Source organism: Gymnoscopelus microlampas, assembly GCF_963454915.1.
Source record: "Gymnoscopelus microlampas genome assembly, chromosome: 6".
In the NCBI taxonomy this organism is placed as follows: Eukaryota; Metazoa; Chordata; class Actinopteri; order Myctophiformes; family Myctophidae; genus Gymnoscopelus; species Gymnoscopelus microlampas.
In genome coordinates this window covers 35039567-35290027 of record NC_139943.1, presented here as the reverse complement: position 1 = coordinate 35290027, position 250461 = coordinate 35039567, and the positions used below count along the sequence as shown (strand labels likewise).

General features: G+C 42.4%; 10 protein-coding genes across 12 annotated transcripts; 5 read left to right on the top strand and 5 right to left on the bottom strand.

The window, feature by feature from the left end:
• Positions 1-13876: 13876 nt before the first annotated feature.
• Positions 13877-19230, bottom strand: LOC311047684 (uncharacterized protein). The gene is made up of 4 exons (XM_084060484.1): positions 18992-19230; positions 18622-18826; positions 16056-16247; positions 13877-15532 (listed from the first exon to the last, which is right to left on the bottom strand). The coding sequence occupies exons 2-4, from the start codon at positions 18815-18817 to the stop codon at positions 15222-15224; spliced, it is 699 nt and encodes a 232-aa protein (XP_083916610.1). The 5' UTR covers positions 18818-18826; positions 18992-19230; the 3' UTR covers positions 13877-15221.
• Positions 19231-20018: 788 nt separating this feature from the next.
• Positions 20019-32066, bottom strand: accs (1-aminocyclopropane-1-carboxylate synthase homolog (Arabidopsis)(non-functional)). Its single transcript, XM_084060449.1, has 16 exons — positions 31776-32066; positions 30037-30729; positions 27803-28554; positions 27403-27462; positions 27137-27207; positions 26536-26605; positions 25803-25869; positions 25377-25474; positions 24962-25039; positions 24311-24411; positions 23508-23597; positions 23169-23214; positions 22207-22348; positions 21957-22099; positions 21554-21707; positions 20019-21048 (listed from the first exon to the last, which is right to left on the bottom strand). The coding sequence occupies exons 2-16, from the start codon at positions 30698-30700 to the stop codon at positions 20630-20632; spliced, it is 2955 nt and encodes a 984-aa protein (XP_083916575.1). The 5' UTR covers positions 30701-30729; positions 31776-32066; the 3' UTR covers positions 20019-20629.
• Positions 32067-32741: 675 nt separating this feature from the next.
• On the top strand, positions 32742-150166 carry furinb (furin (paired basic amino acid cleaving enzyme) b). 3 transcript variants are annotated; one of them, XM_084058920.1, is made up of 16 exons: positions 32742-33231; positions 46976-47258; positions 91012-91110; positions 98831-98926; positions 102836-102964; positions 103138-103214; positions 120167-120255; positions 123078-123250; positions 129183-129395; positions 131943-132043; positions 134262-134365; positions 135412-135529; positions 136520-136699; positions 141586-141716; positions 143634-143762; positions 148802-150166. In XM_084058920.1, exons 2-16 carry the CDS (start codon positions 47082-47084, stop codon positions 149509-149511), a joined length of 2526 nt encoding a protein of 841 aa, XP_083915046.1. In that variant the 5' UTR covers positions 32742-33231; positions 46976-47081; the 3' UTR covers positions 149512-150166. The 3 variants fall into 3 exon arrangements, with proteins under 3 accessions (XP_083915046.1, XP_083915044.1, XP_083915045.1); XM_084058918.1 differs by having other exon boundaries at positions 135412-135550; XM_084058919.1 differs by lacking the exon at positions 32742-33231 and adding an exon at positions 33905-34036 and having other exon boundaries at positions 135412-135550.
• An 11909-nt stretch (positions 150167-162075) lies between these two features.
• Positions 162076-191373, bottom strand: man2a2 (mannosidase, alpha, class 2A, member 2). The gene is made up of 23 exons (XM_084060378.1): positions 191215-191373; positions 188260-189175; positions 187275-187532; positions 187012-187156; positions 184985-185156; positions 184246-184373; positions 180803-180976; positions 180420-180606; positions 179807-179984; positions 179281-179483; positions 178975-179157; positions 177712-177826; positions 176216-176286; positions 175449-175614; positions 173637-173873; positions 173234-173356; positions 172818-172932; positions 171685-171818; positions 171098-171239; positions 170265-170398; positions 168562-168756; positions 164165-164278; positions 162076-163621 (listed from the first exon to the last, which is right to left on the bottom strand). The coding sequence occupies exons 2-23, from the start codon at positions 188389-188391 to the stop codon at positions 163469-163471; spliced, it is 3459 nt and encodes a 1152-aa protein (XP_083916504.1). The 5' UTR covers positions 188392-189175; positions 191215-191373; the 3' UTR covers positions 162076-163468.
• A 7328-nt stretch (positions 191374-198701) lies between these two features.
• unc45a (unc-45 myosin chaperone A) lies at positions 198702-207865 on the top strand. The gene is made up of 19 exons (XM_084060056.1): positions 198702-198846; positions 200062-200254; positions 200788-200963; positions 201277-201366; positions 201958-202125; positions 202753-202921; positions 203246-203416; positions 203638-203809; positions 204109-204409; positions 204521-204615; positions 204721-204862; positions 204981-205121; positions 205241-205368; positions 205457-205523; positions 205787-205900; positions 206007-206122; positions 206276-206393; positions 206517-206672; positions 207052-207865. Exons 1-19 carry the CDS (start codon positions 198823-198825, stop codon positions 207325-207327), a joined length of 2817 nt encoding a protein of 938 aa, XP_083916182.1. The 5' UTR covers positions 198702-198822; the 3' UTR covers positions 207328-207865.
• Positions 207866-209076: 1211 nt separating this feature from the next.
• On the top strand, positions 209077-213118 carry rccd1 (RCC1 domain containing 1). The gene is made up of 8 exons (XM_084060183.1): positions 209077-209368; positions 209939-210145; positions 210382-210547; positions 210670-210791; positions 210973-211074; positions 211871-212044; positions 212148-212177; positions 212535-213118. The coding sequence occupies exons 1-8, from the start codon at positions 209140-209142 to the stop codon at positions 212690-212692; spliced, it is 1188 nt and encodes a 395-aa protein (XP_083916309.1). The 5' UTR covers positions 209077-209139; the 3' UTR covers positions 212693-213118.
• cib1 (calcium and integrin binding 1 (calmyrin)) lies at positions 212783-217496 on the bottom strand. Its single transcript, XM_084060184.1, has 7 exons — positions 217358-217496; positions 216366-216400; positions 215215-215323; positions 214852-215005; positions 214313-214431; positions 213221-213309; positions 212783-213115 (listed from the first exon to the last, which is right to left on the bottom strand). The coding sequence occupies exons 1-7, from the start codon at positions 217406-217408 to the stop codon at positions 213094-213096; spliced, it is 579 nt and encodes a 192-aa protein (XP_083916310.1). The 5' UTR covers positions 217409-217496; the 3' UTR covers positions 212783-213093.
• Positions 217497-218988: 1492 nt separating this feature from the next.
• Positions 218989-227375, bottom strand: LOC311048088 (titin-like). Its single transcript, XM_084061124.1, has 4 exons — positions 227251-227375; positions 226704-226812; positions 219987-226244; positions 218989-219464 (listed from the first exon to the last, which is right to left on the bottom strand). Exons 1-4 carry the CDS (start codon positions 227269-227271, stop codon positions 219445-219447), a joined length of 6408 nt encoding a protein of 2135 aa, XP_083917250.1. The 5' UTR covers positions 227272-227375; the 3' UTR covers positions 218989-219444.
• Positions 227376-229329: 1954 nt separating this feature from the next.
• Positions 229330-232275, top strand: gdpgp1 (GDP-D-glucose phosphorylase 1). The gene is made up of 2 exons (XM_084059781.1): positions 229330-229600; positions 230034-232275. The coding sequence occupies exons 1-2, from the start codon at positions 229452-229454 to the stop codon at positions 230968-230970; spliced, it is 1086 nt and encodes a 361-aa protein (XP_083915907.1). The 5' UTR covers positions 229330-229451; the 3' UTR covers positions 230971-232275.
• A 5970-nt stretch (positions 232276-238245) lies between these two features.
• Positions 238246-250161, top strand: rhcgb (Rh family, C glycoprotein b). The gene is made up of 11 exons (XM_084058921.1): positions 238246-238557; positions 242863-243055; positions 244087-244237; positions 244735-244882; positions 245227-245393; positions 245840-245977; positions 246362-246498; positions 246689-246813; positions 247401-247474; positions 247883-247950; positions 248992-250161. The coding sequence occupies exons 1-11, from the start codon at positions 238335-238337 to the stop codon at positions 249023-249025; spliced, it is 1458 nt and encodes a 485-aa protein (XP_083915047.1). The 5' UTR covers positions 238246-238334; the 3' UTR covers positions 249026-250161.
• Positions 250162-250461: the final 300 nt, after the last annotated feature.

Here is a 250461-nt window from a genome sequence, read left to right as displayed (position 1 = left end):
GTAACTCAAAACACACACTGTTAAACCTGGGAAAAGGTTACGAGTGCAGAGTCACAATGGATTGCTCAAAACAACCCCGCCGTGCGTGTTTGTCAATAACAAGAAACGATTCCATATTGTCATTGCTTCTACAGTGAGTTTGATTGGTTGATTGATTGAATACTTTATTAACAGTTTTGCAAAAAGTACAGAGGCACAGTTATACAATAATGCTAAAAGGATAACACAAAAAGCCCTGAGGGCTTGTGGTCCTTTGTATTCAATTCATCAAGACATATACAGACATACAATACTATAGGCTACAAGAGATCATCAATTCTATGAGCAGTGCAGTAAAAGTATATTTACAGTGAAACAGTGAGGGGGTAATTTCTTTTGGCAGGCTAGAAGACTTGTCTAGATCCATTTGCAAATTGCAGACAGGTGCTCTTTTATGGTGGTTTTGAAGGAGGGTAGGGAGTACTCATGTCCAATATTTTTATACTGTAACAGTTTGCAACGTTGCACGTTTCACATTCACTTCAGAAGGCCCCAGTTCAACAGTCACTTTTTCACAATAAGATCGCCGATCTTATCGGCACCAAGCTTTATTTTACCCTGCGTGGATGCTCTTGGGAGATTCAAGCACAGCCCTTTGTTTAGTTCAGTGGTTCTCAAATGTTTTTGGCTTCAGTACCCCCTTTCCCTGATGCTCTCAATCCAAGTCAAGTGGAAAAAGTACATTTCTTCCAGAGCAGATAATGTTAAGCCGTGTCAGTAGCATTTCAGTAAGTCCAGTTTGTATGTCAATATAGGCTTTGTTCAAATAATATGCAAATAAGTATTGCTTTCTATTCAATAACAGTTTGTGATAGTCAGGTTTTGATTTAATTTGGCTCAACAATTTACAGATCAGCAGGTTTACACAAAGTCCGCACATCAACTTCCAGGCAAAGGATTATCGTTACGTTTCGATCTCACAGGATCAGGTCAGTATGAAGATCTGATGAAGATCCTGTGAGATTAGTTTAGTTTTATTGGCCCAGCACCCGCTACTCAAAGATGTGCGAGTATGCAGTGAAAATGTTTTATCCATAAACACAGCAGTAAAATATGTTATTATTGCTCTCACATACCCCTTGTAGTAACTCTACATATACAATACCCCTAAGGTTACACATATACCCCCATTTGAGAAACACCAGCTTAGTCAGATCTACAAGCTCACAACACGTTGCATCGTGGCGCATTATGATTTTGTAGATCGTATATTATTGACACGCGAGTGACGCGTCACAGCACCCAACTAAGGCTTTTCATTCATTCCTATAAAATGCCTGTCTCTCCAATCTACATAAGCAGTGAGCACTAATTAGACAGCATGGTTTGATGTGATGTCTCAGTGGATAGGGGGAGTATATGCCCCAAATCACTCTAGTTTGTAATTATCCAGGGGATTAATCTCTTCTCGTCACCACAGGAGCCTGTTGCTGTTGTGCAGGACATGGCAGCCAAGTCATTAACCACACAGTAAGCGGCCGCCAAACAGCGGTTTGGTCTTTCCACATCATGTCTGCCTAACAAAGGGGCGAGTGCGGGCTGGCTTTATGGCTTTTATATCTACTACTCTTGCATGTGGTCAAGGGTGACCGTAAACGCAGAAAATAGTTGGTTGTTTAATTAGCATGCACTTTTCCCCAAAGAATTATCACACAGTGACTGGTGTCCTAGTTGCTTTGTAGCACTTAATTGTTTTCTTTTGCACTCTACTTACGTGAGCATTTAGCCTGTCATTTGTTAGGGTTCATGCCACTAACAGAGTAAGTGCACTTAACAGCATCTGTTAAATGCCTAAATTCTAATTTTAAATAGAATTGTGTTGGGCACATTTTCAAAAAAGTGAAAACATTTTCAGAATGCAGGCCTTATGTGTATTTTGTGTGTATTTTAAACTTGCTTTATTGTTTGTATTTCTTTTCTGTTTTGTTAGGCGACCTTGGGTGACCTGAAAGGCGCCATATAAATAAAATGTATTATTATTATTATTATTATTAGAATGTTATCAAAATGATTTATCCACTTAAATATACTAAGTAAACTAATGCTACTTGACCGGGGTCGGCTCTGTACTCGGTTTGCTCTTTTCCTTCTACACCAAATCTATTTCGATAGGTCTATGCTATTTTCTGCAAATGTTCCTCCTAGCTTAGAGATGCTACAGCTTTAGTTATAAATGTTCAAAAATAGCAGATGTACAGTACTGAGCTTGTAGATCGACTATTTTCACTATTTGTCATAGGACAAAGTATAATTATACAAGTATGCATGTACCGTATATATGTAGGGCTTTAGTGGTTACATGGTGAACATACTGTATAACTGTGTCAATGACTAAAAGTTACTGTGTCTGGGTCCATCCACCTTGATCAGCCTTCGAAAGGGAGACCTGATGTATGCAGCGGTGGTACATTACGCTCCATACATTATGTAGCCAAGAACAAGCAGATGATGAATTGGAGCAAGATGTTCCAAACCCTATTTATAGTTGATGTTTAGATTTATGGTGGCCAGGTAGCCACATGCCTCCACGTTAAGTGACACCCATAGCTCGGTGGCAGACAGGGACAGAACTGCAGATGTCTGTCTAACAAACAAGCAGTGACCCCCTGAGACCCTCATCTCTCTGCGTCTGCTAATTGACTTGTTATTGATCAACTCGACGACAGTTTGATTTATGGGGCGAAAGAGCGGTGGAGACAGCCACCTGGCATGGAGCTGAGTGTTATGAATGTGAGGAGCAGACCTGGGGTGGAGGAGGAGCCGGAGTTTACACTGCAAAATCATGAGTGTTCATTTTAACTGGGAGAGTGTTCAAATGGAAACAAGTGGACCCGTACTGCAGGGTTTTAATGCACCATACGATACCTGCCACGGGAAGAGAGTGTTGTTTGTTTTGCTTTTATGTGTTACATCCACTTCAACACCATGTGTGGTGTGTGTGTGTCTGTGTGTGTGTGTGTGTGTGTGTGTGTGTGTGTGTGTGTGTGTGTGTGTGTGTGTGTGTGTGTGTGTGTGTGTGTGTGTGTGTGTGTGTGTGTGTGTGTGTGTGTGTGTGTGTGTGTGTGTGTGTGTGTGTGTGTGCCACTCTAGCAGAGGACCAGAGATATGTGAAACATACTCTCACACAGGAGGACTCAGATATTCAGATCCTAGATCCTTATCACACACCTACTGCTCTCACCTTCACCCCAGGTGTGCGTGCGTGCGTATCAGTAAGAGAAAGACAGAAAGAAAGAGTAAAAGTAAAGTAAAAGTAAAGAGAGAGGGATAAGGTAGCGACCTGCTGTAAAGGAGTTGCACTGGATAACAGGCTTAGCACGGAGAGAGAACACGAACAGGCTTATGGCAGAGTGAAGGTTGCGACACGGAAAGGGGAGAAGAGATCAGGCCTTCAAGGCAGAATAATAATGCCGAAGGTCCAAAAAGAACCACCATGTGAGAGATCGAGATGTGTCAGAAGAGTTTTTTACACCAAACTTGTGTGATGTGACAATGAAGGAAAGTTGAATTTGAATTTCACCAAAGAGTGAATATCAGTATCATCTACGTTTGAATGACCAAAAATAATTGCAGGCTGATATTTCTTTAAATGTCATTAAAGATGGAGACATCTTATTCCCTCCATAGTCAATAATGAGCATTCAGAATACAAAGTGTCATATACTTTAAACATAGTGGGGCATGTCAATATGGGCAAAACACTTACAATTTTTTAAAAGAATTTAAAAATACAGAAACTAGCCGATCTACAAGCTCACAAACTGTGTGAGCTTGTAGAGCGGCTATTTCCACTTTTCCCGAAATATGGATTACGTGTCATGGTAAATTACTTTTGGCTCATTGAACTCATCATGGCGTGTTATAATAACAACTTAAGTCTCAGCCACCCAACCCCATTCTTAGGTAAGTTGCCTCCCACTGTCCACCTCTTCCATCCTTCATCCTGAGACAGGATTTGGTAAATTAACACTCAAGGAGGTGGACTGCAATGCAAAGCTATTTGTCAAACCAACCTGCCAAAGAGAGAAAAAAAACCTTTCCCCACCACTCATCTATACTCATCCATCTCTCTTTCCGTCTCTCTCTCTCTCTCTCTCTCTAACACACACATTTTTCCCCTTGTCTCTCCTCTCACCCTCACCTCAGGTTTTGGTGATAATAATTTATGTGATTATTCCAATGAGGGTGATTCATTAAGGGCCGTGCCTTCGTCTCGACCACAGGTAAGGGTGCATGAAATCACACGGTGACAGCCAGGTGACAGCTGAGTTGAGTGATGCCGTCTCTGGGCTTTGCGTGACCCTGTGTGACATGGCAGCATTTGATGTTCACTCATCTTGACGGATAGGACCTTAACAGAGAGCCAAGGAGACGCACACAACATCCTGGCTTCCACAAACATCCTCCTCAAGCGACTGACAAGCCTGACACCACAATATCGTCTGTGTCCAGCTATCCAAATATTCCTGTTATTGGATGTGCGCAGGTCGTGAAATCGCATTAATTTGTTCCATGCTGTGGCCTTTCCCAAAGGCGCTGTCGAGTCATTTTGGTTTTGGGCCAGTTTCATTTATCTCCTAAGTACTGGTGAGTCAGACAATGTGGAGAACAATTTAAGCTTATGCCAGGGATGAGTGTCTTTTTAAAGAAACTTTTCATGAGAAAAAGAAAATTCAGCAACACTTTATATGAAGCCCATGCTTATAATGCATTATAAAGACAGACATTTTGTAAGGATGATAGTGTATAATTCTTATAGTTGTAAAACATATGAATGTACATTGCATTATAATTGCTGTTATAAATGCATTAGAGTGTGATTACAGTATAAGTCACTATAAGTGGTCATTGGGTGCTTTAAGAAAATCTATGACATTCCTGTCTAGGCAGAAACGTTTTGTGTGTTGATAAAATACACTATGATCCTATGAGTTTGACATTTTTGCAATTTAAAACAATTTGAAAGAAATTCTCACACCAAAATCAATTATTTTTATTCAAATCGATTATAAATGGATTAGTTCGATTAAGTGTTGCACCCCTAATAGCGTGACTGGATTCATGATTACGGTTTACATCCCATCTAGACATGAGTCATCCTGTCTGAAGCAGACTCTCCAGATGGATGTTGATCCACTCTCTGTAAACGGAATTAAATTGAACCCTAAGCCGGATTCAGGAGCACTAGGGTAGAGAGAGGAATTACGACCGGTGTGTCTTTTAATCAAAAAAACAATGCTCTTTAATTCTTTGTTAATTAAATGCCGATTTCCCCGAGCGAGGTGCAGTCCACGTGACGCCAGGGGAGCTGTGGCCAGGTAAACATCTGCTCGGTGGATTTGTGTTGTGTTTTAATCCAATATTAGAGCTCTTTCCTGAGCTGAACTGCCGCTGACTCACACAGCAGGTCCGCCAGCTGAGGCATAGTTTCTCACAAACAACTCCTCCAAATATAACATTTAATTAAAGTACATTTACTCAAGTATTGTGCTGAAGAACAATTTTACTATTTACTTTACTTGAGTATTTCCATTTTTAAATACCGGATACGTATACTTCTCCACTACATCTTAGAGGCAATTTTTTATTTTACTTTTTATTTTCCACTGCAATAATTTGCAGAAGTTATTTGCAGATTTAGATTACTATAGAGGTTCTACCCACTACGCGGCCCTCACATCTACCCATCTCTGTGTCAGTCCTTGTCCCTTTTATGCCCATATATGGAGATCGCTGATGTCATCAGTATATGCCAATTCATGGGCATACCCCTTTTTGTGCCCATATATAGAACTGACTAATTTGTTTGTGCTTGATGCCATGACGACACATTTTAGGTTCAACAACACACTCCATATTTGGGTGTTAATGCATTGGGAACTCCTTATGAGCGTGATGAAGTGGTCCACCGGCCCACCGACCGGCTGCTAATTTTAATTTAGGATTTTGAAAAACAAATGTGAAACAGGATATTCTTCACAATGAGTACTGTAAGTATAGGGATGGCAATATTGTTTTACTTTTACTCAAGGAAAATTCAGAATGTAGGCCTTTTACTAGTATTTCTACATTGTGATATTGCTACGTTTACTTAAATCTGAGTACTTCTTCCACCACTGGGATCAAGAATAACTCATAACAGACAAAGAAGAAAAGATTGATTCGTCCAGTCCAAATCTCTGAACAATGTCTCTCGACTGGTCACTCCGCTTCCCTCGTGTGCCTTCTCCTTCCCTCTTTCCTTCCCCCTTTCCTCTACATCATTGTAATGAGCAAATGATAGCCAACAACCGGGACGAAATGTAAAGAGAAAGAGAGAGAGAGAGAGAGAGAGAGAGAGAGAGGAAAAAAAACTGTTCCCTGGGTGTCAGGAAGTATGAAAAGAGCATCGTGTTGTCTGTCAACTCTAACCCCGATTGTCCCTGGTCTCGACTCGCCCGCCAAAGACAAAGGCCTCTGCTCCCACGCAGGTCTGATGATTATTATTTTTCTGTCCTTTAGCTAAAAAGTCCATTATTGGAAATGCCAGGCTGGCTGTGCCCTTTTCCGCACCAGTTGGTGTGTCAGAGACTCAGACAAGTGGTACAATGGGCACTGGTGATGGGCTGCAAAACTATAAGTGTTAATTTAACCAGTTAAACTCTACATACTTTGTTGTACGTCAAACAGTGGAAAGATAGCCGATCGAACCACAAGCACATGTGAGCTTATGGACTTACTATCTTCAACGAACGTTCAGCTATCTTTACCTTAATGTTCCCCTATTATGACATGCCCAGAATAGTAGGGACGCTATAGGGTTCACGTGGTTAACTAACTCTGTGTAAGAATCCATCCATTTCGCAATCTCTGAGTGAAATTGACATTCGGGATTTTTGCTGTGTGGTGCTGATTCAGGAGAGATGTGGACAGGCTGGCGTTAAACTCGATTCACAGCATAATTAAAGGGAGGGCGGGGTTGAAATGTGTGTGTGTGTGTGGGGGGGGCGGGGGGGTGTACTGGTTGGGGAGGGGGGCCCCGGAGGAAAGGGGGGGCGTTGCTTTTGTCACATCGCGGCCGGTTCCAGTTGGAGAGAGAGATGACTGGTGGAGCCAGAGAGCCGGGTGGCTGAGCGTTTATCAAACGCACTATGATTTACACAATCCAGCAGGGAGCCATTATTTCACATCCCAGTCTCTCACACCAGCCGGACGGTCAGCAGGATGATGACTGTGGGCTTCATAAAAACAGACATATAGCTGTGCACCGCACAAACAATAGGATTATGGGGAGGGAATAAAATCCCATTCGCTGCTCAGAATTCACAGTCAGTCAGTCGTTGTCTCCGGAATCGGAATATATTGAGAAAGAACTGCATGGTTGAGCCCAACTCAGGGACAATGTGGCATTAGCTCACCGCGGCGGAACAACAACAAAAAATGCCAGAGGAAGAAACTGGGAAACACGTGGTCCCTCTGGTTGGATGGGAGAATAAATTGAACTCAACGAATTAAGCAGGGACTTTCAAACATTTTCATGTCAAGGATAATGTATTTGGCCACAGACTCCCATTTGAAAATATGTTGTGCCAGGGACCCCGTAAGAGAAGATTTGTGGTGTTAAATCTTTTTCGAAATCATAAAAGATAAAAAATATTTTAAAACTTTTGCATAATCTACAAGCTCACAATGCAGTAACTCTCTGTGAGCTTGTAGAGTGGCTATTTTCAAATAGTCAAAGTATGAAATAGGGTTAAAGGGATTTAACCCTAGATTTTGATGCTATATTAACTAATTTCACTGAGGACCCCCTGGAATCCCCCCAAGGACCCCTGGGGCTCCCCGGGCCCCACTTTGAGAACCACTGGCATAAAGATCACAGAAATACATCAGCCACCTGCTTGGATAGCACCCTGGGACAGGATACAGCCAAAGATATTGATACACTTTTGTATCCGCTGTTCTTCCTGTACGAGCAGGTAGCAGCCACTGAATAAGTAAATCCGTATATTCAGTAACTCCTAACTGAATAGGGAATAAGGGAGCGAGGCGGAAGGCTTGCGATGGCCTCCTCATAATAACGCTGATAGAAATGCTATGCTATTCTATTCATACTCCATCTCTCTCTCTCTACCTTTACCCTGCCTTCCGTCTGCCTCCCTTGGGAAGCACATCATTCTAATAGACGCAGGTTCTCATCCCTGACGTGTTTTTTTTCTCCTTTCGTTTTTCTGAAAGACCTGTAGGAGCACGAGAGAAAGCAGGAGAAAGGGAGAGATAGAGAGAAGAGGCAGAGAGACAGACAGACAGAGACAGAGAGAGGGACAGGGAGGGAGATAAGGGGGAGAGAGAGAGAGGGAGAAAGAGTGAATGAGAGAGAGTGAGTGAGAGAGAGAAAGATAGATAGAGAGAGAGAAAGAATGGTGGAGTGACATAGAAAGAGAATGGTGGAGAGACAAAGAGAGAGGATGAGGTAGAGAGAAAGAGAAGAGAGACGGGCACTGTTTAATCAGTCAGATGGTTCTAACGTGTCTGGAATAGGTTTGAACTGAAGAGGAAGCAGCCTGCAGCCACCATCACGTTAATGGATGTTTACGTGTGTGTGTGTGTGTGTGTGTGTGTGTGTGTGTGTGTGTGTGTGTGTGTGTGTGTGTGTGTGTGTGTGTGTGTGTGTGTGTGTCTGCATGCATTCGTGAAGTGAGTGACTGAGTGAGAGAGCATGTGTCTGCATGCGTTTGAGTGAGTAGTATGTGAGTGGTTGAGTGAGTGAGTGAGTCATAAGTATGTGAGTGAGTGAGTGAATGAGTGAGTGAGTGAGTACTGTACATGCTTGAGTAAGTGCGTGCCATTCAAGACAGAATACCCATAACCTCACCTTTTAGTCAGACCATGTCATTGAACACTAAATTACGCGTACGGAATACTGCAACGTTTATTTGTCAAGATTACCGCACTCATGTCCAAGGCTTTTATGCCTTCCTTCCCCAACTTTTTTTTTCTTGCCCACTCACCTCCAGATTGTCATTGTCATTGTGAAAGAGTGTGTGTGACTCTACTGCTAGTAGAGGAGAGCCCAGAGGCCAATAAGTAACTCCACGCCAAGCGTCTCCAAAGCAAGCACACTCTATATGCAAAGCAGAACCGCACGCTGTTAAAGAAACGGGTGCCGAGTGATTATATTTGTAATTTAATTTCCTTGGTCACACAGAGATAAGGGAAGGGAAGCTGCAGCAGTTGGCCATGGATGAATAGAGTGATGAGAATAGGACTATAGCTTCATTGTCTGGACTGAGATTTTAAAAAAGAAAAGAAAAAAAAAAAGACACTGCTTATAGACAATGATACAGGAGGACAAATATTCAGATGGAGGGATTCAAAAGCTTGAGTTAAGCCAAATATATCCAGACGGGCGGTATAAGAGGATATTTACAATGCAGAAAGCACCTCGGCGCACATATCAAATGGATGAATGGAGCCCTGAACTCGCAGTAATCAAGAAACGTACCATTATTTTCCGCCTTTGCGGAAGTTCACTCGTTCTCATCTCGCCCTCTCTTCCCTTGTCTCTCCATCCTGCTGAACAAATGTAATCAGCAGGGTGGTTCGAGGTGAGATGTCAGACAGGAAGACCAATGCCTCATTGAAGATTCTACAGGAGAGATGAATTGGGTCCCTGCAAGAAGAACAGGACTGGGTCAAAACTCCAGTATTTGGCTGGGTGTTATGCAGATTTGTGGGCAATTTGTTACAGGGATAGTAAGTGATAGTGTCTATAATTGTGAATTGCTGGATAAGAAATATTCATCTGCAATTGTCTGTAGTGGTCCCAGAAATATTAAATATTTAACAAAAAAGTGTACCAAAGTAGCAAGTCACATGGTTAAAGTTGGTTTTACATATTTTGTATGACACTAATATATTGAAGCTGATAAATTAGCTCTCTCTCCTCCTGATTGGATGAAATTGGCAACTCACCTGAAAATTACTACAAGCTCACGTCGCATTGTGATGGTTGTGAGCTTGAGCTTGTAGATCTGTTATTTTCACCCAAAAAAAATAAACGTTCTGGAAAATGTACTTTGTAATTTGTACTTTTTTTTTTATATATATTTTTTATCCCGCGATTTTTGTAACCCATTTTTTTCACCCGGTGCCAATTTCCTAAGTGATCCTGGGCGCTACACCAGTCCCCCACAGCCAGGGAGGCCAGGGCCGAGCTCATGCTTCCTTCAGTGCATGAGAGCCAACTGACCTTCTTGTCACCTGACGGGGGAGTTTCCCTGGTTGGACGTAGCGCGTGGAAGGAACACGTTATTCCAACCAGTTCCCTTCCCCTCCATCAGGCGCCCCAGCTGTCATGGGGGAGGCGGTATAGCGACCAGGATTACTACATGTTTTTGTGAGGGTATTAACTACCCTAGGAGACACGGGGAGAACATGCAAACTCCACAATTTGTACTTTTTAATACTTAGTATGTTTTTATAAGCAAGTACTCCAGTACTTTAACTCATGTACACATTTGACAGAGCAACTTTCACTTGAAGTTGGGTAATATTTGCCCAGGAGTATCAATACTTTGACTCAAGTACTGGGGTTGAGTACTTTGTCCACCACTGGTCTAAAGCCCTTGCCACAGTTTCTTCTCCTTCCCTTTCTTTTCTGGTATCCTGGTCTATGTGCAGGTCCTGGCATGGCAAGGAAAGCAAGGAAACCTCGTCCCAAATACAAAAAGGTAAACTGCGGTTCAGAAAAAGGGGCTAACTTGTCTCCCTTTCGGCCTGGTGATTTACATCCCAAAACCTGAGGGACGAGTGCTCTGGCTGACCAATCCTGTCATTACGTCCCCACAACTGACCCAATCATGTGACCATGCCACTGCAACATTGTCACAGGATTAATTACAGGATTGGTCAACTTCGTTGACCAATACTGTAATTAATCCTGGCCCGACAAGAGCGTCTGTAGGCTCCACCCAGCCAGAAAGACAATTGAAGGACAAGGTATACGTTTTCCCAGTTTCATCCAGCCACCCTCTTTCGCCATCCGTCCTTGGACTTTTCTCTGAGAGTGCATGGGTGAAGACATCAAATCTCCTGACATTCCCATCTACAAAGAGAGACCGCTTACACTGAACTGAATTCAGAGGAAGGGAAAGTAGTCAAACTAACCTTTTGACTACATTTAAGCTATGACGCACCATGTATTTCTTCGAGAGAGTGTTAGAGAGAGGGCGAGGAAGAAAGAGAGGGAGGGAGAGGAAGAGAGAAAGGAGGGAGAGAGACAATGACAGAGTGTGTGCTAGAGGGGGAGAGAGGCACACAGTTCATCAACACCACACTCAACACAATGGAGGACTTCACACAGTAAAGTTCCTCAATTCATTTACCTCTAATAGTGTACAAAATAATATGGCTCCATTTGTACACTCTCAGAGTTACAAATGGATAAACTAATACCGGGTATTTGACTGTGCAGGGACTCCATACGAAACGATCTCATCTCAGATGCTCTCTTCCTTTTATCCATGTCCTCATCCCCTGGTCTTCACTCGGAACTTGATGACATTAGCCTGTCAGGGAAGTTACAAATGTCCTGAATTATGAATTATGCAAACCATGTACAAGACATGAAAACTGCCAAAATGTATTGAGCTTCTCACTTTTTCATTATTCTTCATTTCACGCCCCCGAGCCAAATAAATCCCGTCCAGTATTTGCCGTCTCAAAATCCTCAAATGTAAGAAAATGTATCAAACTTTGTCTACCTCACAAATAAGCATTAAACACATAATCATACATGTTTGCATGTGCGTACACACACACACACACACACACACACACACACACACACACACACACACACACACACACACACACACACACACACACACACACACACACACACAGTGAAGTCATTACTCATCACATGAAACCAGCATTTCTCCTTTTTGTTTGATTTCATCCTGAGAAGCAAACTAACAATAGATGTTACACTAGCACCACCAAAAGGCAAAGCAGCTAACAGCAACAAAAGTTCTCCATCTCTCCATCTCTCTCTCACACACACACACACACACACACACACACACACACACACACACACACACACACACACACACACACACACACACACACCCTTCACCACAATGCAAACGCAGAGCTCGCAAAATCAGATTAAATGGCTCTCTGCCTAGGCACAGCTAGTGTGGGCAACTTTATTTTTTTCATCTCAAGTACCACAAGCAGACACATATCACAGACTTCCTCACAGTAAATTCTGAGTGTTAATTTACCACTGCGAATGTACAAATGGAACCAAATGGACCCGATAGATTCCATTTGTGCACTCAAGAGTTAAAAGAACACTGAGGATTTTTATGGTGCACTATGGCGGTGGCATGGTGGCTATGCAGCATAATTAGTAGGACATGGTTGTGTAATTGGTCTCTAATTGATATGAAGAGCAGCTGCGTATCTCAGGCTGTTCTACACGTACTGCTGGCGGAGGGCAGGAAACACCGCCTGGCGGGCCGTTCAATCACATGTGCCATCTTCTGATTGATGTCTCCTAGAGAATGCCCTCCAACATCACCATCCATATTCTCCCTGTGTCTCTCCTCTCCTCTCCTCTCCGGCCACCTGTCCAGCAATCACTCACTGTTCTGCTTTTATGTACTGTATTTATTTTTTGTTTCTCCATTTCCTTTGCGTTCTGCTGTTGAACTACAATCTCTATCTCAGTCTCCGAGTTAACCACTTGAACCCCAGCATGCCTATTCTGGGGGTAACATTTGGGGAGATCTACAAGCTCGCGACGCGTTGTGAGCTTGAAGATGGGCTATTTCTGGCAAAGAGATTTGGTGTATATAGACGTTCATTCTCACTCACAACCTTTTGTTATATTTCTCTGAGGGAAGTGAATCGGTGGGGTCTCAGGGAGGTGGAACAGGGGGGTCTCGGGAAGGTGGGAGGTTGAAAAGTGTGGAGGAGGGTTCTGTTCAAAAAGGCACTGCAAAAACATCACACGAATTCAAGGACTCAGACAGACACCAACAAGCTGTGGGAGGAAATAACAACCTTGGATGAAAATGAAATAAATAAATGCAGTTATTTATAAGGGCAAAGAAGAGGAATCACCTGCTCTGTGCCCTCTCAATTTGGCGAAAGAAGACTGAAGAAGTGCTAGTTAAAGTTAATTAAAGGAGTTGTTCTGTAAAGGGGTCATGACACAGAACCTTTGATATGTTTTGGGGAGACACTTCAGAACAATGCAGTTCGCGGCTCAGGCGCTCAAGCAAGACGACCTTCAAGGACATTCCGCTCATTTACACAGCAATTAAGCGGTACCCTGTTGTTAAATTGAAAAAGAGACAAAAATCCTCTGTGGATTTAATAACAAACTCATTACGAGGTTCCAACAGGGCGGAACTGCCTTTTAATTAGAGCAACACCTGATTAACGCCCAATTAACGGAACCAGAGCCAGTAATCTGCGCCACTTTGGCAGGGTGCGAACGTAAACATACGCAGGGCGCAGGCCAGCATTTCTCCTCCTCCGTCTACTATTGGGAGCAAGGGAGAGAAGGGTAGTTGTCTGATGGTCCAAAAACTTGTCAGGACAGGGATCTGTGCTTGGACAGTGGACACACACAAAATGGAAGGAGACTAAAGTCTGCTGCACTACACATGATCTCCTAGTGCGCTACACTTTGAAGAGAACACACAGCAAAATCCTCAGTGTTAATTTATCTCAGAATGTTCATTTGTACACTCAACAAATGGAATACATTAACACTGAGGATTGTATTGTGTAGTCTACACATTCATTCTTTCCATTTGCACAGAAGTTCAGCATGAACTCTTTTTCATTAACTTTAATTTACCCCGGAAGGATCTGCTGAGCAAATAATACTATTTTTGGTACATTTATATTAATACAGTTTCTGGGATTCAAGCAGTGAAATATTCTGTAAACTGAAACTAAAATAAAAACTAAAAAGAAGAATGCAAAATTCCCTCACCTTTCCCTGAAAAAGACTGAAACTATTTATGCATTTGTAAAACTAACTACATGAAAGTAAACTGAAAGCAAACAGCAAACTGAAACACTAAATAAAAACGAATGAATATTTCAAAACAACAATAACTCTGCTCAGTGGAACCACGTACAGTACATCTACTATATGACACAAACATTATTCACTTTCCCAGCTTAGATTCCCCCAGTCAGCGTTGGGATTTGGTCAGGCAACCTTCAAGTCACAAATCAGATTCTCCAATCAGCAGGGTTCCGAACCTCAAAGAAGCTTAATATCCTTCATTCTCGGGATGATATGACTGCTGAACAGTATTGGCTGTGTTACAACGCACTGGCATCGTGGAATTTATGAGCTATGCCCTTTATGAATGAGCAGCTGCTGCTATGTTTTGGATATTAACTTATGCGCTCGTTTCACAAGCGTTCTGAAAATATATTCACAATTTATGAGACATCCTGTAATTAAGACGACACGTGTCAAACAACAGATGCCCGACATTTATTATTAATATATGAATATTATTTGCCAACAGTACCTATTTACTTTCCAGATTTCAGTAGAACATTGACAGACTACAGGATAAACAGTTTGGAAAAAAACAGATGCAGAGTTGACTAATTGCACCAGTAATAAATATATCAAAACCTTATCTTTCATTGCTCTTCAGCATTCATCAAACAGATGCAAAATCCTTTAGTGTTAATTGACCTCTAAGAGTGTAGATCAGCTATTTACACAATTATTGACAATATAATGACGTGCCCAATATAGGGATGCGAGGGTTAACGTGGTTAAACGTAAGGCAGGCATCATTATATTTGATCAAATTGTCAAAGCTTAATAGATATTTTCTTATGTCACAGTGTTGCGCGTGTCGTTTGTGGTGTTTGTTAGAATAAAAACATATTGATCATAGAGCACTTTCAGTCTGTTTTGCTGTACAGCAGCTCAATATAATTCAAGCTCAGCCAGAGGCGCCCCTCCGCAATCAGTCCTGCAGTAGTCCAGCACGACCTCCCAGATTCACTGGTGGTCAGCATCCAGGGAGTCAATGTTCAGGCTGGTTATGAACAGTACATTCCTTGCACAGACACCTGGTCTCATAGACTAAAGGCGAGTTCTCCTCAACTTCACTTTAATGTTTTCCATCATGTCTTGTTTTCTCTCAAGGTTCTGACATGTTCCTCCGCAGGCCTGCAATGTCAACTACTGTGTAGTTGCCCGGGTGACAGCCTTCACTGAAAGTGCGTTTCTGTAGGGAGGCACGCCGCCACGTCTCGATGGAATTCCCCAGGTCCGGTAGGATGTCTGGCACGATACATTGTTCAGCCAAGAACACGGTAGGCTGGAGAATCAGTAGCAGCGCCCAGCCCACAGCCCCCAGCCAATAGGAGGAGCCGAGAGAGGCGATATCCTGGCGTATCTCTTCCCTGTGGTGGTAGGTGAAGAGAGACCAGCAGAGCAGGAAGAGGAGACCTGGCAGACAGAGGACAGTTTTGAGTTCATCTATTGTCCTTTCAGAAATAAGTCTCTGAATAAAGTCTCTATTAAAGTGATCATTAACAAAGTACTATAGGAGGTTTCTTCCAAAACAGTGGTTCTCAGCCTGTGGGCCGTGAGGGTATTGCAAATAAAAATGACATGTTATCTTTTTCTTTTTACCTTGAAAAATATGTTTTCATAATGATGCCAATAAATAAGGACTTTAAAGTATACCATGTTAGTTCCAATGATCGATTGATTGATCAGAACATGCATCCATCTGACAATTTAACATGGTAGCCGATAGGCGGCCAGGCTGTCGTGTTCCCTATAGGGATATGTAAATATATATATATATATATATATATTTTATTTTTTTTCCCATTCAACTGTCCCAGCTGATTTGGGGGGGATGTAATGCACTCACTACATGAAATGCACAATTAGCTCGACACAAAATGCAATGAGCCACCCGAGCCAATGAGATATCTGAGGGCCGTAATGTCCGTATACAGACCTGTAGAGGCCAGGGTGAAGAGCAGCAGTGTAGTGGGGTAGAGCGCCTGTCCTACCATGTGGAGGGAACGCGTGTTTGAGTAGGAGTGCACCGTGTCAGACGTCCAGCAGAGGGCGAACATGAGACACAGAGCACCACAGCTCAGGGCCATCAAGAAGGAGAGGACTCCAAAAACCCTCTGGGCCTCAGGGACTGGAGGATGACAACAAAGATGATGTTTATTGTTTATGGCTGTCAGGTGTAAACCTTGTATGTCCAAAACCGTTACTTTTAAGGAAATGGGGAAAAAAGAACCTGTGTTACAATGGATGTACAGTAGTTATTATTCATTCACAAGCGCTTGTTGATAATGTTGTTAAATATAAAACTCAGAGACACACTAAATCACTTTAACTTTCAAAATGTTTCAGAAATAGTGAAAATAGCCAAAGTACAAGCTCACAACGGCGCGTTGTGAGCCTGCAGATTGGCTATTTTAACTACTTTTGCGTGCCTGATAGCAACAATATGATGTCAACGTTATAGTTTGTCAGTGTACAACCGGTCTACATTTAATGTAGTAAGGTAATAACCCACACCTCATTCCAAGGACGCCATCAAATGTACCAACCTGGCCTGGGCCGCAGCGTGGCGGTCCAGGCACCCTAGGCTGCAATGCCAGTCTGACAGCGCGTCGCGGGTTCAACTCCCGTTCCCGACGACCTTTGCTGCGTGTCACCCCCCCATCTCTCTCCCCATTTCCTGTCAGCCTACTTTCCCTATCCCTCTCTAATAAAGGCATACAAAAGCCACAAAAAAAAAATCTTAATTTTTTTTTTTTTTACCAACATGTCCGTATTATAAGAAACAGTCAAATCAGGTGTTGATGTGTCAAAACTTTTCATCTAAAAGAAACCAATCACTTAGTAGACACCTTAACAAACACTGTTTTTTTGGTTTGTTTTTACACAGCTTTATGGCCTCACATTGTGCACACAATGCTAATGATTCTAAAAGAACATGTACACACCTGCATACAAATATCATGTATATACCTGCTATCAAATACACTTTCTGTTTGCTCTCACTCTCTCACTCTCACTCTACCGGTTCTCACTCTTCTCACGGAATACAACAGAATGGACGTACAAAGAAAAAAAGAAAAGAAAAAATCACCCAGTGCTCACCTGTAAAACTGTGATGTGACAAATTTAACCGATTCTGATTCCGTTCTTCTCTCCCTATATACATAAATGTACCTACATACTTACCTACCTATCTATTAGTACTGTACCTACCTATCTATCGATTTATCTATATCCCAACATCGGTGTCTGGTCTTGTGGCTAAAACAAATCATATCATATAACATTGATATGGAGTTGTTCCCCAATTGGCTACTAAAACAGTCTCCACTATTTCTGTGATGGCTTTTCAATAGATGGAACATTGCTGCTGCAATTTACTGCCATTTGCTTCCATTCAGCCACAAGAGCATTAATGTGTTCAGACGTTGGCCGATTGGGCCGCCTGGCTCACATTAGAATTATTCCAATTCATTCCAAAGGTGTTTGATAGGGTTAAGGTCAGGCCTCTGTGCAGGCCAGTCAAATTGTTCCTCACTTATTGCCAACAAACCATTTCTGTATGGGGGGCATGGGGGATTGTCATTCTCAAACAGGAAACGGCATTCTGCAATCTGTTGCCACAAAATTGAAAGCACACAATTGTTTAAAATGTCATTGTACCGTAGCTGTTGCATTAAGATTTCCATTCACTGGAACAAAGCGCACACATTAGAAACACTAATTAGAAATCTGATGGACCACAATGGGAACAAGCTGTAGGCTTTTTGTGTATATCCAAGTTGATGTTTTTAAAAGTGTGATCTATTTACAATTGTTAATACATTAAAAACATCAAAGGTTATCCATTAACTTTTATTCACATAGTGATTTTTTGTATACAGAGATACTGTGTGTGTGTGTGTGTGTGTGTGTGTGTGTGTGTGTGTGTGTGTGTGTGTGTGTGTGTGTGTGTGTGTGTGTGTGTGTGTGTGTGTGTGTGTGTGTGTGTGTGTGTGTGTGTGTGTGTGTGTGTGCGTGTGCGCGTGTGCGTGTGTGTGCGTGCGTGCGTGTGTGTCTATCTAGATGAGACCAAGGTGATGATGAAGATTGTAGCACATTTGCCTGGCCAGATGTTACGCTCCTTCAACTATAACCGACTAAGAATCCAGATCCCTGCAACAGCTACAAGCCCACACAGGTTTACTGCTGACTTGTACTTGTACTTCAGGTCTACTGTTCACATTTCTTACACTAGGGTGTAAAGCACAGCCTAAGGCTATTCTCAAGCAGAGCTAAATGTCCTATCAAGGCCCTGAGCCGTGCAGCATGAACAGTTGTTTATGTCTCATCAAATACTATATACTGCCTCCACTGATATGTTTAATATAAGCACACTTGTTCTACGTCAATCACACTTTGAACTTTCGCCAGTATAACAGCATTTGACGAGCAAATCGACACGGAACATTATTACATGGTGGTAGAGTTCCTTTGCGCTTTAATGCAGCTTGTTGACTTACCATTATAAACGACACTATCGCTGTCATCCCGTGTCTGGTCTTGTTCAGAGTTATTCCAATCTGTCCAGAGGCCCCTGTTTGCTAGCCAGCATGGGGTCCATACAGCATAGCATATGGACAGGCAGCCAGCCAGGCCCACACAGGACTCAGCAAACCTGAACCGACCTATTGAGTCCCCCAGATCCAGCCACTTCATGTTAGTACACTGAGAGGGAGAGAGGAAAAACACAAACGAGAAGAGTGTAAGCAGGTGAAACTACCATATTAATAACATACCTCAAAGCTGTCACATAATCAGTAATGTTATGTGTGTAAAGAATCTCAAACATATAGATCTATAAAAATATAGAATGGTAATTAAAAGCCTTACCTTGTGTGTTGTTGATCAGGACGGACTTGTCAGGAACAACCGTGAAGTTGTAATCCAGCCGTACTTTGAACTCCTGGATGTTGAACCACAATTACAGTATGTGGAAGAACAAGAAGATACAAATTCTCCCAGGCGGCTACGGTACCCACAGTTCGGCTACTGTACAAATCACTGACACGGCGTGACTAACCCTGTTGACGACCCACGCGTTGTCACTCTCCTATACAGTGCAAGGATTACCCACGCTGTGGTGGAACATGACACTGTAAGTATTCCCCCACGTCGGTACGACTCCACCCCCCTCCAGCTACGGTGGAAACTCCCCCCCCCTCTCTTGGTGGTTTACTTCCCCTAGAATCCCCCAGCTCAATAGAGAAAGTGAAACAAGTTACACACAAAAGAGGATGCCCACACTGCACAACACTGAACTTTTGGTACCCGATGGAGAGGGAAAATAAAATCAGGTTTCATGACCATTTTATACACGACACGTCCTCCTGTCTATAAATGGTCATAAAGTACACAGTAAAATCCTCAATGTTCATTTAACTTTGAGGGTGTACAAATGTAACACAAATTGTACAATCTCAGAGTTACAAATGGATAGATTAACACTAAAGAAGTGTTTTTTTACTGTGTAGACAGGAATATATATCCAATATATTTAGTGTTTTTTTTATGTCAATACAGCAGAGTTACAGCCCCCCCCACACTCTCCCACCCAGCGGGTTATTTTGACTTGGTGTCAGCCCAGACATAGGTCAGGCACAAACCACAAGTGATTTATTACAGAAAGTGTGTGGAGGGTGTCAGAAGGTGGTGACGCATGACAGACCACCATCCATAAGGAACTCCCACTCTATCTCCTCTCACATTGTTCTCATGCACATCTCCAAGTACCCCCCCCCCCACCTCTCCCCTCCCACGTTTTCTACCTGCCATGGGATGTGGAAAAACCTCTGACAACCCACCCAAAGGCATATAAATACTGTCACACAGCTTTAAATACCCCAAAGTACCCATCAAAACATCGTGTTTGGAACAAAATTACAGAATATAATAAAGTATAGCTAATAAATGTCTCGCAGCCAAGATAAACTCAATAAAACACAGTGTAACTCCAGAAGGAAGTCGCTCAAGCGGAAAGCAGTAAAATACAAGGCATTTTAATTAGCAAACCAACAGGATTTAATTAAAATTAAGGCCTGGGGGGAGATAGATACATAAAATGTATTTACAGAATCGGTAACTTGGCAAAAAAGTGGAATTATATCAACCGTTAAAGTGCATATGAGATCAGAAACAAGAAAACAAGTTCAATTTATAGAATTAAATCTTGAGAATAAAATAAATTGTATTTTGGTCATTTCACATTTGGCATTCACTTAGAGTCGCAGTAATAAGCAAAAGTTTTGCTTACAAAATATCAAGGCAAACTCTCATAGCAACATAGAAATAATAAGGCATCCACGTGCCTCACTAATCATTTTTCTCCATCTCCTGCTGTCTTATAATATGAAATAAAAGTCGTCTTTTAATCCAGATGAAGCATTCTACCATAAACATGGCAGAGTAGAATGAGATGCTATTTTTGGGGGGCCTGGGTACCTACCACCTTCCAGATCATCTGTCCCAACTCTACTTACTGGCTCTTTGCAGCAGGTCTTTGAAAACGTCAAGCATCTCTGGGTCCTCCCCGGCAGCCAGCTCTGGGGTGTTCTTCTCCAGCCAATCAGAGGAGCGGATCTGCTGTTTCAGAGCACCAATCAGGGAGTCCAGATTCTCTGAGGGCTGAGATGTTTGGCAGTCGAGCAACACAAGCTCGTCGCCGGCCAACGGGCCAGTGTCTGAGCCAGGGCTGTCCCGCTCCTTCCACTGGTCCGATGACTTGCTCTGGGGTGACGATGTGGAATTGACAATCACAGCATTGTCTGAGTCAGCGCTGTCCCTTTTCACTGACGCTTTTGTGTCTTCACTGGTGTCTTTGATAAGGCCCGAGTCAGGGCTGATGTTTTTTTCTTCCGTTTCCATCAAAGCCTCCTTAATTCTCTTCATGCCTGAGCACACACACACAAAACAAATTAATTGACGATTTCAAACAATAGATACCGTCCAATGACATTGTTCAGGGATTTCATACACACAGTTGCGTGTTCTACCGCGTTACGCTATATAAGTAGTATACCGTCCAAGAATATAATTTTTTTATCGTATACCCTAACATATTAACCATTTCATTCGGTGAAATGGGAGGGAATAATATGGTATACCCTCCGTCTCCGAAAAAAACTAGAACACACCACTGCATACACGGCAACAGAGACAAGTATGAAATGAGTCCCTGAGATGTGACACCTTCTGAATGTGATTAGAACCCGACTGATGAGCGATATACAAGCTCACAGAGCTTGTAGATTGCCTATTTTTGAAAATGTTAAAAGGTTATAAATCGGGACAAATCAACTGCATAATTGCCGATACCGATAGCTGATAATTAGCCAGACCAAAATATCGGGCTCTAAATGCAGCAGACAAAATCATATGCATTCATCACGGACTGACCGAGCTGTAGGTGAGGCAGTTGAACCGTGAACACGATGCGGAACCAGCCTGGCGTGGAGCAGGAGAAAGCCTGGCCACAGCTCAGCACCACCTTGTGTCTGAGGAAACACCTCCACAGAGACAGCTCCTCCGCGAATGTCGCCTCCCTGAGGTACTACCGAGGCAGACACAGACAGAGAGAAAGAGAGAAAGAGACAGACAGAGAGAGAGAGAGAGAGAGAGAAAGAGAGAAAGAGACAGACAGAGAGAGAGAGAGAGAGAGCGAGAGAGAGAACGTGTCAAGCATTCTGCCAAATGGGCAGGCACATTCTTATCATGGGGCTTCCAGGTGTGATAGTCTAAGAGGGAAATGGATGTCACAGCTCGTGATGAGCCAATTACATCCCACCCGAACACACAGTACCTTCCTAAGATCAGCCCACACATAGAAGCCTACAGGCCTGTGTAGGTAGGGAATGTCCAGGCTCTGCAGCTCTCCTGTCAGGTAGCTGTGAGCTGCTTGCACTCTGCGTCGGTTCTGAGGCAAGAACTCCTTGCTGATCCAGTCTGGGGGAAACAAGAGGTGTGTGTGGTGATGATAAGCTCCTTAAGTTAAAATATTACAAAATCCCAGCGTAGCGTTATGTGTTAACACAAGCAAAGTGGCTGCATACCTCTGTCCCGAAGCAGTTGTGCCATCTGGTACTGTATGGGCCCAGGGACACCGTGGAAAGAGGCCAGCGCGTCCAAGGCATCTATGAGGTCTCTGTTATCAGTGTACAGAGTGCCCACTCTGATGCCTGCCATAGCAAAATCCTACATAAAGAGAGATATTGTTGGTACTGCAACAGACCAAGACACATTCAAGTAATACAAACAGATATGGGTTTCAATAGCTCACATTCGCACAGTAGCCATTTTGCTTTTACGTCATACCTAAGAACTTATGACATACTCCGTGCGTGAGTATCAATTCAAAAGGAATCACTAAGCACATCTACTGTATGTAAGTCGCTGGTGCAGGACAAAAAAATAACATATATATATATATATATATTAGGAAGGAATAAAAGAAGGCTGTCTGTGAATTTGCTGGTTGAAACATTGTACTGCCTGTAGGGTGACCACCCGTCCCGAAATTCGCGGGACAGTCCCGAAATTGGACCCTCTGTCCCGCGTCCCGCACAAGCAGAGCAATGTCCCGAAAATCAAAGATATGAAAAAAAAAAAAAAAAGATTATTTTTTGATAATAAATCGGTAAAATCAGGCAAAAATAAGAATTAAATAACATAACCCTAACCTAACCCTAATCTTAACCCTAAAACCGAAATAAAGAAACCAGAAACTGGAAAAAAACTAACCCAACCCGCCCAGAACCGCACAAAAAAAACCGGGCGCGCGCACGGGAGGTCCTCAGCACGCGTGCATGTGTCCCGCGGAACGGGTTCATCTGTCCCTCAATGGGTCCGTTTGAAGGTGGTCACCCTAACTGCCTGTGCAAACTTCTATTATTCCTATACTCCAAGTATGTCATAAGAGCAAAATGGCCACCATGTGAATACGGTCAATAGAAATGGCACGTTTAAATGGAACCAGATAGACCTTAACAGACTGAGGATTTTACCGTGTACGTACCTTGCTGACTCCCCACATGACATGTGTTCTCAGTGGATCAGGCAAACTACAATAACAACACAACATGAATATTTTCAGTAGGGAGATGACGACTTGATCCACAGTAATTAAGTATCAGGATTACTAAGGGCACTGGTTCTCAACGTGGGGTCCAGGGACCCCTGTGGATCCTTGAGGGGGTTCCGGGGAGTCCCCAGCTAAATGATTGATAGCTAAGGTCCCAGAGATAAAACATCATATCAAATGGGGGTCCGTGGCCTAATGCATATCACACTGGGGGTCCTTGAGGTTGAGAATCACTTGACTTAGGGCATCGCAGAGGTTGAGGTCATACGTTACCTGTCGATGCTGAGGACGCTGTGAAACGTAACGGACTCATCAAAGACCGTCAGCATGTACACCTCGTCTACAATGGCGTGGAGCTCGTGTCTGCAGCAGGAAATGGCGGATAGGAGGGTAGCACAGTGGAGGAGGAAAAAAATAAAAATAAAAATGTATATACTATTCATCTTCCTTGGTTTTACGGGGTTAGCAATTATTTATGGGGCAGATAATGCAAGCTGACAGCAAAATGGTTCCTTCAGTGGCCATCCTCAGGGAGCTATGTAAAAGCGCTGTGGTTTATGGTTACAACAGCTCGGTGCCTTCTAGGGTCCACGGAAGGGGGGGAACACTGGCAAGATCATTTAGAAAACAACAGATGATGCAGGAAATTCCTTGGCCCATGGCTGCACTTGACAATATGCTGATGGTTAGAAGAGGTGATAAAACTCCATCAAGAGTGCTTGATATTCCACACACGGGACAGAGCTCTTGGCTGTAAAATGAAGGAGTCTACGCTAGGAAGTTGTCTGCGGCGCCGCGGCTAATCTCCTAAAAGGGCCAATGAGACGGTATGAGATGCGACAATGAGACGATTAAGCCTGATTTATACTTCGCCGCACAGCCGTCTTTTGCTCGCCAGAAATATCCGATCTAAAAGCTCACATGTCACGGATGTGAGATCATGTGACGCATTGTGAGTCTGTAGATTTGCTATTTTCGGTGAGCCATAGAGCATAGATTAGGCATATTGGAGGATTGGAGAAGGGGGCCACCTGCATGGGATGTTCAGGAGGTAAGTAGTGTACTGTATACTGTACCTTTTGGCAAACTCCAAGAAGCTAACCATCTCCTGTGGGGTGTAGATCTCAGCCAGAGGGTTGTGGGGATTCACCAGGACAACACCTCGGATAGTCACCCCCTGGGGGGAGGGGAAGGGAACAGTTCATTTATTTTAAAATTCATAGGAAACAGCATAACCTTTCAAAACACAGACAAAAACAACAAAATGCTCACAGGGTCTGTGACGCAAAAAGAAAAGAAAAATCCACAACACTGACCCAGACTTAGATATAACATCGTGTTGGCTGACAAGGCCCATCTTCGGAGAAGAGATGAGTTTGAACATACTGTTCATTTCTTATATTCACTTGTTATCATGGGTACAAGGCTCTGTAATGGATCTGAATATTATAGAATTAAGACGCCACAAGTGGTCTGGTATTTAATGTTTTGAGTACAGCTTGGTCCTAAGGCAATCTCCCCACTATCCATTGTACCGTATGTCTGATCTCCACTTTTATCAGAGAACTTCTTGACCACCGACCTGAGTGTGTAATGCACTTCTCCCGTCAGCTCACATAATAAAGTACTATCTTAGAAATACTAAGCGTATCTGACTCCGTTTGCCTCAACACCCTGATTGATCCTGAATAACACAACAATACTGCATGTATGGATTCCCGAGTTACCTCTCGCTTTGCCTTCCCTAGAGCGTCTTCCAGTTTGGCCACGGTGAGGTGGAAGGGTCGACTGTCCTTGCCGCTGGCCTATAAATACAAAGTAACACAGGGGACATAAAACACAAACAATCCCTTACTGGACCACTGAACATAACATTTTGTAGAAGGTCAAATAGCAGACCTGGCCAACAACAAAAAGTAAACACGTATAAAGCACAACACAAATGTATCAAACACACACACACAATCAATAATGCACATTAAGTGTACATTTTCAGACTTTTGTATCTCTCTAGTGAGAACTTTGGTTTTGCAGTCAGACAACACAAAGAGAATACACAGTCATCATTTAAAGCGATAGAGACACTTCAAACACGTACTTGGTATTAAATAGTATTACAAGCCATCTTTATACTGTACCTACCTCACAGTCAAGAGGAACGTGAAAGAGATTCACATCACTGTACAGACGCAAATCCTCTGTGATCACACCGTAGAATGGAGTAGGAATTAGGATGGAATCTAAAAGAATGAAAGGTCAATATTTTAAATATGGTCTAGCGACTAGACTCTAGTCTATGAATAAAGGGAGAAAAAATATATACAAAAAAGAGCTCAGGCTCACAATGCATCATCGCGCTGTGAGCTTGTAGGGGTTAATTGTTATGCAAAATGTTCCTTTACCTTTATTACATCTCATGCAGTGATGAAATACATTTTATAAATATGGGCTAGTAAACATAAAACATAGGAGGTTCAAAGACATTCTATTGCTATTGTATACGCATTTGTATTCATACATTTCCAACATGGATCAATTGTTCGTTGGTGAGTGTATGTGTGAATGTACCCTGAGGGTCGCAAATTACTGCAGCAATAGATGAGAAGAGGGAGCCGCATCCATTCATCACCACAACCTGAACACATACACAGTAATATGAACGCCTAATATATATACACCTACCATGAATTCAATAATACACTACAATTGCAGTGTATTATGCTTGCAAATTAAATTGGCCGCATTTCTTAAAAGCGCAACATTACTCTCATTAATTGAGTACTTGAATTCAGTTATGGGTTTCTACCACTCTCAGTGTTAAAAATGAATAGCTAATAGTCCAGACTATCTTCATTCAAATGAATCTAAAGAAACAAATGGCTTTCTGTGTCAGCAGTAGACGGTCCCTGAATATATGCTCTGTACACATTTCAACATGAGAACCTTCTTTATGCAACACTTAACCATTTAAACAATATATCCATTGACCAAGGTCCCCCAGGGATCTATACTTGAAAATAATCTACAAGCTCACAACAGGACGTGTTGCAAACTTGTAGATTGGCTATTTTCATCAAATGTCCGTCAATTATGACTTGCCCAGAATAGGGACGCTAGGGTTCATGTGTTTAACTTACTGGCTATCCAAACAATCAGGACAGAAGATAGAATGCATGTGGTACTGCACTTTTCAACAGTTCAGCATAGATAACTTTGTATTTATCCATGCTGGCACTATTTCAAACAGGCTGAAATGAGTGAGGTTCTATGATTGTATAAAATGCTGAAAACAATCACTCACATTGTCAGCTTTCAGTGGGCTCTGAGAACAACAGTAGTGAGAAAGGAAACTTGCAACCTCTTTTCTCAGACTACAATGGGAATAAAGAAAAGCCAGTTAGAATTACACAAGTCCATAATTTAGCAAATCAGTGCTTACGTATGCTTAATCCTTTTCCTGAAAAACGTAGCCTACACATTGCATGAGTCATACCCTACTAAACAGTGGAGAGTCCCAGCATTCCCAAAAAGGCAAAGATGTGGAATAAAATAGAGACCACTGTATAATGCAAAAGACTTTTAATACCTTCATACAGATCCTTTAAATCATTTGTCTAGGCACACAAACACACAAAAGGCTTTAAAACCTGGCAATGTGTTCTGAATCACAACAACGCTTAGGCAGCCTGAGGAAGAGCTGTTGTTGTGAAAGCACATTGCCAAGTAGTATGCATGTTTTATGCAAGTCTTTTTGTGTGTTCGTGGGCCTGGAAAAACAGTGCAAAGGATACGTATTTGAAGGTATTACTGTATGTATTTTGCATTATACAGTGGTCTCCCACCTCATGATTTTTTAACTTTTGTTCCATACCATAAAATGACCAAAAACCAAACAGACATACAAGCCATGTCCTTTCCAGTCAGGGTACTGCAACAGGGATGGATCAATGTGCACCATGTCAGGCTGGGTCAGCTATAGCAGACAGGAAAACAACAGGCTAGTAAATAAATAGGCAGAGCATACTGGTCATGTCCACCGTAAAATCCTCAGTGTTCATTTATCCATTTGTAACTCATGATTACAGAGCTGCACAATACTCAATCCAGAGTACAGATTTGCAGCTCTTGTCATTTATTTCCCAGCATGTGTCCCTATAACCTGACTTACCCGCGTGTGGAGAAGATCATAGCAGAGCTTGTTTTCACTGGTGCCCATGTTGATAATCCCCTGGAGATGAGGAATAAAATAAATAAATAAATGATCATATCATTAACACACCTGGACAGCATTAAGCCTGATTTATACTTCGTATGACAGTGTCACGTGGTGAAAATAGCCAATCTACAAGGCTTGTAGATTGGCTAATTCAGGCACGCGACACCGTCCTACGATGGAGCGTAAATCAGGCATAACAAAGTACATCTCACACTGCGATGATCTGACAACTGTCTGCCTCCTATTTAATATCCCAACAGCAATATATCGCCCAATATATTGGTCAAACCAATATATCAGACTTGCTCTGCACTACACAAGAAAAGCCCTTAAAAACACACTCCACGCTCACAGTGGGGTTGTCTGTGTCATGGTGTTTGTCCGCATGGTACTGGGCGGCGCCCTCCTGGAGGATTCCTTGCTTCTGTCGGATGGCGTTTCCACGACGAGACAGGTACACGCTGTGGCCCGGCGTTTCTGCGCCCCTCAGAGTCGCCAGGACACTCTCAGCAGTGTCGCAGGCCTCACGAGTTGGAGCTGACGGTGACTTGGGAGTCTCGCCGGTGGATGTAGCCTGTGTGGCGGGGCCGTCAGGATGTGACGGCTGAGGCGAAGACGATGAAGCCGAGCGCATGGTCTCCAGCGAAGCTGAGAGATTAGCTAACGAGATGGCGGCGTCATTAGGCGCCGAGGCACCCAGGTCGCCCTGCCGGACCGCTGCCAAGGCCCCGGCAAATACGCTGAGCAGACGTATCTCGTGCTGGCGCTCCTGCTCCGCCCTCCTCTCGTCCTGCTGCTCCCGCCGTTCCTCCGCCTGAGCCTCTCTCTCCAGACGCGCCTCCTCCAGGGAGAGGAGGCGCTCCTCTGCCGACTGCTGCCAGTTCAGGAAGCTGACCAGGGCCTTGTCAAGGCTCCGCTGGCTACTGCAGCGAGCGTCTCCACAGTTCCATGATCCTCTGCCAGCCCGCCGACGCTTCCTCTGCCTCGCAGCGGCCAGGGAGCGGCCACCCACCCTACCGGGCCTGTTGAGGGTCTCCTGCTGCATTGGACCACTGTCAGCCTTGGACATACCCGTGGAGCCAGCCACGTTCAGATCACTGAAAACTATAGAAACATAAACACAAAAGGGGAGAGAGGAGTTTAAAATTAACTACCACTATCTAATCCACACATGGGCAACATACGGCCCGGGGCCCGGACCCAGCCCTTTGACCATCTTAATCCGGCCCGCCAAGTACTCAAAGAAAAACAAAATGACCCCCACCAAAAATGTACATTCTACAAGGCTGCCGTATGTTAATGGATTTTAGAAAAAAACATTTAACTCTAATTAATAATAATTAATATTGAGTACAATACCTACTGCATTCCTCCATCCGTATGTACTCAAATGTTTTATGTTTATAATGTAACAGTGAAACAGTCAACCTTGAGTCCACATTTATAACATAATGCAATGTGTTTGATCAGTGACCTATGGAGTGGTGCATATCAGATAAGATGCTGTATAAGTGTATAGGCTCATTTAAAAGTTGATACAGCATTGGCATGGATTGTTTTATGCTAGTCATCTTTTTATTGTAAGGCCAGAGTACACCAGAGTGATACAGTACAGCTTTAACAGAACAATTTTCAGTTACAACATTTTGTAACTGAAAATTATTGTTGCGAAAGCAAGTACCTTATTGTAAAGTAAAGTATTCTGGCATGTCTACCAAATCCATGCAGTTTTAACATAATTCAGCACTAAGTGTTTCAAATTTCAATTCAATTGTACAATGTGTGGCCTCACTCACTTTATGGAAGTCAGTATGGCCCCCTGGAAAGAAATATTGCCCACCCCTGATCTAATCTCTGTAACATGTATTGTAAAAAAATCACACCCTGTGTGAAGGTTTGATACATTATGTCATCGATATGTGTTTATAATGTGTTTATAGCCATGTGTCACGTGAAGCTTGACCAATCACTTTGTTGACGGGTCTGACCAATCAGAACGTTGACGGGTCTGACCAATCAGAACGTTGACGGTGAACACGGACAAAGTCAGGTATAGAGCAGGATCCGCTCTGGCTAGCGCCGCTAAAAATATTCTTACTGTACCAATGGGTTCAGAGCCATGTGTAGTTAGTGTGTGTGTGTGTGTGTGTGTGTGTGTGGGAGGGGGGGGGGGGGGGGGGGGGGTACTAGTCTGGTACCAGGGAAGGACTATGTTGGGAAATTGTTGTGTGTTTATGCTGGAGTGCATGTGAGAGTATGCCTATTCAGTGTGTGTTTTCAGTGTGCTTGATAGCATAGCTGGCCTCACCAAAAAGCCAATCAAACAATACCAATGCATATCATGAGTTATCTCACTGTCATGAGACTGATAGAATCATCAGATTCCACAGAAAACTATGGTCGTGTGTGTGTGTGTGTGTGTGTGTGTGTGTGTGTGTGTGTGTGTGTGTGTGTGTGTGTGTGTCATTAGAATACAGGGACCCTTTCAGGGCAAAGTGCCCCTTTTTAAAATAATGTATGTACATTAAGAAAACTAAAACCTATCAATCCTCTTCAGTACCTAATGGTTTAATTTAAATGGCCCACCTGAGGGGGAGATCCTCGCATTTGCTGAGCCCTGTCCGTCCTCTGGTTCCAACACGGACTGCCCGTCAGTCTCCTGCTCATCCCCAGATGCATAGTACATCTCCGGGGCTGCGATGCCAGAGCTCAGCATCCCTTCTTTCACATCCTCACATTTAATATCCAGCAGATCCCCGGGTCTGGACGGATGACCGAACAGGAACCCACCTGCGGACACAGGGCCGAAGGCGCCCGCTGAGCCTCCACCTCCTCCTACCCCTCCTCCCCCTCCTCCCCCATGCAGGTATGCCTCCTGTCCGCCGGGGTTGTTCTGGAACACCTGCTGGGCTATCACGGCACCACCCAGAGACGAGTACGTTATGGCCGGCCGGTTGGCCAGCACCCTGTCCATCACGTCGTAGAACTTCCACGAGCGCATCTTGTGGTTGTCCTTGATGCGGCGGTACTCCAGCTTCATCTTCTTGATCTTCTCCCGGCACTGGTCCCCGGTGCGGTATATGCCCTTGTCGCGCAGCACGTTGGCGATGCGGTCAAAGACGCGCTGGTTGCGCAGGGAGCTCTCCAGCTCGATCTGCACCGACTCGTCGGACCACAGCTGGAGCAGCTCCACGATCTCCGGGTCGGTCCAGTTGCTCCCTCGCTCATGCCTCCGGCCACGGAAGTCCATTCTAGATGTTTAATTAATAGGAGGCAAGTCTGCAAGAAAAAGAGACAGGAGGATGAAAAGTAATGAGGGGGGTCTGTAACTCTGAGCAGCGTACCTGTGCACAGTTAAATTAATTCAGGGGTCTTCAACGTTTTTCAGCCCAAGGACCCCCTAGCTGAGAGAGAGATGAAGCAGGGACCCCCACTACATATTGTATAAAATTGTGTTACAGATTAAATGTTTTCATATATTTCAAAGATAGCTTCATAGACTTGTGTAGTGTTGTGTTGGATTCGTTATTGTTGTGTATTTTCAGACAGTTAACCACTTAAACCACACATGGGCAACATACGGCCCGGGGGCCGGACCCGGCCCTTTGATCTCAATCTGGCCCGCCAAGTCCTCAAAGAAAAACAAAATGACCCCCCAAAAAAATCTACATTCTAAAAGGCTGCCATATGTTGATGGTTTTGGGACAAATTAATTTAACTCAACTCCAATTAATAGTAATTAATATTTACCATTTGAGTACATACCTGCATTCTTCCATCCATATGTACTCAAATGTTTATGTTTATAATGTAACAGTGAAACTGCCTTGAGTGGAAATAAATGCCGCCCACCCCTGACTTAAATCAGAATCAGTTTTATTGTCACATCACAGGTTTACAAGGTAAAAAAGTGGGTGAAATTCGTTTTTTTACATCATAAACCCTCAATATGTAAAAACAATGTACTTGGTCTGCTCTCCCCCCCCCCCACTACTCCAAACCTCTTTGCTGCAAATAGCTGATCTACAAGCTCACAACGCCTTGTGCTGCAAGACGTTGTGACTTGTGAGCTTGTAGATCTGCTATTTTCGGCTAATGTTCCTCAAAGAAAAGGGATGCTAGGGTTCATGTGGTTAATGTTTTTTTTTTTTAAGGTCCCATCACACAAATATTTGCCCCCCCTGTAGTACTTCTGAGGACCCCCTGTTGAAGACTCATGAATTAACTATTAATCTAAATCTGTGTCTGACTTATAATAGACCATTCTAAATCATAGCTGAGCTGAATGCATATAATCTCCACGTCAATTTTTGCTCTTTTCTCACCTCCAGGGGAAGGTGAAGGAAGCTCTTCTGCTGCACAGGGGTTGTTGTGGAACTGTCACTTAGCTGTGACATCCATCCACGAAAGGTGGCACACATAATAACATCACGTCTATCTTTTTTTTTAACCCGGTTTGGTCTGGTTCCGCTTGGAATTGGAACGACTTGACGGGGTGGCTAAAGCGTGTTACACATGACGATAACGGCAATTTTTCCATAAACTTGCTATAAAATGGGCGAAAAGATAGCGCAGGAACAAATGTACATCCGGGTTTACGGCACATGCGTGCTGTCCTTATTCCGGGATAAGTTTGGTCCGTGCTGGAAGCGGACTACTTATACCAGGCTGGACAGAAAGTACCCGAGTCAGGAGATGGAAGCTCTGCACTATGGCGTCCTCTGCTGGACAGTGGGACATATTTTGCTGTAGTTTCTCTCTTTTTATTTGTATCCTGACTTAGGCCTACAAAATAGTACAAATACATGTTGTTTTCCAACGGCAAAAGCACAATGTTGTTGTTTTTGCATTTCTATTTAAGTTTTGTACCTACTTGACTGCCAAATTGCATTGTTAGAATGCAAGAGCTATATTGTACATAATGCATTTATTTATTTTTGGTTTATTTTTTTGTTTTACTTCACACTTACTTTGGCAATGGAATGCCAAAGCAAATGTGATGCCAATAAAACTGATGCCAATAAAGTGATGCCAATTAAAGCTAAATTTGCATTACATTTTATATTCACTTTGCATGTGCGGTACATGACCCGTAGATGGCGGTCGCAGCCCACTCAGCGGACCGCTCGCCACTGTACAGACAGGGTTGAATGTTTTGTACACATGCGTAGCACGGGATGCGCTCCGACAGCGGGCCAATGGAGACGAGTAATGCACCGCCTTATCAGCGGGTACAGTAACACAAAACACGCGCATCACACCACTAAACAGAGTGGGCTGTGTGAACGTGACGTATTTCCTGGAGACTGGGATTTGTGGCTTTTTGTTGTCATCCCCGTGTTTCACGGTTGGTTTGGAGTGGACACACTTTAGTGCTTTTTTCGCAGGGGGTTTTGCTCTCCAAATGTGTGGCGACCCTCCCGGCGCAGCGGGTATGTGCGCGTCTTCTGGTCCCGTAGCAGAAGAACCAGAACCCCCGTCCCTGAAAGAACCCGGAGGAGTTTGCAAATAAAGAACAATGGAAGCAAGTCGATAGTAAAAGGCGAGGTGATGCTGGTCGGACGGAATAGTTGCATTTTTGGAGACGTTATTGTTGGTGAAGAGGAGGAGGAGGAAGAGCGGGGTTGCGATGAAGGTGTCCGTGTGTTCTTTATTACGCCCACGACTCAAGTAGAGCCTGGATCATAAAGTTGAGGAGGAGGAGGAGGAGGAGGGGAGTCTCCACCCTGGCACTGAGAAGAAGATGAGGCTCCTTCTCCTTGGCATCTGACTGATCGACGGGTATGTATGGTTGACAACCTTCTAGCACAGTGGTTCTCAACCGTGACCCCCCAAAGATAATCATATCCGAACCGGGGACCCCCCCCCCCCCACCCTGTCAAGCACTTGGAATTGTAGGAGTTCATGCATTACATTTAGTTTGATTGATTGATAGATTGATGTACTTTATTTAGTAAGACATGAGAACAGTATGACAGTACATAACAGTACATGTTTGACTCGGTTCCACAGATATATATATATTTTTTTTTGCCTCTTTCGTATATTATTTGACAATTTTGACAATGTTTTGACCAGTTTTTAATCGTATAGTTTGTTGATTACTTTTGATGCAGTAGGGCAGGCTAATGGTCTTTTTCTTTTCTTTCATTTTTTTGTTGAGGTATTAAAACAGGTCTTAAATTGTCACTTCACTGTCATCTGGGGACCCCTGTCATGTGGGAACCCTCCTAGGGGTCCCGACCCACAGGTTGAGAACCACTGATGTAGCACACAGAAGCATGAGTTGGGCTTTCATTGAATGAGGAGGGACAGTTAGTACAGTAGGCAGAGTGGGAGGGAACAATGGGAGTAGGGACGATTTGGGGGGAAACGCTATTAGCGCACAAGTGTGACAGCCAGGCTGCGCGTCTTGCCACGAGACGACCTCCACTATACTTTACACTTTGGCACGCAGTCAGTCTGGGTCGGTTCCAGTTCCAGTCAGGTTAACAGTCTCGATCATCTGCTCTCATGTTATAGAATGATCTCTATGGAACAACAGCCTTTTTAAATCACAGCGCGTCCGCACCGAACTTTGTTCTTGGTAAGATGAAGACACTTTGTCTTACTGTTTTGTTACACTGTAGCAGACTTAATAATGTCATCATACTGCTATATTGTAGACTTAATGTTGTACTGTTATGTTGTAGACTTAATGTTGTACTGTTATATTGTAGACTTAATGTTGTACTGTTGTATTGTAGACTTAATGTTGTACATATTGTAGACTTAATGTCATACTGTTACATTGTAGACTTAATGTTATATTGTAGACTTAATGTCATACTGTTACATTGTGGACTAGACTTGATGTCTGTCATACTGTACAGTTACATTGTAGACTTAATAATGTCATACTGTGTGTGTGTGAGTGTGTGTGTGTGTGTGTGTGTGTGTGTGTGTGTGTGTGTGTGTGTGTGTGTGTGTGTGTGTGTGTGTGTGTGTGTGTGTGTGTGTGTGTGTGTGTGTGTGTGTTCATCGATTTAATGCCACACTTAGTACTTTGTAGCAGATTTAATGTCATACTTTTACATTGTAGCAGCAATTTATGTCATACTGTTACATTACAGACTTATTTAATGCAGCACTTACATTGTAGCAGATTTTATGTACTACTGTTACATTGTAACAGACTTAATGCCATACTGTTACATTGTAGCAGACTTAATGCCATACTGTTACATTGTAGCAGACTTAATGCCACACGTAGACATTTACATTAGTAGCAAATCTAGCAATGTCTTCATTTAGTTTTTTAAATGTACATTTACAGTTTAAGCGTAAATTTTACCTTTGTGTTTCTCTCTCTCTCTCTCTCTCTCTCTCTCTCTCTCTCTCTCTCTCTCTCTCTCTTTCTCTTCTGTATTGTGTTGTCACTCATCACTTAGTAACTTAATGTATTGCATAGTAAACTGATATCAAATGGGTTTAAAAAATATTGTTTACGTGTGACAGTTAAATATTTGAGTGGTGCTCATAATATAGACCTTTGTTGAGCAGTTTCCTCACTCTTTCTCTACAGATCAGCAGGATATTTAAAGAACAATAGAGTGTCCTGGGTTTGAAAGATAAAGATAGTCAGATCTTGTTTAAAAAAAAAAAAACTGTCAATGACCCAACTAATCCACGCTCTGGTTATTGTTATTATTCCTGTATCATATCTAATGTAATACGTATTGAGATCTAAGCAGGGGAAGTCAAGGTCACAAAATACATTTTGGGCTGGGGTGGACGTCTTACATAAAAGGATTGCAGTACTTCCCTATGTCAAAACATTGATTTATGATGCAATTGCTTTGGCTGCCAGTCAACCAGCCCTTCATAACAATCTTTGCTGGACTATGTCTTGCTCAAGTGTGTTCAGTGGCCAAGGCAATGTTGAGAAGTGCTGTGTTGTATAATGTATTCCTCTCTTGACCCGGCGAAGTTGGACAAAGTAGTTTAAAAAAGGTTTGTTTCATCTGAAGCAAATAAGTCCAGTTTGTATTTGTGGCTAGGTGCTACTCTTACAGTATTGATGATGCTCCCACTGCTTGCTCTTGGCAGTATCTCACAAAATAAAATGGGGGGGGGGGGGAGTGTTACAACAAAGGAACGCACCAGTGCAGGAAGAGAAACATCTCAACAATGGACTCCGTCTGTGGACTGGAACTAAGGGGGTACTGTAGCTGTCTGTACAACAAAAGCTTTGCAGTGAATAATAGTAACAATCAGGTTGCCTCTTTGTTAGAGGTGGGTTTCAGGAGCTATGTGCAATGTTACTTGCTGAATTGCTTCTATTTCATAGACACATTCCTGCAACCACTGACAAGTGGTTTATCAGGGTCCATCTCTGCAGCTCATAGGCAATGTAAGCCATCAAATCAGACTGTAGCTGTACTCCACCATTGGCATCCTGAGCTGAGTCACCCCGGTGCACTTCTCAGATGACGTCTGTGTAGAGATCACTGCCAGTTATGTAATGCTGTCCTTAATGCTCCGTCTGGGTGGGGGGGCAACATGTAGCACGTCTCATTTCACAATCGGCCTTAATATCTCGGAGCAATTTCACTCTCAAGAGAGGACATTTTCTTTGACTGTGTGCCACACAACACATTTGATGTGCAGTTCATTCTGGGTTCTTTTGATGCTTTGGTTTCCAGCTGTTGTCTGCTACAATGTATGAGGAACCAGAACAAAATAATTTTACTTTCATGTAGCCTACTAGTACACAAGATGTAACAATAAACATATCTTGGGTCAAGGGAAGGAAAAAATAGAAGGAAAAAATAGAAGGAATCAAAAAAGAGACGACAAGGTATCTACATATTTACACATACTCACTGATAGCATATCCATCCAAACACTACTGTATGTACATGATGTTTTACTGTTCATGACATAGACATCAGTGCAAGAAGAGTATCAGTGCGTTGTACATGAGATTAAGGTGCAGAGTAACGGCAAGTGTCAAGTTCAACCACATAGTCCACAAAAGGTTGCTTTTGTTATAATCCTCAGTTAGGTACATGAGGATTTGTTTTTTAATATAATTTTTATCCCACGATTTTGTAACCCACATTTTTTTCACCCAGTGCCAGTTGCCTATGTAATCCTGGGCACTACCTACCCTCTGCCAGCCTAGGGAGAGCCCAAGCTGAAGCTCATGCCTCCTTCAATGCATGAGGAGCAAGCAGGTCCATGAGGATTGATTGACTTTATATTGATTGACATTTCTGACTTTATTGGTCAGAAATATAAACGTCACAAGGTACAGTCAGACATTAAGCCTAAAAGGATAACACAAAAAAAATGTTTTCCATTGTGGTCCTATGTATTCAATTCATCAACATGGCACAATAATACATGTCATTAACAAATACAAAACACTATATGTACAAAGGAGAAAAGGGAAAAACTTAATTAGTGAATGACACCTCCTTTCTATGGGAAATTGCATTTACCTCCCCTTGTGGTCTCCTGATAGATAGCTTTTCAGGCTAGTTTTGAAAGAAACAAGTAAGTCCAAGGCCAGCCTTCGTCAGGCGGTGGTCATGCCTTGTTCACAATACAGTCTGATGGTAGACGGGTGGAAGCTGTTCATAAACTTGGTGGTCTTGCCCTTGATGCTAGGGTAGGCCTCCTTGCCCGGCGTCATTGTAGGGGTATATGAACAGTTTGTGGCTGTGGTAGTGCCTGTCCTTGTTGATGTGCTGAGCTTTGACTACGCACCTCTTCTTGTACAGTACAGGAGAGGGGGGGGCTTGCCTTCCATTATGCACGCTGCTGACCACACCACCCGCTATAGGTTTTTCTCTTCTCTGGCAGTGCAGTTTCCAGGCGCATGCTCTCTCCTCGGCCTCCTGAAGTCCAAGATTAGCTCCTTGGTCTTGTCGACACTGAGGGTGAGGCTGTTCTCCTGGCACCAGAGGACCAGTAAAGTAGTATGGAGCAGATATATTCTCTCCCCAGCTTCTCAAAGCATTTGCTGACTATTGGGGTGAGAGCGACAGGTCTCCAGTCATTCAGAGTTCAGGCATGTCACCTCGGGTTTCTTGGGGATGGGCACAATGGTGGACATTTTGAAGCCTCCCGAGACTGCAGCCTGGGAGAGGGAGAGGTTGAAAATGTCCTCGATATCATGGTATTTGGGCAAAAATATCATGAGATTTGATTTTGCCCATATCACCCAGCACTAATTGTTGGTTCTTATGCCTTGTTTTCCTATAAGAGAGAGTGGCCCATAAAGCTGTTGATACGACCAGCGGGACAGTCTGAAATAGAACGAGGCTGCTTGATAGTCACTTCCTCTGCTCATCAGCATGAATAGAAATACTCCATTCATCTGCATCAAGGCTGTTGAAATGCTGGCAGTGTTTGTGAAGATTCTTCCTGCTTGTGAAATAATCCGTCTTTTGTAGTCTGGCTGACAATACATTTTTATATGGTCACTATGACTTTGAAGTGTTGATTTGCAGAGTTACTTTCCAGTGAGATACTGTAGATGGCTGATGTCCAAGTGCTTTGTAATGCTGTTAAAACAATAACAAGTATCACATTGCTGTGTCACGGCTCCTCGGCTGCCCAATTAATAACTTAAACCATTACTTAGCAGAAAAGATCGCCCAACACCGAAACAGCTGGAGGAGCATGAATGACCTATGCTCCCCAATTAGCAAAATGGGTTAAAGTAGAAGATAAAGAAAAAAATAGTTGACCCGAGTCTATACCATGTCCCCTTCTGTTTTCGCTCTTCACTACATTATCTTCGCTGAAAATAGCCGATCTACAAGCTCAAAACTCATTGCTGTGCGATGCGTTGTGGGCTTGTATAACTGCTATTTGGTTCTCTGGATGTTCGCCCCCAGAATAGACAGGTTTCCTGTTAGTAAACATTGAGAGGAATATGACCGCGCAGCTGCGGGGGGAAGCCTATGGGTGCGTTTGGAAATTACGCACCGGACACCGGAGCACACTCGCCTATTAGTTTGTATTGGCCAGTGCGCTCACTGCCGCTCAGGGCTGTATTTTCGAACGCGCCTTCCACCCCCAGGCATGCGCAGATTGCGCATTCTGCTCTGTGATGACGTCGCTCGGAAACCCGTCTATTGGGACACTAGGGTTAGCTTTTCTACCACTCAGTAGAACTGAATGGAATAGGCTGGACAAGAAGCATGTAGCCCTGCACCTCCTGTACCTTTGGCAGTAGTCCTTTTCTTTTCTTACTTGAATATTAGGCTATTTCTCTGCATTCTCTGATTTTCTGATAGTGACAAGAGAGACACAGGAACGTTCGGAGAAAGAGAGAGAGAGGAGGTGATATGCAGCAAAGATTTTTGATGTGAACCCGGGCCTTATTTATGTGGTATGCACTCATAGTTCTTTTCTAGGCTTTATCTCCTTGTGAGATGGAGATAAAACTGGGAACAAGGTTAGAATCGGAATGAAGGTTATCACAACACAGGGTTCACAGGACAGGAGCTACTGTATGAAAGTTGCTGATAGGAATGCATCATCATCTTTCTGCATTGACCTTTTGCTGGATATTTAGGCCAGATTTTGGATGACCCAACATACACACGTGTGACACAGTGTTGCAGAGGCAGGGATTCCGCCAGACCAGTTCAGTCTGCACCACCAAGACTGAATTGGTCATTACCAAGACTAAACGTCAGACTAAACGTTTAAAACATAAGAGCGTAATTGACCTGTAATATGCAGTTTTTCTTAAGAATGTTTGTTTTAACTGTTGCTTGCTACACTTAAAATATAAAATAAGTGTGAACCCATTAGCCATATTGTTTATATTGTATCGCTGTTGAGATATTTGGATATCTATTGAGGCATGAAATTGTGTCCATAATTTGTGCAGCCCCAGCTTGCGCAGGCACGTGCACCCCCCTCCAGTAGCACAGACTACGTTTCTTTCCTGGAAAAAACCCTGAAAAGGGTACTGTATTTTTTTGTATCTTTTAGGTTGATCAAATATAGCCCTATTGTTTCACATTCTAGAATGTGTTGTGAGAAATACTTCACAGGACAAAGCAAGGGGCAGTTGTTTCTCACAAGGGTATTATTGAGGAAGTGCGTTTTTTCGGAAGCACAACCTTCTGTCTTATAGCTGCTGTTCTATTCCAGGCACTGGGGAATTGGTTTTTTTCAGAGTCTGTGATCTACTTTACTTGACATTCTTCTTACCGTATATTGTTGAGCCACACTCGGAAGGCTGTCATTACCTTAAAAGAAGAGGGTGCTGGATTCATGGTAGTCAGTGGCCATGCATCAGGTCACTGCTTACTCATTCCACAGATTCCACAACGGTCCTCACTGCACCAGCTCCGCAATGAGCTCCAAAGAGGTTATGCCATTTGTCTCAGTTTTCCCACTGGGGTTTCGTTATTCAGCGAGTATGAGGTTCTCCTGTGAGGTTGAAGTTTCATCTTGGTTTCTGTTTCTGCTCTTTGATGTATATTGTATAGAGTAGTCTAAGCAAGCATGCAGTCTCTCTCTTGTTAACTCTCCTCCAGGCTATGTTTTTTAGGAAAGTATTTTCCTTTTTTTTGTTATAATGCCTGCTACTTTGCACAATACTGGTGGGAGGGGGGTAACGTCTCTCTCTCTCTCCTCTCTCCTCTCATCTCTCCTCTCTCTCCTCTCTGTGTATGTGTATCTATATGTGTCTTTCTTGCAATTTCTATCTATTTCTCTCTCCCCCCGTGACTGTCTCCTACTCACTCAGTGACAGTCACACCCCACTCTCCTGGCTCTGTGACTCTGACTGAGACCTAGCCCCTAATGAGCTCAGAAGAATCACTCCGCAGGACGAGTGACAGCCTGGGGCCTGTAGTCATGCCTCTATCTCACCCACTTTTCAGTGTAATTGCACCCACTCCTCTCGCTCTCCTAAATGTATCTTTGAAACTACAGATGAGCCCACCCAATCTTCTCCTTTTGCTCATGTGAATAGCCCTTAATTGCCCCTTGGCTGGTGATCTGAGGGAGGATTAAAGGACAAAGCAATAGGCCGTGTCAACTGTTAGCATATCGTCTGCCTACCTGGCGTCCTCTCAATTAGAATTACTTGGATTTGTCCTAAGTCCTGGAAACATTGTCAAACCATTGACAGGTCCCAAACCTGTCCTAAAACTTTGAGAAAGTAATTGTGTTGTACATGGGAAAAGCCAACATGGTGAGCGTCGTCTTCTCACTATATTAAGTTTAGGGCAGTCTAAGCATTCAGCACCAAGACATTGTCAAGACAGCGAAATGGCACCGCACCCATAAGCTGTCCCCCGGGGGACCATATTGTCTGCGCCGAATGATGCGTCTGCCCCCCTGAATACTAAGCCCACCTATGGCAACTGTGACTAGGGGGTCTCAGGGGAATGGCTTTCGCTGCTCTGCTTTTAGATCCCGTCGGCTCTGCAAGAATCACCATCTTTTAAGCGAGCATGTCGTTACTTTGCTCCCTTTTTTGTGTGAAAATCCAGAGCGAAAATGTCAGGGCCTGTGAACAATTCACCCCCGTGTCTGTCTAGAACTGTGTGAGTACTATCATAACCCACCTCTGAGCTTCTCTTTCTGTTCCAAGGGTGTATTCATTTAAATAACTCATAGTCATAGGGTGGCAAAAAAAAAAATATATAATCTTAAAACTACTTTTTATAGAACTCAGTGAAACAGTAAAATGTATCATGTTTTTAACAAGAAGAAAATCCATCTCTTATCAGCACACAATGTCTTCAAAATTCTGGAGAATTCTAGACGTCAAAACCACAGCACAGCACAGTGGAATGAAATCCATTCAGTTTGGAAAGTCAAAATCTGGCCCAAAAACCCACATGGCTCCCGTCAGTTTATTGTGTAACTAGGGATGTCTGGCACTGGGTTGCAGTGGTGGTGGGGATTTGCTGCAAAATGACTGATGCAATCATGGACAAACATTCAGAGCTGCATTTGGCCACCTACAGTACCATCCTTCTTAAGACAAATTGATGCACTTTCGGGACTCCCACCCACACCCACACGTATCATATTTCTGCCCCACATTGAGCAACATTTCCATAAACCTTTCTTACGCAGTACCTACGTGGATTCTCACCAGCTCTTCTCAGATTGAGACATTAAACTTGGATACAGCCCGCATATTTAATTTTCTATTATTGTCAGCATAGCCTACATAAAGACCCAAACCGAGAAATGCATTTCTCGTTTTGTCCTAGATGGAAGTGTGTTCCATCTAGCCAAAACCTTCAGGGACAGAGATCGAAAAAGCATTTTGACTCAAGTCACATTTAATTGTATAGCCCTTAATCACTGTTACAGTCTCAAGGAGCTTTACATGCCCTTATTTAACAAGGGAGACAAATCAACACCCCTGTTCTTAGACCCTCCATCAGGGAAAAGTCCCTTGTTTGGAAAAGAAAGGGAAGACAATGGCAGGAAAGATCACAAAAGAAGTGACCGCCTTCCAGGGTGGACAGGTATGCAACAGGTTATAAGTGGGCAATATCCAAGCGATTTTCTCCCTGTCCCTGTTATTTCACACAACATTTAGACTAGAGGAATTCCATCATCCAGATAAATATCAGGCAGACTTGACTTGCTGCACAGATAGACATTCAATCTCAGAAATTGCCAGCTGTCAGATGTTATAGACAGTGATCCGAGTGTGAGACACACTGGGGTCTGTGCGTGCTGCTGTTATCACACCGCAGATTTGGGTTTTACTTATAGCCCAAACGATATATATCAGTTTGGCCGACATATCGGCCATTATATGACTTTTTGACATTCATACATACACATCCATACGCATATAAATGGCGAAGTGAAATGTAATTTTTCAATGATGAATTGAGTACAAAGTGTCAGGGTGCGAGTGCGGAGAACCCAAAAGCAGTACGACACAAGGCAGGAATCAAAGTTCTGGAGGTTTATTGACCAAACTTAGACAACCCATAAAATGGGGAAGTCAAAACGAGTACTCAAAATACAGAATGGCTTGTGGCCAAAACATAGTACAGAACACACTAACATTCAATGACGACCTGACAAAGAACTGAACAAACAGGGGAGTATATATAGACACAGGGTTAACTGGACACAGGTGGACACAAGCTACAATCAACACAGGGATTGGCTGGGGCACAACAGGACCCAGGTGGAGAACAATCACAAATACAAACTGTAGAGACAAGACAGGAAGCGATAACAAGGCAGACAGGAAACAAGACTACAAAACAAGAGCACAGAACACTAATGCAAAAGGCAGCAACAGAATGACAGATACAGTACAGAATAGCACATGCAGTATGCAGAAACATAACATATTCAGAACATACAATATGCACTTAAGGCCTAACCGGCCTAAACTGTTCACGACCATATAATGGCATATTCAAAGGTCTAAATAATAACATTGGTCTAACCGGCCAAAAGTGTCCATGACCATATAAGGGCATTCAAGCTCTAAGTAATAAAGTCAAAGTCTACGGTCCGAGGAGCGGACCGTGACAGTACCCCCCCTCCAAGGGACGGATTCCAGACGTCCCACATGACTACCAAACCAGGGTGGGTGGTGGGGGCCAGGAGGAGGGAGCCAGAGGCGGGGAAAATAGGGGCAGCAAAAGGGCAAAAAACAGAAACAGAACTGACTGGGGCAGGGGCAAAATTACTGGGCCACCAGAACTGTACAGGGCAGGACAGAACCTACTGGGTAGGGAAGGGCAAAAACACTGACCGGTAAGGGGCAGGGCAACACAGAACGGGCAGAAAGGGGGACAAGCAGGAAAAGACAGACAGAGCAAAAAACAGACATTCAAAAGGACAAATACAAAGACAAGCACATTCAAACCAGACAAAGAGACACAGGCAACAGACATCACACAGACTAGCCGGCGAGCAGACAGCTAGCTGTAATGCTGAAAACCGGACAGAGAACGAGAAAACACTGACAGACAGAGAAACAGCAGAACACACAATCACACAACCGGAATCACATAGAAAGACAGGAGGGCAGACACGCAGACATACATACAGACAAGCAGACAGGTAAAAGGTGAGACAGACCGAGACACATACAGATCAATTGACAGACAGCCATGCAGGCGGACCAACATGAGGTTAGACACTGCAGGCGGGTAAAAGGGTCGAAAGGGAAACTGGTGGATGGGGGATTAGATAGACGGACGAGCAGAGTAGCAAACATACTAGCAGACACACATACGGGGAGACAAGCAGATAAACAAATAGGGAGAGCAGCTATCTGGGTGTCGGGAGGAAAAACAGAGTTAGGCTGGGGAACTGGGCTACAGACAGGGCTGGGAATGGGCCTAACAACAGGGTTGGGAATGGGGCTAACAACAGCGCTAGGAACCAACCTGGGGTCGGGGACAGAGACCGGCCTCAGCGGTGCAGAGCAAGGGTCGGGCAACAGAAGAGCAGTCCCAGGGTCCGGCCGCTGGAGTGCAGGCCCAAGACCCGCTGACTGGGGTGTGGGCCCTGAGTCCAACGGCTGGAGTGCTGGGTTGGTTTCGGCAGCGACAAACAGTGGCAATACAGAAAGTTCATCAGCAGTGACAGCCGACCAGAGTCCAGACAGATTGTCGGCAGGATCGGCCGACCCGATTTCTGACAGAACATCAGCGTGGCTCGCTGATGCAGGGGAGGACAGAACGTCGGCGTGGCTCGCCGGTGCAGGGGAAGGCAGAACGCCGGCGTGGCTCGCCGGCGCAGGGGAAAGGCAGAACGTCAGCGTGGCTCGCCGGCGCAGGGGAGGGGGAGACAGAACATCAGCGTGGCTCGCCGGCGCAGGGAAAGGCAGAACGTCGGCGTGGCTCGCCGGCGCAGGGGGAGACAGAACGTCGACGTGACTCGCTGACGCAGGGGAAGACAGAACGTCGGCGTGGCTCACCGGCGCAGGGGAAGGCAGAACTTCGGCGTGGCTCGCCGGCGCAGGGAAAGGCAGAACGTCGGCGTGGCTCGCCGGCGCAGGGAAAGGCAGAACGTCGGCGTGGCTCGCCGGCGCAGGGAAAGGCAGAACGTCGGCGTGGCTCGCCGGCGCAGGGGAGGGCAGAACGTCGGCGTGGCTCGCCGGCGCAGGGAAAGGCGGGACGCCGCTCGGCACCAGCAGTACCTCGGCGTTGCTGGGCAGCAGCAGTGGAGACTCGCCGTCACCGTTGCTGGGCAGCTGAGGAGGTTCACCGTCGAAGGGTAGAGATGCAGGCTGGTCGCCGGGCGGTGGTGCACGGTGGTCGCCGGGCGGTGGTGCACGCTGGTCGCCGGGCTGCAGTGGAGGCTCACAGTCACCACCTCCGTCGCTGGGCCGCAGTGGGGGTCGTTGGCGTGAGCGATGACGATGCCGCCCCCTCGCCCGGTTCCCCCTGACGATGGCCAAGCGAGACCCAATCCATGGATTCCGGACTGATGCAGTCTCACTGTAGGGCGGCTCAGGGAACACGGGGTCGACAGAGGCGGGTCCTGTGCACACCGGCAGGAGGCCTACATACCCTAGCCCGATTGACTGGGGTGCAGGCTGGTCGCTAGCAGGCAGAAGGCTGGCATGGTTAGCATCAGGCAGGCTGGCTGGTTGAGGAGCAGGTAGGGAAGTAGGCCGGAGGCTAGCAGCTCGTAGTTCAACAGGTGCACTGAACAGAGCAGCCCACAACCCCTTAATTGTCCCCTCAAGTTCATCAGCTAGGCTCGGACGTGAATAAGCCACTCGGAGAGCCCCTTTCAATGCTTCAATTCTTTGTTCAAGGCTGGCGGAGGGCTGCACACTGAGCTCCAAACCTGACTGGATGTATCGCAACACCTTCTTTAATTCCGCTTCCGCGACATCGTCCGCTGGGTCCATTTCAGGTCAGGTCGTACTGTCAGGGTGCGAGTGCGGAGAACCCAAAAGCAGTACGACACAAGGCAGGAATCAAAGTTCTGGAGGTTTATTGACCAAACTTAGACAACCCATAAAATGGGGAAGTCAAAACGAGTACTCAAAATACAGAATGGCTTGTGGCCAAAACATAGTACAGAACACACTAACATTCAATGACGACCTGACAAAGAACTGAACAAACAGGGGAGTATATATAGACACAGGGTTAACTGGACACAGGTGGACACAAGCTACAATCAACACAGGGATTGGCTGGGGCACAACAGGACCCAGGTGGAGAACAATCACAAATACAAACTGTAGAGACAAGACAGGAAGCGATAACAAGGCAGACAGGAAACAAGACTACAAAACAAGAGCACAGAACACTAATGCAAAAGGCAGCAACAGAATGACAGATACAGTACAGAATAGCACATGCAGTATGCAGAAACATAACATATTCAGAACATACAATATGCACTTAAGGCCTAACCGGCCTAAACTGTTCACGACCATATAATGGCATATTCAAAGGTCTAAATAATAACATTGGTCTAACCGGCCAAAAGTGTCCATGACCATATAAGGGCATTCAAGCTCTAAGTAATAAAGTCAAAGTCTACGGTCCGAGGAGCGGACCGTGACACAAAGGACCCCAATGGAAACAAGCCATAGTGCTTTCTTGGGTTTAAAATCCTCTTGACAGACCATGTATTGAACTGTACTTTCCTGTGCTTGTCTTGTTCTGTTAATAAAGTATTCAATCAATCAATCAATCAAAATGTATATGAAAATAAATAAAACTTTCGCCGGTGATTTGGACAGAGATGTCAGAGTGTTAATTGTATTTCCTTTCGCCATGTAGATTCGAGCTATAGAGAGTTCCAGAGATCATGTCCAGTAACGAGAGGATCCGTTGTGAAACTTCCGAGTTTATGTGGAGGTTTCCATCTCACAACCAACCAACAACTTGTTTTGCAGCTGTCAGACCCAAGAGTAGGAGTCTTCTCTGAGATTTAGTAACTACAATTGCTGAATCATCGTTCAACAGTAAAACTTTAGGCAAGAGGGGAATACAGGTTTCCCATTACTCTATGTTGCACTTCTTGACAAAATATTGGTCAAAACATCGGTAATCGTTAGTCTAGGTCTCTCCGTCGGACCCCAAAATCTGCCATCAGTCGGGCTCTAGTTTTAGTTACTGTGTAGCATTGGTTCTCAAAGTGGGGTCCGGGGACCCCCAGGGGTCCTTGGGGGGGTACCAGGGGGCCCCCAGCAAAATGTGTTAATATAGCATCACAACCACTTTAACCATATTTTATACAAGCAGATATACAAGCTCATAGCGAGGCACCGAGTGCCGTGATATGAGCTTGCCTTGTAGATCTGCTATTTTGGAAAAATCTCAAATCTTTGCTTCTGGGGGTCCCTGGCACAACATCTTTTCAGGTGGGGGTCCGCGGCCAAATACATATCAATTTTGGGGTCCTTGGCACGAAAAAGTTTGAGAACCACTGCTGTAAAGCATCCATACTGAGCAGTTTGGGGCCAGGGAATGAGTGGCCCAACTACGAGGGACATGTTTGTGATTATAAGCGGCTGTGTGTCCTCTTTTTTTTCCTCCAGGTCACTGTTCTACTTTACTGCCGTGAGGTAGAGCAGCTGGGCTGTGCCTGGTAAGAGGTGACGAACGGATAGACGGGACCAGGCTCCGTGGCCCGCTGTCCCTTTCATGGATGCCAGGCTGGCCCTACCGCACCTGTGGACACTGCTTGTCCTCTCGACGGCGGCACTGAAGTGGGCCGACGCCGCGGAGATCTACAGCAACGCCTGGGCCGTGCACATCACAGGCGGGCCAGGCGAGGCCGACCGCATTGCCAAGAAACATGGCTTCGTCAACCACGGCAACGTAAGTCGAGAGTGCGTTTGTGCGTACGAGCATGTATGTGTGTGTGTGCGCGTGTACGCCTATCCTGCATACGCGATCGCAAACTGTAACCAGTATGCGTGTCAGCTGGTGTGTCGTGTGTGTATTTGTAGGCTTTTAGCTGAACATTACACGGTAAAATCATCAGTGTTAAACATGCAATCTGTAACTTTTATGGACTTCAGGCAGTGCTACTTGTTAACCAGTAGGTGACTACTAATGTCTCATTGTAAAAGTAGGGAGATCACCACCAACCATTGCAGATGTTATATAAACATACACTACTACCGATATACAAAATAAAGTTTTATTCATTAAAATAAGTTCCAGATTGCAGCTTTGCAGTAGGTAACTTAATGGACCGTTAAGGGTCACTTGGTTACATTTGTACACTCTCAGTTAAAGTAACAACAACAGTGTTGTTGAGAGCACTTCCATTACATGTAGTGTAGACTAGAGTCCTCATCATGACCCCTCCAGGCCATGCTGCGCGCGCAGCTTATTGCTGGTAGCAAGAGCGTGTCATCCCCCGGTGATAGCCGCTTAATTGGAGCACACATGACTTACAACCCACTAGCAGACTCATGGGCATTCGAGAGGGACAGCTGGAGGTGGTGTTTACCGAGTTAATACTCGGACAAGGGGGACAACAGCAAAACCATTATTTTGAGGAGTAGAGGAAAGCTGCCGTTTAAAATCGTGCCTCTGGGAGGTTTATTTCCCCGTCTGTATTCTGTTGCTTTCTGGTGATTGAGACTGCCCAATCTTTTTAATTAATCGCACCATTGGCTCACATTGATAAGGAAAAAAGACAGTTGTCAGACGAGAGGACGAGAGGAACGGAGGAGAGAGGCGGGGGAGAGTGGCTCATTGTTTTGTCGATGGTGTGGTAGCCGTTTTGAATATATCAACATTCTTCTGAGGCTAAGCTTTTCCATATTTACGCTCAGCAGTTGACAGTTAGTTGCTATTTGGTCCCCGCGCTCGCGGTTGCTTCACTTGAGACTTCACTGCATTTGCATGCGTCTTTGTGTGGGCCAGGCTGTGAGCTGCACACGCCGCTGAGCAGCCTTCTGGAGAACTCCTCAGGAATATGCCTAGGAGACTGCTCTGCATATTCCCAACCCTAACCCCCCTCCCAGAAAACTTTGATCTTTCTAAAAGAGGGGTTTGCAAAATGTATTTTGGCTTATCTCTGGTTTTGCCCAGGATGCAGCCTTGTCTTGCGTGTCCAGGGGGAGATGTTTTTTCGTCCTCCTGTTATCACAGTGGAGCTGAGATCGTCTGTCATATAGGCCTATAGGCCAAGTAGGAAGACATTAGAAGTGTTCTATTATTAAATTGTATTTATCGTGGGCTCCATCACCCTGAATTGCCTCCATATGACAAAAATTGATCTTGTCGAAGTGACTTGCACTCCAGTTTGATTTAGACTTCTTAGAATATTGACCCAATAGGTTGCGGTTGTTTTCACTGTGTTAAAGTTATTGTGCTGCCGTTACAGAGAAAGTTTACATTTAGGAGAAATGGCCTCGAATAGACCTTTATTCTTAATTGCTTCTGTGTATTCTAGACAGAATCAATTTTGCCTTATTGAATTGGGTGAAATGAAATGCTCAATATTCTACTCAGAGACCACACGTGCACATACATATTCTATGCAATCATTCAGGGACACACTTGTATGAGGCAGCAAACAAAATAGCTCTTCCCCGTCTAAGCTAGCATAAATTCTTTGTTCTCCCTTCATCTCAACTCGTGTGATTACTTTCTTCCCTTTTGTCCCAAACTTTTTCCTTTCCCCCTCTCTCCATCTCTGTCTCTCTCTTTCTTCTCTCTGTTTACAACCACCCATGCTACTTTCTTCCCCATTCAGCCCAGATGCAAATAAAAGAACAGGCTTCCATCCTGTCATTGGAACAGCTAGATTAATGACTTGGGGGGGGGGTGTATAGAAGCTACCGTGTCCTTCCTCATTAGTCACTTAAATCAGAGGAGCTTCGCTTACAGTAGTCTGACTGTAAAATGACTGTCACGGATGAATGTTTGATGCCATCCAGGCAAGTTTGGGAGTTACAGCCCTAAGCCTCTGCATTCTAAATACCCTCCCAATCTCCCCCACCCCCCAATTCCCCCAACTGCCTGACTGACTGTGGTCAGAGCCAGCCTGTGTGTTAGCCCATTCAATCCGGGAACGCATCTGTGTCATTTTAAGATTTCTTTGGCTATTCAAAAATAGCAGATATACAAGCTCATAGCACGGCACCGAGTGTTGCTATATCAGTGGTGCTCCAACCTTTCCATGTCAAGGACCCCCAAAATGATATGTATTTGGCCGTGGACCCCCATCTCAAATTATGTTGTTCCAGAGACGCCCAGAAGCACAGATCGGAGTTAAAAATGTTTGCTTTAGAACATATATATTCAAAGATTCGCACACATTTTCCACGATCTTTAAAAAAAATAGCAGATCTACATGAGCTTGTATATTTGCTATTTTTGAATAGCCAAATAAATCTTAAAATGACACGGATGCGTTCCCGGTCTTAATGGATTAACCACATGAACGGTTCTAGCTTCCCTATTCTGGGCATGTTATAACTGACGAACATTCAGCCAAAATAGGCGAACATGTACTGAAAATAGCGATGAAGCGGCGGATGCATTTTGGTGTAAAGGGGAGGAGGGGACCAATTAAAGATCGCTGGGAGACCCCGTCAATTAGTGGTTAAACGCATGCCACGGACACTTTTTATTTTATTTAACCTTTATTTCACCAGAGAAATCACATTGAGACTAGTGTCTCTTTTACAAGTGTGCCCTGGCCAAGAGAAGAGGCAAATAAAATGTTACACAGCTCTGCCAGTAACGACAATACAGGACATAACAAAACAAAGACAAACATGACATCCGTAATACCAAAGACCTACTACCAATAGCACCAATACAGACTATTTAAAATACTAATAACAACAATACATCATAAAACTAATAAACTAATATAAGACTAAGAACACTGGCATAGGTCACTTTGTAGCTTTTATATACACATGTACTGTATAAGATACTGTCTATAGACGTTTAAAACTTTAGGAGTAGGAACCTTGCTTACGATAGGACCAACGTACCAAACCTTGTTGTTATTCTATCTTACTATTGCTGCTATTCTTTGAATATTCCTTCTTTTTTTTGTCTTGTTATTGTTTATATGAATGTTCATTATTATTGCTGCTACAATGTCTGAGGAACCATAACAAAATAATTCACTATGTACTCGTACACAAGATAACAATAACAATCTTGAATCGTGAATAACAAAAAAGACCTACACCACCATCTGCTGACCTCCTCTTCTTCCAAATCTGGGCCTCACAACCTCACAGCAGACACAAGATCTTTCTTCTCCCTTCCCGCTGACACCCTGCAGTGCAGCTTCCGTATGAAGTTCGATGAAAGGGGCTGTTTTTGAAAAAAATATTTTTTTCCGTACAGCTTCGGAGGGGGGGAGATGACTGCTTGGGTTTAGAGTGGGAAGGCAGTTGGATAAACAATCACAAATTTGGGGGTGAGTGTGAAAGGAAGGACAGTCTCTCTGAATTACCCACTGCAAAACACGCAGGCAGCGGAGCTGAGTGCAATCACAGGGCGAGTGGGAGAATCTGGCAAGAGACGGAGAGAGAGGAAGCAAAACGAGTGGGAGTGGACAGAGCATGGCCCCAGAAGGACCCTGTCTGTCTGTCAGCAGAAACACAGAGGCAAAGTGGGAGTGCAAAGTGACGTTTAGCGTTATCTGTAGTCTGGAACGAGATTATTGTATGTAGGCATAAATCCTAGGCCATTCTCTGACAGGGGTGACCGGGTAATGAGCCTTTTGCGGCTGATGAGGTGCTAAAAGGGAGGTAGCGAGAGAGAGGGGGGGGGGGATTTATCTCTAGGATGATTCGAGGCCCTCTGATGCCTGGGCCACAGCAGTGGTGTGTGTGTGTGGGGGGGGGGGGGGTGTAAATGAGGGAATGGGTTAGGTAAGGCCGTGTGTATATACTGGTGAATGCAAGTATAGTAGAGCGAGAGAATTGGGGTGAGAGGGGGCTGCTTTGTCATGCCTCGCTCCTTCCTTGGGTGGTTGTCCTCCAAGGCATTTGCAGAGAACGGCGAAGCTGATGTGTAATCAGAAAGTAATGGTATTTTTATCATTAATGTGATTAAATCGTGTACAGTAACTGCTTGTTTTGTTCAACACAGGCTCCTAAATGTCCTATTTTGTGTGTGTGTGTGTGTGTGTGCACGTGCGGCAACGCGCTGTGAGCTTGTAGATCGACTATTTTCACTGTTTCTGTCGGCCATCATTGTACAATCAAGTATAATATTGCGTTAAGTGGTAAATCAGACTAATCGATCATGTAAAAAAATATATTTTCAATTTTTGTCTCCGAGAGTATGTATGTTTTACCGTCCGTCCGTCCGTCCGTGCCTGTGTCTGTGTGTCCTGTCCGTGTGTTAGCAGCTAATCTCTGGCACCGTTGGCCCGGTCGCTGCGAAACTGTGCACACACACTCCCTGGATGCCAATTCAGAACCTCTGCCTCAAATATTTCACATGGGCCTGTTATAGCGCCACCTGGAGGCCGATTTGTGCAAAACCCTTTTTTTTTACATTACTCCTACAGATTTTATCCAAACGTCATGCAAATCGGTACACAGTATCTCTATAGTCATGTGATCAACACGGATCTGTCCGATTTCCCATATTCCATCCTCATTGGCTAAGGTTCGCTTCCAAAATTTGCAGGATTGGTCCGTTTTGAACAAAATGCCTCAAATCATGAACGCAGCTTGCGATTTCCGTGAAATTTCACAAACACATTCCCACTAGGCCAAGGAAGAAATGCCACCCTTTTTCACATTGGCCTGTTATAGGGCCACCAGCAGGTCTAATTTAGCAAAACGCATTTTTCGAACCAAATGCCTCAAATCATGAATGCAGTGTCCGATTGCCGTGAACGACCTAAGAATAAATGGCACCCTTTTCACATTGGCCTATTATAGCAACACCAGGAGGCCACAATAATGTACCTGACCTGGTGGAGACCTGTGCTCCGAGGAGCACTTTTTCTAGTTTTAATGTCGTTTCATTGATATATAAGAAATAAACCTTGCTTCTCGATCATAAGTTGGTTATTTGTAAATATCGGTTTCTATATATTACCGGTTAATTGCCCTGTGTGTGTGTGTGTGTGTTAGATGAAGAAACCAGAGAAGAAGTTTGTTGTGAAGGTGGGGTGCACCTATATGACTATAGCCCTGAGACGAAGCCTTTCTGCTGAAGGAGCACCAGCCATGCGTGACGGCGTGGCTTTGGAATTAGGCTACCAGTTATTATGTTTAGTCGTAGCCGTTAGCGGGTATGTCAAGGATATGTACACAGGCTGATAGTGAGACGTTAACAGCTTGTAGGGTCACACAAAAGAAGGCCATGATATTACCGTTTGCACTGTTCTGCCCTGTATTTGATAGCCGTTATATTGTATATGGAGCAGCTGTTACCTCGATCCTTGACTGTGTGTGTGTGTGTGTGTGTGTGTGTGTGTGTGTGTGCGTGTGCGTGCGTGCACTGTAGTGCAATCTAAGGTTTTGGATGTAAAAGTAATTGAGTCACTTCCTATTGTGCATTTTGTGGCATCTGTTTGGTATCGTTCAACAGGTGATTGTATTGCAGCTAACACAGTGTTTATATCATTTGGATTTATTTAGATTGTTTGTATGTGTGAGTGGGTGTCATGTTGTGTTTCTGGTGAGCTGGGTCAGGCCGATCAGTGAGGTGATGCGCACACAGCTCTGTGCCTGTGGGCGTTGACAGAAGCCTGACTTATGCTCAGTCGAACGTACCACGTAGGTGTTGCACACCGAAAATGGCAGACCTACAAGCTCACAGCGTGTCGCATCCGTGCACGTTGTGAGCTTGTAGGTCTGCTATTTTTGGCATGCAACTCTGCTATACGATGAAGTATAAATCTGGCTAGAATGGTTCACCCTGTCTCTGTGAGACTAATGCCAAAATGTTTCTCTCTGTCTCTATTTACATCTCTCGCTCTCACTCTGCTATGCTAATCATTTCATTATTCTTAATTATGTGTTGCACATGTATGCAGGGATGGCGTGATGTGATAATAACCAATAATGTGATTAACACAGTGTGAACTGTGAACACATTAACCTGACCTAAAGTTTAACACAGTGTGAACACATTAACCTAACCTAAACATTAACACAGTGTGAACTGTGATCACATTAACACAACCTAAACATTCTACACATAAACACGTTATATTCATGAATAAAAAAATCTGGCCTCACAGGAATTTTTCAGACCTCAGTATGGGGTTGCCTGCCAAAAAAAAAAGGTGATTATCCATGCTTTTTAAACTATCGAGTCGGCCAATACACATAGCCTTTCCGACTTTGATCTCTTGCATAACTGCTGATGCTCAGTTTCTGTCTCAGTTTTCTGTTTCAAGGAAAAGAATGCAGGATGTCCCAGAATATCCTAGACGTTTGTGGAATGTTCTGGAAGGTTTAAGATGTTGTAGAAAGATCTGTGACTTTCCATAACGCACCATCCTGTTGGTGCACTGAAACACTGTTGTTGTTCACCACACTTGCATGAGGAATAAAACGGAAGTATTCCTCATTCTTCATCGGAACGGCGAAAATACAACCAACTTTGTAAGCTCACAATGCGTTGTGAACTTGTAGATCGGCTGTTTTTCCACTATTTTTGAAAATGTTGTATAATGACATGTCCAAAATAGGCAGGTTGGAAGTGGTTAAACTTTCTGGTATCAGTGGCACATAATGAGGAGTGTGGAATGGTTGTAACTCTGTCTTCTTTTTCCTGCTGTTCTAAGACTCCAGTGTACCATCTGGGCCCCGAATCCCACAATATACTGTAGATCTAAATCCTGTCCCTGAGTTCTTGTACACAGATTGTTTACTTCTTTTTCCAGGTAAATGTTACAAGAGGCAGCATATGGCTGCGATATGGAATCTGAGATAAATTCATCACAAAAGCAATAAGCACAGTTTTGCCATTCGCCTTTCCGCCGGCTCTCTTTTCCAAAGTCGCATCAATGCACTAACAGTAGGTCGCATGTTGTTGTTGCGCAGGCAACACTTCATTAGGCCTCTTCCAAACGGGAGATCTGCAATCAGCTTGAGTCCGCTAATGTCTCCCAAACTTATTGCAAAATGCTATATGCCAGCTGCACCATGGTGTTAGTTATTCTGATGCTGTTTGGAAAATTCCATAGCGTTGCACCTCTGACACACACAAGCACGTCCACACTCGGTGGTGGGTGTAATGTAATGGGCTGTAATGCTGCCGGCTCCTGCCGACTCTATAATGTGCTAGACACCAACTCTCTCTCTCTCCTCTCCTTTCTCTTTTCTGCCTGTCTTTCTCCCCACCTTACTCTCTTTAATTTTGTAGTTTTTACATTTAGTAAAATGTTTTTCCTAAATTTGCATGAATGTTATTGCAAAGTATGAATGAACAAATGTTGTAGGACAGCATACACATTCCTCCTGTCTTCCAATGGAAATAAATAATTTATATTCTGAAAGGAAAGGAGGATATTTTCAAGTATATATGAAATGTCTGAGGACCATTCATATACTTTATTAATGTAAATGATATTCTGGCACAGGCGGAAGTCGAGGATGGATAGACTGAACATAGGACATGCTTCCAGTGATAATGGCTTTATTAAACCTTGTTGTTGTATACGATATAGCACCAATGGAGAAACATATGTGCAAAATGACGTTATCTCTTGGCGATGGACTGACAGGATGTACAGTATATACAGTATGTGTGATGCTATTTGAAAATATTTAAATAAAATCATAAAGAAAAGCATATACATTACGTGTGTATGCAAAATGGAAAATAAATGAAAGAAAAGGAAAGAAATAACAAGTAAACAAATTGTGTGTGTATAATATATGTGTGTGTGGGCTGTTGTGTCTGTTTTTAAATGCATGTGTGTTTCCTATATCCTTTGTTGCCTCCCTGTAGCCTCAGAAAAGCTCTCGCTTCCCCACACCCACTCCTTACATTATTCCATATAGTTTGTCATTCCCTCACTTTAGCAGACCACGCTGCCTCATATGTAAATCCACACTATAGCATACCGTCCATTGCATATACCGGTAGGGAATATTTTTTTTTAATGATGTTTTTTTTATGTATACAGAGGTATCAAGCAACTAAGGTTTTGAACCGTAAGCCTTTCCCTGTAATACCACGCACACGGTGTAATCTAACCCTTGCGTTTTACGTTGATGTTTCAGTGTCAGTTAAATGCACACAGAGTTTCAGTTCAGTAAAGTAATATTTTTCCTCAAAGAAAAATACTTTGTGTAATGGGCCATGGTATATTTCATTGACCACCTGAATCCTAGGATCCCTATTCTGGGGGCGGACATTCCGCCAAAATCTACAAGCCCATGCTATGCAACGCATTTTTGGCAAAGAGATTTGGCTTACAGTATAGGGAAAAAAGGAACTGACCGAATGTAGAGCCCTGGGAGGGGGGCACCGATACCCGAGTGGTCACTCCCCTACACACACTCCCTGTTTACTGTCTCTCTCCACTTAACTATCAATAAAGGTAAGAAAATCCTGAAAGAAAACTAACAACAACTAAGTATATATAGCAGTGGCTCAGAAGATAGTACGGCCGCTTGGGAACCGGGCTCCCCCAGAGTTATTGTTGACGTGTCCTTGAGCAAGACACAGACTTATGTATTTTGGTAACTATACTGTAGTTGAAAAAGTCCTTTTACACACCTACTAAAATGTACAGGTGCGTCGGAGTAATAAACTTGAGAAGAGCAACAACGTGGAGTCCCGCACACTGTCTTCACTCACAAAAAAAAAAGATTAAGGCAGATATGTTTCGTCACTCGGACCTGCCTGATGAAGGTCCGAGCGACCGAAACGTATGAGCATTAAACTACATTTTTTGTAAGTGAAGAAGGGTAACTATACTGTACCATACTGTACTGTGAAATTTATACCATTACATCCCCACTTTCAGGCAGCTGTCTTCTGTTTCCTGCAGGAGTTTCAAATGAAAATAAAAAGGGAGCGCTCCCCTGAAGGAGAAAGAAACCAAACAAACTAAAACAACAAGGACTTGCTATTAGCGCTAACAAACCTCGATACCGCGGGAGAACGATTACATTATACTGGGAGAGCACTTGAAAAGAAAAGAGATTCTGAATATGGAGGCTCCGTTTTCTGTCATAATCTGTCGTAATCATCACACCAATTTATACCGTTGCTAGGCTTTCTTTTTGTTTATGATGAATGATTTAATTTCTCCTTTTCTCATTTGCTTTCCTTCCCTCTCCACTTCACCCTGCTGTGTTTCTCTGTCCTTCTGGCCAGCTGTGTGTGTGTGTGTGTGTGTGTGTGTGTGTGTGTGTGTGTGTTGTGTGTTTGGTAATAAGTTTTGTTTGTGTGTAACCTTCTCATAGACGTAAGCTAAAGCCGTCGTGATTAGCATCCTCGTGGCACATGCAGTTACTGAGCGTTTTGGCACAGTGTTGCCATGGAGAGCGTTGCCAGCTTATTATCGTCGTCTGTTTTGAGTCGTGTGTGTGCGTGCATGTGCATGCATGTGTCGGTTTGAGTCCTGTGTGTGGGTGTGTGTGTATCGGTACGAGTCCTGTCTGCATTGGTGTGCGCGCGCGCGTGTGTGTGCAACTGTGCGTGCGTGTTTCTAGGTGTGAAAGCGCCCTACTTTCTGCTTCGTGTCAAGATGCTGAGGCCAAATGGAGCTTTTATTGAAACCTTTCAACCGCGTTGAATTCATTCAATGAAAATGAAAAGACAGAATTGAACAGATGATGATGGCAGGTTTCACACTGTGTGATTTGCGTTGCAACGTTTATATCGGCACACAATCACAATCTCACGGTCTCATGCGTATGTATTTCCATTTGTCAGTTGCAGTTACCTCAAACGGATTTCCCAAAGTTAAATCATCTAAAAAGCAATAGAGTCCACACACTGGATCATGCTCCAAAAATGTCAAATGCATTGGCTTCCACCATAGCAAGAGCATAAACCACCCTTCATTAGACATGTTATCGGCACATCGGGCAAAGCCCTCAGGCACACCTGGTCTCATGGCACACCGGTGTACCTTTCTTGACACATTGTTATTTGGGAACCGCTGCTCTAAAGCATAACCAGCCTAGCCTCTCAACTATACATGCAATAATAACACAAGAAATTACAGTATATGGTATGAATTTTGCCATGCATGCCTCCTTTCTCCTTCTTTGCACCATCTTTTTCTTTCACCTTTTGTTTTCACCTATGCTGTTCTTAATTTACTTGCCCTCACCTATCTCCACACCACCTCCATTCAGTCAGTGTTTACAGGTTCACAGGCCTGTTAGTCTGTCTGTCTGTCTGTCTGTCTGTCTGTCTGTCTGTCTGTCTGTCTGTCTGTCTGTCTGTCTGTCTCGACCTTTCACTTCCTCTCGCCCATACGCTTCCACTCTTTTATACTGGATCTCAAGCGCACTCCACTTTCTTGCCCTGTTTGCTGATCTGAGTGAAGTGCTCCTCCTCAGTCCCAGGGCTGTCTTTGATGTAAAATGCACCACTTCATTATACAGAGCCCCTACAGCCACAGACTTTTAGTCATTTTCAAGATACCTCCTGTAATGACTTGGTACTTTGCCAAAGTTCCCTAAAAATTGCTACTGAAAAGGCACTCTAATTTTTCCACTGTTGACCCATAAGATTGGACTTGAGTCGCACTTGTTGCAGTCAGTGTATTGGTAATAATTGTAGTACTCAGACTATATGTGGACAGAAAAGGGATTGACATTATACATGTAGATCCTGTAGGCATAGATGGTATGGAGCCAGCTGTGTGCTCGTGTTGGGTCCGATTTCAAGTCTCATTGTCTTCTTCAGGGAACACTTTCTATATAGACTATTCACATTCCAGCTCTGCCCATTATTAACTGCCCAAGGCAGAGGATGGAGCAACATCTTTTAAGGAGTCCACTTTTATTCCTCCATAGGAATTACATTTAATTATGGTGCAGCTACATTACCATAATTACCATCAAGTATCTTTTATTCTTTCCGGCTACAGTATCGGTGTCCATTGTCAAATAATATGCTGTGAAAATTCTCTTGCTTGGTACAGTATGTACATGTGAGTATTGTTTGTGACTGGTGTGGAATGCCATAGCCTGTTGAAAGAGATCCAACCACTGCTGTGTTGGCAGAGCAGCAAAACAGCAAGCCTGATACAGAAGCCAGGGTAGGGCTGTCACGATCATGAGATTGCAGATTGATCACGATTGATACGAGTACAGAAGTCAATTGATACGAGTACAGAAGTCCTGACGTCACTCGTTCATCCCCTGGATCGTGTAAGTAATTTCTCTATGGAGAATAACATTGGATCATCTTAGAATCGTCTCATATAAGAATTGTGGTCCAAAAATGAACAAACTGTCTCGTCAGGGAGGTGGCTCTGTATCGTTTATGACAGTCAGTCACTCATATTTGATACAGTCTGTTTCTGGCAAAAAATTGACTAATTTGGCGGAAGTAACATTAGCGTTTTCTCACCATCAGTTGATGCTTCATATCTATAAGAGTCAAACCGCTGGGATAATTTGTTTATTTTTGGAACGCAGTTCTTATTTGACGCGATATTAAACATTTTACTGCAATATACAAAGAAATGACTGAGTACCAATAATCATCATGTACTATGGCCAAAACAAGCCACATCCTTAATAATGTAATACTTTCAAAATGTTTCAAAAAGAAATACAATTGCAGAAGTGAATGGAAACTATTCTTATGATTATGCAAATTAATTGCAATAAACTCAAATCATTATGTAATAATTATGTAATAATTATGTAATAATTCTAGCAGGCCTAGGGTGCCACGGCCTAGTGAAAGAGATCCAACCACTTCTGTGTGGGCAGACAGAGCTTGTGCTCTTCTGGGCATACTACTGTGTATACGACCTTGGTTGGTAACATATCCATACTACTTACTTTGCTCGTGTACCTCTTTAGCTCCTTTTGTAGTCAGCGCAGCGCAAGGGTGAGACAACAAACGTGTCCATGGGAACATGTCCGTATAGACTCATTCGTTTAGTAGTCGGTAACGATGTGAGCCATTTAGGTGGAGCTAGGCTGTGTGATGCAACATTCACAGACGTTTTGTTGCGCCATTGCGGGCAATTTGCACCCAGTAACATTCTGGCTCTCTTTCAAACAGGTTTAGAGTGCATCTGTGCAACATGAGACTCTGAGAAATGCTCTTAAAGACTTTCTTGGCTGTTTGGAAAAAAACAAACAAAAGAACATCCCAATTCCACAGCAAAAGCATGGAGCTCAGCCTTGATCCCGCCTTACAGGGACAGACTCCATATGTGCATCAAGACCACAGGCAACAGAGGAAAGCCAGGCCACGTATAATGACCTGCTTCCTGGGCGGGTTGGTGTGGCGGGGAGAAATGTAACTAGATCAGACACTGATTTCAGTGTATTGATGTCAATGCGAGAGTCATTAGAGACAACCAAATAACACATACTGTATCGTTCTCTTACCTTCGATATGACTGATGATTTTGATGATTTTCCAAAAGCCGAGGGTCTTCTGGTTATCTTGTCCTGATGAAGATCTGATTGATCGAAACGTTGACGCAATCAAATACAGCAGAGCTTCTTTCAGCGTTTTCAGTGTGCAGACTCTACTTCTTTTTGTTCTTCTGGTCATCTTGCCATGAAATTCAAAGTATCTCGAATTAACTTGCTTTATTTAAATTAGGTTGCTAGGAGATGAGAAAACAATGCTCTACCAGTGAAAAGTAGAGTTCTCACTTTGAGCTGCATCCAACACATCCACTGCCATTTCCGTCTGCCTTACCGTTAGGCCGCGAGGGGAAGTTGAAATTGCTTTTTTGGGTGTAATAGATTTGTTTTTCTTTTTTTTCTTCACGGAACCCGAGGCTCGGCCCAGACCGACTAATTACCATAGATTTTGGGCCCGGCCAGAACACGTCGGGTCGGGTTCGGGCAGAATTTGAGAACTCTAGTGAGGAGCACTGTTCTCTGAAAACTAGGGCGAGTGTGGCAGAAACACCCACAGACCAGAACTACAGTATGACCAACATTGACAACCATTGATAAGTGTCATCTCTTCTTTCTCTGCTATCTTTGTTGAGACAGGCCCTGTGATGTTGTAGACAGGCGATATGCACCCTCCATTTTGCATGACTATAAAGCATTAAACCACTTTCTTCTAATTTAGTCATTGCCCATAGACCCTTTTCACAGCAGACATTTTGATGGGTAAACGCAGCTGAAGGTAATAACATTAATTGTGGGTGGGTGTTTCATTTAGGTATTTCTGTGCCAGCATAGATGGCTCCTGTACAGTTAACTTCATGCTGGCACACAGACACCTACAGTAAATGAGAAACACATCTACAATTAACGTTATTACCTTCAGCCGTGTTTACCCATCAAAATGCCTGCTGTGAAAAGGAAAGGAAACATTCCACCATGTGTTTGTGTACTGCAATCGCTGTCGGCTGACAACCCCCACTATTGGCCTGGGGGGGATTGTAGATCAGTGGTTCTCAGAGTGAGGTCCAAGGACTCCCAGGGGGTCCCCAGCAAAATGCCACTTAAGCCCAATATTATTTGTCTGCTATTTTCAGTCCGCAGCCAAATACATGTCATTTTGGGGGTCCTTGACATGAACATTTTTGAGAACCAGTGGTGTAGACCAAAAACGGTTTGTGTTCATACTTTTCATTGGTTAGATATTTAGAAAACCTACAGACAAACTTAACCACTTTCAAACGGGCATCCCTATTTTGGGGAAGTCATTAATGGCAAACATTTTCAGCGACGCTTAAAACAATGGCCATGAAAGGACGGTATTACCTGCTTGTCAGTATCAATGCTATGATATCCAAGAGCACTGATATTTACTCTTTAAATTGTATTATTATATTACTACATTCTTATTATTACAGCCACTAATAAAATATTTGAACCAAAGTGAAGCCGTGGTACTGTATGTGTGTGGGCGAATGATGGACATGAGGTTTGACACAGGTCCACTGAGGAATTTGGATCATTTTGTCATTTCCTGTCAAGATGTTGCAATCTAAAATAAAATGTGTTTTTCCTGAGGAAGCTCAGAAGATTGTCCTTGATCTGATGTTCTTGCATTTGATCTCCCCGTTTCGTTTGATAGATAGGCTATAGCATTAAAATGATGTGCAGAGGATGCAAAGAAGCATGATACTTTTTATATTTTTTTCTGGTGTCAGATGCAATTCCTTAGGCTATATTTCTATGTTGCTTTCATTTAATATACAGGAAGTCAATGTAGCATGAATATTTAAAGACCCCATGAAATGGAAATCAGAGCTCAGTTGAAGAACCAAGGCTGTGCTGTGATAAAAAGGAATTTAAGAACGGCGGTCTCCATTGCCTAGTAATGGTGTTATCCAACTTTCCTACAGCAGCTCCTCCTTAGTTATTAGGGGCTGGTCCCTCTTGCATTTCATTTTCTTCTATATTCTTCCAATCAGGAAATCTGCGTTCCCATGCATAAAAATAAAACAAAACCTTGCTCATAGGTCCAGTACTACGCCAAACTTACTCAACTGGCATTATGGGCTAATAGTCCTGTTGGTGGCAGTACAGCAATTGTCTAAAGTTTAAAACTCTGAGAATTCATAACCAATCAGTTGTATGTGCTACCACTTTACAACTTTAACCCAGGCCCACATGAGCAGAAATATCCAGATGCTTTGACCTGCCAGGAATTGAGAAGCCTGTCATTCTGTAAAATCAAACCTATCACCTCACACATTTTATCTCAATTGACACCAAACATACTCTACAATTCATCTTCAAAATGTCATTCACAAACAATTTCTGTGGAGGACAGCCAAGATCAAAATCAAAATTGAGCCCACAGGGCATCAGAATGTATTACTGTAAACGGTACTGATAAACAGCTACTATACTACAAATTCTTGCTAAACTAAGATTAAATGTTCATGAAAAATGTATATATTAAGTGAGTGAAATTTCAGAATTGTATTACAAGAATCAACCCGCACACTGTCTTCACTTGCTAAGTAAAGAATACATTTAATGGGAATGTTTCTGTCAAGGATTTTCTTAAATATCACCAAGAGTTCTTTGTACGTATCTACACCAATGGACCTGTCACTCCAAGACTTGGAGCAATCAGTCTTTGTAAAAACGAAAAAAAGAAAGTACAGTTATCTGTTGAGAAAATTTGTCAGAATTTTGTCTTGATAACTGAATTATTGATGTTTGAAATATGCCGTTACATGCGGCATAACAGAGTCGAACTATAATAACCACTTCTTCGTGTAGCCATGTCCTCGTCTAATAAATAGCTCCGCATTCCACCCAACTCTACTCAGCCGTTTCCAATACTCATTTGCTTGATTACATGAACTTCTGTCACTCACATTCACATTAGTACGGCAGTAGCTCAGGACGTAGAGCAGTCCGGAGGTCTCTGGTTCGATCCTCGGCTCCTCCAATCTTTGTGTTGTCTGGTTAAGTGCCCAGCCCTGAGCAAGACACTTAACCTCCAACTCTTCTCCCATGCACTCTCTCTGAACAGGCCACTGCTGGATCAATGCAGGGAAGTAATTTCCCCTCGGGGATCATTATAAATCCTCCTTTATTCATTTACCACTCCACAGCACTGTATTCCTACTGAGGATTTATATGCATCTTAAATTATGTTAGGATGCTCACAAATCCTGTATCATGTTATGTTGTGTAAGTTTTCATGATTATTGCTGTCTGTAATATTTAGTCTTAAAGTAGTCTTGAGCATTGTGTAGCAGCCTAACTTGGTAGCATTCGAATACATTTTCTTGATGATTGTTTTCTCTTGATTTAGTTTGCCAATGTTTTTGTTTGTTTAGTTTGTTTGTTTGGCTGACAAAGACCTACAGTACACCCTGCATAGCACCTCCTGCCGACAAAGACCTACACGCACCTTCAACTGACCAAGACTTACACCCAGTGTAGCACCTCCACCTTACAAAGGCATACATACACTCTGCGGAGCACCTCCAGCTGCCAATCATCATCAAGCGCCTATAATGCTAGATATAAATGTAACAAATGAGTTAAAACGACCTCAAAATGGTAAATTTACAGGTGAAGTGAAAAGCAAAGAAATATTGACTGCTTGGGCTTGGTCTGTTGTGTACTTTAAAGTTTAGAACATCAATCAACTAGGAAGTCATTTTTCACTTCATAGGATCTATAAAGGGGTGAGGAGAGGGGGTTGTTTATCTCTATCTGTTGCTCTCTCTGCTAAACAGCTCATTTATAGCTCCTACCTACATTGTAAAATGGCCATTAGTAAGGCTCTGGACACCTCCCTGCTCCAGAAACACAAATCTATCTATATTCTCAAACGTCCCTGCTGTATAAATGTATTTTAAAGAATACGTGGCTCATTAATCTGTCAAGGGCAAAGAGAGCTTTCTCCAATTTCATGATGGCTATAGTATCTACGGGGCTTCAGTATTATAGTCGACTAACTGGGCTGTGAGCCCCATCTTTATTCTCCCCTCCAAGAAGATGGCAAGAGGGAAGTATGGCAGCTTTGCAGAACGATGTGTCTCTTCTGCAATAGGGGGATATAATGTGACCTTTTGATGGAAATATGAAAGGAGAAGTAAAAGGTCTGCGAGGTTACCGGGCGTCTCGGCTGTCACTGGCTGTGCCATGATGATAATAGTGTACTGTCTGGCTTTCTGCAGAGTTGAGTTTGTGAATTAATTATTGGATCGAATTATAGATCGCATAACCAAAAATGCAGTGGCTGACTTTTACTTACCTCCCAGCAACAAGCTAGCATCACTAACATTCACCCTCACAGGTCATCATGATCGACTTTAAATTGGCTTGAGCTGTAAAAGGACTATAATGAAAAGGGTGATATTTACAGCACGTAATAGCAAAGTATTAAAAAGATAGTCGAGGAGGAATTGTAATCAAAACATGGATTTTTTCTCCCTACCTAGAGGGCTAATGATCCATGCAGGACTTCATCTGTATGTGTTTGTAATAGTTGTGCGTGGGTGGATGAATGTTTAGGTGAGAGTGCGAGCTTACGGGTACTTCATCCTGAACCAGCATTTGTGTAGCCGTTGTAATGCGGATGGATCACTCTCGGTATGCATAATGCACAAAGAGTGTCGTCCCGATGGATAGACTGTTCTTGGCCGACGCACACAGACTGGCAATGTTCACTACAGAGGTGTACTCTTTCTTTCATAGATTCCCTTTCTGAGAACAGAGACAGAGTGCTGGATCGCTTGAGCAGCCATCCGAAACTCTTACAATAGAAGAGTTCTTCCAAAGTTTATTTCCCAAAATGGAACTGACATCCAAGAATGGAGCAGTTGATCCAGAACATATCTCGAGCTTTTTGTTCAAATGGCACTTAGCAATCTGACTCCTAGCTGTGGATATGAGTATCATATTATAACATTTAAGTTCAATATTTCAAGTATCAGACATCGCTGTTGGGCAGAAACCTTGTATCTCAATATTTCGTAAATTAATGCCCTACTTCGTCTTACAAAAGTGAATGCATGAAAGTTGCGACAAGAGTTTATGACTACATTAATTGGATCCATTAGGTTCTTTTCTACCATTTCTTCAAAAGCAATGGTGAAAACAATATTCTGTGGTACTTCTGTGGCTGTCTTCTGATACTTCTGTGGTCTACCAGCAGTGTGCACAAGAAATTTGGCGCTGATCGGTCCAGCGGTTTGCGAGATTAACACACACACACACACACACACACACACACACACACACACACACACACACACACACACACACACACACACACACACACACACACACACACACACACACACACACACACAGCCACACCATAAAAGCAATAAGCATCAAAGGCTTTTTGCTCAAATGGCATTTAGCAATCCTCTGGCTCCTAGCCATGGATATTGCTCTCACCTAGTAGAAGACAGCAGCCATCTAGAGGAAAATTGTTATAGACACTAAGAGAAAAAACATAACATCCTAGGAAATATAAAATGATTATCGTTTGTCTTTAGAAAAAATAACTTTTTTAAAATTCCTTCCTTGTCTTTTATGTAAAGACAGTAAAGTGACTTTGGGTACTTGGAAAAGACCTATATTAATCTGAGCTATTATTATTATTATTATTAACTATAATACAATCTATATATAATCTATAGAAAAATTAAGAAAGGATGGACCACTTGAGCACTATTTACTGATCTACAATCTCTCAATTTGTCGCAATGCGACTATTTTCTCATATATATTTTTAAACGTTCTGTTTATTGATTTTTTTTTTACATACAGGTCATATAGGCATCTACTGAAGCAAATAAACAACGTATCTCAAAACAGTCAATAAAATGAGTGGGTAACAGGATGGACAAATATTATTGAATAAGGTATTACAGGTAATACAGTCCACGGTCTATAAACACCACATTTGAGTTAAGATAGGCATGGTCTTAGAAAGCAATTATACATGTCAGTGAAGTGATAAGCAGATATACACCAAGGGGTTATTACACAACAGAATGACTACTGCCATGTACGCAGGTTACAGACAGATTCATTCGGGTTCCGTTGGGGGCTCAAGTGCAAGATTGTCAACGTGCGATAGAAAAGGCTGCCACGCTTTTATAGAATTTTGAGATAGAAGCACAATTTTCTCATATAATGACATACCCAAAATAGTGACGCTCATTTAGCAATGTTCTGGCTCCTAGCTGTGGATATGAATGGGAAATGCGCTTAGTTCGTAGCACTAGCTGGAGGATCACTTTAATGCAGTTCCTCGTCTCTGCATTCACACGTAGTCTTCAGCCTGTACAGCACATCACTTCTGACTCTTAAAGTTATCTGCTTCACTGAACAGAAGACGGAACAGGCCTGCTCATGTGCTAACTGAACTCATCATGTTAAAAGAACAATATGATTTATGTCGCGCCGAGGAGTGTATTGGGCCTATTGCTAAAATGCACCGTTAACTAAGAGCTCTGATGGAACAGAGAGCACTATAAATAAGCCGTCTTTATTACACAGTTGGTGTGAAAATAACTCCCTACATTATTTATGTCTGCTTTGCATGTACAGTGGAAGCCATTGTGGAGCTCCTCCATCACGCACACATCTGGCCTCCATCTGTGCTGCATTATGCCTAATTTTTACTTTGTCGCGCGACGGTGTCGCTTGCCAAGACGAGCTGATCTACAAGCAAACAACGCGTCGGCGCATCGCGTTGTTTGCTGGTAAATCAGCCCGCCTTGGCAAGCAAAGCCGCCGTGTATAAATTAAGCCATAGCACTGCAGTGGCAGCAAACCCCATGCTTCCTCTCAATCTTCAGCATTAACAAAAGATCATATATATGTTGTTGTTTTTTTACTTACATTTTTAGCCCACAATTTTTTCTAAACCATTTTTTCACCCAGTGCCAATTGCGTGTGTAATCTTGGGCTCTACTCTCCCTCTGCCAGCCTAGGGAGAACCCAGAACTGAGCTCATGCCTCCTTCAATGCATGAGGAGCTAGCAAGCCGCTTCTTATCACCTGACAGGGGGGAGTTTCCCCGGTAGGACGTAGCGCGTGGAAGGAACACGTTATTCCAACCAGTTCCTTTCCCCTCCATCAGGCGCCCCAGCTGACCAGAGGGAGGCAGTATAGAGACCAGGATTACTGCATGTTTTTTGTGAGGGTACCTAGCCTAGGGGATAACATGCAAACTCCACACAGAAAGGCCCTTTCGCCAATCCCACCTAGGGTATGGGTACTGATGATGCGGAGGAGAGGACACGCCCCCTGTGCCCACAGCGTCCCCGGCGGGAATCGAACCCAGGACCTTCTAGCTGTGAGGCGAGACTCACCAAAAAAAAATTTAACTGGGATTTTAGATTTGGTCACCCCTGGACAAATGAATTGAGATCTTTATTTTATTCTAATGATAATTTAAGCAAAAGACAACGATCTCTCTGTGCACAAATACGGTCAGGAATGTTTCCATTAGCTCTAGAGACTGGCAGGTTTAATGCCAAGAGAGATACTGTTTGTTTTGTGAACTTGGTGAAATTGAAAATGAGGTTCACTTTTTGTTTTATTGCTCTATATATGATGATATAAGAGAGGTATTTGTTAGTAAGATGTCTTCTATTTGGGGTGATTTCCTTGAGTTAGATGATGATGAAAAACTTGAGATATGTTTTGTTAAAGGAGCTTTTGTTGTGGCAGATTTTATTTGTCTAGCTTGGGAGAGAAGACCGAACACTCTGTATAATTCTGAGATGTATTTGAATGTATTATGTGAATATATTGTAAACAGGCTGTAAGCGTAAAATGGTGTTGTGTGCAGGACACGGAAATACAATTATTTATCTATCCATCTTGCTTTCGATGACTGATAATTGGCCGAACAAAATTTAATTATGCATTTACTTGCAGTATGTTTCCAAACTGCAGCAATAAAGCAGCACAGATCAATATGAGCATGCATGCGTGCATATTTTAGCAGTTCTAAAAAGGCTATAGCATACAATATACGGCCATGTTTGACTTGAAAGCTATGAGATGCAATATTAGCTTGACACGTGTGTTTTCTTTCTTCACTCCCCTGTCGTGATACATCCCCATTGGTTTCTTTAGCCATCAGTCGCTGCCTCCTGCAATGTTTTCCTGTCCTGTAAATGGATGATCCAAGCACACTGATGTACGCCATGTCGCTTCATGTTCACTGGATTGTGGCACTAGAGGAAGGGCTTACTGACAACTGCGGCGGTATTGACTTCCTTATAGATGTTTTTTATTATGTGTGGGTGTCAACCAAGTGTGCCAGCTGCTTTTTCTCCATTAATGCCAAACACAATGCTCTCTGGCCTCGTAAACCTGCACTTTGTAACCATCCATTAAGGCACAGGGATCTGCGTTAATTGAAAAAGGGTGGCGTTTCTTTTTCTGGAGCACATGCACGTAGCTAAGGCCTTTATTTGTGGTTCATAGACGTCGAGAGTCGAAAGGGGAAAAAAGCGCGGTGACACATTATAGCATACTACAGAAATCACCTTGTAGGTGAATGAAAGGGTCAATGCACTCAATTAGCCAACGTCTAAATTCCATCAATAATTAGTGACGCCAAGGCAGCCTTTCCACAGCACACACTGTAAAATCCTTGAGTGTTAATTGAAAATGTTTATTCCTGAAAACATTAATAAATAATTAATCATAAAAAGGGGTGCAAGTAATTGATTGGTTTCTGTTAAAGGGCAAGACCACTTTGGTAGAGGTTTGGGTTGTGTAGTTACCTTGCCATGATGTAACTCCAAAGGTGGGCAAGAAATTAAAAAAAAATGCTCCATTGATTAGAAATTGATAATTCAAAATATGCTCCTCATTGACTTACATTGTACGGTAAAACTGCTCTCAAAGTCACTCTTTTAGCACAAAAACGAACGCAAACAAAGTTGATTCAGACAATATAGAACATCACCAAACCCAGTACTGTTTTTTTTTTTTATAAAAATGTCAACTTCCTGTTGATTTTGCCATTTCTAATAAGTAGAAAACCCGGACTGGATCGGCGGATCCGGATCCAGATCTTCAAATAGTAAAATCAACAGGAAGTTGACATTTTTATTAAAAAAACAAACAGTACTGGATTTGGTGATGCTCTATATTGTCTGAATCAAATACGTTTGGGTTCATTTATGTGCTAAAAGAGTGACTTTGAGGGCAGTTTTACCGTACAATGTAAGTCAATGAGGAGCATATTTTGAATTATCAATTTCTAATCAATGGAGCAATTATTTTTAGCCGCGAGCTGAAAGCGCTGCGGCTCTACAGACAGCCTCAGACATCGTCACTCGCGACACGACATGTTTTCGACATGTTTTCGGGACACCTATTTGTCTATTGGCTGTCCTGGCTGTCCTTCACTACTTTACAGCCAATGGGGAGACACTACTTTAAAGCCCATGGACGGCCCATGGACGGCCAATGGACGGCCGTCATTCACAGCACCCGCCTCCCCTCGCAGCACCCCCCCCCCCCTCCGTCTCCATCTGTCCCTCTCCCAAGTCCCTCTCTCTCTCTCCCTCTCTCACACACACACACACACACGCGCGCGCACGCTCTCTCTCTCTCTCTCTCTCTCTCTCTCTCTCTCTCTCTCTCTCTCTCTCTCTCTCTCTCTCTCTCTCTCTCTCTCTCACACACACACACCAGCTCCAGCGAAAAGTTTGTGGTTGCTTTGTTGATGTGTTAGCAACATGCTATGCTAACCGTAATAGTGAGAGGACAGAGTGAGAGGCTGAGAGTCATAAAGTCATTAAGTCATAAAAAGTCGGCCAGCGGAGAATCTTCTAATCATCTGTGACTTACAACAGCCGCAGGGCTTCAGTGTTGATTTAACTCTGAGGAGCAGTGGAAGTACTCAAATGTTTTACTTGAGTAAAAGTATTAATACTGCAATGTAGTCTCTGTTACAAGTAAAAGTCCGCAATTCAAAATGTACATGAGTAAAAGTACAAAAGTGTTGGTATCCAAATGTATTTAAAGTACCAAAAGTAAAAGTACACAAATGTTTGAAAATAGCAGATCTACAAGCTCACAACGTGTCGCGATGCGACACTTTGTGAGCTTGTAGATCAGCTATTTTCAAATAGCCTTGGTATAAAATAGGGCTAAAGTGGTTAATTTATGTTTTATAATGTAATAATTTATATCTGCAAAGTAACTAGTAACTAAAGTTTTCAAATAATTGTAGTGGAGCAAAAGTACAATATTTGCCTCTGAGATGTAGTGGAGTAGAAGTACAAGTACTGAAAACTGGAAATACCACAGTAAAGTGAAAAATACCTCAAAATTGTACTTAAATACAGTACTTGAGTACATGTAGTTACTTTACACCACTGATGACATGCCTGTCTAAGACAAGTCCCAGAGTATTCCTAAAACTGTATATATCTGTAGGCTATTTTTATTTAGTTATTATTGTCCATTTTATTTTCTTGCTTAATATTTTCTTTTCTTCATTATATCAATTATATGTAGAACCATCTGTGGTACAAGTTCCAACAACATTTCGCTGCTTGTATCTTTATGAGTCAGTAACAAATAAAGCTTCTTGAATTCTGCACAATCCTAATGTTGTAATTCACTGCAGAAGGACTTGTTTTGTACCACAATAGGTAGCCTAGTCCTATACCGGTTACTTATTTTTATTTTAATGTTAAGACATTTATGCTTGAATGACAGTGATTAGGCCATAACATGTTACAGCACTATACAAAAACAAGACATGACAAAGTCATAATATAGCCGCAAAATGTCATATTGAGGTATGCCATTTTTTGGCAGAGTTCTTCTACATTGCAGTATTGATACTTTAACTTGAGTAGTTGGGGGGGGACACACACACAATACAGCTGCTAATAATATGAATGTCAAATCATATTCAAAAGGACATATATATATTTTTTTAAGTTTTTTTTTATTTTTTATGTTTTTTCAAAAAGGTTTTTTTTTTTCATTTTTTTTTTAAATTTCAATTTCTCAACGGCAGATTGGGGCAAAAAAAAGCCTGCCGCTCGCGGCTAAATTATGACTTTAGTCATTTCTTGTTTATTTCTTGCCCACCTTTAGAGTTACATCATGGCAAGGTAACTACACAACCCAAACCTCTACCAAAGTGGTCTTACCCTTTAAGGGTCCATTTGACCCGTAAGCGTCCATGGTTACATTTGTACACGCACAGAGTTACAAATTGATCATTTAAAACTGAGGATTTTAGTTGAAAAATACAATTACACTATTAGAAAAACAGCACAATCCCAGGAAAGGTAAATACATATAATACATTTATACTATAAATGTATTTCAATAGATTATATTCTTAGAAACAAAATGAATAAATTATTATTAAAGGCCAAAAACATAAAAAAGGCCTATGCATAAACAAGTTTATTTGTTAATAAATCACACCCAGTGTGAAGTGAGCGGTGCTATTTAAAAACAACAGTGGTCATCACAGTGATGGAAGCTCACTTTAAAAAAAAAGTATTTTTTTTGAAGTGAGTGGTGCTATTTATAGGTTATTAATTTTTTCATCATGCGTTTCATCAATCACAGTACTGAGCAAAGGGTCTGAATACCAATCAGCCAATCACAGTACATTTTTTCACGACGGAAAGAAAAACTTTCACCACGGATGGGTCCCAAACCCACTTATTAGAGCGGCTACACCGCTCAAAAATAGGACCAGGATAGGCTTATAGTTTTTCATTAAGACCAAAGGGCTCAACTCAGTTTATAGATCCAATGTGCTTCTCTGCACAGTAGTTTTTTGATGACATCACCACCTTTCGATGATATGGAGACAATATTCAGACCATGGTTGGCTAACTTGGCTTGGATATAATGCTGTGCGATGGCATAATCTAGGTCTTTTGTGTATATTGGAACCTGGAATGGAGACAGGATGATTATCATTCGCCCTGCTGCCAAAGGGGGTTCTATTGTGGTTATGGGTTTGGAGTATGATTCTGTAGTGTTAAAAGTCAATTGATTAAATTATTATGTCCTTTTGCATTCTGGTCCTACTGCCAACTAAAGCTGCGATTTATGATTTTTGTATTGATGTTTCCTACAAGAGAGGTTGGATGAGTGAAAAAGAAAAACACTTTCTATTGAAGGATGACTCTGTGTGTCCAGTTTCTTTATTTATTTGATACCATAAGTCCATTAATCTATTGCTGATCCTCCTCTCTGCCCTATCGAGTCCAGCATAGACAGTCTTATTGAACCATTGTCCCAGACAGTTTGTACATTATTTCCTGAGAAGATATGTACACAATCTGCCCTCATACTTCGGCGATAAAACATTGAAACGTTACTTTATGCAGTATGCACCATAAAGGTGCCCTACTGTATGTTCCCTCAACCCTATGTTCCTCAGCCCTATGTTCCCTCAACCCTATGTTCCCTCAGCCCTATGTTCCCTCAGCCCTATGTTCCCTCAACCAACCCTATGTTCCCTCAACCCTATGTTCCTCAGCCCTATGTTCCTCAGCCCTATGTTCCCTCAACCCTATGTTCCTCAGTGCTATGTTCCCTCAACCCTATGTTCCTCAGCCCTATGTTCCCTCAACCCTATGTTCCTCAGTGCTATGTTCCCTCAACCCTATGTTCCTCAGCGCTATGTTCCCTCAACCCCTATGTTCCCTCAACCCTATGTTCCCTCAGCCCTATGTTCCCTCAGCCCTATGTTCCCTCATACCTATGTTCCCTCAGCCCTATGTTCCCTCATACCTATGTTCCCTCAGCCCTGTGTTTCCTCGACCCTACAGTATGTTCCCTAAGCCCTACTCTGTATGTTCCCTCAACCCCTCACACTAGGCGTCATTTTGCCGCTTGGGCAGGAACCTCAGCCTCTACATATTAACACTGAGGGTACCCTTTCACGTACCGTGTTGACGTTGACGGAATGCAGACCATGTCAACAAATTCAATGAAACTAACCATTTGCAGTTTCCAAACGGAGTATAACTGATTCCCATCCCATCAGTTTGCAACCAAGACAGCACCTAGTTGACAAGTGTGATCATCACACCGCTTGGTGTGGGCACTCGACCCGGCTGATGCAACTCTGGCTCAAGGCCACTTCTGTAACTGTTAGCACGCCTGCCTTGTTTTCAGTGCCAGCATTTTTATTAAATTGACATGGTCCGCTGGTCCGCATTCCTTCGGCATCAACGTGGCATGCAAAATATATTGAATCATCGTGATCTGCAGGTACGCATTCCTTTATTCATGGTCATGGTATGCACAAGGCTGCCTCTGGTGTCAGTATACAGTGCTGTGCTGTGCAGCTGGGGACAGACTTCATGACACCAAAGGGCTGGCTCTGATGCTGAGGGAACATACAACATAGGGCCCAAGCTGATCCCACTGTGGGTCATTATGCCCAATGATTCAAATAGTGAAGCCTGGAGCACTTCTTACTTTGAGTTTTCATATCAGCTGGCCTAAATCCAGCATACAAACAGTGAAACAAGGAGCACTTGATTGCTGATTTGATTGGTTCGTTATAACAGGCAATGCTGTCAGGAGAGTTTCACTCGTGATTTTGTCTCCAGTTTGCTCGCTCACTGGCTATCAGAAAATAAGTTAAGAAATAAACAGAAAACTGCTAATGAAGCCTTGTATCATCAACAAAATGTGTGCTTTAAAATGTGGTCTAATATGGGATGGAAGAAAAAATATATAGGTGTTGAGCGAATATGAGGCTGAGGGAATATAGGGCTGATCTCATTCAGACCACTGCAAGTTTTCTCTGTAACTTTCAAGTACTTCTGTACTTCTTGTCACAAATCTTTGGTCTGAACTAGACTTGAGAGGCACTGGACTGCCTGTCTAACCTGATGGATTGTGGAATCTCCTTGTTTCCATTCTATTTGTCTCCTGTGGTTTAATTTAACAGCTGTTTGCCGTGTTGTTGCCTCAGCCTCGCTTCGACAATGCTAAAATTATTTGCATTTCTGCCCCATGGTGAATACAATTCCACGGTATAGACAAAAGTTTTATCTTATAATAACCAACCCACAGGAGGCTTCACAGCAAAATATGATAAGCCATAAGCCTCCTGAGAAAAGAATGCAACTCGGCTATGGCTATGGTGAAATAAAATCCAAGCACAAATAAAAAATGTCCATCTCGCCACAAGAAAGTTAAAAATGGCCATACCATTCTGTTAAACCCTATATTTTGTTTCCTAGATAAGGTGCTTTTCCCAGTGCAGCCTTCCCAGAATGCCCTAGGCCTAATCCTGCTAGAAAAGCGTTTCTTTGTGGAGTTATATGCTAGGCTTGTGACATAGCTTAGCGGGCTTCATCCATTTATCATTGTTATGAGGGCTATCATGGGACCCTGCATGAGACTCATTATAATAACTGCTCTGTTTTCTCGTATATTTCTCTGCTGCAACACACACACAACATACACCACCACGACCACCACACACTGCAGACATTACAAGTGCTAGATTTGTTTTTAGCCCTATTGTTTATGCCACATTAATTTAATGCACCCCTGCTGTGATATGTTGTCTTGGAGGTTTTGAATCACATGGAAGGGAACCGCGTGAAATGGATGAACTCCTCTGAAGTAAATAGTTTCTTAAATCATGTTCCAATTAGTTCCTCTCCTTTTATTGGTCAGCTGGCTGTGGTTAAGTGCGTGGTTGTGGGCATCTGCTGCGTCAAAGCCTTTGGCTTTACTGAGGGTGTGTGTTCAACACTTCAGACGCGGCACACAGCGGTACGTTGTGTTGTAATGGTTGTAAATGTCATGGCCTTTTCAGTCAAGGGAAAGCGTCTTTAAATAGCACTGTAACAAGCCTACCTGACACGACTGAATGTCATGTTGATAAGCTTCATCTTCGTTCGATGGCGGTGGATCATATTGTGCGGCCATGTATACGAGCCTGCTTGTGTGTTTGTCTGTGCGCTTCTTGACAGATGTATACATCACTCCCTCAGGTTGTATGGCTGTGTCGCTCCGGCACCGAGCCAGCTACACTATATGGCAGGGTTATTTCAGGGAATTGGGTAAAACATATACATTCCCATCACATCGAGACTAGGGCTGTCAGGATCACAAATTTGTTTGTGATCCTTAAATAGCAGATTGTAGATCTGCTATTTCTGTTTTTTTAATATTTGAAAATGTGTGAAAATCTTTCAACATGGAAACGATTACGACTATTATGCAAAAATAATCGCGATTATCTCAAATAATTGTGATTAGACGATTATGTAATACTTGTGACAGGCCTAATCGAGAGCCACTGGATCGCGACGTGGGTTCTGGGGAGGTTCTGGGGAGGTCCTGGGGGGGGGCGTTGAGTGGGTCTGAAGCTAAATTATTGATAGTTGGGAACCAAATGGACCCATAAGGGTTCTTTTAAATTAACACTGAGGATTTTACAATGTACTGTAGATTGGGGTCACAGAGATCAAAATGATATGAAATGGGGGGTCAGTGGCCTAATGCATATCAAACTCGGGGTCCTTGAAATCCAAAAGGTTGAGAATCGCTGCTCCAACCCTCTGCGCTTATAGACTGGGGGCAGTAATGTTTTTGCACATTTTCAAAGAAACCCGGTTCAAAGAAACAACACTCCCTCTGTCTGCTCTGATAGCCAGCCGGGCACCCTGCATCCACAGCATGCTGTGGCTCTGCACCAGATCCTTCAGGGGGAAGGAACAGAGGAAGTTGGAGCCTTTGTTGTCTGGACAACTTGTTGATCTTTTGAAGCATCTGGGCATAAATTGTTGATCATCCCACAAGTCGTGCGTGCGCGCGTGCGCAGAGGGAGGGTGTTATTCCTCACATAGGCTACTTTCAGGAAAGATTTTGGGTGTCAAACAAGTTTAATTCTACTGCAGTTTTATATGGTCAGGGTTGGTTTGGGTTAGGTTATGTTTGGTTCATTGTGGTTGGTTAGGTTAAGAGGTGATAGGGAGTGAATGTAAGTCAATGTCCCCAAATGTTTACAAAACCAACGTGTATGTCCCCAAACGTTTGCCAAACCATCGGGTATTCTGTGCAATGTTTCTGTGTGTGCGTATACTACTGTACTGTACTGTACATGTGTGGTGTTGCTTGTACAGTGTGTGTGTGTGTGTGTGTGTGTGTGTGTGTTATGTCTTGATCTTTGTGTACACCTTCTGTGGTAGTACTAGTGTACAGAGGAGGAGACGGTGCTGCCTTTCTGTGTATCAGCGTCCTCCAGCATGTGTAATAAAGGACCTTGCGATAAACCTCCGTGCTCTCAGCGCTGTGAGGGGCCTCACTCCCCCGCTGGTCCGGGTCTGGCTCCTTTCCAGACACGGACCTCCATTTGACCTCGTGTGTTTTCATCGTTTGGCTGTCAGCTGCGCCAATGAGGCAGGAGTTGGGTCACTCTGTACTGTAATGCAGCTAAATGTGCCCATTCATAGTGCGCTCACATCCAGCCTAATTCTGTCAGGTCTTAAGCCTGATTTATACTTTGTTGCACATTGTGTCTCGCAGCGAAAATAGCCGATCTACAAGCTCACAACAAAGATTGCTATTTTCGCTGTGAGACGAGAACTATAAATCAGGTATTGCTGTCCAATTTCAGGTGCAAATAAAACACACACACACACACACACACACACACACACACACACACACACACACACACACACACACACACACACACACAGACACACACAGCTTGATATTCACTGGAATCGAAACACGGGGAGATGGATCAAGCGGAGGCGCAGTGAACTGTCAGTATTCATAGATGGAAATGGAGAAAGAGCTGAGGGCCAGACGAGGATAATAAAGGAATTAAACTGACTGGTGGTAAAATGGAAAAGGAAATAGAACTAATTTATTTCAGTTCCCCGGTGGGCGCAGTGTGACTGAGCCCCTGTTGCATCCAGGGACCTTTTTGGATTGGTGATGTGGAAGGGAGACACCCGGGCCTGGGTTACACTTTAGTACACATACATATTAATGGACGAGCCTGGCAGCATCCCTGTCGTTCTCAAACACCCCACCCCCTGTCCCCATTTTAGCCAAACTTTGAAATGTTTAGAAACTGTTTGCCTATAATGACATGCCCAAAATAGGGACGCCAGGTTGAAAGTAGTTACGTCTGTCTGTGGGTTCTGCATATACTGTATAAATATGTATTTAACCAATGAAAAGTATTAACTCATTGACTGCCACAGTAGTACAGTAGACCCGGAAATAATATGATCACAACAAACCCAGCCCTGTCTGATATAATGTTAAAGGATTTCAAAAAATACATTTTTCTCTGCTTTCTGTTGCTTTTTGGCGAAAACAAGCAACATTCAAACAAGCCACATTCAACTGCCCATAACTATGGATTGGATTATTGCGGCAGCACATTTTTTTGACTCCGATTCTACGAGCCTCGGCTACATCTTTTAAAGCGATCGGCGGGTGGATCTTTGTGAAGAAAAATATTCTATGATTTTTGAAAGGTTAGTCAAAACGCTCGGAATCGCTAGCAAGGGCAGCTATAGAGGTTATAACTCTGGCAGTCAATGAGTTAAGAATAAGTGTGTGTGTGTGTGTGTGTGTGTGTGTGTGTGTGTGTGTGTGTGTGTGTGTGTGTGTGTGTGTGTGTGTGTGTGTGTGTGTGTGTGTGTGTGTGTGTGTGTGTGTGTGTGTGTGTGTGTGTGTGTGTGTGTGTGTGTGTGTGTGTGTGTGTGTGCATGCGCTTGTTTCCACCGGTAGTATAAAACAAGTGTACAAAGTAAGCGTGAGGTGCTTGCCATTTCTCTGTGGACATTTTTATTTTCTTCTCCTTCATGCGGCGGAGCTGCATCTCGGTTGCTCTTAAACACCCCCTTCCCAGGAAGGAGAAGCCGTATGGGGGGACGGGACAATTTGACTGAAATTAGCTTTGACTGCAGACCCCACCCCCACACCCTATACCTACACACACAGACACCACACACACAAAGTGGAAGAAAGGAACAAACACATGTTCATACGTAATACTGTACGTAATGTGATGTATACTAAGTAAAAGTGTGAGGTGCTTGCCGTTTTTTTTCCTCCGTGGACGTTTTCTTCTCCTTCGTGCGGTGGGGCTCCGTCTCAATCCTTTTCCTGCTCAGTGAAGACGCTGACAGCTTTCAATTTTTTACATCCCCCCTCCTGCCCGCTCCCCCCGCGCCCCCCCGCGCCCCGGCCCCATGTTATTGAAGTGAAGGGCATGTGTTGGACAGAGGACGTTCACCACATTTCCGTTTCGGCAGTCAATCAGTGTCGCTCCGCCTCCGGCGCACCTCTGTCCGCGGTGCAACCCTCCACCATCACATCCTCTGATAGATTGACTGATTCGAGTCTATGAAAAATCTATAACAACAGCACATGGAAGGAGCTGTCCTCATCGATTTTTCATGCGCTGTAGTTACTGTACTAACAAGGACTGGACCGCACGTTCCTCCGGAAAATATACTGTATAGTCCTTTTTATGACTTTGCGGACCAGGGGTGGAAACGATATTGCATAAGAGCACTGGGGCGTTATTAATATAAATGAGAAAGGGAGGGAGGGAGGCAGCATAAGAGATTTATTTTTTCATGTTTTTTTTTTTTCCTCCTCTCTCCTGTGGCTGGGTCAATAGCAGCCTGTGCTGCTATTGACTCCAGATCAGATCACATTTTAAACTTTCATGACTTTGCAATCATGGCGACACGCTGCCCATCGGCGTAAACTAAAAGCCAACAGCACTATGGGCATACTTAAAGGTAGGGTAAGTGATATTTTTTGGTTAAAACAAAAAGTATTTTGTTAAAAGGTTAAAATACTATATTCTGATAGTAATCATTGCTATAGAGTGTTTGTTCAGTAACAGGAGTCTCCCCGTCTCTCCAGCTCTTTAATAAACAGAAAATAAATGTTTCGGTAGGTGTCAAAATCTCAGCCAATCAGGAGAAAGTACCCATTTTTAAGCTTAATTTGTATAGTGTTCCAGTTCCAATTTTGCATGCTCATTTCTTAGTGTCATCACTTCCAATTTCACTTGTTTAATCTGTATCCTGATTGAGTTCTCTGTCCTGGTTGGATAAAATTGGAAATGAAACTGAAACTGAAACGAAAATGCATTTTCTGTTTAATAAAGAGGTGGAGAGACAAGGAGACTCCTAATACTGAACAAACACTCTATAGCAATGAGTACTATCAGAATATAGAGCTATTTAACAATTATTTTAACCAACGCAAATCACTTACCCTACCTTTAATGTGATGCCACACCTTTTGGATTTTGGAATGACCTCCAATATTCAGAGCAAAGTAGGGCTGAGCGATATTGTCAAAATCGAGTATCATGATAGTTTTGGCCAAACACCTCGATATCATATTGTCGCGATTTATGAATTTCTCATATTTGTAAAAAGAGTCTTGACAATAGCAGATCTACGTATCTACGTGTTGTGAGCTTGTAGATCAGTTAGTTTAGCTAATTCTGGATTTTTAAAAAATGAAATTGGGCGTGATTCAAACTAGGAAAAGAGAACACTTATGCCCTATCCAAGATCCCGGACGATATCACACCACAATATTGATGTAATTTCCCAGCTCTAGTGCAAAGATATTCAGCAAATAAATTATTTTTTAGTTTTAGTGACTTTTTATGTGTGTGTGTTTTCTTTTTGGTCTGTCCCTCTCCTTCCATATTTTATCTGTTTATTCATTTTCATGAAGCCATGCATCATTTCAAGTTATATGCATTATTCATCACAGCAACATAGTCATTGCTGTAGCTGGTTTTGATCGGAGGGGCATGGCCACTGAACCATGAGCTTTTAGGTCCTTTCTCACAAGAATCTGGGTGCAGTGTTTTCTCCTTACAACTACTTTTTTCTTATTTTTTCTTTCCCCTGGTGCTGTTAAAAAAGTAACCCCATTTAGTCAGAATCTGCTCCACGGCGCGGGGGGGGGGGGGGGGGGGGGGTTCTTTGATCTGCCGCCGAAAGATCTCTTTTTATTTCACATAACATCAGGTCTTCTGTGCTTTGTTGTGACGTGCATCTGATGCCTTGAAGATAAATAGGAGGAAAGAGCCCCCGTGGCCACGACTGCAGCACAGATCCTGTTTACCAATCTCTCTCTCTCTCTCTCTCTCTCTCTCAAACTCGCTCTCTCTCTCTCTCGCTCTCTCTCAAACTCTCTCGCTCTCTCTTTCTCTCCTGCCCACACTCTGAATGGAAATTAAATTCCTCCTCCTCCTTCAACTTCTTCTCCTCTCCCAACTGCAGCAGAGACCAAGTGGTTGGAAGAAGTACTCAGATTCTTTACTTAAGCGAAAGTAGCAATACCACCATAATATAAAAATAATCTGTTACAAGTAAAAGGCCTGTATGTTAGGACCACAATGGGGCTTTTTGTGTTCTCCTTTTAGCATAACCTTTGACTGTACGTCGCAACATGTTATGTGCCTATGTATAGGGCTTAAGTGGTTGATGTATATAAGCATGTTAATAAAGTATTCAATTAATTAATCAATCAATTCAAAATGTTGCTTGAGTAAAAGTACAAAAGTACTGGCATAAAGATATACTTTAAGTACCAAAAGTAAAATTACTCACTCTTTCGATCAGGCCTTTACTGTAGAGTCCAGTGGAAGGCGTGTACATTTTTCGACGGATCTTCCAGCTCTCAACGTGTCACCTCGCGAGTTGTGAGGTTGTCGATTGGCTATTTTCAAATAGCCTACGTATAAAAAAGGGCTTAAAGGAGTAGTTTAATTACACACCCCATGAACCATTGAATTCATGGATTTGTTTTTTGTTTTTGTCACATTCCTGAGCCAATAATTTGATGATTATAATAAAGATGCTTATGTATCCGGTCCGCAGAGACCGCCGGTAATCAAATTATTGGTTTAGGAATTCGACAAAAAAAAAAAAATCTCCATTCATTCAACGCTTCATGAGGTGTGTAATTGATAGGAAATAAGTAATTTGGAGTGAACTACTAAGTGGTTAATATATGTTTTATTATATTAATCTAAATCTGAAAAGTAACTAGGAGCTAACGCTGTCAAATTATTGTAGTGGAGTAAAAAGTACGATATTTGCCTCTGAGATGTAGTGGAGTAGAAGTATAAAGTATCAAGAACTGGAAATGGTCAAGTAAAGTAAAAGTACCTCTAAATTGTACTTACTGTAAGTACAGTACTTGAGTAAATGTCCTTGGTTACTTACCACTACCGCTCCCCCACCCACTCTTATTTAACCTATAGTCTCTCCCTGAACATTATCTGGAGGAATGACATGGAAAGACCCCCTCATTCCCGGGCTCGAGCCCCCCACCCTTCCCCCTCCCCCGTAGACCATTTGTGTGTAGCATTAGCGTTGAGCGATAGCATGATTACCGATGCTTGCGATGCGCCCAGGAACCCACTAAAGCACACCGCTGCGCGGGGATGTCGGGAAGGGAAGGAGGATGGATCCAACGACTCTCTCTCACCGCCCTCATAAATATTCAGTGTTTCAGGGAAGGGGGAGCTAAAAAGTTGTGGTGTTTACCAATTTGGTTAACATATTTCTCCACCCCGGTCAGAGGGAGTCAGGCTTCAGAAGCAGCCCAGCGGGGATTTGTTATTGGTATCTTAAAATATTAAATGTTTCTTCTCTCCTCTCTCTCCCTCGCGCTCTCTCTCTCTCTCCCTCTCTCCCTCTATCTCTCTCTCTCTCTCTCTCTCTCTCTCCCTCTCTCCCTCTATCTCTCTCTCTCTCTCTCTCGCTCTCTCTTTCCTCCGTTATCATTCAAGGCCATAGCTCAAATTCTTTCGGGTGTGTGTGTGTACAGTACACTATTATATTATTTACTATACTTGTGAGGGCCAAATGTCCCCACCACAAGTATAGTTGAGGGTTAGACATTTTGAGGACCCGTTTCCTGGTCCTCACAAGAGAAATGGGGAGTTAGGCTTACAAATAGGGAAAGATTCAGATTGGGGTTGGAATTAGACAATTATAGGTTTACGGGTTAGGGTTAGAAATAGGCCTGATTTAGTTGCGCAATGTGTCGTGCACCGAAAATAACAGATCTTAAAGCTCGTAGATCTGATATTTTTGCCGTTAAGAATGGCACACACAAAAAAAATACTTGAAAAATGGCATTCATAAATTTGCCATGCTGATGTCCTCACAAGTATAGAAATGCAAATGTGTGTGGGATATGGAAAGCTGAGGCATCGGCGTCACCTTCAGCAAGGTTTTGCCGAGGCTGATGAGGAGACTTTGCCGTGTGTGTTGGTTTTACAGATAAGCAGGCCGTCGCCTTCCCCTCATCTGCCTTCTGTCTGAAAAATCACACAATGCAAATGTTCTACTTTAGCAATGCGAAAACAGCGATGCGTTGCAAGCTTAATTTTATTTTCGCAATTCTTTAAAATGTTTTACTTGTCCACTTTTTTTTTTGCCCACTTGGACTCCCTGGGCAGCCCCCACTTGTAAAAACCTGTGCATTAGACTGTGTTGGCGGGGAGAATGCCTGCAGCAGACACATTCTTATTCTGGGACCATTAGATTTTACAGCCTAAACCGATTGGCTCTGTCCCGCAATTGGGCAGGTGCGGATCTTCAGATGCGTCATGCATAGAGCGCCGTTGATGATGATCAGGCCTTACACTGTAGACAAAATAAATCTGCTCCAATGTAAGGCATGTCAAATATCATTTTATATGAGGGCATTAGTCAAGGGACTGTATATTTCCTCTTCTCCTGTCTCCTCTGTCACCCATCCATTTCCAGGTGATTTCCTTTCGGTGTCCGTCGTTGTCCCCTGTCGTTTTTCTTGCAGTGCTGCTTACCTGTCCATCTCCTTCGATGTCTCTTGTCTTTTATACTCCACTCTGCCATATAGTCCCGTCAAACTGAACGGGCACCGGCGAGTCACACGCCATTCATGATTTAGAGACTTTTCACTTTCCCAAGGCCTCACCCTAACAGCTTGTGCCTCTTTATTTATTCCAAGGCTAGGGGCTTGAATCCCTTTTTTTTTTGCTAACCTTTTCAGTCTGCCACCATCTTGTTATTCGTGACGGTTTCATTGTGGTTTCATTAAATGTTGCCTAGAAGACAGACACATAATGAGCAGACTAGCCGCTTTTCATGTTAGACGCTTCCATCCCGAGACGACTCTTCCCCCGAGCTGATGCGCCAAGTGTAGGCGGGCAACATGCAGAATTAGAGGCGCGGCGCAAACAAATAATTACCCTTCATTTAAAAAACACTCAATTAGCCTCTGTTTCAGAGGGAAAATAATGAGCGTCTCCTTCGAAAACAGAACCCCAGAGTTTGTGCTGTAATTAGTCTAAAAGACAGCAGGCCAGCAGACGCCAAATACATGACCGTTTGATTAACCAAACAGCTAGTGTCGCTTCACGGCGGTGTGCGAGCGTGCCACGCACGTTTGTGTATCGGCGTCTGTTCGTGGTGGATGATGCGTTTGTACAGTTTGGGCCTTTGAGTTGATAGTATAAGGAACAAAGGAGTATGAGCCTTTCAGTGGGGGGGTATTCATCACTGTGTGTGTGTGTGTGTGTGTGTGTGTGTGTGTGTGTGTGCAGCATTAATAATGGACCTAGGCAGAAAAGGGAGAGAGGGTTGCAAGGCTACGTGGCAATCACTGAGCTGTGCTGCTGACATTTCCTTCTACGATGAGCATGCAAAGCTGTTTCACTACCCACAAGGAGGGGGGGGGGGGGGGTGTGCGTGTGAAAGCACACGCACATTCATATGCTTGGCCATCTCCATCAGTGGTAGTGCAATTGTATATCACAAGCTGCAAATTAAAATGCACAGCGGTTAGAGTGAATTACTGTTATTGCTGCTTTTCTAACCAGCAATTGAACCCCAGTGTTTTTCCTTGAACAATTGTTCCCTGTTCCTTAACTGACGCCAACGCCAATAAAGCGGATTTGCGTCCGAGCTTGTTTGCCCAGCCATGGGGGGGGGGGGGGGGGGGGGGGACAGGCTAAACATGCAGCAAAGTGGCATCCCGCCGTGCCCGATTTAAGCACAGCAGACAGCTAAAGTACGCAAAATCGAATCCTCGACAAGCTGCTTCTGTATTGAGTCACACACACTAAGGTTACCACGTTTCCAGATGTTGTTCCACCACCGCTCCAAATGGGTTTGTTTTTCTCTCCCCACAGCGGTGTTTGTTGTGACGATAAGAAAATTCGATTTTAGATTGTCCCTCTGCTGTTTCTGCCACTGCAGAAACCGCAGGAACCTCAATGGCACAAAACAAGTTTGAGATTTGTTCCTCAACAAAACGGACGCTTTCAGGTTGACCGTGGTGACTAGCGCTCATTGGCAGTGAAATACCCTCCATAGGTTTGGTCCGCTGAGTTGAATATTAACAACATTCCTACTTTTTACGCAGTAAAAGTCCTCAGTGTTACACATTCCCTGCCATTGATTGAGATCTCCGTAAAAAAAAATCTTCTTCTTTTTTTAAAACAAGGAGATAAATATTTTGTGGCTCTTGAAAGATTAGTCAGAATGCTTAAAAATGCAATCTGACAGAAGCTACAGCCTGTTTTAAAAAAAAACCTGGCAGCGAATGTGTTAATAACTCAGAGCGAGAGTACATTTGGACCAAACGGGTCCGTTTGGTTCCAGTTGGACCCTCTCAGAGTTAAATGAGCACTGAGGATTTTACCGTGTACATGAAATGGCATCTCCGCCCCGTTGGAAGGTAGCTTATCTTCCAGGCACCGGTGAACTGGAGCCAACCCCCCTCAGGCCAATATTGACGGTGTGCCTGAGACTGCAGGGCGCCAGGGACCGTGGTAAAGCCTCCCCGGCGATGACGAGGACGGGATAGAGAGGATTGGTTTGGTTATGGGGGAGACACACACACACACACACACACACACACACACACACACACACACACACACACACACACACACACACACACACACACACACACACACACACACACACAAACACACACCGTGGCATTGAGTTTAGTCACCTTGCAGCTTGACAGTTTTTCCTGATTGATAATGCTAGCAAATGCCGGCAGAGAACCGTAGCGATACAATGTATCTCTGATATGGAACTTCATGTGTATAAAACATCCCTAAGAAGTGCCTTACCCATGACAGAGAGAGGAGGGGGGGGGGAGAGGGAGATGGAGGAATAACGAGAGAGAGAGAGAATGGGGGTCAGACGAAAGGGGAGCGGTACATACTACATATAGGGGTAGAGAAGAGCATGGGTGAGTCATTAAAAAAGGCAGCGTGAGAATAATTAAATGGATGACAGAGGTAGAGAGAGCGGCGGTGAGAGAGACGCAGAGGTGCCGCGGATGCGGTGGAAACGGTGTGGATTGTTTCTTTGAAGCCTCTCAGCACTCTCAGGCTGTCAGGGAACGTTTGATAACCGTTATTACTGTCAGCAGCACTCAAATCAGTCTGCATCTCTACACACCTCACATCCCACCACTCTCACTCTCTCTCTCTCTCTCTTTATCTCTCTCATTCTCATTCTCATTCTCACACATTCATACACACACGCACACACAAGTACACACATATATATATACACACACACACACACACACAAGCACATATGCCTGCTCTTTGAAGTTCAAACTTTGTTCAAATGTAGTTGTTTTATCTTCTCCTGACATTTAAGGTAGTTTAAAGAAAAGGCACTTCAATTAGAAATGTTATTTGCAGTTAGTTTTATTTGCTCTGCAATTCATCCCTGTTCCGTGCAATTATTGTTAATGGCAGTCTATTTCAAGGCCATTTCTTTCATCCTTTTTTCTTCATATTAAATAGAGTTCACTCTGTGCGCACGTGAGGTCGGGCTTGATGGTCTGTGTCTGGTACTCTGTCCACTAATGCCTGATTTATACTTGGATGCACGCTGTGTCATGCAACAATTGTATTTTGTATGTGCCATAGATGCACAGGATTTAATACTTTTTTCACACTTTCACCACTAGATAGTGATAGTCTGACTTCGTACCGTACTCGTTAATTCTTCTGTTGTTTCAAAATAGACAATTATCCACATTATTGATAAAGATGTTCATTAAGTGTAATTCTATTTCAAAATGCATTATTCCACATGCATTTTCAATGCATTAAAAAGAAAAAAATTCAAGCACTACTCTTACACAGTCAGTGGTGCATTTTCACTTGCACAGAGCAAGGTGTTTTCTTTGCTGCTCCTCATTAGTTTTATATGGAAGCAGGGGGCATTCCTGCACAAAGGATCATGGGATTGCTTTATCCAAATGTGAAGCGAATGTTCACCGGACAGCAGCTAATCATCACGTACTGTAGCAACCATTTCTGCATCGAGTGTCACTCACCACTTAGACTGAAAGAACGAGCCCAATCGATGGTCTTGAAGGGCGGAGCCAAACCCAGGCGCTGGATTCCAGCGCCTGGGTTTGGAGCACTCTGATTGGTTAGGAGATAACAAGGTCCTAAGACCAGCGTTCCTGCAAGGTTCTCCCAGGCTTTTTTTCTTTTGAAACAAAAAAAAAATGCATGGGTTTCCGAGGCTACTCACCACTTGAGATGGACAGAAACAGATTTCAATATAACTCCATGGAAGGTTTTAAACTAGCAGTTGTAGATGTGAAATTAATCAAGAGCAACTGCATGGCCTATTTCTCGCCTACAATGCTTACATTTACTTTTTTAGACTATATATTTTTTGACTTTTTATCAAGCACCTTATGAATATTGGACTTTGTACTTGTGCCGTCTTGTTATTTGACTTTATTTGACGTTCTATGTTCTGTGTTCCTTTCATCTCTATTCTCTCTTTCCCTATTCCTTCCAACTCTTTCTATTACTGCAAATGCTGAGTTTGCACCAAAAAAACATTCCACCCACTCTTCTCTACCTGTAATCGTGTGATGTGACAATAAAGTTGATTCTGATTCTGATTCAGAAAAGCTGCCAGAGACAGACACAGAGGGTCTGTATTTCTCCGCGCTGCCTGTGAGATCTCCAGCTGGTCACAGCTGCTGGCATGATGTCCTTTGGCAATGAGCATTAGTTAAATGATGGACTCCAATTTAACTCTCTGGAAACATCTGAATACTGAAAACAAAGTTTTAAACTACCTGTTGTAGATGTGCAATCAGTTTTTTTTGTCGTATGACAAATGAGATCTACAAGCTCACAACGTGTCACATTGCGAAAAAATGAACAATAAACATGCCTGCCAAGAATGAAAGGCAACTTTGAAAGAGAGACAAACAAATCGGTTATTATTATCTGTCTTATCAGCCTTTCTGTTCTCCAAAATATTGGAAATTGTATCGGCCTTGAAAAATCCATCAGATGACCTCTACTTCTAGACAGAGCTTTGGCCCGTGGAGAACAGAGGTATAATTGGTACTAGTCTAGGCCTAAAAAATGGATTTTATGTTTTTTTTTTTTTGTGGGGAGTTTTTTGTGTGTGTTGTGTGTGGGGGTGTGATAGATGGAAGGAGACAAGGCAAACTGCAGAACAGATGATGAGGTAGCAACTGGTTGCACTGCTCACTGAGGAGTGTAAAGGGCAGTGGTCCACCGATGCAGACGTGCAGACCACTGGCAGGATGAGTAATGATCCACACTGCTCTCAATTATCGTCCCTGCGCGCACACACAAACACACACACACGCACGAGCGAGCACAACTGCTATGTGATTCACTGCTCCGCCGTGCGTGCACGCCTGGCTGCAGATAAGCATGAGTCACACAAAGTACCTCGGACACACAAACACACATGCGGCTCCTGTGCATGTTCAACTTAACTTCTGCAGCCCCGGCTAAATTTCCCAGGACAGATAGACCCATGGGCTAAATAAGGACATCAGCACCGTAGGAAATAGGCCCGCCCAGCACGCCGGCCACCCCAGCCCACAGCTCGAATTAGCATTCTGTTCCGCAGAAACTAAAAGTAGGCCCCATTAACTTCTTGGGTCGTTTCCTTCGTTACACCTCAATTTTTGCATTATCTCTAGGCCATTTGCCGTTGTGTGGCTTTGATGTGAAATTTGAGGTCCCTTTAAGGCCTAGTTCAGACCAAAGATTTGCGACGAGATGAAACCGTTTTAAGCCCAATTTATACTTCTTCCCGCGACGGTGTCATGCGCCGAAAATAGCAGACCTACAACCACACCATCATACGATGAAGCATATATTTAAGCATTAGAACATTGCGGTCTGAATTAACCTTAAGGCTACATTACTTGCTGGTCATGTAATTTGGGCATGTTATTATACGAGTGGCAACAAACCGTGGACTTGACACAAGGCACCGTGTTGGTGTCTGCAATGTAAACAATATGGATGTAATGTAATATTGCAGGTATACGTTTAAACCCTCCTCTGAGCCTTCCCAGCAGCACCTGGGTGTTTTCTGTCAAAGTTATTGCCTGAGATGAGAGGAGATGCGGTTTCAAATGTGTTTAATATAATGTTGCACAGAAATGGGAGGTGAGCAAACTCATATCAAGGCATTTTGTTTGCTTTGGTTTATTTTCATTCATTCATTCTCCATCAGCCTTGAAAAAAAAAAATCATTATAGAAGGCATATTTGTCGGTCTCTCTATAATGAATGTGCATCCATAGCTAAAACAACAAAAAAGATCACTTTTGCATTATGAAGGAGTAATGATGCATTCTTAGTTTTCTGTTTAAAAGTAGACATGATATGGGATTTCCAGTCACATGCACACGTTTGCACATGTCTTTAAATATCAATTGTTGACGTACAGTATATTAACCACTTGATTCCTAGCATCCCTAGATCTCTTTATCTGTCAGTCCTTGTCCCTTTTATGCCCATATACAGTATGGTGATCCCGGCTGTTATAAGTGTATGCCCGCCCATATATGTGCATGCTGATATGCCCATATATGGAGATCTCTGTATCTTTCAGTCCTTGTCCATTTTAGGCCCATATATGGAGATGTCCTCTTATCTGTCAGTCCTTGTCCCTTTTATGCCCAAATATGGAGTTCCCTGATGTCATCAGTATATGCCCATATATGGGCATGCCCCCTTTAGTGCCCATATATGGAGCTGAGTGATTTGTTTGCGCCTGATGCCATGACAACACATTTTGGTTAGACAACACACTCCATATTTGGCGTAGCTGCATTGCTGTTTAATATGTGGTTATGGCTGAGTCATGGTGACATGAGTGTGACGTCAGAGATCCGTCCGCCTGCCGGCCGGTCTGCTGGCCGGCCCGCCAGCCGGTCCTCCCATAAGCCAATTATCATATGGCATGTGATTCACGGTGAGTTCGATTAATCGAATGAGTACTCAGTAGAATAATCACTAAGAAAATAATTCATAGTTGCAGCTGTACTGTATATCAGTCTTGCCAGGCAGGGTCTCTGGGCCCCAGCCTTCTACAGGCCAGTCAGCCAGCAGGCAGCCAACCTGCAAAATCAGCCCACAGCCCCAGGAGAGCCTTGCATCCTGCTGCGTTTGCTGTTCTCTCTCCTCAAACACATCCATCCTTACTCCATCCGCCTGACAGAACCTGCTCTGCTCTCTCTCTCTCTCTCTCTCTCTCTCTCTCTCTCTCTCTCTCCCCCCCCCTCTCTTCCTCTGCTCCACTGGTCTCATGAAGGTGAGCCGGTCCCCAGTGGCGCTGGCTATACAGATTGCAGCCCCTTCCTCCTCAAATGGATGCATGCTCTCCTGTGAATTGCCTATGTAAAGACGGCACCAGTCGTCTCCGCCGCCTGGCCTGCCGCCTCCCCCTTTTCTCATTTTGACCGGGCACTTAATCGGTCCCCTAGCTGTGTCTGTCTCTGCTATTGTGCCAGGGCTGTCCTTGACTGAGGAAGAAAAGAGGGAGAGAACGGAACAGTAGCCTCCAGGTGCTCGTGGCACCAGCTCTGTCAAAGGTCACAGAGAGCAAAGCACTCCCTCAGGTTTTTGTCTGGCTGCATCTGTCATCACCAATCTGTCCTTAAAAGCTCTTTTACGGGCACCGGTGTGAAGGAGACGATGACAGGAGTATGAGGAATGCATTGTGGTGGCTTTGTAACGCCGAATCGCTCTCTAATGGATGTGTCTAATTATTTCTGATGGATGGCGTCCGTCCTCAGTCATGTGTAATGAATGTCTTTGTCTTAGCAGGCGCTTGTGGCGCGCGTGCGTCACTGTATTCGCGCGCTTGGTGTCTTTCAACTGCTCGTGTGACAGAATGTGCTTGAGATGTATGAAAATGTCTTTGCGTCCGCAGGTGATGTAGTAGATGTAAGTGTCCCTGTGACCGCACTGGTGTTCAAATGGATCGATCTGTCTCAATCTCCCTTTGAAAGAACACTCTTTTGTGTGTGTGTGTGTGTGTGTGTGTGTGTGTGTGTGTGTGTGTGTGTGTGTGTACTTGTATTATTATAATTGTGAGGGCCAAATGTGAGCCAAATGTCCCCACAAATACATACCGTACATTGTGAAATAGGCATTGTGAGGACAATGTTCCCGGTCCTCACAATAGAAATGAATGTTTTACATTTAAAATGTTTTTTTCTTTAGTTACAGTAGGAAAAGACAATTAGGAAAAGATTCCGGTTGAAGTTATAGTTAGGATTAAATATTTAGAAGTTAGGTGTTAGATTTATGCCTGATTTATATTTGCAAAAAAAGAACAAAAATAGCACATCTACAAGCACATTTTTTGTTTGTAAATACGTTTTTGGGGGGCTAACTGATTATAACTTGAGGCAAGTTGAGTTTCAGTGTTAAAAATGGCACCCACAAAAAGGATAAAATGGCACTTATAATAAAGATGTAATGATGTCCTCACAAGTATATAGTTCCTCACACACATTGTGTGTGTGTGTGTGTGTGTGTGTGTGTGTGTGTGTGTGTGTGTGTGTGTGTGTGTGTGTACCTCCCATGGTGGATGTGTCTAAAGGCTGTTATCTGTCCTGTAGCTGCAGGTAAACTCATTGTATCTTCCGTTTGTGTTTGTGCAGGTTTTTGGAGATTATTATCACTTCAGGCATCGCACAGTGGAGAAGAGGTCTGTGTTTGGCCACAGGGGAACGCACGTCAGGCTGCACAAAGAACCACAGGTAGGCCTGTTGTTGTTCTTTCTCTACTCCCACACATGCACGACTCACTCACTCATCCCAACACAGCAACACGCTAACAACAACAAAAAATAAGGCCATATGCAGTTAGGAATGCAGATTAACATCAGTAAAAGGTGCCAGCATGAGAAGTATGACAGGTTGTCAAATTATTATTCTTTCTTTTTTTTCTTCTTTTTTTTTCAGCATTTCTTTATTCTTTTAGTGACAGTGAGAGAAAGAAATGGGAAAGGTGGGAGAGAGAAGGGATGAAATGCAGCCAAGGGCCTCATGTCTCAGGCCAGCTGCAGGAAGGACTTGTGGTATGCACTATTACTGGGAATGGGACGCCCCTTCAAATTGAATTCTTCAGAACGCCCGTGTTTCCATGCTTGGCTCTCTGACCCCACCTACTTGACAGCTGTAAATACACAAAAAATAAGAACCCTCCCAATAAACAACAGCTGCGATTGCCTGGCGGACGGCCCCTTCATTTTGTGGCAGACATCGAAGCATTGTTTATTTTGCTGCCTAAATGTCAATGAGAGAGGCACTGGCATGCTCCCATCTGTTGGCCAACATGAGAGCGTGTTCTATCCCTGAATGTCAAGGTCTTTCAGACAGATTCCTCCAATTTAGCAGTCTGCTCAGTCAACAAACTCAGCCTGACTTGTAATAGAGCGCTTCTGTGAATTCCGACCTCTCCCCTTGACAGATATATTCTATGCAGCATTAAAATGCCAGCGTAGACGTTGGAAGGCTTTGAGTTAGATGTAGGTGACCCGAGCTGCAGGGGAGGCAGTTGGGAAGTGAAAACAGACATAGCCCATCTGTTACAGAGCAAGGTCCGCCTGGCAGAGCCAGTGGCTGCTTTCTTGCTCTCTCTCTGCTCAGGTCCAGCTGGCCGTTGACTCTAGAGGAGACCCAACATGGGCTGACAGGAAGACTTGTTCCTGTGCTTCATTAGTGAGAGTTGGTGACATTGACCGGAGCCGGCTGGGCTATACAGGTCAGGCTAAACGGACACGGTAGCTATGCCGTGACGTCAGGGTTACAGGTTCAGGGTTCTTGGGGAGGCTAGCTGCGGGCTTGGAGAGCCCCGCGACGCTTAAGCAGCAATAAGACTGGCCATTCGAGAGTGCCAAAATCAATAAGATGGCGAGATGAGATGCTGTGTCAGATGTAGGTGGTGACAGAACAGCGCTTAGTCTTGTCATACTGAGTAGAGTTTGATTATGCGTAGCAGTGGATTGGAGATGTATATGCCATGTTATAATGCAGGAGAGAATGCAGAATAAACTGACAAGACACTATATGTGGCCTAATCAGAAACGGCTCAAGCATATTTTATATTCTCCTGATCAGCTGCAGGCAAAGACCAGAATTAATCTAGCACCTTAGAGAGTCTTAGGAGATAATCAATTGAAGGCCAGCGGCCTATATAGTATGCCTATTGCCAAGTCTACTCTGCAACATAACATAACATAAATGGTTATGAAGGGAGGAACTAAATCATGAATTCATTGACTGGAGTCCAAAAGGCAGTCCATTCCAGCAGGATTCACCCTATGTTTAAAATAGAAACAATTACGTGTTCCATCGAGACCAACATGCCATCTCCCGGGCACTCCTGAGTCAGTTCAAGTTAACACCAGTTTGAACCGCCAGCTATCGAGGGCGCCAGGGTCCAGGCAGAAGAACAGCAGCTTGTCCTGCGCAGCCTCTTAACTCCCACACACACACACACACACACACACACACTTACATACAGTACAGCACTGTACCTCGCCTCCGGGGAGGAACCACCAGAATTGCATGGAATCGAGCTTTCAGCCAGGCAGCGAAACGGCCAAAACACTTGTATGCATGCACGTTATTCGTTTATTTGGGCATGCCACTTCCCGTGCCTTGGCATGAGCATGCATCTCAGAGCTCATGTGTTTGGGGTGGGTGGGGTGAAGACGGACAAAATGGATGAAATCGAAGTTACGCTCTGTTGCACGACGGTGTCACACGCAAAAAAAAACAGCAGACCCACAAGCTCACAACACGTTGCGGATGTGACGTGTTGTTGTGAGCTTGTAGGTTGGCTATTTCCTTTACACAACGCCGTCATGCTACGAAGCATGAATCTGCCTTAAATCTACACCTGGTTCACAGAAGATCATTTTAAAAGGCAGTGAGAACATAAAGACGGGGATTTGGATTTAGACCCCGCTAAGCTTTAAGCTTGTTTCAGTGTTGCCCCATCCCTAATCCGGATGCTGTCTCTCACATTACCTCCATTGTCTTCTCCGGCTCAGCTCTGTGGCACTGACACACTGCTTATCGCTGCCCCTTTTTTTCCCCCCGGAATAATAATGCAGTGAATTGACATTGGTTGCAGGCAGCATAAGCCTCCACCACTCCACTATGCATCTGCTGCTACCCTGACTGAGGGGAGAAAATACATTTGATTTGTTTTGCTGTGTGGTTGCCATTAAGCTTTAGCAAAAGCTTGATGTTAAGATATCTTGCTGATTTGCCTTGCTTTGTAGGCACAGGTCTTTCATATCTTTCACCATTTCTCTACTGGCACTTTCTCTCACACTTTCTCTCTCTCTCTCTCTCTCTCTCTCTCTCTCTCTCTCTCTCTCTCTCTCTCTCTCTCTCTCTCTCTCTCTCACCAGCACTCTTAACACTCTGTTCTTCATTTTGCATTCTCACTCACTCTTGTTCTCACTTTTCCTCTCTGCAGTTAGTCTGCGGCTGCTAAAATGTCTCTCCAGACATGTCTCTCTCTCATCAATCTTTCTTTCTCACTTTCTCTCTGTCTGTCTCTGTGTTTCTCTGCTTCCGTCTGCCTGCCTGCCTGCCTGCCTGCCTCCCTGCCTGCCTGCCTGCCTGCCTCTATTTGTTTGTCTGTCTGTCTGTCTGTCTGTCTGTCTGCCTCTTTCTGCCTCTCCCTCTGTCTATTCTCCACATAGGAAAACGTTCCAGACACAGGGGTCCGGATGGATGGAGCAAACAGTTTATAGCTAGAGTGGATTATGGGTTCAGGTCATGCGCGGACTCCTAAATCACTCGGTTTACCTCCCCTCGGTTTGCTTGTTTGTGCTGCCGTCTCTGTCGGCTGCCTGACTTTGTCCAGGCTTCAGGGAGGTAGTTACTTTATCTGTTTGTCTGTGTTCTAATTAGTCCTTTTGTCATTCACTTTGAGCTATGGGAGCAGGGGGTGCTCTGTGCTCTCAGCTGGAAGGTGGGCAATGCTGCCCAGATCATTACACATTATCTCACTGTTTTACGTGCCCTGAATAATAATAATAATAATAATAATAATAATAAAAACAACGGGTCAAAAACGTAACTTATTTGTGGAGCCACTTTAACGTGTAGATTGCATTGCACTGATGTTTAATCTCATTGCAGTGGTAAACTAAGTCATCGTTGAATCCAATGTGCTATTGTTAAAAGGATCCCTGGCTAATAAGCCAAATATGCCTTAATACATTATAATTACCCTCTATAACTAAAATGTAAAATTAACACCTTAAATAATGTTAGTTATTGTAGAAATAGTTCATCTTTTACTCAAGTGGGACAACGCCCGTCACAAGTTGATGATGTCATTTGTCCATGTGTGGTCCAGACCTATGGAATGTTATTAGCATGTCATAATAAAAAAACAACTTTATACTTCCTATACGATTAATATTAACATCAAAACAATATTTAAAATATGATTTATTAGCATATGCATTCCATACATTCTATAGGGCTAGACCACAGTGTTGTCCCCCTTCAGTAAAAGATTAACTATTTCTAAAATTGATAAACATTTTAAGGTGTTTTACATGTTTTGTTTTAGTTTTAGAGGGCAATTATAATGTACTAAGACATATTTAGCATATTAGCGAGGGATCCTTTTACGAAATGAAATCCCATCTAAGCCATTTATGACACTTATTATTACACAGTGTTCCAGCACGTGTCACCAGTCATTTTGTCTGTGCTAATCTCATGGGTGCTGTGGGTTCGCAGCATAATCAGGTCAGTAGATTTGATACAGGGGACATAAAGGCGCTTATTAATAAATCACAAGTACTGTTGTACAGTAGTGCAACTATCAACTGAATGAGGTTAATGGCTTCAGTCCCTAAGAGAAGGCTGTACACGCCAGCCAACCAATTTATAGCTGTATTCAAACATTTTTATTAGAAATGTACTTTTATGAGTGCACAGAATTGAGTGACGGACAAGCATGGAAAATAGCCTGCTAATAAAAACTCATATATTAACTTGGGCAATGCAAAGAAAAGACATAAAAAGCTTAATCAAATGATTAGAGTGTTAAACATTTAAAATAACGTTTTTACAATCCACTCTTGGCCTCCGCATTCTCACTGCAGCACAATATAACTTAAGCAAGGGGAGCATTCATCAGCCACGCTAATAATGCCCAGCGATGACATGACCTTTATTTGAGATATTAACCCTATTCTGAGCATGTCCTAATGAAATACTATGAGCTCACAAAACTCATTGCAAGCTCTATAGCAAGCTCACAATGGGTCATGCTGTGATGGGTTGTGAGTACAGTATATTATTTCATATATAAAAAAATATATAAGAGATTTTGTGTAGGTGGAGAAAAGGTAGAAAAAAGAAAAGGCAATTGTACAGATTCCTAGGCAACAAAGTATATTAGTGTCTAAGTGGTTGTGTCAAGTCGGGTCACTTTTATTTAGTATATCTATATAGTATAATAGCACATTAAAAAAAAACCTGATAGCAGTTGAAGTATAAAGTATGCTTTATAGTAGAGGCTGATGGATTAACTCCAGTACAATGTACAGTACTGTAAGGACTCTGTCTCGATCCTTCTTGCATGGAGGCTGTATTGTTATATCGACAGTGTTTTTTTTTCTTCTTCTCTTCATTAGTAACACTGTTGGGTGCAGTTACTGTACTGATTATATTGTCGACGCTGTAATGATATCTATGTATTCCGTGATGCCCTCCTAATGACACTGTGATTGTGTGTGATTTGCTTACGTTTTGCCTAAGCATAGGGTGAGACACTGTAATGACCCTGAGACTGTGTGTGTTTTTGCTATGCATAATGCAAGCTATTGTATAGGGTGTATTAGTGGTGTACTGGTTGCTACGGAAGCATAGGGGGGATACTGTAATATCACAGTTATTGTATTGTATGTATTTTATTTGTTTTCCTACACTACATAGTACAGGCTATTGTACAGGGTGTATACTATCCTATACTACTGTTCATTATTGATAGTGAGGTGTTATCTTTTTGTGACAATTTTTTACCCGGCTGTATCTTAATATTTTACTCATCTGTATCTTAACTGCTGTCAGTTATCTATCTATCTATCTATCTATCTATCTATCTATCTATCTATCTATCTATCTATCTATCTATCTATCTATCTATCTATCTATCTATCTATCATCATACAACTACATGGATTGTGGGTATTGGTTAAAAGCAATACTAAGAGAGCATTTTAAAGTAAAAGCACAAGAACAGAAGAAATATCAGATAGAAAACTAAAACAAGATAACCATAAAATAATCAAATCAAAGTGGGAAAATAATAACTTAATTGAAACTGAATACATCCAAAAAACAGATAAAAGCACAATGAGAGGACATTAAAAATAAATTAAGGCCAATTAAGAGTGGACTTGACAAAAACCATGACACAACCTCAGGCTGAACTGAAAGCAAGAGTGAAAAAAAAGCTTTAAATTTGATTTAAAATTCCCAATGGTGGGACAGAATTTTGGAAGATAGCCTAAGTGACTCCAACATGAATTGCCATCCATCTACATGACAGTATGTTTTACTATTAGCTGTTGTAATGTCAGTCAGCTGCCTTTGAAATATGATGCTCATTACAATTTAACAAGCGTGGGCGGGAAACGCCTATGATGTTTGATTGGAAAAGCTGTGTGTGTGTGTGCGTGTGCAAATTGTTCTCACAACTGTCAGTCACACATAGCAGGGGGAATGAAAACCTACAGTATCAAAGCGTTTGCAATGTGTGAAAGCTGTGCAGAGTTTCAGGATGTGACAATTATACTGTACCTAATGAGTACAACTGTATTATACCATGATATTCACAAAATGGGCTTCTTTATTGGTATAGCCCAGTATCACCCACCCAGCCCTACACCGCCATGCATATCGTCTCTTATCGAGTGGAAACCTCATACGTCCAAAACTGTTACTTTTCAGGATTCAGCTTCAAAAGTAGCAGATCTGTAAGCTCAAAACGTGTTGCTTCGCGCCACGTTTCGAGCTTGTGGATCTGCTACTTTTGATGCTTTTGTGTGACGCTGTAGTAAGATCAAGTAGGGCGCTAATTTACGGAATAATAATAATAATAATACATTTTATTTGTAATGCGCTTTTCATTCACAAGGAATCTCAAAGTGCCACAAGGTAAAACATCATCAATCATATAAAGTTAAAAAGCACGGTTTAAAAACAGATATGACTAAACAACAATTCAACATGAAAATGCCCTCTGAAACAAAAACGTTTTCAGGCCTATTTTAAAAGAGTCCAGGGTCTGTGGTGCTCTCAGGTCAATAGGAAGGCTGTTCCATAGGCGCGGCGCTGCCGAGCAGAAGGCCCGGTCACCCATAGTACGTAGATTTGTACCAGGGACATCGAGGAGGAATCTGCTGGTAGATCTGAGGGTGCGGGTGGAATTTTGTGGGGGCCTAATTAATTTCTGTAGGTAGGGAGGGGCATGTCCATTTATGCAGTTGTGGGTGATCAGCAGGACCTTGTAGTCGATCCTAGCTGACACGGGGAGCCAGTGCAGTGAAAATAGGACCGGTGTTATGTGGTCATGCTTACGCACTCTCATTAGGACCCTGGCAGCGCTGTTTTGGATGTATTGCAGCTTTTGAATACTTTTGCCAGGAATCCCAATGAAGAGTGCGTTGCAGTAGTCCAGTCTAGAGGAGATAAAGGCATGGACAAGTTTCTCTGCATCTGACAGGGTTAGAAAAACGCAAAAAGTTAGAATATGGAGATGAGAGGTTTCTGCCCGACAGTGACGATATACACTACAGTACTACTTTACTGTAATAATGGCAGATATACGCCAATATATCTGCCATTATTTGACTTTTTGGACGACATCGGAGTAGAAAATGATGCTACCAATGTGTCATTATAGGTGAAGATTTTCAAAAGTTTGCGCATTGCAACGTGCTGTGAGCTTGTAGGTTTGTTTTTAAAATTAATTTGGAATTTCTTTAGTATTTTTGTTGTTAAATATCAGTCAAAACATCGGTAATCGGTCGTCTATTGGACCCATCTGGCATCGGTTTGGCTCTAGTCAATGCCTACAATCGTCAAGTGAACTGGAGTGAACTTCCATACTCTGATCTCCCCTCCTCCCTTCCAGGAACCAGACAGACATCAGATTTGCCTCACATTTCCTTCTCATTCTGATGATTTCTTTTTGAACACAGCGGGACCCTGCTTTCTCTGTATCTGAGAACTGCGGGATGCCACAACACACTGGCAGAAATTAAAGGGCTGGTACTGTCATGAAAGCGTGTGTGGAAGATAAGAAATAAACAACACATGAAATGAATTGTGTGTGTGTGTGTGTGTGTGTGTGTGTGTGTGTGTGTGTGTGTGTGTGTGTGTGTGTGTGTGTGTGTGTGTGTGTGTGTGTGTGTGTGTGTGGTCCACCTAGGTGCAATGGGCAGAGCAGCAGGTGATAAAGAGGAGAAAGAAGAGGGATTTGTTTGACGACCCTTCAGACCCCGAGTTCTCCAAGCAGTGGTACCTGGTGAGTAATTATACCTAGTGAGTAGCGGTACCTAGTGAGTAATGGTACCTTATCTGCTAACCCTCTGTGATCCCTTATCACGGCCGCACAGTGTCAGGTGTGGGACAAGGACATCGAATAGCGTTTGTAAACTAAGGATCATTGAACAACATTTATCTTGCTAAAATCGATACAGCGTGTCAACAAGTCAACTCAAAGAGACGCACGCGGTCAATAAAATAGGCGTGCTTAATATTATTTACCTCTGCATTTCTAGTGCTTTGGCAGCCGTTGGGGAAGAAAGCTGTTCACATGAACGCCTTTTCCTACCCCTACCTTCAGTCAATAACGCTGTCACAGATTGAACATCTTTCAAATCTTTTTAATTTTTTCATTTTTTTCCTTTGCAATTATTTTTGATTAAAGTTTTAACAGCGCCTTTATTCAGCCTTGCCAGAGCTGTGCTGCGCTCAATAACTTCAGCAATGCACAGGCCTGTGGGGATACCTGATTTAGAGCTATACTCAATAATAAACTGGCAGCAATTATTAATTCCCTCATGGTCAGCTTGATAAGCACAAATTGAATTGCTGTCTAAGAGTGTCCCTTCAGGCCTATGTTGCATCAATTCTGTTTAGTTCCCTCAACCAAAAAAAAAGCCACCCGCCAACGCAAAAGTTTACATGTCTGATCAAAAGCTGATGCCTAATTTATGCTCCGTCGTACGACGGCATCGCAGACCGACAATAGCAGATATATAAGCGCAGAAAATAGCCGATCTGTAAGCTCACAACGCGTCGCATCTGCGACTCGTTGTGAGCTTCAGTGTTGATTTCATCGACTAAAACTATGACGAAAAATGTTCGTCGACTACCTTTTTTTAACTAAATAAAAACTAAGCTATGATGACTAAGACTAAATATATTGACAATTTCGTCAACAAATAAAAACTAGACTAAAATGGTAGTGAGGGACGAGTGGAGAAGAGATACAGTAGAACTAAGACAAGTCATTTTATGTTTGGTTGCGCTCGGGTGTTGCGCTCTAAAAATAGCAGATCTACAAGCTCACAACGCATTGTGACCTTCTAGATCGGCTATTTTCAGCATGCAATGTAAAATCAGCCATTACGACGCCATCAAGGCACCGCCAAAATACATTTCAGTAGACTAAATCAACTGTAGATTTAGTCGACTATAACCTCGACTGAAAACTAGACAAAAACTAAAACATTTCAGATGACTAAAATATGACTAAAACTAAATGGATTTTTATTCAAAAGACTATGACTAAAAACTAAATCAAAATTTGCTGTCAAAATCAACACTGGTGAGCTTACAGATCGGCAATTTTCTGCACTCGACACCGTTTGACGAAGTAAAATTCGGGCTTGACAGATGCTTCAGGAATCAGGATTGGACAATAAAGTGAATCGGACACCAATGGAAGTGCTGATTTGAGCCATATGGCTCAACAATGGCTCCTGTGTGCGCTTTATGAGACACTTTGATTGACCCTTATCTTGCCCTTCTGCCTTTTTTTTGTGCAGTAAGCCCCTGTCACTAGGAATGGATTAATGGCACTGTTGACTATCCCTGGCGTAAATCACCGCTGAATGGGACCTCTGCCATTCAGCTTTAGACTGGCTCTAATCGACTGAGCGCTTGAAGTCATGCGTTCGTGTTGCCAATACAGATGCTTTTTACTTTGATAGTGCGGTTGAACCTTTTTGGATATATTATTAAAAGTGTTTGACTTGTCGGAAACAAAGAGAACATGAAGATAGGGGAGGATTTAGGGCAATAAACCTTTTTTTCAGCTGGTGGGTGATCGGCATATAAATATAATATTGAATATCGGGATATGAGACTAGATACAGTATAATCCGGGATTTTGGTCATCTAGGTTATAATAATATTGTCTTTTCCTGATGTTAAAGGGATTAATCTCACAGTAAATTAATGCACTTTTCAGACCTTTTGACGACTGTTGGAGCCAAGTTGAATAAACAGTGAATGCCTCATCACTTCCACATTACTGAGTGATAGTTTCTCAAAATGTGCTTGTGTGTACAATATCTCCTAATGGCACCCGCCGTCATCCCCAAAATATGGTCACTTTTGTATTTATTGAGGCATTTTATTGAGTTATTCGGTCAGAAATATCATGACATTTGATTTTGTCAATGCGTGACTGAGGCCAGACGTGGCACCAAAGCGTCCTGTAATGCGCCTTCATGTACGTGGCTGTGTGTATGGGAATGGCATCGGTGCCAGTGCAGAGCCCACAGCCGGGGGATGTAAGCTCCTTAGCTAAGCACCCTGGCACAGCATCCACAGCAGCTCAGCAGGACATAGAACAAAGGGGCGGAAGAGGTGAACACTCTACAATTTTAACCATTTATCCCTATTTTCACACATTTTTCTCAATCTTTCAAGAATTATTTAAAAAATGGCTATTTAATTCGATTTAGATACATCTCCGAGCTCACAACATGTTGTGAGCTTGTAAATCACCTATTTTCCCCCAAATACTGGACAGTATTTCTTTCTTCTTTTTACAGCGTATCTGTCTACTTTTCTCAGTACTGATCCTGTCCTCCCTTGTTTATCCAGCTCCCCCAACAACACCCCTCCCACCCCTTCCTTCCGTCTCGCGTAGCTTGCTCTCATCACCTCGCTGTTTGGAGAGAAGCTGCTCTGTTCTCGTCTATGAGCAAGGTGAAAGCTCTCCCCGAACATTGCAGCTGGTTCATCTCCCTCTATCTGAGCGAAACAATGACAGGGGTGCTCACGCTGCACATTTGCCTGCAAAAAAAAACAACTAAACTCCCCAGGCATTGAGTGAAGGACGGTATCATTAGCAAAGAGTTTCAGATTTGTCCATATGCACCACCAGACCACCAAACTTGGAGTGTTTTGTTTTTCGTTTTTATTTACAGTCATACATTAGCAGCGCTGGGTGATATTGACAAAATCAAATGTCACAGTATTTTACCCATCCTATTTGTGTGTAGTGTTGCTGTGATTCTAATGGTGTTCTCTGCTCATGTGTTGGAGGAGGGGACCATTCTGCTGGAGTATTTAATCAGGCTGGTCCGGGCCATTCTGCCTCTCTCTCCCACACATGAACAGAGAACACCATTAGAATCACAGGAACACTACACACAAATAGGATGGGTCATCACACTTTCATGCCCATATATGAAGATCCCTGATGTCAACAGTATATGCCCATATATGGGCATGTCCCCTTTATTCCCTTATATGGAGATCTCTGATGTCATCAGTATATGCCCATATATGGGCATGCCCCCTTTTGTGCCCATATGGAGCTGACTGATTTGTTTGCGCCTGATGCCATGACGACACATTGAGGTTAGACAACACACTCCATATTTGGGCGTAGCTGCATTGTGGACTCCTTATACAGTATGGTTATGGCTGAGTCATGGTGACATATGAGCGTGACGACATGGTGAAAGGAGTCAGAGGTCCGCCTGCCGGCCGGCCCGCCGGCCCGTCCTCCCTTAAGCCAATTTTAATATAGGATGCAGCGTTTTAAGAAGGTTTTTATCATATTGCAATAACCAAAATCCCTGATGATCTCTGGTCTCATATCACAACATATTTATTAAATCGATATATACTGTAGTATCCATCTGAGGTGTGACAAAAACATACTGTTGTTTGTTTGTTTGCTGGCCAGTTACACTGGAAAAGGAATCATGCGTCACATGTTGAATGCTGAGTAACAGCCTTGTGTGTGTGTGTGTGTGTGTGTGTGTGTGTGTGTGTGTGTGTGTGTGTGTGTGTGTGTGTGTGTGTGTGTGTGTGTGTGTGTGTGTGTGTGTGTGTGTGTGTGTGTGTGTGTGTGTGTGTGTGTGTGTGTGTGTGTGTGTGTGTGTGTGTGTATGTGTGTTGCCTCCAGTCCAGCCCAACCCACCAGGACTTGAACGCCAAAGAAGCCTGGGCTCAGGGCTACACAGGGAGAGATGTGGTGGTCACCATCCTGGATGACGGCATTGAGAAAGACCACCCTGACCTGATCAACAATTACGTAAGTAGAGGGATAATACAAGGAGGAATACAGCCATTTGAAATAGCTTCCTTTTTTTTTTCAATGTCGCTTTTTAATGGCTACAGAGGAAAGAAACAGATGAAGATGGCTCAGCCAAGGTGAACACATAAAAATAGATGAGAATATAATATTTCCTTTGGTGTCTCCCTCAGGACCCGGAGGCCAGCTATGACGTCAACGATGGCGATAGTGACCCACAGCCACGATACACTCAGCGCAATGAGAACAGGTAATGATCTCACCAATTGCAGCAATCTGGCAGATGTGTTCCTAGAAAGTGGGTTTAATTGCTGCAAATTTCTGCTGTAAAATGTTCTGATGATTTTTACATGATTCAACCCAGCCCGAGTAAGAGTATGAGGGGGAAATGGATCCTTGCAGAAAAATGAAAGCGAAATGCTGTGTGATGTTGGCTCAGTCTTTCTTAGTTTCAAGTTAGTTTCGTCCTTCAAGCAACCCCTGTACATGCACTCAGAAGCTGTCCTGATTCTCTAAAAAACATCTCTGACAAGGACTTCACACAGAAATGTCTGGCTCTGTGCAGTATCATTAATAATTCCCTATGAGAATAGTTGCCAGGGAATGAAACCAATGCGGGGAGGGAAAAAAATAGTCCAGCAGAATTGAGCGATGGCACCGTGCTGTGCTATCCTAAAGCCTTTTGGCACCAGCGCTGCCAGCTGACTGGTATTTAACGTTTAACCCATTAAGACCTGAGGCCGATTCTACACATGCCTTCTACTGTAAATCAAGGACCCAGAAAATGATATGTATTTGGCCTCGGACCCCCATCTGAAAGTGTTTTGTGCCAGGGACCCTCCAGAAGAGAAGATTTGTGTTAAAACATTGAAGATTTTTCAAGCACTTTCAAGATTTAACTCAATTTTTATTGGAACAAAAGATTTTCAAAAGACAGATACACATATATGAAATACAAGACAGAACATAAAAGTTTGGGGGGGGGAGGACATTACAAAAACACAAGAAAGAAAAAATAAATTAAAAAAATACACAAAAAGGCTGCATTCTACAATTGTTAGTTATTTTTCTATTACATATTGGTTATACATTGTCCATGGGCTGAAAAAGAGAAGACCACTTTTCCCAGTATTTGTGTGATTTGTCCTCTTGTAGTCTGAGTATGAATGTTAGTTTTTCCATAGAATATATTTCCCTTATTATGTCCATCCAATTGTCTTTGGTTGGGGGATCCTGTTGATACCAGCGACGCGCGACCGCTTTCTTGCTTCCTGCTAGAAAGATTTTGATTAGATATTTGTCCTGTGTCAAGAAATCTTCAGGAATATTTCCCAACAACGATCTTTCCCGGTTTTAATGGTTTAAAACCCAATTATATTAGGTTTGAGACGCAGCGCCGCAGTCACAATTGCAACGCTTCTGAAGTATAGGTTCCCTTAAAACTAAGTGTCTCTCTGCTGTGCTTCGGTAAACCGGCTGATCTGCCATAGCCGCACGGAAAGGTTTTCCGGGTGCCACAACCCCAGCCCAGAGCCACTTTGGCAGATTGTTTACGGCAGATGAGAAGCTGCAAACCGACTTTGAAGTGCACCGCGGGATTAGTCTCAGCCATCCCTCCCTCCTCCTTTTCTTTCTGGGACCACTGCCACAGTCTTTTTGTTGTTTTTTTATTTTTGTTTCAACGCGTGACAGCCACTGACAGTTCAGGGAGACACTGAATGAGTCCCAAGTCTTTCATAACACTGTAGAGACTATCATATAGAAGAAAGGGGGGGGCGTTGTATTTCTGATTCTTCTTCTTTCTTCTATCTGACCAGGAAATCTGCCTTTACATTAATAAAAATAAACAAAACTTGACACACAGGTCCAGTCCTATGCCATACTTGCCAATTATTTTCCAATATCGACATTGTGGGCCAGTAGTCCTAACGGTGCTGCTCCAGCAACCGTCCAAAGTTCAAAACTTTGAAAATTCACAACAAATCACTTGTACGTACTCACTTTGCAACGTTCACCACAATGTGGGCCCAACTCAGCAGAAGTGTTCATATACTTATTATAAAGTCCATCACTCTCTTTTTAAAGATTTTAAAGATTATTTTTATTATGATTTTTATATTTTATATTTTATATTTGTTGGGCTTTTTATGCCTTTATTGGTAGTGAGGTGAAGATAGGACAGGAAACGGGGGGAGAGAGATGGGGAGTGACACGCAGCAAAGGCCGTGATCGGGACTCGAACTTGGACGCACTGTCAGGCTACATTGGAGCCTACATAGGTGCCCGGACCGCAAGGCCAACGGTCCGGGCCCATCTCTCTCTTTTTATCATAGACTGTAAAACAAATTAAGCCTATCTCTTCTCAATTTTTTTCTCATTTGACGCCAAAATGGATACATCCTCTGACTATACGTCGACCACAAAAATGATAGCCAGATATTTGATGGCAATGGTTTTGTCCTCCGTGTTAAATGGCAATACTTTTGTTTTCTTGCTTTTTGAGCTTGAGGCCGATCTTCGTGATGGCCTAGTCTTCCTCTGGACCAGCGTGAACCCCGGTGTCTCCACCCTGCAACTCATTTAGAATGAATGAATGAATTAATGTATTTGGTGATAAAAGGAAAGAGCACAACAGTACTTCCACAACATATAGCAGACACAATATCACCAAGGATAAAACACAATAAAGCTTAGATATATTGCGGTACAGAAGCTACAGAACAGTCACAATATAAAAACGACAACTACACATAACAGACTATTGGGAGTCTCAGTGTATGGTCCATCGCTACACTAAACAGGAAGGGGGCCAGGGTGTCACCCTGCAGGACTCCCACGAGGATGGTTTAAACCAGGGGTATTCAACTAGATTAGGCAGGGGCCACAAGACTGACAACAAAAATGAACAAAATGTTCATGCTTAACCGTTTCTTGTGTGCTATTGGTCCAATAGGACACAACAATGGACATAATATGTCCATTGTTGTCCATAAGACATAACATTATTATGTCTTATTATGGTAATCATTAAGGACTGCTTCATACTGCATTCATGCATTTTCATGTTTGATAGGATTTCTGCGCCAGTCCTTTATAGTGCACACATTTGTGCATACATTTTAGATATTTCAGTGTGTTCTGTGCACACGTCCGTAGCATGGAAGCGTCTTTGTGAGACCAGTAATGGAGGCAGGCTGGTAAGGTGCAGTGTTTACATGTTCGTATGAATGAAAGTTTTTTTCATTTTCTTTTGAGCACCCGGGTGATAAGAGTACGAGACTAAGAGTGCTCTGAAGATGTGTTTGAAGTGGATGAAGATGGAGCAGATAAAAGATGGACAAAATCCACAAAGAACGACAAGCTAATGGATGCATAAGGAGAATAATTAATTTGTTGTAATACTCAGCATCCACTCAAAAAAAAAAGAAATAGTTACAAATGGATGGTTTCATTGGTTTGTGATGGATAAACTGCACTCAAAACTAGAGTAGAGAAGTAGTAGAAGTAGACAACATTTCTGGCTATTTTTTTTCTTTGTTCTATGAAAAGGTCTTTATACTTTTACTTTAACACTTTCATGCAAGTGGTTTTCTTATGGGTGACTTACTCACCAAAGATTACATTTACCCGCTCTTGGGTTTCTGTAGCAGTATCTTGACTGCAAATGCAGTATTGGTAGGTGTTAATTTGGGACACTGTGTGTCACTAACATAACTCCATTCTAAATAGTAGCCTACATTTTATTCTTATCTGTTAATGGTTGATTAACCATTAACAAGCTTCGGTTAACGGTTATGAAAAAAACATTAAAAATGGTCATCCTGTATAACCAGCCATCTAATAAAAAATATTTATATTTAATTTTACATTGGAACAGGAAGTCTAGGGGCCACAAGAAAGCTCTGCTGGGGCCGGAATTGGCCGCCAGTTGATTGGCAGCCAGTTGAACATCAATGGTTTAAACTCTGCACAGTATTTCTTTTCAATCTGAGATTGCTGTACAAGTTGCATTGATTTTCTCTTCCCTCTTTAAAAAAAGAGACTTGCTTTCGCATTATCAAGGTCTTCTGTTAATTGTCCTTCCGAGTAGCTACAGTTGCTTCCATCAGTTTAAAGCAGATTCCACTCTGTCCTGCTGGTCTTGGTTCTGCTTCTGGGAAAGGGGGACATAGAAGCAATGGAGGAGATTACTCCATACAGTACCTTCGCTCATGTTGGATTACTACCATGATCCATTACTTAAGACACACACACACACACACAGAGCACTGTGAGGTACACACACCCACACCATTTTCAATGGGACTGTCAAGGCGTTTATCTCAGACGGGATCGATTTACGGCCATGAAACGAGAAGCGAGGGTGCGTCTCTGTCAATAGCGCTGAGCGGTGGGCGTTTGGAGTGACCTGTGGAGAAATGATACCCGATGAGTTCTGTAAATCCCCAATAGCGTGATACGGGCCGATGTTGAGTAATGTTCACCTCCTCGCTCTGCACAATGAGATTATATGAATATATTCATAAGAACTGGAGAATAAGAGGTAACACTCATCCCCACACCCCCCCTACCCCCCAGCTGTGTAGGCCAGTTCATCTGTATTGGTAGCACGCGCGGCTGAGTTTTGAATTCACATCTATTAAGAGTTGTTCCACGATGGTGCTTTGTGTTTTGAGCTGGCAGCGCTGGCAGATATTATTGGAGGGGATTCAAGCTCAGTTGGAGCCGGGTTTCACCCAAGCAGGTAATCCCTTTGTGCTCCATCATCTGAATGTTTGTCTACTTTAAGTGCCTTCGCCTAGCTCCTCCATCACAATGTTGTCAATAGTGTGGACGCAGAAGGTAAGGAGGGCCAGACAGGAATCTAGTTGGACTGATGGTGACAACTCTTCTGTCCACAGGCGGGTACAATTCCTACCGCAGGAGCCGGAAATGTATCTCTGTCACACCTCCACTAGTGATTGCGGCATGATGTGTCCCAGTCGCCGTCTTATTATACATCAGTCTGGGTCACTGACAGATAAGTTGGCTGTGAGAGAAACAGGAGTTGGCTAAGTAGAAGAACTAATTCAATAGAAAATGCATCATATTATGAAGCGGTTTTGATATCCAAAGTGTTTCTCACTCTGTTATTATGAGCAGCTAATGCCAAATACTTAAGAGATAATTAAGTAAACTCCGCCTACGGCAGAGTAAATGAGTTAAGTAATTTAGCAAATGGCAACTTTGATGTCTAAGCCTATTAGTCATCATGCCTTATCCCCGTCCCAGCCCTTGACAGTTTGACAGAAATAATCTTCAGTCTGGGTGGTCTGTTTTCTTATGTAACAAAAAAAAAAGAACAAGATAAAAAACACACGGCACTCGTCAAAACACCTACTCCTGTTCTCTGTGTCTTTCATGCAATGCAAAAGCATGTCTACGCTCTGCTTGTTTACCATGCGCCTCAGCAGTTCTAATTTAGAATCTTGTTTGGAAGCTCTGCCTCGCTCCTGCTTCCGTCTTGTTTATTCTGCTCAGGACAGTCTGTTTATTTCCCAGACGGCTGAGAGGCGGCAGATGAATGGACAGACATTGAGAGGTGATGTTTGGCATGGGGCACTCGCTCGTAGACCCGATCCGTACCGTTCCCCGCCGCGCGTCTCTGCCATTAATACACTTTCTATCCAGTGAGTGGGCTGCTTTGATTGAAGGCTGCTGTTCCCCAGCCAGCTCAATAAGGCACAGGGCCACAGTGATTGAGGATGGCAGTCCTGCGCCAGACCCAGATCTACCACACATTCCCGATCACCTGGAGTCCATCAACATTAGCCCACTCGGCTGTTGGTAGACTGACGAATGGGATCTTTAAGCAGGTGTGTCAGCGGCGTGCGAATGTACTCACTATAAGTGAGACGTTGTGAGAGAATTAATGTTTCTCTCTCATTAAGTTGCCCTGATTGCTTTAAGGCCATTCAAAAATGTGTATTCATCCTGTCTTCTGGCAGGCTTTATCCAATTACATTTCTTGAGAACCCTGGTTGAGTTATTGTGCATCTCATTTGTTCCACTCATGTCCTTTCAAACATCAAATCATTTGGTGGCCTTGGCTCGAAAGCCTTTTTGAATCAGCTTATTGGTGAGTCGTTTAAGCGAGCGTCTGTGTTAGTGTTTTCCCTAAACACTTTACTTAAACCGAAGATGTAAGATCTGGATCTTGCGAGGATAGGAATTGAAGCTTTATGATTTGGATCTCAACAAAGCTGTAAGATCTGGATTGCGGGAAGAGAGGAATCGATGCTTTTAAGATCTCATCATCATCACAACCTTTATTTCAACTCTGAGTACAGTTGAGGGGCAGGCCCTCGTTTTCAATTTAGCCAAGATACAGAACACAATACTCAACAGGTAGTCATTCATTTGTTTATTTTTTTTTATTTAAAGTAGCCAATTACTTTTTTGCCCTTTTTCTCCCCAATTTAGTCGTTATGCTAATTGATGCCTCCCCACACACACTTGTGTGTTGTCACTGCTGTTGTATCTGACTGACTCACCTGCCAGTGAGGAGCCCCCACCAGGAGGATGTAGAGCCTTCGTCCTACTCCTCCCGCCCAACACTCCCCGCTGACAGATGCCGCCCCAGGTGCAATGACCGATATCAACCTCCCCGCCCGGCTTCCCTCCCCCGAACACGGGCCAATTGTGTTCGTGTAGACGCTCGACAAAGCCGGATGCACCACGGTGGATTCGAACCCACAACCTCCGTGGTGGTGGGCAGTGACTTTACCACTACACCACCCAAGCGCTGGTAGAGTCATTCATATACAGCAATAATTAAAATACATGAATCAGATGACAGAAAATGCTCAAAAAACTAAAACAGACAAACTAAAAAACATTATAAAGCAGTACAAATCTTGAACAAAAGTGTTGGAAACGCATACCCTAAATTGACCCAAAGACGGAAGTGAACAGATTTTTAAGGACTTCTGGAGCTCATTCCAAGCAGATGGAGCACTGACAGAGAATGCTGCCTTGCCTAGCTCTGTCTGAGCTAAAGGAAACGTGAGCATCAGGAAGTCACTTGTGGGGGTCTGGTAGATCTGGATCTTAATGAAGCAACCCTATACTTAGAGCCCTGGAGTCCCCCAGGGCTCTAAACTAGGCCCACTCCTGTTTTCGCTCGACACTAAACATTCGCTAAAAATAGCCAATCTATAGTACAAGCTCACAACGGTTGTGAGCTTGTGATCTGCTCCCCCCCCCCCCAGAATACTGACACTCAGATTCAAGTGGTTAAGATCTGGGGAGGAGAGGAATCAAAGTCTTAAGATCTGAATCTTAACGAAGCTGTAAGATCTGGATCATGGAAGGAGAGGAATCAAAGCTTTAAAGATCTGGACCCTAACGATGCTGTAAGATGTGAACTTTTGAAGGAGAGGAATACATTAGGGATGGAGAGAGCAGCTTCCTGGTTGGCTGCGCTCTGTGTGGAGACCTCCACCACATGAAATCCGGAACAACTGAACTGTCCAGCCCCAGGCTACGGGGCTGGACAGGCTAAAAGCTGAGCGCAAAAATAATCTAATCCCTTTAGCAGCGCCAAGGATCCTGGCCCATTCAGTGCCCTAGCACAGATATCAACCAGGAGAGCTACTGTATAAACCAAGGCACAGATGTGAAAATTCTGCCTAAAGTGGGATACACATCGGTCACACAGTGATAACATACAGTAATTGAACACCCATATTGCATGTCTTTGACTGTGTGTGTGTGTGTGTGTGTGTGTGTGTGTGTGTGTGTGTGTGTGTGTGTGTGTGTGTGTGTGTGTGTGTGTGTGTGTGTGTGTGTGTGTGTGTGTGTGTGTGTGTGTGTGTGTGTGTGTGTGTGTGTGAACCCTTAAGAGTTCAAATTCACCCTGTGTGTGCATTTGTGTGTGTCCATCCACCCATGATGAGAGTTAAAATTCACGCTGTCTGCATGTGTGTATTACTGTGTGAGTGTGAGAGAACCATTAAGAGTTCAAATTCACCCTATGTCCGCATCTGTGTGTGTGTGTGTGTGTGTGTTCATCCACCCATGAGACCTATAATTCCCCTAGCCCCTCTATATGCTCTTTTCTCCCTCGCTGGATTGGCGAGAGCTTTGTGTATTAGACTGTATGTGGAATGTAGGGCATTAATATGTCCCCACCCAGCAACTAATATTCATACCTCATAGGAAATGACTTGAGTCTATTTTGAATTGGGCCCAGTGTTCATTTAAAACTAGGGTACCAGTTACAGTACCATTGTATTCTGAATTTCTGCCACCAAAATACAAGCAATTCATCACCAAAGAGAAAGATAATGTGGAAATGGAGTTAATACTTTGTTCTCCTCATCACCACAGGTCAAAGCATCAATGTTTATCCAGGATTAAAGCTACGTTTATGGGTAATAGTTAGGTGTAGGTTATGCATTTAGGTGTTGGTTTTAGTACAAAAGGTTCTGGTTAAATTCAGGATTTATAACAGAGATGGGAGATTAGAGTGCAAACATGTTTAGAATTAAGATCGGTGATACTGAGATTCCTTCACTGTTCTCTGGATTTAGAGGGACTCTAGATGTGTGTTGGAAAGGTTTGAACGTGGACTGCGTATTAACCACTTTCAACCTGGTGCCCTACTTTGGGCATGTCATTATCGGTGCAACTTTTCAAAAATAGCGAAAATGGCAGATCTATAAGCTCACAATGCTTGTAGATACAGTAGGCAATTTTCACTGCGAGCCGCTTGAATACGGGGGGAAAGGGGGGTATTGTTGTCACAGTACATTTGTTCATCCGTGAAATTTGTGTCCGTGGACTAGATAGGGGTCTCACTCAGGGACACTTCGACACATAGACCGGGGCCAGTTAGTGAGCCTTAGCAGCCCTGGTTGTCTCAGGTTCGATTCCAGGCCAGCAATGTGTCGATCTGTCCCTGAGCAAGACTTTTAACCCCTAATTGCTCCCCGAGCGCCTTAGAATGGCTGCTCACTGCTCCTGGTGATTATAGGATGGGTAAATGCAGAGGTCAAATTTCATGTATGTGCTAATATACAGCGACAAAAAAAAACACCCCAAGGAGTGGGGACTAAATTATTTTTAAATTAATTATTATGTGAACGAGGTCCTTCTGATTCCCAGACAGCCTCTCTACCAATTCAGAAGACGTCTAAAATGGGGCTTAAGTGGTTAATATTGGTGCCAGGTAGACTGTAATGTACAGTACCTGTACATACTGTACCTAAGCATTTCTGTTTTATTAAATAGTGAGTTAATTCTCATCTAGTTTGGTCTCAATTGTCAACCGTACAAAGACCCGTTGTTGGCTCTACATAAACTATTGAAGGAATAAACCAAACCGCTGTTTCTTTTACATGCATATTTTTAGTAGAACAACAGAAAGGTTCATCAGTACATCACAATTTTATTTGCATCCCACCCAGTTGCGTGTGTTTGTGTTACACTGCATCATATAGCCTGTGGAGAGACTGCATTGTCTCGTAAAGGGCAGGGCAAGAACTGGGCCGGAATGTGTTGCCTTGGCCTGAAGCAGCGACAGATAAAAGCAATACCTCCGTCTATCCCCTTCGGTCCTCCTGATAAGATAAAGGGGTCACATTGCCTGTTTGAACAGAGTCTCCAGCTTCTCTTCTGTCTGCTGCTCTCCACAGCCTCTTTACAGTGAACTGGCTCTGTACAGTCACATTTAACTCAGACAGTGTACAAATGTAATCAAATGATTAGGTTACAATTGTACACACATTGTACAATTGTACACTGTCAAATTGATGTATTGACATTGAGGATTACTGTGCGCCTTCAGGACTACAGATGAGAGGGATCAACACTTTTAAGAGGTACATTTTTTGAAATATTTAGAAAACGTACCAAAATATAAACATAACATTTATTTTCTATACTGATAGTTATAGTGAGCCAATTGGTTCTCACACGTTTAAAGCTGCAACCCGTAGGATTTATGTCCTGCCCGATAACCCGAGACTTGAACCCGGGTCTTACTTGTCAACCACCTCTGGAGACCACCTCCACCACCGCACTTGTGATAATAGTTACGTGTGCTCCAGGTAAAAAGGACCCAAACGCAGGACCAGAGATAGAAGCAGGGGTGTTCAAATCAAATGCAAGGGGTTTATCAACCCTAGGAGATCAAGTACTATACTGTGTACACGAGGAAAACTCTATAATCAACCACTAAGAATATACACAAGATTTAATTAAGAGAACAAGGAGCCAAGAACAAACAGGTGGCATACAAGGAACTGGCAAGGAACAGAAAACAGGGGAGCCTAAACAGACAGATTGGATAGATAAATAAATAAACTAGAAAATGTGCTCCTCGGAGCACAGGTCTCCGCCAGTACTGTTCCTGATTAATCCTGTCTTACCTATTTATATTACATATTGTCACGTGTCACTTGACCAATGTTAGCTTGGCTGATGGGAGCTCACTTCAAAAAATATAAATGATTTTTTGAAGTGACTCACCTATTTATAGATTTCTATTTCGTCATGCGTCTCGCTAGCCAATCAAAGCACACCCTTTCAACATATTGTCACGTGTCACGTGAAGCTTGACCAATGTTAGCTTGGCGGACACACGGAAGGACCGAGACGAAAACATACTCTCCACCTCTGGTGGAGACAATAAATATAAATAGACGGATTGGCAGGACATGGCTGGGACAAAGGTGAACATGATTAGCAATTGGAATGATGAGACAAAACAGGCAATGGCTACATAGGAAAACAGATTACAGTTGTGTTCCTTTATTTTGTAGTAAAGTAAAACCTAACTACAAGAAAGAAACCAGGGAACAGGAAGAACTTCACTACAAAATAAGAACTCGACAAGATAACACAACAGTGAGACAGATCATGACAGTTAATTATTGTATTAAGCCCTACCATGAAGATTAGTCAAACTACCATTTAATTAAGCAAAAGCCTTCCGGATACCAGCTTTAACACACAGATTATGTACAAAATAATATTATTATGTAATATAACTAGAAGTTGGTCCGGCTTCATTATGGCCAATCAGAACGGCTGTTGCCCTTTTAAAAATGCCATAATGCCAGTGCCTAGCAAACTGATAATTCAGTCATGGCTGCATGAGGAGTTTTCACAGTCACTGCACAGTCACCTCTTGACGCATATATGGTACCTTAACTAGATGCCACAAATAATGCACCCACTGTACTTTGAGGGCTGCATTGTTCTGTTCCACCACTCAACCGACCCAAGCATCTGCTGAATATTCCAAAGGTTGCATGGTGCTCCCGTTCTTGACCGTGAATAATTGCTACAGATGCTTTGAAAAGTGTGTTCGATGATACTTAAATTTGGCAGTTTTTCCATATCTGCTGTGTAAACATTCCTTAGAAATGCAGCAATTGTAATATTTCTGTTGAGCTGAACGGTATTTTGCAGTTCTTACTATTGAGTTAGAGACTACTTATTTTTGCTAAAGAGGGGCAAGGCTGAATAATTATTATAATTCATAACCTGCTTATATTTTATTACACACATTTTTGTTTCTGAGCGTGCCCAGGTTTCATATTTTACATCCACTTGGTGGGTGTGCAGTCCGTGCACCGTGCGTAATATTTCATTTGAAGTGGATTTCTGTTTGTGCAAAAGTACAAAAATAGTTGTCTCTTTTGCCTGGGATGACTTGCGTGGGCATCTTGCATGGCAACTTTCAGGCTCAGTTTGTTAACCAATGTACAAAATATAGGCCATATCATCAAAGTCATTCTCATAGTTTATGATTTTGCCAGCACATATTCCATAAAGGATGAAGGGGACTAAAACAACAAAGGAAATTGAAACATACTTTTATTTAGCCAATGCAAAGTCCTTAAGCCAAGCAGTTGCCTCCTGGTCTGCTGTATGGAGGGTGACTAATCATCCATTCAGTCTTTGGAGAGGACAAATTTCAATGGTGTGCTCCATTGTTTGCTCCTCTCCACAAGCACACAGCGGACTCGGGCTACTGCCCCATTTGTGAAGACTGGCCAAGCAGGGGCCATGTCCAGTCTTGAATCGATTAAGTGTCGACCACTGTCTCCTTGGGAGGTTGGTGCCCGCAACCTGTTGGATGGGGTCTGACACCATACATACAACAAACATATTATGTTTGTTGGGGGCCTCCTTGGACTCCCAATTCCTTTTCTCAAGCTGATTGGATGGCGAAGTCAGCTGGTGGGGTGTTCTTCCAAATTGGTCGTCTAGGGTGCGTTCGGATATATAGCACTGAGTGCGCTCCCGGTGCGCATATCCGAACGCACCCCTAGATGGAAGTTGAGCAGTGGGTGGGTTGTAGATGTCTGCATGGATTGGTAGAGTGAAACATACTGTGGCTTAAGAATGAAAATCAGTGCACTTACAACATGTATATCTTCACTGTATTGTGGAAACCTTTTATGTCCAAAAGCATAATTTTTCAGGGAATTGAAAAAATAACCTGTGTTCCAATGGATCCAATGTAGTTATTAATTAGTCACAAGCTCTTGTTAATACTTCATTCATTGGTTAAATATTTATAAAACCCACAGAATAATCCACGTTCACTTTCAAAATGTATAAAAAAGAGAAAGAATAGCCCACAATGTGTCTCCATGTGTCGCGTTGTGAGCTTGTAGTTTGTCAATTTTCACTACTTACTATGACGCTACGACGCTGTTGTTTGATGAAGTAGGGCATTAATTCAGTGTAAAAAAACGGAAAAGAAATATTGAGATACGAGGTTTTTGCCCGACACCAACAAACGATATGTAGGAGTATCTTAGCTACTTCAAGGCAGAGATAGTGTTTCTGTTTAATTCCAGTGTATTGAACGACCAACAACTGTGCTGGTAATTTGTGCTTAATTGATTGCAGGTTGCATTTAAATTAGTCATTGATTGGATAATTTGCCTCAACGTGGGATGATGACATAGCCTAGATCATTCACCTAGCATTCTAATGTGATTTCAGATGCCCCTATGTAATGGGTGCAGTAATAATTGGTGTTTGCATTATGACATGGTCTGGCTGGGCGGAAACGCAACCGCACATTTTTTTGACATACATTTTTTACACAATGCAGATTGTTTTTGACTGAAACACCCTATTTCACCGCTCTGCCCCTCCTGAGACAAATATGTTTATTATTGACCATGAAATTGCCAAACTGGACGCAGGCAAGAAATATTCTGTTTGTGCCATACAGAATTGTCAAATCGCTATAGGGCAATAACCCCTCCTTGCGCTGGCATGGAAATAGAGCCCAGAGTCCAACAGGTGTTTGGAGGTATTGTATAAAGATAAAACCACTTCACACATGTGTCCTGGAGACCGCTCCTGGAGACTGCAGGCTCAGTCCAAATTAAGTGTTATATTGTTTACTCAACTCTCTCCAACCAACTTTTACTTCTCCTGCATGACCTCACTAATCATTTTGTCATCCAGCACTCCTCTAAAGCTATTTAAAATGAGATTTGGGGGGGAGGAGTAGAAAAAAAGACATTAAGCAAAGTGCCACGGAAATCATTTCATTTCATGGGTGTTTGACAGATAAAAATGCAGCCTTATCATAAACGCCTTTGTCTGGTCTGGCACGGCTGAATCCCTCTGCACACATTAGGCTGTCTGGCTGTTTGAAACTAAACCAATCCATTGTAATCACACACTCTCTCTCTCACAAACACACATGCACAAAAAAACATAAACACACTATAATCAAGCAGCTGTTTTGTCTATGTACCGTATATGGTCTGTAAATGGCCAGCTCCCAGCATCAGACATTTAATCATATGAAAATTCCTTCACTCTGCCCATCTTAGCTCTGCTTCTTTTCCCTGGCGTCTGTGGCCAGTCTGTGGTATGATGATATTTGCAGTCAGCAGCACGATGGCTGTTTTAAGATGCCGTGGAGGGAACAATGGCTTTGCTGCTAGCCAGGAATACAAGCACTCCAAACCAACTGCCGGCTGGCCATGCCATGCTGTGCGTCTGGTGTTTTTGGCTACTGTGGACGATATCAGTGCAGCAGGCAGCCCTGCCTCTCTATTAAGGATTATTAGAACATGTGAGGTAATGGTGTATTCACAGCACCACTAGAGAAAATGTGAAATAGTAAAAATTGTATAATTTAGCTGTTGTCGTGAATATAACTTAATGTATGTGTTTGTTTTGTTTATTAGTTGAGCTACGAAGTGATTGCAGATCTATGGTAATGAGGCCGTCTGTATGTAGGCCATGAATCTTCATATTGTCGCAGTTGGGCAGAAACCTTGCATCTTTTAATGTTTTTTTGTTTTACTTAGTCGTATGACAGTGTCGCACAAAATTAGCGGAAATAGCAGATAGACAAGCTCAATGTGTCACGATACAACACGTTGTCAGCTTATAGATCTGCTATTTACATATACAGTTAAATTTTTTATATAATTATTAAGTTTCCACCCTACAGTGACTATATTAGATCTATATAACTACTGTATATAAATAAATACTGTACGGTAATTTGGTGGTCAAAGGTGAAGGTCAGTGATGAGCCATGCAAGATCAACTATTTCACACCTCTGAGTATCCTAAGTATTTTTTCTTTATAAAGTATTATAACTGGGGCTGAATATGGAACCAGAACGAAAGATTTCCCATTGGCAAACAAAGTCTGGAAATGACACATTAAATTCACTTTATTTCTGGATTGTTTTCAATCATTGTTGTCGTTGACCCCTTGGTATTAATTAACTTTGAAATAAACTAGGTATCACAGCTGTGCAACAATGTACCGTACTGTAGCTTAACCTCTTGATTAGTTTGATTAGGTTTTAATAGCTTTAGTGATGTATCACATCTTGCCATATGCTGTGCCAGGCTAAGGTCATCTGTCATTTAGAAATAAGCCTTGTCATGTCACGTTATTGCTTGTTAATAAATCACTTGAATCTGGTGCCTGTGCCTGATGCCAGCCAAGGTCATGTAACAAATGTCACATTAGGAAGCTTCATTTAAATGCAGTTTGTGGTAGTTTTTCTTTAGCTCTGCTCTATGTTCCTGCCTTTTGTCTTGCGATGTGAGGCAAAAGTGTCTATTGTCTGTTATCAAAGCATAGACTTCTCATTAATTCAGAAGAAAGCAATAGCAATGTTCTTTGCAAAAAATGGTTAGAACGGGTACATTGAGAATTAGTGGGTGGGAATTAAGTGATAGAGCCAGCCCCAGTCTAATCAGGATCACAGCTGGAGACACATTCATACTATGACCCTGTGAAATGACTTTGTCCTCTGACTCGCCATCAAGGAGCTGGCAGGATCCAACAAGGAACTATGTAATTACTGCTTCCTCCAAAACAATAATGTGCTCATAATTTGCTGATGTTCAGATTACGGTGCACAGCACGTCCCCGGAAACGGAATGAGACAGAGTGCCTCCTAATCATATATCTCTACAGTAATCAAGGTATGATCTTAATAACCGGTGTAATAATCTATGACGAATGGCAAGTGTTCATTCTGTTGCAACCATTTGCATTCTCCTCACATTGCGCGGGACTGTCAAAGCCTCAAACCAATGGAACATATTAAAACCATTTCATTAGCGGTGATCATATCGTCTAGCCTGAAGCGACCTAAAGACGTCAAGGTTTTGTATTATTTGCTCTCTGTTCTATCTCTATTCTATAAAGTTGAAGGTATCTGTCTGTCAGTCTGTGTGTCTGGACAATATATTGCACATGTCGGGCATGGCGTCACAGTAATGATGTGTATTTGTGTGGGTGTGTGAGTGTCAGCGCATTTTGGCGTTGTTAGGCAACGGTTTCGGTTTTGTGTGACGTCAGACCAGGGCTCAATCAGAGAGAGAGAGAGAAACAGAGAGGGGGAGAGAGAGCCTATTTCACCAATGCAATAAATAACCCGGAGAGAGGGAGCCTATTTCCCCCACACAATAACCAGACCAGTGCTGGGTACCGACACCTGAACATGTGATAATTGCGCTGATGACACATTGTGAAGCGTATCGTTTTCTGCTTGTAGTTAATAAAGCGAGTAGCTGGTTACAGTCTGTGGCTATGCATTGTTTAATATCCATACAACATTCTATAAAGGGGAGTTGGTGTTATGGCATCTGTCTGTTCTCTGAAAACTCAGCAGCCCTAGTAAAATATTGATGAGAGGTTCTGTGAATAATTCACAATCATCAATAACCTCTCATATTTCACTGGGATGGCCAGCGGCCAGTGAAGATGAAGCCGATTCAGTTTTTTGTCCCTAAGTTTCACCTCACTGTCACGACTCATGAGTGATTCGGAGAAACTCACTTCATTCTTACTTGTCAATAGCAGCAAATAGCTGGAGATGGAATGATTATCTTTTCTTTTTCTTTTTTTCTCAAAGCCCTGAGGCCTTGAAAAAAAATAAAGCATTATAACAGTAGCATCCTTTTAGAGAGCTGTTGTTGAAGGGCACAAGTTACAACAATCTTCACATTGCCATACAGTACAAATGGTAATTGATTTTCTCTATTGCTGCTATTCAACATCCTATTTCCCTTATTTTCCCCCTGTCCATTGTGTGGCTTAAATCCTCAGAAAAATCATCTCTGTTCAATAAATAAAAAAGAAAATTCTCCCCCCCAAAAAACATCCTTAAAGTAGTTTTACAGTACTTTTTTTCAATTAGTTTTCCATATCCTATGAATTATGCATACGTTTGATCCTCCAGAATTTGGGTAATCCAAGACCATCTACCGAGACGCAAACGCACCGCAACAAATGCAACAAGCCAGTCACTTTCTCACTGACGATGGTGACAGTTATGGGGAGAGCGCTTGTTTTGTATCACTCAGCGTCGCTGCATTGCTCCTCACTTGACTAATGCTGCCTTTACTGAGGCTTGTGTGTGACGTCACACCTTGTCTGAATTGCTTGCACTGCGTGTCGGGCCTGTTTTCATTGAGTGCCAGTCTGAAAACCAGATTTTAGTTTATTAAACTCTCTATTAATGCTTTGGAGATATGCAGAGTGCAAGAAAATTAACAGTCTTTTCACGGGTAGGCTTCAAAAAGACATTAACCAAACATAACATATGATTTTTTTCCCCGGCAGTGGGTCTTTAATCATTCTCCTGTCTATTATTAGCCCTCGTTCATGAACCTTTTCTTCTCTCTCCCCCTCTCTCTCTGCAGGCATGGCACTCGCTGTGCAGGAGAGGTTGCAGCTGCAGCCAACAACGGTGTGTGTGGCGTGGGTGTGGCGTACAATGCCAAGATTGGAGGTGGGTAAGGCATGTATCTGGAATGCAAAATGGGAAAGAAAACACTGTTAGCACACCCTAATTCACAGTTAACCACATTAAGGGGGAACATTTTTAAATGTATCCAAATCTGTTAACCATGTAATTCTTTAAGTAAAAAATGTAGATATTTGATTGATTGATTAAATACTTTATTAAAACGATTATTAACAGTACAGGAATTACAGGTATTAAAGGTAATGCTAAAAGGATAACACTGAAAGCCCCAGGGGCTTGTTTCCGTTGTGGTCCATTGTACCCAGTTAATCTGTAAAACGTATAATACTATACAATACAATACAATAAGGGGGAGGGGGGGCAGATGATTCTACTTTCAAGAATCTACCTACAAGATCATACTATTATCTACGTACAAGCTCATAACACACAGTAGCGCATTGTGACCTTGTAGATCGGCTATTCTTGTATTTGCCGTAGTATGTATGCGTATGGGGCTTAAACGTGGTCAAGTCTGGTCCTTACTACTCAATATAGCTGTTTCATTATGGCCTGTTTCCAGTTACGTCTTTACATTATGTGGTGGTGAAAGCACAGCTAAATGTATAAGGAATGTGATGATGTATTATCCCAACCATTACACAGCTGAGCTAAAATTAACCAGTGCTGTATGGCAAGCAGGGCAAATCGATGATTTCAAATCAATATCACAATTATTTCAAACTTTTGCCTCGATCTTGCTTTTGATTCGTTGGTTTATAAGTTTATACAAGCACATTTTACAAAATATTAAAAAGAAAAACCTGCTTCTCTATTATATTATAACCTAAATGAGCCAGATGAAGTTGGTTCTTGGTTCTAAATATCAGTTTCGGTATAGTTTTTTGGATTAATTGCCCAGCCCTGCAACCGCACAGCCTGCTTGAATCTTTTGTCTGCATGCTAGGTGAACACACAGGTTTTGGGAATTACTTGGACAAGGCTCATCTGCTGTCAGAACATTGGCTAGTTATCCCGATGCCAAAAAAAACAAAAAGTAATTTCACCTTGCATCTGTTCTTGTCCCACCAGACCACGGGTCTCTACACAACGGTAGAAATTACAGCTATTAGAAGCCAGGTGTGCACGGTCTGAACATTGATCACGTGCACGTCATTGTCGACAAGTGGATTTCTATTAAGAAATAGTCCTTGGTGAATTCACCTGTTGTCTTTTTTTCCTCATGAATAAGTTCTCTCCCTCCACAGAGCATTTCCAAAGGAGCCTTTTACAAACTTTTGCCACGGAACAATCTGTCAGGAGGCAGCCAATAAGACTCAGTGGAGCCCGTGGCGGTCCCATCCGCAGATGTTGGTCGTAACTCTCCCTCTCTGTCTTCATTACCATTCGTCTCGCGGCCCGCCAGCTCATTGGCCCCCCGCTCCCCTCATACATTATTCCCCCGCCAATTCGTTTATGCCACGAGATCGCCAGATTGTTTATAAACAGCTGTGCCTTGCTCCCGTAATATAGCAGCAGCGGCGAGCGCACGTGTGGCGTGTGTATGTGAGCACATGCTCTATGCAGGTGTGTGTGTATGTTGGAGGTGGAGGGTGAGGGTGGGAGATGATGGTTCCGGAGCTTAATAGCAACATCCGTACTGAGCGATGATTAGCGCTTACCCGCTGTAATTGACCCTCCTCAGCTCACTCTGTGTTTCTCCTTCTGCCACTGCTTCTTTCTCCAACACAGCTGGAGAAAGAAGCACCTCTGCCTCTAACAGAAGCACCTCTGCCTCTAACAGAAGAGGAAGTTTCACAGTATCTTTATACAGGCTCGCCGTGCAGCTGGAGGTTGACGAGAGCTGTTACGACAGCAATCATCATTACAGCTGCATTACGGTGAATCGCACATAATGCACATAATGATCGTCAAGCAAAACATCCCACAGTACCGCCGCCACCAATTATACCACAGGTCGGGGTTCTTTTTTTTTTATGAATTGCTCTTGACTCTACCTACACGCCACTAAAAATGATTACAGTCCCCGGCGGCACTATCCCTCACGAGCGCACGTCGGCGCCCACAGGGCGCAGGCAGGTTGTCTCGGAACGTGGATTATTGAAGTCTTTATGAGGACATCATCAGTCATACCGGGGTCCGGGGAGGGGGTCGTGTAACTGTAATGGCCCTTATTTGAAGCTGGTTCATTTCACGCCTCTGTGCTGCCATTAATGTTCAGCACGCTGACCCGAGGCGCCACACATCAAAAGGGCCGTGTTCAGTTATGATGAAAGGTGACACACAGAGAGAGACCCCCTGGCCCCAGCGGACACGCGGCTCCACTGGTAAGACGTCAACCCCCGAGGTCGTCTGTGGGGAAGCGTAGCCCCACCTGTGCTCCTGCCTCCTCCACAGTCTGTCTGTTTGTGTGTTTGACGGCGCCGGGCGCAGCTGCATTTATTGTTTATGTGACAATAAAATTGTACGCCTTGCACAGACACACGCACGCACAGATACACAAGGCGGCGTAGAGTTGCTCATTACGGCCGCAGCGCTCTCTGAATTCTTTTGTTATTCCCTGTCACTGTTTCTATTGTGACAGCCGATAAAATGAGAAACTGCGGCCTGACTGATTTCTCTCTTTATTTCCTTGTCTTTTTTTCGCCTTTTACGACAAGCTTTCTTCTTGCGTGGACTTGCATTCTATCTGTCACTTTCATTTCGGCTTTTGTTTTTCTCTTTCGTCGACATCTGAAGCCAGAATTCCACATTCCCTCTACTCCCCTGTCACTCTGTCATTGTTTGATGTGCGTGCGTGTGTGTGTGTGTGTGTGTGTGTGTGTGCGCGCGCGTGTAATCCCCAGGCGTGCGCATGTTAGATGGGGAAGTGACAGACGTGGTGGAGGCCCACTCGCTCAGCCTCAACTCCCAGCACATCCACATCTACAGCGCCAGCTGGGGCCCCGAGGACGATGGCAAGACGGTGGACGGCCCCGCCAAGCTGGCCAAGGAGGCCTTCCTCCAGGGGGTCACCAAGGTGAGTCGGAGGAGACAACGTGGCAGTGTCTGTCAGACTGTCATTCCAGCAACACCCTCGGTCGCCCCCTTAACCCATTCCTCTGTTCTGTCAGTGGTGGAAAAAGTACTCCATTTTTTTTTACAGTAAAAGTATCAATATTGCAATGTACAAATACTGTTACAAGTATAAGTTCAGAATGTAAAATCAGCTTGAGTCAAAATGTGCTTAAAGTACCAAAAGTAGAAAGTGCTCATAATGCAGAATGTCCCACTTCACAAGTTCAAAATGTATACAAATCTTTTGAAAATAGCAGATCTACAAGCTCACAAGTGAACTTGTTGATCGGCTCAAATGGCCGAAATGTATATAGGGTTGAAGTGGGTAATGTATGTTTTGTAATAATAATCGAAATCTACAAAGTAATTAGTAGCTAAAGTTTTCAAATAATTGTAGTGGAGTAAAAGTATAATATTTGCCTCCGAGATGTAGTGGAGTAGAAGTAAAAGTACTGAAAATTGGAAATACTCCAGTAAAGTAAAAAATACTTCAAAATTGTACTTAAGTACAGTACTTGAGTAAATGTACTTACTAACTTTACACCACTGGGTTCTGTGGATTCACCCGTGGGTCCAGCGGATTCGGGTAAGTTTCAGATGCAATTATCGCGGGTGCAGGTCGAGCTGGTCAGCCCCGGCCACAATAAAATGACTAAAACGGGACGGGTTCGGGTCGTGAATTAACACACATTTCTTTCGGGTAAGGTCAGGGGTGGGTCGAGTCAGCGGCAGATTGGGTTGGGTAAAAAAAATAAAAAAAAACACCCGAGCAGCTCTAATACACGGTCAAATCCATAGTGTTAATTTAAGCCCTGCATCCCTATTCTGGGGCAATTCTGCGACAATTGCAGATCTACAATGCTCACAATGCTCACAATGCGTCACTCACAATGCGTCACTCACAATGCGTCAAGGTGAGGTGTTGTGAGCTTGTAGATGGGCTATTTTTGCTGAGGAGAGTAAGTGGTGAGGCATAAAAGGAGCGTACCTGGTAAAGAACCTTGGGGTACAAGGCCAACTGAGTATATAGGGTTTAAGTGGTTAAAGCTGCAATCCGTAAGTTTTGCGCCCTCGCAGGGATTCTAACCTGTGGCGTGAGAGACCAAATATCTACCGCTGAGCCAAGGAGGAATCTCTGCCTGGCCAAGGGAGATATTGGGCTTATGAGTTTCAGGCAACTACTACTTGTAAACAACATGTAGGTGTCCTACCCGACACCGGGGTCTACATTTCTCAATGGAAGAAATAGGGAGACCACCTCCAATCACACTGCAGATGTTCTAGTTATATTGTATTAACTTAAAATATTGTTTTATTCATTCAAATAAGTTCCGGATTGCAGCTTTTAATTCTGAGAGGAGGTTTGTGACTAACAAACGGATCAATGAATGCTGAGGATCTTTTTCTGTGTAGCATAAAAAAAAAGAAGAATGTTGAGCTTTCTGAGAAGCAGAGCTGCTCAGTGTTGACGCGTGATTGTCTCTCAACAAAAGGCAGCAAAGGCCTTTGTTAACGGCAGATGGGGACCATCTCTAGACCATCTCTTCATGGCCTGAGTTAAATGACTCCTTTTTGTCCTCCTTTTCAACCCCGACGGAGGGAGCCATCAGCTGAGCGAGTCATCTAAGGCTAATGTCATCGCTTCTCATGTGTCAGCGTGGTGCAATTATTAAGAGAGAGAGCGACATTAGCAAGATGGTGAAATGAGCAATGCGAGACTGGCAGAAAGAGAAATTGAAGCGAAATAGCTGACGCAGAGCAGGGTTTAGATTAGAAGAAGAAAAAATGGGAAAGCAATTGGCACATGGATGTGTGAAATGGTGCGTTTTTCTTTTCATGGAAGAGAACGAGTCATGTATCGCAAACCTACCATGTGGCAAACGCTTAGTAACTATGGCGCGTTGGCGAGGAATAATGGCCTGACAGCAGCACAACAGGACCTTTCAGGTTTTACTGAGATAACCCCTGATGCCGCAAGTATGACCAGTTAGCCCCTGTAACCTGCAGCAGAGGTGTGGTACCGCTATAAATGCGGCTTGGACGTTCAGAGCATTAATCACAGCTTCAAGACCACCACTTGCGTGTAATTTAAAGTCAGCCTGACATTTAGTACACGTCAGAATCCATTGATTGAGACTTTCTTATTTTCGTATTTTTTGTATTTCAAACTTTCTCCCAATTTAGTCGATATGCCACTTCCAAATTCCCCCATGTAGTCCCTGTCACTGCTGACCAATACTGTTTGATCAGCAGTTTGATCAGCAGCTCAATTACAGGAGCACAAGGAGGGGGTGTAACGCATGCGGAGGAACACACTATTCTTCCCACATAGGGTTGTTTCAGACGGGGAGCGGCTGACGACCTATGTAATTCATCTTCAATGAGAGACGGGCGATTATTTGGGACGCGCAGATAAGTTGAAGCGAGCGGGCGCGGTCCCGTGAAATGTTCACGCTCGTGCTCTTTTGTGCACAGGTGTGCGCAGGCGACAAGAGCTGGATTGCGGTCTGCTTTTTTTTTTCCCGCTACCCGCAGGAGGACAAAACAACAATGATTGCGGCGCGATCCCCGTTGATCCGAGCGCGACCGCCCACGTCCACTGCTCCCCGTCTGTAACGACCCTTACACTCCCTGCTGAACAGGCACCCCGACCAACCTGTGGTCGAGTCTCTACTGCAGCGACAGAGGATGCCCTCCCCAGCCAGCTTCCCAACCACGTGTTTGTTGGAGGCTCGCGGTGGCGGCCATGCCAGATGCACCGGTGGAAGATTCGAACCCCAGTCTTCACCGGTAGTGGGCAGTATGTGTCGTGTTAATTTAAGTCTGAGAGTGTAAGTAAGTCTCAGCTTCATATTACGACGTGTTTATCCCGGTCACGTTTCAGAGGAGAGTTTTGAGAGACTGATATCTGCTCTGTTTTGAACAAACATTTGCAGCATGATTGCTTTTCTGTATGAAACGCAAAAATGAGGAAGGTTCAATTACAGGAGCACAAGTCTTGAGATTCGAGGATGAGCTGGGAAACTCTCTTGATTAATTATTCCACAGGAAGCAGTACGTAAAGGTGTTGATAAGTGAGGAAAGCAGCCAGTCTGCTTTCTGTATTCACGGGAGCTGAAGAGGGGCTGCTGGTCTCCCAACAAGGGATTAGGAAAACATTCACACAGGCTTCTTTGAATCTATAATGACAAGGGCTTGTTGACGAAGGTGTTTTGTGTTTGTGTTTATGCATGCGAGAGGGTTGTGTTTTTGTGTGCTTGTGGAAGAGAAACGTTGTACGTATGTGTGTGTGCCTATGCTTCGGTGCTTGTTGACGTTACTTCCACGGCACTGGTTTCTCATCTCAGGCTCTGCTGGAGTTTAGGTGGAGCATGGTGTGAAACGGAGCACGTCATCCATCCCAGTGGTGGAAAGTAACTAAGTACATTTACTCAAGTACTGTACTTAAGTAAAACTTTTCGGTATTTGTACTTTACTTGAGTATTTCCAATTTCCAATACTTTTACTTCTACTCCACTACATCTCGGAGGCAAATATTGTACTTTTACTCCACTACAATTATTTGAAAACTGTTACTTGTTATTTTGCAGATATACATTATTACATTATAAAACATTAACCACTTCAGCCCTATTTTATACCTACTTTATCTATTTATACCTACTTTCTATCTACAAGCTCACAACGCGTCGCATTGCGACGCGTTGTGAGCTTGTAGATCAGCTATTTTCAAACATTTTAGTACTTTTACTTTTGGTACTTTAAGTACATTTTGATACCAATAATTTTGTACTTTTACTCAAGTAAATTTGTAATTCCGGACTTTTACTTGTTACGGAGTACTTCTACATTGCAGTATTGATACTTCTACTTAGTAAAACATTGGAGTACTTTTTCCACCACTGATCCATCTTCGTCCTAACCATCGCCTCTGTTCTCCGCCTTCTATCTATCTATGAATTCGAGGAATCTCTTGTGTGTCTGCCCTCTGTCTTTCCCTCACATCTCTAGACTTTCATTCATCCAATCGCCTTCACATTTGGTGTGTGTATTGCTAAGAACCCGAGGGAGTTCGGTTCAGTGTCGAGAACGAAGTCGATTGGAAGATCGGTTGTCGAGAGCACTGCAAGCAGCCCTCAGGGGGGCCCAAGTACTCCATCTACCCAGAATACCCAGAATGACCATGTGCTCCGAACAGGCAACCCCCCATGATGCTGCAAGCAGCAATACTGGGTGCTAAGTAATCGGCCCGTTCTAAACAGCCATGCCTTCCAAGTAGCCACGAGCTCCAAATGGTCTACCTGTTCCGAATGGCCACGCTCCGAACAGACACTGCACTAAGTGCTTTTATCTACTTCATTATCCCTTTCTCTGTGAGAGGAATATATCAGACATCTCACCAGGCTCCTGGTCGTGTTGCCTCGCACCTTCTCTGTAGTTTTTCTTTTTTTTGTATTATTATTTTTATTCCACCCACTTTCGGCTGCTGAAAAAGAAAGGTTTTATTGTCTAAGAGTCAGTGCCGGGGTTGCTGCTGTTCACATGCTATTGAACGTTCCACTTACTCGTCTTTGAAATATGGACCCCTGCATTGCTAATGGGATAATGTGCAATGGTGGAAGAAGTACTCGCAATTCTTCCTTAAGTATCAATATCACAATAAGAATTCTATGTTACTAGTAAAAGGCCCTCATTCAAAGTTTTACTTGTGAAACTTGCTTGTAAAACTTGGTTGGTACTGGACAAATTATACGTCCTGTACCAAAGTAAAAGTACTAAACTTTTTTAAATACACCAGATCCACATAGTAACTTGTAACTAAAGCTGTCAAATAATAGTAGTGGAGTAAAAAGTACATTTGCCTCTGAGATGTAGTGGAGTAGTAAATATTAAGAAATTTAAAGTAAATTAATAGTACCTCAAAATTGCACTGAAGTACAGTTCTTGAGTAAATGTACTTAGTTACTTTACACCACTGCATGTGAGTCGGTGCCTGCGTTGCTGCACTTCACATTCTGTGCTTCGTTCCACTTAATTGTTTCATTTTCTTTTGAAATACGGTCCCCCGCATTGCTAATGGGATATGTGTAATGTGGGAACGATCTGCATTCAGGAGATGGGAGTGCACAATTCAGGCGCCTCTTTTCCCCCCGTCTTTTTTCTACTTTCAATAGCCGCTGCTCGTTTATCAGTCTCCCAAATTAAAGTCAACTTGAGTACATTTTGTAATTACATTTCATCTGTTTGTTATCTGTCTCACTGCCGCAGTAAATTGTCTGGCATTATGATGTATTAATAACAGTTATGCCTACAGCGGTTCAGCGTCTTAGCGGATGCGGCGCGCAAGTTATAGGAGGCTTTTATTGGTTGAGGGAGAACATCTTTGGCGAGGGTGATTCTTCACACTTTAACCCGTTCAATCCGGGAACGCATCTGTGTCACTTTAGATTTCTTTGGCTATTCAAAAATAGCAGATATACAAGCTCATAGGGTGCCGCGCTATGAGCTTGTAGATCTGCTATTTTTGAAAAATCATGAAAATGTATGCAAAACGTTGAATATATATTATTTTAAAGTGAACATTTGTAAAATATTTTGTTCCAGGGACCCCCCCCCCCAGAAGCAAAGATTTGAGTTACAAATGTTCGCTTTAAAAAATATATATTCAAAGTTTTGCACACATTTTCACGATTTCTTTCACAAATAGCAGATCTACAAGCTCATAGTGCTATTTTTGAATAGCCAAAGAAATCTAAAGTGACACAGCTGCGTTCCCGGATTGAATGGGTTAATGGCTCTTCTTATGCGAGTGTCTCTCTCGCTCTCTCTCTCTCACACACTAATGGCCTCTCTTTCAGATGTACCTTTCACATGTGGCGTTGCCTTTTTTTCAGGGTCGCGGTGGACTGGGCTCCATCTTCGTGTGGGCGTCGGGGAACGGAGGCAGGGAGAAGGACAGCTGCAACTGCGACGGCTACACCAACAGCATCTACACCCTCTCCATCAGCAGCACCACCCAGTACGGCAACGTGCCCTGGTACAGCGAGGCCTGCTCCTCCACCCTCGCCACGACCTTCAGCTCCGGAAACCCCAGCGAGAAACAGATAGTGGGTGTCAGGCAAACGCACAAACACTGCACATAACACTCGACACCCTTGGGACAAACCCTGTAAACAACAAACAAACAGACGAACCCTTCGGGCTGAGAGGGTAGAGAGGCCGTCCCTCAGCAAGATACTGTATCTAACCCCTAACTGCTCCCCCCTGAGTGCTCATTATAACCATCTGAGCAGCCATCTATCAGCTGGGTGAAACTGAATAACAAAGGTCTCCCTCTTCCTTATACTTCCTTGACTGGGGTCCCTCAGGGGTCTGTACTTGCCCCCCCCCCCAAATCTTTTCAACAAATAATGAGCTTGTAGATCTGCTATTTTCACTGAATGTTCACCTACTGTATTATGAGATGCCCAAAATAGGGATGCTCGGGTTCATGTGGTTAAACCAGTGGTTCTCAAAGTGGGGTCCGGGGACCCCTAGCGGTCCTTGAGGGGGCACCAGGGGGTCCCCAAAAAAATGAGTAAATATAGTGTGAAAATCAGTTTAACCATATACATCGAGTATTTGAAATGCGTCGCGTTGTGAGCTTGTATATCGGCTATTTTTAAACAATCGTGAAAAGATGTGAATAATGTGGATTTTTTTTTTACATTTTAACAACACAAATCTTGTATGGGGGTCCCTGATCGGGGACCGTGGTGAAATACATATCAATGTGGGGGTCCTTGACATGAAAAGGTTTTGGAACCAATGGGTTAAACCACCACATGATGTCAATTCTAATAGGAAAAACAAAACCGATGAATTGTACAATATTGTCTCATTAGCATTCATAACACTCTCATGATGTGTTTTGTCATACGTTATGGCACAATGCCACAGCTCATTGGCCGTGGTTGTCATATGTTGTTTGCCACTGAGATGTCTGTGATCGAATACCGTGAATAGGATTTTGGTCGTTCGATGCTGATAATAAGTGGAGGAAATTACAAGCGCCATATCTGCTCCTTGTTTGTTTGCGTGCCATTGTTTGTTCCTTCACAGAATTCATCATCGTGTCTGCCATCTAAAGCAAACAAAACGAGCACTTGCATATCTTAGGGACTTAGTTTTGAATTTGTATTCCCCTCCTCAAAGCTGTTTTGCGCTGCAAATGTGGAAAAACTAAATGATCAACTTGAATGCCAGTGAAAGGCAAAAGTCTACATACTGTTACCATACTTCTGTCCGGCCTGAATAAACACCATAAATCGGTGGACCTTTAAATAAGACTCATAAAATTGTTTCACACACATCTAAAATGAGAACAGAGACAGAGAATAACATAAAAAAAACTGCAAGTCTGCCATTCCCTCCAAGCTCAACCAGAAGCACGCTGCAGGCAAGCAAACACAACTCCTCAAATGTGCGAAAAGCAGTGATTAATGAAAGAAGCCGCGCTTTGTACCATGACTAATGTACTGCCGTAGCAGGCGGTGTACCACGTTTTGTCATCTTGCGGCTTCTAAGTACATGTTATGTAGCATTAGGGGGGAAAGGTTCTGCGGCAGGGATCAAAATACTTGAGTTATGGGTTTTTTCCATGCTAAAACATGTTCTTTTTTTCTTAAGCTGTCGAGCACTGTAGATGTTATTGGCAGGACTCTCGTGACAAGTTTCTCTGGGTTCTTTTACGAGTGTCTGAGGCATAACAGGCTTGCGTATTAACCCCCCCCCCCTTCCTTTACTTTGTTTATTTCCTTCTACTGACAGCTAGGCATCTTTTCCACGATTCTAAACCAGGTGCATGCTACTCTGGGAATGAGGATACAGGTCATTAGTGCCCCAAGCTGTCAGGCAGACAGTGGCTCGACCCACACACACACACACACACACACACACACACACACACACACACACACACACACACACACACACACACACACACACACCTGGAATCTGTCCCTTACCTTCACAGTTCCTTTTACCCTGTGGCGCCCCGTGCGTCTGTGACTTGTCCTCGTCATGACCCACACGGGCCCTCGTTAAATTTCCGCCAATGGCAGGAACGAGAGACGAGGGACGCGGCAGAATCAGAAATGGATATTTTTACCCTAATGGCATGGCTCTGCTTCTCTGTGCCCTCCTTGGCTGACTAATCTGACTTGGCTGACATCCACCGCCTGGTCGGTAGCTCTTTGCCAGGGAGCTGCTGACCTTGGATTGAATTGATTGTCTGATTCTTCTACTCTCGTTCATCAAATCGCCCAATAGCCGCGGGCAGAACTGCCACAGTCCACTGGCCCACCCTGTGTCCAAAAAGCCTTCAGCGTAATATTCACTCAGGCTGCTGGGAAAATCATGTCAGATTGACAGACACGTACGCTCTTCTCTCTCTCTCTCTCTCTCTCTCTGTTCGTGTCTTTTACTGAATTTATACTCTGTCGAACAACGATGTTACTCACCGATAATAGCAGATCGACACGCTTTGACCTGTTATGAGGTTGTAAGTCGGCGTAGAGCTGTAGAGCAGTGAGTGACACCAGTGTGCAAAGTAGTCAATTATAAACCAGGATTTTCACTATACTGTACCATATCTCTCCATTTCTGTCTTCCAGGTGACGACTGACTTGAGACAGAAATGCACGGACACTCACACTGGGACGTCTGCCTCTGCCCCGCTGGCGGCTGGGATCATTGCCCTGGCTCTGGAGGCTAAGTGAGTGTGTTCATGTTCATGTGTGTCGCCTGTTAAGAGAAACACCTGCTCCATCCTAATGCCTGGATTACAGCTACATACAGAGCGGTTTCTGCTGGCGTCACTGGCGTCCATTGCAACATAGATGGATTGGTCCCGTGGGAGAAAATTATTATGTGTCATTGCAGTACCGCAGTTATGAAACAGAGCAGACACAGAAAAAGAGATGCTGCTAGGAGTAAAATAATACTAATGCTACTACTAATAATAATAAAGAGAAACAGGTAGTAATGCACAGGGAACTTTGTTAAAATGCACATTTGCACGCACACGTCTGAGAGTGTGCGTGCATGTCCTGGTTCGCAATCCTAACACAGACAGGGGGAAAAAAGCCAAAATAGCAATAAAATAGCTATTTTAGATATTGACATTTCCAGATCCGCTATACAGCCTTTAAAACTGGTCTCCATATATGGACATATTACTTTTGTGACGCCCACCGCCCGCCCACAAGCCAAATTTAATATAGGATATATATATATATATATATATATGGTATATAAAGATAGATAGATAGACATAAGATTCATTTTCTGCTGTATGTATACTCGCTAGTCTCCGTATTGCCACATATTTCCTCATTAGGGATTGGCTGACAGGTGTCAGGTCTAATCAGATATCATGCCGCGAGTCAGTTTGAATGCTCATTACGTCGTGCCACGCATGCATCCCTGGCATCCCCCTGTGCCCGCACCCTGCCACTGTCAGCACTGATACCAGGCCCTCAGCAAGCCACCGCTCCATGGAGCAGGGTTCTGACTGGCAGGAGTGAAGTGTTAGCCCGCATAGACTAAACATCCATCACATTCAGTGACAAACCAAAGGCAATCATTCGGTGTAAGCACCTCAACCGCCCCGTTACACACACACACACAAACACGCACGCACACAAAGCCTGATTTGTACTCAAATCTATCTAGAAGCTCACAATGCTTATAGATGCACAACACACAACCTAGTATAAACCGCAAATCGGGCATTAGAGGCACTAGCGGCGTGGTTCTCAAAGTGGGGTCCAGGGACCCCTCAGGGTCTTAACAGGTCTGTAACTCTGAGAGAGTACAAATGGAACCAAATGGACCATTTGCTGTCTGAGTTACGGCGGTCCTTGAAATGAAACTGTTTGAGAACCACTGCGCTAGTAATAACAAGGTAGATAGTAAATCTCAGTCAGAGCACACCAGAATTCACAGAGATGGAATCATTTAATAGGAAGAATGCTGTCTCGGTTTTCTAGTTTTTTTTTCTTTCTTTTGCACCTCCGTCTCCTCCACCTTGTTGGGTGAGGTGACATTGAGTGGATAGGGCTTCATGTCCGTTAATAACACATGAGAGGGGTTGTGAGAGATGGGAATGCTGATGTGTGGGGTGGGGGGGGGGGGAGGCGAGAGGGGCCGCAACACAATTCAGTGTTTCTATTTCTGTCTCTGCTGCACACGATGGCACCGGAGTGAGCAGTAAAGCCCTGTGATTCATGGTTTGATTACCTTAAACCACTGAGCCTACCTCTCTCTCTCTCTCTCTCTCTCTCTCTCTCTCTCTCTCTCTCTCTCTCTCTCTCTCTCTCTCTCTGTGTTCAGTGAAAGGCTTCACCCTCTAAATAGGTAGAACGAGGCTTTATTATTTGGTCTCCTGCTCTAGTTGAAGGTGACCCATCCCCGAATCCCAGAGCTCATTAGAAACTATCATTACAGACGAGACGAGGCGCTCTCCTCCGGGGCGCCGTAGCCACCAGGCGATCCGCTCCGAGGCAAGTTGTCGCCGCCTTCCCTGACCTTTTCACACAACGGTTTACGGTGTGCCTTTTTATAAAACGGTGTTTTATACCTGCGTTAAGCCCCATAACCTGAGCCCGTTTCTCTGTTATGACTGACCTCTGGGGCTTCCTCTGTGTTGAAGTGATGAAACATGATCTCACAAAAGATCAGCGTGGCCCGTCCTCATCCATGTAGGTCGGCGTGTATCTGCTTCATGATCGCATTTCAGGTGTGTCTGGTGTAACTTGACCTTTTCTGTGTCCTACAAACTCGTTATTCCATTACTCTGTATTGTGTATAGGCTTAAGACTGTGAAACCCCTCACGCACCCTAGGCACACAATGCAGAGCAGTGGCAGAAAGCTAATACAGTGTTTTGTTGCGAGGTGTTTTGTTGTGATGAGTTGTGTTGTGTCTCTGCAGCATGAACCTGACCTGGAGGGACATGCAGCACCTGGTGGTGAGGACGTCGCGCCCCGCCCACCTCAGCACAGACGACTGGAAGACTAATGGTGTCGGACGCAGAGGTACGGGAGGGCAACAGTCATATGGGAACAAACAAAAGCAGTGTTTATTTGCTGTGAAGAGGAGAAACATTCTCACGCTGAAAAATGAGCTCTCGATATTGAATTCGCTTGCATTCCGTTCACATAGTCAGGCATCAAGGCGTACTGTAGCTGGGGAGAACGCTGCATAATGTTGTTCTTCCAAGGTAACATGAACAAATCACCGCAATGAGTGCATAGTCATGCGGCAAAGAGCGCAGACGCATCTGGCATAGATGGATCTGCTCTATCAATCTATGACTGATAGATCTGTCCCAAGAATGATATGCAATAGAGGAGATATACAAAACATCTCTATATAAATGCGATCAAAATGCTCATATCTACAACATGCCAAACAAGGACAACAATTATAAAACGGACATTTCTGTTGCTTTATTCTGTCTGGCTGCGTCCCAGTTGTAAAATACACACACCTAGACCGCCTGGTGTAATTGTGGTGACTACTTTTTACAAATGACTCTTTTTACAATTACTTCAAAACTGTTTTCATGGGGATATGTCTATGTATGTTGCCATATTAACTACTATATAAAATTGGTTACCATGGAAGGCCTTGGTTTACAGTGTTTTAGAATAGCTAAAGACTGACTTACTTACAGTAGTTGCACACCAGTGTCGCACACCAAACACAGACGATCTACAAGCTCACAACAGCACTGTGAGCTTGTAGATCGGCTATCTTTGGTGCACGAAACCTGCCGGCAACTAACTGTATATGAGGCTTAAGGGGGTTGTAGGCACTCTGCTTCATGTCGTGCCCAACAATGCCCCTTAGCTGTCCTAAAATCACCACAATCCACGGCCTCTGGGGGCTTGTTGCTCTATCACGCTAGGTGACAGTTCATCAATAAGTCATACACCGTAACAAAAGGCCATTCAATCCAGGTGTGAGACTTTGTTTGCTGTGCTCAACCCCCCAAGATAAAGTCCCTGATAACATTTAACACAATAAGTGGACATGGCAGATTAAACCCCATTTTCTGACTCGTTCTCCTCACACACAGTGAGTCACTCGTACGGCTACGGACTGCTGGACGCAGGTGCCATGGTGGCGCTGGCACAGAACTGGACCAGCGTGGGACCACAACACCAATGTGTTCACACCATGCTTACAGAGCCAAGGTTAGGAGAGAGAGAGAGAGTGTGAGAGAGAGTGTGCACACTGTAGTGTAAGAGACACTATTGCATGCATGTCATTTAACTAATTAAGCCATAGATACTTCATCGCAGAGTCCTGCAACGGGCCGGGTACCCAGCCCGTTGCCGTCAAATTAAAATCATCTGACAATGTAAACAACGACACGTGTGTCCTCCGTTCTTCACTTGACGTGCAGATTTCTGAACGAACCTGACCACTGAATGTACTGCTATTGTTGAATCTTGTGTTAAAAGCATTTTAACACTTTTAAATTGAGTGACTGTCTGTAGGCTACTGCATGTAATCACCGGGGCGGTCTACGGATCTGATTATTGACGGGCGGGTGTGGGTTGTCAAATTTGGACCTGTGCAGGACTCTGCTTCATCGTACGACGAATAGTGAAAAAAGCCAATCTATAAGCTCTGTGTGCCTGTACAGCAGCGGTTCTCAAAGTGGGGTCTGTGAACACCCAGGGGTCCTTGAGAGGCTTCCAGGGGCTCCTCATCAAAATCAGTTTAAGCACTTTCACCCTATTTTATACTTGGGCTATTCGAAAACATTACTGATCTACAAGCTCACAACGTGTTGAGAGTTTGTAGATTCTACGACACAAATCTTGTCTTATAGGTTCTCTACAAAACCTTTTCAGATGGGGGTCTGCGGCCAATGTAGGGGTCCTTGACATGAAAATGTTTGCGAACCACTGCTGTATTAGGCATCCAATGCAAAAAGATGAGTTTGCACACTGTAGCTCTCTTCTATGACTTTATTGTGGCATCCACCAAAAAAAAGTGACATTTCCCAGCACACTGCTTTTCTTCAGAAGTGAACTCATCTTTTTGCCTTTGATCTGTGTTCTTTTGAGCTCAGCACCTGCCTTTAAATGGTTTGTTTGGATGTGCGTGACCTCCTTTGATCCTCGTTAGGCGTCCAGTGCAACATTAACCTCAGCCCTCTCCTCCCTGGCCCACAGAGACATAGGCAGCAGGCTGTCCTTCAGCAAGACGCTGGACGCATGCTGGGGGCGGCCGGAGTTCGTCAGCTCCTTGGAGCACGTCCAGGCTCGCCTCACCCTGTCCTACAACCACCGGGGGAACCTGGCCATCCATCTGATCAGCCCCCTGGGCACGCGCTCCACCCTGCTGTCTCCCAGGTGAAGAGTGCATGCCACACGTCACTCTTTGCCTGTCCCTCCTAGGCCTGAGATAACACAACCACTCCTGTCCTCTAGACCCGAGAACCTGAAATACCTTTCCCCCTCAGCCACTTGACATCAAACATCCCCAACAAAAATCATAAAAAAAGGAAATATCTAAAAAAAAACATTAGACAAAAACTATTTAAAAAAAAGGTGTGTTTAACAGTGTGTTAATCCATTTCATATTATTGGATTAACACACACTTATTCATTGTGTAAGTGTGTGTTAAACACTCACACTTACACGATGTAAAGTAAAACGCTATTAATTCAATATTCACCTCATACTCCAACTCCATTTGTGTTATTTATTTGTTATTGACAGCACGCCATGGTGTTACTATAGATTAGTAACCCGGCACAGCATGACGGAGCCATGAAACGGATTAGCATTATCAGCGTATGATAGACAGCATATGACAGAATGATATCAAGCTAAAGAAATGAGCTACATTCACTGAGGAAGACCCTTGTAGTGAGGGTGAGTGATTTTGTGTTTGTACTGAAAAAAGAGTACATTCTAGTGTGGAATCTGTGGATGAACAAGTTGTCATTATTTGTAAACACTACTTTGGCATTGCAGCACCTCAAGGTAACACTCTGTAACTCTCAACAACCACCTCAAACATCACCATAAAATCCCAAATGATTTAGCAACAACACATCACAAAACCCCGGCTGCTGCTAGGCCACACAAACCTCAATAACGCAATTGTTACAGAAACGATCGAGGCACTTCGATAAAAAATATGTCTCCGGTCAACGTGGTTCAAAACAAGGGGTTTAAAAACATGATGAAAATGCTAGACAAGAAAATCTCTCAACTGATAACGTTGTATTGGCTGCCCTGTACACTCAGTGTTGCATGACAGTCGAGAAAAAAAAGCTCACAGGACAGCTGAAACTCACTCACTGAAAACAGCAGATCTACAATTTCAGAATGAGTTGCATCGCGACACATTGGCTGCGTTTACATGGACAGGTTTATTCCACTTCAATTCGGAATGAATGCTCATTCAGAATAGAAATGCTCATGTAAACGCATCGGTATGGCCATACTGGTCTGATCCGAATGAAATTTCATTCGGGTTTGAAGGGCTGGTATATACCGATAGAATCGGGCTACATTGCCCATGTAAACGCACTGGTATCAGACTGGTATACATTTGTTCTTTTGCGCATGTGTCATTGGCTAGCGCGGTGACGTAGACATGCCTTTGTCGTCAACCACAGCCTGCAGGACATAAGAGGGCCAGCCTTTGCGGTTGACAAAGTCACTGTAACCATCAGAGGGCGGGAGGATGGGGATATGAGTGCCATCGATAATCCCCATTATTTGGGGGATACGATGGGCTGCCTCAAACCGTCCCGCTATCACCACTGCCTCTTCATCACTTGGTACACGTATGAGCTGTCTAACCAGCCCGGCCATAATGCCCTTACAGAACATGTATAGGAACTTTTTCACAGTCGACTTGTGGATCCCAAACTGGTTGGCCACAAGTCGGTACTCCCCGCAGCTCCCAAGTTTATACAGGACTATGGCCACGGCCCCTGCTTTCAGTCGGCATCAGTGTACTCCGTGAGCACAATCCGCTCCCACCAGTCCTTACTGCGGACCTTCATCCATTGCCCCCTGGTGCTTCTGGGTGGGGGGGGGGAGAGGCGCAAGCCATGTGGAGTCTGGCGCTCCAAGCCCAAGTCGCAGACGCCCGTAGTTCTCCGCCGACCGGCTCCTCCTCCGGGTCAGCAGCAAATATAACAGGAGCTGATTTTGCTGCATTAAACTCATCAATAGCAGACCAATGGCCGTAGCCAGGATGCGGTGTGCTTCCATTATCAAACCTTCTCTCTACCTTCTCTCTCTTAACTTGTTTTATTGTCTCTCTTCTCTTCTTCCTCATTTACCTATATAGCTGGCAGCTTTGATTGATTGTGAGCTGTGGCTTGTTATTATTTCTCTCTGGCAGCCGTGACTTAATTGTTATTATTCATTACCAAGGCTGCCAGAGGTAAATAATAAATATGTTTACCTGTCAAACACCCCCGCCACCTCCCCCCGTCCCCCGCCCCCAACCTGGCCCGAAGCACTCTGCGCATGACCAGAGTTCTATTCCGAATGAATGCTTTGCTCATGTAAACGATTGAGGAACAGGAATACTTTTATTCAGGTGACATGTAAACAGTTGGGTATACATTTCTATTCGGAATGAGTTCATTCTGAATGAATAAATATTGTGCATGTAAACGCACCCACTGTGAGCTTGTACTGTAGATCTGCTGTTGGGTGAGCGACACCATCGTACAGCAAAATCTAAATCAGGCTTCAACCTCAAAATGTTGATAGGCTGGTGTTCTTGCCCAAGGAATTTTAAGTCTCTCCAAAAATGACTGGTGCTAAGTTTATTCATTAAACTTTTAATTAAAGATGAATTAACTAAAATAATGAGAAGTGACTTGAGTTATATTTTGTTAGAAGAGACTCAAGTTTTAAGTCCAGCACTTACTAAGCTTGGCTTAAACTTTGTCCATTTAAAGACCTGTCTAAACAGCAAGCGTCTACTCGCACCAAAAGTGTAATAAAAAAATAAGAATCTTGTGAGAGAATCCTGATGTCAAATAGTAGGGGGGGGGGGGGGGGGGATCATTTACATTTTAGTAAGAATCATACAGCATTATTAGTAATGTCAAATAAAAATAAAAATAAATTATTGTATAGAATTTGACTCTGTTTTGAGAAATTAGTGTGCGCAAAGTACTGATATATAAAATAGAATAAATAATTCAGAGGTTTTTGTACAGATATATTGCAATTATTTATAGTTGTCACAACATCGTCTTATAATGGTGCATGACTCCCACGTGCATCTAAGTATAAATCAAGCATAACTCTGCCCACACATCTTGTATACTGTCAGGAGCCTTTGTAGAAGAAAATGTTTTATTTTTTGTAACACCTGCTTTCAATGGACAGGTGCGTAGGAGGGGGACACTTAACGCAGAAAAACGTAGTAGTGCTCCTATAAGTGAAGACAGCTTGTCTTCAATTATGTACATTTATTATTGCAATGTTTCAGTCAACCAACCAGATGTTTGACAAAGCTCGGCTGATCGAAGCGTTGCATTAACCCAGTAAAACCGGGAAAGCATGTCATTTTAGATTTTAGCTATATATATATATAGCATGTTGGTTGGCTATTCAAAAATAGCAGATATACAAGCTTGTAGATCTGCAATTTTTTTTATCGTAACAAATCTTTGAACATATATATATTTTAAAGCAAACTTTTTTTTAACTCAAACCTTTGCTTCTGGGGGTCCCTGGAACTAAATATTTTGAGATGGGGGGTCGGTGGCCAAATACATATGATTTTGGGGGTCCTTGACATGAAAAGGTTTGAGAACCACTGATATAGCAACAAATGTTTTTCAGAAAGCATGTTTTTTGCATGTTGTCAGGGGTGGCAATTAACAAATATTTTCAGAATAGATAAATATGTTGTGGTTTTCTATATAGTATATAGTATATTATTATTGACTCTGTGCAATTAATTTAGACCTAAAATGCTTGGTTTACCAAGCGATAATGCCAAAATTGGTAAATGCTCATCACGTTATCTGAACCCAAACAGACCTCTTTAAATTGCATAATGTGTCAACCCACTGGTCCAAAACATTACACTTTCTAAATTATGCAAGAAATAAAGTAGTAATTAAACTACTAAAAAAACTCAGAGGCACTCAATCTCCCAAGTTTCTACATTTAAAAAGTCGTTATTAATTTGGCTGAACCATCAATTTAGGCAAACGCAACACTTGTGGACGGCAGCTCTGCCTCCATCAGGGGATACATAGATAACACACTTTTTTGCTTCTTTTTTAGAGTAGCCAATTATTATTTTTTATCAATCTCCAAAGATTCAAATTTTAAAAGCCCTCATTCATTTGGCTGGACCATTCATTTAGGCAAACCCAACATGTGTCGACAGCAGCTCTGCCTTCAACACTTTTTTTCTTTTCTTTTCTTTTAGAGTAGCCAATTTCCTTTCCATTTTTTCTCCCAATATGCCAATGCCCAAACTCCTCACACATTTCTCTGTAGTCTTGCCACCGCTGCCCCTACTGACTCACACCCACCAGGAGGACGTTAAGCGCATGTGTCCTGCTCTTCACCATTCAACACCGCAGAGGTTTCGAAAACCTAGTCTAGACTCAGTGTTGGACAGTGTACCCCTTGAGCCACCCGGGCGCCTCACACACATTTTCTAACATGGAACAAAGACAAAGCAATCACCTTTTGCTCAAGTTGTAAATAGCATATTGGGCATTTTTACATGATGCACATCTCTAAACTGATTATCCCATTCAATCCGGGAACGCATCTGTGTAATTTTAGATTTTAGCTATAACCATTATGTTATACCATTAAAAAATTGCAGATATACAAGCTCATAGCGTGGCACAGAGTGCTTCCATGAGCTTGTAGATCTGCAAAAAAAAATGTAATCGTGAAAATTTGTGCAAATCTTTCAATATGTATGTTTTTAAAGCGAACATTTGTAACTCAAATCTTTTCTTCTGGGGGTCCCTGGAACTAAATATTTTGAGATGGGGGTCGGCGGCCAAATTTTGGGGGTTCTTGACATGAAAGCGTTTGAGCACCACTGATATTATAGTAACATACATTTTTTCAGAAACCTGTTAGGATTTAGAAGACATTTATAGATGCGTTCCCAGATTGAGTGGGTTATTCAACAATTAAAAACATTTGATTTGATGAACCTTCTTAGCTGATTATTCCGATTCATTGCCTCATACTGTCCCTTCTCCTTTGTTCTCAGGCCTCATGACTTCTCCTCGGAGGGTTTTAACGACTGGGCCTTCATGTCCACTCACTCGTGGGATGAGAATCCTCAAGGGGAGTGGACCCTGGAGATCGAGAATGAGGCAGGAGGAGGAGGACATGAATATGGTAACACAATTCACCAGCCGTCACCCTAGAGAGCCCACTTCTCATCATCGCACAAGACCCACTTTTTACCTGTGGTGTAATGTAACTAAGTACATTTACTCAAGTACTGTACTTAAGTACAATTTAGTATTTTTTTTCAATTTCACAAGTTAATACTAATACTCCACTACATACCGGAGGCAAACCTTTTACTTTTTACTGCACTACATTTGTTTGACAGCTTTAGTTACTTGCAGATTTATTTTTTTCCGGACTGTAAGCCGCTACTTTTTTCCCATGCTTTGAACCCTGCGGCCTATACAACTGTGCGGCTAATGTATGGATTTTTACAGCTAACGGCCACTAGGGGACCTTCTAAATCTATGGATTTTACAACTGCGGCTTATAGTCCAGTGCGACTTGTATATGTACACATTTGTTTTTTTCCCTAAATTCGGCTGGTGCGGCTTATATTCAGGTGCGCTTTATAGGCCGGAAATTACGGTATTATTATAACAAAACATGTATTAACCAATTAAGCCCTATTTTGTACTTTGAGCGGCTATTCGAAAATAGCCGATCTACCAGCTCACAACATGTCGCGGTGGTGGTGCATTGTGAACTTGTAGATCTGCTACTGTATTTTCGAAAAACGTTTGACACATAAGATTTTCAAGTGGGCCCTGAACATGGAAAGGTTGAGAACCACTGTCCTAAAGGGATAGTTCACCCAAAACATTACTTTTTTTTCTATCGATTAGTCACCCCATGGAGACATGAATTCATGGATATTTTTGTGTTTTTGTGGCATTCCTAAGCCAATAATTTGATGACCAGCGGACCGGTAGGCAGCGGTTCTGGTAGGAGACACAAAGGAGACTCTTTGTGTCTCCTACCGGAACTGCTGCCGGTCATCAAATTACTGGCTTAGGAATGCAACAAAAACTAAGAAATATCCACGAGTTCAAGTCTCCATGGGGTGATCGATAGAAAACAAATCATTTTGGGGGTGAACTATCCCTTTAACACACTCACTGCTTTCCAAGCCTCTTCTCCCCTCCCTGTTCTACCCTTTGTTTCCCATTTCCTCCGTAATGGAGTTCAGGGCAGAAAACTCAGATAAGCACATCCTGACTAAAGGCAAAACATACACAGTAATATCCTCTGTGTTAATTGAAGTCGTGAGAATGTACAAGTCCATTTCGTTCCATTTGTATAATCGCCGTGTTACATTAGTACACTTTGATAACAACCATTAATGTATGAAATTCTGTGTTTTTGCCATGAAGTTCATTTCCATTGGAACTGTTATTTTAGTGACTCATGTTTGCCTTCAAGAGAGATCAGGCCGTAAACAGCTTGACTCATAGGGTCCTGGAGCATTCCCAAGGCGCTGTTTACCTCACCACAGAGCGGGAAATAGGACGGGTGGGCAGGGAAAGCCACAGGTTAGAAGTGCAGCAGTTAATCTAACTAATGGATTATTAAAAAAAAATATTTTAAAATAATAAACATAAAATGTATCCCTATTTTGGGCATGTCATTATAGGCAAAAAAGGAATAAACAGCAGTTCTACAAGCTCAGCACTTGTAGACATGCTTTTTCCACTATGTTTTCAATAACACCATTGCACGACAAAGTGTACAATAGGGCTTACGTGGGTTATTGATTTGTAGATATATAAACATTCTAAAAGAATATAGATTGAAAAAAAACATGCTCCTCAGTTATTCGATTAATCGTAAAAGTAATCGATAGAATAATCACTATGGAAATAATCGATAGTTGCAGCCCTATGCCAGTGCAGATCTCTTCCTCCATCTCCTCATACTAGCCTTGTGTCTCAGCCGACTCGCCCTTCTCCATGTCCCCTCCTGGGATGAACATGGCACTGTCTTACTCTTTCAAACTGACATTTCCTCCTCTTCTCCCCACAGGCGTTTTGAGTCAGTTCACTCTCATCCTGTGGGGGACCGGGCCCAGCGCCGTTAACCCCTCGGCGGCCGACTTCCCCCGGCCGTCCAACAACAGCTGCAAGACCTTTGACGCCCAGCAGATCTGTATAGGTGAGACTGACAGTAGTGGCTCAGAAAGTGTCCCTTAACAGCAGTGGTTCCCAATTGTTTTCCCTTGTAGCCCCCACTTCTTACATCTAACACAACGTGTCGTGATGCTGGGGTTCAAGTGGGTCATTCCAAACAGACATGGCCTTCCCAGGTTGGGAACCAGTGCCTTGCAGCTGCACATCAACCCGCTGAACGCCTCGCTCTCATTGGTATGAGCGTGAGGAGAAGTGACATCCTATATGAAGCAGGCTGTAGACACCAAACTGGGATTAGAGTTAGGGTGACGAGGCTTTTTCTTTTGCTGCCCCAACCCTGTGGAATGCACTCCCCAATACTCTCAGAGAAGCCCCCCCACCCTCCAATCCTTCCAAACCCACCTCTTCAATATGGCTTTCCCCAGCTAACTGCCCACCCCCCTGTTTTACTGTTCCACAGTTTTTATAGATTTGACTGCATAGTCTTAACCTTTTTAGTGTTTTTCCTAATAAATTAGATTTCTTTCCCCTCCCCCCCATGTGTTTTGGGTACTTAGAAAAGCGCTTTATACATTTATTAGAGTTGGGAGCAGAGTTATTATAATTAAATAAAGGCTGAATGTATTAGTTAATGTTTTTATTTAGTTTTTCAGTTTCTTGTTTGATTTCAGAAGTTAGTTTTGTTAGTGCATAAGTAGTTTTAGTTTTACAGTAGTTTTAAGAATTTACTAGTTTTAGTTTGTTTTTATTTAGTTTTAGTTGTTTGTTAGCCTATTCGGACAAACGCTGAAACACGTAAGATGAAAGAAAGCTTGATATCAGATTAGACAGTGGAAAAACTAAAATGAAGATGATTCGTTTTAGTTAGTTTTGAATTGGTCATTTTTATTTATATTTATTCATTTTGTAGTATACATTTTTATTTTAGTTTCAGTTAACAAAATTAATAATTAACTATAATAACCGTGGAACTTGGGAGGACCAAACGTATACATGCAGACGGCACATTCACAAGTATTCACACTTACTTTGCTGGCTTGCTTACTTAAAAGCATTTTTCGCTGAGCACGCCTGTGTGTACGCCAGCAATGAATAAGCACTCTGCCAAACGCGTCTGAAAACAGCATATGTCATGTCAGTTTGAATCAAGAGCACAGCGGCTTGAAGTACCAGCGGGAGATGATAGTGCAGCAACAATGCAAGAGCCGTTCAAGTTGCCAAGCAGCTGCGTGGGAGGATGGCTGCGGACCCCCCAAAAGCTAGGCAGACAGGGTCAGAAGATCTTTCCTGGCGCACAGCATTGTGATGTTTACCACCCACACGTGTCTTTTGTTATGCTGTATTTCAGATAGATCAGCATAGAGAGACATGAAACAAAGCGTAGAGAGAGACGGGACATGCGAGACACGATAGGGGTCAGATTCCCATCCAGGGCCTCATGCTTTAGGAGCTTTATGTTTGGTGCACCAGACACCCACCCATGTATTTTTTTTATTTGCCAAAACTTGTATCTACCGAAACCTTCATTCCAGGAGTAATCTTAACCCTAACCTCACAAACACTATGCCTAACCTTAACACTTACCTCACAGAAATTATGCCTAAACCTCAAAACCCTGTCCACCTGGGCGAAACACCGGGAAAAGAGACTCTCCCCTGCCATTATGTTGGCTTTTTTCTGAAAGGCTTAGATGCACTTCCTGAACCTCTAACCACATTCCTCATCCCCAAAACAGTCAAATCATCTCTCATAACACTAAGAAACTAACAATCATAATGATGACCATGTGCGTTAAAAAACACCAAGTCAGTCAATCTCTTCAACATACCAGTAAATGTATAGCATATGTACAGTATAGCACCTTCTGGTTCAATTCAATTTCAATTCAATTTTATTAAAGTGTCAAATCACAACAAGTTGTCTCAAGACACTTTACATGTAGAGCAGAGACCCGACAGTCCCACCCTGAGCAAGCAATTTTGCGACAGTGGCAACGAAACACTCCCCCTTAACTGGAAGAAACGGGTCATTACGTAAACCCTAACACACTACCAAAATGGCAAGTATTTGCATCAAAACTGGGCAGATTGTGTTTATAGCGCATATTTTTCTCTATCTATAGTGTGGTCGTTAACTTTATCCCCCCCTCCCCCCCACCACCACCACCACTGCTGCACAACACACAAAATGGTGGCCCGTGTCTCATTTGGAACATTCGTACTATCGTCGCTGCCGGGTGGAAACCTCATATGTCCAAAACCATTACTTTGTTTTCAGAATTCACATTTAAAGACAGCAAAAATAGCTGACCTACAACAAGCACAAGACGCGTCGCATTGCGACACGTTTTGAGCTTGTAGATTGCCATACTACAGTGCAGTGTCTCACAAAAGTAGCAAAAATAGCCGTAGTTGGGCATTCATTTACGAAAAGACATAAAAATTTAAATATGGAGATAAGAGGTTTCTGCCCGACAACAACGCTATATTCCTTCCCCTGCCGCCCGTCCTCTGTGTGCCTCTCTTCCTCCACAACACCACGCACTCGGACACCTCTTGCCTGGCCCCGATTGACTCTTGCTCCATTTTCACAGTTTGTTGTGTTCACAATTTGCCCCTGTGGGATGGAATTGACAGCATGTTGTGTCAAGTTACTCACTCCGATCACCCATCATTGCTGGCATTGTATTTTGTACAAACACAATTCTCATTGTAAATAGTATTTTGCGTGCAAAGTTTTACCCAGTGAACAACCGTGTCGATGCAAATTGGAAATGTACATAGCCAGCCAATTGAGGGAAAATCTGTTTTGACTGGGTGTCAAATTGCATCTACACTGACTTTCTTTAGTCTTTAGTGTTTTGTTTTCTGTGTGAACACAGTGAGAAGTGAAATAGTGCATTTGCCAATTGCCTTATTGGTGTGGGGTTTTTTGGCACTGTTAAGAGAATGAGGCAGCGGCGATTCTAGGATCAGACCTTTAGGGGAGCTCAGCCTTTAAGCCACAGGATAATGCAGTGGTGGAAGAAGTACTTTTTCTTTTACTTGTTCTTACTTACACTTGAGATTCTAATTCCCTTTTCTGTGGAATTTCTTGATAGTCGCGGTCAATTACAGTACTTCCCAGTAACTGACCCTGACTGTTTTTATTTTATTTTTTCTCATCTCACTCCTGCCTGCCACACGTTTTTTTTATTGTCTGCTCCCCCAAAAATCATCATTGGTTAATGTCTATTTGAAGCTCTACCGTGAAAACCTGGTAGTTTCCTTAGCTCTGCATACAGTATTATTCAACATGACATTTTTTCATTCGCTTAATTTCTTGAAAAGGCCTGGTCAATGAGGCGGAAGGCCATTTACATGTAAAATGGCATCGTCTTATTTGTTCTTATTTTGTTCATGTATGTACTGTACGCATGTTCTTATTTTGTTCATGTATGTACTGTACGCATGTTTATTTATGTGGTATGTATAAGGCAGGACGTAATACGAACAGGAAGGATTGTTAACGTCAGTTGTGTTTTTTTTTGTGTAATATGTCATATAATCCCATATGGGATGGGCCAAAATGGTGGCATGACACGAAAATGAAAAATGTCATTCATTCATTCTTCCAAAGCATAAATATTGATTTTTTTACAACTAAATCTGGTCTTTAGACATACTGTACTGTACAGTAGCACTCAATGATTTGACGCAGGTCTGTGATGTCACAGGCTGAATGTCAATCATGGCCTCACTAAATACATGTATTAGTCGAGATCAGCTAATTCTGCTAATGTTCGTTCGAGTATGAGGGCTCAAGTGGTTAACAACGTTTGAAAAACACATGAGCGCACATGTGGGGGATCTCAGCTTTGTCAGATGTAAGAAGGGAAAAAAGGTTGGGAACCACTGCATTACTCAGTGAGGAATTTATGCAGGAAGGTTTAGTTATCCTTTCCGCTGTGGTGCGTGTGAGCTGGTGTTCTGTTCGGATGTTCTCTGTACAGATGTTCTCCGACTGTCACTCGTTGGATTACCCAAATTCTGGGAGGAACAAACGTATTCATATTCATAGATCCTGACTGGAATACTGAATGAGGGCAAAGATAGAGGCACAGTAAAGTTCCTTTTAGGGAGGTTTTTGGGGGTGAGAAAAATAGTTGACATTGATGTAAATTTTATTGAATAGAGTTTTTTAAGGATTTAAACCACGGGACATGTGGAAAGGGACTTTAAATGGTCTTGCTGGCAATGCAAGATTGAATTAACTGGTTTAAGAAATAGTTACAGTTTTTTAGCTTGTCAGTTTTTCAGGTAGACCAAGGCTGGTCAAAGCCGGCACCGAGGCATTTCATTTGGGCTGATACCTTATTCACCGGGTTGAGTGGGTGCACATAGGGTTTAATTGGTTAATCTATGTAATAATAATCTAGATCTACAATGTAGCTTGTAACTAACGTTTTCAAATAGTTGTAGTGGAGGAAAAAGTATTTAAAATGTTTAAATACTCAAGTAAAGTAAAAGTTTTACTTAACTCTTTCACTGCCAGACTTATTTATGGCTGCGTGCACCCACTGCCAGGGATTTTTCGATTTTCTTACCTTTTGAAGTAGTCACAGAATATTTATCTTGAGTATGATTGATCCCTGATCGTTGCTAATCACAGAGGGTTTCACTGAGCTTCCGAGAAAGAAAAAAAAATGTCACTGCGACCTCCTGTTTGCTTTCATATGCCTTTGAAAATAACATGTCTTGGCCAAAAATACATAGTAAAAAAAAAAAAGTACACAGGAGCCGAGATACAGGATTTTTAAGTAATAAGTTAACTAGGAAGTGAATGGAGCAGTACATCTTCGGATGGCGTTATCTCTGGTTCTGTGTTTTTTTTGTTTTGTTTTTTGTTTTTTAAGTCGTCATAAGTCGTTCTTGGCAGCCAGGGCGTTATGACGATGTGTCGTTATAAGTCGTTCTTGACAGTGAGAGAGTTAAGTACAGTATAATAAATTACTTTCCACCACTGGTGTGTTGGTTGCATCATATCAGACTCACCTCCCCTTCCGTTTGTTGTCATCTCTTCCAGAGTGCAGCCCTGGCTTCTCCCTCTTCCTCCAGGGCTGCGTGAAGTTCTGCCCGCCGGGCTTCACCTCGGGACCTCAGCTCCTCAACCTGTCCCTGGAGACCTGGGTGGACCTCTCCTCCGTCCAGGCCTGCTTGCCCTGCAACCCCAGCTGCCTCACCTGCTTCGGCACGGGCCCCACCGACTGCCTCTCCTGCCCGCCTCACAGCCACCTGGTCCTCACCTCCTGTCTACACCAGAACCAGGTCCAGCGTAAATCCCCCGGCGGGGGGGTTCAGGGCGATGTAGCCCAGCTCGGCGGGGAGACCTCGGCAGAGGGTGACGGCGGTGGAAACGGAGGGGGAGGAGGCGTTGAACTCCTCGCCCCCGGCGTAGCCCCGTCCTCCCGCTGGCCCGCCCTGGTGGCCGTGCTCAGCTGTGCCTTCATCCTGGCAGCCTTCGCCGGAGTCTTCCTCCTGCTGCAGATGCGCTCGGGCGGCCCGCCCTGGAGCTGGAAGTCCAGGCGGCCGCCCCACGCTGAGTCGGGGGCGACGAGGGGCATCAGTCTGGCCTTCGGCCAGGGACACGAGAGGAAGACGCGGATATGCTACAAGGGCATCCCCACCGTGTGGGGCGATGAGGACATGGTGACGTATGAGTCTGAATCAGACAGTGAGGAGGTGGACTGCCACAGCGAGAGGACAGCTTTTATCAGGACACAGAGCTCACTCTAGCGCTCACTGTCTCACCGTCTGGTCTGTCTCTAAAACCCATGTGTCTTGTTGTTTGTCTGTCTCTAGCCGTGACACTGGCTCTGTGAGACGGTCAGACTGTCTCTAGAGCCAGGCTGTCATGAGACTCTACACACTGTCAATTCCTTAGTGTTAGTTTAACTCTGAGAGCGTACAAATTGAACCAAATGGACCTGTACCGGTTCATTTGGTTCTATTTGTACACTTCTCTGAGTTACATGCCCTCAAGGGTCCATTTGGTTCCATTTCTACATTCTTGGGAGTCACAAGCCCATAAGGGTCTATTTGGTTCCATTTGCACATTATTTGAGTTAAATTAACACTAAGGATTTTACTGTGTAATGTAACCTCAGCCAATCACCAGAAAAATGCATAGGCCTTACAATGTTATTAAAATCCAAATGCATAAAGGAAAATCAATTGAAAGTCATTGTTTAGTTGTTTGTGTTTTTTGTAATTTATCATATTTGATTAAGACGATGAGATTATATTGATTCACTATGTATTTGCTTTGACATTCATACGCCAGTTTAACTCAGTGGTGTATTGCAATTTATTTTAATGTCTGAATTTCTGTTATATGACCAATGTATGAGTGTATTTATCCATTTTCTTTAAAGTCTTACTGTGTAGCGTCCATTTTAGTAGGTTCTTTTGGGGGGCGAAACCTCCGGTAGCTCTGTTATGTGTTGTCTGAATTCAGTTTGAAACAAAATCACAGAAGTACTGCAGAGTCCAATGGCTGCGTCATTCTGGCACGAGTGTTCCGCGAAGACTAAAATACCACTTAGAGAAGTTGTCAAAAATACATTTATGTGGAATGGTTATTAAAATATGCCAGTGAAAGATTACATCAAAATTGACTTTGTTTAATTGAAAAAGTTACACAATATGACTTTAGTAAGCAGAGTGTATTATTTTCCAAACAACTTTTGGTATACTTTGACCCTGAGTACAATCGACACACTGTTGAGCTGTTCAATTTTGCATTGTCAACATTCTGCACTGAAAAACCTTGTGTTCGCAAAAAGCCAGTTATGGATAAGTTTATTAAAAAAAAAGAAAAGGAAAAAGATTAGCAGTCGAAGCCTGTGAATTTCTAACAATCAACAGTACATTCCCCCGCTTTGTGAAGGTTACATGCTGGGGAGATTAATAGTTGTCAGTCACAGCTGCACAGAGAGAATTGAAGTCTTGAGATACAAAGTATCTGCAGGACAAATTGCATAAAAATCCACAGTCTGGAGGCTGCTTGATAATGAGAATCTGGAGGATGCTCCGAGTCCAATTAAGGCACTAGTGGGAATTTGCAGATGCTGCATATCAGTCAAATCCTTTGCGTCGCTGGAGTAATGCCTGATTTACTGCACGCCGGCATCGCGCACCGAGAAAAAAAAAAACAGATCTACGAGATCACGCGAGGTCGCAGCTTCACGATGTTGTCGGTGGGGCTGGGCAATACGAATTCCAATCAATATCATGACTGTTTCAAACCTTCGCCCTCTTTATGATTATCGAACGATTATTAAAAACAATATATAGTGAAAATAGCTGCTCTACATGCTATATTTCCAGTTGATTGCCCAGCCATAATTGTCATCACCCGTAAACCTGGAGAGGGCTGTTTAAGTGAAAGTATCGAAGACAGCAACAAAGATTTAACCCAAAGCTCTTTGACCTTTTCGACCATCTCTAGCTTGGTTGCTACTGGTAGAAAAATAAGATCCGTTTGTCTTCATTCTCCCCACAGAGGCCATATTGATTTTTGAGCTTCTCTTCCAGAATGGCTTTATCGGGGTAAGAAGAGACAGAGCTTATCCGTTCAGTTGCAAGCGCCATACATTTTGGTAAGACAGAATGTATGGCAGTTTCACAAGTTGAGGACACTGAAAATATTTGGGCTCACAAGTTGAATCAAAGCCTTTGGATCGAAAGGCTAGAATTGATCAAGTGATCAATCAAAGATGATGAGCGAATGACCAGATATTGTATTGCATTTTGTATCTATTTCTTTTGTACCCTTTTTTATTTAACTGATACTGGGTGTTAATATTGTGGAGATTTCAATTTCATGCTGGAATAAAAATGACTTTGGACGTCGCGTAGGCTACATCTTGTCTTTGCTTGGGGGTGTTTCATAGCTCTTATCCAACACACACACACACACACACACACACACACACACACACACACACACACACACATATTACTATACTTATGAGGACATAAGAATTTGACAGCATCGGAAATAGCAATTCTGAGCTTGCAGATCAGCTATTTTCCGGTAAGTGAGTTCAAATCAGGTATAACTCCAACCCTAACCCCTGAACATAACCTCTAAAGGTCTAATCCTAACCTGAATCTTTCTTTAGCCTAACTCCAAACCATTTCTCTTATAAAGTCCAGGCATTTGGCCCTCACAAGTATAGTAATACAAGCACGCGTGCACACACACACACACACACACACACACACAGACAAGAGATGCTTCAACAATTCCTGGTGGATTTACTCACCATTTCAAATCAACTTCCTCTTCTGCGGGGCATGAAGCCTTAGCTGTGTGTCAGCACTCTGTTCTCTGCTCCCCACAATTCACACACCGCTGAGGGCCCTCCATATACTGTATTTTACCAAGCCCTTCAGTATGGTACTTAATATTTAACTTGGATTAATATGAAATGGAAAACATCGTACATCATGAGCGTAATGGTACATCGAACCTCACAAACACAACTTCCACACCGCAAGTGTAAACACAACTTCCACACCGCAAGTGGTGAGGAAGTAGGTGTGTGGGCAACGGCACATTAGAATCTACGGCCCATAATTAGACCTACTGGGATGCATCACTGCCCAGCGTCCCTGCAGCGCGTCATGCCTTGCATGCTAAATCTAAGCAACAGTACAACCGAGCTGTGTATTACACAGAGGGTGGACGGTAACCAAGTAGCCTACATTTACTTGAGTACTGTACTTAAGTACACTTTTTTTGAATATCTGTACTTGACTTGACTACTTGCATCATGTCAGTATCATGGTTAGTCATGGTCAGTGTCATGTCAGTATTATGGTTAGTCAAGGTCAGTGTCATTTCAGTATAATGATCGGTATCATGGTCAGTCAGTACCATGGTCAATACCATTGTTAATCATGGTCAGTTCCCATGGTCTTGTTTTCCTACTTCCTAGACCTGCTTGCTTATTTCTGTCACAAAATATGGCAACACTGACGCCCGAGTCAGACGATGTTGATTTGACGTTCCACTGTAAACCATCAAAAAGACATCCGTACAACAACGCCGACACGCCGTTCAGACGACGTCTACACGACGTCCAGGTCAGACCTCCAGGTCAGACCTCAGTAACCACCAAAAATATACAACGCCGATACGCCGTGCCTACTACGTCTAAATACTCCAGCACTTTTGAATTATCTTTCAGAAATTATCTTTCATAAAGAACCCCCCACCTTCACAGAACAATCAAATACTGCCATTGTGATTTGCATTTCAAAAACTCAAGGAACTAGCCATGAATGGCTGTGGCTGCATATCAGACATGATATTAATAAGTGTAATAATAATAATAATAATAATAATAATAACAATACCAGCTAACATCCCTGCCTTGTTGACATAATTATTTTAGCCTGCTTTACATTATGTTCTTTATGGTAGTTAGTTAATAACAATCATATCTTTGATTTATTGAAGTGAGGGAATGTATTCTACTATTTCTTGATACATTTCCAGTAATCCCATCAGCGTGTTTTTGCGACGAGGTCTGACTTTTTGATGGTTACAGCCTGTAAGAGACATCAATTGCCATCTTTTGGGCCTTGAGTCCCAAGACTCAAGACCCAAAAGAGTCTTGAGTCGAACGCATTAGATCCAAGTAGACATCAAATTTCTCTTTTGGGCCTTGAGTCTTGGGACTTAAGGCAGAAAAGAGAAATTTGATGTCTACTTGGATCTAATGCGTTCGACTCAAGACTCTTTTGGGTCTTGAGTCTAGGGACTCAAGACTCAAATCCTGGAAATCAAATCCTGGAAATGGCAAATCAGCATGTGTCTGTCTCCCTGGGGTCTACATTACATTACATTACATTACATTACATTACATTACATTACATTACAGTCATTTAGCAGACGCTTTTATCCAAAGCGACTTACAATAAGTGCATTCAACATAGGTAGGGAACGAAACTACTAATCACCAGAAGTCCTAAGTGCATTTCCTGCAAAAACAAGCAACCAAGAGTATACCTAGCGCTAAGGTAAAAGTGCTATATATCAGCTACCTACTTTCTTAAACAGATGACGAGACAAAATAGCAAAATCGACTAAACAAGATCCAATAAAACAGTACAACAATAAAACCAAAAAAAAAATCAAAAGTGCTGGAGTATTTCAATTTAACTGTACTAATTGAGGGCTAACATACAAATGAACGGTACAGTAGTTTACTAATCTAAGACACAATTATAACATGTAGCTCTCTAAGCGCAAATTCAATAAAGAAGATCTAAGGCTTCATGGGAGCGCATCGCTATTGTCTGCGTCACTTCCGTTCCCACGCTGTCAGTATCTTTCCATTCACAAATCTAGTGAGCACGCCCAATCTGCAGCCAGCCAATCAGCGATCGGGCTCCACTCTATCAAATATCACTGCCGCAAAACTGTCATTCTCCTTTCAGTCGGCGAACAGCAACCCACCTCCATCCCCAGCTCCACCTCAGATGTTCAAGAGCCGAAGGGAGGTCGATTCTTCTGCACTGCCACCACCAGCGTCTAGACTCCATGGGGGCTTTCCTTCCTATTCATCTATGCACATTAAAATGCGATGGAGTCTAATTGCCAAATCTGTTTAAAGTTTTGTAATAAACATTTTCTTGTTTCAAATTGGCGTGATCTCTCTTTTATTGAAATGTGGCCGGGTGGTGTGGTGGTCTAAGCGTCAAACTCTTAGTGCAGAGATTCTATGTTCAAATCCCAATTCTCTTATAGGTCAGTGCTGGAGTATTTCAATTTACATTGACTGCTTGGAGGACAGTCAGGGACAGGGTATGATTATACGATATCAACAGATAAGATAAATAATGAATGAAGTGTTCTTAACTATATACTTTATCGGCGAAAAAAAGTAGTCTGTGGTTGTTTGAAAAAGCTAGCCTAATGTCTCAAGCGGGAGACGAACCCAAACTCCCAAAAGTAAAGAACTGGAAGTTTAATGATAAACGAGGTGCGCCACTGAGGCCGACGCTGAAGAATGGTATTTGGGCTCTATTAGAATGTGACACACACACACACACACACACACACACACACACACACACACACACACACACACACACACACACATAGCAGATCTACAAGCTTACGATGTGACGCATTGTGAGCTTGTAGATCTGCTACTTTCACTACTTACCGCAGCTAAAAGGTTTGGGAACCTCTGGTTTAAAAGATGCTAATAATATCTTTGTTTATTCGTTAACTAATCTACTAATCTACTAATCTACAATGCTATTAAATGCGCCATGCATGCAATGTTGAGATTACATGGAATAGTACCGTCCACGGGGTGTCCCCGGGGTCGCCGTTACCCGCAGCGGCCGGTAAGGGGTGTACGTGTTTTTTTTGGGACGAGCGTTCCGTTACGGTAGAATAAGGAAATTGAGAATCAGGCTAACAGCTAGCATGATCAACGGAGGGTGCGTTCGAGAATACAGCACTGAGCGCACTGGCCAATACAAACTAATAGGCGAGTGTGCTTTCAAATGTACATCTTTTTTGTTTTGATTGTATTGCTGTATTGTTGTATTGTGCTTTCTGCTTTGGCAATGTAAACGTATGTTTTCTCATGCCAATAAAGCCCTTTGAATTGAATTGTGTGCTCCGGTGTGTCATTTCCGAACGCACCCTTGACTGAAGCTGCTGGGGCTATCAGTCAAAGATGGTTCAATAGCAAGATACGCAAATCCAGTTTACCCCCCGTTTCTGCGTGACGTAGGTGGACACACCTTTTTAGGAGACCGGAAGCAAGTTGGAGTCCACCTACGTCACGCAGAAACGGGAGGTAAACTGGATTTGCGTATCTTGCTATTGAACCATCTTTGACTGATAGCCAAAGCAGCTTCAGTCAAGGGTGCGTTCGGAAATGACACACCGGAGCACACAATTCAATTCAAAGGGCTTTATTGGCATGAGAAAACATACATTTACATTGCCAAAGCAGAAAGCACAATACAACAATATAGCAATACAATCAAAACAAAAAAGATGTACATTTGAAAGCACACTCGCCTATTAGTTTGTATTGGCCAGTGCGCTCAGTGCTGTATTTTCGAACGCACCCTCCGTTGATCATGCTAGCTGTTAGCCTGATTCTCAATTTCCTTATTCTACCGTAACGGAACGCTCGTCCCAAAAAAAACACGTACACCCCTTACCGGCCGCTGCGGGTAACGGCGACCCCGGGGACACCCCGTGGACGGTACTATTCCATGTAATCTCAACATTGCATGCATGGCGCATTTAATAGCATTGTAGATTAGTAGATTAGTAGATTAGTTAATGAACAAACAAAGATATTATTAGCATCTTTTAAACCAGAGGTTCCCAAACCTTTTAGCTGCGGTAAGTAGTGAAAGTAGCAGATCTACAAGCTCACAATGCGTCACATCGTAAGCTTGTAGATCTGCTGTGTGTGTGTGTGTGTGTGTGTGTGTGTGTGTGTGTGTGTGTGTGTGTGTGTGTGTGTGTGTGTGTGTGTGTGTGTGTGTGTGTGTGTGTGTCACATTCTAATAGAGCCCAAATACCGTTCTTCAGCGTCGGCCTCAGTGGCGTACCTCGTTTATCATTAAACTTCCAGTTCTTTACTTTTGGGAGTTTGGGTTCGTCTCCCGCTTGAGACATTAGGCTAGCTTTTTCAAACAACCACAGACTACTTTTTTTCGCCGATAAAGTATATAGTTAAGAACACTTCATTCATTATTTATCTTATCTGTTGATTTCGTATAATCATACCCTGTCCCTGACTGTCCTCCAAGCAGTCAATGTAAATAGAAATACTCCAGCACTGACCTATAAGAGAATTGGGATTTGAACATAGAATCTCTGCACTAAGAGTTTGACGCTTAGACCACCACACCACCCGGCCACATTTCAATAAAAGAGAGATCACGCCAATTTGAAACAAGAAAATGTTTATTACAAAACTTTAAACAGATTTGGCGATTAGACTCCATCGCATTTTAATGTGCATAGATGAATAGGAAGGAAAGCCCCCATGGAGTCTAGAGGTCTAGACGCTGGTGGTGGCAGTGCAGAAGAATCGACCTCCCTTCGGCTCTTGAACATCTGAGGTGGAGCTGGGGATGGAGGTGGGTTGCTGTTCGCCGACTGAAAGGAGAATGACAGGTTAGCGGCAGTGATATTTGATAGAGTGGAGCCCGATCGCTGATTGGCTGGCTGCAGATTGGGCGTGCTCACCTATATTATACCTCTATGGTGCTCACTAGATTTGTGAATGGAAAGATACTGACAGCGTGGGAACGGAAGTGACGCAGACAATAGCGATGCGCTCCCATGAAGCCTTAGATCTTCTTTATTGAATTTGCGCTTAGAGAGCTACATGTTATAATTGTGTCTTAGATTAGTAAACTACTGTACCGTTCATTTGTATGTTAACCCTCAATTAGTACAGTTAAGTTCAAAACACGACGTCCAGGGTCCACCAAAAATATACAACGCCGACACGCCGTGCCTACGACGTCTACACGACGTCCAGGTCAGACCTCAGTAACCACCAAAAATGTACAACGCCGATACGCCGTGCCTACGACGTCTACACGACGTCCAGGTCAGACCTCAGTAACCACCAAAAATGTGCAACGCCGATTCGCCGTGCCTACGACGTCTACACGACGTCCAGGTCAGACCTCAGTAACCACCAAAAATATACAACGCCGATACGCCGTGCCTACGACGTCTACACGACGTCCAGGACAGACCTCTCAGTAAGTGGTCTCAAGTTGTTGCCACGAAACCTGCTGGCTGAAAAAAAACAATGCATTGTTTTATGTCAAGGACCCCCGAATTAATGTATTTGGCCGTGGATGTGGACCCCCATACAAGATTTGTGTTTTCAAAATGTTTCTAAACTATTTAAATACAACACTATTTGAGAAACTAGTTGAAAACTCTATAGCCACCAAATGTTTCCAAAGTGACAATAACAGCCACTGTAGCCTACTTGATTACAAAAAAATAGTATAGTTCTGGTTGATTAAAATGGCTAAAACCAAGAAATTAGTTAGTGCAGTATTTGGAGATTCAGTCAACCTGTGTCAAGGTGAGAGTTGCTGAATTCAAACATCTGTATTATTAGAAATGTTTGGTGGTGCAAGAGAAAAGCTGAGGTTCCACATCCAAAAGATTGTGGGTTTGAATCTTGGTCCTGGTGAATATTTATTTTTGGTCATATGTTTAACCGTGTGTACAGATTACAGTTAATATAGGAATATAAGACTTTATTTATATGATAGAAAGCAATTTTGCATGTACAATATAAATATTAATATATTGTCTGTCGGGCAGAAACCTCTTTTTTTTTTCAGGACTTTCAAAAAGCGTTAAGCAATGATTCTCAAAGTTGGGTCCGGGGACCCCCAGGGGTCCTTGGGGGGGGGGTTCCAGGGGGTCCCCAGCAAAATGTTATTATTAAATATGGCTCTTTTATTGCTACTTTTAACTTTTTAATGGATTCTATGTAAGTTAAGCCTGATAAAAGTGTCAAACTCCCAAAATCCACCAGAAGTTACATCTACTCTAATAAAAATGTCCTGGGGGGGGGGGGGGGGGGGCCAGGGTGGTCAGGATCGCTAATCCTGGCTAAATTAAGCCAGGATAGGTGTTAAATCCAGGCTTAACCCCTAATTCTGCTTTCGTGAAATGGGCCCCCGGAGTATCTGTACTTTCACTCAAGCACTGGGGGTGAGTACTTTGCCTGGCACCACTGGTATTAAATCAGTAGAGACTTAATATCACATAATTCACACCTTTGTTATCCCTGATGTCTCTCAATATGATGTGAGCTTTGATCTGTGGTCTGTCCTCCTGCAGCTAAATAACACTTATTATTGATTAGCTCATGGGGTTGGCATGGCTTTTTTCCTTCAGTAAGCAAACCTAATCCAGTTCCCATCCTATACTGGCCTACTTTGATGTCTTGGCAGCAAGACATATCTAGTATTTTAAGTGTTGTAATAGTGTGTATAAATTCTAGTCACTGCTGTCCATTAGTTGATTTCATTTTCATACAGGCCGATGCCTCTACGACTGCAGTTGCAGTCTTATAGTATTGCCAAGTTATGATGCCTAATAGTATTTGTCTGACTGTGAACTTGAACCCAAAACTCAAGAGCAAACGTCTCGTCTCAGCTGTGTGGATGGATAAAGGTCCACGCCCAAGAGTAGAACATAGTAGGTGTCAAACAGTTAATCAAACTACGATTATTTAAAAAATACCAATTTGAATAAAATTCCAAAATACCAAAATTAGCATATATACAAGCTCCCATGGTACCACAAGGTGACGCATTGTAAGCTTGTGGGTCGGCTATTTTCGCATGACGGCATTGTACGACAAAGTAGAAAATAGGGCGGTTATTAAGTGGTTAATCAGACTAAAATAGTTTGTCCATTACAAAAATCTAAGAGATTTGTTTGTGTTGATTCGATGGTATATTAAAAATAAACGATTATCCCCAAAACACTTAGCCGAAAAAGTAATCAATAGAATAATGTCTCAGAAGATAATCGGTAGTTGCAGCCCTACTCGAGTGTCTTAGCAGTGTGAATGCATAAGGTCCACTCCACAGTGTGGAGTACAATGCAGAAGTCTATCATCCCCAGGGTTCCTTCAGACATGACTCTCCAACACTACCCCCACACCCCTGTGCACTGTGCTGTCAGCTCTGTGGTGATCAGCCCCAGGCATTCCCTGCCAGTACACTTTCTTTTCCAACTCTGTCCTTGATTCCGTTTTATGTACTGGGGAGTCCATTTCGCTCTCCTTTACGCCCCCCAACTCCTTTATGTTCACCTCCCTCCCGCTTGACTATTAAACTCATTGAGTATTCCACCGCCCGGAACGCTCGTTTGAAGTCAAAAGTGGGTAGAATTTAACTACCGCAGTTGACTAAACATCTCCAGTCAAACGATGTGAAACATTAGATCAAAGCACACTTTAATGTATGAGAATGAGACTCTGCTCGCACACAACAGCATCCATCAAGACTTTCTGTGACGGAAGCCTCTCCCCATCTCTGGCGTCAGCATGCCTTTGCATTAACCACTCCTCAATCTGGCGTCCCGATTTTGAGTATGTCATTATAGGCAAACCTTTAAAAAAATAGCAGATCTACAAGCTCACAATGTATCGTGATGACGTGTTATGAGCATGTAAATTGGCTATTTTGGCTACCAGTATTCGTCATACGATGAAGTATATTATAGGGCCATTTATGCCTCCAACCAACAAATGTTCCCCCTTTCAAAATGATGCTGACCCAGATCAGACCTCGGAATAACCCGGGTATGAATTGTGACCAACTCTTGTTGACCTTTTCACACCAATAGCAAGCTTTGTTTCCAATATCCTAAACCGGTGGTTCTCAATTATTTTTATTTTCAAGGACATCTCTTCATGACAGTACACTAATTTGTATACGGTCAGTTACAGACTTGTAAGGGTCAATTTAGAACCCCCTCAAGGAACCTTGTGAGTCCCTGGACCCCACTTTGAGAACCACTGCCTTAAACCTAATTAGGGGCATTCATTGCTCGAACCTCTGAACTGGGTTCTGCCTTAGTTTGAACAATTGTATGTCACAAAGAATAGCATAAAATCATCGAGAAAAAAAACCCATTAAGACCTGAGGCCGATTCTACAAATGCCTTCTAAATCAGAAGGCATTTGTAGACCGTTTTCAGAAAAACTCATGTTGCTATATATAGTGTCTGTCGGGTGGAAACCTCTATGTTCAAAACTTTTCAGGATTAAAATTCAAAAGTAGCAGATCAAAAAAGTTCAAAATGCATTGCGCCACGCTTCAAGCTTGCAGGTCTACTTTTGACGCTTGTAGTATGATCAAATAGGGAATAAATGTACAATATGGATAAGAGGTTTCTGCCCGACAACGATATATAGCTAAAATATAAAATGACACAGATGCTTTCCTAATTAAGTTTAAATCAGAAAACACTTTGACAGCAGATCATTCAAGACACAGTGAGAACAGTACATTCGTTACCTTACCTTTATTCATTCCCTGTCTCAACTGTAGTTCTTTTATGCATAATTATATTTTGACCACATACTCTACTGTATATCCATGGAGAGACATATACAGCAGAGATCGGTCCTTCACACATGTCCCTCTAAACAAAGGAAAAACAGCGCTACAACAAACATCACATGGTAAAAACATTGACACGGATCGACTCGGGACACACACAGACACTGGGCTGGAGAGAGAGGGGCAAAGGGACGGTGGGGGAAAGTGCAATAGAAGATGGCGTGTAGTCAGGTACAAGAAAAGTTCCCCCACAGCTGCAAAGGAGGACTCTTAATTGCCAACTGTCTGAGCGCCAACTATCGAGCTGTGAGAGGTACAGGCGAGACTGTTGAGTGGATGCATAGAACAGAAGCAGAGTGCAACAAAACAAGACCTCTGCTGGAAGAAAATAAATAACTGATTAAGCGATGGGAACAGTGGAGCAGAATGAGACGGGGGTGTGCGAAATGAGACAGACAGGGGCACAGCGTGAAGGGCGACACACGTCAGGATAGAAATGTCTGGCTTCAGCCTGTGGGCACGTACGATAACACCACCCATGTGACTGTGAAGACAGATAATGGCCTGTATTTGACAGAGCACCTCAAGCCTCGCCATAGGGTAAATGAGTGGTTCTCAACCTCTGGGGCCGTTTAGATATTGCAAGTGCACCCCCAAATAATTGGCAAATTTTGTTTTGATTTTATATAACATTTAAATATATAGTGTGTAAAAAAAATGGCATGGCATAATTTCTTTAAAACCTTAAAACGTTTAATTGTGATACTGCTAAGTAGGAACTTAAAGTACCCTATGTTAGTTCCATTGATCAAAGCCAGAACACAAATCGATTCATTGATCATAACATGCTCTGAAATGCATGGTCAGGTGTGTGGGCTTTTGAGATTCTCAAGTGGGCCCTGATCCAGAAAAGGTTGAGAACCACTGGGATAAATAACACTATGGAAGGATCCGAACAGAGAACAAGAAAAGACGTAAAACAAACTGCAACACAGTTCAAGCGGATAGTGTTGTAAGGCCTGATTTATACTTAGTTGCGCGCCGGTGTCTCGCAAACAAAAATAGCCGATCTAAAAGCTCACAGAGCTTGTACATCGGCTATTTCTGGCGTGAGAAACAAATTGGTATGAGAGTATAACTCAGGCTGAATTTCTTTCAAGTTGGACTGCTATGTCAGGCTCAATCCAAACTCCTGTTTCATTGTTATCACGTTTGGATGTTTTTTTTAAAAAAGAAGAAAATCTAAGGGACACTCTCCTGTGTCACAGTGAGATGGAGGTGTCGAGATAACCCAGCAGTCCAGGCTAAAGCCCCAAAGCGGCCGATGATGATTCATATAGCAGTACTACAAGCAGTCCATCATAGTGCACACTGTAACCTCATTACACCCATAAATTCTCCCAAGTATTCACACCAACATAACTACACATACCAATACACTTGCCATATATTAAATATGAGGTATAACCTTGTTCGACTCGTCTACCAGCATAAAGTATGGGACACGACAGCATATTCTCTCTCTACGATGGTGTGCTAAGCATAAATAAAAAGAAAATCTGGAGGAATGGCTTAGGATCGTTTTAAATAGAACATAACTTAAACTCTACCACAGATCTTAACACAATTTTGGGACACAGCTTGGAGAGGCTTTGGGGGTTGGGGGGGAGGGGGGGACAAAAAGAAAAGAGGGTCATTGAGCAAAATGGAGGCGAGCAGGCGCTTCAGTCGTCCTTTAGGAGAGATGTTTACCAAAAGGTGATGTGGGTGGGTTTCTGTACTGTAGTCGAATGATCTCAAAACGTTACTGATTTAAGACCACTAGGTGTCTCGGAGGACACTTGGATTTCCAGTTCTGGCATACAATAGCTTACAGAGCCATAACAAGGGGCTCACCTGCCAAAGACACCACACATTCACTTTGTACATTTACACTGCTGGACTCGGCTCAGTCCAAAGAAAAATAAACTAATTCAGACCTTATTGGATTCACAAGACGGGTACAAAAACACTAATAGTTGTGATGAGTCCCTACTGCAGACAAAGTCCACAGTCCATTTGTAGAAAAACAAACAAAACCAAACAAATAGTCCCAATAAAGCTTTGTAAATTGCACTCTGATGATGCAGCATGAATCCCAGTTCCCTGATCCTGTGATATTTACATTCAGTAGTTAGTCCAGGGGGGGACAAGGATCAAGACGTGTTCAATTAAGTTTTTGTAAAAAACAATGAAATGAGATGTATTCTTCAATAACTACTCCAGTGAAGACACAGATGCCCACTTCTATTTTATCAGTGGTTCAGTCTTTGTTTGGCTAGCCACGGTAATGGCTATTGTCTGCCCCCTGCTGTGCAGTCTGTCTTGTTACAGTGGAACTTGCTTCCCCTGGATTGCAGTGTATGTGGTTCTTGCATGTGCAGTGTAAACACACACACACGCACACACACACACACCGATGGAGAAAACGGAGAGACCCAGACCCTCTGTGCTAAGAATCAGTCTGAACACATCCAGCCGGGGCTCTGGTTTTGGTCTCGGCACGGTGGGTTTATTGCCTATATAGTCCAGGCTGCTCTTAGCGCAGTTTGATCTTGAAGGCAGAGATCTCCATGGGGTCCAGGCTGATGGTGGAATCGTTGGCCAGAGGCGCGCCGGTGTGCATCAGAGTCAGAGACGTGGGCTGTAGAAGCTGCAGGTCCAAGTTCCGGAACAGTTCCGACACAGCCAGCTGCAGAGGGGGAGACACGGTCACAGGGTGACGAGCGGAAGTGGAACGGAAATGCCTAATTTATGCTCCAGACGTAGGACGGCGTCGCAGTACAAAAATAGCAGATCTATAAGCTCACTCACAACGTGTGTGTGTGAGCTTATTAGATCAGCAATTTTTGGTCAGCAACGATGTCATCATACAACAAAGTATATACTTGGGGCTCCAGAAGGGGCTTAAGAAGGAAAGACGGCTGAGTTTAACAAAAAGAGATGAGACATAAAGGGATAAAAGAAATGCCATTATAGAGACAGACGGATAGCGAAGGATTGATTTTCTGTCAGAACACATGGAAAGCCCTGAATCCCCTCGTTCCCACAGCATGAAAAGACTACGTACGCAGTGTTGAAATACAACTCCTGGTGCACACCCATCAGTCAGTCTGCGAGTGTGTGTGTAGGTGTGTGTGTGTGTGTGTGTGTGTGTGTGTGTGTGTGTGTGTGTGTGTGTGTGTGTGTGTGTGTGTGCGTGTAGTATAGTTACACTGGATATATCAACACTGACCTGTCCCTCTGTGGTGGTACAGTTAAAGCCCAGGTTTTGAGCCTCTAGGCCACAATCCAGCCCTTTGCGGTGAAGTATCAGGGCAGTGTATGGGGAAGGCCAATGGGGGTCCTGCTGCTCTCACACACACACACACACACACACACACACACACACACACACACACACACACACAGTGTCAAGCTAAATGATCACATTTGATCTCAATGATACATCCTCACCACATTTAAAACCCCACTCAAAACCCACCTTTTCAGACTCGCATTCCCTACCTACTGTAATCATATAATCCCCTTTTCTACCTTTTTTTTAACCTTTTAACATTTTTTTTCCCCAAATGAAGTTGTTTTTAGCTCATTTCAGTAAAGCAACTTTGAGGACTCAGGAAAGCGCTATATAAATTGTATGTATTATTGTTATAATACTGTATCAATTAGTTAGCAATTAGGACGACTATGACACAGGGTCAGATTCGGAAGCAATTAGTTGATCGTGTTTGGGTAAAAATAAAAACTTTACCTGAACACAGGTTGCCATTTCATGGTGCAGAGTGACACATGAAAGAGTTGTATATTACTATTTTGTATGCAGCACCAGACCACAAGGCAAGATAACATAGTTACAGTATATGATAGGAATTTGGTGACAAAATACAAGTTTCAACCACGGATATTGGCTCTGTGACGGCCTCAGGGTTTAGTTGGCCTCATCTTGTCTTTTCTTATTGGCTGTGTTTCCCCCTATTGTTCCAGGAAGTTGATGGGTGGAGCTGAGACCTTTACAATCTTAGGGAATATCAGCACTCACAGGAATGTCCTTTAAGGCAATTTTATTCAGTTGGCAAGAGCAGCATATGGCCAGCAAACAGAGTTCTATATGCTCGCTGCCTGTGCCAACTGAATAAAAAGTCCCTGAAGGACATTTCTGTGAGTGCTGATATTCCCCATTATTATAAAGGAACTTTTTTAGACAATGCATCCGGTAATAAACTAGTAAAATAAGTTGTGTCCACATTCTCTTGCAATTCTGGACCTGAGACCTTGTCAGAGATGCAACACACATGAGCAGGCTGTATATCAGACCTGCAATATTCTCTCTCCCTCTTTCCCTGGCCTGCTGACTGATAATGTGATTTGTTTCACATACATAACCCACTCATATGCCCACAGGCTGAAGCCAGACCATACACACAAGCACAGAGATCATTAGCTTCTGGGTATACATCATTTGATTAGTTTAGTCAAGGTTCCGGCATAGTTTAGTGCTTTGGTTGGGTTAGTTGTGCTTATTGATAGGACTAGAGCTTTAATGCTTGGGATGGTCACCATGGCGATATGACTTTAAATCAATATCACGATTATTTCAAACTTTTGCCTCAGTTACGATTAAAGAACATTTTCATTTATTTGTTTAGGTGAAAATAGCCGATCTACAAAATCACAACGCGTAACGATGCGCCGCGTTGTGAACTTGTAGATTGGCTATTTTTTAAAGTTTTGTACGCCACTAACCCTGTACAACAAAGTATAATACTTGGTTCAGTGGTTAATCAGTCTAATCAATTTAGGTGATTATCTAAAAAAAAAACTATTAACATTTGTTCATGCCGATTCGTTGATAAATATACATAAATGGTCACAAAAACGTGCTTCTCAATTAACCTACATGAGCAAGATTAAGTCAGTTATTGGTTCTAATTGTCCTTTTTGATATATTTTCGGTTAATTGCCAAGCCCTAACTAGAGAGAATAAAGGAGGGTTTCTCCATTGGGATTGGTTTATAAAATCTTGGTGGTGTTGCAGTGAAAACTGTTAAAGCAGTTGTCTCTGGAGCATATCCATGGACTCGAGGGGGTCTTTGTTTGAGCAGTTGCCTTCCTCGCTCTAGTAGTTTTTAGTGCATAATTACCCACTGCAAGTAACTGCATGAATACTTGGGTTGAGATTAATACGGTTCTGGGTAGGTAGTTAGCGGGAAGGCTCTGATTTGTATTTCACCTCAGGGATCAATACTGCCCTATTATGGCTACCGTCTCAAGTCTGAGGAACTTTTGAATAATTGTATATATTAGCAACTTTTGAAGCTCGTTGCGCATTATGATGGCGTTGGAGAAAAATGGTTAAAGGAGGAAAATAAAGGGTCGTTGTCGAGGCCTGCTTTAATGGAAAACTTAGTTTTTCCAGCTACATTGCAGAGTGCAAGTTACAGTGTTGGTGAGTCTGCGGTTTCTCCCACAGTAGCTTTAACCTTTGAGCAGTAAAGAAAAAAGAGCTGCCGCTGTTGGAAATGGAGAGGGATAAATAGAACATAGAAAAGGAATCTGAGATTCTTTAGAAGTGTGTCTGGACAGTTATGACTGCTTGTACAGTGCAGTCAGCATTTAGTGGGGGGTTGGATGTGGTAGCACCTGATGATTCTTTACTGTGCAGTTACTTGTTTTGTGAGTTTGTTGGCTCACTTGACTGTTGAAAAGCATACTAAATTGGCTGAATTGTTCAAAGAATAACAAGAACAAGATATTGACGTGGGCGACACAAAACCAATTCATCAGTTAAGTACATGCTTGATGGGCACTCGGGAGGTGCAGGGGTTAAGTTTCTGTCCTGCCCACCACCACTAGGGGTTTCACTTTGAATCCCTACGGTGCATCTGGTTTGGCCGAATGCTCCAACGCAATTGGTCGTGTTCCGAGAGTGGGAAGCCGGGCAGGGAGTGTGATCTCTGTCGCTGAATTAGTGACTCCTACATTTTCTGTCAGGGTGCCTGTTCAGCAATGAGATCAACTGGGTGGGATAGCATGTTCCTCTGCACGCGCTACACCCTCTTGCTGAAATGACTCATTGTCAAGTGAAAAGAAACAGCGGGCAACTTCATGTATATCATGTATATCATACCCTCCCACATGACCAACTTTAGGGGATACCAGTGATGGACTGTATTGACCAAGTCGGTGCCGCAAGTATGTGAGAAAATCCAATCTATTACGGGGGATACTGACAGTTGCCATTAAGCCCAAGAAATATCTGCTTTCATAACACCATCTGGACTGTTCTATTTTTTTCTTTGGAATTGGATCTTCAGGGAATTTGATTCCCTGCACCACAAAAGAGACAAAGCAAGGGGTGTGTTTGTGTGCGCTGCCTTCAACTTATCTTGTTCTCTTACAGTCATGGGTTATGACTTAACCACTGAAGCCCTAACAGTATATACCTCTACGTATGACAAATACTGAAAATAGCCAACCTACAAGCTCACGACACGACACGTTGTGAGCTTGTAGATTGGCTATTTTTCTTGTTTTACATTTCCTTTTTTTTTAAATACAGTAAAACCTGGGAGGATCATCTTAATTCCTTAATTCAGTCTTATTCCTGCCTTCTTTGAATGCCTAGCAGATGGAAATGTGACTAAACAGCAAAATGTGAGTTTGCAAAAGCCACCATGACATCTTGGTATGGTTGTGGGTCAGGGTAATGTACGATCTGTTTATGCCAAAGTTTCAACTATTTATGAGTTTCCCACCACTAAAAAGGGACTAATGAGGTATTGGGGTTTGAACGTTAATTACAGCGTCTTTTGCCAGAATTTCTGAACTTTGGTGGCTGCACTCTGACTGACTTGCTGAAGGCAAAATCTAAATGAATTTGGTCCGTTTCATGTCAGCAAGCTTTTGGTGACATTAAAGGATTTGTTGTGTTCCGCTCCAATTCTGTTAGCTGCCTGATTCCGTCAGCCTTTCAAGTTTTCACATGGATAAAAGCCATATTGGCTTATTGGCATACTCATTCAAGCTGATAAACAAGGTATTGCATGTCCAGGTAGCTTCTTTTCCAAGAAGTTCCAACTCCTATCAGCTGAATTACTCATGACCATGACTCCAGAATGGCAATCGTTTTATTTACTGACCATAAACAGTCACCTTTCTGAACTCTGCAGAAGCCAAATCAGAGCTTTGTGTGGTGAGCTTAGTTTTTTCAGCCTCACTACTTGGTACATCCGGGATATTAACCATTTAAGCCCTATGTACTTCTTTGTAAGACGAATAGCGAAAATAGCTGATCTACAAGTGTCGCATCACGTGACGGCAGGATGTGAGCTTGTAGATCCACTATTTTAGCTTTTATTTTTTGAATTTTTGAATATATATATATTTTAAAAATCGAATGTTCGCCTGTAATAGGGACACCAGGGTTAATGTGGTTAAGGGTAAAGATAATATTATGAAGAACAAAGGTGCACCTTTGCAACTCTTGGCAACATAACTAATAACATATCTTCTACACTGTCCACTGCAGCCTCTGCTTCCCGTCCTCTTAAACTGCTCCTAGGCGCCAAGGTTGCTGAGCCAGCCATTCCTCCTCCATTCATCATGTAGAACGCCATTTGTCTCCCTCACCTGGCTTTGGATGCTGCGCAGATTCAGTAGGTGGAAGTCACAAGGCAGGTTGCTCTTGAGGGGGGCGAAGGTCTGCAGAGGGGGGATGCCCCGCTTCTTGGGTAGGACGGGTAGCGCCAACACCTCGTGGTTCAAGATGCTGTTGGTCATGTGACTGAGCAAAGACGGGAAGCTGGTCGGTCCGCCGTCCATCATCTGGGAGGAGGGAGAGCCGGGCGGATTAGGACAAACGGCGGCAAACGGAGGCAAACGGCAACCTCTGTCTCTGACATCAGTAATTTACCACTGGCACTTACCGGTAGGTCCAAAAGTGTGCAATATAACCCATTAAGACCTGAGGTTGATTCTACAAATGTCTTTTAAAGCAGTAGTACTCACACTTTCAAGATTTTTCAAAGGAAAAAAAATAGCAGATGTACAAGCTCGCAGCGCGCTGCGAGCTTGTACATCTGCTAGTTTGGAATAGCCACCGCAAAAATCTAAAATGACACAGATGCTTTCCTGGTTTTAATGGGATAAATGCAGGATTTACTAAAACTAAGTGAGGGTCTAAAGACTATCAAATATACTGTACATGCTATGCTAACTCTAGCAAACAAAGACAAATTGAATAACGTTTTTCATGGGGATTTTCAGTTTATGTCTCTCAGCCACAGCCTGCATTGTGATGGGGTGCGACATCACAGTGACATCACATGAACAGCTTCAACAGTCATTTCAATCAACAAGGCCATGAAGTGTCGCTAAGATGGAGGACCATCGCTGGTCAGGGCAACTCCATCCCATCTGCCATCGGCAGTTTTTACTTTTAGCAGTGATAATGTAGGATGATAAAACTGCAAGCAATGCCTTGCGTTTTTGTCCCCAAGCGTTATCCATTTACTTGATATAAATGGCATCTGCTTGTCACTTACATTGCGGTTGGTTTCAAAGATGGACAGGTTTTTGTTTTGTGGCTTAGGGCTATGAGGTGGAGGGATGCCATAAAGAGGAGACTAGGAAACTGGAGCTAGAGCACAGACCATACACAAGCTAGCTAGCATCCTTTGCCGTTGCCCGGGCAACATTACCTCTTGAGCGCCGCCCCTCAAGATTTGGGAGAGGAAAGAACGAAAGGAGGAAGAGAATTTGGCAAAGAAGCCGTCATCATGCTGAGTGGTGATTGAGTGGAACGGGACATTGTGTCAAAGAAACAAGGAGGGCACAGAGGTTGACAGGAAGACAAATGAGGGGAATGGTGGGTAATGGAAAGAAAAAGAAAATGGAGAAACGCATTAACAAACATAGGATGAAGGACAAACAAGACATTATCCCCATTCATAATTCAACAACCATGGGTTGTTCAGAGTAAACAGGTTAATTAAAAGTACACAGCCAGGTGGGATGTGAGAGAGTGTGTGTGTGTGTGTGTGTGTGTGTGTGTGTGTGTGTGTGTGTGTTTAACATCCACTTAAACCCTATATTCTTTGTTGACCGGAGTCCCCCAGGGATCTATACTAGGCCCCTTATGTTTTTCCCTATACACCAAATCTCTTCGCTGAAAATAGCTGATCTACAAGCTCACAACGTGTGACAATATGCCGCATTGTGAGCCTGTTGATCAGTTTTTGTTAGTTTTTTTCCACTGTATGTTCGCTCCGGAATAGGGACGCCAAGGTTCATGTGGTTAAGCTCCTATAGTTCCGGTTTGCTCTGTGACCGACCTTGTTGCCCGTGGACCTCCTCTCCAGCAGCAGGCGGAAGCGGTTGGCGGTCCTCTTGTTGTCCTTCAGACCCTGGCCAAGCCCGCGGTTGTCATCCTGCATCAACCGGCGGTCCATAATCACCTCCAACTGACCTGCGGGTCGACAAACACAAGCCAGCAACGTCAACACAAATTGTCTGTGTGTGTGCAGAACTGTCCCCGGCAGGAGAAAAAGATTATAAAAAAATCATCTAGGCTAGTGCTTTATTCGAGGGAGAAGCAAGCCGTACACAAATCCTTATTTAATTACACCCAACCCTGAAGGCGGAAATAGCAACATATTCTCTGAACTTTTGTAATGCAAAATATAATTACCCATCAGCATACTCCAGTGCTGGCAGCTATGTAAATAATAGGCTACAAAGTACGAGTTTAACTTTTTTAAACACTTTCAGCCCATTACTAACTTAATGTTTAACACTTCAAAAAGTACAAAACATATGTGAAAAAATTAAATAAAATGTTGCGGTACATCTTTGGCCTACTGGCAATGTGCACAAGAGATTTGGCACTGATCTGTTCAGCGGTTTGCGAGATTAGCTCTGGACACACGGACACACACCTTTATTAGACAGCTAGCCTAAAGAGCTAGGCCATAAAAAATTAAACAGGCTGTGCCAGAAATATTCAAGGGCAAAAATATACTTAATATCTGGTCATGGAATGACAGTCCCCTGTTCCATCATTTTTACTTTCACGCGTGCAGAGGTCAAAACGTTAAATCTCTACAGTGTTGCCGTTACGCCACAGTGAATCATTGGTTGTGCGCCTAAATTGCTGGGTGATACGGACCACTGTCCAGGCTGGTGACGCCCAGGGCCTGAGCCGTGTGCAGGGTGAGACGGTGCTGGCTGTCCTGGATGTAGGCTTGACTTGGCATGGGGTAGAAGTTTGCTTGTAGGGGAAGCTTCATATAGTGGCGGCGGGGCTGCATCTACGGGCACATGTACACACACACACACACAAAGTGTCAGACACGCATCCCAAGGCAAAGACAGTTAATCAAACTAATCAATTATAAAAATCAAATATCTAGATCAGCTACTTTAGCTATTTTTCTGTGAAAGTATTGTGAAACAAAGTAAAGAAGAGGATGTTGGTCAAATCAAAAAGCTGTACAAAAAAAATCTATTTATGTTTTCCGCATCTATTCGTTGATATCCATTTTTTTATATTATTTAAAAAATAATTCTAGAATATTCGATTAATCAAAAAAGTAATCAATAGAATAATTGCATAAGAAGATAATCGATTGTTGCAGCTCTACTAATGTCTTTCTTTGGAAGACACACAGAATCACATTAGCTTCATAATCATCCTTCTGTCCAGAGATCATAACATGAGGACAAATAAAAGTCTACCGTCAACAGGGCACTGACCTGGAAGCCATTGAGGTCTGTGTAGAAGACCTCACCACTCTGGATGTCCGTGTTCAACCTCATAGCCAGCTCCTTATTGGTCTGGTCTCTGATATCAACCATGGTTGTCATGTCAATGGACAGGCCGTCCACCCCTGGGAATACACAAAACAATACAGAGAAGTTATAGATTTATAAACAGGACTGAAAGACACTGGCAGACACACAAATTAGGTCGTCTTATACTCGGGGACTAGACTTTGACGTTTCGTTATATGGGGTACTTTTTTCCTAGGCGCAGTACGCAGTGTACACAGTGTCAGATCTTCAGCACAGTGGGTTTTAATAATTGTTTATCTATGCAGATGCACGTCTATACTCTGCAAATACAAATCCACCAACAGTCAACAGCCCAACTCTGAGTCTTTTTTTCAGTCTCCTCCTCTCCTTCAATTCAACCAACTATCTGGGGTTGTCTTTCTCTTTGGTGAAATCTTACTTTCGTTTTCTCACTGCTGTCTCCGCCATCGTTCCTTCCCATCTCACTGAAAAGGGATTTTTCCTGACAACTGCAGCGATGTTAAGACGTGCATCAGGCGCATGTTTACAGTATGGTAATACGGTAATAAGCAGCGTGCTGAAAATGTGCTGTGTGCACGGGGCCAGAACGTCTCATAATGACATGTCAGTAGTGTCGGTTGCATAAAATGTAAGACTTAAACCAATCGTTAATGCACTGTTTTTGCACTATTAAATTAAATAGTATTAGAAATACCAGTAGGCAAGATTAATCATTTCACTTTTTTATTGAAGGAATTTAAAAGTATGATTACATTGAATACAATTATTTTCAAATAAAATGATGCTGTATTGAAAGAAATAGGTTTGGTCTTTTTTCCTAAAACTGGTGTTGAAAGGGGGTTTGTTTTGTTTTTTAAACAGGGTCATCTAAAATTCGGGCCAAAATGGTAAATTAATTTGACTTTCAAATTATCTCCCAGGAGACTACTGAGGCATTCTGGCACATTCTGTGTTTCATTTGCAACAAAAAAACACCATCTGCCAGCAACGGAAGCGAAAACACACTGTTCAAAAGTAAATTCAAACATGGTTATTTGATGCCAGTCTGCAGAGTGCTGTGAATGCGATATTACCTGGCACATTGTGTATGCGAATGATCTGTTGGAAATGCTGGTAGTATGCTACGACCTCGGAGAAAAGCGGTCCTTCCACCACGCGCACCACAGGTGGCTCCTTTTGAATGTAGGGCTGTGAGTAGGAGGAACACACAGGCACAAACATATGGGGAAGAAGAACAGAGCAAGAGGAGAGGTGAGTGAGAAGTGAAGAGAGCTGCACAGCAGTAGCAGTGTAAAAAACACAGCATTGCAGCTGAGCTGCTGCGTTCCGCTGCTTTTTGATCGTTGCTTTTCAATCAATGAAGCGACGAAGCAGCATGCACGCATCTCCCCCGAGCTCCCCAATATGACACACTATACACATGGGAGACCCTGTCAAAGCCCTCTGTGAGAGCAAGTAAACAGCTGAGATGAGGGTACTGATAGAATACCTTAGCCTTTCCATCGGGTAAGAAGAGGTAAGCCCCACTCTTGTCCTTGGAAGCACGCGTGCCGTACGTTAAAAACTGCATCTGAACCTTCACCTCCTGAGGGTCGTCTTTCCGTCGGATGCTCTGATGAAGAGCAAGAAGAATGGCAGAAAACACAGTGCGGGAGAGCCGTGACAGAACATGATGGAGATCAAAGAAGATGTGTGTTAGCAGCAGGACAAGTCATGTTCACTTAGATCAAACAAAGACAGGGGCTGTTGGGAAATCAAGCCATTTTTATTTTTTTTACCCCTTTCTACAGATCAAAGTTAAACAGCAGAGCTGCCCCCCCCAAGTAAGCTTTTTAATGATGACTATAAACAGTTTTAACTGATCAGAGAGCTGAAGCAGATCTCACACAAACCTCCAGCAGTCCCGTCGTGCCTGAGAAGCCGAGCGTGAGAGACTGGCTGGTGATGTAGAAGGTCTGTGGGTCGGCCTGCTGAGATCGAACCGGCAGGGGGTCCACAGCATGGGCGCTCAGCCCCCGTCCCGCCAGCCTCAGAAGGGTGTCGGAGCGTAGAGTCATGGGGGAGTCGGGAGCATCGTACACATGGAACACAGCCAGACCCAAGGCGGGCAGACGTACCATGAACGAAGCCTGCGTACACAAGAGAAAACGATGACAAAAACAATTAAGAAACAAGTCCCCAAATTCACATTTCACAGCTCTCTTCTTTGTCAATTAGGGGTGAAACGACTAATTTAATGATTCAACTAATCAACTGACCAAAACAAATTATATTACGTTATCATCTATTTGTATGCAGCAGCTGGTCTCACTCTCCACTACTTTACTTCAATTACTTCATTTCCTGTTTTCAAAATGTCTTTGCTTGATTCGCTCAAATCTAACTGTTCTTGCTTTTGATTCTTGTTTTATATAATTGATTGTATTTAGATTATAATTGTTATTTTCTTAGATGACATGTGTAACAGATGTAGAATGGTCTGGGATGGTGTGAGAGCCCTCATGGTTATGTTTTGTCGATCGTTATTGTCGATTGTTATGTGATTGTTTCTTGTCATTGTGTGCGTTGTGCCTGAGGACCCCCTGGATCTCAAGGGGTTTATTTCAAATGAAAAAGAAATCCATGCTGCTATATTGCTGGTAAAGCTGCCATACTTCGAAAATAATGGGCAGGTAGCCGCTTTCGTCGTCACCGGCGTTGCACTTAAGACCGTGAGGCAGAGAGAAGCAGGGATCTTGTAGATTTTTACAGTCAATTAAAAGACGAAGTGAAGTCATTTATTGACTTCTATATTGTGATTGATGAGAGCACCGACATGAACATTTTATTAGAGCCAATGGGCTCAACCATAAATTCCAAAAATAATATTGGACACAGCGTACCCTTCCACACTGAAGTCCAGGGGCTGTGCTCAAACAGGAGTTTAAGTTGGGCAGAAATTGAACTCAAATCCGGTGGCAGAGATGACCCAGACTGGATTCATAATCTTGCCTTTTGGTGGATAGAACATTTTTTCCAGAACTCACAGTACAGAGTAGCATTTCTTTTGATATATGTCCACCAGAAAACCAATATTATTTATAATTGCGTACTGCCACTTACTGGTGACTTTAGGTACACGTTGGGAAGCTCATGTCGTTCCCAAGTGTCCCCAGGGCTTTCAAGACTGCCCGCCTTTGTCGCAGTCACCTTGACTGAGGAAGTTGTGCAAAATGATGGGATTTCATTAGGACTAAACTGTCACCGAGTTTAAAATGTGGATGATTAACCGTTACATGAGGCCAAAAGGCATCACTATGGAAGAAGTGGAGTGTGTTAAAAAACCTATCAATGATACGTGATGATTACATTTTATCACATAATATATTTTTTTCTCCTTTGAATGTATTCTTTGGAACGATCAAAATGATTTTGTCTAAATTAATCGCATAGTTTTTTTAAAAATTGATATTAATCAAAATATATATTTTTTAAAACATTATTTGAAGCAAATAGAAATGCTATATTAGGTGCTCCTCCTGACTATAATTCACACCAGACTGAAAATATTCAAATCACACCAAAAACTCACTGCAATTAAATCCCCACCACCACTACCAAGAGTTGCCTAGCAACAGCATGACAGAATTGTCACTTTCCCCCCCTAATCCTACGACAGTGCTCCTTGCTTAAAACCGAGCAAGACCATTTTAACATCTCCTTACCTCAAACACTTCAGCACTCATCTGGCTGGCAGAGCTCCACTGAGCGCTCAGCTGCACGGGGAGGGTCTGTCCGTCCTCGGTGAGCACGCGCACCCTGACCGTGTTCACCAGCACCGTCACCACGCACAGCCGCTCCTGCTCCACCGGGTTGAACAGAACCACGTACCTGGTTAAGGACGGGACAGGAAAATGAAAGAGGTCAGAGATACTGCTGGACGGGTTGACGAGCACACAGTAGATGACTAATCAACCACTTAACTCACTGAGTGCCAGAATTATTTCTGGCTATGTTGAAACGTGAATAGCACTCAATGAGTTAAGGAGTTGTTCACCCAAAACATTACATATTTTCTATCAATTACACACACCTTAAATTCATGGAGATCTTTTAGTTTTTGTCGCATTCCTTAGCCAATAATTTAATGACCGCCTGGGGCTCCTACTGTAGCTGTAGGAGACTCATTGCAGGTCAATTGGGTCTCCTACTGGAGACTCCGCCGGTCATCAAATTATTGGCTTAGGAATGCGCCAAAAACCAAAGAATCTCCATGAATTCAAGGCTTCATGGGGTGTGTAATTGGTAGAAAAGATGTCGTTTTTTGGGTGAACTACTCCTTTAAGCCCTATATACTTCATTGAGAGGTGTCGCCCAGGGCCCCGTCCTTCCCCCCCCCCCCACCGCATCTACAACAAATCTCTTCACCGAAGATATATCTACACCGTGGGGTTAACATAGTTGAATGATGAGGAGTGATGCAGGGCAATACCTTGGTCCAGCTGGGTCCACTTCAATGAGAGTGCGCTGCGGCAAAGTGTCCTGAGTGGCACGTCTGTCATCCTACAGAGACACACCAAGATACAAGTCAGGGCTGAGCACACTCGCAACGCAGACTGTTGTAGTGCGTATGGATTGTTGTTTGTTGCTACAGTATAGTCTAGATGGAAAGAGGGGTCCACACACATGGGGTGGATTTTTTATCGCCATTTAACCCATTGAGACCTGAAGCCGATTCTACATGTCTCCTAAATCCCAACAGTATTCTGAAAATCGTATGTTTCTATATCAGTGGTGTTCAATCTTTTTCATGTCAAGGACCCCCAAAATTATATGTATTTGGCCGCGGACCCCCATCAAAATATATTGTTCCAGGGACCCCTAGAAGCAAAGATTTGAGTAAAAACTTTTCGCTTTAAAAATATATATATTCAAAGATTTGCACACATTTTCACGATTTTTCAAAAATAGCAGATCTACAAGCTCATAGCGCGGCACTCGGTGCCGCGCTATGAGCTTGTATATCTGCCATTTTTGAATAGTCCAAAGTGTAAAATAATACTTTTTAGCTCAAATCTAAAAATGACACAGTTCCAGGTCTTAATGGGTTAAAAAAAAATGTCTTCAACCTTGAAGTGTGTATTTTGAAGATCCGTCAGGTAACAGGCTGAAATAATGTCCCATGGGGTTCATTTTTAACCCTTTCTTACACATATCCTGACCCTAAACCCCAAGATGGAAACAATAGAAAGGAGGCATAACTTTTGAAAGAAACAACCTACCGAGACAAACACAGTGGTTCTTATTAAGATTCAAGCACATCTCGACTATTAATTACAGGACAAAAACTGCAAAAACAGAGCCAAAAATGTTCAGATTTCTCTTTTTACTAAATACTTAAGAGTGGATTTTTCTTACCAACTGCATTTTCTTAATCCTTGAAGTGTGTATTTTAAGATTCTGCCAGGTGACAGGGTGAAATAATGTCCCATGGGGTTAATTCTTTACCCTTTCTTACACATATCCTAGCCAAATTTGAAAATGGAAGAAATTGAAAATAAAACTATTGAAGTAAATAACATACAAAGACAAATTAACAGATTTTTTCACAGAAATCTGACCCAGGGAATTAATCAAAATTGTTATTAATACATTCACTGCCAGGGGCTTTCTAATGCTGGCAGATAGCTTCTGCCAGCATTTTTAAGCATTCTGACATATTTTTCAAGAACCACAGAATATTTATCTCCAGTATGATCAATCCCCTGATGGTTGCTAATCACGGAGGGTTTCACTGTGATTGAAGATTGAAGATTGAAGCACACCCTGACTATATTTCAGGACAAAAACTACATTTGTCTTTCTATGAATACTTAGGGTGGATTTTCTTTCCTGCCAATAGTTTTAACCTTTAAAGTGTGTATTTTAAGATTCTGCCAGGTAAAAGGGTTAACAATACAGTATGTGGTTCCCCCGGCTCCCTCTTACCGTCTCTAGGAAAGGCTCTGTCTGGTAGAAGCGATAGAACTCCTTGTTCTTCATCACGAGAAAGTGAGCAGCATTGATGATGACTCTCTTCAGACCAATCAGCGAGCGCAGTAACCTACAGAGCAGGGAGAAGAACCAGGTGCTCACTACAGCTAGTCATAGTTGAGGTTTTTCTTTTGAATATTCAGTGATACAATTTAAAATTAAGAGTTGCAAGAAAAAGGACATACTTATAGAATAACCACAGAGAATACTTGATTCTGACTGGCTGGAGTACAATATTTTCAGTTAACTACAAAATGTTGACCTCACCGTTCTAAATCAATATGCAGAATAAAACTATTCAGTTATCTAAGCTATCATATAGCTACAGTACAAGGCAAGGAAAATAACCTGCAATATTACTTTCAACATTTTGAGGAACACAAAATGTCTGTGTGGGTGTGAAAGATATTGACTATAGTGAGCTGAATGACTCAGATTGGTAGGATAGTCGTTTCCAGGACATGACTACCGGTTCTCCCACTTGCTGGAGGAGTGAGGTAATGTTTGTTCCAAGGTTGGTGAAGATAGTGGCAATGCGCTGTTTCTATTCAATAGCTTATTGCCCAAAAATATGAATAAACACTACTTGCTAACAGTGGAATAATCAACAACACCACATCCACTCCCTAAATCATATGGTGTTAAAAGGCTGACTGGTGAGTCACAGCCAGTATACACCACACTTACAGTGGATAACCAGATCCATTCTAATGACTCCCCCCACCCGCTGCACAGTGCACTTCTGCTTCGGTATAAAAATAGCTTTGTTCCAGCAGCCATCACTCAGATGAACAAGACATAGCAACACTGCACTGATGCTATGTTCATTTATTTGTTTTCATCAGTATTTTACCTATATTTTTTATTCTAGTGGTAATTTATCTTATTGAGTTTAATTAGTTTTTTTCCTTGTTTCTGTCCATTATTTGAGCACTTAATCATATGTGTCTGTTGTATGTAAAATGTTTGTCAAAATGGATGCCCTGCTGTGACTTGTCTATTGCAACCAAATCTACTGTATCTACAGGTGCAAATGAAGTAACCTGAACCCTGCCATGCAATTATCGAACAATAATGCACTAAGCAGAGGCTAACCGCAGTAACATAATTAGCCTCTATATCATACATTATTTATCGATAACCGCAATGTTTGTCGTTGTGCATCCCTTACTCATTCCCATCCATATTATTGTCATTTTCAGGCAAAATCTAAATTACTTGGTGCCGTAGTCGGTGACAACATTCTCCTTTGCTGTGCCAGTGATGCCATCGTGATGCTGGAAGAGGCCAACGGATCGCCGCGCGTCAGCCAGCAGGGCATAATCAGTGACTGGGTAGCGGCCCTCCATGCCCCCATGACGAGCGTTTGCAACAGCCAGACTGTAGAGGATCTCAGCACCCCTGAAGATCAGCGGGAGGCAGTCATGGGTGAATAAACCGCCTTAAGATAAACTCAAGGCCACACAAGTCATTCAGTCATTTGAGCTATGGGTATAAAAGGAGGTGTGATCTAACCGGCCTCACCTGAGGTGCGACTCCACCACACGGTCCAAGCTCTTGTAAAAGGGTCGCGATGTGAAATAACCTGTCCAGTAGTGGTCCTCGCGGTCTGCATAGGCAAAGAAGTCTCCACTCAGCACAGGGTAATCTGTAGGCCTGGATCCCGGCGTCGCACCGTTGGCTTTATAAACAGCATTGAAATAGTCTGACAGGGTACCAAACTGGGCCTAGAAACGCAGAGACACGTCAGAGACGAAGAGATGTGATGATGTTTCAGACCTCACTCAAACACATTGAACAAAAACGAAATAAAAACCTTACACTGTACGTGTCCCTTTGATATGACGTGATGATATTTAAACAAGCCAACATTGAAACAAAACTTCTACTCGTGACAGATATTTTTATTTTGTCATCCAGCTCAGATGATAACAATACATAATTCATTACAATGAAGAATGTTCTGTATTGGGCTAGTTGATGTAAGCGGCAAAAATATATAACACAATGAGCATAGCACCTGGTAGTGACAGAAATAGTTTTTTCTCACCTGGACTCGCATCTCGGGCTGAGAATTCATGTAATCAAAGAGCTTCTGGTAGTTGCCATACTGCTGGTCCCACTCCAGGGCCTTGTCGAAGCGGAAGTCATCCCCTAGAGGAACCAGAACCACCTTACTGCGAAATAGCATGGACTTTTTACGGTACTGGTCCAGCAGCACTTGTGCCCTGTGAGAGAAAGGGAGAGGTGGGGGGGGCAACTAATTACTTGGCATTCAGAAACTGCTTTGTGTTAGCCACTTTTCAAGAATAACAGATGACCTTGAAAAGGGGTGCATCAAATTGGCCCTGGGAAGAGAGGGGAATCAATAGCTTTCAATCTAAGACAGGCGTTATCCATTAGCCGCTTAGGCCGTTTTCTTTAGAAAGCTCTATAGATTACAATTTTGTCCTAAACCTTGCAATTTGAGTCGGATGAATGTCTGCAAAGCTTTCACCCTCTTTACATACCCAGCCTTTCTGTGAGGATTTGCCTTGTGTCCTTGGTCTAACTGCAAGTACTGGCACACATCCCATCTGTTCCCTGACACAAAGTTTGAAGAAACACCCACGTTCACCCAGCAACAGACAGAGGGAGATAATTTATGATCTCACTGGCCTTACCTTTCTGCCACATTGTTCTCCACCACAGGTTTCGGGGGAACTTTCCAGGGACAGTTCACTCGGCCACCTGGCAACCTCTTGAAGTCAAACTGGCAGCAGACCTTGGGGTCTGGTCCGCAGGTGTGTGGAACATCATAGCTGTAGAACGGCATCATGTGGCAAAATATGTCTGTACCCGATGCAGGGTCTGTCAAAACAGTAAAAATTGCAAAGCGAAGAGAATACACTTAGATTCATGAGCTAGTTTTAAATAGAAAATAAACTTGCCATGTAAGAATCCCCCCTCCCGAAATAAAGAAGTTCAGATTGAAATTTTATTCAAGACAAAACAGGTTTCCCTGAAGATAAGCACATACAGTATGGTTAAAATTGGGTCAACTCACCCCAGGCCTGCCTCCACATGAACTCCAGGCTGCGAGTGGAGGCAAAGTGTTTTTTGATGGAGTAGTGAACCCTCTGAATCAGCATACTGGTCAGGTTGGCCTTCTTCAACAGGTAAGGCATGGTGGCACTGTGTCCAAAGGGGTCTATTGCCCACCCACTACGAGGGGTTACACCTACAACAGCATGAGCACAATGTTAAAATGTATAATAATAATAATAATAATAATAATGTTAGGGTTTACTGAGGCACTACACTGTCTCTCTGCATTTGATGTATGCGTTGATTGATTGATTGAATATTTGATAAGGCAAAAAAAAATTTAAACATCACAATTGCATATATAATACTTTGTCTAAAAGGTCCGTCCAAAAAAGTCCTTGCGTCTCGTTTCCATTGGGGTCCTTGGTATTCAATTCATAGACATATATAGTAGCAACCAAACAGTTCAAAATCAACACAATAATACAGAAAAAAATAATAACACTACATGTACAAACAAAAACAATAAATGCAGAGAAGAAAAAAAAACATATGTACAAAAGGGGGGGGGGGGGTCGTCTGTCTTACAGGAAAATGGTACTACCTCGTCTTTTGGCCTCCTGAAAGGTGAGTTTTTAAGGCCGTTTTAAAATCAGCCCAGCGAACTGCATTTTTTGAGGGATGGGGTTAGACTATTCCAAACCTGAGTGGCAGTGCTGTAGAAGGAGAATTTGCCCATGTTTGTTTTATGGGTGGGTGGTACCAGCTCCCTCTAGTTTCGTGACTGTGGGTGTCACTAACTTTTTGGAGGTATTTACACATATGCGGGTATAGGGGGCATTTTGGGCAAATTTGCATTTACAATTTTGAAGACCAATCCCATTGTTGTTTAACCCTGTCTTCTACCCTGAGCCAGCCTAGGCTGGCAAAATAAGTGGGAGAGAAGTGGATCATGGGCCCCAGTCCGAGAAGTAGTCGAATCACTTTGTTTTGGGAGGTTTGAAGCTTAGTCTTCAGTGACACTGAGATGTTGGAGTCCCGGCAAGAGGTGCAAGCATAGTCAAAAAGGGGCTGAATCAGGGCCCCTGAGAGGGCCCTGAGGGCATTCTTGTTGACAAAAGAGGAAACTCTGCCCATAAATCTGGTTCTCTGGTTTACTATTTTGACCACCTTTGTTGCCATGTCACCTTTGTTGCCATTTCACCTGTCAGGTATTTGTCAAGAATACATCCCAAATAGGTAATCTCTTCTTTGCTAGAGATGATTGTGTCTCATTTACATTCATCTTACTGAGGGAATGTTTGGTCCCAAAGAGAATGGATTCAGTTTTCCCAAGGTGTAGTGACAGTTTGTTATCGGTAAGCCAAGTACGGATTTTGGAGAGTTCAGAGCTGAGAGCTTCCTCAACTTGCAACTTGTCCTCACCCGATATCAGGAGTGCCGAGTCATCAGCGAACAGGAACAGTTTGCAGTTGCAGGCAGCATTCATGTCGTTAATGTATAGAAGGAACAGTAACGGGCCTAAAATGCTGCCTTGAGGAACCCCGCAGATCACTGGGAGGGATGAGGACATGGTTCCGTTGATGTCAACCACTTGTTCTCTACCCTCCAAGTAAGATCTCATCCAATTTAGCGAGGTGCTGTCAAAACCAATCGACCTCAGCTTATCAAGTAGAATTGAGTGGTTTACAGTGTCAAACGCCTACCTAATGCTAATTGTAAGTTGCTCTGGTTAAGAGCATCTGCTAAATGCCTTAATTGTAAATTAAAATGTCACATGACCAAAGATGAGGCTTAACACCCACTGCAAGATGTTACTCCTACAACAGAACGTCACATGACCAAAGATGAGGCTTAACACCCACTACAAGACGTTACTCCTACAACAGAACGTCACATGACCAAAGATGAGGCTTAACACCCACTACGAGATGTTACTCCTACAACAGAACGTCACATGACTAAAGATGAGGCTCAACACCCACTACGAGATGTTACTCCTACAACAGCACGTCACATGACCAAAGATAAGGCAGGAGTTAAGTTACACCTACAACCAGGCTGAACACCAAGTCATGGAAGGATAGCACACCATTTTAAAATCATACTTTTTCTTCAAGTAGGTGATCGTACTATCGCTCATTCTGTGTGACAGTCCATCACCCTGTGTACTCCTTTACATCGGTGGAAAATAATATAAAATACAAATTAACATAAAAGGTTAAATTAAATGACTAGAGGCTGGTGGGTAGCTAGGGCATGGCAGCAACCTGTAGGTGTAGACTACCACACGCCTCCGCTGATACACATGGGGCCGCCAGCCACTTTTCACCCGACAGCAAGAAGTCACTAGTGCAGCAACAAGGATAAAATCCCCTGCCGGCTTCTCACCCTTGAACACTGCCAACTGTATTGGTTTGGGGCGGCCGGCCAAGCCTGAGGCACCCCTGCTGGCAATCAAAGCTGGACCTCTGCAGTGGTGGGAGAGTTTTACTACTACACATTTTAGCACAAAAGCCATTACCAGCATCTGAGTCAGAGAAACTTCACTTTTGGCTCATTTGTAGAAGGGCCGGATTTCATATTGAACTAACACAATAAACAGTGTCAAATTAGATATTAGTGAAAAATGATTGCACAGTGAGTAAAAATGCAAAAGAAAATAAACACTGCAGAAAATGCTGAGTAAGAAACTAATCCAGCACATGCGCAAGTAAGCACAAAGTACTGGCGACTGGAAAATTAGTAATTGTACTATACAAGTCAAAAGTTGAAAGGAGACCATTTCCACTGTGGACAGTCTTTCATCACTTAAAACACTTTTTTACTTCAATAGATAACTAAAGTATAATAAGGGGGTGTAACTGATATGCTTTTGTTAAAATAAGTGTTTAAAAATGACTTATTTCTATCAATTACACACCCTATTAAGGCTTGAATTCATGGAGATTCTTTCGTTTTTGTCCCATTCCTAAGCCAATAATTTGATGACTGGCGGAGACTCAAAGAGTCTCCATTGAGTCTCCGCCGGTCATCAAATTATTGGCTTAGGAATGTGAGAAAAATAACAGATCTGGGGGGGTGTAATTGATAGAAAAAGTATTTTTTTGGGGGTGAACTACTCCTTAAAATAGTTATATATTCCGAAAGCAATAATTGAGTATTTGTTCAGTAACAGGAAATCTCTCCGTCTCTCCAGGTCTTTAGTAAACAGAAAATATATGTTCAGGACAGGATACCAATTTTATCCGATCAAGACAGAGAACTCAAAGGACTCATAAAGAAGTGAAATGAGAAGTGATGAAAAATGAGGTAATTGGTAATAGCGTCCTCACAAGACATTTTTTTCTTCTGTTTAGTAAAGGGCTGGAGAGACTTGCTACTGAACAAACACTCTGAATATACTGTAGAGGTTTAACTGCACAGCCTTAACAAACACCAGAGCTCCATACAAACCCCTACCTAGATTTCTCTCCAGCCACTGATGGCCTTCAATGAGCTGGTCTAGCATGGCAAAGTAGTGAGCATTGGCCTCATCTGTCATCACCCAGCCTCCGGTGACAATCTCGAGTTGCCCGTTGAGGATGAGTCTGTTCAAGAAAGAGGATTAACAAAGCAAAGGTGAGGCAAATCCCATGCTTACTACTGAGGAGAAATAACATCAACACGACGACATGCTATTCTAGGAGTATCTACGCTCTTATCCAGAGGGGGAGTGCAGTCACTTAGAGCAGCGTTAAAATGCAGTCTGACAGGTCGCCGCAAGGCACAGCGGATGACTTCTCATGCAGTGCTTGTGAATTGATACCGTCTGTTACATAACAGCACTTAATGGCAAGTGTAATGCATTCAGCAGAGGAAGTTGTAGCCCAGAAACCTCAGATCACACTCTCAGAATTGGGAAGAGGACGGGGAAAACAGAGGCTAAAGCAATGTTGTGCACCGGAAATAGCAGATCTACAAGCTAACAACGCGACACATTGTGAGCTTGTAGATCTGCTATTTTTGCATGTAATTTCGTTCCATTTTCCGCTGTTGCACATCACGTTGTGAGCTTGTAGATCTGCTATTTTAGGTGCACAACACCGGCATGCAGCCAAGTATAATTCAGGCTCAACTTAGCAAAGGTACGGAGAAGAGGCCTGCATGGTAAGGGTTTGGGATGACACCCGGTGGTCACTGGAGAGCTGTGCAAACTCACTTGCGCGTGGCCTCCTGCTTTTCTGTGTCCGCAGTCTCCCACCACTTGGAGAGGAATGAGATCTCAGACCAGATGAACTTCCTCCGCGGGTCCTCTGCCAGTTTCACCACCATGTTGTTCAAGATGTGCTGTGTCTGGTCAGTGAAGTACTTGTCATAGGTTTTGATCCAGCCTGAAACAATACACAAAGCCTTTTTGTATACTGAAGACAAAGAAGAAAGAAGAAGAAAAAACTAAACAAAACACTGCATGGGCCTCCAGCCAACTCTAATGCTCTGAATTGCTCTAACACTGGTAGTGTACAAATGGAACCAAATAGACCTGTAAGTGTCCATTTGTACACTCTGGAACCAAATGGCTCCTTAGGGGCCTGTAAGTCAAACTACACACACGTCCTTTGTGTTCGTTAATACACTTCAGCTTTAAAAGGAACACATTGTAGCTAATTATTATAATTGGCCCAAAACAATAATATTGACAATATAGTGCATACCAGAGGACATCCCCTCTGTCTGTCTGTTTCTTTCTCTGTGTCCCTACAATTCCCATGATGCATTTGGTGAACAAGCTTTGGTCTGGCATAAACATTCAGTTTATGGTTGCCATTACATTCACCCTATTCATAGTTTCTGAGTCAAGATCACACTTTTTTTTTCTTTCTTTTTTTTTGGGGGGGGGGGGGGTGTCTTTATTCAGATAGAAGTGTGTAGAGAGACAGGAAACCGAGGACAGACAGAAGAGAAAGGAGACATGACTGGTTACACTAGTGCACTAAATAGCACAAGATCACCATTTCTCCATAAACACAGCAAACAAGAACAATGCCACAAGGGTGGCTAAAAACCTGGAAGTAAAAGAGCTGCAGTTCTCATGTTCATGGGTTTGACACCAAGATAGCTCAGTTTTATGGCTGAAAATTTAACATTAAAGAGCCGTACAACAAATATAGTGACAATGTTGTGTGATAGTGTCCCTTTAAGTATCCTCTCAACAGCCTACAGTATATCTCCTGCTGATACTAAACATAATATTTTTTTATAGAGTGCATTAATGAGGCAGAAACCAAGTCATCAACATTAGCTTGTGCAACATTAGGACCTTTCACAACACAATGTTCTATTACAGACTTAGTGGCAGTGAAGTCCACTCATGTGCAGAGAGAAGAGAGAAGTGCAGTCAGTAAGGAGGGGCAGAGGTGTGGGGGGTGCTGCTTTTTTACTGCAGGTCTGACATTGTGTTACTCTCACCATTTGACCTACTTAACTTACAGTACCTGCAGTACCTATTACCGGCACACTAAAAGCCCTATCCTGGCTTTTAGAGAGAGGAGCCTATTACACATTAAATAGCTTTTATAAGTTGACAACGGAATCCGACAAGGGGCATTTTCACATGCATCTTCTCACCATATCCTCTCTGCACACCCTGCATGCCGCAGTGGATATTACTATGGGGTGACCTTGCCTGCAAGTAAAGCTCAATCAATACAGTCCAAATGACTCGTGTTCTTGTTCATTCTCGAGGAGATTTGCGGGTTTTGGCGACCTGACCAGCCACAAATCAATAGCTGTCAAGTTAACAAGCGTGTGACAGCTTAGAAAACTAATCTAATGGAAATGTCAGTCCAAAATAAAATAGCAGCAATTCTAATCTAAAAAATAAGCCATCGGCTGTAGTAGACATTTGCTTGGTCAACATTGTCTAATATTAATGACAACAAGTGAATCTAAATTTGCTTTCCCATTCCCATCATCACTGGCTTTGTCCTTGGATGAGGATTCACAGCACGGTGTCAGATCCTTTTGTCTACAGTACAATTGAAGTACAAGCAGCGTATGTGTCATAGTCTACTCCATGTCTGAAAAGCAAAGGCTTTAACCTGGCGTTCCTATTATGGCCATGACATTATAGGATTATAATAGAAATCTTTTCAGAAATATTTGAAAATGGGACTTGAGTGGTTAATTCCAGCACATCATCTTAAGCTGCTTGAAGTTTCCTCATGCGGAAATGCTCATGCAACTCACCTGGGTCATTATGGGAGTGGGGGACCACAAACACCTGTAGCTGTTCTTCATCCCACTCCCCAGGCTCATAGGTGATCTCGAACCCCTGCTTCCACACACCACCATCCGGGTTGTCAAACTTCAGGAGGGAGTATACATCCAACATCTAAAATAAAGCATCCTAAATATTAGTCCTGCATTCTGAAAAGTTATTGGACAAATGTCATATTACAGATTACCTTCATACTAGTTGCTCTGCACAAAAGGATCAGCAGCAAGCTCACCTGAAGGTCCGTTTGAGCTTGGCTACCGGTTGTAAGCTGGCAGTCCTGTGGCTTGACGGCAAGGAAGGTGGGCCGACCGTCAAATGGAAGGACCCAAGAACCATTGGCACTCCTGAAGGGCAGGTGGCCGCTGGGAGACACCGCCCCTGTGTCTGTGAGCTCTAGCACAGAGTCCTTTATATGGCTGATGATTTGATGGTTCTCCTCTAGGAGCTGCTCCAGCTGCTCTATGCGGTTCTGCAGAACTGAGATCTGGCTCTAAAATCCCAAATAAATACTTTTTGTTTATTTCAGAATCACATGGATGTGGCCTTTTTGCACTCTCTCTCTCTCACTAAAATCTGTTTTAATGACCTGGTCTTGCAAAGACATCATGAGACTGTTGCAGTTGAGAAACTTTTGTTGTTGTGACATAGGATTATGACTCTCTGCAATAACACGCTCTGCAATAAAACTCTATATGGATTCACCCATTGCTGCAAATGGCACCATCAGGTTTAAATTGCTTTGGACAGTGTTAATGATACCCACAGCTCATTAAGCACTTATTGGCGCTACTTTCCAAACATGATACTTCATATTCACAAACCAACACCAGGCTACTGCCAAATGATACAGCTGTGCGTGTTCCGTCTCCCCTTCCCAAACAAAGTGTGTTTACAAGCAAACGCACTTGATAGCCTCTACGGTTACAGGGTGGTATAAATTATGGATATATTGAGGTATATGAATTATTCAAACAAATGCACAGCTCAACAATTAGGCCCTAGAGCAATCTCCATGTTAATTGTTGCTTTGATGTAACTCAATTTCAAAAAGGGAGAGAAGTTGTAATGGAGCCAAAATTATATTGCCTCAAAGTTTAGAATAGCCTCCCGTGAGATATCAAAACACCACAAACAGAGTGCAAACAGAGTACAAGAGCAATTGCAGGAAAGTGCTTTCAGACACTATCTCTGCACTCCACTATACCAATTACTCTTACCCTTGGGAAGTTGCCGCCAGTCTGTCGTCTTGCAGGGTCGTGTTGGACTCTGTCCAACATAAGGTAGAGTGAGAACACAGCCACACAAAATATGGCTCCTCCACACACTGTAACCTGTTTCCTCAGTTTCATCCTTCAGTCGTTGGAGCAGTCCGCTTTGCCAAGATGAAAAACTATGACCTTGACTTTTTTTCCCCCTCCAAAACAATTAAGAAAAAAATGTGTGGACACAGCACCACTGTGAAACTTGAAAGCAAGCAGCTGAACTAATGTCAGAAATAGTTCATTTCCACCTCTCTATTGCCTTACACCTCCATTTCACCAGATCATAAAACAGTGAATTATACGAGCGATGGCAGTGGAAATAAGGTACTAAATCAGCAGTAGCAGGCAAGCAGGCTGTAAGCTTTGGTCAAACCGCAGCCACCGCCGGGCTCCTTCAAAGTGGCCCTTGTGCTCAACCATCCAAACCTTTGAGATTGCAGGGACAGGAAAAAAAAAAGCAGCACTGAACGGCAGGGGCTCAAACAGGGAGCCTACTGTCCCTGCAGCATGGTGCACGTCTGTGTGAGCCTCTGTGTGCTCTCTTGGTCCAGTCCAACTCCCACGGCAGAGTCTAATACTCCATTACAGCCAGAGTCCCCTTTCACTCAATTGGCCACCAGGGTAAAGTCATAACGGTAAGTTAGGCGCAGCAGAGCAGAGAGAAGGGTTAAGTGAGGGAGACCAACTTGGCTTGGAGCAGCGGCTTTTTAATCAAGGCTTTACTCTGCTCAAAGGGCAACAGGAATTATAATGAGACAAATGTCACTCTTCTCCTGGTGGAACAGTGGAAGCATATCAACAACTGCAGCATGGGTAGGATTTTCCTCGGTTACGACTTGAAGCCGAAATCACCTCAGAGGACGTTCTTCACCTGCCAGGGAAAGAAAATCGGTTTAATGAAGTGCACATTAAATGGCTTCTTGCACCTAGTGTACCATTTCATAGGGATAGCTTCATAGACTTGTTTGACAGCACTATCGTCGGTGTTGTGTACATTTATGTTTTTTTTGTTTAGACATAATCTTTTATATAAATATCTTGGATTCATGTTAAAGTGTATTTTCAGATATTTAACCACATAAACGCTCTGTAGAAAGGCAACTTGACCGTAGACTACTACGGTCAAGTTACTTGGTCTGCTCTTTTTTCCCTCTATACCAAAGCTCACAAAAAAAGTTCTTATTACAAAAGATTTGGCTGCCTCTCTGTAGAAACTCTGACGACCCCCTAGGGGTCCCAGACCCCCTGTTGAAGACTGATGATTACTAATTATTATTTATCAACCATCTCATTGGGTAAATATTCTGTGAACATTTTATTTTGTCCATATAGCCCAGACCTGTGAGAAATGCATTGTCATGTTGCCACTTGCCAGAAGTAGTAATAAACTTAGGTTTTTGCATAGTTTTGAGTGTGAGGATGCAGCTTTTTCAAGTGGCCAGAAGTAGAAGTGAAAGGGAAATGAGTGGGAGACAGAAAGGCTGGGTTTGAGTTGATAAGCAGAGACAGACAACAGCAATGACATTACAAGCTGCGCCCAGTGGCCTGGATTTCTACGAAGCACTTAGACAGGTGCTCCCGTTTCCCCTGTGTGCAAATCCAATACGGTCTTAATCCAATCAATTTGAGGCTGTCACTGACACACACACAGCCTTACCACGGAGATCTGTTATTATAGCCTAGCTACTTGGATAATATCCTATACCACCTGCTAGGATATTATCACCACTGTACGCCTGAAGGGCGAAAGAAAGTGCTAGGAGTACCCAGGAAGCTGTCTGAGCAATAACTCCAAAAACATCAGGAGGGGAGAAGAAAACGGTGATGAGTGTGTTACACTTTCTGTGCCAGATGGTGACTCAAGCTCCAGGCAGAGTAAAAGCTTAGGCGAGAATTATACAGCCAGTCAATGGCCGATACGTCAAGGAAACAAACACTGCTGCTGATTGTAACAGAGGTCAATGTTGAAATATGCAACGATGCCAATTATGATTAGTTGTTCTTAACAATGGGACTATTCGTGCTCACTGTGCATGAATTACATTTGAACCCATGGACTGACTGACTGACTGACTGGCTGGCTGCCAGACAGTCCAGGTAGCCTCTAACCTATGAAGTTATGAACACACACTTTGAATCTTATCATACATTAGATTCCATAGTTTCTAGAATCTAAGTAGGCTGATCCTGGACTGCTGCAGCAGTGGGGCATTACTTTAAGTCACGGTTGCATGCTGGTGTTGCATGCAGTAAATAGCAGATACACAAGCTCACCACGCGTCACGAATGAGCTTGTAGATCTGCTATTTGACGCGTTGTTGGCTTGTAGATCTGTTCTTATTTGGGCAAGCGACACCGACGTATACTGCGATGTATAAATGAAGATTATTTAGACCCAGTGGGGTCGACAGTATACGAGGTGACAGACAGGTGTAGGTAGAGAGTCGCCACTCTCACTAACGTTCCCATAATTGCTGATTGATTGATTGATTAAATACTTTATCAACAGTTTACAAGAAAAAAAGCACGGAAAGTACAGTTCAATACAAAAGGATGCCTAAAGGATTAAACCCAAGAAAGCACTATGGCTTGTTTCCATTGGGGTCCTGTGTATTCAATTCATCTTGAGCTTGAGCTTCCATTAGCTTCCATTAGCTTGTGTTGTTAACAACAACACAGACAGCATTGTGTGGTGTTAATGATGATGTTCACACAGCTTCCACTATCTGGTCTGTGTAACGTTATCATCAACACTGCTGCAGAACCCCAAGCTCCACTAAACGCTGCTATGTTTTAGTAGCAAGTGCTAAGCTAGGCGATACGATACGTGGCTAGCGTTCACTGTTCACATTAACTGTTAACACAACCTGAGTCTTTGACCGAAAAAAAGGACAATAATGTGACTGTTACCCGTCAAACGCCAGTTGTCCGGAAGGTTATCCATCTCCCATGGGTGTGAGAATAAGCGCGGACGTGTTGTATGTTGGTCACAGCGGACAGTGAGCGCTGCAGCGGCAGGTATACATGTATGACCAGTGACCATTAGCATTGAAGCTGAAGCTAAGGCGATTGAGATGAGCTGCAAAGGCTTGTGGGCAGCGTTGCCAGGTTTAGCGAGACGAATAAGCAACCAGGTCTATGAAAACAATCCCAAAGGCCACTTTAAACCTACAGTTATGTATGTAGCCTAGGCCCTTTCGGAACCCTGTATAACTTTTTTTTGTATTTGGGCCTTCCCAAATACAAACACATCTGGAAATTGGGCTAAACCTACAGGGGGGGGAAAGTGAAAAAGTGAAAATATTTTTGGAAACATTTTAACAACACAAATCCTGTATGGGGTTCCCTGGCATAACATATTTTCAGATGGGGGGAGGGGTCCTTGGACAAAATCCATATTAATGTAGGCGGTCCTTGACTTGAAAATATTTTAGAAACACTACAGCATTATGAAGCATGTAATGTAATGTATTCCAAATATATTTGGAATAAATGAAAATGTATGTAAGATCACAGACATTCTAGGGCTATTTCAAACCAGTGTTTCTAAAATATTCAATGCCTCCTAATACTGTTCAAACCAGTGTTTCTAAAATATTTTCATGTCAAGGACCGCCTAAATTAATAAGCAATAAGCCCAAATAAGCAACTGCACTTTAGAAACAAGCCCAAAAAACTGAAACGCGCAACTACCAATATTTTCAAGCAACTTTACAGAAAAACAAGCCCGAAGTCGCTTATAATAAGCGGACATGGCAACCCTGCTTGTGGGAACACTGGCTGGCAGGCTGCTGCTGCTGTACAGCGCACTGGGCCGTGATTGGTCAGAATACCTCAGCGGGGGTTTATCTGCTTAGAAAGACAACAATCAACTTCACTGACAGTGTTGTAGCAGCCAGCACACTATTTATAACTTAATTACACGTTACACACACACACACACACACACACACACACACACACACACACACACACACACACACACACACACACACACACACACACACACACACACACACACACACACAGAGAGAGAGAGAGAGAGAGAGTCAACAAACACATATTTTCATGGTATTCTATTAGCCTAATACTTAACTTGTAATTGTGCTGCAGCTGTGAAAGTGATAGTAGAAATGCCTTCCAGCAAATCAGTATGTTTTCATTACTGATTCACTGATTTAAAAAGGTAGAAGGTCATAATATTGTCTTGCTATTCTACCAATTTTTCTTTTATTGGGAAAATATGAATGGCAGGAAGTATTATACAGTATATAATATATATATACACACTGTATACCGGGAATATACAAGTTGTAACACTGTGCATCATAGAGCTATTCGATATTTTGTGGGAGTCCATAAATTGACTCCAGTGTTGGCAATTAACAGGGATATGGGATGTGAACCTCCAAGCATCAGACACAATGTGAAATGGTTCGGCTATGGAATAGGCTTGTGAAGATGTCTGACCAGAGACTCACAAAAGTTTTTTAACTGGGATTTTTGATTTGGTCACCCCTGGACAAATTAATTGAGATCTTTATTTTATTCTAATGATTTGCTTTTTTTTTTTCCAAAATAAGTTACTACTGTATGTGGCGTTCATGAAATTAGAAGTACAATGTTTTCCAGGTATAAAGAAAAATGGTGTTGTGATATATGGTATAAACCTGTCCTAAGTTGCAAACTTATTGTCTCATAAAGGACAGGTACACTAGAACCTTATGTGAAGTATAATTTAAGCAAAAGACAACGATCTCGCTGTGCACAAATACGGTCAGGAACATTACCATTAGCTCTGGAGACTGGCAGGTTTAATGCCACTCCAGAGGAAGAGAGATATGTTTGTTTTGTGAACTTGGTGCAATTGAAAATGAGGTTCACTTTTTGTTTTATTGCTCTAAATATGATGATATAAGAGAGGTATTTGTTGGTAAGATGTCTTCTATTTGTGGCGATTTCCTTGAGTTAGATGATTATGAAAAACCTGAGATATGTTTTGTTAAAGGAGCTTTTGTTGCGGCAGATTTTATTTGTCAAACTTGAGAGAGAAGACAGAACACTGTATAATTCTGAGATGTAACTGAATGTATTATTTGAATATATTGTAAAACATGCTGTAAGCGTAAAATGGTGTCTTATAAACCCATGAGGGTTGGGCACTTTGTGTGCAGGACACGGAAATAAAATGATCTATCTATCTCTCATCTATCTATAAGTGTGTCGGTGTGTGTTCACAAGAAATTATGGATGCTTTTAGGGAAATTCTGGCATTAATGTCATGTGTCAACCTAAAGTAATGGAAAGTGGTTACAGAATGCCCATTACCAACTTTGTTTAATACACCTCTGGTTTACTTGTTTCATATTTATAACATCTCCATTGGATGCAACTGCTCCAAAAAACATAAATTGAAACAAAAGTCCTGAGAGCATTCTCAGTGGGCGGCTGGAAAGATGTTTTGCTCAACAACAGAGCCAAATGAACAAGAGCACAGAACACCCGAGGCAGTAGTGCTTTCTGTTGATCACTTAAAGGTACCTCAAACGGGTAAGCGAGTTCTGTCAGAATGTTATGTCATATATTATTACGTCAAAGGACACATTTTGGATGGTTCTTTGAGAGCCTATTAAAGTGGAAGTGCAGTGATGTGGTATTGTTGTACCGTATTGGCTGGTGGGAACTACAGGTAAAATAATACTGTGTGAAAGCTTCTATGGCCACTGGGGTTGATACTAGGGTTCTATTGTCCCTCCCTGTCTCTCTGACACACTTGACCTGAGCTATTGCTGTTGGCTGGGAGATAGACTCAAACAGTGCTGCCTGCAGTCATGTACCAGAAAAACACGAACCTCAGCCCAAGTGCACTGAACCACAATAAAGAACCACTCTACAGGTCAGTGACAACCTGAGAAACCCAGTGTCATGTTGCAAGATAATGTTGTTTCTTTGAAGGATAGTCACGTTACTGATGGACTATTTAATAAACTCCATTAATTTTCTTTTGTGGAAACAGGAGCTTAGCTGTGACTTCAATAATTCATTATGCAAGCTGTTTGTCAGTCAAACAAAGGAAACAGATGGTTTTGTTTGGGGCTTCTTCTTAGTCACGAGAGAGTTTCAGTAGCACAATTCCTTGGAGCTTAGCTAATTTAGATCTCACTCTGCTATTGTTTCTTGTTACAAATGACAGATTGTTGCAAACTCTGTGTAGACACTCCACACACTTCTGGTCAGACATATGAGCTATTATTCAGTGATGAAAAGTAGATTCGGAGTAAAAAGTACAATCTCTCACACAGTGATGGAAGAAGTACTTAAGTAAAAGTATCGATACTGCAATGTAGAAATACTCTTACTTACTTAGGCCTATTACCCCCTCTGGGGCTTAGGCCGTCAACAAGAGTTCTCCAAGCATCTCGGTCCTGAGCCAACACCTCAAGCTGTCCCCAAGTGTGGCCCATTTTCTTGGCATCTGAGATCAAGTCTTGTGCCAGGTGTTTCGTGGCCGACCTCTCTTTCTTTTCCCTTAGGCCTTCCACTTGAGGGACTGTCTTGTGGTGTTTGAGGCTGGTTTACGGAGAGTATGGCCTATCCATCTCCAATGCCGTTGGAGGATTCTTTGTCGCTGATGGTGTTAGGCCAGCGGATCTGGAGGATTCGTCACAGACCAGTGTTGATGAATGACTGGATCTTGTTTGTGGTGTTTACAGTGGTCCTCCATATCTCAGCACCATAGAGTAAACTACCCTGGCCTTGCCAATCCTGACGCTCACATCAGCATCTGTTCCACCCTGCTTGTTGACACTGCTGCCAAGGTAGGTGAACTCATCAACCTCCTCCAGTGCTTCTCCTGCTGGTCTTTTCCTGCATCTGCTGCTGGGTGTGCAAGAGAAGGGCCAGGTAGTCCACAAAGTCCAGATCATTAAGCTACATCCACATTGTCCACTGTATGCCATTTTTCTTGTCTGCTGTGGATTGCTTCATTGCCCAATCCATTACCAGCAGGAACAACAATGGCGATAGCAAAAGCACCCCTGCCTCACTCCCGTTTGTACGCAGAAGGTGTCGGTGAGTTGGCCCTCATGGATCACCCTGCAGGTCATTCCCTCGTAGGTGTTTTTGATTATGTTGGTTCCAGAGGTTCTCCCTGTCCACGCAATCGAAAGCCTACTCGTAGTCGATGAAGTTCATGTAGCGGTGACTTCCACTCTAGTGACTGCTCCAGGATGATGCGCAGTGTGGCAATCAGGTCAAGAGTTATCCTTGCGTAAGCCAGGCCACTTGTTCTTAAACGTGATCTTGAAATTCTCTGCTGTTGTTGGATCTCTTAACAGTGCCGTGTTGAATTTTTGTCGCTGGTTCTTCTCACCAGTCCAGTTTCTCCGTAACTTCAGTTTGACTTTGGCAACCAGAACATGGTGGTCTGATGCTATGTCGGCTTCTCTTCTGGCCCGTACATCTTGAAGGGACCTCCTGAACTTCTTTGTGATGCATACATGGTTCTCGGTGGAGAACCGAATAGACCCATGTGTGAATTTGATACCCATGTGGCTTTGTGTAAGCGTCTGTGGGGAAAGACACTTCCTCCAATGACAAGGCTGTTATTAGCACATAAGTCTACATAACTCTCTCTCAACGCAAAAATTAGAAGCGACAACAGAGGATATGAGAGGATCATGGGGCAGCGTGGTCTAGGAGAGCCTGACGAGAAATACCCTGTTACAAGTAAAATTCCAGTATTAAAAATGTACTTGTGTAAAAGTACAAAAGTATTGCTATCAAAATATACTTAAAAAGTAAAAGTACTCATTGTGCAGAATGTCCCATTTCACAAGTTCAAAATGTATAAAAATCTCTTGAAAATAGCAGATCTACAAGCTTGTAGATCAGCTATTTTCAAATGGCCGAAATATATAGGGCTGAAGTGGTTAGTGTACGTTTTGTCATAATAATCTAAATCTGGTAGTAAGCAATTAGTAACTAAAGCTATATCAAATAATTGTAGTGGAGTAAAAAGTACAATATTTGCCTCTGAGATGTAGTGAAGTAGAAGTAACAGTACTGAAATTTGAAAAAATTAAAATACCTAAAAAATTTACATACTGTAAGTAGTTACTTTATACCACTGCTGCTCTCACATAATAATGTCACCAGGAAGAAATGTTGATGCAGCTGCTAGTGTTTTTTTTATTTCCTCAGTTTGTGGTCCTTATCTCTACGGTTAGGTCTGATTCTTCTGGATCTCTCGTGGTTCTGTCGAGTAAGAGGTCTCACACTGACATCGGCACTTAGGAAATATATCGCCTGCCCACGTTGGATTTCTGGCCTTTACTTCCACCTCAAGTCACAGCGTGGCCTTGGTAACTGGAGGGACTCAGCAGGCCGCATAGGACCCATAGGAGCACATTAGCAACGCACGTATTGCACACAACAATAGGGGAGCTTGGCAATTCTGTTAATGGAGGAACACTGTAAAACCCTGAGTGCTAATATAACTCAGAGAGTGTACACATTTGCATACTCTCGTTTTACAAATGGATAAATTAGTATTGAGGATTTTACTGTGTAGTGACTGAGTATCCCTGGGGACTGGCAGAGGACTGTGCCATGTGCCATGCTGGTTCTAAGAAAGGTAGCCTGCTGATGAAAAGTCTTTTGTAAAAGTTTGTAAAGTTTTGGGTTTAACACCTTATACATATTGATCAGGTAGACCTAGACTCTACATTCTGTCGACTCTTCTGACTTCTACTCATTCTAAAATAAAGGCACCAAATGTATTCAATTTCCTACATAATAATTTGTAAACTGTGTAATATTCTTGCCTCCTCCATTTTGTCATTTTATTTCTCTCCTATTTGATCACTTTGTTGCTTGTTAACAGTAAAATGCTATAAACACCCACATGAGTCAGTGCTACTTTGGTATATTACGAAGGCTGTTGGGAATTATTCGGGTCATGCACTCTCTGTGAATAAATGTGTTGAGCCGTGGTGGAAAGTAACTAAGTAAATTTTCTCAAGTACAATTTTGAGATGTGGTACTTTTACTTTACTTGAGTATTTAATTTCTTTTGGCACATATACTCCACTACACCTCAGGAGCAAATGCACATTTTACTAAAAAGCATCTATTATTGACAGCTTTACTTACTAGTTACTTAATTATGCAGAAAGTGATTAAAATCAGCCTCACCTTTACCAGCTGGACATCACACATCAATGTATTACAATCCAAAAATGAAAAATAAAAAAAGTCTAATACTTTTAGCTATTGCAAGTATATTTTGATTCCAATACTTTGTACTTTTACTCAAGTATAATTTTGAATACAAATATACTAGTAGTAACAAAGTATTCTACATGTACAAAGTATTGGCATCAAAATATACTTAAAGTACCAAAAGTAGAAAGTAGCCTATACTCATCATGCAGAATGTCCCATTTCAATGTCTATTTTCAAATGGCCGAAATGCATATATGGCTGAAGTAGTTAATGTATGTTTTGTAATAATAATCAAATCTAAAAACAAACAATAACCAGTACCTAACGTTTTCAAATAATTGCAGTGGAGTAAAAGTCTATCATTTGCCTCTGAGATGTAGTGGAGTAGAAGTACTGAAAATTGGAAAAAACTCCAGTAAAGAATACCTCAAATTTGTACTGAAGTACAGTACTTGAGTAAATGTACTTGGTTACTTCACAGTTCACACCACTGCTAGCAACCCTGAATGAAAATGTAACCAAATAGGTCCATGATGTGAGATAGAGATACTTCTGTGTGCTGCAGCTATGCCTTTTATGGTCATACTACACCGTCAAGGGAGGGCGGGGCTGTAGCCCTGATACATGACTGTCATGTATATCATGGATGATTTTCAAAATAGCGTTTGTACTTTTTTTCTTTTTAACCTGTACATCTACATAAACGTTCAAATGTCAAATATAAAGTGCTTATCCTATGGCCACAAATGTTAAAATACTATACGGGTTCTCAGAAGTACCCGTATATTCCGTATTGTTCAATAAAAAGCATTTTATTCTGATTGGTGGCTATTTTTCTCCGGCTTTCAATTACGTGACCCTATTGGTTGGGAGGTGTATTGCACTCTGATACATTATTACTCTATAATAAAATGGCCACCAATTGGATTAAAATACTTTTTATTGAACAAAACGGAAAATACAGGTACCTTTGAGGACCCGTACATGATTATAACATTTGTGGCCATAGAATAAGTACTTTATATTTGAAATGTGAACGTTTATGTAGATGTACAGACTAAAAAGAGATAAAGTGCAAACACTATTTTGAAGATCATCAAGACGGTCATCTGCCATGACCGTCTTGCGATCCAAATAGGCGGGGCTGGTACATAAGCGTCATCATCGTGCTGCCGACACCAGGAAGCATAACACATTTTGGCAGAAGTTTAATGCGTTTTTGTTAAACTACGGATTATAAAACACACAGATTATTCCATCTGGCACAATACTGTGTCCTGAGACACACTGAAGATGAGCGCTGATGAAAAACAAAAGGTAAGATAAACAGCATACATACATAAACTAAAATGTGAAGTCCTTGCATTGATAATATCTCATTACACGTTAGTAACCTAGGCGATCACTCACTCACTCACTCACACACACACGCACACACACACACACTCACGCACGCACACACGCACATACACCCATACATGCACACCTATTTCATGTATATATCATGTCTTTGTGGTCATGCTATAATAACGTTATTGCTGTATTATATTATATTCCCTCTTTTCTACTCGTGTCTTTCCCTGTAGGACCCAGTGGTGTTACTGGTGTAAAGTAACTGAGTACATTTACTCAAATAGCCGATCTACAATCTACATCTGCTATTTTCCCAAAAATGTTACACATTTGACAACTTGTGAAATGGGACATTCTGCATAATGAGTACTTTCTACTTTTGGTACTTTAAGTACATTTGACCAATACTTGTACTTTTACTCAAGTACATTTTTAATTCTGGACTTAATACTTATAACAGATTTCTACATTGTAGTATTGATACTTTTACCAAAGTAAAACAATTGAGTACTTTTTCCACCACTGGTCATGCTATAGCTATCTGTTGTGAAGGCTTTCACTCACTTTCACATCATATGGGCATTTGATAGGTTGCCATTGTTACCCACTGAATATTGGTACTCCATATATGGAGCTATCCAACATGGAGATAAACCACGCCCAAATATGGAGAACTCCAATTAAGGAGTTGTGATGTCAGACTTAGATAGGCATCTAAGTCTGACATCACAAACTCCAGATTTGGGCGTGGTTGATCTAGAGCTCCATATATGGAGCTAATGTAAAACTCCATATATGGATATGGCTGACTCATCACCAACCAAACACTATATAAAGGGTGACCGTACCCTTGAGATGAGATGCAGTCCGTGTTACACCGAACCAACTCTATCCCCAAGAGTAGAACCTTCAAGATCATCGACCAGCTTCCACCAGGAGACAGTCCAGCAACCTCTGTACGAACCAGGATATTTGCCCTTACAACTCAAATACGTCTGCATGGTACAGGTCTCCCTAGATCCATACTCTTTCTTAATCACCAGGGTTCACATCTCGGTTAAGTTCTTATCGGACACCACTGCGGCGGGTCCTACACTTACAGAACCAGTCTCTTTGAGTAGTATTTTATACTATCATTATATTATATTCCCTTTTTCCCACTCGTTTCTTTCCCTGTAGGACCCTGCAGCCATGAGAGAGGAAGGGAACAGGCTCTTCAAGGCAGGAGACATGCCGGGTGCTATAAGCTGCTACACCAAGGCATTGAAGATCAGTGATGGTGGAACAGAGACTGGTATTCTCCATCGCAATCGCAGTGCTTGTTACCTCAAGCTGGAGGATTACAAAAAGGCAGAGGCTGATGCCTCGAAAGGTAGAGATGCATATTTTAGTCTTTATTATTAGACAGAATGCACACCCTTCCCCCAAAAGACAAATCAAGGCTATCGTAGATGTATTTTATCGAGGCTGACTTTTGCTTTCGAAGGTGCGAAAGCAAAAGTCAGCATCGATAAAATACATCTATGATAGTCTTGATCCAAGGCTAAGTCTGTTAATACGATATAACTAGCACATTTGTGTTGGTTGGAGGTGGTCTCGCTACTCTTCCATTTAGAAATGTGTGTGACAGTGTTGACACTTACGGTTGACAAGTAGCCCTGCCTGAAGCTCATAAGCCCAATATATCCCCTGGCCAAGGGCAGATTTCCTCTTGCATGAGCGGCAGCCATTTGGTTTCCTACGTATGCTAGATACCCGGATTGGGGACTGTAGCTTTAATACAGTATAGATGCACCAGAAGCGATTGCATTGTCTTTCTATTATTATTTGTTTCTGTCAAAGTGAAATGCACACTTGTATTAAAGTGCTGTTTAAATAAACACAACTTGTCTTTACTCCACACAGCTCTGGACACTGACCCGGGTGATGTCAAAGCAAGGTTCCGCAGGGCTCAGGCTTTTCAGAAACTGGGTCGCCTAGACCAGGCATTTATGGATGCACAGAGGTGTGCTCAGCTGGAACCCATAAACAAACCATTCCAGGATCTCCTCCGGTCATTGGGAGCACAAATCCAGCAGAAGGTGATGTTTCTTTAAATATAAAATTTAATTTAGATAGCATGTTATGTAGACTATCCAGGCTTATTTGTAGACCTGGCATCCTATAGTGTGTGTTTCAATGTATAGATTTATTTTTATTTTTATATTATACTGTTTAGATTGATGATAGGTTCTTGGTTTACCTATGATCCTAGATGACTATTTCTATGCATTTGATGTATTACCTCGTATTTACCTGCGATTACTGTAAATCGCTCTGGTTTATGAGCATCTGCTAAATTGTAAATTGATGAGCTTTTGTTAACAACTGTCCTTTTTCTCCTTTACCCTGTAGTCGTTGCAGCTAAACTCCACAGATGCTCGTGTTCAGCAGATGTTCTCCCTCCTCTTAGATGCATCTGCGACAGAGTCTGATAGGCAAAAGGTAAGGTTCCTCCCAGTAAACAGTACAATCAGTGTAACACAGTGTTAACTAACTAACTAACTAACTAACTAACTAACTAACTACAGTAACTAACAGTAACCCTAGTAATAGAAACAATGATACTACAGTATACAGTCCCTGCTGCTCAGTAGAAAACAGCAGTTGTATCACCAACTACAAAACAAAGACAGGTTTGTACCAAGTGTTCCTTTCCAGAGGAAAATTCACTAGTGTTGGACCCTTAATGGTCTGTAACTCCAAGAGTATACAAATTGAACCAAATGTGCCCTTATGGGTCCATTTGGTTCCATTTGTACACTTTAAACAAAAGCCTAGTCAGACCAAAGTTTGTGATGATGAGACGAAATTGTTGCAACAGAATCACACAAACTATGGCTTGCAGCATTCTAAAAACTGGACAGTCCACATCAAGGCGACGAGCGGAGATCATTTACCGTTTCAATAGGACGTATTTTATATATATTATATATCTATACATATCTATGTATATCTCAGGATCTCAGGCTTTTACTCTGTTATTGCACTGATTAGATTTGGACCTCTCTTTCATGTCTTTATCCGTTAATTTAGGCTGCCCAGAACCTGGTGGTGTTGTCTCGAGAGGACGCAGGTGCTGAGCAGATCTTTCGTAATGATGGAGTGAAGCTGCTTCAGAGGCTGCTGGGTTCCAAGCAGGAGGAGCTGGTGCTGTCTGCTCTGAGGACGCTGGTGGGGTTGTGTACAGGGCATCAGTCCAGAGTAAGTATTTACTGATCATAACTTTTGTTGTAGACCAGCTGGAATGTGTGCCTAACAATAGGCATATCATTCTTATGTTCTTTCTTACAAGGTTCAAGGTTACTTTATTTTGTCTCCCTTGGGAGGAATTTGTCTTGGACACGCAGACCAGCAGCATACATACACAATACCGTACAGTACAAGACAAAAACAATAAAGCACACAGTGACACGTACAACCCATTTAGGCCTATACATCACCCTCCAGCATAATAAATAAACCATTCCTTACCATTCCTGCTTTTGCCATTCTCATTCCCTGTCCGCTGTTTGCTGACAGATGGAGTTGCATTTGTCAGAGTCAGATTGTAGATCTCAATTGCCATTAGGGCTGTAACTATAGATTATTTTCTTAGCAATTAGTGTGTTGATTACTTTTTCGAATATCGAGAAGTATGTAAAAAAAAACAAAAAAATAGTTCATTTTTTATATTTCAACAAAACAAATTGACAAAATTAGTCTGATTAATCATTTAAGCCCTATTTTATGATGTATTTATTACAATATTTTTTTTATATAATCAGTTAAATCGATTTACAGTATATACATTTTGATTAACTGTTTCACCCCTAATTGTCATTTCTCCAGACCATGGCCATAGTGAATGAGCTGGGAATGGAACAGCTGTGTGCAGTCATGGGATGTGAGGCGTCCACTGTGTCTCTGGCTGCCTGCCACCTGCTGCAGGTGATGTTTGAGGCTCTGACTGAGGGCATGAACCGAGAGATCAGAGGGAAAGATGAGGCCATCCTCCCTGGTGAGATTGGAATCTAATGATGCACATATACGTTTAAATATCAAAACCTGCTGTTTGATGTGACACTGCGGCTAAAAGAAGAGCCACTAGATTCCACAACAGCTTCAGTTTTCTCACCAGCATTAGAATTGTCTTCTTTTTTCAATAGTGTGATTTTTAGTAGTGTGCGTGTCTAAATTGAAGTAAAATTGACTTGTGGATTTGGAGAAACAGAAGAATTCTGTCCATAAACTTATTTCAGATCATTTATCTGTTTGACATATTTTCTGCATTCTCCATCTCTGGTATTTTAATCATAAACTTGCCATGTGAATTTTGATACAGAACCATCCAAGGAACTGCGGTCCATGTTGCGGCACCTGTTGGAGATGATACCAGCGTCTAGTGTATCGGGCCCTGGCAGAGACAGTGCCATAAACCTCCTGGTCAAACAAGTGCCTCGCAAGTCCCGAAAAAACCCTGACAACTCCGTCACATTATGGGTGATAGATCAGGGTATGTGACAAACTATCACACATTCTTGAATTCCTCAAAGTTTCTTTCTTTGATGAATACAGGGAGTATGCACTATGAGAATACATTGTTTTTGTGGGTATATTCAGTCAGTATTTTATGGGAATTCAGCAAAAATAATTCTTCATCAAAGATGGACAGTCATTTGGTAGATATTATGAGAGATTACCTTTATCAAAATATTCCTCTATCTCCTCCTGCAGGCCTGAAGAAGATTCTGGTGGTGGCAGGAACAGTCCCTGAACTTTCAGATGGACCACCTCTCACAGAAAACTCCCACATGAGCTGCTCTGTGTTGCTTTGCAAACTGTATGATGACCTCAACAGTGACAAAGAGAGGGACAACTTCAACAAACTATCAGAGGAATATGTCCAGTGAGTTTACTGCCCACAATTCCTTGTTGGACAAAGCAGAATCCTCTCTGGAGAGATTTTAGACTAGGGTGACCAGACGTCACAGTTTGGCTGGGATTGTCCTGATTTCAAGCTGTGTCCCGACAAATGTCTCAAACACTAATATGTCCCGGTTTTCAACATTCGCTACAAAAGTGTCCCGGTTTGAGGGGCTGAATATATGTCACCCTATTTTAGACTACAGTGCTACTCTGCTGCAATGATTTATGAATGGGGAAATGTTTGACGACTAATAGAGTTACAACTGTTTTTCTTTGCAGACAACAATTCAGCAGGCTTGATCTGGAGAGCAAGCTGCGGGCCATCCAGACGGTGTCGGTGCTCCTCCAAGGACCCAGCGACGTGGGGAACAGAACTCTGGAGATGTCAGGAATGATGGATGCGGTTATAGCTCTCTGTGCCTCCAAGGATGTAACCCACCAGCAGGTAGCAGTGGAGGCTCTTATCCATGCTGCAGGCAAGGCCAAGAGAGCGTCCTTCATCACAGCCAACGGCGTGGCACTTCTGAAAGACCTCTTCAAGACGAGTGAGAATGACAGGATACGTGTGAGGGCACTAGTGGTAAGAGCTCCAGAAAAGCATCTCTAGTTTTACGTTCCTCATCGAAGGTTAGAGCAAAGAATATAGTAAACGTAGTTGAAGTAATTGTGTTTTTGGGCTTGTGTGACACAGGGTTTGTGTAAACTGGGATCTGCAGGAGGGACAGATTTCAGCATGAAGCAGTTTGCAGAGGGATCCACGCTGAAACTGGCCAAGCAATGCAGGAAGTATGTTCTGGATAATATCTAGAAATGTTATTTCTAAAATGTCTAAGACATGTCATGTCCTGTTTTCTTGAATGTAAAATAACAGATGATATGTCTCTGCTTCAGGTGGCTATGTAATGAGTCTCTATCGGCATCCTCTCGTCGGTGGGCAGTAGAAGGCCTGGCATACCTCACATTTGATGCTGATGTGAAGGAGGATTTGGTGCAGGACAAGAATGCTCTTCAAGCCATGTTTGAACTTGCTAAGGTTGCACAGTCTTTGCATTATGATCATTGCAAGTTTTTGTAGTGATTATTTCAAATATATATATATATATATATATATTTCCATCGTGACTAAATATGTGTGCTTTACGTTCTCGCAGTCTGAAGACAAAACGGTGCTGTTTGCAGTGGGCTCCACATTGGTGAACTGCTCTAACAGCTACGACGTGGAGAAGCCAGACCCTCAGATGGTGCAGCTGGCCGAATACGCAAAGCAGCACATCCCAAAAGAACACCCCAAGGTGCTGTCATTTTTTTTATTGTAGCCACTTGGTTCTCTGTGAGTTCTGTAGTTGATATCTACAAGCTCACAACGGATTGCATCGATTGCAGTTTGAACAAGTTCTGTTTCATCTGTCAGGATGCCCCTTCCTTCGTGGAGAAGAGGTTGCTGAAACTGCTGCAGGCTGGTGTGGTTTCCGCGTTGGTGTGTATGGTCAAACAGGAGAGTCCTGCCCTCACAGACTCTTGCAGGGAGTGCATCTCCAGGTAGGCATCACATAACTGTAACTGACCTCCTTTCAGCTCCTCTCCTTGTCTTTGCAGGATTTTTATCCATTTTCGTTTCTCACTGTAGGGTGTTCTTGGCTTTGGTGGAGCAGCAGGAAGAACGAGGCACGGTGGTGGCACACGGCGGAGGAAAGGTTAGAGCACCCTGATCCATTATTATGCCACCTAGGCACATACTGTCAGAATATAAGTAAATAAAGCAAGCACATCCACAGCTTAAAAAGCCAGGTGCTGGACAGAAGCAAACATCATAAAATAATACAGTCCACACACCGTATCAAGCTCCAAAGGTATTATTTATTACCACCCCGGGTGAGGTGGTAATAAATAATACCCTTTGGAGCTTGATCCAGTGTCGGAATAGAGCCTCATTCCTGTTGATCTTTTTCCTCTGCAGGCTCTGATCCCACTGGCATCCGAGGGCACAGATGTTGGAAAACTAAAGGCAGCACAAGCCCTGGCAAAACTTGTGATCACCACCAACCCCGAGATTGGATTCCCAGGAGAAAGGGTGAGCGGGGGATGCTGTAATATTTGCCACTTCAGTTAAATATATTAGTTACTGTGCTGTAAAAACCTTCATTGAGAAAACATCTCGCTCTCTCTTGTGTTTTCAGATTTATGAAGTGGTGCGACCCCTTGTCAGTCTTCTGACTCTGGAATGCACGGGGCTGCAGAATTTTGAGGCTCTCATGGCCCTCACCAATCTGGGCGGCATCAGCGAGAGGCTCAGGTCAGCCACTAGGGGGAGGTCTCTCCTTAGAAAACACATACATTGTATATACATTGACCAGTTTAATAGAATGAGAATAATAATTGTGCTACCAACAAGATTTACATAAATATTTAGAGAGCTTGTGTTTAACGTTGGAACACGGTTTCACAGGCAAAAAATCATCAAGGAGAAAGCTGTACCAAAAATTGAAGGCTACATGTTTGACGACCACGACCTTCTCCGAGCGGCCGCCACTGAGTGCATGTGTAATCTCATTCTGAGCACCGAGGTAAGACGCACGCAGAAATCACTGAGCTTTGGGATTTTCAATTTGTGGGAAAAGTGTATATGTATACTGTATATGTTTGATTTTTACTGTGTAATGGAAATGTGGCTGCTCTTGGTGCTCTAGGTGCAGGAGCTGTTCCTGGCCAAAGAGAATGACCGTCTGAAGTTGCTTGTGCTCTACTGTGGAGAGGAAGATGAGAGGCTTAGGAAAGCTGCTGCAGGAGGTCTGGCCATGCTGACTGCTCAGCAGCCTGAGATTTGCACTCGCATTCCTGAAACCGTAAGTAAAGAAGGAGGGAGGGGGGGTGTATGAAGTAAGATCAAATCAAAATAGCCAATGTGAGACACTCAGCAGGTGAAACGTTACTGCCCACCACCACTGAGGCTAGGGGTTTTAATCCTCCATGGACACAACTGCCCCCCCCCCTGTTCGCAGGAGTAAAGTCAGGTGGGGAGGGTGATCTGTCACTGCACTAGCGACTCCTACCGGTTGGTCAGGGTGCCTAGCTCAGCTATTTTCTGTGAAGATATTTAGTGTAGAGCAAAAACAGAAGGGAGCCTAGTATATTGTAGAGCCCTGCGGGACTCTGGTCTGCAAAGCTTTAAGGTTTGTGTGTTTAAGAGTCCCTTGTGAGTTTATTTTGTGTCTTGTCTTTCAGACTAGCCAGTGGCTGACGATCCTGCAGGCCCTGCTTCTAGTGACAACGGTGGACCTGCGTCACCGCGGGGTCGCCATCGTTCTCAACTTGATGCAGGCAGAGAAGAGTCTGGCTGAGACACTGATGGAGAGCGAGACGCTGGAGATCCTCTCTGTCATGGCCAAGGGAGGACAAGAACAAGAGGCTATCTCCAAGCTAGCTCAGGGCTGTCTGGACACGGCTATAGAGTACGGCATCATTAAGAGATCAGAGGAAGAAAATGGAGAGAAGGCCTAAGGACCAACTGACAGTGTGTGGACATGGGTTATTATTGGAGTGCACAGATACTGTACCTATTGCAAAAATAACTGGGACCATAGGAATTATTTCCTTTTCCAGCTTTGTCACTCATTCTGGGTGTGTATGAATTATTCCAATGCTTGACATGTCTTACGTCAACACCAAGAATCATGAAAAACAGAGGAACTGAGTATTTTTTTCATAATGAGGATTTTATTGAAGTGGTTGTGAAAAGTCTTATAATGACAACTGCTCGTGCCTGTTTTCACTAGAATCATGTTCATCAAGCACAAGTGTATCATTCGACTTGGAGACCAAAATATTTTTTTTTACCTTGTATTCCTGTTCCCCTGATAATATTGACAGGTATTTTCTTTTGCACCACAGTCACACTATGCATATTTACCCTCTGTGACGAATATAAAAGGATGTTTTGTTTTTTAAATAATTTATACTCCACACTACATTTCCAACATTTGCTGTTTGCATTGTAAACTTAAAGCATAATAAAATTTGTGAAGCTGCTATTATTTCACTCATGTTGAACTCTGTTGTCACTGCATAGACCTTTTCGGGCAGAAACCTCATCTCCATATTCTAACTTTTTGTGTTTTTTCGTAAATTAATAACCTACTTGATAATACTACAGCGTCACACAAAAGCATCAAAAGTAGCAGATCCACAAACTCTAAACACGGGATCTGCTACTTTTGAATTTGAATCCTGAAAAGTAAGCTTTGGACATATGAGGTTTCCACCCGACAGACGATAAGCATTATAAATGGGTTTACTTTATTTCCTTTTGCAGTTTGTGAATATCAGCAGGTGAGATCAGATCAGTGTTTCTCAAATGGGGATATGTGTACCCCTAGGGGTATGTGGAGTTACATGAGAGAAAGTGGAAAATGGAAGAATAAATGATTGCTCTCAAATGATAAAACATTGATAAACTTTGATTTGTAAAGTGTTCAACAACAAAAACGTAACTAATACAAACTGTTATTGAATAGCAAGCAATACTTATTTGCACATTGTTTGATATAAAAACACTGAAATGTTATGGTCACAATTTAATTATTTAAAAAAAAATAATAATAAGTAGCCAATTCACTCAACTCCACTTTAGTAACTTTTGCTGTTGGCTGACATCATAGAGTTAAAAATAAGGGCATCATTTGGCCCCAAAACGGCAGAAGGGGTAAAAAGCAGCGTTGCCATGTCTGCTTATTATAAGCGACTTTGGGCTTACCTTTCTGTAAAGTTGCTTGTAAAAATTGGTAGTTGCGGGTTTCGGTTTTTTGGGCTTGTTTCTAAAGTGTAGGCCTACTTGCTTATTTAGGCTTGCTTCCAAAAACAATTATTATTATTTAAACCAGTGGTTCTCAAATATTTTCATGAAAATGTTTTGTGCCAGGGCCCAGGGAGCATTTCTTGTGTTGTTAGATTGTTTCAAAAATATTCCAAATATTCCACATTTTATTACACGATTTTTTGAAAATAGTAGATATACAAGCTCGCGACACGTTATGAGCTTGTAGATCGGCTATTTATAAAGTGCTCCTGTGGCTTAGTTGCTTCTTTTGGGCTTGTTGTCCTAGACCTGGTCGCTTATTTCTCTCACAAAACATGGCAACGCTGATAGCGTTGCCTAGCAACGCCACTGGCAGCAATACATTTGGCGCATGCGTAATCCATACCACCATATTCAAAGGGGTATAAACTTTGCGGGAAACTGCGCTATGAACGATCGCATCATTGCAAACACTGGCGGCTGTATATATGCAGGAGATAGATTAATAAGTTGCACCGATGAACTGGTTTGGATTTGGTTTCAACGCTTTCGGACAAATATGTGATAATAGTAATGAGAAGTTAAAAGGAGACGAGGGTTGTAATACCGTCAAGGTGCTGATTCCAACCAGTATTAAAGACCATGTTGATGTGGATGCATCCAGATGTCAACAAGACACCCACAAGAGAAGAAACATTAGTCTGATCAGAGCCAGCTGGAGCCGGAGAGCATCTGTGTATTTAGAAGGTAACAGACTGTTTATTACAGCCTATATATTCGGGTCGCTACAATTTATATATAAATAATACAAAAAAGAATAATTATGATTGCATTTTGGTAAAAGTTAGAGAGCCTGCATTCCAGTGGTGTAAGAAGTAGCCTACTCACATTTCTAATACGTAAATAGAAATACTCTGTTACATGTAAAAGTCCAGTATTAAAAATGTACTTGAATAAAAGTACAAAAGTATCGGCATCAAAATATACTTACAGTACCAAAAGTAAAAGTACTTATTCATTGTGCAGAATGTCCCCAATGTATTTTGAAAATAGTGGAAGTATATATTTCGGATGTATATAGGGCTCAAGTGGTTAATTCATGTTTGGAAATAGTAATCAAAATTTACAAAGTAACTAAGAATTTAAAATAATTGTAGTGGAGTAAAAGTAAAATAAAGTAAAGAAAATTGGAAATACTCAAGTAAAGTAAAAATGCCACAAAATTGGACTTAAGTACAGTACTTGAGCAAATGTACTTAGTTACTTTCCACCACTGGTGTATTCTAAAATGTATCTTATAATTGACTTTTTGTTTAGATGATGGTCGTGTGTGCCTGTCGGGGTTTGGCTCAGGAGGAGGAGGAGGAGTGACAGACGCAGGTTGCCATGGATGCAAGGATGCTCAGATAAGTGAAGAATATGTGACACTGGCTTTCCCAGACAGAATAGAGTCCTGGAAAACCGAGGACAACGACAAGACACCTGTTTGGAGCATGGACATGAAAACACAGTCAGAGGAATCTGGTAGCCTACTCTCTAATTATATCCTGAATGTTAATTTAACTCTCAGAGTGTACAAATGGAACAAAATGGACCGTCCACTTGGTTCCATTTGTACACTCTGAGAGTGAGTAAATTAAAACTGAGGATTTTATGATGAAATTTGTATTTATGTGTCAATATATGACATCTAGCCTACTAGAGTTCTATTAAATGATAATATGCATTTCAACCGTCTATTCTCTCTTTTCTTATTGTAGAGACCTCACTTCATCTACCATTAGTCCCAGGGGGATACATAGCCGCAAAACCTCCCCTCTATCGCCCTCTATCTCCTCAGCTGAAGGCCGTCCGTCTAGCACTGGGGGCCGAGCATGCCTTACTTCTCAGTGCAACCGGAGCGATGTACACCTGGGGGTCAGGCAGGTAAAGGTACAAGTCCAGAAATGATTTTTATATTTTTAGGTATTAGCCCCGAGTGCCTAGCTTTAACAGACTATTGTGTTGTTCAACCTGCCATCAGTTGTGTGTTTGTTTTTTATTCATAGCCACGGTCAGTTGGGGCATGAAGTTCTCAGTCCTGAGCAGGAGCCCAGGGCGGTTGAGGCTCTCTTGGGGTTGCCAATGAGCTTTGTGGCTGCTGGAGGCTGGCACTCTGCCTGCATAAGTGGTAAGACGAATGCCTCATTTATGCGCACATTCAACAGTACAGTACAAGTAGGTCGGCCATGTTCGGCGCACGATACCATCATATGATTAAGTATAAATTGGGCTTAAGAGTAACAAAGCATAGATTTATGCCCAAAAAGGAATGCATCAGGGGAATTAATGTAGACCAATTGTGTCAACAGCTGGGGGTGACCTGTATATGTGGGGTTGGAATGAGAGTGGCCAGCTCGGCCTCCCATCACAGACTCTACGAAAAGAGCAGCACGGAAGGAGCCAGCGACCAGGTTAGTCTATTCATTCAATTGCCTATTCTGGGCATGTCATACTAGGCGAATAGGGAAATAGGTGAACATTCCGCAAAAATAGCTGAACTGCGTGCTCACAATGCAACACATTGCAGCATGTTGTGAGCTTGTAGATCTGCTATTTTGGGCTAGGAGATTTGCTTACAGTAGGAAGGAAAAAAAACCTGGGGAACTCTGGGCAACAAAGTTAGTATAGGGTTAAAGTGGTTAAATGAGGTGGGCAACCTTTTTGAGCATATGATATGATCCACTTTACCTCTTCTAAGGTTAGAAAAATCTACCATTGCCAGCCTTGCTGACACTCCTGACAGTGAACATATTCACAGCTTAGCTGCTAATCAGAATAATGAAAACACAGAATAAGCTAATCAATTAATCTTTTGCGAAAAGTTTTATGCACTTCCAAAGAAAAATGGACATCTTTCATCTGGGTTTTTTAAATTGTCTGCTTGATGTACTCGCCCTGATCTGCCGGTAGATCAAAAATATATCGTTGCCCACCTCTGGTTTTAAGCTTCAACCCTTGCATGTTATGTCCTCTTGCAAGGGAGAGAGAGGTAAGTGTAACAAACACGATTTGAACCCGGGTCTCCAATGCATGTGGGAGACCAAACATCTACCACTCAACAAAAAGGATTCTTTATAATATGTTTTCTTTTTTTTTTTTACAAAAACGTATCATTTACTCCCCCTTTAATGTTTTATTAATTAAGTGAGTAAGTTACAGATTTAAGCTTCAACAGTAAATAGAAACTACCTGTACTGTATACACCAGAATTGTGCCAGGATGCCAGCAGCACATCTACTACATGTGATGAGACACAGGAAGGAGGGGAGCAGAACGACGTGTTCATATCCATCCAGGCGTTCCCAGCCCTGTTGGACATTTATCCCTCATGTGAGGTCACCAAGGTCAGCTGTGGGTCCAGACACACTGCAGCAGTAACAGGTAAGAAAACCTCTCACAAGCTGTACTAAATCTGTTCCCAACTTTTTGTCAGATCACCATCAGTGTCATTTGATCATTCATTTTACATTTTTTTTTATTTCAGACACTGGTGACCTCTACACTTGGGGCTGGGGTAAGAATGTATTTTTTTAACCATCAAGTAATTAGCTTTTGTTTCATCATGTCTCGCAAATGTCCTGTGACTGTAGATATAATTCCCAGTACCAACTTTAACCAAATTAATAAGCTGAAAGAAAACACACCTATCCCTGCATTTACTATTGCGATAATAGCTGATATACTGTACAAGCTCTTGACACGTTGCATCGCAATGAGCTGGGCCTGTAATTCAGCTATTTTCACTATTTTTGAAAATTGTGGGAGGAAAATGATTCACTTATGACATGCCCAAAATAGGGATGCTAGGGTTAGGTGGGTAAAGTCCTTGTTGAACTTTATCACTAACCTTTTTATTTAATTGTTGATACAGGTGACTATGGCCAGCTAGGACACAAGACCACATTGAGCTCAGACGAACCACAGCACGTGGACTTCTTCAAGGAGAAAGGACTACGTGTAGTAGATGTAGTATGTGGCACATGGAACACTTTTGCTGCAGTGATGAAGGAGGAAGTGGTTACATCTTAAAATAAATGCTGTGGGAGTTTGATTATTATTTACAATGGACTTTGTACCTCCCATCTTGTGTTGTGAGCACAATAACCTTGGACTTTTGGATTAAACCTTTTGGATAGAAACTTTATTCGCTTGTGTAGAAAGAATATGTAGAAATTATTAAGTTAAAGAGAAACATATACAACAACATATCTTTACATATACTGTACACAACATATGTTTTTATTTTTCCGCTATGTATAAAAATTATAGGAAAGGCATTTCATTGCATAGACATTACATAATACAGCTCAGACCTTAAAAATCCACAGGTAAATATAAATTAAGGCAAACCAAATCTAAATTTATATGAAATGGAAAAACAGTAGACATATGAGAATTGAGGATAGCAGATCCGTTTCCATATCCTGTCTTCACAGCACAATCTTGAAAGAACTGGAGAAAAAAAAAAAGAATAAGTATATACCACCAAGTAGTCATACCACTTAACATTATGAATATAATACACATTTTGTGCAAACGGTAATCAGTATTATTCACCTGACAAAATCTGGCGATCTTGAAATGACGTGTTGAAACTCTGAGAGATTCACTGTTCCGTCCTTGTCAATGTCTGACTCTTCAAGAATCTAAGATTTGGACAAAAATATCAATCTGTTAGACCAGTGTTTCCCAAACAGAGGTTCACACCCCATTTTGGGTCGTGGATCTGTTTTTATGGGTCTCGACTTCAAAATAAATATCCTATTTTTTCACCTTCTTACCATTGTGTTTCCTTTTTTTCCAAAAATATATTTTATGAAATATTCAGGGCAAACAAAATCCCAGAAATGTTCAAAATATTCGCATTGCAATGTGTTGTGAGCTTGTAGATCGACTAAGGATTAATGATTAATTCATAATGTATTTTTGTAAGTTTGGGTCTCGGAGACACCAAATTTCTCATTTGGGTCTGGAGCTGAAAAGGTTTGGGAAGCACTGTGTTATACCAACAGACACAATCATAACTCATTTCTACTTATTCACATAGCTTTTCAGAACTACCAAGTGATTTATAAGCCAAATAAAATGAAACATTAAGCAAAAAAAAAAAAGGGAAAAAAACAGGACCATAGAAAAGTAGGTATATAGAATGTGTTCCAAGTGAAAAGAAGATGATAATAACAACTGTCTACAACTAAAATGTTTCTCAAGGCATAGAAGATCGTGTTAGGGCACGGTCACACCACACTTTCATTCTACCTGAGGGTGGATTCTGCCAATGCATTTCAATGGGAATGAAGCAATTTCTTTTTGCAGAAATCCACAAATGGCAGCAAAGCACCATTCCTAGGGCGCACTCCCACCGCAGTTTTATTTTACCTCTGGGGTGGACTCTGCCAATGCTTTGTCAATGCAAATGCGTGGATTCATGGTCTTGCATATTTTTTCCCAAGAATCCACGCATTTGCATTGACAAAGCATTGGCAGATTCCGCCCCAGAGGTAAAATAAAAGTGCGGTGGGAGCGTGCCCTTCCAATTGAATGCATTGCATTGGCAGAATCCGCCCTCATAGGTAGAATAAAGGTGCGGTGTGACCGTGCCCTTATCCTGCCAATGTTTCTAGAAAGGAGAAGCATAACTGAACTCACATTGCTAATGAGCTGTCTCATTTCTTCAGAGGTCAGTCTTGTGTCGTCCGTCTCACCAGTCAGACAGTTTACCAGTTTCTCCAGGTCTCCCTGATCCAGTGTGCCATCGTCATCAAAGTCTAAATAAATAATAGAAACCCACATTAAACCGCTGTACCGGCATCAATCTTCAATCTGACAATCAACAATGAAACAATGAAATGTACGGGTGCCAACTAATCAATTTAATCTGTTATTAAAAAGAAATTCGAGTTTAATAAAAGGAAAATAGCAGATCTACAATATAAACACGTCGCAATGGTTGTCTATTTGTGTGTGACCACCACGGCTTACATAGTTAGACTAATAAATGTAGTCGATTATAAAAAATCCATTAATTTTTTCATGTCATTCGTTGATATATAAAAAATAAAGGAATAATTATAAAACACTTTTCAAGATTATTGATTATTCGATTAATCAAAAAAGTGAAACATAGAATAACCACTAAGATGATAATCGATAGTTGCAGCACTAGTGAACTGTACGAACGTGATTACCAAAAATGCGGAATGCATAGTGGGACTTGATTTCCAGAGTAGCCGAGTCACTGAAGGCACTCAGCAGATCCAGGAAGTCCTCAAAGGTGAGACTTCCATCCTTGGCGTCGGATGTCGAGAATACCTGACAGATTCTCACTCTGAAAGGGTTGGACTGTGGGAGTATAAGTTGGCAAAAAGAGTACAAGGGTCAGGCATACGTTATCAGTGTTATAAATACCTAAATATGCTTCCTCTTTACACAACACCAAACTCAGGAGAAGACCGACCAACTAAAAAAGAATACATGGTCAATTAGCACTTATAATAACCGTAGGTAGCTCTTTTTAACCACACAATTTATCATTTGTATCTGTGTTTTACCTTGAGTTCTGGCAGTGTAAGAATGGTCCCCATTGACACACTGGGGGGGTTTTCAATTCCACCGTCTTTGCCTTCTTTGATAATGAGTTCATTGAAACGCTTGTATGCACTAAACAAAAAAAAGATGTATTCAGGCATATAAAGCAGCCACCAAGCAAACTTATAAATATTATAGGGATGGGTCGTCGTTATAGCAGCAAGCGGTGGTGGAAAGTAACTAAGTACATTTATGCAAGTATTGTACTTCAGTAAAGTAAAAGTACTTTGTACTTAAGTATTTCCAATTTTCAATACTTTCACTTCTACTCCACTACATCTCAGAGGCAAATATTTTTTTTACTCCACTACAATTATTTGAAAACTTTAGTTACTAGTTACTTTGTAAATTTTCATTATTATTACAATACGTACATTAACCACTTCAGCCTTATTTAAACTTTGGCTATTTGAAAATGGCCGATCTACAAGCTCACAACACGATGCGACACGTCGTGAGCTTGTAGATCCGCTGTTTTCAAAAGATTTTAATCAATTTTATACATATGATACCTTGTGAAACGGCATAATGAGTACTTTTACTTTTGGTACTTTAAAGGGAGTAGTTCACCCCCAAAAAAAACTTATTTTCTATCAATTACACACCCCATAAAGCCTTGAATTCATGGAGATTTCTTAAGCCAATAATTTGATGAGCGGCGGAGACTCAAAAGTCTCCTACTGAGTCTCCTACTGACCGATGACCCGGTCATCTAATTATTGGCTCAAAAATGCAACAAAAACTAAAATATCTCCATGAATTCAAGGCTTCATGGCGTGTGTAATTGATAGAAAATATGCTATTTTTGGGTGAACTACTCCTTTAAATATATTTCGATGCCAATACTTTTGTAAATTTTGATTACCGGACTTTTACTTGTAACAGAGTGTTTCTACAATACAGTATTGATACTTTTACTTAAGTAAAGAAATGTAGTACTTTTTCCACCACTGGCAGCAAGCATGTTTACAGCCTTGGATCTGTCTGTCAGAGAGGTTTATAATGTAAGACTCGATAAAAGAAACCTCTGTCTGATGTCTTGATCCAAGGCTACTAGGCTAGTATGTTTGTAGAATAATAATGTCAACATGACATGCAGTCACACGTTACTTACAGAAGAATTTCCTGCTTGGTTAGAAATGTCAACTCCTGAAAATAAAAGAATCACAGGATATGACATATGCGTATGACACGCCCAGGCCTGAATCATGACTTGATTACAATAAATAACTCAAGATGAAAAATAAGGACATTTACATAAAATCAACTATAAACACTTATGTGAAGGCAGAATTAATTATTTCCTACTGTAACATATTTGACAGCTGTAAAAGTGATCGTTATGCTGACAACTGTCACCACACAAAGTTCTCAAATGCACTTTTGGTCAGTGGTGTAAAGTAACTAAGCACATTTACTCAAGTACTCTACTTAAGTACAATGTTGAGTTATTTCTACTTTACTGGAGTATTTCCAATTTTCAATACTTTTACTTCTACTCCACTACATCTCAGAGGCTTTTACTCCATTACAAGTATATGAAAACGTGAGTTACTAGTTACTTTGTAGAGTTTGATTATTATTACACAACATACATTACCCACTTCAGCCCTATATACATTTTGGCCATTTGAAAATAGACAATCTACAAGCTCAAATGAGCTTGTAGATCTGCTATTTTCAAAAGATTTGTATACATTTGAAAACTTGTGAAATGGGACATTCTGCATAATGAGTACTTTCTACTTTTGGTACTTTAAATACATTTTGATCCCAATACTTCTGTACTTTTTTATCAATTTTGAATACCGTACTTTTACTTGTAAAAGAGTATTTCTACATTGTGGTATTGATACTTTTACTTAAGTAAAACATGTTGCTACTTCTTCCACCATGGTGACAACTGTCACCACACAAAGTTCTCAAATGTACTTTTGGTAACTTCCAAGCAACAATACTCTCATATATAATACAACTTGATAATTCTATGTGAGATAATTTTCAATGTTTTTTTTGCTGTTGCTTGGAAAAGATAGTTGAGCAGTAAAGTTTTCTTAACCCAAAAAGCAGTGTTTACGACACATCAACGTTCTGTTTGTTACTTACTTGATACTCATTCAACACATCCTTCCCCAGTTGGCTCGCTGTTGTTCCCATTGTGTCTTTTTCAACTTTAAGGCACTTGTTGTGTTGTTGTGTTGTCTAAGTTCAGCTCCGATGGCTGACTGATTACTTCCTTTTCCTGTTAGGCTCTACGTATTTACGTGACGATTGCCATAGTAGCAACGAATTTGCATACAACGCACTAGCCATGGATACACGACGCTCGTCTGTCACGAGCGTCATGGATGAACTTCAAACTGGTGTTTGCACTTTCTCTATTTACGACCGTACATCTACATAAACGTTCAGATTTCAAATATAAAGTGCTTATATCATGCTTAAGGGCGCGCTCCCACCGCACTTTTATTTTACCTCTGGGGCAGAATCTGCCAATGCTTTGTCAATGCAAATGCGTGGATTCTTGGTCTTGCGGATTTTTCCCAAGAATCCACGCATTTGCATTGACAAAGCATTGGCAGATTCTGCCCCAGAGGTAAAATAAAAGTGCGGTGGGAGCGCGCCCTAAGGATGTTAAAATTCTACTCGGGCTTGAATAAGTATCTGTATATTCCGTATTGTTCAATAAAAAGCATTTTAATCCGATTGGTGGCCATTTTCTCCGCATTTTCTCTATGTCATTTTAACCAAGTAACCCTATTGGTTGGGAGGTGTATTGCACTCTGATACACTATAACTTTATGAGAAAATGGCCACCGATCGGATTGTAATGCTTTTTATTAAAGAATACGGAACATACGGGTACTTTTGAGGGGCCAAACACAATTGCAACATAAGTGGCCATGGGTTAAGCACTTTATATTTGAAATTTGAACGTTTATGTAGATGTACGGGCCGTAAATGGAGAAAGTGACGTCTTGTCATGTTTCAGGGCTAACAGCGCGTGTCAGTGGTGGAAAAAGTACTAACATTTTTACTTAAAATAAAAAAAAGTATCAATTCTGCAATGTAGAAATACTCTGTTTCAAGTAAAAGTACGGTAATCAAAATGTACTTGAGTAAAAGTACAAAAGTATTGGTATCAAAATGTACTTAAAGTGCCAAAAATAGAAAGTACCCATCGCACAAGTTTTATGTATAAAATGTATACACATCTTTTGAAAATAGCAGATCTACAAGCTAAGACACAGTGTGAGCTTGTAGATCTGCTATTTTCAAACGGCCGAAATATATATATAGGGCTGAAGTGGTTAATGTATGTTTTGTAATAATAATCAACATCTATAAAGTAACGAGTAACTAAAGTTGTCAAAAGCTTGTAGTGGAATAAAAAGTACAATATTTGCTTCTGAGATGAGTAGAAGTAAAAGTATTATAAATTGGAAATACTCAAGTAAAGTAAAAGAATACCAAAAAATGTACTTGAGAGTAGGCCTACAGTACTTGTTGAGTACATACTTTACACCACTGCAGCGCACCTCGTAGCACAGTCTACAGACAGTACAGGATCCATCCATCCCATCCTACTTTTTACTGTCTATGATCCCATCAGTGGACAGCGTCTCCCGGGGCCCAAAATGTCTCATTAATGTTTGAAATGAGTGATGAGATTCAATCATTACATGGCATCTTTTACTGTTTGGGCTTATTTTATTTTATTAAAAAATTACTTGGCTTATTATAACTAATGGTGTTTCAGAGGTTGGTGTAAATGTGGTACCCTGTTTGCAAAAACACATTTTGCCTACTGTAAAATTATAACAGCAGATTTTTCAACATCTTATTTTCTTTTATTGTGGTCTACCATCTATGTGTTTGCAAATGGCATAATAAACAGAATATTTTAACCAATATACTTTTTTCTTTCTAAATCAAAATCCATCATCAATTACTACAAATATTATAAAAAACATTCTAGCCCATTTTTGATATACCATACAATGATGCTATCTTCATTCAAGCATTTAAATAGTGTTTGACTATATACTAAGAGAATATAATCACAAAATACTGTAGTTATAGGGCCTTTTTCTAACAGTACTCAAGACATCTTTATACAAATGACAAAATATTGAGAATCGCAGGAACAGATGGTGGTGATTTGTACGGCCTTAGCTGAGGAAGCCCATTTACTACTCCCAGCTTGCTTTTTCTGAAATTCAAACAAACAATTCAATAAATCAGTCACATTCTCCATGAAGTCGGATAATAAAATCAAATAGTACACCTTATTTGGAATATGCTTTGTTTCCTTCCAGTTAGAATGTTCTAGTTTGATGATGATGTGGAGATGTAAATATGTCGCTATGTCATTACAATATCACAGGTTTGTGGGTACCTGGGTTACCTGACTGATCTGATGTGGCTGCTGTTATGGCTGATTTGAGGAGTGGGAAAGAGATGGAATAAGCTGCTCAGGGTAATTAGCAGATAGTTGGGGAAGGCTTAGTGGGGGAAATGCAATCACAGGACTGTGTGGAGATTGCTAAGTTGACAGTCTAACGTTTATAACCATTTCCCCTGTACCCCTTTTAATTTGTGTGTTAAGGTAAGAATGAAAGTGAAATTGTAGACAGCAACAGCTGATTGAGCAGATTAATGATTTCACATGCACTGCGGGTAAACAGCAAAATTATTAAGCATCTTTATTCTTTCAAGAGAATATATACAGTACCTGTCCTGACTCCCTCTTTGGTCTCAGCTGGAACACCGATGCCATACTCATTTTCACCCGTGACTCTGAAGAAGTAGATTCCTCCCTCCTCCAGGTCAGCCACCTTATAGGACAGACGGTGGCAGGTGTCAGTGACTCTTGTCCATCCCCTTAGGCTGATCTCCCGCATGTCCACAAGGTAGTTGTTTACTGGAGCTCCTCCCTCATTCACCGGGGTGTCCCAGGTAACAGTGATTGAGGTGGTGGTCGCGTCTTTGACTGTGACTCGAGTTGGTGGACCAGGAGAGTCCAACACCCTCACGCTCAGGGTCAGGCTAGCTTTTCCAACTGCATTCTGGAGTGTCACTGTGTATTTGCCAGAGTCATCTCTTGTTGCCCCATCGACTGTCAAGGAAGTGGCAGAGCTGGTGGTGTTGATGAGCCCCCTGACTCTCAGCTCTACATCTGCCTTGTCCCATGTCACACTAGGAACAGGCTTGCCCTTGAATGGCACGTTCAAAGTGAAAGTGCTTCCATCCTTTACAAGCTGTGTTTTTCTCATCTCATTGCTAATGTCAAACTCGGGCTCTTCCTCTCTTTCCATGGATATTTGAGGATCTGACTCCAGGCTGGGCTCACTCACACCAATCTTGTTAATGGATCTGACGACAAACACATATTCTTCCCCTGGTGTGAGTCCAGCTACTGTGGCCTCTGTGATTTCTGTGTTCAGAACGCCAACACTCCAATCTTCATCTGTCGTTTTCCTGTATTCAACTCTGTAACAAGACACAACAGCGCCACCATCAAACAGCGGCTTGTTCCATGACAAGGTGATGGAGGATCTGGAGGAGTCAACTATGGTGGGCTTTGCTGGAGGGCAAGGTAGAAACTTGGGATCCTCTGCCAAGGTGAGTGGACTTGGATCGCTGGCATCACTAAGGCCTGCCGCATTTTCTGCAAAGACTCTAAATTCATACTCACTTTCCTCACGCAGGCAGGAGGCTTTGACTCTCAGGTCATACACAGGTTTCTTATTGACTCTGACCCAGCGCAGGCCCTGCTTCTCCCTCTTCTCAATGACGTAACCAGTGATGCTGCTTCCGCCATCGGAGGCAGGTCTATTCCAGCAGATTGTCATCGATTCACTGGACGCACTAGTGACCTCCACCTCTGTGGGTGCAGATGGGACGGTATAGGGATCCACTGCCTTGACAGGCTCACTTTCCAAGGTCTCACCTTCACCATACTTGTTCACTGCCCTCACCCTAAATAGGTATTCATTTCCTTTGATAAGCTTGGTGATTTTGCATGTTGTCGCCATCATGTCACCGTATACCAAAGTCCAGGCTACACGGCTGGTCTCGCACTTCTCGATGATGTAGTACAAGATCTCAGCACCACCCGATTCTGGAGGGGGGCCCCAGTTCAGTATGCATTTCTCTGCTGAAAGTCCAGACACTTCCAAAGGTCCAGCGGGCGGGCCAGGCCTGTCCAGCACCTTGCAGTTGATTGTCTTGGTTCTGGTGCCACCTACGCTCTGTGCGGTCAGAACATACTGTCCAGAGTCTTTCCTAATGGTGTCTTTGATGAGTAAAGAGGTGTGTGTCTTTGTGGAGGTTATCTCAAGTCTTCCCTTGGTATCAATATTTCTACCATTCTTAGACCAGGACACCTTAGGGAGGGGACGGCCTGAGATATCAGCATCTATTCTGAAGAGGTCTCCTGCTTTGAAAACCACCACCTGTCTGAATTTGTCCTCCAGGCCAATAGTAGGTGGTTCCACATCATGCTTCACTGTGACAGCTCCAGTACCCTCAGAGGGTGCACTAAAGAGGTCAGCTGCATTCTTAGCAATAACACGAAAGTCATATTGTGCATCTTCTGTAAGGTCTGTAACTTCCAACGAGGTCTCCAATAAATTGTTGAAGTTGCACTTAAGCCAGCAGCCATCTGGGAGCTCTTTATGCTCAACAATGTAACTGGTGATTTTGGCTCCGCCATCATATTCTGGTTTGTCCCAGGAGAGAGAAACAGTGGAATTAGTTATATTAGAGACTGTTAAGTTGCATGGAGGATCACACTGATCTCTAGCAGCCACAGGCTCAGAAGCCTTACTGCAGGGCCCGACGCCGGCTATGTTCTCAGCACAGACACGAAACTCATAGATTAGACCCTCTTCAATGCTCGCTACCTTGAATTGAGTCTCTGACACCAGGACTCTGTTTAACTTTGTCCATAATATACTGCTTTGATCTTTGCATTCAATGTGATAACCAATGAGAGGGCTGCCACCATCACTGTCTGGCTTGTTCCAAGCAACCACCATGATGGACTTGGAAGCATGGGCAACATGGAGGTTGGTTGGAGGACCTGGAGTCTTGAATGGATACTGGGCCACAACTGGTTCAGTGTCAACGAAGTGGCTCTTGCCGTAGCGATTCTCCGCTGCAATACGGAACTGATATTCAATGCCCTGTGTCAGACGTGAGATTTTGATTGAGGTTCTGGCAATTGTTGCGGATACAGTCTGCCAGGTTGTGGTGGTTGTGTCTCTCTTCTCTACAATGTAGTTGTTTATTTGACACCCACCATTATAGACTGGGGGTTGCCATGACAGAGAGACAAAGTCAGCACTCACTTCATCCACAATAATATCACTTGGCGGTCCAGGTCTTTCAAGAATGTTAACAAAGATCTCGGCTGATTTGGTTCCCACTGAGTTGGTCAAAGTTATTTCATACACTCCAACATCCATCCTGGCGGCATCTTTGATAACAATCTGAGATGATGCGTCAGATGTGAGCACATTTACCCTGCTTGTCTCCTTTAGCATGTTGCCATCCTTTCTCCAGGTTACCTCAGGCTGTGGTATGCCCTTGAATGGAACATCAATCTTTAAATCATTCCCTGCCTTCACATCGTATGTGTTGGATTGCAAAGTAATGAAGGGCTCAAAGGCAACGTCCTTTACAATAACAGGCATGGGCAGGGCCTTTGGTTCACTCTTTCCTTTGTCATTAACAGCAGACACTCTAAATAAATACTCCTCTCCTGTTGTTAACCCAGTAATAGTTGTCTCAAGAGCTTTAATCTCAGTGCATACTATCCACTTGTCATCTCTCTTGGACTGCATCTCTACAACATAGCATGTGATTTTGCTTCCTCCATCATGGTCAGACTTCTCCCATGAGAGGTTCACACTGTTGTAAGTCATATCACCCACTATAAGTTTGCCAGGAGGCAGAGGAGCTTGAGACACCTTGACAGCCTCAGTTGTCTCCACTGGAAGTCCCACGCCAAACTCGTTCGCAGCCAGCACACGGAAATGGTAGAAGGATCCTTCCTGGAGATTGTCGATCTTGTATGAGTTTCTCACACAGTTGCCACAGACACTTGTGAAAGCCATTCTGGCATCTTCTCTCTTCTCTACAATGTAATGTGAGATCTTTGCTCCCCCGTCAATGAGAGGTGGTTCCCAGGAGATGGATACAGAGTCTCTCTTTACATCCTTCACCTCAAGCTTAGTTGGTGCACTGGGGGAGTCCAATATTTTGACACTGATAAACGCTGATTTGGTGCCACTGCGGTTCTCAAGAGTCAACACGTACTTGCCGGTGTCAAGTCTATTGACATTTTCAATCAGTAACACAGTGTAGGTGCCAGTTACTTCAATTTGTGCACGCCCACTGAGAGTGCCATCCGCCTTTGACCATTTGACCTCAGGTTCGGGGCTCCCTCTGATGTTGACAAAGAGACGCAGTGTGGAGCAGGCTCGGACATTCACCATCTTCCTCATATCAGCATCTAACTCAATCTCAGGTGCCTCCAGCTTCTCGGCTACAATTACAGGCCCGGGTACATCCACAGGCTCTCCGAGCCCTGTAGTGTTCATGGCACAAATGCGAAAGTTGTACTCTGCATTCTGTCTTAGTCCTCTCACGGTGTAATTTGTGTTCTCTACCCCAGTGAGTGGAGTGCATGTGGTCCACTCATCTTCTGATTCTTCTTTCATTTCCACTGCGAATCCAGTGACGGTTGCTCCGCCGTCATAGATGGGCTTAGACCAGGCTAAGGACACTGTACTACTGGAGTGGTCTGTCACTTTGGGGTTGGTTGGAAGGCCTGGTGGGTAGGTGGCTTCACAGGCTTTAATGTACTCACTTGGCTCACTCGGTGGCCCAACACCGCCAGCATTCTCTGCAGACACTCTAAACTCATAATAATGTCCCTCAGCGAGACCCGTGCATCGGAAACGTAGGTCATTTAGTCTTCTCTTGTTGCATTTAGTCCACCTGACACCATCTTTGTCTCGCTTCTCCAAGATGTAGCCATCAATCTCTGAGCCTCCATCACTGTCTGGCCTTTCCCATGTCAGTACTATAGAGTCTCCGGTTACAGCGCTTGCTTGAGGAGTTGACGGTGCACTGGGTATTGAAAAGGGGTTTTGTGCAATAAATGGATCTGACTCCAGGGGCTCGCCAGCACCAAATTTATTCACTGCAGTAATTCTGAATATATATTCTTTGCCTGGCACCAGTTTTGTCACTTTGTAAGAGGCTGCTTGGATTTCAGGTTCAACTGCTGTCCAGGAGACGCGGCTGGTCTCCCTTTTCTCAATAATGTAGTGGCTAACACTGGCACCGCCATCATTCAAAGGGGGGTTCCAATAAAGTTGGCACTTCTCTGCGCTGATCACTTTTACCTTCAGATGTCCATCCGGAGGACCGGGTCTATCCAAGACCTTCATATTAACTGGGTGAGTGGTATTTCCACCAATGTTACTTAGGCTCAAGACAAAGTTTCCCCCGTCAACTCGAGCACACTCTTTGATGATAAGAGTTGTATGGGTGAGGGTGGTTTTGACCTCCATTCTGGGTGTACCTTTGTCAATTTCCTTTCCATCCTTCAACCACCTCACCTCTGGGAGAGGCTTGCCAAAGTAATCTGCATGAATAGTGAATGTCTCACCAGCTTGCATAACAGCAGTACTCTTGAATTTAGGATCTATGGATGCTGTTGGTGCTTCAATTACGTCTTGAGCCATAATAGTTAAACTCTTCGAGGGTGCACTCCAAACACCAGCTCCATTTTTGGCAGTTACCCTAAACTCATAACTCTGACCTCCAGTCAATTCTGTGACTGTGAACTGAGTTTCAATAACGCTGGTGAAGCTTGCCTTCATCCATCTGCCATCGGGCAGCTCCTTCTTCTCAACAACATAGCCTGTGATTGTGCTTCCGCCATCATAATGAGGTTTAGACCACTGTAGTGTGACCTGCTCCCTGGTGATGACAATAGCTTCAGGTGCACCTGGTGAATCACATGGGTCTCTAGCCACATAGCACTCCGATATCTTGCTAGCCTTACTAAGCCCAGCAATATTCTCAGCAAAGACTCTGAATTCATATTCGATACCTTCCTCTAGTCCAGCTGTTTTGAAGCGTGTGTCAGGTATGACGAGCTTGTTCAGCTTGGTCCACAGAATGCTGTTCTTCTCTTTGCGTTCAAAGTGGTAGCCAATGACGGGACTGCCTCCATCTTTGGCAGGAGGTGCCCATTCAACTATCATGTTGTACTTTGTTACTGTGGACACAAAGGGGGTGCCAGGAGCTGCAGGCTCACTGAAGGGATACTGTGCAGTGACGTTGGGAGAGTTGATCGAGGTGCTCTTTCCATGCCTGTTTTCGGCAAAAACCCTGAACTGGTACTCCGTGCCTGTCTTCAGCTTGGTGACTTTGATTGTGGTTCTTACTGTTGTTGCTGACACTGTCTGCCACGTTGTGGATGTAGTGTCACGTTTCTCTACTATGTAGTTGTCTAGCTGGCAGCCTCCTGTGTATTCAGGTGGCTCCCAAGAGATAGTGACAAAGTCAGAGCTGACTTCATCAATCCTCACTGGCCCAGTGGGAGGGCCAGGCTTTTCAAGAGTAACGACAGTAATCTCCCCTGTAATCGTTCCACTACTGTTGGTTGCTGTGATAGAGTATTGGCCAGAATGTTCTCTGCTTGCATTTTTTATACGAAGGACTGTTGACGATGCTGTTTTTGAAACATCCATCCTTGATGTCTCTTTAATTGCTTGGCCATCTTTTTTCCATTCAACCTTTGGCGCTGGGTGTCCAATCACAGGAATGTCTACTTTAAGTTCTGCACCACCTTTGACGGTGAGAGTGCTAAAAGTTATCTCAAGCTTTGGCTTAATGGCTTTTTCCTTATTTGTGACAGCTTGGTTCTCCGGTTTTTGTTCTCCTTTCTCTGGAGTATTGGTAAGCTGGCCTGGTGTGAAAAAGAAACATCAATTTACTGTATAAAATAAATTAGTGAGTATCATGTAAAGATACATTATAGTATCACTTACAGTATCATAGATTCATACTATATCTGCCAAAGCTGTATATGAGCTGTGTTGTGTTGATCCACAGAATACTTCCTCAAAATATTTATTCAGTTAATTTTTAGTATTTTATCATTTGTATTTGACTCTTCAAAAACAAACAAAACCAAAACATGTTACTATTAACAAGCTAGAGGTTTGTTTGTCTTAAAAAAAAACCAAAAAAACCCAATGACAACTAGTACTATATGTATACAGTATGGTAAAACAACATGGCATGTTCATCATATTTATAATGGTTTCAAAATTAAAAATGTCTCCTAATACAAAACAGATTCGTAATAACATAATAATGCCATAAGGCTATCATGATGATAAGATGGGTGCACTGTATGACATACCATTGACAAAGAGTTTGGATGATGACTGGGAATCCTCAGTGGTGAGCTTTACCTCACTATCCTGTTTCACGGTTATATTTAGATCTTTGTCATCGGCTTTGGCTCCCGTCTACAAAAATAAGAATGATAACAAATGGTCAACTATAGAGAATTAAGTAGTAGCCTATACAGAAATGTATGAGGGCAGGATCTTAAGTTACTTTGTCGTTGTAAAGCTTAGGTTGATCATAATTAGTAGTGAAAATGGAAACTCACAAATATCACAACAATATTCCAGTTTATTTTGAAGACCAAATATCAAGGCATTATATACTACCCAAGAGAAGTCTATTGGTAGCATAAGAGGTCAAAATAACCTTAGAACAGCGTGACTAACTAGACTGCCAACTGTTGCCATAGTTATTGAACAAGTCACTTCTTTGGGGGAAAGAAGAATCCAAACTTGATTATGTTATGTCTTCTCTTGTTATTTTCCCCTCCAGTTGGTAAAGTCTAAGTCGATATTACTGTCACCTGTTATTATGCATAGAAATAAAACGTGACTTACTTTATCTTCATTTGGTTCCATGTTTCTGCCCTTGCTTCTATATCGATGTGATTTCAAGATGTGTCTGTTGTGGTGAGCAGCAACTCTGGTTGGCAGATATACACAGCTAGATATAACAGCTAAGGCAGACTGGCATCTGCCTGTTTTTATCTAGGAAGGCATGTGTGTGGTGACTAAAATAACCAGGATGCCTGATTGGCTAGTAGCTGTCCCTCACAAAGTTAGGCAAGTGACTCAGCTTACTGTTATATAGGCCTACATGTTAGAGTTGGATAATTTATTTTGGACTTCAATTAAAAACTTGAATATTAAACCCTCTTTTATGATTCTTCCTGGGGTTTCTTTCTTTTATTTTCCCATTGAGGTTTAGGGGATTTTCCTGAGGGGTCCCCCCACCCCGACCGATTTAGGGTCCCCACAGTGTGTGTGTGTGTGTGTGTGTGTGTGTGTGTGTGTGTGTGTGTGTGTGTGTGTGTGTGTGTGTGTGCGTGTGCGTGCGTGTGTGTGTGTGTGGGGGGGGGGGGGGGGGGGGCTGGGGGGTGACAGGTGGCCCCCCTGTCCTTATGGTGTGAACAAACCATAAGATGTTGACTGTTTCCTTTGTTAAATGGATGGCTTTTAAAGCCCTTCAATGGCTTAAATTGACTTAATTAATTGATAATATTTTGTATTTGGGTAATGTTATTTGAGAGGAAATTACATCCTATTCTTTTGATGTTAAATGTCTTTATAATAATATAAATGATATGAATAATACAAATGTTATGATGAGTGAAAAGAAAAAAAGAAAAAGTTCTATCCTGGTCTATTAAGGGCCTTGGACTGCATCGGCAGGGGAGCAGATGTCATGAGAGCCAGAGATACTACCCTCCTAATGACACATGAGGTTTTGTGAACAGCAAGCCAACATAAAACCTGACGTATCCCTTTAATACAGTTAGTCTAGTAAAGTCCAGAATACATGCAGTTCAGTCGTACAGGACGTCCTTCTCTCTGTCCAATGGTAGTTAAAGAGTTACACCAACAGCATCTGTTTGTGACATGACATCTGTTCGGACACGATACTGCAGCTACTGTTGGTCCCAAGCTAGGCTGAAGATTCAGATCTATTCATTTTAGTCAGACAGCTGTGGTGTTCAAAAGGCAATTCTTTTTATAATTGATTAATTTGCATCTCTGTTTCTCCTCCCATTGCCATGGAGGGGGCCCTCCTCAAGTCAATGCCCCCCATACTCTTTAATTTATGTTATTTAGACTGTCAGAAACAAAGATTTTTTTTTACTTTTCCTGAAATAGCTAACTATTTACAGTACAATTTAATTGCTTGTAGTGTTATAGGAAATATAAAAATGTGTGATTTAGGCATGAGTTAATATGATAGGCCTATTTGTGGAGTTGTAGAAGTTAATTGTATTTAATTAAGCAGGGTTGTTACCCAGATAAAAAGATGCATCCCGGTGAAATTGACATAAATATGTAAAATACAAAAACTTTGAATGTTGGTTTACAAATATTATTTATTAGTGTGTGTTGATGATCATTGCTAATAATATTTAATTCAAGTTATACAGCCGATTTGATTATCCTGCTTTGTGAAATGGACCCTAGCTACTTCACATATAGGCTTGTTAATTAAATGGCTGTACAGTTGTGACATGTGTTCAATCTGTCATCAGGCTTATGGTTCATTGTATTTGTACATAAACATGAACTGCTAAACATTACAACAACAACAATCAAATAAAGCAAGTGTCATTGAGGATTCTCATTTGCCCTGCATATAATGTGTTTGATTGGCAATATTATAAATAAATCAATGGATAGATAGATAGATAGATAAATGAATAAATATGTCGTGTAATGCTGTGAACCAAAGTTGCTCTGCAGGATCAAATATATGTCGTCATGCTCGTCGTCATGCTCGTCGTCCCGTGCTTTTATTTTGAAATAAATCAAACCGAAGGGGATGTGCAGCCTAGTCTTCGGTCCGACTAGAAGCAAAGCAAAGTTACGAAGCAGTTCCGAACTAGTAGCTTCTATCGGTCCAACGCACCCACGCTGGACCCCCACTCCGCCAGGGACCCCCCACGCTGGCTTCTAGATAGAACCAGGTCGTCGACTGGTCCTACTGGGGATTCACGTTGATACGACGCCGAGCAACTCCATCGACGAGCAGAAAACAAACGTTAACAGGTGAAAATATGGAGCAACATTTTCGATACAGTAAGGAGGATTTTGTCACCGGTGGTCTGTGTCGGACCAGCGACACCAGCTGTTCTGTGATGACATCCAAGTTCGACAGAACTGTAAAAGCCGGTTGGACGGACAGGATGAGCCGAGGACTGTTCAGGTACCAGTGTTGCCATGTCTGCTTATAGTATAAGCGACTTTGGGCTTATTTTTCAGTAAAGTTGCTTGTAAATATTGGTGGTTGCGTTTTTTTGGGCTTGTTTCTAAAGTGTAGTTGCTTATTTAGGCTTGCTTCATAATATTTTGTATTATTTAAACCAGTGGTTCTTAAAAAATGTAATGAAAAAGTTTTGTGCCCAGGGAGCATTTGTGTTTTTAGAATGTTTCAAAAAATATTCCAAATATTCCACATTTTATTGAAACTTGCAATAAAATGCCATTTTCATCGCGACGCGTTGTGAGCTTGTAGATCATCAATTTTCAAATAGCCGATGCATGATATAGGTTTAAAGTGTGGCCTGTAGCTTCTTTTGGGCTTGTTTTCCTAGACCTGGTTGCTTATTTCTCTCATTAAATATGGCAACACTGTTCAGGTACCAGCTGGGTGATCTAAAAACCCGAGTTCTGCCTGGACCGCACGGCTACGTGGCCCAGCTGAACATACAGCGAGGCACGGAGAGAAGAAAACCCCAGGAGATCTTGAGCATCCAGCAGCAGTTCAACGACAAGAGCTTCAACTTCAACAAGATCAACCCAGAAGAGATCATGTTCGAGATGATGAGACAACCTGAGAGGAATGGACATGATTCACATGACGATGAAGAACCCCTCAGGATGGTTGTGCTGGTCAATGTAAGCCCCCTGGAGTTCGGACATTGTCTTTTGGTTCCAGAACCCTCACACTGTTTTCCACAGATCCTAACCTCCTTCGCCATCCAGACTGGCATCGAATCTGTGTTCCTGAGCTCCGATCCGGGCTTTCGTGTGGGATTCAACAGTCTTGGAGCGTTCGCATCCGTCAATCATTTACATCTGCATGGATACTATCTGGATTATGAGCTACAGGTAGAGCGTATGCCACTCAAGCCACTGGTCCCTGAAAGGGGGTTTTACAGCTTGAAAGACTTCCCCGCAGGATTCTTGTTTTACACAGAGGCAGGGGATCTGGAGAAAGTAGCCAAGGCCATTTGTCAAGTCACAGACTACCTGGTGGAGAGCAATACGGCACACAACCTTTTTTTCACCAGAGGGTGCCAACCCTGTGTCAGACCGAATGACAGGGGCTTCAGTTCAAGGACAGGTGTACGCATTGTTGTCTGGCCCAGACAATCCTGCTTCGGCGCCAAAGAGGAATCTGCCTTCAACGTTGCTCTTTGTGAGCTGGCTGGACATTTGCCATTTAAGAACAAACAGGACTACGATCACGTTACTGAAAAGGACGTGAAGGTTATCGTTCAGAGGTATCTTCTACCCGATGAAGAGTTTCTGAAGTTGGAACAGCAGCTCACTGCTTATTTACTGGACTCATAAGTCAGCAGCTGAGGCCAACTTACTTATTGTCTGCCTGCTGTGTTGAAATACACCTCACCAAATCCTATCATGTATATTTATTATGTTAACCAAAGTTAGGCTGGCCAGTGGCCAGTAAGCAATTATGAATTGCTTTTGCAATTATGGTTATGAAATTACCCATTGTGAGGAACGCCATTTTTTGTATTATCCTTCATTATTTTGATTTGATTAAAACGGTATTTAATCTGGTTACACATAAAAAAAATAGACATCACCCTGACATTCAGTAGGTAAGGTAGAGATTAACATTACAGTGTTCAATGCAGTGTATACTATTTGTGAGTCCTATGGTTTACAATTTAGGCATTTATCAGATGCTCTTAATCCAGAGCGAATTACAGTAAGCAAGGTAAACATGAGGTAATACTTCAAATGCATAGAAATAGTAATCCAGGATCATAGGTTAACCAAGAACCTATGATCAGTCTAAACAGTGTAATATCAAAAATAATAATCTGTACAAACTATAGGATGCCAGGTCAACAATGACCACATGCTATCTAAATTACATTTTAACCTTTCCATAAGCCTGCAGGGTCATCGAGGCTAGGCCAAGTGCTACGGCAAGTGCTCCGGGCTAAGGTGGAGTCTGAAGAGGTGAGTCTTCAGGTTACGTGGGAAAATTGGGAGTGAATCTGTAGTTCTAACTGCAATGGGGAGTTCGTTCCACAGTTTGGGAGCCAGAAGGGAGAAGAGTCTGGGACGTGTGGAGCGTTGTCCCGGATGTTTTAGGGAAGGTTCCCACAGCTTCCCTGTGTTAGCTGATCTGAGTGAGCGGGACAGGTTGTAGGGTTGGATCACGCTTTAAAGATATGGGGATGCCATTCCTTTGGTTGCTTTTTAGGCCAACATCTGTGTTTTGTATTCTGTGCGGGCAATAACTGGGAGCCAATGGGGGGGAGATGTGTGAACATTTTGGCTGGTTGAAGACCAAGCGTGCTGCGGCATTCTGGGACATGCTGCCAAGATGGCAATTACTAGTATAATGTACCATTGTATTAGTGGCTAAATTTAGGCATGGCAGGACACACCCATTTTAACTGCAATGATGGGCCTGCACAATTAAGAATTTCACCCACCGTGTAATGTGACAATAAAGATTTATTCTGATTCTGATATTTAGCACAGGCACTCTCATAAACACTAAAGCTGCTGCCCAAGTAAATTATACTATTTACTTTTTAAATGTAAGCGAATGAGAAACGGGAGTAAATGCAAACTCAATCTCCAGTACAGCTATTATCCTTGCAGTAGCAAGCAACAATTGCCATAAAACCTGTATTACACAAAAATGAACAAATAATAAAAGTATTATAAAAAAATCTTTTTATCATTGACTACAGCTGTGTGTGTGTGTGTGTGTGTGTGTGTGTGTGTGTGGAAATAAAGATAAAATACATTTCACCAAGGCAACAATTCTTCTATTCACTCCTCCTGAGGAGGATGCCTAATTTAATTTAAAGTCCATTATGATGAAGTCAGACAAATGGTCACCAAAGAACAGCTGCAGTAGTTGAAAGATTTACAGTATGAGTTTCCACATGAGCCCTACTCACCCTATTCTGGGCATGTCATAATAGATTATCATTCAGCCGATCTACAAGCTCATAACGAGAGCTTGTAGATCAGCGTTTTTCAGTGAAGAGCTGTGGTGTAGAGGGGGAAAAAATAGGAGGCCAAGTATGGACCCCTAGGGGACCCCGGTCAACAAAATGGTTTAAATATTTAATATGGCATGTTGGAAGAGAGCAGATAATTATGTTTCTGGGGGTAGATTCAGATGAAATATGCTTCCCTCCGAATAGGTTTAAAGAGCAGAAGAAAATGGAAACACGCATTGTATGGTATCATTCAAGGGTAGAGAACATGAATGAGGTCTGCTGCAATGAGTCTGTATTGAGCAAGTGAATAACTACTGTATTCTTTGGACTTGGAAAAAGAAGTGGCCAAAAATCTGTCGTGAACATTGCTCAAGATTACATATTTTGAATGATTAAATGTTTCATAATTGCCTCATCTCAAACTAATAGGCTACCAATTTCTGCTCATTCCATTTCAAGACAACCTGGAATTCTATAAACTGCAAGAATGATTGTGATGAGTTGTTTTGTTATGCTTTCATGTTAAACATAGTATCAGTATCACACCTTTAGATTACAATATATCGTAATTGCATACAGTATACTGTAATGCTGTACAGTATACTGTATTACAACTGGTGATTATATATTGCTACAGTGGTATAGCATTTATCATGATGTGATATCCTGTGTTCAGTCAGTCCTGGGAGTTGATCTGAAAGTTGGCGAGACAGGGTTGTTTACCGGACTGACTGACTGACTTCATAGATAATCCACATAATAATTGGTTGATTTATTTGTACTTTTTCAATTTAACAAATTGTACTTGGTCTGTTTAGGTATCTTATGTGGGTTCTCTTGATTATCCAGGTGATGAATCTCGTAGGTTGAAATGCACTGTTTTTCAAAATAACGTTTTTTCCTGAAATGTTTCTTAAATATTTTTTATCCAGCATACAGTACATAGCCAGCCATCTATTTCAAAGATCAGTTTGAAAATAAACACTGCTATTGCCAGATCAATTGTAAGTCATACTCACACAGCCCGCCTACACGTACTTCTATTCACTTGAAAATCGATCACTTCCTGGAGTAGAGTGAAATTTGCGAGAAGGATGTATTAGCCAGGAACCTAAACACAATGCTGAAAGCTATTCTTGAGGTCACAATTTGTGGTGTCACCTGCACTTAGAGAGTCTGATTGAGCTCAGTTCATTGGACCAAAGCATTATAATAAAATTACGCTGAAAAGCATCATAACACATGATTAAAAAGTCTCAAAGTCAGAAATGTCTTTCAGATCCATGGTATAAACAACAAATCAATTTCAAATGTGAAAACAAAAGAAAACATCCCCAAACCCAGCAAAGGGATTGACATTACGTGCCACCTGAAATACATCAGCACTCGCACATCATATGCCAGAATGGCATCACCAAGGTAACCTTGCCAAGCCAAGCAATAAGATCAATGAGCATTGCAACCTGCTCATGCATTCTAACGAGGCTCCATGTTGGTGAGCTGAAAGGCAGAGCAGTGATATTCACGCATAAACACATCTTTTACTGCCTTCATTACTACATTTTTCATCTTGGGGATTTCTTGACAAATAAGGTTTTATGATGTTGACTTTGTTCTTCTCTCTCACATGCATCTCTCGTATGTGCTGTGGTTATACTGGGGCATCTCCCAGGTGTGAATGTGCACAACTGCATGAGTGTGAAGCAGGATGTTTCTGTGAAAGAGCATTTCTGCTCAGCTGACCACCGAAGTAGAATTAATAGTTAAAAAGAAAACAATGGATGAAAGATATCAAATACACAGTGCAATACACTATGTTGCGAGTTTGTATCATTAGCTTACAGTAGATTTGTTCAAGGTCACTATGACCTCATGTATGTCCTAACCTTGCAAACACGATATCTCAGGAACGCCTTGAAGGAATTTCATGACATTTCGCACACATGTCCACTTCATATTCAAGGATGAACTTATAGTGGTCAAAAGTCAAAGTTAAGGTCACTGTGAGCTCACAAAACAGATTAATTAAATTCCTTCAAGGCAGGTGACATCCAATAACTTGTTTCTGTTTTCCCTTGGTAAATATGTACAGTATACAGTACAGTGCCAGAGGCGGTAGACGTAGCACATGTCAACCAGGATCAACAACTTTTACTGACAGGAACTCATTACAAGAGCATGTGCTGCCCAAAGCAAAACCTTTGACATTAGACATTAGATATTACATAAATATAATGTTATCTGTGCTTGTTTATGTGACACCTTACTTTTGCAAATAAATTAATGAAAATCATCAGCAGACATTGTTGTGTTTTGATATTCTCTTATGTTTTGAGAGCGATCTTCTATTTTCAACAATTGTTCGCCACAGAATAGGGATGCTAGGGTTCATGTGGTTAAATATGAATACATAAATACAATATTTCCCAAAGCATTTAACCTCACTCATATGGTATATATGGCTACTGTAGGTACATAGTTGTAAATGATTATCAGAATAGAAAGATGAAGTCATTATCAAAGTTTACAGAATGAATGAATGTGTGTTCTTCTGAGAAAGTGCTGGAACCCAAACAAGCTCAGTCTCTGGTTTGGCTGTAGCCTCTTGTCCTTTCAGCCCTGTCAAACTGTACTGACTTGTTGCACATGACAACTGAGCACAGCTTGGATTCTGCCTGTACACAGGACACGTGTTTAGATGATGGGCGCACTGTTACTCAATAGTTGTTATTGTTCCTAAGCATGAAGGCTACATTTTCAGTTAACACATATCAAAGTGCATAAATACAGTATCTATAAAATATTATGAATATTATAAATTAGATTGTTCCACCACTGATCACATTGAACAGTGCTGTACATTGAAGCTCTAATGCTTGAGTGAATAAAACATATTGTGCACCTCTCCAGTACCTTAGGGGGCCCACAGATGCACATTATGTACACATAACGCTTGACAGAATCATCACAGCACATGTTAGGAGAGAGAGAGTGTGTCTATTGACCCAATTACAGACTAAATAATCTATAATCAAAGATGCTGGGCCTACATTCTATGTTTATTAGGTGTATAGCTACTTATAGTGATAAGCTTGTGTTTGTGTAGTTGTGAAGACGTTTGTTTGTTCTTATTCTAAGATGCCAGTAACTGCTTCTGTATTTTGAGGATGGAGGGGTTTTATGATAGAAGCCTGATGACAAAGGTCAGATTGGTAATAAAAAAAAACTTATTTGGTTTTGAAATATGCTTTGTCTGTGAGAAAAGATAAGCTGTTCTGCCTAAAAAACGAATCAATCACTGAGAAATACCGAAACAGTCATTCAGGTGTTGAGGCGTGCTTGCCTCCATATATTAAAGCAGACTCACAAGTGTTCATTACACTTTTTAGAAGTGAAATTCACGTCATCACATAGTAGAAATTATTCTTTCTTATTTTCATATTAGCATAAGATTATTTTATAAATGCAAATCTGTACGGCATTGTTAACTTACACTTTTAATAAAATTGTTACATTGTAATTTATCAAACAAATATCAAAAAGGAAATGCATGTATTTAGCCATCTGTATAATATAAAAAAATAATGATCAGAGGGGGGATATCAAAAGCTGAGGCATGGGATTTACCCCCTCCCAGCAAAACGACCTTGGCGGCACCTCAGAGAGGGAGTGTCCTTGCACTTTCCAATTACCTGAGATGCTCACAGCCCGTGAAAGCTTCTCTGTCACCTTCTCATGACACGGCGAGGCTCTAAAGCTTACTGTCCATCGGACCGTCCTTTCTTTATTTTTAATAGCATCCAACATGGGCTGTGTTCAGAGCTTCAGGGAATTTTGTGATCGTCCAAAAAACACCAATGTTCGACTCAGTCTTCCTCTGGTCTGTCTTGTGTGGCAAACCATCTTGATCATCTTGTTTGGCATTTTCATCCGTTATGATGGAGAAACTGACACCCGTTGGAGCAAGAACAGAGATAAAAATAATATATCAAGTGACATGGAGAATCAGTTCTATTACAGATATCCAAGTAAGTTGACCAGCTCTTTAAAAATGTTCCCCTTCCTTTTCATGGTTCTGTTTTATAAGATGATATTGTAAACGCAAATCTCTACATGACTGGCATTGGTAATATTGCGTTATAGATGGCCTTTATTTTAGTCTGTGCAAATGTAACTACAAAAGTGCGCTCCGAGTGCATATCATGGGTTGCCTAGCCAGGGCTGTGTAGAATGTATAGGTTGCAGCCATCAGGGTGCGCGGAAGATAGATGGAATAGAATAACTATGACATACGGTGCAACTTTATGCATTTGTGGTGCCCCTATGGGCAGAAGTGAAAGCTATTTTGGAGGTGTGCTCTATAGAGGCTCCTCAACATATGGCCGGCCCCTATGGGGTGGACTGACCTAAGTGGGGGAGAGTGGAGACTTTATAACCTTCCTTTGTGTTACTGTATACATGATCCAGTGTATTCTGACCCCTCATAGGACATGATGCTGTTAGAAGTTAAGAGCACAGTTTTCAAATTGGCTCGGTTAGTGTCCTTTAAAAATAAGGGTGAGCAGTTAGTAGATTAATAATCCACTGACGAGCACCAAATGCTCGCCCAAACCGGCAGTATTCACCTACTATTCCTAAACGTAACCTCAGTAAACTATGCCTAAACCTAACCTTATTCCTAAATGTAACCTCAGTAAACTATGCCTAAACCTAACCTTATTCCTAAACGTAACCTCAGTAAAATGGTGCCAAAACCTAACCCTATTCCTGAACTTAACCTCAGTAACACTATGGCTAACCCTAAACTTATTTCTAACCTTATCTTCAGTAAAACAAATTCAAGAACCGCTGGTACGCGAAAAGAAGTGGGGGCGAGCGTGTTTTGGGGCGAGCCCTCCGGTTACCTTCACTGACACCTGGCTGGATGCACAATCTCCATTGGATGTGTTTATAAGGTAGTCCCTGATGAAATCCAATTCACCACATAATGATCTTTATAAGATTTTGCCGGTTATATGTTGAGTCGCTAATCGACAGACTAGCAGACAAAACCAACATAAAACACCTCTTCTGGGAGAGAACAGCTGTGGTCGTGCGTGCCGCCATCTTGTCTAATCTAATCTAATTGTGGCTCTGTGCATTGGTGGCCCTCAATTTGTGATTCAAAGTTGGGGTAGATCAGACACTGGTTCAGGATTCACAGGATGTTTTGTAAAATAGGCCCCACCTAACTCCACACCAGCGATAATGTTTACCGATTTTTGTGAATTTTGGACAAAATCTGTGGGAGTAGGTACAAAGTGTGTGTTTTGAAGAAAATGTGACATATGCCGGAATGCAAAGTGGCCTGGTATAGTGCCACCATATGACCGATTTAAGTTTGACGCTGATCGGTCCAGTGGTGGGTGAAATTAGCCTGCACAGACAGACAGACAGACACACACAAACAGACACAAGCAGACACACAAGGGCCTCCCAACCTGGCGGCCTGGCAGAGGTAATCATACAGAAATACAAGAATGTCCCATCGTGGAGGCACCTCAGAGTGGGAGTGTCCTGATGTTATTCCCAACAGACACACCCACAGCCTCACCTATAGCATAGTATGAGATGCTCACAGCCTGTGAAAACTTCTGTCACCTTTCATAGCACAGAGAGGCTGTTCTTTTCTGTATTTAGTACCCCTGGACCTTCCTTTCTATTTTAATAATAACATCCAACATGGGCTGTATTCAGAGCTTCAGGGAATTTTGTGACCGTCCAAAAAACCCCAATGTTCGAATGAGTCTTCCTCCAGTTTGCTTTGTGTGGCAAATTTCCATGATCATCTTGTTTGGCGTTTTTATCCGTTATGATGAAGAATCCGACGCACACTGGATAGAGCACAGACATCATGAAAATATATCAAGTGACATTGAGAATGACTTCTATTTCAGATATCCAAGTAAGTTGACCAGCTCTCTTTTATTTTTCCCTTTCTTTTTATGGTTCTGTTTCACAAATGACTGATTGGTAAATTAGTTATGCTTATAAGTTTATAATTACTTGACACCACAAATACTTTTGTATTTACTTTTATATAAATATATATTTACAAATCTATACAATGTTCTAAGGCATATAAGTATTCACCAATAAACATGTAATTTAAAAAACTTTTTTTTTTTTCGTATTACACTGCTGCACCACAAAAAAATAACTTTTCAGTTCACACACAATACCTGAAACTGTGCCAACGACGCATATTATATTATTCCCAGCAGGAATGATAAAGATCTGACACGCACAGGTGCACTGTTCCCTTGGGGTTTAACTCCTTTCTACTTAATTCCCATTGTATCATAGTCTACCTAGTATATAGTGTATATCCATGTTTATTAATATATTTATAGATCCAAAATATGTCTTTAATTCAGATCATTTTTCCAAATGCTCTTGAATTCGACCCTATATTTCTGTATTTAGTACTGTATCTGCGTTTCCATTAAAGTGTATCATCTAACCAGTTACAGAATGTGTGTGTGTGGGTGTGGTTGAATTGAATGAGCGTACCCCCAAAACCTGCAGTGTCAATGTCAGGCCATCACAAGAGACCATCTCTGCAGAGGTGTTGGATGGCTGATAAATGAACTTGGCACAGTTTGTCGTTTATTGTGCAGAGCAAACCAGCAAATCTTCCTGACAGGGTCATGGGATCACATTTACTGTACTTTGTATGACTTCAAAGAGGTACATTATTTCAGTTACTCTCTTGGACTCGGTTCAAGAAACTGTTCAGCCTGATGGAATCTATATCATTTCTGGATGGTAGTTGCCAGTCTTTGTATTCAGCGTTTCCGCCTCTAAGGTTTCACAATGTAATGGAAATCTATTGTAGTCAGCGCTGTGCCAGACAGTTGTATTATGGGTATCATGATGTGTACCTGTTGGCTGCTGTAAATGATAGTGGCTAGTTTATGCTGGTGCTTGCTGATGGTGGTGGTGTGTGCTGGGAATGACGGAAATCAAATGCCTGTTCACGTTGAAGAGGAATGTGTTCTAGTGATGGGCGGTTTTCTACTTTACACAGTAAAATCCATAGTGTTAATAGTATGGCTCCATTTGGTTCAATTTGTATTCTCTCAGGGTTGAATCAACACAGCTTTTACTCTTTAAGCCAAACTGTTGATTCCATGACAAATATTATTCTTGCTTACCAAATAGGAGTGTCAACCTCATTCATGAAAGGTAGTTCTAGGAAGTATCCTACCCTTTTTATTATATTTCAGCTACATATAAGTCATCACTTGAATGAAAAAAAATATATACTTATCCATTTGTACCTCAGAGAATGTACAAATTACATGGAGCCGGATTGACAAACTCTCAGAGTTAGATGAACACTGAGGATTTTGCTGTGTACAACAGTCACGTTCATCTGTCAGCATTGTTGCCACAGTTGAACTTGAACTTGAACATGCTCTTGTAGAACGCACCGTAAATACATGCGTTGTGTCCTGTAGTCACGTTGACATCCTGTTATGTCATGCTGTATTCCCCCATGCCCCCTTCCTCACCTCCATGTTTACATTGGCCTTTCTCTTCCTAGCAAAATATGTACATTCACATTTAACCACTTAAACCCCATATGGTTGAGCGGAGTCCCTCAGGCCTCTATGCTAGTGTATTTTCAGTTTTCTGTTATTGTGGGGTAAGCTTTGACTGAAAATATCTGATTGACAAGCTTGTGGATCTGCTATTTTCCGCAAAAGCTTTCACCGCAATATACTGGGGTTTAAGTGGTTATGTTCAGAATTTGTTGTGAATGGGCTCTTGCACCCTGATGTGCTTCACATAATAATAACAACTATAAAAATATATTTATTTCTTAAAGCACTTTTCTTGACAATGTTATAAAGTGCTTAGACACAATGACATGGAGTAAAATAAATTAAATTAAATATTTTTGTTCCCTGATACCCTGATACCCTTTTCTCTCAATTTTAGTCATTATGCCAACTCTCAAATGTCCCCACACGTGTGTAGTCCCTGTTGCTGCTGACCCATAACGTTGGTAATGTGGGAGGGTGTAGATGAGCACGTGTCTCCTGTGACTCACATGGAGCCGCCAGCCACTTCTTTTTCACCTGACAGCAAGGAGTCTAAATCCATGTTTGTGATGTCCAGAAATGTATCTATTACTATGGTGCAGTGCAGTCACGCAACCTTTCCTCATTAGCATGCACTTATCTGTTTCTTGTTCCCGATGATGAAGTACGTAGGTGTGCAAAAATAGACAATTTGGTGCTGTTTGACAGGAACTGTTTGCTGATGCTTTACTCAATGGTGTATCGTCTTCCACATGGTATGTAGTTGGAGGCTTTCCATCCTGGAAACTCTTCCGTGTGGCCTTCCTGGCGAGATAGAGAGTCAGTTCATATTTGATCCTGTTTGACAGGAACTGTTTTGCTGAATCATTCCCCTATGGTGTGTCGTCCAAATGGTAAGTAGTTGGAGGCTTGCAACCCTGGAATATCTTCTGTGTGGCCTCCTTCAGTAAAGATAAGAGATTGTAGTGGTCATACACTTCATTGATCTCCCTATCCTCTTTGGACTTGCTGTCCAGTATGGCTGTGAAGTGGTCAGCCTACATGATCCATGATGGCTTTCCAATTCCCTGTAGCACTGCCATTCCATCCAGTTATCTTAATTTTATAGAAGGGGATGAGCCAAAGTCATCACTAGTCTAGCCTGGCACGGCCAGACTAATATCATTTTTTTTTTTGCAATGGCAGATTCGTCTGGAACCAGGCTATCACTTCCTCTCCTGGTTAGGCAGTTTCTTGAGTATGGTCATTAGCTGATCTTATGTGCATAGCAGGTCACCACTCACTGTGAAGAGGGCATGGTGGGCGTGAACTTGTGCTGGCCAATGACTTCTTTCAGATTGATCTCTGACCATCCTTCAATTCACACCTGGTCAGCCAGCTTGTGCAGGCTATAGCTATTTCCTGGTTTCAGCTTATTTATTACATAATTTATGCCAATCATGCTAATGACAAAGGGCTGCATGATTGGTACGGTAATAATGTCTGGACATAGACTTAGCGTCTATGAGAGTCTGAGATCAGCTCTCTAAGTTGGAAAAGGTGAAAGATTTAGTGGTTTCCTGATTTGTATCGTATTTCTGTATAATTATTTTATGCAAATTATGCTAATGAGGAGAGGTTGCACGACTGCACCATGGTTATAGATTCATTTCTGGACATCACAAACATGGACTCTTGAATCACTTTCTAAGATAATAAGAGGCATAATTATAGCTATTTCCAGTTTTTGGCCAATAATTAGCTAATTGTGCACATTACGCAAACTAAACACAACAGTAGAACATTTAGATATCTTTAATTGACTTTCTAAGAACCCCAAGAATCAAAATATACCAATTAACAAAGATAAATAAGTGACAATTACGGACCCCTGAAATGTAGATGTGGACGGTTTTATGGCCAGGAGTCATTCTTTACTAAAAACTAATGGTTGGAATGGATTCAGGACCCCCCAAAAAAACCTAATTAGACATCCCACCAGTTCATATTGGACAATTTAAAATGTTTCCATCTGTTTGCACACCCCTCTGGGTACCCTAACTTAATGGCTCCCATGAAGTTTCCCATGGGAGTTGGGTTGGAACAAATTGAGAGGTGTTAGTAGACACCTTTATGAACACATTTGTGAAGAAAGCTATTGGTAGGCATTTATTTTGCAGATTGGTAAAACATTCAGCTAACTTTCCCTAACTATTTGGGTCTTGAGCTAAAAAGTTTGGAAACCAGTGTCCTAGTGGCATATGTACCCCATGTGTACCCCAAATTAACCAGCATCCCTATTCTGGGCATGTCATAATAGGTGTACATTAGGATTCCATGAAAATAGCAGATCCACAAGCTCACAACGCAATGCAGCAGATTGTGAGATTGACTCATTTTGGCGAAGAGATTTGGTGTAGAGGGAAAAAAGGAGAGTATCAAGTATAGACCCCTGATTTGGGGTTAAAAGTTCATGTACATATGCTTTGAGCAGAAATACATTGGTCAGCACAGTGTTCCTTTATCATGCCAATCTATGACAAAATAAAGGATTTTGAAGCTTTTCATCATTTCATATACATCTTTCTTTTTCTCCTCTACTCCATCTCTACCTCCTTCATGTTCCTGACGTCTGCTGCTCCTCTTTACTGCTCCTTCCTCCCATCCCTCCTCATCTTTAGGTTTCCAGGACGTTCACGTGATGATATTCGTGGGATTTGGTTTCCTGATGACCTTCCTGAAGCGGTATAGTTTCGGTGCAGTTGGTTTCAACTTCCTCATAGCAGCCTTCGGCCTCCAGTGGGCACTGCTGATGCAGGGCTGGTTCCAGTCCCTGGACTACACTGACGGAAAGATCAAGATCGGAATTGAAAGGTAAACGCCCAAGAGGAACACTTCTCAAACAAGTTAACCACATTAACCCAGCATGGCACCACTCTTTTGGGATTTTCAAAACATTTTTTTTTCTAAATTCTAAATGAACACTGAGGATTTTACTGCGTATAAAACTATGCCCATATATCGATGAGATCAGCTTTGACATTATGATCCTAAAATAATATAAAAATAATAATAATTATTATTATTAGTGGTGAGATACAGATTCACTGATTCTGATTCTAGCTGAATGTTCTAGTTTGAGAGGCAATAGTACACTTACTATATGAAGAGAGTTTAAAAAGGACTGATTCAAACCAAATCAATAACTTACAAATTAATTATTAAAAACAAGGTACATTTCCTCTGAATAAAAGCTATAGAGAAACTCACGGTTATATTGCTATGGACAAGGACACAACATTTAGAATACTTGTGCTTACAACCAGATTACAGCCATGATATGACAGTATTTACAATTGCATGTTTCCTTTCAACCTTCCATGTCTCATGCCTCCACCTGCCCAGTTTCAATATAAACAAGAAATATCTTGGAGGACAAAGTGGAGAAACCTGTCAGACAGTATCCCACAGACATAGATACTCCCAGCAGGCACACAGTTACTGCAATAATCCCAAAAAAGAACTGAGCATAAAAGACAATGGAGAGAGAGAGAGAGAGAGAGAGAGAGAGACCAACATAAGGTTACTACTCTTTCAGTGGAGTTATGAATAGTTATGGTGTACATAGTAATAATTTGAAGCATGTTAGAATCAGTGCGTGACAGAACGTCTGACAGAACATGATATCACATATATTGTAGTGACAGACCAACGATTTTCTCAACACTCTCGAAATGTTTTATTTAACTCTGAGAGTGTACACATAAAATGTGGTTACAAAATGTTCTACCCTCTCACTGTGCACTGTCTCAGAGTTACACTTGGAAAAATGAACACTGAGGCCTTTTCTGTGTACCTCTGTGAACTTTACTGTGGAATTGACAAGTCTTTGTGTTTTCCCTCAGCCTCATCAATGCAGACTTCTGTGTGGCAGGCTGTTTAATAGCCTACGGTGCTGTGCTGGGTAAGGTCAGCCCGGTCCAGCTGATGGTGCTCACTCTGTTTGGGGTCACCTTATTCGCCGTGGAGGAATTCATCATCATCAGGCTCATACATGTGAGATTGTGTGAACCACGTTACTAATTTCATATCATGTTTTTAGCCTGGCATGGGCATGGCCAGACTAATATCACTGCGTAGATATTAGTCTGGAACTTCGGTGTGGAAGATTCATTTCCAAGGGGCGGTTACAAACAGATTCAAACGTCACTGCAAAACATGTCCCACTTTGAATAGTGGGCTCTGATTGGTCACCAACAACTCTTGGGTGAGAGAAATGTAATTCAAACCGAGGAGTACCAGACCAATCTGCACAGGGCTATTTTGTTTTAGCTGTGGCAGATTTGTCTGGTTTCCAGGCTTGTTTTTGAGTGCATATGCAGTAGAACTCTGTGTTCAATTAACTCTCAGGATATTCAATTCTTTGTTCTCTTGAAATCTGATCTTCTCACACAGCACAGTTGAGTAATCTTGTTATTACAATTTAACTTTTTTAAGTATGCTGCTGCTATGTAAGTATGCTCACATTTTGTAATTTGTATTAACCCTCTTAGGCCAGAGATGCTGGAGGCTCCATGGTGATCCATACATTCGGGGGTTATTATGGACTGTCCATCTCGTGGATGCTCTACCGGCCCAACCTCGACCAGAGCAGTCGCCTGCAGGGCTCCGTTTATCACTCGGATGTCTTCGCTATGATAGGTGGGCCTGGTTTTTATCTTACTCTTGACTATTAGAATCCGCAGGGCGGCTAGTGTTTATCCGTTCGCCTCCTCATGGCACACCAGTAGTGCAATTGTCTCCGAACTTTGCACAAATGTAAGTCATGGGTTGGGACATTCAATAGGCGATTTTATCTTTTAATTTATTAAAAGTCACATCCTTCCCCACATTTTGGTTACAGGTAGTAACTTACATATATATCCATTATTGAGATATATCGGCCTATTTGTGATTGTTATTGTGGTCTGATGCCTCTCAGAACATGTTTTACACACCTCAAAATCACATGAAACTCACCACATCCCACTCTGTGTTGTGCGTAGGAACCCTGTTCCTGTGGATGTTCTGGCCCAGCTTCAACTCAGCCATCACAGACCATGGTGACGGCCAGCACAGAGCTGCCATCAACACCTACCTGGCGTTAGCCTCCACTGTGCTCACCACCGTGGCCATCTCTAGCCTCTTCCAGAAGCACGGCAAGCTAGACATGGTACTGCACTGTAGAATTATTCATTTCCATTGTGCATGGATGGAAAAATAACTAAATGCATTTACTCAGGTACTTGAGTACAGTTCTATGGTACTTTTACTTGTATTTTATTTGACTTTACATGTCTACTCCATATAACACCTGAGAAATATTGTACTTTTTACTCCACTTCAATTCATTGACAGATTTAGTTACAAAATATACATTAACTGGTAGATGTATTATTATAGTTTATACCCTCTAGACCTAGTAAACTGGACGTGAGTTGGCTCTGTATTTGGACCGCTTCTTTCCGTTTACACCAAATCTCTACAAGCTCACAATGTGTCACGTTGCGACACGTTGTGAGCTTGAAAATCTGCAATTTCTTTGGCTAATGTTCCCCTCAGAATGCTGGGGTTCAAGTGATTAAGGAGCCTCTCACATTTCTTGCCATCTCTGCTCAGGTTCACATCCAGAACTCCACGCTGGCTGGAGGGGTTGCGGTGGGCACTGCAGCAGAGTTCATGCTGATGCCCTACGGCTCTCTGATTGTAGGCTTCTGCTGTGGCATCATTTCCACACTGGGATACATTTATGTCACGGTAGTTCAGCATTTAGCTCTTTGTGTATTTTACAGTATAATCTAATCTAGTCTAGTAGTCTCTCATCTCCCTTTTGATTTGTGGAATTGATCATACCTAATCCTTTCAATAAAGGTATTTCTATCTGTCTGTCTGTCTGTCTGTCTGTCTGTCTGTCTGTCTGTCTGTCTGTCCTTTTTTACATATACATTATATATTCCACGTTTGGATTAATAGTATGCTAAATGATTGGTCCTTAATATTTTGAATAATATTCAAACAGTATGTTATACTGTATGTAAATTAATTGGTCCCTTCTGATTTCTTCATATTTCATGCTTATTTGTAACATAAACAGCATAGTAAGTGCGGCCCAACGCCACTGACTTGACTTTCTTCCCCCAGCCGTTTATGGAGAAGTATCTGAAGATCCAGGATACGTGTGGGATTCATAACCTCCACGCCATGCCAGGTGTAATAGGTGGAATCGTGGGTGCCATCACTGCTGCGGGTGCCACTGAGGCCGTCTACGGTCGTGAAGGGTGAGTACTCACAGCTGTTGCAGTGTTCAGAGTAGGGATGCACGTGATAATTGATTAACTGTATGCATGGTCAAATTGATCGATAGTACCAATACTAATACTGATTGCAATACAAGTTATACAGTTATACATAAACGACTTGATCATAAAAGACCCAACCATTGACAAAAGCCAACATTTTTTTTTGAAGGTTGATCAACACCTTTGACTTCGAGGGTCCTTGGGCAAACGTGGTGCCAACAAAACAGGGTGGCTTGCAGGCTGCGGCTCTCTGTGTGGCCATCTGCTTTGGGGTCGGTGGAGGCATATTTGTTGGTAAGCAAGTTATTGAACACTAAACTGGCCTTGATCAAACATTCTGTAGTTCTCACGTAAAGGTTCAAATTGTCTGTATGTGGATAACTGTAAAGTGTATTTCAAGGGTGTCTTGAGGGTGTGTGTGTGTGTGTGTGTGGTGTGGTGTGGTGTGGTGTGGTGTGGTGTGGTGTGGTGTGGTGTGGTGTGGTGTGTGTGTGTGTGTGTGTGTGTGTGTGTGTGTGTGTGTGTGTGTGTGTGTGATTTAACCTCTTAACCCCTACTTAGAGTCTCCCAGGGGTCTATACTATGCTTGTTTTCACCCTGCACTAAGTACAGTATCTTTGCTTACAACATGTAGCGTTTTGCGACGTGTTGTGAGTTTGTAGATTTGCTATTTACGCCAAACGTTATAGCCCCAGAATAGGGATACAAGGGTTCAGTTGGTTAAAGCCTAATTCATATTTTGTCGTACGACGGTGTCTCTATCACTGTTTTTTTTTAAGCAAAAACAAATGTGACGTGACAAATCAATTATTTTCTGAGAATGACACAGTTGTAGGACAAAGTATAAATGAGGCTTCAGAGTCTCTTTCTATTCTCCTCAGGTTGCATCCTCAGAATGCCCATCTGGGCAGATCCAGCTGATGACAATTGCTTTGATGATGAGCCTTACTGGGAGGTGAGAGACTCAGCATTCAAATAGCAAAGCATCACATTATTAATGCTCGATATTACAGTAGGTGATACATTATATACGCTTATTAGATGACCATATTCGTCAGTCATTTGTTGTTCATTAATTATTCAAAATCAAGTGCTCCTTTGCAGGATTCTGAAAAAGAACCCGGATTTCGACCAAATAATAACAGAAATATGCCAAAGATGTTCTTATTCTGAAATCTAAAGTCTGCCACCACTGTTTACAGAAACAGTGGTATCATGTTTTCTATCATCACACGTTACACAGACCATGTATTTGTAAGAATATAATGCCAACAACATGTTCTATTTGTTGATATTTTGTTGTTGGTTTTTTTCTGAATAGTGATGGGTAGGCCTATTTGTATTTATTTATTTTTGTCCACAGCTTCCTGATGAAGAAGAGCACATTCCACCTATCCTGGAATACAATAACCATATGGTGAACAAGGACATGTAAGTGTTGCCAATAGGCACTATGCAGACTATGCACCACGCTACCACACCACCAGCCATATTATCACTTCCTTCACAGGTGTTACCAATGATACTAATGAAGGCTCTGTTCCATTTAGTGTAGCACAGTGGTTCTCATTATTTTCCATTTCCACGACCCCCATAACTCTGAGACTGAGAGTGTACAAATGGAAGTTCCATTTGTACACACTCAGAGTTACACACCCGTAAAGGGCCATTTGGAAACCCCTTAAGGAACCATGAGGGTCCCTGGACCAAACATTTAGACCCACTGGTGTAGCAGAGTGTTTCCAGTGAGCCAAAATGCTCAATATCAGCACCCTGACTCTGTTTGACCAGAATGGAACAGTCTACAGAGCCTTCAATAGTATCATTGGTAACACATGTGAATACTTCACATTATAGCTGCTGTGCTGTAGTAGTAGAACAATAGTTTTATGTTAACACTCACATGATCCATGGCGGTGTCTTTGTTCACTTGTAGCGCAGTGTGGTAAATTTCCTCACGGTGGCAGCAGATCCCCATTTAGTAATAATCACGTGTGACTCATTGCAATTCATGTCCTTTCACTGGGGACTACGCCGAGTACAGTGTGAATGGACTTCAGATATGAGTGTACGTGCCACATGTCATGATGGAAACCATTGTTACCACTGTTGTCCCCGTCACTGTTTTGTTTATTATGGAATGACCACTCTCTCTCTGTGCTGTTTGTTGATAGGGGTTTTGTGGCGTCTCAAAGTGACCTTGTTGGCTTGTTGTAGGCCTACTTGTGTATTAGCTGGTCTGGGAATTAAAATTACACGCTTTCCCAAGGTTTTGTTGTGTCAATTTGTCAATTGTCATTGCAAAAGCAGAGATTTTTATTGAGTTGAGGAGCAGAAGATATTTGTTTTATTGTTTATGGTGCTCCAACTGGCAGTATTTATGATTAGTAAAGCAAAATATTTACAGTATCACTTTCTGTGGTCATATCAGTGTCATTGTACTATAACATTATATATTTATTTTTTTTGCAGGGCGGAGTCAAATTTCACTGTGGAGCAGAACTGATGACAGTCCATAATCGCTTTCACCCACTTAAGCCCTATATTTTATATATTTGAGAATATCAGATCTACAAGCTCACAAAGGATCCCATTGTGGCGAGTTGTGACCTTGTTTATGTTATTTTTTTGTAAATATGAGAAAGTGTTTAACCAAATCTTTTTAACGTTTTTTTGGAGGGAAAAATGACATATTTTGGGACACCAGGTGGTTAATCATGTGACCTTTCTCCTGCTGGACACTTCTTTATTACACTTCTTCGACATACCATGATGACAGCTATTTTATTATAGTAGACTATAAAAGTACAGACAATTTATACTTCTCAATGAAACACTAATCCAAATTGTGTTCATTTAAGAGTGTACAAATGTGTTTACATTAGTACACTCTCAGAGCTACAAATGTATAAATGAACCCTCATTTTATGTACATCAGGACAGCAACCATAATGTCATTAAGATGCAATGGTGTCTTCATTTAAAAAAAATAAGTTGTGCTTATTACAACCTACTAACAGGTGTGTAATTTCCCATCATGCCAGATCATGGACAGCATTATTTTGGCCTGCAGGGGAAATAATCTAATTCATTGTTGTTACATTTTAGATCTATTAAATTTGGATCAATTTGATCCAAACTGCACTTTAAGTTGATGATGCTTTCATAGTTCAACGTTCAAGGCGATGAGCAAAACATTTGTTGTTAACCAATAGGCCAAGTTTGAAATGAATGCAAGAGAATTGTCTTTTATCATACAAATATTATTTGCATTTAATGTGTCTGTTTAAATAGTTGTTTGCATTATCGTTTCCTTGTATTGGAAATATTTTTAAGCAAAAGTGCTGTGAAATTGTAATTTTATGTGTGCTGAATGGATAATGGATAACCTTTACATTAACACTTACTGACTGTCAAATGTGATGTTATGGGATATGAATACATTAATGGAAAAACAGAACCATTGTACCATGTAGGATATCACATTATACTCCATCAAATAATTTAATGCAAAAAAATATTTATTACATTTCTAATATTTGTATTGATAATTGTATTGATTGTTCTGTTGACAGCAGTGTATTTTCATCATCCTTGTTTTGAAGAGCAAGCTGGATAATTGAATTGCTTGTAATAGTAAACAATTAAATTACTTCTTTGTGTTGTGATGTTCATTTAGTAAAATCCATATAATTAATGTATCCATTTGTAACTCTGAGTGTGTATAAATGTAACCAAATGGACCTATTGTATCAGAGTTAGATTGACACTCAGGAGTCAGGATATATGGTTTAACAAAGTGGTTCTCAAAAATGTTCATGTCAAGGACCCCCAAATTGATATGTATTTGGCCGTGGACCCCCATATACAAATATTTTGTGCCAGGGACCCCCATTCAAGATTTGTGTTGTCAAAATGTCTCTCAAAAAAGTTCAAGATGTT

Bases quoted from the DNA above. Each gene is read 5' to 3' on its own strand.
- furinb (XM_084058918.1), top strand. From the start codon at position 47,082: ATGGATGCCAGGCTGGCCCTACCGCACCTGTGGACACTGCTTGTCCTC. The intron at 98,927-102,835 runs GTGAGTAATTAT...TGTTGCCTCCAG, and splicing joins TCTCCAAGCAGTGGTACCTG to TCCAGCCCAACCCACCAGGA. The intron at 129,396-131,942 runs GTGGGTGTCAGG...TCTGTCTTCCAG, and splicing joins ACCCCAGCGAGAAACAGATA to GTGACGACTGACTTGAGACA.
- cib1 (XM_084060184.1), bottom strand. From the start codon at position 217,408: ATGGGAACAACAGCGAGCCAACTGGGGAAGGATGTGTTGAATGAGTAT. The intron at 215,324-216,365 runs GTAAGTAACGTG...TTTTTTGTTTAG, and splicing joins ACCAAGCAGGAAATTCTTCT to TGCATACAAGCGTTTCAATG. The intron at 213,310-214,312 runs GTGAGTTCAGTT...TCCAAATCTTAG, and splicing joins TGAGACAGCTCATTAGCAAT to ATTCTTGAAGAGTCAGACAT.
- LOC311048088 (XM_084061124.1), bottom strand. From the start codon at position 227,271: ATGGAACCAAATGAAGATAAA. The intron at 226,813-227,250 runs GTAAGTCACGTT...TTATTTTTGTAG, and splicing joins TGGAACCAAATGAAGATAAA to ACGGGAGCCAAAGCCGATGA. The intron at 219,465-219,986 runs GTACTGTATATA...TTTGAATTTCAG, and splicing joins CAAAGAGGGAGTCAGGACAG to AAAAAGCAAGCTGGGAGTAG.
- accs (XM_084060449.1), bottom strand. From the start codon at position 30,700: ATGGACTTCCGTGGCCGGAGGCATGAGCGAGGGAGCAACTGGACCGAC. The intron at 25,475-25,802 runs GTACATTCACAC...TCATTCTTTTAG, and splicing joins AGTAATTTGCGACCCTCAGG to ATTCCATCCTAATTCCTACT. The intron at 21,708-21,956 runs GTACTGTGTGTT...CTGCCTCGGTAG, and splicing joins TGTGGGCTGATCTTAGGAAG to TACCTCAGGGAGGCGACATT.
- rhcgb (XM_084058921.1), top strand. From the start codon at position 238,335: ATGGGCTGTATTCAGAGCTTCAGGGAATTTTGTGACCGTCCAAAAAAC. The intron at 245,394-245,839 runs GTACTGCACTGT...ATCTCTGCTCAG, and splicing joins AGCACGGCAAGCTAGACATG to GTTCACATCCAGAACTCCAC. The intron at 246,814-247,400 runs GTAAGCAAGTTA...TATTCTCCTCAG, and splicing joins CGGTGGAGGCATATTTGTTG to GTTGCATCCTCAGAATGCCC.
- rccd1 (XM_084060183.1), top strand. From the start codon at position 209,140: ATGAACTGGTTTGGATTTGGTTTCAACGCTTTCGGACAAATATGTGAT. The intron at 209,369-209,938 runs GTAACAGACTGT...CTTTTTGTTTAG, and splicing joins AGCATCTGTGTATTTAGAAG to ATGATGGTCGTGTGTGCCTG. The intron at 211,075-211,870 runs GTTAGTCTATTC...TGTATACACCAG, and splicing joins CGGAAGGAGCCAGCGACCAG to AATTGTGCCAGGATGCCAGC.
- LOC311047684 (XM_084060484.1), bottom strand. From the start codon at position 18,817: ATGAAGTGGCTGGATCTGGGGGACTCAATAGGTCGGTTCAGGTTTGCT. The intron at 16,248-18,621 runs GTAAGTCAACAA...GTCATCCTCCAG, and splicing joins CGATAGTGTCGTTTATAATG to TCCCTGAGGCCCAGAGGGTT. The intron at 15,533-16,055 runs GTCTGTATACGG...TCTGTCTGCCAG, and splicing joins CTTCACCCTGGCCTCTACAG to GTCTCCTCTTCCTGCTCTGC.
- gdpgp1 (XM_084059781.1), top strand. From the start codon at position 229,452: ATGGAGCAACATTTTCGATACAGTAAGGAGGATTTTGTCACCGGTGGT. The intron at 229,601-230,033 runs GTACCAGTGTTG...AACACTGTTCAG, and splicing joins ATGAGCCGAGGACTGTTCAG to GTACCAGCTGGGTGATCTAA.
- unc45a (XM_084060056.1), top strand. From the start codon at position 198,823: ATGAGCGCTGATGAAAAACAAAAG. The intron at 198,847-200,061 runs GTAAGATAAACA...CTTTCCCTGTAG, and splicing joins GCGCTGATGAAAAACAAAAG to GACCCTGCAGCCATGAGAGA. The intron at 200,255-200,787 runs GTAGAGATGCAT...TACTCCACACAG, and splicing joins AGAGGCTGATGCCTCGAAAG to CTCTGGACACTGACCCGGGT.
- man2a2 (XM_084060378.1), bottom strand. From the start codon at position 188,391: ATGAAACTGAGGAAACAGGTTACAGTGTGTGGAGGAGCCATATTTTGT. The intron at 179,158-179,280 runs GTGAGGCCGGTT...GCTGATCTTCAG, and splicing joins GTGGTGGAGTCGCACCTCAG to GGGTGCTGAGATCCTCTACA. The intron at 173,874-175,448 runs GTAAGGAGATGT...TTGTGTACGCAG, and splicing joins TGAGTGCTGAAGTGTTTGAG to GCTTCGTTCATGGTACGTCT.